Source organism: Haemaphysalis longicornis, unplaced genomic scaffold (genome assembly GCF_048455015.1).
Source record: "Haemaphysalis longicornis isolate Haplotype H1 unplaced genomic scaffold, Haemaphysalis longicornis Haplotype H1 scaffold_3, whole genome shotgun sequence".
In the NCBI taxonomy this organism is placed as follows: Eukaryota; Metazoa; Arthropoda; class Arachnida; order Ixodida; family Ixodidae; genus Haemaphysalis; species Haemaphysalis longicornis.
Genome location: NW_027526335.1, coordinates 189,124,488 through 189,368,280, shown reverse-complemented (window position 1 = coordinate 189,368,280; position 243,793 = coordinate 189,124,488). Strand labels below are relative to the sequence as shown.

Genomic DNA, 243,793 nt, shown 5'->3' with positions numbered 1-243,793 from the left:
CGTGAGAACGTCAGACACGGTCATCAAGGTGTTCGAAGAACAAGGTACCATGTTCTGGAGAACTTCTATTGGCCCGGTCCTCGAGGTGATGCAGAACGCTTTGTCAGGCCTTGGGAGGGCAGTCCACCAGTCAGGACCGACGAGAAAATGTCGGAGAGCACTTCGACAAGTAGGATGCGAAGACACCTTCCACCATGTTGCTCACGCTAGCCCCCAGTTCCCCGTGAGGCTGCAGACACTGTAGCCGTGAGTGAAACCGTCCAGATTTAATGAGCTAAAGCGTGTCAATAACTTTGCAGTGAGCTTGATTATATAGTCCGACGAGTTTCCTGTGGAGCATAGGAAAGGGACAGCGCAGAGTGCTGCCAGTTAGGTTAATTGAGTTTAGCCAGCTAGCCTTTCAAAACGCCTGTGCAAGAAAATGTTTCGATTTGTGTGTTGCGTTTGTTCACCTGTTGAGTGATAGAGTTCACGAGTGTCTGCTCTGTGACTTTCTCGATTTAGAGACTTCTGTGGAGGACATTACTCTTTTTGCTATTTTAGTGCTCCCTCCTCTTCGAAATCATCAAGCAAGAGACATCCAAACGCAAAGTGTCACAAAAACAGTGACTAACAGCAACAGTGTCTCACTTGTAACCGCGATAACTCAATGTCCAATACATCAGCCACAACACTTGTTTATCCTGCAGGGCAAAATCCAAGACAATTTAATCATAAGTATGACAAAAACACATTGCCACAATCAAAAGGTTACTGTTCACACATGCTTCTGAAGCAGTCGTCCAGGCAGCGCAAGCTCGTTGCACAGAATGCCATTAACAATGCGGTATTCGGCACGTGTGGTTTGCAGGTACCTCTTTCGTAGGTCTGTAGGAGAAGGACTCACTGGCACAAATTGCTGTGTGGCAAAAATACTATTTGCTGATTGAAAGCTGCCATTTGCAAATTAAACTTCGCAAAAGCTGTGGCAACCTATAGAGAGGCCACTCTATTAGATAAATAACAGTGCTTCTTAGCTGGACTTACTGCCACTGAAAACACTTGTCACATACTGCACTTCACAGATTGGATTGGGAAAGTGCATTTCAATGAGAGTTATGCGCGGTGGAGCACCGGATGCACCGTTTCCATCAGAGGGGCCGACACCTCCATGAGTTACATATGACACGGCTTTGGATGCGTTGCCTGTATCAGGCAGGCAGATGTTAGAGCTTGTTGAGCATGACACAGCATTAGATGCATCGTTTGCAGCCAAGAAGCACACATTTGTATTGGTTAAGTTTGGCGTGACTTTGTAGGCATCGCTTGCATCAGGCAGGCAGACATTTGTATCGTTTGAGTTCGACACAACTTGAGGTGCATTATTTCCACTAGGGAGACCGGCGTTTGTGTCCATTACATGCGACACGGCATTAGATGGATCGTTAGCATCAGAGAGCAAAGTATCAGCATCCGTTTTGCATGACACAGCAGTAGATGTGTGGTACACATGACTGACGTCGGCATCTGCTGAGCGTGGCACAGCATCCGACGCACAGTTTGCACCAGAGGGGCAGATTTCAGTGTCCATAACGTGTGACACAACATCAGACACATCGTTCGCAGGATTAGAGAGAGAAACACCAGCATCCGGTAAGTGGGACACAGCACAAGACTCGTCGTTCGCATCAGAGAAATACATTTCAGTGTCGGTCAAGTGTGACGCAGCATTAGACGTATCGCTTGCATCGGAGACGCAGGAGTTGGAATCTGTCAAGCCTGACACGGCATCGAACGCCCAAGTGCCGTCTAAGCGCTTCAGGTTGGTTCGCAGCACCCTCCTCGGCCTCTTGATGGTTGGCGCAGACCTGCGACGCTTTTCCAAGGACGACGAGGCGCCGACTCGCAGAAACAAGTTGTACGCTGCGCTGCTAGTGTCCACTCCTTTGAGATCCGCGATGATCCTGTCCAGGAGGGTCAGGTATCCTGGGCAGTTCTTGGCTAGCTCGTGGGCCTTCCTCAGACGCGACGCAAAGACCCGATACTTTTTCTCCTGTGCCTGCGAGAGAGACATGTCGCTAAAGTGCCAAGCAATCACAAGCTGTTATCACCAACACATAAATGTTGAAAGGGCCACAAAGGCAAAATACCACTTCATTTATTCTGAAAGAACTGGCCTTCAGCATCCAACTCAGCTCCTTTTTAGCCACGAAAGATGTTTTGTTAGACCGAAACACACACAAAGCACAGCAAAATTTTCAAATTTCACAGTACAGTGATGAACTGTATTTTCTGGTGTATAAGTCGCGGTTTTTTCCAGAAATTTTTGTTGTGCGTCTTATTCACCAGTGTGATTTATGTATGGAATAAATCCGGTACGAGGTGGCCATGCATGGTTCGTGCTTGAAAAGGTGCTGCGTGATGTCGGCGCACGTGAAGAGACGCAGCTCTATGGTCTAAATGAAAGAATTATTTGTTAGCGAGTCAGAGGATGAAGGCTTTGATGGGTTTGCCTGAATGCCGTCTGCAAGTAGATGCCATCTGTGTGTATCAATAAACCATTTTGAGAGTTTACTTCTGTCTAGACTTCTGACAGTAGATGCACGTGTCTTGACTGCTTACCGGGGGATGCGTTCAGAGGCGGCGGCCGCCACAACTGTGTACTTTTTGCCGCACTTTCTAACGAACTGATCCTCTATGAGTTTACCTGATTAACAAGTGTGTTTTGTACACCGACATGTCTTATACACCGATGCTACTTATATACGCTTTTTTTTTCCAGAAAATCTGTCATTTTGAGGGGGGTGCGACTTATAGACTGGAAAATACGGCAGTACGGGAACGGGTGACATACTATGGGCCAGTACTAAAAGCATAGTTATCAGTGCATCAACGCATGTTACTATTTACGTGATACGATCACAAGAGTCAGAAGGCGCCCCTACAATCGCCAGTCGGTTTAGGTCGGCGGATGCCAATTGCACAAACAAGATCCTGTGACGTCACAACAGAGAAACAAGCGGAAAGAGGCTGGGGCGTCGCCACTGCTTCATGCGTTTTCTTTAACACAGTCCAACCCACTTATACCAATACTGGGTATAACAATATATTGGATATAACAACTAACTTTCATGGCACCATGAACCAAAACAAACTGCTATTACAATGGTCATTATTTCTTACTATTGGTTATAACAACTGAGCCTGACGGTATGAACTTACGTTAGATATGGCATTTGGAGACCTGTTTGTGACCAGGCATGACCTGAAGCAATAAATAAGTTGTGGAATCACCCGTCTTTCCAACCCTAAGAAAAGGTTTGTGCCTTTTATGTAGCCATGCTATACCTGAAGAAAGAGGCCTCCTGAATCTTATCTCCTGCTGTCAGCTGGCCCAGAAAATGAGAGAGGCGGGGAGCAGCTCTTCACCACTGTCCAGATTAAAATAAAGCTACAGCGGGGTAGAGGGGCTCCTACAGCGGGGTAGAGGGGCTCCTCTAGTCTAAAGTTGATTACCAATGCTAGAAAGGCAGAAAGCAATGCCAAGGGACATGCAATTTGTCAATTGTTTAAAAAGGAAGAAAACAACGTCACGGATTTGATGCGGAGACATCTTCCTTTGGGAAAGACGGCGGTCTTTCCTGGGAACCCTGTGGAGACGATTGGCACACACATGGCGAAGTCTGGGTGGTCAGCCGTGCAGTTTCATTTCTGTTTAGCAAATACTATTAGGTGAAACACCACTAAATTTTCTGCCCAACCCTGCTACTATAACAATTACTGGTTATACCAATGCCTTTTTTGTGGCACTTCAATTTTGTTATAAGTTGGCTAGACTGTATCTCGATTATTTGTTTGAAGTTTGCGGTAAAATTAGATATCAAAAAAGCAGACTTTTAAAACAACCAAACTTGTATTTTGTCTTCATGGCCCCTTTCAACGGGCGCCAAGGGTCACATTACCTTTTTGTGTTTTTAACTAAAAGCTCACGTGGTTTGAAAAAGATGGTGGTCTTTCCTGCCGGTTGCATTAATTCTGCCAGCCACCCCGCTGTGTAGCCCGCACGACCATCCAGCTACTTACAACAGCAGAACCTCGATTATACGACTTTCTCGGGACCATGAAAAAGCGTCGTAAAATGCGGGCGCCGTAAAATCTGAACAACAATTACACCCACGAATGCAGTTTTGTGTGACGGATTTTCAAGAAACTTCAATGTGAACTACAAACTAATACTTTTCAGGTTTTGGAAACCTAAATTACTAAAAAAAAAAGGTAAATGCGAGAACAATATTGAAGTACAGGTGCCAATCACGCAGTATTAAAAGAACCCTTCAACCACAGTCCACTGCCACAATTCCCGTCAGTCGGCACGAATCATGGCACACGCGATCACGACAAACACGTGCGAAAGCATCAGCCCGTCAGCGTAAGCTCGTTGGCGATTCACTGCTGAGTAGGCGAAATGAACACCTGCTGCACGCTGCCCCGACGACTGCTGTGCAACAAGAGGAGACACCAGCCAGAAGACGGGGAAAGTGATTGGGCAGAGGATTGGGTGGCTGGTGGAAGGGAGAGGAACAAAAGATGAGACCAAGAAGAAAGCTATGCAGGACAGAATCAAAAAATTGAACTCAAGGTCCGCGAAACAGGCCCGCGGCACTTTTATCTCGTCCGCCGGTGGGTCGCGCGCTTCCCATGGGTCATCAGATAATGCAGGACAGGCTTAAATCGCGTCAAACAACCTAGGTTTTTAACGCATTGCTTCTACGGGGACTTCACCGGGACTCGACTAGTCCGTCGTAAAGCCCGGGCTATCATAAACCCTGGGGAAATATAACTGGGGTTTCACTGTATTTTAACAGCGGAATTGTTGTATTAGCCATAGGTTCACCGTTGCAGGAAAAAATACCAAGAAAATGCCGAGCACTCGTGAGTGTGTGCTCGTGGTGACCACTGAGCATCTCCGCCACACGCAGTGGCTTTAGCAAGAAAAAAAACTGGTAAAAACTCCAAAGAGCGAGAAAATGGTGAGTGCTAGTGAGCGCGTGCCGCGCAGTGACTGCCGAGTCCCCAGTTCGCGCAATGGCTTTAACAAAAAAAAAAAAAAAGAAACTCCATCGGTGTTGTCAAAAGCTACCACGCATGTAAAAAAAAAACTACAGCGCTAATGCTAAAGGAAACGACACCCACACAACATCTTTCTTCTTAAACACAGCATCGCGGTGAACCCGCCGTGTCTTCGCAGTGGGAAATTCCATGGTGGAAAGAACAGAGGAACACAAAAAAAAGACTACGCAGACAATCAAAGGCAAACACGAACTGAATACGAAGCGGTGGCTACGCGATCAGCAGTCAAGTGGCCTTCTTGAAACGTCAATGGCGATACGGCGTCACAGTTTCTGAGTCGTACTCGATTGTAACGCGCGTGTGATTTTGGGACCTATTTTTCCAGAAAAAAGGTGCGCGTTAGATTCGAGAAAATACGGTAATTCAGTATAAAAATGCCCTGAAAGGCGCACACGACGCTTTTGAGGAGGTCCTCCGCAAAAAGGAAGACGGAAGATTCCCTCACTGTCGCCCCAATAAGATGATCAATAAACATCCAAAGCCCGGCCGGCCGTACAACTGCGACTGCTTCCACTCGAGGAAAGCCAGAAAAGCCCCTCACCTCAAGAACCGGGTTACCCCCTTGTGGGCGGTGGCCCGAACTGCCTTTCACCTCTGGCATCTGAGTATCACTGACACAAGAGCGACCGCCGTGGTCACCGCAATTGTCCGCATTCCCATCGGCAGCACCAGCGGCAGCAACCTTCCCCACAGCATCTGTCCTGTTGGGACTCTGTGCCACGGAGGACATCAGAAAAAACGTCGGCGGCAGAGACTTCTCCCCCAAGGCAAGCTTGGCCACAAGCTGACAGTCCCTGAGAGTGAGCTCCGGAGCTCGGGGGAAGTGGTCGCCTCCAAAGTCCTTGAGCACCGTGATCTGGTGCTGGCAAAAGGCGCCCTGGCTGCCCGACCAACAGGTGCAGAAACCGAGCTCGGGATGCACCTCACACTCGGTCCTGCCGTACCTGTTCCTGAAGCTGAAGGCCCTCTCGCTCTCCAGCGGCAGAATGCTGCCCCCCCGACACAGCGCGCCACACACCTCGCCTCCCCTCAACAGCTTCTCGTAGGTGGTCTCGCACATCGCCTCGCGGGGATCGATGTGCCGCAGCAGCCTCGCCTCGAGGTACGTCTCCAACTCCGTGATGACGAAGTCGATGAGCACCACGGCATTCCACGCCACCACCTGGCCGAGGAGAATGTCCTTGAGCACTCTCACGGAAGCTTCCGAGTAGTCGATCGACGCCTGATCCAGTGTTGTCACGCCGGCGTGGCATGCCAGCGACCAGTCTTCCTCAGACGTGACGAAGTCGTTGATTCGTTCCATGTACGCGTCGTGCACATCGCACTCTGCCTCTTCCGTAGCCCGTGCAAGCTCCTCCTCTCCCCTGGCCTTCAGGATCTGAAAGGAAGGAAAGAACGAGATAGAGTAGTACCTTTGCAAAGTAATCATCATCAGCAGCAGCAGCAGCGTATCTGCGTCCACTTCAGGGCAAAGGCCTCTCCCACAGACCTCCAATTACCCCAGTCCTGTGCTAACTGCGACCAATTTATCCCTGCAAACTTCTTGACCTCATCTGCCCACTAACTTTCTGCCGCACCCTGCCACGCTCGCCTTCTCTAGGGATCCACTCTGTTACCTGGACACTGAAGTGAATTTTTCAAGTTCTAGTTTTTGCTTGCGCTGCGTAGACTGGCTCAAATGAACACACTTTTCATTGTTTATCCGGGCGATAAGGCGGTATTTATTTTATAAAGCCTGAAAGAAAAAAGCTATCATGTGCAGTTTGTGGCGGCTGCGCCAACTAACCGCAGTGACGCGAGGTAATGGTGCTATGTGATTGGACGATGTCCAAGATTAGCATTCAAACAAGTTTCGGTTTCAGTTCTGTGAAACAACATGCTTGGCATCCGCCGTTATCATTGTATGGGCATTCTCGATATCTCAGTAATCGCCATACCGCGCTTCTGTCATGTTGTCGGCTGTAAAATGCCTCAGATCAGCCTAGCAGGACAGCTTGGAATCATAGCAATCACTAGCCGAGGCCTACGCAGTGGACGAACGCCCTTCACGTCACCGCAGACGCTCACATTCCATGCACTTTTCCCCAATCTTTGGAGCTTGCCTCACGCATGCCTGTATTGTAAGAAGTATGTTCGCAACCAGGCCAAGGGTCTGCTGATTCTGGCCTGTGTTCACTGCCTGCATGCAGTCGGTACTTATGGCAACAGCACGCCAACGAGAACTCGCTAGTGCGTCAGGGTCAGTCTGCACGCGTTCTGCAAACTCACTCGAGCAGCAATGAACGTTACGGCCGAAAAATGGTGAATTCAATGTAAAAAACATCAGCCGAAAACAAAGAAATCAACATACAAAAAGAAAAGTATGTACCCTCGGGGATTCGAACTTGCGACTTGCAAAATAACATACCTAGCGCTCCAGACCACTCGGCCACGAGTCAACGCTGCCGGGTGTGTGAAATATAAGGTATATAATGTATAACCAGTTTACATTTTAAATGCGAATGCATTTCTTAGTCGGGGGTTGTCTTGCTCCGTCGGCGTGGTGCGCCTGCATTCCTCCAGCGCGAGCGCACGTGAGCGTGCGCCTCTTAGTCCTGCATTTCTTAGTCGGGGGTTGTCGTGGTCCGTCGGCGTGCGCCCGCAGGTGTTATCTCTCCGCGCTCCTCCTCGCCCCTAGCAACAGCTGTGGCGCGCCTAGCAACCGGAGCAGGTGGTAGCTCGGGCGGGAGTAGCGGAGGGCAAGGGAGAGGAGGAGCGCGCTCGGGCGTGTGAGGGCGCTCGCATCGCGGAGCTCAGGCGGAGTAGCGGAGAGTGAGTGGAGAGGAGGAGCGCGCTCGGGCGTGTGAGGGCACTTGCATCGCGGAGCTCGGCGGGAGAGAGAGCTCGCGCGCGGGGCGGGCGTGTTGCGCGGGTCTCTCGCTCCTCTCCGCGTACCCTCTCTCTGCTCGCTGCGCTCGGAAAACGTATATAAATGCAGTGGAGCGCACGCCTCTCTCCGTTACTGCTTGCCGCAGCGCACTCATAGGTGCACCCAATGCATTCGCATTTCCGCACGATCCCCTTCGGGGAGGTGGGGGGAATTCTTTTATTTAGTTTTAGCGTTACGAGCAGCTTAGATGACTGTTTTGCACTTGTGGAGTAAGCGTCCCCCAAATTTCCAGAATGTGTCATGTCTAGCAATTGCATTTCTTAGATGGAAAAGCGTTTGCAGGTGTGCGGACGTGCTGCTGACCGCTGTGCTTGTTCACCCATCGCAAAAAAGTGCTTCCTGCTCCCTAGTTTATGCTGTACGGTAAAAGTTTCAGTTGATTTTATTTCCTTAGCACCTATATTGACTTCACTGACTCTTCTCCCGCCTTCAAGTGGCCTTAGATTTTCCTACTAGCGTACCAGTCAGCGAAGCGTCGCATGTGCGCTTGTGCAGCGCTTGTGCGGAGCAACCTTGTCTTGGAGCTTGATACAGTGTACAAACTAACAAACTAAAGAAAGGCCCGTTCTTCCATTCACAAACGTGTTGTAGCTTAGTTTCAACTGAGTAAACGAATTGCGACGACCCGTCGGCGGCCGGCGGACTAAACGCTGGGCCGAATGACTCTGTCGGAAGGTCGGCGAGCCGTGTAGTAGTGCAGTCAAGCCAAGTCATCTCCTCCTGACTTCACATGAACACAGAAAATGGGCGAGGATTCAGAGAGGAGGACAGCATTTTCGAATTGATTTTTCTACTAAATAAATTTGCGTAAACGTGCTCAGAGTGGTTGAGACATGGCCTATGGACTCCGGACTACAATTTGCGCTAGTAATCCCGCAATGTTTACAAGTCAATCACTTCAGTGTGCCTTTAATGACCAATGGTTATCTTGCCTTCGCATGACATGCCCTGCCCACATCCATTTCTTCTTCTTAATTTCTGCCAATATGTCCTTAACACGCGTTTGTTCCCTGACCCACTCCGCTCTCTTCTTGTCCCTAAATGTTACACCTATCATCTTCCGTTCCATTGCGCGCTGAGTCGTCCTCAATTTAAGTTGAACCCTCTTAGTGAGCCTCCAAGTTTCTGCCCCGTAGGTGAGTACCGGTGAGATGCAGCTGTCATACACTTTCTCCTTCAGGTCCGGACAATGGTAGGCTGCCATTCATCATCTGAGAATGCCTGCCGAATGCACTCCACCCCATTCTTGGCCTTCTAATTATCTCTGCCTCATGGTTGGGATCTGGGGTCAGAGCTTGGCCCCCGCAACGTGGCCTCAGCTAAATGAAACCTCAGCCAACTGAGTTTCTCTTCAGAGCTCAGCCCTGTAAGAAAAGAGCTGGTACTAGAGGGAAAATGGTTTTGGGAGATTTCCCCAACATTCCTGTGTATTGTACATATCTGCTTGTTATCTTTCTTTATGACGTTCACTCCCAGCCATGAATTCCAGGGATGACCACACCACTTTAGGACTGTTGGCACACTCCTTGAGCTGACAAAATCACCTTGGGAGAAGGAATTTCTGTGCAGGGGTCATAAATCTCCTCCTAATTTCGCTACACGCATCCCTGCCTCTCATACAGAGGATAACAATCCTGTTCCTCAACAGTGAGGATGGTGTACCACATTTGGGAGGTGCGGGATCGCCCCAATCATTCCGCTCCTCAACCACATGACAACAGCGGCAATGCGCCAGCCTTTTACAAGGAGCGAGGTCGTCATTCCCCTCGTCATTCTGTTACCAAAGTCAGTCGGCAGTCACCATTTTTCACTTACTAGCGCAAGGCAAGCCATGCTGCTGATGATGATGACACACTGTACTGTGCGTACGTACATACGAAGAGCTTTTTTTCTCAAAGCCAGTTGCAGGTCATGGGTTCGATTCCCGGCCGCGGCGGCCGCTTTTCTGATGGAGGCGAAAAGCAAAAACGCCCGTGTGTACGAGATTTCGGCGCACGTTAAAGATCCCCAGGTGGTCAAAATTAATCCGGAGCCCTCCACTACGGCGCGCCTCATCGCCTCGTTGCGTCGGTGCGTTAAACCCCACAATCAATCAATCAAAGCCAGTTGCACATCACATTTTATGATCAAAGGCTGCCAGAAATTTCGTACCAGTTATCACATAGTTGCTCGTGCCCGGTTAGCATGAACCTCTGTAAAAAGCTGCCCGGGCATTTTAATTGACCATAAAATGTTTCAGGATGGCTCACAGTGAACACAGCACAAGGAGACACCCAGATACTGGCATAAAGCTGTTGAACAAAAAGGAGTGCAGTGAGCGGCAACACAACAGATCAGGACAGGTGACTGAGCGTGTGACACGATGAAGCTAAAAAGGAGTGCGACAATGTATGATGGGTACTTCTGTACCCAAGGGGTGCAATAAGGAACCCATCGACAAAAGCCCTGAAGTTCAGGCTGCACTTTCATAGGTGGCTGCTGTCAAACTCCCTATCTCAGAGTTTGCTTACAGTCCCCACACTAACTTACCGTGCTGAAGGGCAAACACTTTCAAAGTGTGTCGAAGTTCAAAGACGCAAACAAACACTTGTTTTGAAGAACCTGGACATGTGACATTGAAACCCATTGAAAACGCGAATAAGCAAATTTGCAATGAGTTGGGACTAGTTCGGTTCTGGATGTGTCCCACTTTGAGCGCTTGCAATCAAATGGCGCAAAAATGCACCGGCTTCCTCCCTTAGCGGCGACACGCTTTCCTACAATGCATTGGTGATGTGCCGCTCAGCAGCATGAAGGGGCTTGGGGAGGAGCACCTCTCCTGTCCTCGGCATTCAATGGGCAAATGCTCCTCTTCTTGCATCCTGACAACACGGCTGCACTCCCCGATCAACACTATCTAGATTAGACATCTTAGCTGTGCGCTGACACAGGCCCAGTTTTCCCATCAAATAACGTGCAAACGTCAACTTTTTTTCAAGCTGTAACCTTTTTCTATATGTTCTATATACGACAGGAAACAATGACAAGCTCGTCTAGTTTCACACTCCTAGACACTGAGATAAAGCTTTCTTGACATGAAGGAGCTGACACTATGGCACTGGCAAAAGTAGTTTGCCAAGTGTTCATGTTTATTATCGTAGACTTGCATTAATTTTAGTCTCAATTGCTTTAAACATTTATATCAGGCATAAAATGCCCTTCGTGGAACCTACATTTAAAATTCTTGTTGGCATAAGGATTCTTGTGGCATAAACAGTTCCTTTTAAATAAAATTCGTTGATTTTTTGTACCGGGAAAACAACCCGCGAGCAGAGGGTTGCAGGGCGACGATGGTAACACTAAGCCATTAGGGCATACCTGCAAAGTTTTACAGATCAGGCCATTGCTTAGTGCCTTGCGTTGCCCCACCCGACAAGTTTCCTCGCTAGAAGTCACATCAACATTCGTGAAGCTGCCACTCACATTTTTCTTTCCTCAAAAAAATTGTACCAACAGCAGCACGACAGAATATATAGTTGCATCCGCATTACTCTAATAAAAAATCAAGATGGACTGCTACCATGAATACCAAGACTGCCACCATAATCGCCCAAGCAGCCTCTGCTGACTGGCTAGCCAGAATCGCTGCAGCGGGGGCGAGATCGAGTGCAGAAACCTCCTCTTTCACCTGTCACCACTGGACAGCGACCTCCACAGCTTGTTCCGCTCGCCTGCCATCACCAGGAGCCCCCAGTTCACTCCCCTTCTACAAATTCCCCTCTCAAAGTGGCTTGTATGGCACTTGCAACCGCGGTCCACCCCCTTCCAACGCTGCGCCCAGCTGCCCCTTACTCCGGGCACTCCCCCGGCCGTTCTCAGACCGTTCTCCTTTCCCGGAATGCAATCCCCATCTCCCAGTCCTAGCATTTTCTGTACCTCACAACGCACATGTTTGAAGCGCAGAGATGCGGGGCTCTCGCTCCAAAAGTGGGGGGGGAAGACAATGCCACACGCACCTTCTGGAAGGCGGAGAGGCAGTGGGGGCGCCTGCTCTTGGGCACCCCGTTCTGGGCGTCCGTGAGCCAGCGCCACTCGGACTGCAGCGCCCGCATGTGGCACAGCAGCTGCCTGGCACGGGGCCACACATGGGACAGCGCCCGCTTCTCCAGCCGTGAGGGAGACGTCACGAAGGCCGCGGGGAACTGGACAAAGCAGGGGGAGAACCACACATGCCCAATCACCGCTTTGTTTATAGGGGACATGAGGACACCACAGTGCAAGTTTGCTTCATTAGAAGGACAATTCTTAAATATGTTTTGCGCAAAAACCAAAGACAATACACAAGAAAGGAGACAGGACAAGTGTAAATCCAGGACAGTACAGGACAAGCAGTAAACAACAAAAGAAAAGACAGGACAAGCGCTATAGCACCTGCCCTGTCTCTCTTCTTGTGTATCGTCTTTGGTTTTTGCGCTAAACAAATTTAAGAGTCATGAACCAGCTAGCCACAAACAAGTCTTGTTAAATTAGAGGCACTCCTTTGCCCTGATAACAACGATACCAATTTTTATGCAAACTTCAACCAAATAATGGAGACATAAAGGGAAACAGACGAATCAGTGACAACTCCCCCGTCACTTTTCCAGCCATTTCTGTGCAACACCACAGAATCTAGTCTGTGCATTGGGAGGCCTCAGCCACCTCCAGGAAACTGTTCCATTTCCCTAGTTCCCTAGCTCCATTCCCCTGTTCCCTAGTTCTGTTCCCCAATTCCATTCCCTAGTTCCATTTGATCTCAAGGTAAGAATAGTGCCACGGCATTATTATCATCATTGCCAGACAGACCCAGCGGCCCACACCCAGTATTCGAAGTGAGGACGTTTAAGCCAGCAGCTGAGAAAAAAGGCGAAGAGAAAGACGAAGGAGCAGTTTCGGTGAACACTGTAGCTAGTGGTGACAGCAGACTTACGGGCACAAGTTCGCCCTCTAAATAAAGTGCTTTTCTTTATTGCTACAAACCACAGTGCTCACTTTCACCGTTACAAGTGGTGGAGGTGCGGGGTACATGATAACAGGTCCTACCCGGACGCCGACTACAAGGCCGCCAGGTACCGAAATTACACCAGTTCACGAGCGGATCAGCCGACGCCTACGCGGATGGCTGCGGAGTACGGGCCCTTGGCTGACCGGAATCGGAAGATGACGGGGCGAAACACCGGCGTCGTGGATGCACCTCCTCCACCTACCCCTTCCATTCAGTACGTGGTTCATCAGCCACGGACGCCGAAGATCTTCTATGGGGAGAGCTTTGAAGATGTGGAGGACTGGCTGGGCCAGTTCGAGCGCGTCGCCGCGTTCAACGAATGGAACGAGGAGCGCAAGCTACACAATGTGTACTACGCTCTGGAGGAAGGCGCACGAACGTGGTTCGAGAACTACGAGGCCAAGATGACGTCCTGGGAGGAGTTTCGTCGGCGGATACTTGCGGCTTACGTGACCGGTGACCGCAAAGAAACGGCGGAGGCTGCGCTTCAAGCCAGGAGTCAGCGTCCTAATGAGAGCGTCACGACATCCGCCGAAGACATGCCTCGTCTGTTCAGGCGGGCAGACCCCGACATGGCTGAGGACAAGAAGGTGCGGCACCTCATGCGAGGGGTCAAGGAAGAAATCTTTGCCGGTCTAGTACGGAATCCGCCATTAACCGTTTCCGAATTTATTAAGGAGGCTACGGCGATCGAGAGGGCGCTTCGGCAATGGGCCCGGCAATACCATCGCGAAGGAGCCACCGTGTCAAACGTAGCTCAGCTCGGAATGCCTGGGCTCCGCGAGATCGTGAGGCAAATAGTCAGGGAGGAGCTCCACCGCCTTCAACCGGGAAACGTGTCACCTGCTTCGGTGTCCATCGCCGAAATGGTCAGAGAGGAAATCAGCCAAGCTGTGAGGACATCGGAGCAAGCAGACATGGCGCGACAGGAGCCACGCATTTCGTACGCGGCTACCTTGAGGAACCCTGCCTACTGCTCTCCGCCCGCGATCGTCCCCGTCTCGCCGCAGCCTAAGGTACATTTGGGACCCCGCGACGTGCCTTACCAGATGGATGTAACACCCCAGAAGAGCGACGTATGGCGTGCCCCTGACCGCAGGCCTCTCTGCTTCCACTGTGGGGAAGCAGGGCACGTCTACCGCACCTGTGCATACCGTCGGGCTGGATTGCGGGGATTTTCGCCAAACGCACCGTGCCCAAAATACGGAGAACGACCCCGGGAGATCGAGGAGTACATCGCCGGACGTCAGAACATGTTTCCTCCCATACGCCGTGAGCCCCGGTCACCGTCTCCTCCCACCCGACGCAGATCCCCGAGTCCACGTGTCGCGCCAGGTTCTACCAGCCGTCGCCCTGGTAGCCCCGAGAACCGGGGAAACTAAGGGCAGCGACTTCCGGAGGTGAGGCCGCTGACGTTGCTAACCGCCAACATCCTCCACTGCGAAGACCACGACGACGACGACAAGAAAATGGTCATCTTAGTCCCAGTCGCTGTTACGCTGAACCGGTATCGTGTGACGTACGTGTGGACATCGACAGCCACGAGACGACTGCCTTGGCTGACACTGGCGCGGACCATTCTGTTATAAGTCAAACTCTCGCCGCAACTTTAAAGAAAGTTCTGACCCCCTGGTCTGGCCTTCAAATTCGTACAGCTGGAGGCCACTTGATTACTCCCGTCGGTAGGTGCACTGCCCAAATCAAGATTCACGGCTTCACCTATGTCAATGCATTCATTGTGCTTCCGGAGTGTTCGAAAGACCTAATTCTAGGCATGGACTTCCTGTTGACCAACGGAGCAATTATCGACTTGGAGAAATCTAAAATTAGCTTTTCTACCAAAGGAGCTATTGCCAGTCATGTGGAAGACGAGCGTGACAAGGCGTTGCGCATCGTTGACGACGATGTCACGCTACCAGCTCGCACTAGCGTGCTCGTGAATGTTAAAAGCGATGCATCCCACGATTGCGCTGCTATTGCCGAAGGTAACATCCCGTTGCTCATAGAGAAAGGCATCTGCATAGCACGACGATTAGTGAGGCTACAACGCGGATGTACGCCTGTCTTGCTCACTAATTTTGCCAACGAGCGTCGGCACCTCGCAAAAGGCACCGCCATCGGGTTCATTGAAGAGATCGCTGACGTAACGCACGTGAGCACTCTGGAAACGACGCAATCTGATCCACTGGCAGCGACTCTGTGCATACCCGTTGAGATCAACCCCGAACTCTCGACCGCTCAAAAGGAGGCCTTGAAGTCCCTCGTCCAAGAATTTTGCGACTGCTTTTTCACGTTATCTAAAGTGCGCCGGACACCCATCGCGGAGCATCGCATCTTCACGGATGAATCTGTCAGGCCAGTGCGCCAGCAACCTTACAGGGTGGCGCCAAGGGAAAGGGAAATCATCAAGAGTCAGGTGAAGCAGATGCTCGATGATGATGTTATTCAACCGTCTAAGAGCGCGTGGGCCTCTCCCGTAGTTCTAGTAAAGAAAAAAGACAATACGCTTCGGTTTTGCGTTGACTACCGCAAATTGAACAGCGTGACAAAACGAGACGTCTACCCGCTTCCTCGAATTGACAACACGTTAGACCGCTTCCGTGATGCTAAATTCTTCTCGTCCTTAGATTTGAAATCTGGTTATTGGCAAATAGAGGTAGATGAGCGAGATCGCGAAAAGACGGCGTTCGTAACACCTGACGGCCTCTACGAGTTTAAAGTCCTCCTGTTTGGCTTGTGTTCCGCCCCTGCAACCTTCCAACGGATGATGGACACTGTACTCGCGGGGCTTAAGTGGCAGACGTGTCTGGTTTACTTAGACGACGTGGTCGTTTTTTCCAGTTCATTTGAGGAGCACCTTCTGCGACTCAGATGCGTTCTGGAAGCTCTCCGCTCTGCAGATCTAACTATCAAGCCTGAAAAATGCCATCTCGGATTCAAAGAACTAAAATTTCTTGGACACGTTGTCAGCGCTAAAGGCGTCGGACCCGATCCCGACAAAACAGCTGCTGTGCGCTGCTTTCCACTGCCCACCGACAAGAAGGCGATACGGCGCTTCTTAGGCCTTTGCGCGTATTACAGACGTTTCGTGGAAGGTTTCTCCAAGATTGCCGAACCACTAACCCGCCTTACCAAAAACGATGTGCCGTTCATTTGGACAGGGGAGCAGCAAGCGGCATTCGATGAGCTACGTACCCGCCTTCAGAACGCACCCATCTTGGCCCACTTCGACGACTAGCGAGACAGAAATCCGAACTGATGCCAGCAATGTTGGAATTGGCGCTATCCTAGTGCAATGGCAGCAGGGGACAGAAAAAGTTATCGCATACGCCAGTCGCACGCTTTCAAAAGCCGAGACGAATTACTCTGCAATGGAAAAGGAATGCCTAGCGGTGATCTGGGCCATAACCAAATTCCGCCCCTACCTGTACGGTCGCCCTTTCAGGGCAGTAAGCGATCACCACTCCTTATGTTGGCTGGCCAACCTAAAGGACCCATCTGGACGACTCGCTCGTTGGAGCCTACGCCTCCAAGAGTATGACATTACTGTCGTATACAAGTCGGGAAGGAAACATACCAATGCAGACTGTTTATCGCGGGCGCCGATTTCATCCGACACACGTGAATCAGAAGAGGACATCCCGTTTCTCGGAGTGCTCTGCACCACTGACATGGCTGACTACCAGATGCAGGACGCCGAGCTACGGCCACTCATCGAGCATCTGCGCGGCAGGAACTCCACCGTGCCGCGTCCCTTCCTTAGGAATGTAGCCGCGTACTGCCTGCGGAACAATGTGCTGTACAAACGGAGCTATGATAGCCAGGAGAAATTTCTTCTTGTCGTGCCAACTGTGCTACGGGCGGAAATCCTGCAAGCCTGTCACGATGAGCCTTCAGCCGGCCATCTCGGCGTGAGTCGCACATTTGCGCGGATCCACCAGAGGTACTTTTGGCCGAACCTTCTTCAATCGGTAAGACATTACGTAAGGACGTGCCGCGATTGCCAGCGCAGGAAGACACCTCCCGTAAAACCACCCGGAATGCTTCACCCAGTTGATCCCTCCGACGCGCCATTCAGGAAGGTTGGAATGGATCTACTTGGGCCATTTCCAACATCATCTCTGGGAAACAAATGGATTATTGTAGCCACGGACTACTTAACACGATATGCCGAAACAAAGGCTCTCTCTCGGGGAACCGCCGTAGAAGTCGCCAAATTCTTCGTAGAGAACATCGTTCTGCGACACGGCGCACCAACCACTGTAATTACGGATCGGGGCACCGCCTTCACTGCTTCCTTCACGGAAAACGTCCTTAGGCTAACTAACTGCGAGCATCGTAAAAGCACGGCATATCACCCACAAACTAACGGGCTCACGGAGCGCCTCAACAGGACCATCACGGATATGTTGTCCATGTACGTCGATTTAGAACACAGGAATTGGGACGAAATTCTACCTTACGCTACCTTCGCTTATAATACGGCTACGCACGAAACAACTCGACTCACCCCGTTTCAACTTGTTTACGGACGCCCGGTGACCACTACACTGGACGCTATGCTTCCCGTAGATCACACGGACGTTGCCGACAATGCCGTTGAAGATATCACGCAGCGCGCTGAAGAAGCTCGTCAGCTTGCCCGACTTCGCATTCTAAGGCAACAAACAGTCGACGCCCAAAGATACAACCAGGGACGACGCAATCCTGAATATCTAGCTGGAGAGCTTGTTTGGGTGTGGACACCCGTCCGTCGCCGTGGGCTTTCGGAAAAGCTTCTCCGCCGATACTTCGGCCCTTATCGAGTCCTTCGTCGCGTATCTGATGTAAACTACGAGGCAGAACCCAAGGCAACAGCAGCGTGCTCATCGAGACGGCGGCCTACCCCAGAGATCGTACATGTGGCACGCATGAAGCCCTATTACTTTCGCTCAGACCAAGTCCAGCCTGACTGAACGTATCTGGTTGCCTTTACGTATTTGCACACTGAGACGGCGCTTTTCAGCTACTACGTTTCCCAGACTGGTTAGGCTGCAATAGCAAGGAACAACCATCCGGCATCGGGTCGATGCCGTTTCCGGGAGGGGGAGTAATGCCACGGCATTATTATCATCATTGCCAGACAGACCCAGCGGCCCACACCCAGTATTCGAAGTGAGGACGTTGAAGCCAGCAGCTGAGAAAAAAGGCGAAGAGAAAGACGAAGGAGCAGTTTCGGTGAACGCTGCAGCTAGCGGTGACAGCAGACTTACGGGCACAAGTTCGCCCTCTAAATAAAGTGCTTTTCTTTATTGCTACAAACCCCAGTGCTCACTTTCACCGTTACAATAGTTTAGGTAATGACACTCCACTGTCCCAGTGGCAGCTGGCGCGACCATATCATGTTCAGAGCTAGCAGCGGAGCCAACTGCGCAATTGTACAGGGCACGGCAGCCTGAGGGCCCAACCAAGTGGTGAGCATGGCTGGGCGCAGCGGTTGGTGCTGTGTAGCGCTGTCGTGCTGTGTAGCGCTGTCGTGCTGTGGCCGCTGTTAGCAGTGTGATATGTTAAACTGAGCTGTGCAATTGAATAGTTTCAGCAATGGCAGAGAAGTGCTTTTCTCCAAACTGAAATTGTGGCAACAGCAGGTATGAAGAGCCAATGCCGCTCTTCGTGCATTCTTCTCTTCAATGTGCGCTGGGCACGCATCGAGCCCAAAAAAATGATCATGCACTGAGCCCAAAGAAACCTGCTGCATTACTATGTAAACATGTGATTGAGGGAGCATTGTCAGCATGCCAACGTGGCTTTGAAGAAACGGTCACAGAAGAAGGAGCTCGCAGAGCTCTGCCCATCGTAGGCATCCAGCAAATGACATATGCGAAGAAGTCCAGTGTAGGTCACCCCTGTGTAAGGAAGTGTTCAAGGTTTATTAAATGAGTGCCACATTTATGCGCATCCTCAAAGCATAGATTTGCAGCTGCTGTTTGCTTAATGATACTATAGTTTGTTGTGTTTTTCCCAGATACTTGTTTATCGCTATTTTCTTGCAAGTGCTTTGGTGATGTTCACGTGTACGTTTTACTGACATTGCGGCAGGTGCATCACAAAATATTTCGAGCTGTATGCATATAACTGCGTTTCGAACGTGTGTGATCCACTAATACATGTATGTAGATATAGATATGGACCTAAAACACACACACACAGGACATTATGTATCACAGTGCCATAACCATACCCTCTTTCATATTCCATATTAGTATACCCAGCACAAGTCTTGACGAGCTGTCCCAATAAATCATTTTTATGGTTATTTATTGTCTCTCAGGCTAAAAACATTTGTTATGAGACAGGCACCAATCAAGCAGAATTAAATTATACAAGCACAAAATGTGACACTATTAGTGAAGATAGTAGTTAGATTACCTTAAAATTAGGGCACAGATGAAACAGGAATAACATTAGCACTGGCAACCACTTGTATTCCTTAATATTTTGCGTTAGATTGAATTATACGGTTAAACCTGGATGTAATGAAGTTGACAAAAATTCACAGTTTTTCATTACATGCAGGTTTTCGTTGCATGCAGTTTCGGGGTTAAGGCTCGGGGGAATGAAGCAGAGACGAAGCTGAAATGCTAGACATCGATAAAGGTGAACTCAACCTTCATTGATTTATTTTACGGTCAAAAGCTGCATGAGCTGTGCCTGTTGATTTTGCACAAACTTGGGCTCTACACAGCGTTCCAATGAAGCAAGGTCACTTACACCCATAATAACAAACGCGAACTACCGTATTTACCCGATTCTAATGCGCACTTTTTTTCCGAAAAAATTGGCCGAAAAATCACATGCGCGTTAGAATCGGATACGAAACCGAAACTGCCGAAACAGCGAAAATTTCGTCCCACCCATCGCCATCGCCTTCTCAAGATGGCGCCAAAACTTTTAGCAACGATTTTTCGGATGCAGCAAGCCTATCGGCATTCACACAAATCGTCAAATCGTTTCACTTGCGCGCTTGATAACAACAATGGCAGCAGCAGCTCCCACGCGTTCAAAACGAGCGGTCGGCTGAAGCGTGCACCTCTGGAGAAGCTCTCGGGATGGGCGTGCGAGGCGTGGGCCACGATCCCATCGACCATGGTTGAACGTTCGTTCAGGAGTGTGGCATCGCGAACGTGCTTGAAGGCACCGAGGCTGAGATGTTGTCGTCAGCGGAGAGCGACGAGGAGCGAGATGAGTGAGATTACTTCAGGAACTAAATCGCCCGTTTCTGTCGCATTCGTTTGTCTGGGTCACAAAGTCCCGTGTGCGTTACAATCGGAGGTGCAAGTTTTTTCGGTTTTTTTGCCAGGAAAATCAGGTGCGCGTTAGATTCGGGGGCGCGTTAGAATCGGGTAAATACGGTAAGTATATTAGTTTTGCCTTTTGACACCTTTTTGGAGCCTTAAAGGAGCCATGAAGAGAAAATACAACTTCGTTTTATTTGAAAGAACTAGGATTCAGTATCTCACTCAGCTCCATTACAGCCACAAAAGATGTTTTTTTAACATGAAAAAGCAAGAAGTATTTAAAAGCTTTCAAATTTTGCGCCACAGTGACGTGTTACGAGCAAGAATGGCATCATACGGGCCAACAATAGAACAGAATTTTCAGTACGTTAACTGCACGTTAGCATTCAAGTGATGCGGTCAAATGGAACTAGAGGCCCCATTGCAGACGTCCAGTCATGTGTCGTCGCGACAGGTCAGTTAGGCGGCCGCCAATCGCACAAACAAGGTTCCGTGACATCATAGAAAAGTTGCGGGAAATGGGCTAGGGGGTCGCGACTGCTTCACACGTCTTCTTTCACGTCTCCGTTATTTGTTCGAAGATTGCGATGATATTGGTATCGTTGTTATCGGGACTAAGCAGTCTTTCTAATAGACCGAACTTGCATTTTGTCTTCATGGCTCCTTTAACACGTTTCAAGAACCAAATGTGGGCTGAAGGGTGCCTTTTTGCACACTTGATGCTTTTTACAGCAATCAAAATTGTCGAGAGTGCTAGCTGGGGTACTCTACCAGGTGGCGACTTTTTTTTTTCTCGGCGGCGCAGACGCCATTTAAAATTGTGACATTGTCTTGAAAAGACCCAAGTGTTCGTCTTCTGGCAGCAGAACTCATCACCTCTAAACCAATACCACAATTACCAGTCGAGACGTGCGACGACACATCGACAGGACGGCCTACCACCTCAAAACTTGTCTCGAACTGAAACCGCACTCACATGAGGTAACGCATGGTAGTTTGCTGTACAGGGGAAAAAAAAAACGTAAAGCCTAGTTACTCTTGCTACCTGGTGTGGCGCCACGCTACGCAAGCAAAACCAGAAGTGGATGCTACGTTAGCCACGGAAAAATGAAAAATTTCGTTTTTAGGTGATTCTAGACGTTGGCGTTGCTGCTGGCTCCTCGCAGTGGCATAGTATTTGCTAAATTAGTTAACTTCTCTGGCCGATTTTTCCATAGGAGTGAAAAAAAACAATGATGATCAGCTTGCCGGCTTCATTATATCAAGGTTACCTGCCGCGACGTTTTGTTACGCAGAGATTGCAAACACATGGGCTTCAATGGGGGTGGCGATGGGGAATTGAAAAACTTTGTTAAATCCAGGAATTCGTTACACACAGATTCATAACATCCAGGTTTAGCTTTTTATGCCAGTGAAGCACCACGAGGAAAAAGTGGTTTTTAAAGAATGCCCTTCTCTCCCCCCACACGCAAAGTATAAACTGCCTACAGACTCCCCGGAACCGTAACATTTCAGTACCTGATTTGTGGAAAGTTGCGACAACAAAAATGTGCTAATTTCGGACCATTTTGAGGCCTGCACTAAGCAAAATTGAATAAGCCTTTTTTAAGCAAACATCTTGGCGGTGTACAGCTATTCAGATTGAAAAATAGAGCGTGACTTGGACAACGACACTAAAGAAGGACGACGGGAGAGCGCTTGTCCCGTCGTCCTTCTTTAGTGTCGTTGTCCAAGTCGCGCTCTATTTTTCAATCATAATGCATTAACTTGCCCAACGGCTTTGTTTAGCTATTCAGATGTTTTCAAGCCTGCAGTACCCATAATGCCTAACCGCTTTGGAATCATCCATGCTCTCGCACGACGCACGAGATGAGCGATGAAAATCTCTCCAAGACGTCTACGAGCAGTAAATAAAGTAATAAAAGGATACAACAAAGCTAGCCGAACTTAGTGACAGATGACTCGCTCTTAACGTCACACATCATCTAAGGTATTCCAGTCTATCGTTTGGATTAACTTCGCTTAGACTGATGCATAAACTTCAAACGTACCGGCAAGATTGCCACACTTAAGCCACTAAAGCTGTGTGCTGCTGCAATTAAGACGCCTGTGGGCTACACCTACCGTATTTACTCGCGTAATGATCGCACTTTTTTTTTTTTTTCAAAAATATGATGCGAAGTTAGGGGTGCGATCATTACGCGAGATAAATTTTTCGGCAAAAAGTCTCAGCGCAGAAAATGTAAGTTCCAGGTCAGAATGTTTACGATAAGTTTCATGAACATAATAAACATAACAAATAAAAACATAATAAGAACTCCACCGACCACTGAATGACCACCGACTGATGCAAAATGCAGCGTTTTTATTACGGTACGCGCCGGAATTATAGTACAGTAGAATCTCGATGATACGATTCTGGGTGATACGAATTTCTGAAAAGTCCCGGCAAAATTGCATTGTTTGCAATGGGAAAAATTTCGGCTGTTACGAACGGACCTGCGCGGCCCGGCGGATGATACGAACGAGCCGGCGAGGCGCCCGACTGCCGAACAAGCAAGTGACGGCTCTCTCTCCCCATTTGTCACTCTTCTTTCTTCAGAAACGGCCGGGCTGTTTTCTGCTCGCGAAAACGCGCCCCGCACGCCCCATGCGCGCCGCGAAACCTCTCGCATGCTGCGCGCGCCGCGGCCGGCGGCGGCAACATGGCGGTGGCTTCGGCCGCGAAGTGGCACGGCCGCTTGAGCGACTGCTTCTAGCCGCTCTTTAAAATGCCGCTCAAGGCAGACACGAAGTTTCTTGTGCAATAAAGGAACTGATAACGTTGGCGAAAACGGTACTATAAAACACCATCCGCGCCGCTAGTGAAAGCGCCCATAAAATATCTGCTGGAGTGCTAAGCCTAAACATCTCGGGCAGAGCCAGCGGGCTGTCTCGAGCGTTTCGCAAGTCGTCAGGGTCTTTTTCTGACCGAGGTAGGAGATACCGCGGGCGCGAAATCGTCAATGCGGCCTTGAAAATACAGCGCGCGCAAAGCCGAGGCGTGCAAATCGCGTGCAAAAACGCACCATGTGGTTCACGCTTGACTGTTGCGGCGTGTAGCGAGCTTGGACACCGGGAGTGAGGAGACAAGCGCGAAGCTAGGCGAAGCGTTACGCGCTCCAGAAAGGACTGCTTTGTGACGTGGGGGTGTAAAAAAAGCAGAAAAAATCATGGATTTGTTCATGCGAAAGTAAGAAAAGAAATAAACGAAAACTTTTTTCAGCGCTCAATTTTTTGGTCTGTGTTGGTTCATACGAATTTCGGATGATACGAATATTTTTCGCGGTCCCGCAAGATTCGTATCATCGAGATTCTACTGTATTACGGAACGCGCCGGAACGAGTTTGCTGTGAGGTGAGAACAGGTCGACCAATAAGTGGCTGCTGCTGTCACAGTGTGGGACATCAAGACACAGCTGCCGACGCAGCAAGCCGAGCGTGTTTTTTATGTTTTGTGAGTACATTAAGTGCATTTAGTCAGAGTTTATTGCGCACCAATAATGAACTCATGCAAGCTTGCCGATATCGCTAATATCATCAAGTCCGCGTCAATAACGTAGCCATGTCCGCTTTGAAAGAGGCGGAAACTTACGTAAGCAGGACCATCGTCGTCTAGACTTGGCACACAACAACATATGGCTGCGGCAAGTTCAGGGAGCTATCATTGCGCGGGAAATAAAAAAAGTCATATTTTGACGACGAACTTCAGGGGTGCGATCATTACACGAGTGCGATAATTACGCGAGTGCGATCATTATGCGAGTAAATACGGTACATGTTTAGGCAAACTATACGCAAGCTGGCACAACTTCTGCAGCAGCATGGTAGGGCTGCCATACACCAGCGCCATCTACCAGCGTGAGCGAAATGTGCCGGAACACCGAACAAGACGTGGTCGCCTTGTCGGGCGCAATGTCAACACCTAAACTACTTCTTACACTATAGTTTGATCGAATCGCTTGAATTTTAGTGTGCTGTAGACACACCGATATCTGTTTTCAGTGCTGGCTCATATCACACCAGTCGTGCCCATATTATGTCAACGGAGTGCGAAAATCAAAAGTTTTTCAACATTTCTTGTTTTTTCGATTAAAATGAACGTCCTTTGTGGCTGGAATGCAGCTGAGTGAGTTACGAAGAGCTAGTTCTGTCAAATTCAGCCAGGTTGTATTTTGTCTTCTTGGCCCCTTTAGAGATTACAAACTGGTGTTGCAAGATTTACAAATTTCCCTACCTTTACAATTTATTTTTGAAAGCAACTGGGGACCTATCATAAAAGAATCCTACCTACAATGCAAGCAGTTCAACTCAAATCACTTCGATATTTACCGAACGCTTTTGTGTTACATTTTGCGGCAAATCAGCTAATTCGGGTTCTTCCCTACAACAGGCAACAACCATCGACACAAAATGACCATCACGCCTAGTTTCACTGGCACCACTCAAATAGGGGCATTTCACCACACAGTCACTTTGCTAAAGTCGCAGCTTGATGGAAACCAGACTACCTAATTGGGATGAAACACGTTGCAATAGAAATGACAGACACCGGCCAAAAGAAACTGCTAAAACTTTAAAAGCAAACAATGAAAAAAGCCATTGTGAACAAGGCTTCCATAATGAAGCACGAACATCTCCTGATTGTTTGCTTGTTAAAGTTCTAGCAGTTTCTTTTGGTCCGTGTCCGTCATTTGCAAAAAGTCACTTTGCTAGCATGCAGGAGAAGCATTCGCACCTCGCGGCCTCCGAAGCACAGTGGATGGCTGCTCCTGAGCAGGTCAAAGGCCATCTGATAACCCTCCGAGCTTTGCTCGTTGTGGATGAGAACAGCGATGGGCACAGCGCCAGCCTTGGAGGGTGCCAGCAGGCACGTGACCGTGCTCTTGGTCTCGTCGCAGGACAACACGGAGTCCACAAAGACGAGCTCCCGGGCCGACTGGAGCTGCTGGGCACGTCGCATGATGGGCGTCACCACCAGCACCGCCCACCTGTCCCCCGTGCCACACGTGTGGACGTCCGTTCCTATGGGCGATAACAACACAAGACTTGCATCAGGGGAACTCGACTAAAAGCCTGTCGGAATGGCACCACCCTCCTGGAATAGTGGGCAACATAGATAAAAAGCACAGCACCAAAGCCTTATCACAGCAACGAATGCACATCTGTACAAATTAGGACAAAATGTGCTAGTGCTTCCGCAGCACCCCCAGTTAAGTGCTCACCTCGTCCACTTTTTCTCATAAAGCTGACTTCACAGACATAACCCGGCTTGTGCACTTCGAACAGACTACCCCTTGCCCCCATAACTGTGACCATCGCGCCTTTGCAGCAAAGCCAGCCTTACGCCTTTCCCAGCCTTACTCTCATGACCCAGCCCTGCGCGAGCATTCGTAACCTGATCATCTCCGTTTACTGTGTCAATAACCCTTGTGGCCCCGACTATGCATATGCAACATACCAGTCAATGGCCGTGCATCTCTAACTGGCCTGGCTCTGCCCCCGTATCCGCAACCTACCATCCCTGCGGCAAAGCCAACTTTACAGCCGTGCCATCTCCATCGACACCGCCCCATTTATGCATCGCGAACATGTTCTTATCCATTTGTCTGTAGCCACACACGTGTAATTGACATGCTGTATAGCCCCCGTCTGCACACTGATATCCAGTGTGTTATATGCCCTTGTTGCCTGCACGGCCATGTCTGTCTGTCTGTAACCAAACCCCGTTGTCCATAGCCTGCACGGCGCTTTCTGGTGTGCGTAGTCTACGCACTCCTTCTACGAGTGAGTGACCCACATGATTCCACCGCCCACGTTCACAAAACTCTGCCTTTCTAGCAAAGACAACCACACAGCAAAAGCTAACTTCAAGGCAAATAGGGCCTTACCAACACGTCCGTGCATATATTCCTCCCACATCCTGGTAAAAAAGTTAACTCCACTGCTCCTCCAAGTTCCCCGACATGACTAGGTGTCCCTGTTTGTGCATCCACAAGCAACATTTCCACTGACTTTCATCATCATCATCATCAGCCTGTCTACGTCCACTGCAGGGAAAAGGCCTCTCCCATGCATCTCCAATTATCCTGGTCCTGTGCTATCTGCGACAAATTTATCCCCGCCAACTTCCTGATCTCATCTGCCCATCTAACCATCTGCCGCCCCCTGCAACGCTTGCCTTCTCTAGGGATCCGCTCTGTTACCCTTAATGACCAACGGTCATCTTGCCTTCGCATTACATGCCCTGCCCACATCCATTTGTTCTTCTTAATTTCTACTAATATGTCGTTAACATGCATTTGTTCCCTGACCCACTCCGCTCTCTTCTTCTCCCTTAATGTTACGCCTATCATCTTCCGTTCCATTGCTCGCTGAGTCGTCCTCAGTTTAAGTTGAGCCCTCTTAGTGAGCCTCCAAGTTTCTGCCCCGTAGGTGAGTACCGGTAAGATGCAGCTGTTGTACACTTTCCTCCTCCGGGACAATGGTAGGCTGCCATTAATTACATGAGAATGCCTGCCGAATACACTCCACCCCGTTCTTATCCTTCTGATTATCTCCGCCTCATGGTTGAGATCCGGGGTCCCTGCTTGGCCTACATAGATATATTTGCTTACCACTTCCACTGCCTCGCCACCTACCTGACGTTATTGAGGTTATTGAGCATTACTTTAGTCGGTCCCCTGTACGCCGGCGAAAAATTTAAGGCAGCCGGTTAACAGCACACACGGCACACGAAAGTTGGAGGAGTAGCCCACAAACATTTCAAGTTAAAAAAAATGAAGGAAGTGCCCACTAGCACATGACTTCAAGGTAGTGAAACTGTATGCAACCTTCACAACCATCACGATGGTTTAGGTCCACGATTGCAGTCGAGTTGCTTCTTCATTGCTGCCGCAATGACCTTTATTCCATCATTGCTGATATAAGTGTGAGCTTCTTTGAAGTCTTTCTCGTTCCAAGCAAGTGCTGCCACGATTACAGGAAACACTAGAGGGCTTTTGTTTTTTGCTTTTGCCACTCTTTTTTCGGCCAATCCCCCTAAGCGGGTAGCTTGTCTTGACAAACGTCCGCCGGTTATGCTGGGTGATCCTCGCAAGGCACGCACACACGAGCACTTGGCATTTTCTTGTTTCTTTCTTAATTTTTTTTTTATTGCTGGCCGGTCACTGCAAGGCACGCACTCGCGCGCTCGACATTTTCTTGGTATTTTTAACTGCGGACACCAAACTTAACCGATTTGCTGGACAGCTTCAACGTTAAAAATACGATCATGCGGATCTCACGGCGTGTTTTCTACAGCAAGAGGCCGATGGCCATCCCATAACAAGTTACGAGCCATCATAACCTGACACCCAACCAACTTGCGAGCCGAGCAGATGACACCACATTATGCATGCCGCAACGGAATGCATTACGTCTTGGTAGCTAAAGATGCCAACATGACGCAAAAGTATCTGCAAACCAATGCGAAAGTGACATCCCATGAGGTACACTGTTTCGTTGACCTTCTAGAGACTCCACACTTGGCATGCCTTCAGACATTCCAACGTACTATTTGAGCGTGTGGGGCCTTTTCTTTCGGAAAAACCAAGCCAAGAAAATGGTTACGCTTCTGGGGCCAGAAAAGCTTTGTTTCAAATCAAACTGAATACAGTAAACCCTGGAGGTAACAAACCTCTCTATAACGAACTCCTGGATTTAACAAAGTTTTTCAATTCCCCATATCCAGCCCCATTGAAACCCATGTGTTCGCGACCTCTATGCAACGAAGGCATTGCGACGGTAAAACCTTGATGTAGCGAACTCACTATGCTTTTTTTTTTTGCACATTTACCAAAAAAAATCGGCTGGAGAAACATACTAATTTAGCGAATTTCACCCTCACCCCGAACTGCCGTGCGTTTCCACGTGCACGACTGCTATCTGTGCTGTTAGTTCATCGGCGATAATTTCTGCTGGCAGAAAATGAAAAGTTTTTGTCTTTCCAAGACAAGTTCCCAATTTTAAATGCTGCCTCCGCCGGCGAGAAAGAACGTGGCCACCCAGTACAGTATCCCAGCCAGTACAACTCTCACCAATTGTGAGTTCGGAAAAGAGCATCAAGTTCACAAAGAGGTGTCCTTTCAGCCTAAGTTTGGTCCTTCAAACACGCTAAGACACTTGAAAGCGCCAAAAGCGAAAGTGATACTTAAGTTGCGTCTGTGAATACGGGGGTAAAGGACCTCGCTCATTTGGAGTGTCGTGCAGTGACTAAGCTCGTGGGAGAGCAGCAGACAGAAATCGCACAGTCTGTCACTGTTAAATAGATTCTTGAAAGGCGAGTTCACCGTCACTGATGTCTGGCATTTTGGTTTCGTTCCTAGTTTATTCACGCGAGCCTAAACTCGAAACCTGCATGCAAAGAAAACCTGCATGTAATGAAGAATTGCGATTTTTTGTCAGCTTCGTTATATCCAGGTTTAACTGTAGGAAGGAGAGTCGGGACAGGCGTGTTCTCTGCTTACCGGATGCCGCGAAGGAACCCGCCCTTTCCTGCAGCTTGGGCAGAGGGTTTTCCCGCAGCCCGTACTTGGCTCTCCGCCACTGCCTGTGCCACGTGTACACCGCGGAGTCTCTGGGGTTGGACCCTCCGTGCACGGCGGGACTCTGGCCACCGGACTCCGCCGCCAGCAGGGTCTTGTTGTGGTGGATGGCCTAGAAGGGGTTGGGGTGGTGTCAGCACTGCCACTGCTGGAGCCACTAACAGAGTACCTCCCTGTAAGCAACGCAGAAAACTCTAGCCTCCTCAGATAACGAAGCCAACGTTCTAACATAACGACACTAAAACCCAGCCTCGTACAAAGCGAACCAAATAGCAATTACAATGCAAGCAAAAGAACAACAACTAGACTATTACGTACAGTTCAGCACAAAAATAGACAGAGACTAGGAAAGGCACAACACAAGAGCATGTTGACTCTTTCCTTGTCCCTGTCTTAGGTCGTGCCCTTTTTGTTGTGTCTTTTCTAGTCCCTGTATTGTGTTGTTGTCTCTTGGGTCGTGTCTTTTCTAGTCCCTGTCAATTTTTGCGCTGAACTGTACACAATGGAATACCAACAAGGCCAGTCACTGAAGTTACTAAAACAAATAGACTGTTGAAGGGGCACTGAAGGACGCTCTATAGAACTAATTATTGCAGCTGCATTGTGTGAACCAAAACAATCTTTACTTTTATATTCGGTGGTAGTCTAAACCCCTACTTTCTTGCATGGGTAAGAAAGAAGAAAACATTAAACACCATTCGTGGCCACCTAAAATACCCTGCAGCGAATTGTAATAATGCTCGGACGCAGTTGTTTAAAAAATTTCCCGCGTTTTGCGTTCACCACTGCTTTTTTGTTAGTTCATGCATAGTTAGTTAAACTTGCCGACAAATTGTTCAATTTTTAATTGCATGTGTGTCGAAACACGCAATGTCACCAAATCCACAAGGACAAATGTGCAAGCAAAACAAAACTTTCAAACACCGTTTTCTTTGAGAAAAAAAAATGCATTTAACTTTTTGGAAAAAACTCATACAGGAGTAAGATAACTAGAATACGTTTATAACTCTCTTAATCATTGTTGTAATCCAGGACAAGGCTGCTCTGAATTCCTTCAGCTGTTCCTATTTAGCGATGCTTTAGTTTATTCTTTGCCCCAAATTTTTTTCCATTTCATCCTTCCATAGAGTTCATTGTTCTCCCCTGCTTCTAATATATGTCCAGCCCAAGCCCACACCTTCCCTTTTATTCTGGCTGTGATGCCTTCCACCAAAGTTTGTTTCCTTCATAGTCTAACAAGTAAAACGCCATCCATGGTCCCCTGTGCAAGTCAAGAAGTCCCATTAATACCCCTGTCACACGGCAAACCTCACGTCATTTAAAGTGAATGACATTAGCTGCAAATGATATGCAATCTGGCCATGCTGGTCTACAGGGCAAAATAAATTCCACTTGGTAATGATAACAGTGGCTATTAGGAAACTTGCACAATTGCAAGGCTCTAATGTTAATACACCTTTTAATCTTCACGAACTTAATGAAATAACTTTTCCAATGAAAAATGTTTAGCTCCTTTTTGGGTTCCTCCTTTTTAAGTTTAGCTCCTTTTTAGACACTCACATCACAAACTGAAACAAGCAAGCAACAAATGTGTATCTCAGTAGCGGCAGACATGGTGGAGCTTTGCAAAGGTGATGTTCCTTTTTTTTATTATTATAAAAAACACGACACAGGGGAAAATATAGTTTTACTGATACATGTTTTAAGCACAGCACCCCACAGTTTATTGCAAAACTTCCTTGTTTACTTACAGACCATTACTATCGAGGCTATGCTCATTTAGTTCAGAAGCTGCTGCAAATGTGTTCCCTGAATTCATTCAATCACCAAATGCCATTAGCGTTACTGTCATTCAGTACTATCATGTAGAGCCAAACTTATGGCATTCACAGCTAATGTCATTCACTCTAAATGTCATTATATTTGCCGTGCGACAGGGGTACAACCCATGGAGGAAAGGAAACTTAGAACTCTGAGGCCCCGGAGGCTACCGGCGCATTGGAAGAAGCGTGGAGGAAGTCGCATAGTTTTTTCATGCTCACAGGCGGTCACTAGCAACAGCCACGACAGCCGACCCACCAAGGTGCTACATCACTGCTCGGCCCAGCCAGTAACCAATGGTCGGTACGCGGAGAAGCAGACAGTAGTGGGTTGATTGATTGATTGATGGTAGGGTTTAACGCGCCGACGCACTGCAGGCGATAACGCGCGCCGTAGTGGAGGGCTCCAGATTAATTTCAACCACCTGGCCATCTTTAACGTGCGCCGAAATCTCGTACACACGGGCGTTCTTGCTTTTCGCCTCCATCAGAAAAGCGGCCGCCATGGTCGGGAATCGGACCCGCGACCTCGTGCTCAGCAGACAGTAGTGGGGCGAGCGAAAGTGGCGCATGTGCGCAAAATACAAGCAAACAAGGAAGACTTCCGAAAATGGCACAGCAGCTTTACGAAGCACGACGTCAATGCTTCTCCTAACTTAGCTTTTCTTTCCTCCGTGGGAAACAATGGCCTCGTATCAGCTCTTTTTGATGCAAATGTTGACAAAAGACGATAGTTGACTGGAGGCGCTGCCAAGTAAATGCCTCCATTCTTTTTCCCGCTCACCTCTCATGCTGTTCCTCTCCTGCCTCGTTCCTCCCAAGATAACATGCTTGAGTTCGCTCAAGTCAATTTAAATTTACCGCGTTCCACTCCTCCACGTCGGGTGCCTCAATGTCGGCGCTGCCGTACGGCAGAGACGCGCGGGAATCGAGGCACCCTACTTCAACGTTTGTAGAACCGCGTGGCCCTACTCCGCGAGCGTTCCAAGCAGAACGTGGAAACTATCTAGTGGAACCTATCGTTGCTGTTGCCGTATAATTTCTTAAATTCCGCCAGGAGTGCAGGCAACAGCAGGCGACGGCTTTCTGCAGTTGATGTAGTACTTCATTTGGTATCGTAAAAACCAAGCACCCATTAATTTTTTTAATAAAAGAAAACTGCAAATATCACTTAGGTATTGATTTTCTGCCTTATGTTTGCGTAATGTCTTGTTCTTGTTCAACAATGTTGACAAGTATGAACATTGCCATTGCACTTGGACGTTCGGATCTGGCTGTGGGTAAATAAGAGTATTGCGCAGCTTGTGTTTCCCTTTGGCCGGGTGACTGAATCGAGTCACAGAAAGACAGACAGACGAAAATTTCTGCGTTTAAGCAGCCCAAGAAAGACTACCGTCTTTAAGGGGGCAGTTGGGTCTTTGGGGCCGAAAAACTGCAAAAAAAAAACGTTTTCGGGAAAATGGCATTTTCAGCCTCCACGGCCATTTTTCTATCAGTCTGTAAATTTCCTCATCAAAAGGCACCATATTTTGTTGTTATTATATTATAATAGCATTTTAAAGTGCACTCTACAGCTCAGTTAGCGCAGAATTCGATGGTGAAACGGCCCTTTTCTTGCAATGCAAAGCTAGCATTTCGTCCTCCGATATCTCGGCACCCAGAGCAGGTACAACTACAACTCTTTTTGCTTCTGATACCGAAATGTGTGGAGAATACAATGTTGGAAACAAATTTTTCAAATGGAGGCTTTGGAAAATAATTATTGTGTTCAAGTGGCACCACCTGCGATCCATTTCTGGCACAGCGGCAAAGTTCACTGTGTTGTGAAACAACCAAAAATAGCTTAATCAAAAAAGTTCTTCCTATGTTGTATTCTTTAGTCATTTGTCTGCCTAGCCACGTGGTAATTGCCATTCTGTATGGAGTGGTTATTTTGTAACTGCGACCCAAAATAATGGCAATTAATCATTAATTAACTCAAAATATAATCAACTTACAAAAAATCGAATGGCAGACGTGAAATCAGCACAAAAAACTCTATAATGCAGTGCAGTTTAATTAAAATTGGTTGGTAAATAAAAAAATAGCTCTAAGACCAGTCTGCCCCCTTAATAACCTAATATTAAATAATTAGGTTAATTTTCTGTCCCTTTAATAAAGGGACAGAAAAACGTGGCAATAACGTTGCCTCTATTCTAGCTGCTTTTCCGGGTAACGCTCAAAGCATAGCTGACGATTTCAACAACTTTTTTTCCCGAGTTTCTGCTGTTGCAAGGCCAGATGCGCAGAGCTGCACGCTATCAAACAGTTTGTTGCAATCTGCTTATCTGCCTTTCATCACAGAACAAGAGCTTCAGTCACTTTTAGCTAGCATCCACCCTAACAAACGCCCAGGCATAGATAAAATTTTGATTTAGGAACTGTGCCGGAATTTCGACGTCATAAAAAATGTGCTGCTGTCACTTTTGAACAACATTATTGCTACGTGCAACATACCAACTGGTATGCAAGCAGCGATAGTTACTCCTCTTCACAAAGGTGGGGATCGTAGCAAAATAGAAAACTATAGGCCGATATCTATATTCTATCTTGCCTCGCCAAGGTACTCGAAAAATACCTGTTTCGAATTACAGTCTAATCCCGCTACAACGAAGTCTGCTTCAACGAAATTTCCGCTTCAACGAAATATTTCCAAGTCCCCGTCAGCTAGCCATAGAAGTCAATGCAATGAAGTCCTCACCACTACGAACGATTTGTCTTGCTTGCTTTCGCTTCAACGAAATTTTTGATGATTTGGGCTGGGTGTGAACAATTATTTTACAATAAAATAAGCATAGCGCCAGCTATCTGTAACTTTTTATCCATTCAGGACACTTAGTTTCACCGAAAACATGCGCGGTGCGCCCACACAGTGCGCCCACACCGTTATCTGTTTTTTTTTACCAGCTCTTCAGGTGCTGGTCAAAGAAAAACAGATAACAATTGGTATGTTTGTTATCTGACTAAATACGACGTTACTGCGCGTCACTCTTTTTTCTAAACATTGTATTATGCTGCCAATGATTGGGAAATATACCGTGCTATTTTTATTGCCCTTCCGTGCTGTGTTGGGGCAGATTTCGCTTCAACGAATTTTCGCTTCAACGAAATTTTTTGCACGTCCCGTCAGTTTCATTGTAGCGGGATTCGACTGTATGACAGACTTTTTACACACTCACAATGTTATTTCACCTCACCAATATGGGTTTGTTCAAGGAAGAGGCACTCAAACTCTGCTCGAAAACGTTTCCGACTGGTTAAATATATACCTTTCGAGCATAACCAAGTTGCCTGTGCTCTGTTTTTAGATATAAAAAAAGCTTTTGACAGTGTACCCCACAGTCTTCTGTTACGTAAACTTTCCTTGCTTGGATTTAGAGGACCATTCTTGCAGTTGCTTCAAAATTTCTTGCATGGCCGGCGTCAATGTGTCTCCCTAGGAGAGTCTCGTAGCAGCTTTTCACCGATCAAATCTGGAGTACCTCAAGGTTCGATACTAAGCCCCCTGCTCTTTAATATTTTTGTTAATGATCTTTGTAATGCAGTTTCCACTCCATTATTTCAATACGCTGATGACACTTTGATAGTTTCCTACGCTTCACACGTTCATCAGGCCATCGCATCGTTGCAGACTGCAGCAACTCATGCAATGGACTGGTTCGCTACTAATTTAATTACGGTTAATACTATTAAAACGCAGCTTGTGTGCTTCCACAATCCGTTAAAAAATGTAGTGCTTAATGACCCCTTAATTTTGCATACGTCTTCATGTTCTACTTATACGTGCAAACCGGTGAAGTATGTTTCATCTGTAAAATATCTCGGAGTAATTTTTGACAATGACCTGACATGGAACTCTCATCTAGCATACGTCTGTAAAAAGCTGCGCGTGCTTTCATGTATTATGTACAACTTGCGTTACTTTATGCCGTTATCAGCGCGGAAGATTGTTTTGTATGCGCTGGGCTACAGTGTTCTTCGTTACGGCATTACAGTGTACGGTCACTGCGCAGCTCAATGGCAACAGAGGCTGAATTCTATTCTAAGCTCCCTGCTAAAAAATGTAGCCTATAATCTATACCTCCCCGGAAGTGCAAATATTTTCACAGAGTTACAATTGCCCCATTTTACTATGCTGTTAATGAAAACAATAGTGTTAAAACATTTTGGGACGAGTGACTACAAAGAAAAATACATTCTTACGGGTAGCCTTAGACCAAGAGATCTGTATCGGGTACCACGGTGTCTTACAAGGTATGGTAGAGTAATGCGGCGCTACTATGTTCCGTCGTCCTTCAATAAATTGCCACCCAGTGTACTTGAAGTGAGCAGTCATTGTAAGCTTGAAAATCACCTTCGTGCATTTTGCTGTGAAGTTGCCCAACTCTGCTTGCTGCTGATGCCCACCTCTGTTGGCTTGTTTGCTCAGTTTCCCGTCACTCTGTGGAAGAGTGTAGCCTGTAATGGTTTTACAGTTCACAATGTTTTGTATTCGAACTCAGGTTTATATTGTATCATCTTGAATAGCCTATTCTGTTACTCTTATGTTCGGCTATGTGCATGGATTTCCGCTGCCAGCCAGGCGGTGCCCTTCAAGCCTACTGTGGCTTTGGCAGGCCTGTGACTTCGTACAGTTTTCCTGTTCCGTGTAATAAAAGTATTATTATTATTATTATTATCTGTCTACTACCGTCGCCATCACCGCCATCCCACCCGTCAGACAAACGCGTATCCACCTCACCTGGGCTGGAGTCATGCCCGACTCAAAGTAGCCCTCAAAGCGGGCGCGGGCCTCCGCGGTGGGACGCAAGGACCGGGGCGCGTCCGGACACCCGACGGGGTGGTTGTGCTCCCGAATGAGCCGGATGACGGCCGGCAGGGGGGGGTCCTGGCGCAAGAAGCGGTCGTTCCTCCGCGACGCAAAGGTCACCATCTTGACCTTGATGTCCAGTCGTGCGGGGCAGGACGGCTGCAGCCCCTTCCTGGTCTTGTTCCGGTGGCTCAGGTGGCAGTCCCACACCTTGTGGTACACCATCCTGGAAGATAGCGGACGCGGAGGGGTTTGGGTGGATCCCCGTAACTAGAGTTGGTCTCAATGCATCACGAACGTCCAATTACTTGCTCCATCCAAGCTCCTTGTGGTGGTGGTGTTATTAGGTAACTAGTGGCTCCAGCAGCCAGCCCATGCTGTGGCATTGCACTGACATTGTCGAGAATGATACAGTAAAAGCTCATTAATTCGAACTCAATTAATTAGAACTTACATTAATTCAAATGACGCCCTCGCACAGCTTTGTATATTTTCAATGGGGGAAAACTTCCAATAATTCAAATGCGTCGGTATCCACAACGGTTAATTCGAACTGGGATTCCCCTGGCTTCCACCGCTCTTCCAAGAAGAAGACGACCCAGAAGTCGGCCCAAAAGTAAAAGTAATCGGCCGATTACTTCCAATTTTGATTGCCTCGACTCTGCCATGTAAATATAAATGCATTTTCGAGCACAAAAGCGTCATTCTTTCCACATTATGGCTCGCTTCTCACATGAATGCATGACGGTGCCTGTTTCTGTGCTGTATCACTGGCTTGATTAATTAAGGGGGGACACTGGTCTTGAGGACCGAAAATTTGCTAAAAAATCAATTTTCTGTATTAACTTTATTTGCAGTCTACAGGTCCCACAGAATGTGCCTGCAAAATATCATAGCTGTATCATAAGTATTCACAAAGCTGTCGCCCTTTGACGTCACCTAAATGACCATTTTTTGCCTATGTTTGCAAACTTCGTGCCCTGTTTTCTCAGAACCAATTTTTTTCCCACATGGTCAGCTGTTGGGTACAATATCTTGGGATGTACTGGTTCAATTTACATCATTTTTGCTGCATTCGAAAGCTTCACAACAGTACAGAATTTCTTTTTGGTGGCACGAAACTTTATGCAGTTAGTTTTACAAAAACACTGTAAATTGATGACCTGACATTTACAAATTTTACAGCATTTGCAGATACCATGCTAAAATTACTGCAGTGGTATGTTGCACTCCCTGGTCCTTCTAGAGCACAAAGGGATAAAAGCTATTTGAGTATTTCATAGGTACATAATGAAAAAATTGCCCGAAACTGAGTGACATAACAGGTTGCACAACTCGAAACTTACACCCCATAGACGAAAACTGACTGCATATTTGTGCTCAGGATGTTGAAATACACTCAATGTGTAAATCTCAAGCACATAGGTTAAAAAATAACAAAAATGTCCTCAAGACCAGTGTCCCCCCCTTAATTTCATTTCGCTGTTTGAGTTCCACTAACATTACTTACGAAATCACCTGCGAAAACGGTGTAGTAACGCCTGATTGGCTATAACGAGTCCAGAGGTGGCTTTTTTGTGTTCTGCCCACACAGTGTGGCGCTATGCCCATTCATTCTAGTGGCCGCCCGTTAATTCGAACTCCACTTAATTCGAACAATTTCACGCTCCCCTTCAAGTCCAAATTAACGAGCGTTTACTGTATCACCCGTTGCACTGCTGGCATCCCATCCTGCCACGGAGTATCAACGATAACGCAACGAGCACTTGGCCAGGGTTAAGCTAGCGGCATCTGTCGCGACAAAAGAAACCGCGTAGCCACCGCAATCGGAATTTCAATGCATGGCCACAGAATGAATTCTTGCTGCCACCCTCTCCTCGCGTTCTTTCAAGTCCACCTTTAAAAAAATCCACGCAGACAGTGGCAGAGGCTCAAGAAAAGCCACTCACTTATCTAAAAAATCTGATCAGCCTGTAATTTTTCAAGTTCTTCACGTCACCTTTCTTTTGGATTTACGTCTTCCAAGATTCCAGAATCTTTTAAGATGATAGGTGTAACTTTAAAGGAGCACTGACACGAAAATTTTATGTAACACTTTTATTGCTTTTATCGATGCTTAATGGCCTGGCGAACCTCAAATAGCACTTCAAATACTTCAGCGCGCAATAGTTAATTACACTGAACGGCCTGAAAATCGTTTGTTTCAAATTCCCGCGCTTTCATCCCGAACGGCGCATATGACAGACTCCCTGCCTGACCTCACCGCTTTGTGCGGACGTCCCCGGCGCCCGCTTGAGAGGGTGTTGCGCCCGCTCGCCGCTCGTGGGGCCGCACGCGTGAAGTGACGTCACGAGCTTTTGACGAGCGCTGCCGTGTCACTTCTTTTGGCTCTCCTGGAGTGATGTCATGCTGATGTCTATTTGCTGAGTGCCGCTCCGCGCGCTGCTCCGTCGGCGCGATAAATGAGATCCAATTAAACTATGTTCTTCGCGTCGCAGGCCGCTCATATTTCACCCAGGGTATTCTGTTGAGTGAAGGAAGCGAACTGTACAATAATATTACTGCCAAAAAATTGGTGTCAGTGCTCCTTTAAGGGAGAAGAAGAGAGCGGAGTGGGTCAGGGAACAAACGCACATTAAGGACATATTAGTAGAAATTAAGAAGGGCGTGGGCAGGGCATGTAATGAAAAGGCAAGTTAACCGTTGGTCACTAAGGATAACAGAGTGTATCCCTAGAGAAGGCAAGCATGGCAGGGGGTGGCAGAAAGTGAGATGGGCAGATGAGATCATGGAGTTTGCGGGGATAAATTGGTCGCAGTTAGCACAGGACCGGAATAAGTGGAGTGGAGATCCATTAGAGAGTGCACCAACTAAGCTGAAATTGAGTGTATTGGTAGCACTGTTATCTCCCAGTAGTTTTTACAGGCACAAAAAATAGTCACCAATCCCCGCAGGATATTGGAGTTTTTCTTGCGCAAAGAAAGGCAAAATATCAAGATGTACATTGCTTTTGAGGTTAAAAGGGGCCACGCAGACAAAACGCAAGTTTGGTTCATTCGAAAGATCACCTCGTTAGCATCATGGTGACACCACTTTTAACGCACACTTCTCTCAAATAAGCCATATAATTTGGAAAAAAGGGAATGGCCATGCGACCCACTAGCTCATTTCCCGCAACAGAACCTACGATGTCATACCAGCCAGCTCTGCGATTGGCTGAGGCCAGCAAAAGCAAATTAGGCAGGGCTTATAAGCTTGCCGAAAGAGGTGTTTGCGCTTAAATGTAATGCCTATTCATTTTACGGCAGTAAGAATGTTGGGGTAAACAATGAAAGTTACGAAAATACCAATACCGATATGCACTGCCGTTGGTATTGGGCGCACTACACTTGTTTTAGCTGCCCCACAGCAGTCCTCCGCTTTGTACTTGTCATACACCGCACTGGTCGACTGGCATAAGCGATGTCTTACGTGGCCCCGTTTGTCGCGCATACCCCAAGTTTCACGAAACGACTACTTTCTACAGTAACAAAAGCAAGCCAGGTGCAAATATAGTCAAAAACAAAGTGAAAGCGGGCAACGGTTCGTGGCTGAGTGTGGAAGCGCTGTCTGGGAGGACTGACGGTGAGCAGGCTGCAGCGCCTAATGGCGTACTGGAAGTTAGTTCGTTTGAAGTTCGTTAGTGACTTTTGGGCAGATGTCACGAAAACACGCGATTTGGCGGCAGAAGAAAAACTTTAACCTAAATTGATTAATACCTCAGTGAATGCGGCATCGTTTGCTGCCGATCAAGCGCTCGGGGCACTAAAAAACACGAAATCTTTCGAATAGAACAAACTTATACTTTGTCTGCATGGCCTCTTTAATGTAATCTTGAATTCACAGCGCAAGCAAGAAACGAGGACGATAGGGAGCACGAGCTGGGTGCGAGCCTATCTTCAGTAGTACCGCAATATTGTGCAGAAATAAGCATAAACTGACGAGGGAGATTATTGAGGCTCATAAGATAGCAAAAAGAGAAGAAAAGTGTGTAAGTGTCCCTTCTGTCGCGCCATCATCAGAAGAAATCAACTATCTAGTCTACGGTTTGTAAGCACATGGTGGTAGTGATGCCGTGGCGGAATTGTTTTATTTTCACATGTTATGTGTCGATTTCTTTGTTGCCTTGATTTCTGCTGTATCTATATGCCAGACGACACAGCAATAAACTTCAGTTGTTAGTCAGCCCCTGTGTGTCGTGCTCCCTATCGTCCTCATTTCTTGATTGCGTTGTGAATTCAAGATTATGGAACACCAACTCGCCCAAGCATCAAATTTAACCAGTTATATCTCTTTAATGTGTTTTCATGGTTTAATGACCACTGCAAGTGTGTCTCGCTAGACCAGTGTTCATTCTGCCTGCAAAACCTTTCGGTAAACCTGGTAAAAGCAATGAAAAGTGTGTGACAAATGGCAGCTGGCCCTTACTCCAAAAAGCTGGGTAAGCAGTTTGATTACGGTACTACTATTCAACAGAACTGAACATTTATTCTAGCCTCTCACTGAAGTTAAGGAGTAGCGATAGAGGCAGCATCACAATCCCACTACACATTTAAATTCCGCGGCTCTTCGTTCAGAATGGTAGTCCACATGACGTCACAACCTAATCTCAGACAAGTACCACAACCCCATCCTGTCAGGGCAAAATAGTGTATGCAAGAGAATGATGTGGAAGTCTGGCCAAAGCCGCTCCAGCACCACCACCTTCCTTCCATGCCCGCACCTTGCCCCAAAAATCATTGCGCACAAAACCCCCGCAGCTTTCTTCTACACAAGTGATAGAATCGCAGGCACCTGGCACACATCTATACTCCAGTAACTGTTCTCTCGGGACAGCATTAATTTTGCAATCGCCTCCTAAACCTGCTCCTATCCACTGAGTTTTTTGGTGCACACAAGACCAGTCGGCGTTTTCAATGTTTGTAATTGAGCCATATGTAGTACGCTGGCTACTTCCACTGGACTCGGCAGCCCTGCTTACCATCACCAGTCAAGATATGCGTGTGTGTCCGCGCGAATTTACGATCAGGCCCTTACAAACCTAGTGCACATGCTGTTAACGAAATTGACGATCCACGACGTGCACGACTCGTCGCCGTACTTCTTGAACCATTCCTCCGCGTCTTCAGCAGTGTACAGGTTCGCCCGCAGTATCTTCATGTCCGGTGTAGATGCGTCGGTGTCCTCGACGATCACGGTGCCTACCGCCGCAGAAGACATCGATTCGCAGTGCGAGCCGCGCGGTCGCCCACAGAGCTACAGAATCGCAAACGAGCACCGACGAATCACACTTTCAACGCGCTGCTGTGGGGCCGTGACTTCACCTTCGACGATGCATGGGCACAAGCGCCTCCCGAACGCCTTTTACAACCAACCGTAACATGGAAGCAAAACACACGCCGTTCCAGGACATCCGCGGGAACACACACAGATGAAAACTTCGAGCCGTGTGGGCAAAGAGCTGGTGTCCACGGCACTGCTTACAATTACACGTCGAATTCTGGCCGCGTCGTAATGCTAGCAATAATGTTTCACGCTTAGGTGACTGCACATCACTCTAATTTTGCATATTTTGCCGCCGCAGCCGTGGTAGCCTCCATCACAACTTCACCAGCGGAGGGGAGGGGAGATCATGGGGGAGGGGGCAATCGGAGCCAGCCCTAATCGATTGTATTTTTGAAATAACTAGCAGCAACTTGAAAGCTAATATTTTTATGAGTAAAAAAAGTTCCTAATTCTTCACGCTTATTCGTTACTGATGCAACCATAAAAGTCTATCAAGTGAAAGCGCGCGACATCGAAATGAAAACGGGTGCTTCTTCGCGTGCAGGGGCTCCACGTGAAATACTTCACGATGAACTGCAGCCCCAACAGCCCCTCCAAAGACCGCAAGAGCGGCAAATAAAGCTTTGCCTTGAAATGACCACAGCGCATTCGATATGCGACTGCACTCACCTTCCACAGCTTTCCGTCCGAGCGCGCGCATCTCGAGATCTCGAGCGAGTCGGCCGCGTAGACGCAAGACAATCGTCTGCGTGTTCTTTAGCGCCACAAACATTTGTCCCGTTTCGAACGTGCGGTCGTACATTCGGCAAGAAGTTTAGCCCAGAACGTTACCGGAAAATTTAGGTTTGACTTTCGAGGTGAAGACAAAATACAAGTTAGGGTCATTTTGTCCTGCTACCAACGACACCAATTTTATCGGAAATTTCAAACAAATTATCGAGCTATTAATGAAGACAAGAAGCAGTGGCGATTTCTGTATGGATACACAGAATCTTAATTGCTGGCGCGGTTGGCGGCCGCTGCAGCCGCCGACCTAGCTAAATCACCGCCAAGAAACATATGACTGCGATTGTATACCTCTTCAATCGTATCACTGAATGCCAACGTGCAATATTGGCTATGTTTTATGGAAGTCAACCGTATATGGTTTAGGGTTGGCCAACGTTACGTCGTTCCTGACAATATTACGTCACTGTAGTGTGGAAAAATGTCAAAATTTGGCTATAGTAATTCTTGCGTTTGTTTTTATCTTTCGTGGCTGTAACGGAGTTGAATGTCCCTAGTAGCACAGAATGTTGCCCGAACATTTCCACAACGTTTCCCCTTAACGTTGCCAAAACGTGGCTAATGTCCGCTTTTTTTAACGTTAGTGCAATGTTTCCCAGAAACATTGCGTCAACATGATTTTAGCATTGCTCCAACATGGGGGCAACGTTTTAAGGGTGTTGTTTTAATGTTTGGATAACGTTGTTTCTGACGTTCGTCAACGTTGCTACACTCTTGGAGCAACCTTCCAGCCACGTGCGGGACACATTTGAACAACGTTATGAGATGTTTTCTGATGACATTGCAGCAACTTTTCAGCTACATTTTCGCAACGTGCATACCACATTTAAGCATATCCCTGTACCATTCGGACGTTGTGATAACATTGCTACAATCTTGCAGCAACTTTAGATCCACACTTTTAACATGAAGTTAGCATACAAAGAATGTTGCTCCAACGTTCAAGCAATGTTTTTATGAAGTTGCAATAACATTCCTACAATTTTGCGGTAACTTGCCAGCTATATTTTTCCAACGTGCGGGTAACATTTAGAAAACGTCGCTATCATGTTCAAGCGATGCTTCCTACAACGTTACCGCGACTTTACAGATACGTTTTTTCCCCACGAGGGCCGCATCCGCGCACTGTTGATATGACGTTCAAGCAATGTTTCTCTTACGAAGCGATGATATTGCAGCAATGTACAGGTAACTTACAGTTACATGTATCTAATATACATGCAACAATAACTAGATGAAAATATTATAAGTTAACTTTTTCCTAGACAGACGATTGTTGACTGCATGATAAGCGAGCACTTCAAACGTCGTCCTCATAAACTCCTGAAAGGTATAAACTGGCATTTTAGACTGCATGTTTATACATTTGATCCCTACCCTAGCAAAAATTCTGATAGAAACTTGTATTAGTCTTATGCATTTTTGTATTAGGTGTATAAGACATGTATTAGTCTTATACAAACTTGTATCAGTTTTATAAGTTTCATATACAAGTTGTATTAGTCTAATACAAATACACCTATTAGTTTGTATTAGTTTACAAATACTAATAGATCTGATAGACCTGAGTCTAATACGAACTAATAGAGACGTATTGGTTTTAATAAAAACTAATACAAATGGACCCGCAAAGTGCGATTTCCTGAATTTTTATTTTTTCTGGAAAATCAAAAGCCATAAAAGGTTGAAATGATCGCCCTTGAGCAATAATGTTTATTTGGTATATTATTATGAAGCGTTTTGTTCACTAACAAATCTCCGTAAATCTCCAACCAAATTCTTATGCAAAATAGGTCAACTTTTTTTTTCATTTTCGCTCCTAAAAAATGCGCTACTTAATGATGGGAGCTGGGAGTGCTGCGCCAGCGATAAGCCACCTTACCTGACCTAGCGTAACTAAATAAGCTACGCCTTTATTTAGTGACGCTAACCTGACCTAAAGGCCCTTGATCGGCGTTTAAAGGGACAGACAACCGATTTTTGTCGCGTGTATGTTCTCTAGCTCATACGAAAGCCAGCGTTTTATATAGCCCGATAACCACAAGCAATTTCTAAACAAACTGGCGGAAATAATTTTAATTTGGCAGCAAACTTCCTGAAATCGGAAGGGTGGCGGTTCGTAGTGTCGAAACTTGACACTACAATATGTGTCCCTGTCACGTGACCTGCAAACCTAGCAGCTACTGTAACTGCTGAAACGTTTATTTACGTATTGAAAACCTTTTAACATAAGTATTCGTACGAGGTTAAATTGCGTATGTATTTCTAAACATTATTCTGAAATTTTTAAAGACACGCCGCCCGCCGTCGCTGGGTGCCTCTCAGCATGCCTCTCAGTGTGGCTAACTGAGCCTCCATGCCCAGAATCAACGACAGCGTTCAGTAAACAGACCCAGCGAAGGAGCTTTGACAATTCTGCCTGAGTCAGAGGCGTTTGTTCTGCCAAAATATTTGATTTCAGTTTCCAAATACGCCAACGGCAGCTTAAAAAAAAAAAAGAAACGTCGCGCCCGGGGAGAATCTAACTTCCCGCCTCCACAACGTGAAGCCAGATTCTACCTATCGTCTATCCCAACAGATGGCGCATTCGAGCAAAATAGACCGTTGCATTAAAAAAACACATAAAGGAACAGGAAAGCCTGCGATTCAAACTTTTTAGCTGGGAACAAGTTTTTAAATATCGTTTTTTATTTCGCATATAGACAAAAGTATGTTGCTGAGCTACTCTATGTCATGGTTACCAGCATTATTTTTGGGAGGGACACATACGGCTCGTAGATCAAAAAATTCGATTGAAAAAGTTCTAGGGCGTTATCAGCAAAACCGTTTCTCGTCAAGGTGCTTTAAGTGATGCCCTTTCATTTGGGATAGAGAATATATACTCGACAAAAATCGGTTGTCTGTCCCTTTAAAGCAGATGATGGGACTTTAACCTGACCGTACCTGCGAGGCTGCAAGAAGAGCAGCAAGAAATCTAACTAAGCCGAAAAAACTGCTACGAAGTCAAGCCAAGCCATGCCAATGGTGACTGGTCTTCGTTGGGTAGCCAAGATGGCGACGGTATCAAAGTGCGGCTGGCGTGTGTGTACGTTCGGGAAGAAGACGGTTAGAAGGAAGCGGCTTCTAGCGTTATTTCACATCAGACGCGTGTGCATCGCGTCATCTAGAAGTGTTGGAGATGTGTCTAACGCCCGTTTAACTTTGGCAAGTATGAACCAGGCCGCAGCGCGATCCATCATGGACCCGTCACCTCGCGGCTCCGGACATCTTTGCTCTGTCTGCTATGCTGACATCGAACGCCTGACATCGAAGAAAGCGTGTGCATCACGTCATCCAGAAGTGTTGGCGATGTGTCTAGCGCCCGCCGAACATTGACAAATGTGATCCGGGCCGCCGCCCGACCCATCTTTGACCCGTCACCTCGCCGCTTCGGACTCCTTTGTTCATTCTAAACGCAATGCCTCACGAAGAAGAGACTCCATTCGAATCGCGTTTTGCGGAAGGTGAATGCCGTTTTGAAGTTGCATCGAAATGGGAATGGTGTTCAATCGGCCATTAATGCGCTCGATATGTACCTACGGCTGGACCGTACAGGTTTGACGAGCTTTTCTGATTGCATGCTGCAGCTATTTTGTGGATTCGCATTGCAATTTATTCATTCGTTCTTAATCAGGTTACGAACTGATGTAACATTAAATTATTCAGCCAGATTTCTGTCAGCCAGAGTAATTTGCCTGTGTACCCTGATAATAAAATGTGTTGCCATGTTTCATTTCTTTGTTCGAACTTGCACTGGTTCTGATAGAACTAGTACACTCTGGTAGACCTATCAGACGAATACAGTCTGATAGACCTACCAGACTAATACAGACTGATAGACCTAATAGACTAATAGACTCTGGTAGACCTATCAGACTAATACAGTCTGATAGACCTACCAGACTAATACAGACTGATAGACCTAATAGACTAATACAGGCTAATAGACCTAATAGACTAATACAGACTGATAGGACTAATAGGCTGATACAAACTGATAGACCTAAAAGACTAATACAGACTGATAGGCCTATTAGTGGCAATAAGCATATACGTGTATTAGAATTTGTATCAGAATTTTTGCTAGGGTACACTGACCAACACACACAATTAAGGCAGTCCGGCAAAATAACAAACTAAGAAATGGCGGAATTTTAAAGCAAGGAACATGCCAGCTAGCGTAAATAACAACACTGACACTCTTTAAGATGAAAGAACATGTTCGTTTTATTTTACCATTAACAATCGATCCGAATACGTATTGTGTTAAAGCAATTGAATTTCGCAAGTACGCTGTTTCAGCCGTTGTCTTCGTTTTTCTCCTCATGGGCTTGCTTGTTCTTCTGCCTTGACAAGTCAGTTTGATGACATACTTGACGGCCATGAACCCAGTAACATGGGGTTGTTACTGCCACGCTTCTGCGAAATGAAAAAAAGCTGTAGTTTAGGAGAAGTTGCAAAGTTGTTACAGCATAGACAATGTCTCACCTCTCAGAACACTAGGACTTTTGGCATACAATATGGCCTCATCAATTTTCTTGTACTGGCACTTCAAATGAGGTTTGACTGCCATTCCTGGAAAACAAACAAAATGGCATTGCTCTAACACACAGGGTGCTCAGAAGCTCACCTGCAGTTTGGATGACGCTTGCTGCCAGATGAGCTTATTCGTGTGTCAATGTTGTGGTGCTGGTAAATCATAAGGTATTTCTGAAACAAAACAGAGTGTATAGAAGTGGTTCAGAAAACTGAAGTGAAGCAAATTTTAGCTAATAGAGAAAACCTTACCTTTAGGAAGGAATATTATAGCAAAACAGGCCTCTTCACTTTTCACTTTGTCTTGCTTGTTTAACTTTTTCTAATGCCCGTGCCAACTTTATGACGCACATCGCTTGAGTTGGTTTCTCAAGCATCCCTGGAAAACAGAAAAGGACAAAATACTGAATTATATAAAATACCTTACAGCTTTCTTTCCAGGCCATTGAGTAATTAAGTGAAAAGACTTCGATCAGACACTTTCCAGATAATTTTCAATTAACAAGAGAAGCCGACCAACTGATGACGACGTGGTACGTCGGTAATCATTGAAAGAGGACGATAATTACCTCAATGGCCATAAACATAAAAACGCAACGAACAAAAATTAGTAAACAGGCAAATGTAAAGAAGGGAAACATTACATGTACAACTAGATGAAATTACAACCGTGTATTTTCTTGGTTGCCTAATTTTACCTTTTGCTCTCGAAAAATGTGCTAAAAACTGGCTCGAGCTGTTTTATTTTCTTATTTTTATTTATTTTTGATCATTTTATTTATTTATTTTTATTTGTCATTTATTTTCTTTATAGTTATAAGCATCCGACGTAGACCATGGAAAATATGTGAATACTACAAAGACGTCAGGCGTTGTTTTACATCGTAAGATGGTTCGCATAAGCAGCTCATAACATATGGCTTAACTGCAACGCTAAATTGTGTTCCGTTACAGCATGCCGCCGAAACTCGCGTGAAATTAAACATAACAAAGTTATATTTATTAGTTGTATTTTTCGCGTTCGTGAGCAGCTGCGGCGAGAAGTAAATTAAAAGCCAATCGTACATATCAAGGTTCTTGCAGAACATATATACACTCGATTTCAGCATCATAACAAAAAATCTACTACTGAGCGCCCACCTGATTTCTCATTATACTCTTTCCATAAAATTTAAGTGAATACGTGTTCCCCTTTTACAACCGTACGCATTCACAAAAGCAAGGATATGCTTAGAAGTTAGAAACGGGAGGGCAATCCTGTTCCCGCTCTTTTACGAAGTAAACTGCATTCGAAAGAACGAGGCGAGCTCAGAAAATCGAGCGCTTACCTTCACTGGTCGGTTGCTATGAACTTTCCGGCCCGCAAATATTCGCCGTAACATGCGGCCACACAACAATATTTCGTATGACATGGTTCCTTCTCCATTCCGTTTGATTGTCACTATGGCTGCTCCTTTCTGAAAAAAGCGCGCGCGTTTCGTCTACTCTTCCCAACCCACCGCCGGCTGCCAGTCGCAAAGGAGCATGAGGGGAGGACCCCTCTGCGAGGGGCGCGCACGTGTGCGCGTGTGAGAGGAGGGTAGGACGCTGGCCAAGGACGAAAGCGTTTTCTTTCTGTCTTTTTTTTTTTTACCGCAATCCCCAACTCGCGCTCGGCTGCTGAAACTTCCTTCGCGACACACAGAAGGGACGGGACGGGACGGAGCGTCGACGAAAACAAAAAATAAGGCATGCAGGAAGAAAGGAATGCGCGAGACAGCGTGCCTGATTCCCAGCTGAAGTCTCGGAAAAAGGCGGGGTTCCGAGAACGCCTGGCGCCCTGCTGTATTTCGTTTCGCGCCAAGCAGAACGCGACAAGTGTTCGATGCATTGGAACCTCTTACGAATAAAAATTACACCAGGAAAAATCTGAAGATAGTGTGTGCAATGCTATTGGAAGGGAACAAGAGCAAAAATTTTCAGGTTACTTGGAAGGTTCGTTTGTATAATGAGAAAAGATCCTTGAAATAGGCCAATGAGCTTTCGTACAGGCAGTATCTCCTGGAAAATGGGTGTCACACCAGGGTTAGGTCTTTGTTTTTTTTTATTGTTTCATATATGTTACAATATCATGGTGCTCTGACTTTGGCGCTCGAGGTAGGTGAAATGTCTATGGGGAAGTTGAAATATAAAACAGCCCACTTCATGTTGTCTATTTCAAACAAAGGTGCAAGTTGTGGACTAGTTGGAACGTTCGCTGATCAGAGGGGCTATAACAGTGACTAAATGTCACAAGAAGGGGGCAATTTAAAGTACATGAACTTTGGGCTTGAATCTATTTCATAAATCAACCGTAATTACTGCGGCAATGTATATATGAAGGGAAAGCACACGATTGTAATTAGCTGGCGACATGTATACGGCTCGCACACCCATATGATGCACAGAAATTTATATAGCTTGCATATAAAATTTCTCCAGTAAATTAATTTTTTCGAGCAATTATGAGGATCCAGCAACAAGGCAATGTTTGAGCCTTCTATCTAGATTATTTTTGTTTAAGGATATACAGGCGGCAACATAAAACAACCCGGCCATGCATGCTTTAAAGGGGCCATAAATAGGCTTCCGAAGGTCGCCATTGTAATCGCGCAATCGCTAGAATACCCATTCACGGCAACATTAACCAAATATTACACCTATTACACCTAACGAATAAAAACATGAAGCAAAAATTTGGTGTCAGTACTCCTTTAAGAGAGAAAGTTAACAGTGCGAGTCGCTTGTGAAAACTTAGCAAAATGGAACTGGAAATTTTCCTTGTCGATGCACGATTACCTTTTTATAATGCAACCGTTTACTACCAAAGGAAGGCGCGCAATGTTTTAACAATAGGAAAGGAAAGTTGGGAAGTCATTTCTGGATGCTGTTTTCAGGCAGTTATGAAAGAAATGTGCGCGAACTTCTTAAAGATAGGGCCAACACGTCGAATGAAAAACACGGCGTATACCCGATCACTTTGTCTTTCCATATGGTGCACGTTTCCCAAAAGAACACATCTCCATTGTAAAGAGGCCGCGTTAAATTTCGGTATGATGTCATGGTGAAGTGAGCGGCTATGGAACGTAAATGAAGCCAAGTCGGAGTAGATACCATTTGACGATGGCATTTAAAGCTATTTTCTTGTTGAAATTCCAGTTTGTTTATTTATTCAGCAAATAATGATTGCAAGATAACACACGGCAATGAAACCCAAGTTCTCATTCGTGCCTCATGACGTCGAAATGCTGCGCCGTCCGTTTCACGCGCGCGTTGGGTTAATTAGCAGGCGCTGTGCATTTGGTCAGTTTCCTGGATATATGCGGCATGCACATGGACAAAAACGCACCCGAGTGGCATTTGTAAAAGACTCACGAAAACAGCCCGATAGTTGGCCATACGTGACAACGCACAGTTGAGGGTGAAAGCTGAGCGGCTTTATCGGTGCTCAGCAGCTGTGTTTTGCTCTTTAAGTTTAATGATGTGTTAAAATCGCCCTAAAATATCTGATTTGACTGATTATGAGGTTTCATGCGCCGACGCTACACAGGCGATGAGGCGCACCGTAGTAGAGGGCTCCGGATTAATTTTGACTACCTGGGGATCTAATTAACGTGCACCGAAATCCCGAACACACGGGCATTTCCGCTTCTCGCCTCCACACACACACACACACACACACACACACACACACACACACACACACACACACACACACACACACACACACAAAAAGCGGCTGCCGCGGCCTGCAATCGAGCCCGCGTCCTCGGGCTCAATCCTTGGACTCAGCGCTAGCACAACAGCCACTGTGGTGGGTTTCTAGAATAACTAAATCACACTATAAGATGAGACAATCGGTATACCAATAGCATGAGCGACACGGCCTGCAGGGGCTGGTGCGAACCGTTGAGCGCACGGATGTTCCAATAAGAGCGCATTCGCAAAATGGAAAAGTTGGTTGCGTACATCAGTGAAATTCTGCTTAAAACACGTCATTATTTGGGTGTCATTTACACGAATCTAAGTTGATTTACACTGCAGGTATTGATTTTTCAGAGCGTGACTGTCGTGCCTAATTGATTGGCTTTTTACTAGGTGTGGCACAGCGACGCTTCATTGCACACGTTCACAAATTTCGCGGGGACTGGACTTCACGGAAACGCGTCCATAGCCAACAAAAGCGGCCGCTTAGAGTTATTGTAAGTCCAATCTGTCCTCAAGAAACTCATGTGTCAGATGCACGCCGCCAAGAAATTTTTGCGTGTATACGTCGTATGCGAGTGAATAAAAAAAAAAAAACGGGTATAGAAATAAGGTGCTTCGTTGTTGAGTCATATCTTCAAATTATTGTGGGCACCTCACCGTAAAAAAAGTAAAAATTTGTTCATGAACTCCATAAGAAAAGTGCGACTAGCACGACGAGTATAGAAAAGTCATGATTGCTTTTGAAAGTGACTGTTTTTGAGCGATATTACGAAGGCTGAAGTTCAAATGGGACATATAAATGGAGCAGGGATAAGCAACAAGTAGGGGGCGAGGGGCTAACACAAACTTCTTGTTATTGCATGTTTACTGATGAAAACAAATAACGCGCTGCAAAGATTGGCTTAAACTGAGCTTGCTATTCCGTAAAACTAAGAGGAAACATGTAGAATAAAGATACAGTAATCCCTCGTTATAGCGAAGTCAGCAAGACGGCGAAAAATTTCGTTATAAGCGGTATATTGATATAAGCAACCACTCGAGAAAAGCTAAACCATTTTAGCTGATTATACGCCACAGCTGCGAGGAATCAAACCATAATGTATTCACTGAAGCAAAACGTTATTCAGAATAAGCTGTGGTGGCTGTTTCATGTTCTTGCCGGGCGAGAGCAACCCCTGCTACAATTTGACCATTTGACCAAGCAATGCAGGAGGCTATGGTCGCCGCCCACAAAAATTGGCAGCGGCAGTGCCCCTTTTATAGGGGGGCGTGCGGGCGTCACGAAACGCTATACGAGAGTTTTGCGCTGAAAAGCGCCGCAGATGCCGTGGCTCGAGACGGAGGTTGTTTGTTGAGCTCAAAAAATAAATAAATAGTAATAATAAAAAGATTAACCGCTAATTGGGCGTACAAAGCACAATCATGAAAACTGATCGGTTTCGCATTAGGGGCATTGCATGATCACTGTGAATTGTTTTCCCGAGTTGTGCAGCCGTGAAGTTTGCAACCCAAGAGTTCTTCGGCGCCTCGTTGTCGGCGACACTGCCAATTCTACGGTTCGATTGCCAGTGTTCGCGCACCGTCGTGTCCACACCCTTGACCAATGTGTTGCGACGAAGTTCAATGACCCTACCACGCATTTGGACCGTTTGCCCAAAATGGGGATCACCCGAATCGAGCATGACCGGTTCGAGAAAACCGCCGGCGAAGTACCAGCTTGTGTTGACCTGCCATGTTGACAGCCTGACTCGCCACTGGGTCACCGCGGCACGGCGACGCCTCCGCTCGCCACTTAACCCACACCCGCCATGTTGGAATTAGCTCTTCTGGCGCTTCGAGTAATGCGGCCTAAAATGCATCAGTTTGGGTTGGGACCAGAATAAATTTCGAATGAAGCGATATTTCGAATAAAGCGATTTCGTTATAACGAGTGACTACTGTATTTATATTTATTGGACGTAGTTTTTCGATGATTATAATAATTACGCCTGCGTGACTAATAATAGAAGTTCGATTTCTTACACGTGGAGGAAATCGCCGCGGGCCCATGTGCAACACAAAGAAATGCCACTGCCAACACGATCATTGCGGGGGAATTTGCGGATGACGCGAGCTCACGCACGACACTGATAACTTAGTGAGGCTAGAAAGTATTGGCTATGATCGGGAATCTGCCTGCCTGACCTGTTAAAATTCTGTTCTCCAACGTAAACGAAGCCTGTTAGTGTATTTTTTTAGCTTTACAAAATGATACAGCAATAAATGAGTGTTTTTGTAAGTTTTTCCTGAACAAAAAAATATTTTGTTCGCGCTCAACCTTCAATCGAAGGTGCCATATTTGTGGTATATTTTCATTAACACCAAGAACGGCGATGAGATTTACCCGCTTACTAAAAAATGAAATAAAAACGAATTTCATTCATGGAACAGCCGGCGGCCATCTTGAAAAAAATGACCGTCTTAGAACGGTGCAGCACCTGGCTTGTAACGCACGATGCGCGGAATGGCGGTATTATTTTATTCGAGGCTGCATCCACTCTAAGATAATATTGTGTGATCATCCAACAAATGAGGGACTAAAATAAACGGATCTGCCGCCGAGTTTGGCTACGCCATCCGTCGGACCGGCACCACGCGTTTCTTTCGTTTTGAGAAACGTTCAAACGTTCACGGTTCCTTTAAGATTTCATGGGGGAATCTACATGCTCAGCGTGACACTTCTCCACATGCATTTCTGCAGTTTTTCGAGAGCTGTGTTTCTAAATGATCACACATCGATGTAGGGTTTTTGCGGTCTGCCTCTGAACCCAGCAAACCACGAAAGTCCATAGGATATCCACAAATGGTCACAATATCCAATGTCATTTCAGGACATTCATGTGATGTCCATACAATATGTTTCACCCAAGATCATCTGCTTGTGGACATCCATGCGATACCACTGCAAGTGTGTTATAACATCATTACGCGATATCACTACGACGTCCACAAATTTACATTTTTCCTTACACTGAGAATTCGCATTCATAGCGTGGTGTACATATAGGGGCCCCAGCCACACAAAGTGTGTCTTAGTTCAAATCTCCCCTCATCCCCGTCTTTCCAGCTCCAAAATATTTTCTGGCCTGTTTCTAACTCATATTTTAAATGAAGAGCGGGTAGTTATTTGATTTGGAATTTGAGCGAAATCTGGTTTGCCTTTGTTTGATTCGCGAATTGGATTCTATATTTTAGGCTGCTTGATTTATGTGGATGAAGAACAAGTGGGACTGTTGATTTTCTCATTCAGTTGTAAGTGAGCACTGGTACGGAGGCTGCAGTACGGAGCCAGTTACGGAGCCTGCTGAGTAGGCAGGATTCTTGTCACACAAATTTGATGCTTGGGATGCGAGCGGGTGCATTGCATGATGCAACCCACGCGTATGGGTATTGCTTGTTTGGTTCTTGCGCGATGGAGTGGCGGGCCTCGTCCAGTCTTGTAACGTCGGGGGAGATGAGGGTGACGGCCGAGTAATTTTGCAGCGTTTTACTGCATCGTGAATAGCCTCGTGACGTAAGCGGTCGAAGGCTTTGCGAATGTTCAAAAGGACGACAAAGGCCACGGTTTTTGGTAGCCTTCGCGTTTTCTAGTGCAGAGACAAGGTCGGCAATTGAATCCAATGGCACTGCGCTGGCGAGGAAAACCCGTCTGCGGCCCAGGGTTCAAGTTGCAGATTCGTGCATACTTGTAATTCGAGGCGTGCGAGCGCCATGGATTCGAGAATTTTGGAGGCAACGCTCGTGAATGAAATAGGACGAAAAGAGGAGAAAAGTTTGGGAGATTTGTTCTTTTTTAGGATGGGAGGGACAAGTTGGAGGCCAAATTGAGCAGGGAGGGTGCCGGAAGACAAGTGGAAGTTGCAAAGTAAAGAAGGCGCGAGTGCTGCCTCTCGGCTACGGGCGCACTTTTCCTTTTTGCATTTTGAATGACCCGCACCAGCTCGGCCGCCATGAAAGGAGCTTCAAAAGCCGTGCTCAGGGAGAAGGAGGGAGCCGGCGCGGGGGCGTCAGATTCTTCGTTTTGGGCTGCGGCAGGGTTTGCGCGAGAAGTGAAAGCTCGGCCACGTTTTTTCCCCTTGCGATGGAGCGGGCGAGGAGGGAGGGGGGGGGGGGGGGGGAGGTTGTATGTCGGGGCAGGTCGGGGTCGCGGAGATGGCGCGAAGCAAGTGCCGTGCAAGGAGGAAAGAATACTTTTCTTTCCTGCATGGGTGAGGCCCTCGTCCTGCAGTAGACAGGCTGAGGATGGGGATTTAATTTATGTGCGTGCGTGTGTAAGTGCCGTATTATATGCAGCTAAAGTACAGTAATTAAAGTACACGAGGCGATGGTACAGTGAACCAACATTTTCTAAACCAACCTAATCTAAAAACGTTGCAGTGAACTGTGGCTAAGACGTCCATTGGGCATAACCATTTGAACTTTTATAGGCGACGTAATTTCTCCAAAACATGGGTTAGTGTGGTGTTTCACATAATAAATAAATGGAAAGCTGCTATACATTCAACATTCCTCAATATTGCGGCAACCTAGATAAACATGTACACAGACAATGTTAATTTGAAGGTTTTTCGTGAGCATTGCTAAATATGTAGAAACTGTACGTACGCGTTGATCACTTTTAACCACACTCCCGAAATTAACGTATCCTGTAACTATATCGCAAACATTCAAGTGTGCTGTACGGGATCATTTGAATTTTTAGGCAGCTTATGTAACTCCAAGTGAAATCGTTTATCATCATAAATATGACATTTGCCAACATTCGGCAACATTGCTGCAACGCGAAAAAAGCGTGTAAATGGCAGTTTCTCATGCGTTGTTTTTAAACGTTACATGAATGTATCCAACGTTGGCCCACATTTGGCAACATTGCTGCAACGCAAGAAAATGTGCATGTGGGCAACATTGCCTATGCGTTAAACGTTGCGTGAATGTTGTTGGATGCGTCCAACACTGATTTTACGTTGGCCCACATTTGGCAACATTGCTGGAACGTGAAAACACGTGCATACGGGCAACGTTGCCCATCCGTTGTTTGTAAACGTTGCATGAATGTTTTTGAATGGGTCCAACGTTGGCCCACATTTGGCAACATTGCTGAAACGTGAAAAAATGTGCATACGGGCAACGTTGCGCATCCGTTGTTTGTAAACGTTGCGTGCATGTTGTTGAATGTCTCCAAAGTTGGCCCACATTTGGCAACATTGCTGTAACGTGAAAAAACGTGCATACGGGCCACATTGCCTATACGTTGTTTGTAAACGTTGCGTGCATGTTGTTGAATGTCTCCAACGTTGGCCCACATTTGGCAACATTGCTGCAACGTGAAAAATGTGCATACGGGCAACGGTGCCTATACGTTGTTTGTAAACGTTGCGGGAATGTTGCTGAATGTGTCCAATGTTGGCCCACATTCGGCAACATTGTCACCACGTTGTGTAACGTTGCCTAACGTTACACAACATTGGCAACACGGCAGAAACGTTGCGGCAACAATTTGTGCTACTAGGGGTGTTACTAAAGGCCAGTTACTTCATATTGAGCAAGGTTGTATTTTGTCTTTACGGCCCCCGCCACGGTGGCAAAGTGGCTATATATATAAGGCGCTGTGGTGTTGAACGCCGGGACCCGCGGGTTCGATTCCCGGCCGCGGCGGCCGCATTTCTGATTGAGGCCTCGAAAAGCAAAAACGTACGTGTGTTCGAGATTTCGGAGCACGTTAAAGATCCCGAAGTGGTCGAAATTAATCCGGAGCCCTCCACTATGGCGCTCCTCATCGCCTCGTTGCGTAGGGGCGTTAACCAATATATGGCCCCTTTAAAGGGTGCTCCTCAGCATGCCAAGTTGCATTGCAGTGAAGCTACGACACAAAATGGAGTCAACGGTTGCAAGTAGGGTAGTGTTCTCAGAAAAAAAAAATAGCAGTACCTTAGCTCGGCTATGCCAGGATATACGTAGCCTGAGTTAAGATTCAGTTGGTTATTCTTAGCTTTCCTGGTTGTCTAGGATTAGCTTGATCATCATGCTCAATATGCTGTTTCAATGACACACGTACACGGTATACGCATTATGTGACACATGTATATTTATCAAGCGGCTCCGGCGCAGCGTCGCCGATCGCCCCAGAGCTAAGGTGGTTCCACAGGCGTACGCCGTGGTGTTGCTGCGACGCACGAGCCATCGGGTCCACACCCGGCCACCCCTCGCATGATCATCAAGGGGACCGGGCCGCCACGTGCGGAACGGAGGTCGGTGAAGACGCTGGGCGCGTGGGGTGTGGTTCCACAGGCGCACGCCGGTGTTGCTGCGACGCACGAGCCACCGGTTCCACGTACACCCGGCCACCCCTCGTATGATCATCAAGTGGACCGGGATGCCACGTGCAGCACTTGCACAGCACGGCTCTCCAGGAGCAACGCGAAACTGCTCAACCTGGGCCAGTGTAACGTACACGCTACAAAAAAAAAAAAAAAAAAAAAAAAAGGAAAGGAAAGGAAACTCTACGTTACACACCTAATGTAGTATACTGAAACTTTTTGTTCACGAATGCCACAATTAAACGTTCACTCTTGTTGCGCAGGTGTAGACTGCGATTGCGGGTGGTGGTGTCGAACCACTGCCCGTTCCGCAGCAGTGTCCCCAGTCACTTTTTTACGAAAGTTCGGTAAAGGTGCCGTGGTCTGGTAAACGAAGCTTGTGTGGTAGGCAGGGTTGCATGTATTTTTGTCATGCCTGCAAACAAGAACTCCCGTCTCCACATGCCTCTGGAGCGCGAGGCATTGGAGAACGAACGTCCCGGCGTGTGCAATTAGCACGCGGTCATTATACCAGAGTCGCGGGCCATTAAAAACATGGCTTGAGTCTCTAACTCGTACGGCTCATCACTTGGATATGCATCTTCAGTAGATTTTTTAATAATAGGCACCATTCGGAAGATAAAAAAACCAAAATAAAAATGCGTGTATGTGTCCGGCAACTCTCAAGAGCAATAAAATTTGCTCATGCCTTTCACCTAAGCTCTGCGTCCCCTTAACGTCGTGCGCTAAAAAAACCATCCATAGAGTGGAATGACCCAGGATTTTTTTTTTACGAATCAGCGTTGTTCTTTTTCAGGCAAAGCTAGCATATCGTTGCTGTCACGTTCCTCCTCTAAATCTTAAATAAAGGAACCTTAGGTCAGCTGGTACCAGTGGCGTAGCCAGATTTATTTGGAAAGTGTTACACGCCGCCGACAAAATAAGAAAAATAAAAAATAGAGAGTATACCCAGGCGAAAATATTTTTTTCCAGCCAGAAATTTCTTCTAGCTAGAAATTCTTTCTAGCTTGAAATTCAGTTTCTAGCTGGATTGAGATTTTCTTCCGGCTGGCAGCTGGCATTTGTCAGCCCAGCTGGAAGAAAAAAAAAACTGCAAGCTGGAAATAATCGTCTTTAGCTAGCTAGTTAAGGTACATGATCGTTCCAACTATATAGCGCTAACCACATGCAGCGATTTTTCCAGCGACGCGACGAGCGACGCTACTAGGATCCGCAGTCGCCGAACCGAAGTCGCTCGCCGAGGCAACCACATGACAGCGACGGCTCGAGCGACTGAGCATGCGACTGAGGATGGCGATTTCAATGTTTCCTCACTGCGCATAGTAACGCGCTTGGTACGCTGGATGTTTGCAAACATTTTTTTTTGTTCATTTGTCAAAAAAAGCATGACTGAAAAGCATTACGCCTTTCTACCTTGCTTTTTGCACTTCGTTGCATCTCTAAAACTGGTTTGGGTTAGCAATAGCGCACGCTTTTCCTTCTGCGCCTCGTTTCTCGGCTCCAACATGAACGCCGTGAAGAATTCGCTTTCTTGACGTCGTTTTTCCCACACGGGTCTCACCCAGTGTGTGCGGGAGCCTTCTTGCTTCTGCTTCAGCGCGTACACAAGCTTTGCCACGCAAAGCTTTCTTTGCCGCTGCACCGCAAACGTCGTCTGCGTGGATTTGCAAAATCTTCCCCCCGTTCTCTTTCAAAACCGGAGGTTGCGTGCTCACGTAGGGGCTCTCCTATTGGCTAGTCGCTGAGGCCACTTCCGGGAGGCGAGCGACTGTTTCTGGCGGCCCAGAACCGAGCGATTCGATGAGCGACTTGGTGCGCGGCGAAAAGTAGTTCGTCGCTAGTCGCGTCGCGCCCCAAGCATAGAGAAAGAAAATTTCTCTATGCCCCAAGTCGCTCGCAAAATCGCTCCATGTGGTTGGGGCTTATATAAATATAGTCACAAATGAAGCTGGAAATTATAATGTCTTGCTAGAATGGCTTTCATTTAATTTCACGGTTGTACATGAGCAATATATGTCATTTTTATGCACGTATAAATTCCTGGGGCATTCTGACACCGAAACGCTTACGCCCCTGGTTCAGTACGTGGGCGCGAAAGCGTTCATGATCGATTCGTGCTGGTAGTGCGTGCAGGAATAGAGCGATGTGGAAAACTAACCTAAGCCGCTCAAAATGTTGACATACTCAAAATCCATGAGGACGAATTAATCTTTCGATCGCTCACAATTAAGGGCATTGCGACAACGCCGCCACGTCTCCTACCAACTTTCACCAGAACCTTTATATCTTGCTCCGTGACCAGAACAACCATCGGGTCACATGACAAAATCTCTTGCTTGTTTGGCGGAGACTGAAGCTTTCGAACCATTAGACTCAGTTCTTGAATAGGACGTCCTGGCATCTTTACGGAAAATGGGTGTGTTTTAACTTTCCCGATCACAGAACACCATCACTTGTCCTCGAAATGCTGCTTTGAAAACAATGGTCGCCGCTTGGATGCAATTGCAAATGTCGACGAAAAACACTTGTCCTCGAAATGCTGCTTTGAAAACAATGGTCGCCTCTTTGATTGCTTGGATGCAAATTGCAAATGTCGACGAAAAACAATAATCTTCGGCAATCCGTGCATAGAGGAAAGAAAAGGTTCCATGAATCCGTGGATTGATTGGTTGATTGACTGATTGCGTAACAACACAGTTTTAAAATATCTGGAATTGGTGGGCCCGACTAACGTTTACAAACGTTGCGCCCGACTGGAATGAGGATGCAGCAGTTTGATGGGGTACAGAAGAGCTTTGAACAGTACCAAGTCCGGATAAACGGCAAAGTTCCCGCCCCGGCGGACGCAAGACTCACCAACGCGCGATTTTTCTGCAAGTTATTTATGCAAGCCCGAATGCTGCGGAAAGGGTTGTTTGTCCTTGTGTGCCTTACCAATGCAAGATATTGAACTCGTGTCAACCCTGCTGTCGGTCACCCGATTGAAAACAGAAACGAGCAAAACTCGACTGTAAAAAAAAAAAAAAAAAAAAAAAAGGAAAAGGAAGAAAGGCTTAATGGCGCCGTCCTTTAATCGCTTCAGGAGGCAACAACTTCATGGGATCCTCCATTAAAGCTATAGCTTCCGCTCTGCTGCTTCCGGTTGCTTCTCGCGGGCGTGGACGTGTTTACGTTTCGAAATCACCCGAGCCACTGGTCGGAGTATCCTGAAAGAATTAGCCGCCACCGTGAAAACAGTACGATGTCATCGCCTCGCGATGCGTTATTATACTCGTCGCGTCGCTCTACTAGCCATCGCCACCGCGGCAGTTTTTGCCCTCCTGTTTTTGGTCAAGCGCAGCATCCGCACGGACCGTCTGTCCGCCTCCGCGCGGAATTGGTGGGCCGGCGACATCGTGGACTTCGGCAGTGCGGACAACGTAACGGGCTTCAAGCACGTCATTGTGCCCAACGTCGTGCACTTCGTGCGCCTCGGTAACGCGTCGCTGACGTTCGTCGAAGCCGTGTGCATCCGCGCAGCGTGGATCCAGCAGCGGCCCGTGTCGCTGGTGGTCCACTGCGACAGCTGCGACGAGTCGACCCGGTCGAGTCCGCACTGGCCGCTCGTGTCCGCCATTCCCGGCCTGAGGCTGGAGACGATCAAGAGGCCCCGGTACGTGTTCGGCAAGCGGCTCAGCTCCATCTACCACGCGTCCGACATAGCGCGGCTGCGGATACTGCGCAAGTACGGAGGCATCTTCCTCGACGGCGACTCGTACCTCGTCCGCTCCCTTGACCCTTTCCGGCACTTCGAGATGGCTCTGGGCTGGTACCCGAATCAGGCTCTCGGCACGCAGGTGAGAATGCGGTGCCTCTTTGCGCAGAGGTGTACCGGTGCATAAAGATCTCGTCATAAGCGTCACAGTTGGGGACATTTGCGCGGTATGTGCTTGGGAACCAGGCGCGGCTGAGGTCGATGGGGAAGAGTTCACCGGCAGGCGCCTCGCAGGCGTCGTGAATCCCCCTTCCCCTTTTTCTCCTCCCGCGACTCCGTTACGTTGCTGTGGCGTAATGGCACCTTTTAGAAAAACTTCATGGCAAACCAACCTGGAAGTGTTGGCGCAGTGAAGCACTATGCTTGCAGTTGAGAGGTACTCAAAAGGTATTTAATCTAAACAGAGGACTGATGACGGTATTCTTTTTTTTTTTGTGCCACAAGGGCTAACTACATAAAATAATTTTTGTGATGCAGCAACCTAATGCAACGGAATAAGAATCACTGCCACCTGTCTTGTCGTTCGCCAATTCAGCCACGTTGCTGCGAGTGCTTCTCTGGTCAACTTGCGCTGTTTCCCTTTAGAGGATGCTGCAGTTCCATGCACACACATAAACAGGAGTTGCATGTCTGGTGGATTTGGCGAGGACACTTTTCTGATGGAGGCGAAGAGCAAAAACGCGCGTGTGTACGAGATTTCAGCGCACATTAAAGATCTCCAAATGGTCAAAATTAATCTGGAGCCCTCTACTACGGTGAGCGTTATTGCCTGCATTGTGTTGACACGTTAAGCTATACCATCAGAAATCTGCATCGGCGAGGACACGCACGTTCTTCTTTGTCCCACGCATGTCCATTCAAAGTCGATCGTATCAGTCAATGCTCAACATCTCACAGTACCGCTTCATCACAGCAGCATGAAAGCAGTGGTCTCGTCCTGTGTGCCTCACCTTTGTTAGTCCCTGTTTCTTGCTGCCCTGTAGTATTAAAACAGTGGTCGCAGTTCTGGCCAGGGCTCCACAGAGCAAATGAAAGCAAGCAGAACATGCACTGGCCATGGACATTGCTATGAGTAAACCACATAGGCCACACAGTGCTTACTTCTATAGGCCCTTGCTCCTACCATTTCTTGGTGACCAGTGAAGTTTTTGTCTGGCTTGAATTGAACAACGCTGCAAAAGTCAGTGACAGAGGTGGCTGAGCGACAACCCAATCTAGTTGCTTGTCGCTCTCACTGGTTGCATCGCGTACCAAATTCTCCGTGTGGTTACGCCTTTAGAGCGCTGCTGAGTTGAATATGCAAGATTACAGTTAGGGGAATTACACAGGTTCACCTACACCAGGTGTCGCATGTCTTCACTCGCAAAGAAGGACACGACAAACAGAGGAAGGCTGAACAACGCTTATTTATCTCTCGTGAGGCGAACCCCCAAACAAATAAAACAGCAAACAATGAACAAAATGGCACAAACTAAATAAAAGAAACTTGTTACCCAAAATGACTAAATAACCCTGAAGCAAACAAAGTTGCCATTTGCTAAAGCCTGTATGAAGTGATAAGGCGAAGGTTTTTAACTACAAGTGCCAGTCATTGCAGTTATAACTACAGTCATAACTACAGCGCCAGTCACTGGCACTGGCATGTCCAAGATGTGGCATGAATGTGACGAGTTAGTGGCACCGTAGTGAAGTTGTGATGGGTTGCAGCCGGAAGAGTTCTCGTACTTGTGGAAGTCGGACCTGGACGGCTACTCTGGGGGTGGCGGTAGACTGCAGAAGGCACCAGCAGAACCCCGAGTGCCACCATGAGGGCTGTCAAAGCGACATTGACGGTGTGATGGCGCAGCGCAAAGACAGTCAACTGTTGCCGCTGGGGCCCACAAGTTGCCGGAGCGACACGAAGGCTATAAATGATGTGCCGTCAATTTGCTCCCTCCCAAACTTGCATTGCGACATTGATGCCCTGGTCACCCCTGGCTTGCTTCTCCATGACGTTAGCACCTCCTCGTGCTGCTCCTTCCTGCTGCATGTCTCCACTGTGGGTGTCCTGCTCCAATTCCTATCTCTGGTCAGCGGGCATTTTATGATTGGGTGCTCTTGACATCGCCTAATGCGTCCCTCCTCTATTCAATGCTGCTGTCCATTTTTCAGCAGTGCACTCCTTGATTGGGCTCCTTCATGGGGTGAAGCTTGTTCTTCCTCTTCGGCACTCGTCTTTGTACCAGGGTTGCTTTTTGTCCACCATCCTCTTCGGGGATAGCCCCGAATAGTGACACTAGCCAGCAAACTAGTGCACTGCCTCACCAGCCTAGGTCTCGGCTGCTGTGAAGTGGTATCTGGCCCAGACCTTTTAAAATTCGATGACAAAGCCCGTGGCTTTTGTTTCAATGTGGGTTCTGGTATAGAACACTGGACTTCAGTTATACGGGTTTTACTGGGTTTGTTATAACATAGGAAGAGATAGCGAATACAAGCGACTTATCATGATGTTTGTGCCCTGTTGGCCACTTCACTTTCTCTTCTCTTCCAAGTAGTCGCTTGTATTCGTTATCGCTTTCTACGTTATAACAAACCCAATTATCCCAGTATAGCCAAAGTCTAGTGTTCTATACCAGAACACACAACGAAACAGTTTTGAGTTCGCAGCAGTCGTATACCGGAACAAGGCAGGGGTCAGAGCTAAATGCTGCGTAGCAAAAAGTGCTAAGAATCCTCCAGTTTGATCAACCCGCTTCCAGAATTTCAACCTGGACAACGTTTAGGAATAGAACTCTGCCGAGGGATGGCAGCTCGTGTGTACTATTAGATGAGCATTTGGCTATAGGCAGGGTTAATATCATTATGCTCAGCAATAGTAAGTGGGCTGGAGCACCTCTGAATGTATTTGATTTTCAGCATACCTGACTTTATTCTCATGTATGTTGGAGAGAATGCTTGCAGTATAAGTAACGAGTTTGCAGCAGTTGAAATCATGCTTAAAGGGGCCATGCAGACAAAACACAAGTTTGGTTAATTCGAAAGATTGCCCAGTTAGAATGATACTGAAACCACTTTTAACGTAAACTTTACTCAAGTAAGATATATAATTAGGGAAAAAAAAGAATGGCCATGCGACCCACTGGCTCATTTCCTGCAATAGAACTTATGACGGCATATGCACAGTTATGCAGTTGGCTGAGGCTGTCAAAAGTGAACACAAGTTACACAGGGCTCATAAGCTTGCAGAACGAGATAGTGTCGCTTAAATGTAATGCTTATTCATTTTATAGCAGTAAGAATTGTGGGGTAAACAATGGAAGTTATGAAAGTATACGTAAAGTTATGAAAGTATACAAAAGTATACATTGGTACTGTGTGCACTATACTGGTTATAGCTGCACAGCAGTACGGTGCTTTGTGGTTGTCTCACACGACACTGGACGACTGGCGTAAGCGACATTGTCTTATGTGACTCTGTTTGCCGAACGTACCCGATGTTTTTTGAAACGATTACTACCTACCATAACAAAAACAAATACTGTCGAAAACAAAGGAAAGGTAAACAGCGGTGTGGAGCAGTATGGTGGCGCCATCTAGGATGACTGGCAGTAAACAAGGCTCCGCAGTCTGCTGCAGACTGAACGGATCACTTGAATTTCGCTTGAAGATCCTCTCTTGTGGCGACATGCAGACGTCATGAAATACGATTTGGTGGAAGAATAAAAATTTTAACCTAAATTCTTTAATTTCTCAGTGAATAAAGCATCACTTGCTGCTGGAAAAGTGCTGATGGCACTATAAAACAACAAATCTTTTGAATAAAACAAACTTGTATTTTGCCTGTATCTTGCACACCAAAGTTCGCCGTCGCCTCGTGCCAGCAACCTTTCTGGGCATTTAAAAATGCAACCTATTCTTGCAGAAAAAAGACCTTTTGGGTCACGCTACTGAACATTTTCTTGGTGGAAAATGTTCAGTAGCATGAGAAAAAAAACATGTTCATATTCAGTAGCAATTCAGAAAAAAAAACATGTTTGTTAGGAAATTTGTTTCGATAAATCTGACGAGTAAGACTGCTGCCCGTGCCATGTACCAGAAGGGCAGTGAAGCTGGTTTTCTTCATTAGGGCCTGTCTTCTTTTCACCTTCTGTGTTGGTACTGACACTTCTAGCTACACTTCCCTCTTTTCCTTTTGCAGCCCCTGGCATTTGTTTCTCATTTCTTTCGCCTTCTTGACAAGTTTTGTGGTGTTTACAACTGACAGAATTGTTTCTTTGCTTCTTATAACCGTGTGACCGCTTTTGGCTTGAAAGCTACAGTTTTGAGTAAATAATTTTCGTTGAATGACAAAAACAAAAAAAGGAAATCTAGAGGCATGCAGTAGAGTCCTATGTGTGAAGAGTAGGGGTCAGCGAATGTTTTAAACTTTCGATTATTGGAGCGAATAACACAACATTCAATTCAACTACGAATCGAACAGCACTTCTATGAAATTTTGACTAAATTTTAAAAGTATTTTGAAGTTTGAAAACATGCACTGGTGTTTACTGCTAGCAGTGGTGGGCTTTGCCGCACCGCTCTGGTGACGTGCGGCCAAGCGACAAGAGGAGGTGCTTTCGGGGCGCACCTCTTATCTCTCTTTGACCCGGTTCAAAAATATCCGTCTCTTCGATTCGAAAATATTTGCTTCGATTTGTAGTGATTCAAATAAAATAGTTACCTGCATTGAAACAAAGAACCGCTATTTGCGCACTTGTAGCACACAAAAGGGCACAACATTAATTTCTGATGCTGATTCAGGACAGTATACCGTCTCGGAAGGGGAACTTGGTAATGTTTCCTCGACCGTTCCTACGTTGGGCTCACTAGGCATCTGGGCGACCTCTGGTAAAGGCATGGGGTGTTATAAACTACAGGCACGGTAACTTGCATAACCTCACCAATGGCATCCTGATCTGGGCAGGCATCAATTGCATTCGAAGGCCTGGGAAAAGAAGGCCCTGCATTTCTTACTTCCCAAGCTTTATGCAAAGCAATATTGGTGCTATCATGAACCACCTGATTCTTCTGGCATCTGCCGCACCCGTGCGTGGGGCTGGTGTTCATCTCTTGGTCCTTTTTTATGAAGGAGTGCTGGGTACCTGGGAAACATTGAAGAAACAGCATGCAGCTGTAGTCATGGAAGTTTCAGGCCCTTGCTGTAATCACTGTTCAGGAACTGAAGGCCGCTAATTTTACTGCGGTCACTCGAATTCATGGCTTTTTCCCAGGGCCTGGAACTTTTGTACTAAAACTAGCGCAACAACAGAATGTCACATGCGTGCATTAGCTACGAGAAATACGCAATATTAGGGAGCTGTTCAGCTTAGTTGAAATTTGTTTAATGAAAAAGCTTTCCATCTACATTCCAAGATGTCCTCTTCAGTCACAGCTGGCCTACCAAAATTACAAGAAACTCATGAAACAAAACTCTCTTTGCCATGCGGGTGCTGGTCTTGGACAGCGAGACATAAACTTTCACACAAGATAATAGATTGATTGATTGATTGATCGTGGGCTTTAACGCGCCGACGCAACGCAGGCGATGAGGCACGCCGTTGTGGAGGCCTCCGGATTAATTTTGGCCACCTGGGGATCTTTAACGTGCGCCGAAATCTCGAGCATACGGGCATTTTTGCTTTCCGCCTCCATCGGAAGAGCGGCCGCGGCAGCCGGGAATCGAGCCCGCGACCTCGTGCTCAGCAGCACAACGCCTTAGCCACTGAGCCACCGCAGCGGGTCACAAGATAATAGACTGCTGAAACTACGGTGCAAAAAATTCAGTTGACAGCATATGTACACAGGCGGGATGGCTAAGTAATCAACAAAGACTACTAGTTGCAACGACTCGGTAAACATAATAAAATAACAACAATGGCAGACCGAGCAGGTGTGCATATAGCAGATGAATAGCAGACAAGAAAGGGTGGCCAACTTTATAAGCGACAGCCAAATGCAGTACATGCCAGTGCAGCGTTGCTGGAGAGAACTAAAAAAAAAAAAAAGCCAAACAAGCAAAAATAAATTGCTGAACATGGGCAAGTCACCATCTATAAAGCCGCTCGTGGTAAAGAGATTTTGTTCTAGGGGAGGTATAAGTGAGTAGAGGTGTTTCAGATGCTCGAGGCTTCCGCGCTGAACATCTTTTCAAAGGATCTTCACAAAAGTTATGGAGCATCTGCAGAGGAACAGCATAGGGGTGGGTTTGAAGCTAGACATGAGGGCGTGTGAAGTAATCTAAAAAGGCCATACAGAGGATCTGCCCCAAAACGTGAGTAATCAAATAATGAGAAGGAATAGATGCGCATGATTCCCTTGGATTGCACTGTATACAGTGCTAGGTCTGAATGTAAGAAAGAAAGTGGGCGAAGCATCCTACCAGATGGCCCAAGTGAGTCTTTTGAAAGAGATGACATTAGCAACATCTTTCCTCTCATTCCACTCCTCATTGATCCCCCTTTGTCTTTGATGAAGGAGGATAATCGAAGTCATTACTCCACTTGCTGGCTAACATGCACAGCAGGTCATACCTAGGTTAATAAGCAGCATCTTTCATGACGACGGCAATGTGTCGTGATTTACATGCTCACCTATGAATGGACAAATGTTTGCTTAGAGCCCTGGCAGCCGTCGTTACACTAAAACGAGTCTTATACAGGGTCCCTTTCAAGCAACACTTTAGTGTAACAAACAGCATACCTCACCTTTACCTGTTGAAATGGGAGTGGATGTGTTCGGTGTTTCAATCGTGGTGTAGAAACTTGGGCTTCACGATGCGCCTTTAGAGAAACGCTTGAAAGGACCCTGCAACACTTCCGGTGAACGCTTTTCCTCTTTCCTTTGTGCATGGATCCACCGCAAAAGCTATTACCGCAGCACAAAGCGGCACTGCGTTATTTGCTCGTCTTAACAGATAAGCCTTCCAGTTCCTGCCTCGATTTTGTTGCGATTTCCTTCAAAGTGGCCATCAAATGCACTATTTGCTGCAGCCAGAAGGAAGACAGCCAATACTCGCGACATCACTCAAGCAACGTCATTCCACCACTCAAGCCAAGACCAGAGAAGAGAGAGAAATGTTTGGAGACAGTTTCTAAGTTATCTCGTGGGAGCAGAGGAGTAATTTTCGGCTGCAGTACTATGTGGGCCCTAGTAAAAGTAGATGCACTTGTAGAATGCACTTGTTGACGACGTCCTGAAAGCATTTGAGATTTAGAAAAAAGCTGAAAAAGTGTTGCACGGTAGAAAGGGTACCAAAGTAGGGTGAATGGTGCACCTAGTAAAAGGTCGGTGCACTTTAAGGATCCCCAGGTGGTCCAAATTACTCCGGAGTCCCCCACTACGGCGCGCCTCATCGCCTGCGTTGCGTCGGCGCATCCAACCCTGCAATCAACCTAGTGAAAGGAAACTTAAGCATTCAGGATTAGGGAACATTCGTAGGTTTAGGTCGTTTGAGTGAGTTCAAATAAAGTGAAATCGGTAGTTGCCTGAGTAGCAGAACAGAGGAATCGCATGAAGTGTGAGGGCACTTAGAGGCTACTTGGATTAGGTTCTAAAATTTGGTTGTAAACCTGCACATTGGTAAATCCATTTTGTTGCCAGTGTTACCTTCTGGAAAGCTGTTCAAGGGCATCGGGTGCTCTTTCAAGGGGAGGGTAGATAATATGGCTCAAAAATTCTCTTATAAAGTAATTTCAGGGCGCAGTTTTCGTTCACTTACTTTTTCTTAGTACGGCAAATTATGCACTTTTCAAGCTGTCTTAAAAAATACCTAAAGCCGTTCCATTCAACGTGAAAGCTGACGGAAGTGAAGAGAAAATGATTTACCATAATGGGCTGTGGCGCCGTTATCCGTTCACTGCTACCACCCAATGCATTTGAAATTTCCCGCCTCCGTAGTGCTCGCGCACCCCGTGCCTGAAACAGCGCCAGCGTTGCACTGTTGAAAGTGCCGGCGTTGCACTGCCACTTTTTTTCGCTTATTATCGCAAAAACCAACCCAACGAGCGTTCTGAATGTAAATGAACGTGGGTGCGGCTGGTTAATTACGTGTATTTTGCGTCAAATGTACCTGCAGGTTTTTTTGCGCTAAACAACGGGGAGATGTATGACAAGCGCCAGCGTTTCACGAGTTTCGAACAATTATGACTATTTAAACTGCTTGGTTTTTGAAGCCTGTGCGGGACGCCCTACGATGGAACGCCGGGCTCTACTTGGGTCCGTTATCTCGTGGCACCGCCCGATTTTGGCAGTCGTTTGTCATCAACCATTACAGCGAGCTACGATGACAAAACGAGCCCCCAAAGTGCTCTGAACTTAAAAAAATAATTTTGTAAAAGCATGGAGGCCCTGAGGCCTTCATATTCTTTCATAAGACAGCTTATTAATATGGTGCTCGAAATATCTTCCGAGCAATGTATCTGTGTGTTGTAGTGAAGCCAACTTAAAAAGGGCTTGGAATATAGCAGAGCAGCTTATGCATTCATCCGACAATGACGAGTTGAAAGGGAGTTTCTGCGAATATTTAAGTTTCAAACTTATACATTTCAAGGTGACTTGGCACTCAATGTTCTCCCCTCTCTCCCGTGTCCCAGGTGCTGGTGGCCCACAAGAACGCCCGGTTCCTCAAGCTGTGGTACAACTCGTACCGGTACTACCGGGCCGAGCTCTGGTACTGGAACGCCGGCCGGCTGCCCACCGAGATGATCCTCGTGCCTCACCCGCACCTGGTCCACCGCGTGCCTTACGACTTTGGCGTGCACAACGTGGCGCACCTCCTGTACGGCGTCTGCAAGCCCGACTGGCGGCGCTACTTCGCCATCCACCTGCTGTTCCGCCACCGGGAATACCTCGTCGCCTCCGACACCTTCGGTCCGCTGACCGTTTCCAGTGTGGGTCGCTACAACCGGACTTTTGGCCAGATGGCCAGGCTGGCCCTGTTTGGAACCACGAGAATGGGCAGCGGCACCGTGAGGGACCCCGGGTGGTTTTTAGAGAACGAGCTGGAGTACGTGACTGATGTGTGCTGATTTCGATATTTTTCTTTCTAAGATAGGTACAAGCCCGGTACTTTCAGTGCAATGCAGAAGGTTAATTAAATGTAATGATATGCAAAGTAGTGACCCCGGATCCCAACCATGAGGCAGGGATAATTGGAAGGATAATAATGGGGTGGAGTGCATTTGGCAGGCATTCTCGGATAATGAATGGCAGCCCACCATTGTCCCTGAAGAGGAAAGTGCATGGCAGCGGCATCTTACCGGTGCTCACCTACGGGGCAGAACCTTGGAGGCCCACAAAGAGGGTTCAACCTAAATTGAGGACGTCTCAGCGAGCAATGGAACGGAAGATGATAGGTGCAACATTAAGGGACAAGAAGAGAGTGCAGCGGGTCAGGGAACAAATGTGTGTTAAGGACATGTTAGTAGAAATTAAGAAGAAGAAATGGACTTGGGCCGGGCATGTAATGCGAAGGCAAAATAACCGTTGGTCATTAAGGGTACCAGAGTGGATCCCTAGAGAAGGCAAGCGCAGCAGGGGGCGGCAGAAAGTCAGGTGGGCAGATGAGATCAAGAAGTTTGCGGGGGTAAATTGGTCGCAGTTAGCACAGGACCGGGACTATTCGAGATCCATGAGAGAGGCCTTTGTCCTGCAGTGGGTGTAGATAGGCTGCTGCTGCTGCTGATGATGATGTTGATGACTGTTAAAATGACCTAACGGAGAACTATGTACACTCACATGTACCCACGTCTACAGCCCATCACCTTATTGACACACATGTGAGGAAGAAGATACAAGCAGCTCAACAAAACCGTATCTAAATCTGTTCTCTAGAAAAGTTAATTACTTCTCACGTGGTGCCACTTGTGCAGGGCTGACACAACTGCCCCCTTGTTTTGTATGTAGAAGGCCTCTATGCTGGGAGAAGATAGATAAGTGATGTAACACTAGCTTGAACATGGCTTGATAGCGGGTCCCTCACTGCTGAGGGATGTGCATCTATGAGTGCGATTTTCGATGTTCCTGGAGCCGAACGTTAACGCACCTGCCAGGTTGGCCAAGGTGCATGGAGTTGCATGAAAAACGTGCGACCACAAACGAAAATCAGTTGCATGTCAGTGCTGTCATGTCCCTTTGTTTTCTCAAACGTCAGTGTCTTTTTGCATGGCACATACCTGCCATGAAGTGAAACCCACTAGCCCAGCTGTCGATTCTGTTAAATGGTTGTAGCTTGAGTGGAAATGCTTTCAATCAACCCTTAAAAATGAAGAGGGTTGTAAACACTGCCAAATTGCCTTACGTGATGAATGTTTAGGCCACGTTGCAACTTTTTTCAGCTGATATACATGCGGTTTTTAATAAAAAAAATTCCATTATTGTGTTCTTCTTTTCTTTCTTTTTTCATACCATAGTCTCTGCTGACTCACTCACGCCGTCTAAGACCGCACATTGGCAAGTTCACAAGATGAAATTTAGCGGATTGCTAGCATGCTAGCAAAATGCGAAATTTGTGTGTTAATGAGCAAGAATTCAATATTGACCATAAAACGTGCAAAAATGAATTTGTGGCTCCGACTGCGCGAAACGACAACGCAATATATGCCTGTCTGATATCATTACTTGGTATTATCTCTGCCCATAGGAGACAAACAAAGCTTCTAGACTTTTGCTGTGGAGTCAGATAATAGTATACGTAAGTTAAACAGCAGAATAAAGCCGCAATTCAGCGTCCCTGTAATTCAGTGGGATGTACGAGAAGTGATGCTGCAAGTGTGTGGGCTAAAAGCATGTAGTCCCCCCCCCCCCCCCCCTCCTACTCCCCCCCCCCCATGCACACTCCTTTTTTTTCGTCATATGCTGTTGTCACTGACTCAAGCAAACGAACGCTGCTAGAACGCTTTCCTAAATTGTGTGAATTGGGCTGAACCAGAGAAGACGTAAAATATTAATCTGTGATTTAATCATTTAAGGTGTACTGAAGTACAGCCCACATTAATTTCTTAACGGGCTTTGGTGCGCAGCATTCAAAATCTCTTCATCAGACATTATTTTCAGTCTCAATGTGTGAGAAAAAGCTGTGGAAAAGATATAGTCGAACAAATTTAGCACCAGAGCTTTCCCTGACTGTTCATATGTGATAATAGCTTGCAGGAAGGTGGGAGGAGCGATTTGATGACCCATGGTCACCCGCAGAAATTTATGCGTGGGGGGGGCAAAATGTCCAATGCGCGACGGGGCACGTAAATTTGACAAACAAAACAATTCTATAGAAGGCTACTTCCGAACAAAACGGGCTGTCAGTTAGCGTGCGCTTTAATCCATTTCTTTAATCTTACCATAGAAAGTATGTACAGCTCTTTACGAATTCGACAGCTATTCGCGGAGGGGTTTGGAGTCAGTAACTTTACGGTTTGGTGCAACCACAGAAACACCTAGCTCGCACCGGTTTAATTTTAACTCGAAATTTACACTCCTATTTGTGTACTGCTTTGTTCAGCAGTAGAGAAGAAAAAACCGCTCAGAACATTTCGTCAAACTGCAGAAATCCTGCAGCGGGGCAAATTTTTGCCAGGTTTAGTACACACTACGTGCATTGGAAACGAAACCGAAACGTAGTGTAAATTAAGTAACAAAGTTTTATTCCGCCCACTGACGCAGATGAGATGTTCCGCCCACTGACGCATATGAAGAAAAAAAGGCATGTTTTGTTTACTTGTGGCAGTGAAACAGCACCGTAGCGGCTGATGGACAAACGCAGCTTCATGACACGCATGACATGCGCATGACTGCACATCAGAGATGCTTATGGCCGTACCAACGTACCATCAGCCATAGCAATCCGATATCCAGCCGCAGCCGAAAAGTCGCGGCACTCGCTGCTCGCCTCGCCGCATCAAGTTCACGTGCCGGAGTTGTTTTGTCAACAGCGGATTTCATAATCCCAGTTTTAAGTTTGGTACGCAGTCTTCAATGGGTTCTGCGTGGAGTCAACAACTGGACAAGCAAGCGGTAAACTTCAGCTGCCATTTGTCTCAGCAAACTTCATCGAGGCAGCATGTTGTCGCTCGACAAGGAGCGGCAACAGGTTAGATTAGGGGTCAGGTGAATGCCGCTGTAAGCGTTGACAGGCAGTTGTACTGAAGAACGCTTATCTTGAAACAGATTATTTTCCAATTTGACAAAAGCATGACAGCGCAAATTACACGTCGCAGCAGCGAATGGTCACGTGCGTCTCGGCTTGGTGCGTTGACAGGCTGAAGAACGCTTGTCTTGAAACAGAAGGTATCTTTTTTTTTGCTTGCTCAGAGCAGCTCTGAATAGTTCCAGGCAGCCCAAAACTGCTCCCGCCATAGATGTTCTATGGGCAAATAAAATACGGAGCTGCTTGGAGCTGCTCAGAGCTGCTTTGAGCAGGCAAAAATAAAAAAGAGACCAAGATTATTTTCCAATTTGACAAAAGCATGACAGCGCAAATTACACGTCGCAGCAGCGAGTGGTCACGTGCGTCTCGGCTTGGCGGTCGTAAGCGCTCATTCCGCTGGACGCTACTCCGTACGGCGCATGATAGTTTTTTTATTTTTCAAGCTTGATTACGCAGATCACGTGAGTCATCGTTACTAGGGGCCACTAAATAAGCTACGCTTTTATTTGTACAAGAGACCTGTGACACTAGTAGCGCAGCAAAAATCAGTCCACCCTGTTGCCGAACTCGGCAGGTTTTGAGTCGCAACCACGGCATTTGTTGGGCGTACAGTGGTGATCTCCCTAAGGGTGAACACGGGAGCGCGTGGCCGCCGGTACTATCAGAGCAGCCTACCATGCTCAGCGCGAACCATCACGCATGCGCCGTGCGTGCCGAGCGAGACTATTCTTTCAGCACGCGCACAGCGTCATCGGAGCGTCTCTGCGTCGTCTACTATGTTTATCGCGCGTGTAGCGGTGGATCTATCAGCCACTGTATGGATCAGTGAAACTACAATCCAGATGAAAAATGTTTCCGTGTGAGCGGTGATTCGTTCATTACCTCCAATACAGTGGTTTCGGCACAGCAGCGTACCTCGCCCACTTGTTTTAAACAGACTCAATACATCACGCAGATTTTAACAGCACTTTATTTTTGCAAGTGCTTACAAAAAGTCTTTTAAATGCATATAGTAGCACGCAATTCAAGGCTTCGACGGTGGTCACTCAAAGGTGGCGCAGGCGCTACGACCTTCATTCAATATGCAGAAGAAAACTATCATCCTTTACATTTTTATATTTGGGCGTTTTCATGCAAGAATCCAGGCATCGCGGATCAAAACAAGCTACCATTAGCCGACGAGACGCAACACAGCAGACGACGAGCAGACGCTCCGACGACGGGATGTGCGTGCTGAAAGCGAAATATCACTCGGGACGCACAGCGCATGCGTGATGTTTCGCGCTGCGCACGGTAGGCTGCTCTGATAGTACCGGTAGCCACACGCTCCTGTGTTCACCCTTAGCGAGATCACCACTGTACGAGTTAGAACCCTCGGCCGGCGCCTCATCCACCGTGACTTGCACTTCGCACAGCCCGGGTTGCTCTGGCGCACGCCGCAGCTTCGCTGCCACGGCTTCCTCATACGCTGCAGAAACAAAGCGTTATGTAATTCTGCCCTCATTCTCCCCGGGTTCGCGCTTGTTTAAGTTGGCAGGAAGGGAGATGCCAAAAAGCTTTCCCGTTATAGAAAAAAAAAGTGCACCTTGCCAAGTACCGCGTGCGTTATTAGACGGGGGGAATATTGCACCAAGCGCATTTGCTTCTAGAGTTTTATGACGTGTAGCATGAAGTGCAGGGGACTTGCGCTAGAAAGAGGCCACACAGGGGATGTCATCTTGCCAGTTCGGGCTCGGTTTGCATTAAAACACGCCCTGTATATATGAAGCCTAGGCTGGCTGACGCATAATTGGGGCTTTACTAGACTCGACTAACATCATACTGCGGTTGGAACAATGTTGTCACGGACATTCGAAATATTTGTGTGTTCCGCACCACCTATTTGCACAAAGATTTTGTGGAAAAAATGCATTTGTGGCCTTTTTTTTAAAAATTATAATCGTGAGAATACTTCGCTGCTTAATCGGAAATAAAATAAACCACATTTTACATTCGGCGGGTTAGCTTTTCTTGCTGGGTGCAGAATCGCTACCCCAGAAAATACCTTCATCTCTGTAAGTGACCACAGGTGCTTTTTTTGCTGCAGCAGTGGAAATATTGCCGTGGAAGACGTTCATAAGAGTTTGGTGATAGTGGCAATGTGGCGGGATGTTCTCACTATTTCCGCCTGTCTGCATGTGGGGAAAAAACTCATTAACAGATCAAATTGGGCTTGCAGTATCTCCTCAGGCACTGTCTCAACAATGTTTGAGGGCACTTATACAGTCGAGGACGCATATATTGCACTCCAAGGGGATCGTGAAGAAGTTCGATATGTCAATAATTCGAAATGTAAAATAGTCCAGTCCAAAGCTTATCTGGAATCTCTGCACATCACAGAGCTCTTCGAAGTCGCGACAAACGGTAACTTGCGGAGCAGCGTTTGACATATCGAATGTGCCCGTGATCAGGAGCTCGATACACGCGTACAACAGCGCCATATTTTTGCATGGGATTTCCAAGGGGACGTTCAGACTGTTCGCTATAGACAATAATTCGATATATGCGTGTTCAGTATATCTGTGTTCCGACTGTATGAGGAAGTTGAAGATGCCCTTGTGTCTTTAAAATTGGGCACTCTGGTATGAGGTTTCTTGGCATCCTCCACTGGTCATAACATTCCATAATAAATTCAGTTCAGTTTCATGAGAAAGTCTGGAGTAAAGATTGCAGTCTGAAGATATCGCCACAGTTGCCACCGCAGCATCATTTAGCTTGTGCCCCTAAGGGATGAAACTTGGAATGTGGCTTTGTGTGGGCTCAGGGCCTTGGCAAATCTGAACAAAAAATGTCTCTCACAGCAGCTTGAAGTAGCCACTTGGGCACTGCCTGCGTATAAACATTCTTTCAAGGGGAACACATTGTCGATTTTGTGATGTGTTTTCTGGTGCATAAGTGGTGTTCAGACTCGATGTTGGGATGGCTCTTCAATGATAGGCTGAGCAGATAGATGAAAGTTCACTGCTCCTGCCGTCTAACTCGTCAACCCAGAGTGAAGTTCTTTTTTGTTTTTTGAGACATCTCTTCATTCTCTTCTTGACTTTATCTTTGGACAACTTTTTGCTTTTAGTGCAGAATAATTTCTCCTCAACCCGAAATTTGTCCCCACAGGGTGAAATGGCACTTTTTTTTTTTGCCTTTTTGTGTGCAGCGCAGAGGACGAGCCACCCTTTGGCGGAGTTCAGTTCTCAAGTGACGTTGGCGCTTTCCCAGTGCTTCCAGGCCACATGCAACGGTGGCACCAATGGAACTTTGCAGCACTGGCACGCTTTGGGCCGCAATGTAAGCTGTTGCTTTTGTACTTTACCACCTTTATGTTCCTCTCGTATTCCCCATGACGATTCATTCAGTGCCTAAGAAGCTATTTTGGTGACCACCGCGTGTGCTGATGCGTGGGTGGAATGTCGCTTCTTTTGAGTTTGCTGGGTTGCGTGAGGAGGAATACGCATTTATTTGCGGTCAGCCTCCCATGTACAGGAGGCCGTGAGCATTCACTGAATCCAGGGCTCGCGTTACCAGAGCTTGTTTCAGCTTAGCTGGTCAACACAGACTCCCACTGCTCGTGGGTTTTTTGAGCAGCAGACGAGATGGTGTGTTGTGACAGGTGGGGTGCAGTGTGGGCAGTTAGGTGAAAAGAGGGATCCTGGGGTGTGTGAGAGGACTGGGGGGGTTGTGAAAGGTTTCGGTTGGCAGGCTGCAGAGTATGTGTGCTTGACAGCTTAGCAGTGAGGGATGTGGGGGAGGATATGTTCTTGTGCATGTAGTGGGGGAGTATAGAGTTGTGAATAGGGTCAATGGGAGTGGGTGGTTCTGTGCTGCTCAGACTGTGTCGTCTTGAAGTTGAGGATGCCCGGAATTGAAGTTGGCGGGCAGTGGCATGTGCTGCATTGTTCAAAGGGCCTGTGGCCCAGAATGTGAGAATTTCGATGTCTCCTCCTTGGAAGATTTTGGAGGATGGGTAGAGCCTTGGGTGGTGCTAATCCAGCTTGGTATATAGGCAACGGGTGTATTAGAGTGTGACTTTTGTGTGGTATGGTTGATCGCAGTGGTGCAAGCTATGGCCATTGCCTCTGCAGGTTTAACAGATAGGTTTAACAAGTATGAAGTTGCTGTGCAATGTCTTCTTTTGCTGTGAGCACAGCTAGAGTTTTTGGGGTCTTAACGATTCTGTGTGATGTATAGAGGCCGAATTTTTTTGGCATTAAAAAAGCACATTTTAGGCGTCTAAAATCGGCAGGCAAAACTACGTTTTAGGCCTCCAACGTTGTCAATATAGGCATCAAAAATTTTACATAAATGGAAATAATTTCTACCAACGACGTCTACAACGTGTATCTACGACAGGGAAACCAATAATGTTATTCTTTATGATGGCACACAGATGCCAACAGTTAAACGTACCCATTGAATTGTCCCATACAACGGTCGAATTCTACAAGCACACTGCTCGCATTCGTGTTCAGTAGCCTCTCTCTCTTGCTCGAGCATCCCATATACAGAAAAAGACATGAAAAAGAATACCTGAGGGCTGTAAACACTGATTAAAAGAATGAAGGAATCTCGCACTAACACGTAAGACTTGAAGGTAGCGAAGCTATTGGCAACCTTCACGATCATCAGGACGGTTTAGGCCCACGATTGCAGCTGATTTGCTTCTTCTTCGCTGCCGCAACGACCTTCACTGCATCAGTTTCCTTCTTTTTTTTTTTTTTGGAAGTGGTAATCCTTTGACATCACCTTGGCATGGCGTACGCTGTGACGTGTCCTTCTCGTTCTAGGAAGTTTGGCCAAGATTACAGCGAACGGTGGATTTCTTGTTTCGCCAATCTTGGCCAATCTCCCCCCAAGTGGGTATGGTCGGCATTTTCTCGGTACTCTTAAAGGGACATGCTGCTCCAAACAACTTTTTTTTTAATAATGAAGTTAGGAGGCTGAAATTTTCACATCTTGTAGAGATTGAGCTCCTCTGGTCATATATGCAATCAGATTTTGAATAGCTGCTCCGGATAAAATGTTATGCAGCATGACTTGCAGAAAAATGGTTTTTTTGTGCACACTTTCTTTTGTAGTAAAAAATTTTCCTGAAGCTTTTAAAATAGCCTAGGTAGTTTCTTAGAATCTGCAGAGTGCACAAATCTACCTGAAAGAGCCTCATCATCATTTTCCTCACCACAAAAAAAAAATGACTGGTAGTGTGCCTTTTCTTGTTCTGTATATTTTTGTTTTATGACCGTCAGAAATATCTAAGGACACAAATTGCATAATGAACAAGATTTGTGCACTCTACGTGTTATAATGAACATCTGTGCAAAATTTCATCGTGATACAACAACTTAAGTGGGAAAATAAGTGTGCACAAACTCAGAAAACGGGCAAAAACATCAAACTGAGAAAAACGCAATTGAAAGTTTATTTCTTTGGCAGATTCAGAAATTCTTGCTCAAACAACATGAAACTTGGTGGGGATATAGTCTGAAATGTCCACATTGAGGTACTAAAACTAGAACGCTCCTGCTGCATAAGTTGCACCCTCAGGGTTCTTGCGGGTGGAGTCCTCGGTACAGGCCCATTTCACCAGGCTGTGGCGATGGGACCTAGCTGCAGCAGTCAGCCTGGCAGACATCTGCCGGATCCTCCGCTGGTCACTTGCACTGCTTAGTCTAACCAGTTCTTCTGAAGGGAAGATTCCCAGTTCTTGGAGAACTTGCTCAAAGCTAGTGTGGCCCCTGTTGAACCACAACACCGGGAGAGCAGTGGCAGTCTCCACTACAGTGAACTGCAGGTTGTACGATACCGTCTTGTGCCATATGCACAGTGCTGCTTCTGTCTCCATGGATGAGTAGTCATTTTTTTCACACACAGGGGCATGAAAGGCTTGCCACACTTCCTCCTCTTGCTAATCAAGCTTTTGGGGGTGGCTGCAATCTTGACAGTAGTTTGACAGCACCTCAAAATCCAGGCAGAGACCAGTGTCGAGAGAAATGGCAGTGCCAACACAGTTCTGGCTTTTGTGTCCTCGTTTCTGCCAAGTACAATCAAACATCGCACTGACGTCAGTCTGACCAGTTTGCAACACAGTTACTTGCCTTGCTTCAGCATGGTTGTCAGAGACGACTTCTGTGGCCGCGGCATGAACTTTACTTTCTTGGCAATGTTGTGGAACGTCTTTTGGTGCAGTGGTTTTGGTAGACCAAGAATAGCACAAAACTTGCACAGCTGATCGTGTCCGATGCCAACCGCGCGTGCAGCGAGTACCGCTTTCACATTGATGGCGAAACTATCACGGGGACTTACTTCCCCTGGGAGCTCCCAAAACAAGTGGGAAGAAATATTATTTTTTTATTTTTTACGCGGAGATACGAAGCTGGCAAGCGGTTTGATTGAGAGAAGAAGGCTTTGTCTACCTCTCTCAAGTGACTGAAATGGCGGCCAGCCGCGCTGCCGTGCAGCAAAAACTCTCCAAGACCCGAAATTCGGCTTGATTGCGTGATTTCTAGGCTTACCGCGAGTCATTCAGACACGATTTTCACTAAGTTCTCGTTCGTATTTCGTTTTCTTTTTTTTTACCATGAAAGAGGGATAGTCAAAGATGATAATGCAAGTGAAAACAAAAAAACAACATATTTCGAAAAAATGGCGATTTTTTGACCCGCGTGTCCCCTTAACTGCAGGAATGAAAAATTATGATTTGATAAACAGCTTCACCATTGAATTAAGTCTGCCTGACGCAATTTAAGTGTGACACAACAAAAACAAAGATAAAACTTGAGAGACGGCGATTTATGAAAAATTGACATGCTCTTACATGAGGCTGTTAAGTACAACAGGTACAACTCTGGCAATTTTCTCATATACATTGATGTTATCCGAATTGCTCAGGCAAGACGTCCCAACGTGACCCAATAAATACATTTCAATGTGTGTTTAAAGAGAATTTTCAAACAGTGTAGAGCAGCCAAACTGTTTTTTTGATGGAAAAGCGCGTCTTAGAGCCCAGCCCGTCGGTAGTGTGAATGTTTGGCTGTAAGGAAATGCAGCTGCCGTGCAGACAAACTTCATGAAACGCTTCCATGTTCCAAATGTGTGTAGTGACCTGGACGTTGCTCCAAGCATTTGTGTTAGTCATGCAGTGGTCTGGTGGGCTATTTTAAACTATTCAAGAAAGCGAGTTATTGCAAAGGTGCTCAGATTTAACGAAAAAGTGTGGAAAAGTGAACAAAAAGAAAATAAAAAGTGAACCAGAGTGTAAAAAGTGAACCAGAGTGTAAAGAGTGGCAACACGCAGATGACAGGATGGAGGAAGCGATAAAGGACAGTGGGAGTGACTGACAAAGGAGACTGGCAGGTTATCATTGGCAGCAGCAGCCAATGGCATTCTTCTATAAAAGGGGGGTAACGCGGGCCTGTTGATACGTAATGCTTAAAGAGGAAAACAGCGCTAAACACAGGACAAAGGGGAGACTAGACGCACACAGCGCTGACTGCCAACTAAAGTTCTATTGAAAAGAAAGGGGGCTTTTAAACACTTTTTTCAGAAGGAGATGTGGGGGCCAAGCCCCTCCAATCGGGCCGAGGAGGCGCTGCCGACGTCCTCCTCCTTGGTGGGGCGAGGGCTATCATCGCGCGCCTCCCTCCTCTCCCTACGAGGCGACGGGGGATGCGCGCAGGAGACTCCCCGCAGAGACCGCCCTTGGGACGCGCAGCGATCGCACGGTACGTAACTGCCCTTCAGCCACTTCTAGCCGTTTCTTGCATTGGCCGTTGTTTCCCACTTCCGTGGGTCACGGCACCCACCGTGTCGATTTGCGCATGCCTTGATTTGCGTCAGTGCGTTTATCTAGGATGTCCGGCGAGCCTCCGCGGGCATATTCCACTCATTGGTGGGTTGCCCCCGCGTCTGCGATGTGACGGCTTGCGCCGTCTAGGGTCAGCGGACGAGCGCCGATGCCGCCTGGTCGAGTCCAGTGGCTTGAAATGGGTAGCGGCCACAGAGAGCCCCCTTCCCCTATGTCAGCGAGCGTTGCGGGACGCTAACTGCTGCCCGACTACGGGCTGGGCACACGCTGACGGCTGTATATGCCCCAGGGGCTAGGTGCGTAGTGCAGTGTAGTGTTTGTATCGTGGTTGTCCGCGTAATAAACCCCTGTACTATGGAAGGTATCGCTTCCCTGTGAAGTGACTGACAACGTACACTCTCAGCGAGAGTCGTGGCTCGCTCTCGAACCCGTTGTGGGTAGAGTCTCTCGGCAGGGCAGTTCGGTGCTGCACGAGAGCAGTGAGAATAACGACGGCGAGTTTTTCTACTATTCTATTCTGTTCCTTGGTGCTAATGGCAAGGATTAAGGATAGAGGAAGTGCCCACAGAACATATACAAAAAATAGATATGGCAGTTATGAAGCGAGATACCTAATCCCCTTGTCCATTAAATCCAACGAAGGACTGCCGATTCGATCTTTTCCCCTTTGGTGTATGACTGGTGCTTTGAATATCTCGCATGCATTGTTCTCAGTATCACCTTAGTATGGCAACTCTCAAAGGCCGGCGTGCACCCACTGCGCTTTGAACAGTGCGAAGCAAGGTGCCCGTGCCCTGTTTTAGGCAGTACGCGTGCTCCCTTAGGCGATCATTGATGCACCGTCCTGTCTGGCCGACAGAGGACCGGCCGCTTGACGGTTCGATTTCATACACCACACCTACGCTGCAGTTGACGTAACGTTTGGCACGCTTTACATTGCAGCTGGCTTTTCATTCTCAGTTATTCACGGCACGGCACAGACTACCAAGCCAATTTGGTGCAGAAAAAACCGCTACAAGTGTTTTTTTTCTGCAGCAAATAAGCTTGGTAGTCTGTGCCGTGCCGTGCCTGTACCCCCACTCGAGCGGCCGCTTTCTCAATCCTGAGCAACACCTGATGAGCTTGCGGGATAACGGCGGTTCCACGACGGGGTTCCTCAGGTTGGGATTTGCTCCCAGCACTCTTGCGGTTTTCTAACAGCAGCATTTCTGCGAGGCTACGAAGCAGCCCATCAGGGTATCCAGCTGAGCGCAGCCTCTGAACTTGGTTCTGAAGGCTGGGCTCAGTCAAGTGGGTACATGAGCCAAACAACACATTTTTCATTGCAGAAAGAGCAATGCCCCTTTTTACAGCTTTTGAGTGTGCAGAGGTAAAGGGCAGCATGCCCTTAACTTGACCGTGGGGAGTATTGCCAGCAAACGTGATCAGCTTGAAAGCTAAGCATGCGATCAAGGAACCTCAACTCAGAGGTAGACAAGAGTTTCTCGGGTTATGGTGTACTGACCAAGTGTGGTGCTAAAAACTGAAAAAAAAAATGGCATTGGCACACTGGTGATACTGCTCACATGGGGACACAAAGGTCGGTAGGAAATCATCGACATAGCGAATCATCGGCATTGCAGCATTGGAGGTTCACATCCAAGGTGCGGTCCAAGTTGGCCAACGAAATGTCACTTAGAACTGGTGCCACGCAGGAACCAATACAAACACCAGTTTTTTTGCACATAGTGATCACTTTGCACTTCCACCAGTGAAGAATTCTGGTAGACCCTTAGCAAATCGAGAAACCTGCTTATGGTTGTACTACAGGAGTTCTGAAAAGGCACTGGCCCGTACCTGTCAATGGCCTCCTCGACAGCATCGATAAGGTCTTGTTGAGGCAGTGAATAGTAAAGGTCCTTTATGTCTACCGACAACGCTGTCACTTTCTGCGCGTCCAGTGTCTCCAGGAACGTGGCGACTTCACGTGCAGACCTTACGAGGTAGGGGTTGTCGAAAGGTAGCAGGGACAGGGATGCCTGAAAGAATGCTCCCAATTGTCGCTGCCAAGTCCCCTCTTTTGGTTACGATAGCCCGGAACGAGCAGCCTTCTTTGTGGGTTTTCGCTGCGACGAAAATCTTGAGCGAAAGGCCCCCTCCTTTATGAACTCCGCCAAATGTGTGAGGACGCCTTCCTCGCATCTTTATACTAGCCGGCCGGATACTGGCCTTGCCGAAGTGGCAGAGGTCACCCTGTCGTCGTAGCTCGAAGAGGGCAAGACGGCAAAACCACCCTCTTTGTCCGACAGGAACAGTCTGAAATTCTATCACGAAGGAGTTTCACCCCATTGGTAGGGTCCACCCTTCGCAGTGTACTCGTCGGCAGACCTTCCACTACCTTAAGGATGCATAGAGCATATTCGTTCGCTGGAGGCAGCCCTTGCAGCTGCTGTCCGTACAAGTCCAAAGTTGGCAGTCAGCGCTGCTTGTGTCTAGTCTTCCCTTTGTACTGTCTTTAGCGCTGTTCCTCTCTTCAAGCGTTCTGCTGGTTGAGCCAGTTATTGCAAACACGCTTTAAGAAATGCAGAGTATTAACAACATGAAATAATAGCTGCTGTGTATTTGCAGGATATAGGTAAACTAATTCTAACTTGGGACCTTCGCTTTCTCCAAGCCAAATCGTCATCCGTAGTTTTTTAGTGACGATGTCTGGCAGCGCTTCCCTGAAGAGCATCACGGCTTCGTGTTACTCAACCCACCCAGCCTCGCAGTACCTGTGAAGGCATGAAAATGGGCGCGGTGAAAACTCGACGTGCTCCTTGAGAACATAGCAGAATATAGCTTTTTTTTTTCTTTTTTGAGGAGCTTCTGAAGTACAAACATGCGGATGTCGCTTACTTTAGACTCATCGTACAAGCAAAGGTTTATTGAATGCAAAGAGCATACACTGCTAAAGGATACGCTTCGCGAATTGGGGCCTGCGCTCCACGAAATGAACCACTCATGACAACGGCTCCATCATAGCCTTGACCTCTCAAACAGTCAAGATCTAGAACGAGGTGAACAAGCTCAGTTTTTAGCGTTTTCGCTGGACCTGATCCACTGAGGTCCGTAAGTGGAACAAAAGCGAGATAATATTCTTTGATGTCTATCGTTTCATGCTCCACGTACCATACACACAGGGAGAACTGCTCAGTGTGCATGTTGTCAGCGGTGCCATCGGTGCCACTTGTTCACAGCTTGAACGAGTCCACCTTGTATTTGCTTGCCGATTATCACAATCAACTCATTTTGAATCGTTGGGCTTGCGTAGAGGGCATTTCCTCCAAAATATTTTATGTGCTCGACAAGAGTCTGATCACCCTCCTCGCACTGTAGTGCAGCAATGCTTTAAAATATCAGTCATTTTTTGCAGTTTCTTCCAGTGTAAGCCTGCTGGCATCTCTGTCCTGAGTGCGATTTCTTGCGGGCCTCCTCAAATAAGAACTGTTTTGATAATTGTCTGCAGTTTTGCCTTGTTTTTTTTTTCTCATTCAATCTTCGCTTGCTTGTTCAGCTGAAGAGTGCTGTCTGTTCTTCCATGAGTCACTTCCAAAAATGACTGTGCCACAGTTGTTGCATCTTTGTGCTACTCTCTTTTTGCTTGGTTTTCTAATCAAGTGTGCTTATCCCCTCCACATCGTAAAGGGTGAAGCGACAAGGCTCTACGCAGTTTCATGAGAACCTTTGTCTCTTCTGGATTTCTTAGAAAATAGTACGCAGACCTTGCAGAAGGTGCCTTTTTGTACGTCTAAGTGTAGGCAAGCCACAGGAAACGCGGATGCCAGTTCAGCTGGAATTCTCGCCTTTTCCCGCCATTTGATACAGTAACCTCAGTCATGCCTACAAGAAGCTGTCCACGTGCTCTTGTAGACAGGTCTTTTGTGTACAGACATGTCTCGTCGATATGGACGCCTCCGTTCCCCAGAAAAATCGTCCATAATGTGAGGTGTCCATAATAACGAATCAAGGTCAGAAACACAAGCGTTAAGGAACGCATGCTAAAGAGGTCTCACTTTTGAAGTGGGATATTTCTTTTTTCAGCTGAGCGAAAAGCTCGGTCCGTTCACGCTTAGCACCACCCAGTGCCTCCGCCGAACTGACCAGAGAAGCTAGCGTGCTAGCGAGAAGGTCGTGCTAGCTATCTTCATGGCTGGAGAATGACGGTGCGTGTCGTAGAAAAAGACCGCGATTTGTTCTTGCTTCCCTGCATCGACCATTTTGTTTGCGTGTAAAAGGAATATCTGAACTTTTTTCCAGTGCCGCCGTATTTATTTTCACGGCGGCCACTGACAACGTCGACTGCTTCTTGAGCGGTGGCAGCTCGCAAGTAGCAGATGACGCGCTGTCGCCTGATGACGCAATGCGCGTGACGAGAGTTGTACTCTCCCGCAATGCGCGTGCGCGCTGTTTCCGTGAAGCGCCGTTAGGATGCTCTAGTAGTAGCTCACGACACTCGCTCCCGTGTTCCCACTAAGTGTTGCCGCCATAGTACATACAGAGGTAAAATGGGCCCGACAAAGCCTACAGGTGGGCTCTCAGAGCTGCGCAAAAAGTCTCAGCACCCGAATGTGGCTGACAGACGTTCTTTCTTTGGTGGCAAAATGCATTCACACAAAACATTTACTTCAATCAGCCCCCCCCTCCACCCCTTACAGCAGTGCAGCTCAGATTCACGCAGTTTTTTCCCCTAAAGATGGAAGGTTTGTAAACACCTGCAGCATAAACATACCCCGTGTCATCGATGCCGTGCATAATCGGCAGGTGGCTTGCCCCATCCAAGTCATTCTGATTTTTAGAACGCGTGGCCATTTTGTCTGCCACTGCACCGACCGTTTGTGTGGCTGGTGACGTGGAGCGAGTTGGTGGTCCACCTCCTGAAAAGCAATGTGTAACACACAGCTGTCAGTGCAGAAAGACATCGAGTGAACACGAGCATTGAAATGGCTCTGACACCCAGCACTGTGGGAAATAGAGACACGTGTATATGTTACCTTCAGTGATCACACTGTAGACCTCTCTTTGAAACTGCAGCAAACAATGGTTGCGGGTGTAAATGTGAAAGCTCTATTTTAATCTGCCAGGGCTGCTGTGCTGTTCTTCAGGCAGGCCTCCATGTATTGCAGTATGCTGTGGTTTTGTATTACTGCCCGTAAGCGGTCAGGGCTTGGGTGATGAAAGATTATTTTCCAGGGTTCTAAAGATCCACATACAAGACGAGGTTCACTCAATCTGGCAATAACAAGATTCTGGCTCACATTTCCTGCAGTGCACATTATGTTGGGTGTTTAACACGTGCGTTTATTAAAAAAATTTATACACAGTGATTGAAGTGAGGTTTATTTCTCAATGTCAAAGAACTTACAATAAGAAATTTACAAATGTGGTATGCTCAAGCGGGCTGTTTGAACAAAAATCAGGTACTACATGACGTTCACATCTTTGAGGAACGGCCTACATTATTTTGCATGAGAAGAAAACGTGCGTAAACGTTACAGTAAAAAAAAAAAAGAACAACCTTTGCATTCACAAGGGGCCCCAAATGTAATAAATCTATCGATAGCGCATGAGGTTCAACGAAGTTGCGAATGTGTCACTTACCTGTCTTGAACTATTGCCGCTTAATAACACGGGAATCCTCCCCCTTCCACTGCTGCTTCTTTAAATTATTCCAGCACTTCTTCGGCTGCACCGCATCCCGTTTTGTAATGCCGAACACGGAGTTGGTCTTTTGCCACTTCTTCTCAACAAGTGGCCGTCGCTGCGACTGACGCCATGTCAATCTTCTCGCACTCTAAACGGCTCCTGCGCTGTATTACCAGTGAAGTCAAAAGTGCCTTCTCATCAACTGTGCCCTGTGGTGTGACTTCACCACGCTTTTTGCTCTTGGATCTCGCTCATTTCAACACTAGATCTGAACAAGGGGAGAGATCCCAGTTGGGCTGACGTCATGTTTGACACCCAAACGCTAAAACAGCGTTGCGAATGCTTGACCCAGTGCTACACTTAGGGCTACGGCTTGCGTCGGGTGCTTTTCGCACTAGCCCTGTCGAGAGTCTGTATGTCGAGTGTAATAAGTGGAGCCTTGAGAACCAACGGACGTACATAGACTTACTTTATGCTTTTAAACTTTCATCGCTGAATAACCATCCTTTTTATCCTGTCTTTAACGACACATCCACATCTGTGCTTTTTGTAAATCGCCCATCCGTTCCTCTGCCCTTTTCACTTGGAGTGAGAGAGCGAGCCTCGGATCTCAGCGCTTCATTTTTAGATGGGTACAGATCATCCTTTTCAGACATTTTACCTCCTTGGAAAGTTCGTCCTGTGTCCTCCGAGCTTTCTTTTATGAAACTTGACAAAAATCGGGTACCGCGAGCTGCAATACTGCAGCACTTTCTGTCTCTGCAGTTTAAATACCCACTTGCAGAATTTTACAGTGACGCGTCTAAAACCTCCACTATGGTCTCCTGCGCTGCTCGTGGTCCGAATTTCAGTGCAGCCAGAACCATGAGCGTCCACACAATTTTTTCAGCAGAAGCATATGGAATTTTACTGATTGTACGACACATACTTGAAAATCAAATTCCGAAGTCTATCATCTACACAGATTCCTTGAGTGTTGTTCGCGCACTGTCATCGCATACACGCCCCAAAAACCACATATTTAATCTTGTATTTAACACTATCATGTCTGTGTATGCGCAGAAGCATCAGCTGCTCCTCTGCTGGGTCCCAGGACACGCTGGGATTGCTGGGAACGAGTTGGCAGACGAGAGGGCCGCTGCTGCTGCACTCAGGAACACTGTAGACATAACAATTGTACCATATACAGACCTCAAGCCACACATAAGACAACACTTGCGTAGAACATGGCAAGCACAGTGGAGTGAACAGACAGATAACAAGTTACACGTTGTAAAACCACGCTTGGGACCACACACCACTGACACGCAACAGACACACAGAAGTCGCCTTGGGTAGGCTGCGGATAGGGCACACCCATGCAATGCACTCATATCTGCTGACGGGATCTTCTAGACCCCAGTGCAGCAGGTGCGGAGAGGCCCTATCTGTAGTGCACATACTAATCACATGCAAGGCACTTCACACAACACGACACAAACACTTCAGAGAACTCTACAGACAACGTATTCCCCTACATCCATCGCTGTTTCTAGGTGACGATGCCATGGTTTCCGTGAAACGTGTGTTTGAGTACTTGTCAGACGTCAAGTTTTTAAACCTCATTTCCTATCACGCATAATCAAACGTGGCCCTATACACCAGCCATCACCATTGCCGTTAATTGATTTTATTGTTATTCTGGCTTTAGTAGCCACTATTTTCTTTTAGATACTTTTGTTTGGCGCTCTTTGCCCCAGGTGGCCTTGCGCCAAAAAACTCCAACCATCATCATACACCCAAACGCGCACAAGTCAAGGATGCCTGCGCCCAGGCTGCTAGATGAAATTTCCAATATACCGATAACCTCCTTACAACAGACCTTGATATAGTGAACATGATTTCAGCCTACTGTAAAAGAAGCATGAACTGCTATTGAAATACTGTTGCTACAGACTGACGGAATCATGTACGAAGTCTGTTATAACGAGAGTTCAGACTTTTCAACTGTTAAAAACAAAACAATCAGTATAAGTATGCCGGTCATTTTTCAGGATAGTTACATCTCAAACAGGTTGGTAATTACAGCCCACAAACCTTTAGAATGACTGGGGTTTTCCAGCGTTTTTCACCCTCCCGTGACGCTGTGAAGTACATCACACAATATTTATTTATTCATTTATTATACCTTACAGGCCCATTGAAGAGCGTTGAGTAAGGGGGGTTACATTTTTGAAAAAAAAAAAAATAGTACGAAGTCTGTTATAACGAGAGTTCAGACTTTTCAACTGTTAAAAACAAAACAATCAGTATAAGTATGCCGGTCATTTTTCAGGATAGTTACATCTCAAACAGGTTGGTAATTACAGCCCACAAACCTTTAGAATGACTGGGTTTTTCCAGCGTTTTTCACCCTCCCGTGACGCTGTGAAGTACATCACACAATATTTATTTATTCATTTATTATACCTTACAGGCCCATTGAAGAGCATTGAGTAAGGGGGGTTACATTTTTGAAAAAAAAAAATAGTACGAAGTCTGTTATAACGAGAGTTCAGACTTTTCAACTGTTAAAAACAAAACAATCAGTATAAGTATGCCGGTCATTTTTCAGGATAGTTACATCTCAAACAGGTTGGTAATTACAGCCCACAAACCTTTAGAATGACTGGGGTTTTCCAGCGTTTTTCACCCTCCCGTGACGCTGTGAAGTACATCACACAATATTTATTTATTCATTTATTATACCTTACAGGCCCATTGAAGAGCATTGAGTAAGGGGGGTTACATTTTTGAAAAAAAAAAAAATAGTACGAAGTCTGTTATAACGAGAGTTCAGACTTTTCAACTGTTAAAAACAAAACAATCAGTATAAGTATGCCGGTCATTTTTCAGGATAGTTACATCTCAAACAGGTTGGTAATTACAGCCCACAAACCTTTAGAATGACTGGGGTTTTCCAGCGTTTTTCACCCTCCCGTGACGCTGTGAAGTACATCACACAATATTTATTTATTCATTTATTATACCTTACAGGCCCATTGAAGAGCATTGAGTAAGGGGGGTTACATTTTTGAAAAAAAAAAATAGTACGAAGTCTGTTATAACGAGAGTTCAGACTTTTCAACTGTTAAAAACAAAACAATCAGTATAAGTATGCCGGTCATTTTTCAGGATAGTTACATCTCAAACAGGTTGGTAATTACAGCCCACAAACCTTTAGAATGACTGGGGTTTTCCAGCGTTTTTCACCCTCCCGTGACGCTGTGAAGTACATCACACAATATTTATTTATTCATTTATTATACCTTACAGGCCCATTGAAGAGCGTTGAGTAAGGGGGGTTACATTTTTGAAAAAAAAAAAAATAGTACGAAGTCTGTTATAACGAGAGTTCAGACTTTTCAACTGTTAAAAACAAAACAATCAGTATAAGTATGCCAGTCATTTTTCAGGATAGTTACATCTCAAACAGGTTGGTAATTACAGCCCGCAAACCTTTATATGACTGGGGTTTTCCAGCGTTTTTCACCCTCCCGTGACGCTGTGAAGTACATCACACAATATTTATTTATTCATTTATTATACCTTACAGGCCCATTGAAGAGCATTGAGTAAGGGGGGTTACATTTTTGAAAAAAAAAAATAGTACGAAGTCTGTTATAACGAGAGTTCAGACTTTTCAACTGTTAAAAACAAAACAATCAGTATAAGTATGCCGGTCATTTTTCAGGATAGTTACATCTCAAACAGGTTGGTAATTACAGCCCGCAAACCTTTATATGACTGGGGTTTTCCAGCGTTTTTCACCCTCCCGTGACGCTGTGAAGTACATCACACAATATTTATTTATTCATTTATTATACCTTACAGGCCCATTGAAGAGCATTGAGTAAGGGGGGTTACATTTTTGAAAAAAAAAAAAATAGTACGAAGTCTGTTATAACGAGAGTTCAGACTTTTCAACTGTTAAAAACAAAACAATCAGTATAAGTATGCCAGTCATTTTTCAGGATAGTTACATCTCAAACAGGTTGGTAATTACAGCCCGCAAACCTTTATATGACTGGGGTTTTCCAGCGTTTTTCACCCTCCCGTGACGCTGTGAAGTACATCACACAATATTTATTTATTCATTTATTATACCTTACAGGCCCATTGAAGAGCATTGAGTAAGGGGGGTTACATTTTTGAAAAAAAAAAAATAGTACGAAGTCTGTTATAACGAGAGTTCAGACTTTTCAACTGTTAAAAACAAAACAATCAGTATAAGTATGCCAGTCATTTTTCAGGATAGTTACATCTCAAACAGGTTGGTAATTACAGCCCGCAAACCTTTATATGACTGGGGTTTTCCAGCGTTTTTCACCCTCCCGTGACGCTGTGAAGTACATCACACAATATTTATTTATTCATTTATTATACCTTACAGGCCCATTGAAGAGCATTGAGTAAGGGGGGTTACATTTTTGAAAAAAAAAAAATAGTACGAAGTCTGTTATAACGAGAGTTCAGACTTTTCAACTGTTAAAAACAAAACAATCAGTATAAGTATGCCAGTCATTTTTCAGGATAGTTACATCTCAAACAGGTTGGTAATTACAGCCCGCAAACCTTTATATGACTGGGGTTTTCCAGCGTTTTTCACCCTCCCGTGACGCTGTGAAGTACATCACACAATATTTATTTATTCATTTATTATACCTTACAGGCCCATTGAAGAGCATTGAGTAAGGGGGGTTACATTTTTGAAAAAAAAAAAATAGTACGAAGTCTGTTATAACGAGAGTTCAGACTTTTCAACTGTTAAAAACAAAACAATCAGTATAAGTATGCCAGTCATTTTTCAGGATAGTTACATCTCAAACAGGTTGGTAATTACAGCCCGCAAACCTTTAGAATGACTGGGGTTTTCCAGCGTTTTTCACCCTCCCGTGACGCTGTGAAGTACATCACACAATATTTATTTATTCATTTATTATACCTTACAGGCCCATTGAAGAGCATTGAGTAAGGGGGGTTACATTTTTGAAAAAAAAAAAATAGTACGAAGTCTGTTATAACGAGAGTTCAGACTTTTCAACTGTTAAAAACAAAACAATCAGTATAAGTATGCCAGTCATTTTTCAGGATAGTTACATCTCAAACAGGTTGGTAATTACAGCCCGCAAACCTTTATATGACTGGGGTTTTCCAGCGTTTTTCACCCTCCCGTGACGCTGTGAAGTACATCACACAATATTTATTTATTCATTTATTATACCTTACAGGCCCATTGAAGAGCATTGAGTAAGGGGGGTTACATTTTTGAAAAAAAAAAAAATAGTACGAAGTCTGTTATAACGAGAGTTCAGACTTTTCAACTGTTAAAAACAAAACAATCAGTATAAGTATGCCAGTCATTTTTCAGGATAGTTACATCTCAAACAGGTTGGTAATTACAGCCCGCAAACCTTTAGAATGACTGGGGTTTTCCAGCGTTTTTCACCCTCCCGTGACGCTGTGAAGTACATCACACAATATTTATTTATTCATTTATTATACCTTACAGGCCCATTGAAGAGCATTGAGTAAGGGGGGTTACATTTTTGAAAAAAAAAAAATAGTACGAAGTCTGTTATAACGAGAGTTCAGACTTTTCAACTGTTAAAAACAAAACAATCAGTATAAGTATGCCAGTCATTTTTCAGGATAGTTACATCTCAAACAGGTTGGTAATTACAGCCCGCAAACCTTTAGAATGACTGGGGTTTTCCAGCGTTTTTCACCCTCCCGTGACGCTGTGAAGTACATCACACAATATTTATTTATTCATTTATTATACCTTACAGGCCCATTGAAGAGCATTGAGTAAGGGGGGTTACATTTTTGAAAAAAAAAAAAATAGTACGAAGTCTGTTATAACGAGAGTTCAGACTTTTCAACTGCTAAAAACAAAACAATCAGTATAAGTATGCCAGTCATTTTTCAGGATAGTTACATCTCAAACAGGTTGGTAATTACAGCCCGCAAACCTTTAGAATGACTGGGGTTTTCCAGCGTTTTTCACCCTCCCGTGACGCTGTGAAGTACATCACACAATATTTATTTATTCATTTATTATACCTTACAGGCCCATTGAAGAGCATTGAGTAAGGGGGGTTACATTTTTGAAAAAAAAAAAAAAATAGTACGAAGTCTGTTATAACGAGAGTTCAGACTTTTCAACTGTTAAAAACAAAACAATCAGTATAAGTATGCCAGTCATTTTTCAGGATAGTTACATCTCAAACAGGTTGGTAATTACAGCCCGCAAACCTTTAGAATGACTGGGGTTTTCCAGCGTTTTTCACCCTCCCGTGACGCTGTGAAGTAAATCACACAATATTTATTTATTCATTTATTATACCTTACAGGCCCATTGAAGAGCATTGAGTAAGGGGGGTTACATTTTTGAAAAAAAAAAAAAATAGTACGAAGTCTGTTATAACGAGAGTTCAGACTTTTCAACTGTTAAAAACAAAACAATCAGTATAAGTATGCCAGTCATTTTTCAGGATAGTTACATCTCAAACAGGTTGGTAATTACAGCCCGCAAACCTTTAGAATGACTGGGGTTTTCCAGCGTTTTTCACCCTCCCGTGACGCTGTGAAGTAAATCACACAATATTTATTTATTCATTTATTATACCTTACAGGCCCATTGAAGAGCATTGAGTAAGGGGGGTTACATTTTTGAAAAAAAAAAAAAATAGTACGAAGTCTGTTATAACGAGAGTTCAGACTTTTCAACTGTTAAAAACAAAACAATCAGTATAAGTATGCCAGTCATTTTTCAGGATAGTTACATCTCAAACAGGTTGGTAATTACAGCCCGCAAACCTTTAGAATGACTGGGGTTTTCCAGCGTTTTTCACCCTCCCGTGACGCTGTGAAGTACATCACACAATATTTATTTATTCATTTATTATACCTTACAGGCCCATTGAAGAGCATTGAGTAAGGGGGGTTACATTTTTGAAAAAAAAAAAAAAATAGTACGAAGTCTGTTATAACGAGAGTTCAGACTTTTCAACTGTTAAAAACAAAACAATCAGTATAAGTATGCCAGTCATTTTTCAGGATAGTTACATCTCAAACAGGTTGGTAATTACAGCCCGCAAACCTTTAGAATGACTGGGGTTTTCCAGCGTTTTTCACCCTCCCGTGACGCTGTGAAGTACATCACACAATATTTATTTATTCATTTATTATACCTTACAGGCCCATTGAAGAGCATTGAGTAAGGGGGGTTACATTTTTGAAAAAAAAAAAAAATAGTACGAAGTCTGTTATAACGAGAGTTCAGACTTTTCAACTGTTAAAAACAAAACAATCAGTATAAGTATGCCAGTCATTTTTCAGGATAGTTACATCTCAAACAGGTTGGTAATTACAGCCCGCAAACCTTTAGAATGACTGGGGTTTTCCAGCGTTTTTCACCCTCCCGTGACGCTGTGAAGTACATCACACAATATTTATTTATTCATTTATTATACCTTACAGGCCCATTGAAGAGCATTGAGTAAGGGGGGTTACATTTTTGAAAAAAAAAAAAATAGTACGAAGTCTGTTATAACGAGAGTTCAGACTTTTCAACTGTTAAAAACAAAACAATCAGTATAAGTATGCCAGTCATTTTTCAGGATAGTTACATCTCAAACAGGTTGGTAATTACAGCCCGCAAACCTTTATATGACTGGGGTTTTCCAGCGTTTTTCACCCTCCCGTGACGCTGTGAAGTACATCACACAATATTTATTTATTCATTTATTATACCTTACAGGCCCATTGAAGAGCATTGAGTAAGGGGGGTTACATTTTTGAAAAAAAAAAAAATAGTACGAAGTCTGTTATAACGAGAGTTCAGACTTTTCAACTGTTAAAAACAAAACAATCAGTATAAGTATGCCAGTCATTTTTCAGGATAGTTACATCTCAAACAGGTTGGTAATTACAGCCCGCAAACCTTTAGAATGACTGGGGTTTTCCAGCGTTTTTCACCCTCCCGTGACGCTGTGAAGTACATCACACAATATTTATTTATTCATTTATTATACCTTACAGGCCCATTGAAGAGCATTGAGTAAGGGGGGTTACATTTTTGAAAAAAAAAAAATAGTACGAAGTCTGTTATAACGAGAGTTCAGACTTTTCAACTGTTAAAAACAAAACAATCAGTATAAGTATGCCAGTCATTTTTCAGGATAGTTACATCTCAAACAGGTTGGTAATTACAGCCCGCAAACCTTTAGAATGACTGGGGTTTTCCAGCGTTTTTCACCCTCCCGTGACGCTGTGAAGTACATCACACAATATTTATTTATTCATTTATTATACCTTACAGGCCCATTGAAGAGCATTGAGTAAGGGGGGTTACATTTTTGAAAAAAAAAAAAATAGTACGAAGTTTGTTATAACGAGAGTTCAGACTTTTCAACTGTTAAAAACAAAACAATCAGTATAAGTATGCCAGTCATTTTTCAGGATAGTTACATCTCAAACAGGTTGGTAATTACAGCCCGCAAACCTTTAGAATGACTGGGGTTTTCCAGCGTTTTTCACCCTCCCGTGACGCTGTGAAGTACATCACACAATATTTATTTATTCATTTATTATACCTTACAGGCCCATTGAAGAGCATTGAGTAAGGGGGGTTACATTTTTGAAAAAAAAAAAAATAGTACGAAGTCTGTTATAACGAGAGTTCAGACTTTTCAACTGTTAAAAACAAAACAATCAGTATAAGTATGCCAGTCATTTTTCAGGATAGTTACATCTCAAACAGGTTGGTAATTACAGCCCGCAAACCTTTAGAATGACTGGGGTTTTCCAGCGTTTTTCACCCTCCCGTGACGCTGTGAAGTACATCACACAATATTTATTTATTCATTTATTATACCTTACAGGCCCATTGAAGAGCATTGAGTAAGGGGGGTTACATTTTTGAAAAAAAAAAAATAGTACGAAGTCTGTTATAACGAGAGTTCAGACTTTTCAACTGTTAAAAACAAAACAATCAGTATAAGTATGCCAGTCATTTTTCAGGATAGTTACATCTCAAACAGGTTGGTAATTACAGCCCGCAAACCTTTAGAATGACTGGGGTTTTCCAGCGTTTTTCACCCTCCCGTGACGCTGTGAAGTACATCACACAATATTTATTTATTCATTTATTATACCTTACAGGCCCATTGAAGAGCATTGAGTAAGGGGGGTTACATTTTTGAAAAAAAAAAAATAGTACGAAGTCTGTTATAACGAGAGTTCAGACTTTTCAACTGTTAAAAACAAAACAATCAGTATAAGTATGCCAGTCATTTTTCAGGAGAGTTACATCTCAAACAGGTTGGTAATTACAGCCCGCAAACCTTTAGAATGACTGGGGTTTTCCAGCGTTTTTCACCCTCCCGTGACGCTGTGAAGTACATCACACAATATTTATTTATTCATTTATTATACCTTACAGGCCCATTGAAGAGCATTGAGTAAGGGGGGTTACATTTTTGAAAAAAAAAAAACATAGTACGAAGTCTGTTATAACGAGAGTTCAGACTTTTCAACTGTTAAAAACAAAACAATCAGTATAAGTATGCCAGTCATTTTTCAGGATAGTTACATCTCAAACAGGTTGGTAATTACAGCCCGCAAACCTTTAGAATGACTGGGGTTTTCCAGCGTTTTTCACCCTCCCGTGACGCTGTGAAGTACATCACACAATATTTATTTATTCATTTATTATACCTTACAGGCCCATTGAAGAGCATTGAGTAAGGGGGGTTACATTTTTGAAAAAAAAAAAAAATAGTACGAAGTCTGTAACGAGAGTTCAGACTTTTCAACTGTTAAAAACAAAACAATCAGTATAAGTATGCCAGTCATTTTTCAGGATAGTTACATCTCAAACAGGTTGGTAATTACAGCCCGCAAACCTTTAGAATGACTGGGGTTTTCCAGCGTTTTTCACCCTCCCGTGACGCTGTGAAGTACATCACACAATATTTATTTATTCATTTATTATACCTTACAGGCCCATTGAAGAGCATTGAGTAAGGGGGGTTACATTTTTGAAAAAAAAAAAAGTAGTACGAAGTCTGTTATAACGAGAGTTCAGACTTTTCAACTGTTAAAAACAAAACAATCAGTATAAGTATGCCAGTCATTTTTCAGGATAGTTACATCTCAAACAGGTTGGTAATTACAGCCCGCAAACCTTTAGAATGACTGGGGTTTTCCAGCGTTTTTCACCCTCCCGTGACGCTGTGAAGTACATCACACAATATTTATTTATTCATTTATTATACCTTACAGGCCCATTGAAGAGCATTGAGTAAGGGGGGTTACATTTTTGAAAAAAAAAAATAGTACGAAGTCTGTTATAACGAGAGTTCAGACTTTTCAACTGTTAAAAACAAAACAATCAGTATAAGTATGCCAGTCATTTTTCAGGATAGTTACATCTCAAACAGGTTGGTAATTACAGCCCGCAAACCTTTAGAATGACTGGGGTTTTCCAGCGTTTTTCACCCTCCCGTGACGCTGTGAAGTACATCACACAATATTTATTTATTCATTTATTATACCTTACAGGCCCATTGAAGAGCATTGAGTAAGGGGGGTTACATTTTTGAAAAAAAAAAAAAATAGTACGAAGTCTGTTATAACGAGAGTTCAGACTTTTCAACTGTTAAAAACAAAACAATCAGTATAAGTATGCCAGTCATTTTTCAGGAGAGTTACATCTCAAACAGGTTGGTAATTACAGCCCGCAAACCTTTAGAATGACTGGGGTTTTCCAGCGTTTTTCACCCTCCCGTGACGCTGTGAAGTACATCACACAATATTTATTTATTCATTTATTATACCTTACAGGCCCATTGAAGAGCATTGAGTAAGGGGGGTTACATTTTTGAAAAAAAAAAATAGTACGAAGTCTGTTATAACGAGAGTTCAGACTTTTCAACTGTTAAAAACAAAACAATCAGTATAAGTATGCCAGTCATTTTTCAGGATAGTTGCATCTCAAACAGGTTGGTAATTACAGCCCGCAAACCTTTAGAATGACTGGGGTTTTCCAGCGTTTTTCACCCTCCCGTGACGCTGTGAAGTACATCACACAATATTTATTTATTCATTTATTATACCTTACAGGCCCATTGAAGAGCATTGAGTAAGGGGGGTTACATTTTTGAAAAAAAAAAAAAATAGTACGAAGTCTGTTATAACGAGAGTTCAGACTTTTCAACTGTTAAAAACAAAACAATCAGTATAAGTATGCCAGTCATTTTTCAGGATAGTTACATCTCAAACAGGTTGGTAATTACAGCCCGCAAACCTTTATATGACTGGGGTTTTCCAGCGTTTTTCACCCTCCCGTGACGCTGTGAAGTACATCACACAATATTTATTTATTCATTTATTATACCTTACAGGCCCATTGAAGAGCATTGAGTAAGGGGGGTTACATTTTTGAAAAAAAAAAAATAGTACGAAGTCTGTTATAACGAGAGTTCAGACTTTTCAACTGTTAAAAACAAAACAATCAGTATAAGTATGCCAGTCATTTTTCAGGATAGTTACATCTCAAACAGGTTGGTAATTACAGCCCGCAAACCTTTAGAATGACTGGGGTTTTCCAGCGTTTTTCACCCTCCCGTGACGCTGTGAAGTACATCACACAATATTTATTTATTCATTTATTATACCTTACAGGCCCATTGAAGAGCATTGAGTAAGGGGGGTTACATTTTTGAAAAAAAAAAAAATAGTACGAAGTCTGTTATAACGAGAGTTCAGACTTTTCAACTGTTAAAAACAAAACAATCAGTATAAGTATGCCAGTCATTTTTCAGGATAGTTACATCTCAAACAGGTTGGTAATTACAGCCCGCAAACCTTTAGAATGACTGGGGTTTTCCAGCGTTTTTCACCCTCCCGTGACGCTGTGAAGTACATCACACAATATTTATTTATTCATTTATTATACCTTACAGGCCCATTGAAGAGCATTGAGTAAGGGGGGTTACATTTTTGAAAAAAAAAAAAATAGTACGAAGTCTGTTATAACGAGAGTTCAGACTTTTCAACTGTTAAAAACAAAACAATCAGTATAAGTATGCCAGTCATTTTTCAGGATAGTTACACCTCAAACAGGTTGGTAATTACAGCCCGCAAACCTTTAGAATGACTGGGGTTTTCCAGCGTTTTTCACCCTCCCGTGACGCTGTGAAGTACATCACACAATATTTATTTATTCATTTATTATACCTTACAGGCCCATTGAAGAGCATTGAGTAAGGGGGGTTACATTTTTGAAAAAAAAAAATAGTACGAAGTCTGTTATAACGAGAGTTCAGACTTTTCAACTGTTAAAAACAAAACAATCAGTATAAGTATGCCAGTCATTTTTCAGGAGAGTTACATCTCAAACAGGTTGGTAATTACAGCCCGCAAACCTTTAGAATGACTGGGGTTTTCCAGCGTTTTTCACCCTCCCGTGACGCTGTGAAGTACATCACACAATATTTATTTATTCATTTATTATACCTTACAGGCCCATTGAAGAGCATTGAGTAAGGGGGGTTACATTTTTGAAAAAAAAAAAAAATAGTACGAAGTCTGTTATAACGAGAGTTCAGACTTTTCAACTGTTAAAAACAAAACAATCAGTATAAGTATGCCAGTCATTTTTCAGGATAGTTACATCTCAAACAGGTTGGTAATTACAGCCCGCAAACCTTTAGAATGACTGGGGTTTTCCAGCGTTTTTCACCCTCCCGTGACGCTGTGAAGTACATCACACAATATTTATTTATTCATTTATTATACCTTACAGGCCCATTGAAGAGCATTGAGTAAGGGGGGTTACATTTTTGAAAAAAAAAAAAAATAGTGGGGAAAAAGAAGAAAAGACAAGTACACAATGTAAAGTTTGGGTAATCAGCATAAAGACGTAAATGAAACACGCCATACACGTTTATAACAGACAATTATCACAAACGCACAGGGTTTTTGTGGAATCTAAAACATCAGAAAACACTCAAATACAAGGGGGAAAACACCCATAAACAGTAACAATATTATTCTGGCAATGCCGATGAATTGAAAGCGCGCGTCTTGCCAAAAATGCGCGTGAAACTATGAATATTATGAAGGCGTCGTGACGTACGTACTGGAGCGTTAAGAGGAAGCGGGTTAGGTCTAACGCGAACTATGTATTTATGAAAAAGGCATACTAGCGCGACAGTGCGACGGGTATCTAGCGGCTGAAGTGATAACTCTTGTTTGATTTGGGTAACGCTAAGTGGACGGTCATACTTGCGTTTAAAAAATCTGGCGGCTCTGTTTTGAACAGATTTCAGCTGGACAATTAGGTAGTTTTGGTGAGGGGACCAGATTGCCGATGCGAATTCTAGCTGTGGACGAATAAAGGTTAGATACGCATGTTTGCGGACAAGGGCTGGTGCGCATCGCCTTTTCCTTGATTTTGAAAAATCAAGGAAAAGGCAGTCTGTTTGTTGGTTAGCATTCATGTCAATTGTAAATTCCAGCAGTTGTGTATCACATGACAGGCCTTTTCTAAAACCACGCTGATGGACGAAAAAAAAGTTGTTGGATTCGAGGTGGTTATACACGTTAGATACAATAATGTTCTCCAGTAATTTACAGCACATGCACGTCAAAGAAATCGGGCGATAATTTTCGGGTGCGTGTTTGTCATTGGATTTGAAAATGGGAACAACCTTGGCGATTTTCCAGTCGGCAGGTAACTGACCTGATGTCAATGATTTACTGAAAATATGGAACAGAATTTGACTAGAGATGTGCACAGTGTTCTTGAATATTTTTGAGTTGATGTTATCGACACCAGATGAAGTGGAGACTTTAAGACTGTCGATTAGTGAAGCGATGCCTTCAGGAGTAATATTAATTGGCTGCATATATCTGTAATTGGATTCGGGAACCATGGGTGTGGTGGAATGATCTTCCTGAGTGAATACCGACGAGAAGAAATGGTTGAATGCATGCGTACATGCATGTTCCTGAAGGGGAACACCGTTGTCACCATGCAGGGGTGAGACAGCTGCGCATATTGCGCCTTTTTGATACGATTTCACTTTCCTGCGCCAAGCTGCTCCAAAACTACGAAAATGGCGAAAATTGCGCCAAACTGCTCCAGAAGAGCCTTAACGGCACGGATTTTGATGCTCATGTCAGTTTCGGCGGGGACGAAAGCCTCCCGCATCCCGGTCACCGCTTTTATTGTCGGTCAATCGCAAACACAGAAATGGCACAAATAGAAAGGCTGAAACGAAGCAAGCGATAGCTTCTAAAACTAGATTCGCTTTCCATCCGGGTTCGCTGAAACGGCCTTCTGGATTAGGCATCGCTGTGGCAACAAACATGGCCGCCGCCTGATCTGGCTGCTACCAACGCGCTCAGTGCGCATCGCCGATATTTTCCCTGGTTTATTTTGTGCTATCAGCTGGGTTCCATTCTATTCATTCTATCTGTTGTGGCTCTGAACAGTGACGTTAACGCGGGGATATGGTTTGAGATTGGTGCCAGATTACGGGAAGTTGCGCGGCTCGAAAAAAGTTAATTGAAATGTGGGGCCTACGACTTCGGCGTGGTTTGTCCTTGAGTGCGAAACGCGGTGCGCGCGTATATAATCGGGTTCGTGAAGTGAATTTTTTGACTCGTTGTGGTATTATAAAATGCTGAGGTGTTGCTGTGCTTCGAAGCGCGATCGCGAGCCTCGGGGATGGAACGGTCGACACGAAAGTTGCGGGCTGTGCTGCGGCGCCGCGACATATGTTCCCGCCGCGACTATACGGTTGCCATAGAACGCGACTATAACACTTGATGTATGCAAAGTGAAATTGAATGCCAAAATCTAGGTGGCTAAACAGTAACGCTACTCAAATGACCATAGGATGACTGAAACGGGTAGGCAGGTTGGGCTATGCGACCGTTAGCTCGAAGTTGCTCAACTGTTGCCGTGACTACAGGCGTTCGTACAACGCAGCCTGGGATTACAAAAATCATAATTTTAGCATGAAAACGGCAAAAAACGCCACAACTGCGGAGCCCTTAAATTTGATAAGTTTTAGCAGTCAGTCTGTTCCATCGTGTACGTAGTTACCGTGCTGACCGGGAGTCGTCTGGGCACTTGGGCATTCGTAGCAGTAGGGGGATTAGTTCCGCGGGCCTGCCTTCGCCTTGTCCGCGCCTCCTCGCCCTTCCACGCGCGCAGGCACTGACCGGTCCCGGTCAACCCGGTAACAAAGTAACCAACAGAACAGACGGACTGCTAAAATTCCCTAATGTTAATGGTTGTTTTGTTGTCAGTGTTGCGTGCAGCCGCAACACAATATCACCAGTTAGGAAAAACGTAGTGCAGTTAGTACTTTGTGATACTCTTAAAAACTTGGCAGGTAAGGCTGTTTCACAGTGTTCTGTGTATTCAACACTGATTGAAATGCCGACTTGACCCTGCAAATTGCTGAAATAATGATTTTTAAGCTCACAAGACGATGTATTAATTGTCCCTAACTGCTCCAAATCAAGACTCGTCTGCTCCAAAATCGAAATTTTGCTGCTCCGAAAACTGCTCCCAAATCTGTTTGGGCTGTCTCACCCCTGACCATGTAATACAATGTCATTATTAGAACGATTATTTGAAATTGTCTTCCAAAACTTTCTGGGGTTATTTTTTAACAGCAAAGGTAAATCCTCAGAAAAGTATTTTTGTTTGGCACTATTTACTGCAGAGTTAAAAGTTCTCAGAAATTCCTTATATTTGACCCATGACGATGCACTCTTATACAATCGTTTCTTTTTGTTTCACATGTTTCTGAGTGGTCTGTTGAACGACGGATTAGATTGATCATTTTTAATTGTTATTAAAGGCACGTGTTTGTCGACCATTTCGGCTATCTTGTTCTTGAAGAGCACCCAGCTGTCATCTACAGACCGGGAACTGAATGAGGGTAGGAAGGATTCATTGAAGAAGTCCTCGAATTCTGCGTTCATTTCTCTGTAATTACCTTTGTTATAATCGCATATTTTTTTAATGATGGCACCGGGAAATTTTAAAGGAGTGTGAAATGTAAAGTGAAGGAGCTTATGATCGCTGAACCTATCGATGTATGATACGGATCCTATGCTTTCCGGTGCGGTGGTTAATACAAGATCTAAGATGTTAGACCCTCAAGTGTGTTTGTCTATAACTTGAACAAGATTGAAGTCTAGGGTTAAGTTAATGAATTTGGTTGAAGTTCTACAGGGGGCTGAGAGGAGTGACCAATCAATGAGGGGGAAATTAAAGTCCCCGAAAAGGTAGACTATATCAGCAGGGCATTGTTTCAAGGCACAAGATGTACTTTCACGCAGTTCCTTCAAGAAGGATGGATCGGAGTCAGGTGGATGGTAGCAGGTGCCTATTAAGACCTTAGCGGATGCCGTCATGCATGCAGCCCAAGTTATTTCAACCGAAGCATTCGTTTCAACGGAAAACGACGATATCCCGTTTCTAACTGCGAGCAGAACACCACCACCTCTCCTGTGTGTTCTATCGTATCTATAAACGCTGTAGTTCCTCTTTTTTTAAAAAGTTCGCTATCACTGATGTCAGAATGTAACAAAGTTTCAGTTAGCACCAAGATGTCGCTATTACTGTCGTCCAAGTAAGAGCATAACTGGTCGCGTTTAGGAAGAAAGCTTCGAATGTTAGTGTGCGTAACCGATAACGACGGCAATTCTTTAGTTGAGTGGTTCTTAGGTCTCAAAGGGTGGATGCCTGTCCTTAGCTATATGTTCGAAGCGATAACAGTATCAGTTACGGGGTCATATGTGTAGGTTTTATTGTCCATGTGCATTCTATCCACCGATAGTGGTAGGGGGCGGCCTATGTGTAAGGGCTAGCGCGATTGCCGCCTCTTCCGCCTCAGCGGGTCGGATGGTGCGGACTGTTAGGGATTTAAGAGGAGGAGTGTTAGGATGGTTGATTACTGCGAAAGCGTATGCGTCCTGCCGTCGATAGCAAGCTGCGTCCACGTAAACCGTAGTGGGGTGGACGGGGTATTTCTCTGTAAGAGCTCGCGCCCGTTGTTCCGTACGCTGCTTGTTGAAAATAGGGTGATATTGCGCGGTAAAGGGCGGATAGTGAGGGAGCCATGAATGTCGGCTGGTACCGGGAGCCTGTCGTCACAGAGAATAGGGGCTTTAAGGTTAAGAGTAACAAGGAGAGTGTGACAGGGGGGGGGGGTGGATGAGAGCCTATTTAGCGGACCGATAAGGTGGGCAGCAATCCTGCGGATGAGGGTGACCGTCTGATTCATTTGAGAAGTCAGCTGTGCTAGGTACTTAATGTTTGCGCAATTGCGCTGTATGCAGAGCCCAAGTATTTTCGAGACTGCCACTTGGGGAACATCCCTACCATCAATCCGGACCTCAATGGTGGGTCTCTGGGCTGGGTTGCCGGTTGATTTGGCGGGGAGGATTAAAAGCTCAGATTTTTCAGGTGAGCATCCAAGCCCAACTTCGCGAGCGGTGGGCTTGGATGCGGTGGTAACTAAGTCAGCTCCCTGCTAGAGAACCTCCTCGATTTGAGAGTCGCTGCCTCTGGTGGTCCACAGCGTAATATTATCGGCATGTATGCTGTGGCGTAAGCGAGGGATCGCGGCGAGCTTACTGGAAGGTGGATTAGGGCAACGTTAAATAGGAGCGGGAATAATACTGCGCCTTGAGGCGTGCCAATGGTTGGGAGATGGATAGTGTCTGATTGTAGGTCACTGAGCTGAATAACAGCTGTGCGGTTCGAAAGGAAGTTACGGATATAGTTGTATGTGTGGCGACCCGGAGCCAAAGTGGCAACGTTACACAAAATAGCCTGATGTGATACGCGATCAAAAGCTTTCCGAAGATCAAGTGCCAAAATGGCTCAATTATCTACCTTTGAAGGGGCAGCGATAATTCCGTGTTTTAATTGCAGGAGTACATCTTCAGTTTCCGTATCATGGGAAGTGTTGTCCAGTTTTTTGCAAATCGCTTGTTAGCCCTACGGGAACCGCAGCACGTGTAGCGACTGCCATAATCTTTGTCTCAGCCTTATAAATTGGCGTAAACATTTCTCCTCCTTACTTAAAACAGATTTTCTTTTTTGTTGTTTGATCCTGTTTACAGTAAGCACTATTTTTTGTAGAGAAAAGGAACTGCCACCTGAAGAAAACCACCTCGGCTTCAAAAATGCACTGATCAAGATTAGTATCATACTACAATGAGAACATATAAATGTTAAATTGTAAAAAATTAGCCATATAATCAAATAACTAATAAAGTGTGCCGCTGTTCAAATTGGTTTTCAATACATAAACAAAGGAGTGCTTCAAAGAGAAAGGACAAGAAAAAGGGCAGGTGTGTTTTCTGGTCTGTTCCACTACAACCTAAAATGATGTTTTGGCTCTCAGGAAGATTAAGTACACTATTTATATGGTACTAGGAAGTGTCCAAGCAGCATTTCTGACTCGCCCCGTCTTTCTACGAGCATTAGTGACAGTTTCTTCTTGTTGATCGAAGAAAGAAGTGAAACGCACTGAAAGCATCAAATCTGCATTTGCACCGTTCAGTTGCATGGTCTGGCTTATTAACAAGGAACCACACGACAAACAGACATGCTCGCACGTCAGCTCAGAGTTGCGTATCGAGAAATTCTGGGCGAGCTAGAGAAGCTTGCCTGTCAACACAGGTCTTGTACTTAAACATCAGCAAAGCATGCATTATGGGACAAACCAACGACGACAGAAATAGCTACCTTCATACTGGGCAAGTGTTCGAACCACTGTGGCGTGTTAACGCCGCGATCAGAAAGTTGCCACGCCAGCTTGACAGCCCTGGCACGAATCGTGTGTGTCAGTCCGGCCCACAATTGAAGACTTCTGCGTTATTACCGTGATTTGTGGCAGCCAGATTGGTGGGATCGGCCCATGGATGATCGGTCAGAAGCAGTGACAAGCAGCCATGTTGACCCTCTGAACGCTTGAAAGTACCGTATAAACCGGAATATAGGTCGAGTTTTTTTCCGAAAAAATCCGCACAAAAGTCACCCCTCGTCTTATATAGCGGTCATTGGCAGAATGTAAATCGTTGTCTGGCAACAATGTGCAAGCGCAGTCCGTCGCCATCGCCATTCGTGTCAGACTGTTCTCTCGCACCATCAGGCCTTTATTTGATTTCGTTTTTCTCTAATTTTTCGCCTTTTACTCGTTTATTGTGCGTGCGTGCGTACATTTCTGTACGTCTCGGTTCCGAGATGAGTGGCGGCAGTCGACGCCAGTTCACCGCGGCATTTAAGCTGACGGCGATTGAGTCACAGAGCAGAATGGGAACATGGCGGCGCAACGCCAGTTAGGCGTTTCGGAGGAAAGTGTGTGGTACTGGCGGAGTCAGAGAGCTAAGCTGTGCGCGTGCAACCCCCGAAACCGATCATTCCGTGGACGTCAAGCGGTGCACCCCGAGTTGGAGAACAAAGTGGCGGACTTCGTCCGGGAACTTTTTCCGGGAACTTCGCTCACGATCGCTCTGGAGGCCATGCACGGACGGGCTCCGCGAACTGTACAATGAGTGGATAGCCGGCGACAACAAAAAGACCTATACGGGCCGGTTGCGACCGTGTCAAGCTGGGTGTCCTTCTCTGGGCAGTCGCTGCCCGACGACATGGTTACACGAGCGTTCAGGAAGTGCTCCATCAGCAACGCGCCTGATGGCATGGAAGATGACAGTGCGGAAGATGACAGATGAAAGTGGCAGTGACGGACGGGTGTCGAAAATAAATATAGACATTGTGAGTGCGCTTCTGTGCCGAATTATTTTTTTTGTCAACTTTTCCCACCTCAAGGTAGGGGGTCGACCTATATACCGGGTCGACCCCCGGTTTATACACGGTCTGGTTTATACGGTATGTGTAAACATATGAAAAAGTGTTTCTGACTGCACCTAGATAATGCTATATCGGTGGTGGGTATAGCACTTCATAGGTTGTATTCACTGGTGTGGCCCACAAGTGGGCAGCCCTGTGTGTGCGCCGCCATGTATGTGCCACAGCGTCTGTGCTACGACGGGCTCCATGAGATTGCGGTAATGGACCTTTTTCTATTAGCAATCTGTGCATGCGCAGGCTGGTAATCCACCATTCTAGGCAGTCGCCTCGGGCAAAACAAACAAAAGGGTGCCCCCTCCACTTGTTGCTGGGGTAGTGGCTATGCTTTCTAGTGATGCACGTTTTTATTTCTTCATTTTCAAAAGCGTGTGGTGAGTTGTGCGCGCACACAAAGAAGGATTTCAAAGGAAAGGGATGAAGACGTGAGGTTGACCTCAGTGCAAGCACATGGCTACCAGCAAGGGGGTGAGCGGTGCAAGCATGGCACAACTCAGGAGATGGCATCACGTGCACTGGCTTCATTTATTGTAAATATAGAGTATAAATATAAATCAGCGTGTGCATAAAGCATTTCTTCGAAGCAATATTTGGTTTTTGTTTTCAACTGTGCATTAAACGGCACTTGTGTCAACATCCGTAGTCGCGGGCGACTGCAGCGTTGCCTCTTGCATGCCGTGTCGCTTTCGTTCATAGCCGCAGTTTCATTCTCCAGTGATGCAAAGTTCTTGAGGGCAAGGAGAGCACCACCACGTAATTTGAGTGCAATTACAGCTGAACCTCGTTATAAGAGACACTGATGTAAGAGACAAATGGGTATTAGAGACACTATTGACTCACATGGTTGGCTGCCCTAACTTTCCCATTAAATCGACCTCTTTTATAACAGACATCGGATGTAGAAGATTGGTTATAAGGGACAAGTCATCCTTGAACTTTAATCAATAATCTCGCTTGTAACAGACATTTTAACTTCAGTCGCAGTGCCACCAGTCACTAATTGCAGTTGCTTCCATCCTGGAAGCACAGGTGGACGACAGACGCCTGCAGTCGCTATTTATTATAACTTCAGCAAACACACAGTGGTTCAGTCAGCTATGAAATGACGATGAGAAGCCCTGCCAATGGAAATGCAACTGACAGAAGTGGTTGAAGCTTACTGCCATCCATTGGATGGAGCACGATCGCACATGAGGGTTCTCCCACTCGCATAGCTCCCAATCAAGAAGCATCGCAGATGTTGAGTCCTGCAAGCATAACGAATAGCCTGAGCACACAGCAGAAGCTGTGCGCTCTACCTATTCATCAGGCTTGTGAACTCAACATGTACGACTCATCTTCCACAACGAGGAAAGAAAAAAAAGCTTGCAGAATCGGTTGTAAAATACAGTGTAAATACAGTCATGAAGCAAACAAGATTCAGAACTGTTTCATAAATTCTGGGGGCCGAACATAAATTAGAATGAATCTTTTGAAACACGCTGTAGCGTTCTTTTGAGCTTATTTTAGTCACATGGTGCCCACATTGAACTAGGGACTGATTAGTAAGTGAAAACATGGTTCCCTGCTTATAAGAGACATCTCATATAAGAGACAGAAACTGCTCCCCGGTATGTGTCTCTTATAAAGGGGTTCAACTGTAATAGGTCTTCTGTTAATACTAAGGCCGACAATCGGGTTGAAGTGATGCAGACGATATGCGCCGAGGTTTTCTTTTTTCTGTGAGGTGTGGGCACAATGCGCAGGCACAGACGTGGTGGTTTCCAGTGTTGTCGGGTGAATAAATCTCCCTCTGAACTTTTCAGTGAATACCATCTATTGGGTTGCAGTCCAGTATTTCTGAAAGGTTCTTCACTGCTATTGTGACCAATTTTTTAGAGCAGTCATGGTTGCTAAGATGGTAGTCGTGAGAAGCTGAATCACTGTTCCAGAGGAGGCTGGAACAACTGCGCTATTGCTCCGCTTGTTCCCAGGCTTGGGTTGCGGCATCAGTGTCCCGACAGCACCACACCTAGCTTTGGAGTTTGAAGTTTGGGCCTAGAAAATGGGAACCAGGAAAACTGGTGTTGCCGTCCAGGCCCAAACTTCAAACAGCTGTCACTTCTGCTACAGACCATATATACCGTATTTATTTGAATCTAGGCCGGCCCTGATTCTAAGCCGACCCCCGACAGTCCGAAGCCACGAAAAAAAAAACACTTACCTCGAATGTAGGCCGAACAAAAATGCGAGGTAAGCGTTTACAAAAAGAAAACACATATTGAACATGAAGATGCGGTGCTGGAACTCGATCAGTTTCTCTTCAAAATCACCGGGTAACTTCTGGGCGATTGAGGTTCGACGACGGAGGCTAAAGCCGAAGCGCTTCATGAATTTCTGTAGCCAGCCCCGACTGGCTTTGAAGTGTGCCCGCGATAAGCCTCGTTCTCTTGAAAGCTCCCTTGCTTTTGCCTGGAGCACTTCCGTCGTTACTGGAAGGGCAGCTGCTCGCTGCGTCCGAACGAAGTCAGCCAATGCCATCTCCATTTCGTGGTGACGGCCTTCTCGTGGTCCGGTGAAGGCCATCCTTGTTGCGGCGCACGCAAATATCCTCTCCCGTTGCATCCTCCAATGGCGGACATTTTTTTTCATCCATGCCGAAGTCCCGCCCGGCTTGAACGTTCGACGACAACTCCGCGGCTAAAACAACTTTTCTTGTAAAAGCGGCAATATAATGGCACCGCTTATTTGGTGACATTGTGCTGTCAAAAACAACGTTACTAGAGTAACGTTGGTCAAAACCAAATGCCACTCTGCACGCAGGCCACTATCCGCACAGTTCAAAATGGCGGCATCGCTATGGCCCCTTAAGTGGCTACTGGCTGGTCTAGTAATGGCTACAATACTTTTCTGGGTGGCGCTAGCTGCGCGCCACTTCCCTCAATTTCACTTGGAAATTGGCGCGTGTTTCAAAATCCTCGAATCCAAGCCCACCCTGGAGTTTGATATATGAGTATTTAAAAAAACTATCGGCTTAGATTCGAATAAATACGGTAATGATAATGTTCGTCTTTTGGCAGTCAGTCCTTGATTTGTGCACAGTTCACCGGTACCTTGTTCAGCTGCATCCCTCCTGCAGTTTTTTTACAAACACTGTCAAAAAATCAAACATAAAAGCCAAATAAAGTTGAATATAGTTGTTTTACACAGAAACAAACTTTATATCTACAATTTCAATGAAAAACCACATGCATCCCCCAATTTTTATCGTCCTAACTGTAAAAACCATGTTTTTTTTTTTTTGGTTTAAGACCAGTGTGCCCCCTTAGAAAAAAAGAATTTGAGTTTTTTGGTAGACAGCCCGGTAAAAGACCTCTCAAAAGCAAAGATTGAGGTGTGTTTCCACCATACTACTCCAGGGTGCTGGTGGCAACTGCCCTGGATGAACCTCTTTTAAACTTTATTTCAGGAAGTGAGTGAAGATCAACCCCCTTTTACGATGGGGCGCTACATGAATGGTTCATTTTTAGCCACTAGATTCAAATGTCATGTCTTCATCTTTTCTCTAAGAGGTTTTGGCACCTTCCTTCTAAGGGTGCTTGACCTAGACTTGTGACAGCCACGCAGCACTTTTTTCATTTGTAACATCATGGCAATTTGCAGTCCCACTTCCAGTTTGGTTCCTCCTACTGTGTACTGTGGAGTACAGACTACTGGGTGGTAGTAACGTCACCAGCAAGCAGTCCTCTAGCTCCCGCGTTGCTGTTCATCTATACCATTCAGCCACACGCCTGGTTGACAAGAAAGTACAGTGGCTACTAAGACTCCCAACCCTTAATTTTGTCCATTTGCTGTATTCTTCGTCTCTGTTCGGCTGCGTGGGAAGGTTCAGCCGCAACTGCTGTGCTCTTCTATTGCTCCGTCTCCTATCCAGACAGTTCCTCTCCACAGTTATGTGCAAATCTGTGGTTGTTGTCAGTTTCATCATTGCTCTCTGTTACTTGTTCTGTCATGTGTTCATTAGTTGCTGTAATTGCAAGGAAAAAAACGTGCATGCTTTTGTCTTACGACAATAATGGCTTTTTTTTAACGTTTATTGAAATGTAGAAAAAACACCCGGGGGTCTCTTGCTAGTGCATCAGACCCCATTAGGGGTAGCGATTAGTTACAGTTTACGACGGGTATGGGTGGGAAATAGCAAGGGAAAAATAGTGGGTCGGGATATGAAATGCAGGAGAGTGTCCCACACTGCCTTCGCTAAATTAGGTGGGTAGGAGGGACGCAGGAGATCATTTAAGGAATTCGGTCGTAAGTTAGCGGAAAGGGTGTCTAGGAGAACCTGTCTTTCAGTTTAACTGAAAGTTTTCTCGTGAGGGATTCCTTGCTTGATTGTCATCTGAGCTTGGACGTTGCCTGTTTGAGCTATCACTTTTACTTGCACGCAGTTTGGACTTTTGATCGCAGTGGCTTTGAAACTTTGCCGCTTGATTTTGCTTGACGAAAGCTTCGCGTTCAACTGTCGTCGTCATTAGATTGTGAGGTGCACTATTTTTGTCTAATTTTGTATGTCGATGCACCGCTATCCAGATTCAAACTGCTTCGACCATGTTGCAATGGTGTCACGGAAGAGATGTTGGTTTCACACTGCGAGGGTCCTGATTTGTTTCTGACTGCAGAAAGCGTTTTTTTTTTCTGCACTTCTTTACCCACGATTATTATCATTGTCAGAGAAAGTTGTCTTTTCTGCAATGCCTTTTTGGCATGGCATATTCCACTAGTGAGACATAGAAAGTTTTGCTTTAAAATCGGGGGTCTTCAAGCACTTTTGGCCCAGTGAGTAGCATTCTGCACGTATTTGTAACCATACAATATTGAGTTAGCACCCTTCGATCCTTCCTGTCTTGTGCCAGCAGTCTCGTCATCCAACACATGAAAGTGCCCTCGACTTTTGTCCGCACTTTTCACTTATGCCTGACCCAATAACTTTTGTTGATTTCCAGTGTTGCGCATGTCACATTTTCATTCAGGGTCACCTTGGGGCAGATAAGTGCGTGTGTGTATTTTTATCAAGCGGTTTTAGCCACGGAGCATGCTGAGCAGCATTATGGTGCCTTGTTGCTTGTCCAGCAAGTGATATGATGCCATGCCAATAAACTTTCTTCAGTGTTTGTGACGACTTTGGTGTTTTCTTGGCTTCACTTTCATATAGTGAGAGTTGCTATCCATCAAGAAGCATACACTTACAAATGCTAGGTATTGTTATTTTTTCTTGGAGGTGACATTTACAAAGTTTTCTTGGCAACACGGCATAACATCAAAACAAATAAAACCAACTAAAATGGCAAATATGGCATATTTTTAAAAATAATAAATAGTGGAAAAACAACAAAGCACGAGAGAGCACGAAAAGTGACATCACTGCCTGTTTGTACTGTTTTGTTGTTTTCGTGCTAAATATTTTCAAATAAATAAATATGCAAGGAATGCAGTTGAAGTAGGGTAACTTTTTATTCGAGCTTATCTCTTGGACATACAAGAACATTTCTTGAATCGATAGCTGGAATGCTGGATGCAATTTTCGATATTGGGCATGCACTGGATTCTCGGAGGGACACAACAGTACATTTGTTCAATTCTTATTTGTAATTTGCAATTGCATTGTGCAGTTTAACCCGTACAAAACATTTGGCCAAAGTCCAAAGCATTGGTTTAGGTAGAAAAAAAAAATGCCTGTGTGCCAAGATTTCGAAGCATGTCAAAGATTTATAGGTGGCCTGACTTTACCTATAGCCCTCCACTGCAGTACCCCTCCTAGCTGGCCCAAGCTATGCTGAGCTTTTCCACGTGAAACCTAAAAAGTTGAATTTTGATGTTTACAGCTACGCTGTCAGTGATGGAACTGGAATTTTACCTCTTGGAGCACCGGTTGGAGCAGGCAAAATTCCAGTTTGGAGCAGCCATAAGCAACTTTGGAGTTGATGCCAAAATATGCTTCTATACAGTTAAAAGAGTGAAAGCATTCACAAACAAACCGTTAAAGCTTCCAATATTTATTAGCAAAGGTAAATAAGACTAACTCTACAATCATAACAAGACTAGTACACACACGCACACAAAAACTGCTTATATGGAAAGTTTACATAAAATGCAAAAACCATCTAGGCTTTAAGCTGAGCATTTACCCAGACAATAAAGAACTTCAGCAAGCTAAATAAAAACCTGATGGGAAACTCTAGACAGCAAGATTACTGTAGTCTAGCGTCACCTACAAAAAGACAAAAATGCGCTGCTGTAAAGATTCTTAAAACTAGTGAAAACACATGGTATTGAAAATGAGTGACGGGTTCAAAGCTGTCAATTCCTATGGACAGTACATGCCACCGCGTACAGTCGGTATGTGGTCGAAGTGATCACTCATGATTCACGATATTTTGCACTGAAAACTACAACGCCTTGCCACGTGTACTTTTTTTTGAAGCTTCAAGCTTGTGGAGAGCATCTGCAAGCCTTGCTTGCCCTTCTTTGAGTAACGCTTCGCCACTAGCAATGTCAGCGAAAGCTTGTGACTTCATGCCTTTTGCAATGAGGGCTTCAGCATTGGTCAGCATTTTTTTAGCCAAATGAATTTCTGTGTTTGGGTCTTGCTTTTGCTGCGGCTTTGTCGAACTGCAGTTGCTGCCAAGTTTGCTTCTCTTAGCTGCGTGCTCGTCTTCTCTGGCAATTCGCTCTATGTAGCGCTTATGCGACTGCTTGGCCGCCTTCATCATGTCCGCTTTGATCGAAATTCTGGCTACGTCCCGGTTGTACCTTTTGGAAAATGACTGAATAGCACGAAGACCATTTATGCTCTCAATTGAAAGGTTGCTCCTCTCTAGCAGCAGCCGGCGATTTTCACTAAATCCCCTTTCAACATCAGCATTTCCGTGCGACAGGCACCGCAAAGACTTCACGAGCTTCCCTAGCAAAGGGTACCTTGGACCACTGTTTTTTCCCCGCAGAAAAAAGATGGGTTGCCAGGCAACATCAATGCGTTCATCAGGGTCATACTGAAGCTTCTCCGTAGAAACGAGCGCCAACTCATCCATTAAAGCTGACATCTCTTGAGGTGGTATCACTTGAGGAACGTGTTGCGCCAAATTTCGGAACGCTACAACAGAACTTTCTTCATGAATGATGTCTGGTCGGAGTTACCTGAGATCCCTCAAGACAATGTTGTCGAGTGGCAGGGTTGATAGTAGGTAGGTTGCACACTTTATGTAAAAGCTCCTTGCTCCAAGTCTGAACAGTTTTTTCTCTTCAGCTGACCACTCTGCGATGACTTTTTCTGTGTCACCCCCAATCTCGACGACTTGCTTCCAGTTGCTTGAACATTCAACATCAACAGATTTAAGTCTTCCCCAGTGAGGTCCCGGTAGGCTTCAGTGCGCACAAACCAAGAACTTTCTTGGAGAGCTTCACCATTTCTTCGTACAAAACATGAACAAGCGGCTCAGAACGCTGGAAAAATTCCAAAAAGCCAACAAACAAGTCCGCCACGTTTCGCAAAAACAGTGCCGTGGCAAGAAGGTCTTTCTTGCTGAGGTTTTCACGAAGGCGCTTATAGACTGTACCAGCAGCACGAGGTCCTTGCTGCACATCTAAGACCATCGACTTCAGTGCAGGATACTGTTCGATGAAACGGTCCAGGGCAGGACCCAGACTCAACCACCGTGAGCTTACATGCCGGAGAAAGACAGATTCAGGCAGACCAAGGCATCTCTGGTTTTCTTTCAAAACTGCGCTTTGCACCGCAGAGTTTTTGAAAAAGTGATAAGCGTCCATCAAAGTTGACTCCACATTGTTGCCAAAAGCTTCAATTCCTTTTGCAAAAGTGTTATGAATTTTGTGCAAACTGCACTCTCCAATGTTGAGCAGCGTTGGGTTTACATCATGCTTGAGCTTCTTTTTTAAACTTTTCATGACGTTTGGGCCGTCACTGTAGCAGCAGAGCATGTTCCTTTGAGGCAGGTCCTGGACAGCTTCCTTCACTCGCGCAAGCAAAACATCTGAGGTTACAGACCCCAAGTGAAAAGAACGCAAGTGCTCTGCCACAACCTGCTGGCAAACTTCGGAAAAGTACTTGACAATGACGTCTAGCTGCTGGCACCGTTGTTCTGGAAGCGGCGTTTCGTCGATTTCAATGGTATAATGCACGCTTTCCTTGTTAAGTTCATCGACGACTGCTTTCTTGAAATACGGGCCAAGGCCATCGGACACAACGTAGGACACCTTTTTTCTCCCACATTGAAATTCTTTTGCGGCTTTAGAGTCTGGAAACATCAGTGGAAAAATGGATGTCGCTGTGTCTCCCCATGAATATGGTATTCCAGCAATGGCTACTGCAAGAACAAAGTAGGTTTCTGCCAACGTGGCTCGATCGGCTTCTGAGATTCCCAACCCTGCAGGAAGACAGGACTCCAAAAGAGATTGCGTCGTAGCCGGCTTCTTCAGTGCCCCAAGTTCATCTCTGTGTTGCTTGCAAGCTCCAACATGTTGCTTGTTGTTTGCATGTCGCTTGACAGCACTAACGTCATGATGAGAACAATGAATGACTTTGCTGCAAAAAATGCACGTCGCTTTGTCTTCTTTTGTGCCGGGTCTGCACCACACGGAAATTAAGTCACCATTGGCATCTGTCTCATTTAGCACTTCTGTGTTGAACTTGCTTTTTTCCGCCCTGAAAAAGAATGTGCGGCACATCAGTACACACAAAAGCTCACTGCTCTGTACATTTGGCTCAACTCTGACTATTTATGTGAGTTTGCAAACAGAAGCGCTATCATTTCAGTCCAAAAAAGTTGCCAGAACTCGTAGATAAACCACCTTGGCCATTTAAAAACAGCGTGGTAATCAAGACATTCAGCATTTTTGCGGCCCTACAACTTCTTTGTCATACTGTAGATGGAACTATTAAGTGGAAATTTCTGGGAAACCTAACAACTGTAATTGTGCACTGGCATGTTTCCCAGTTTTAAAACCTGCCAAGACACCACACTGCCACAGGGTTCGCACAGGTCCTTGAAAACCTTGAAAACCCTTGAATTTAGAAGTGTCAATTTCAAGGCCTGGAAAGTCCTGGAATATTTAAATGGTCCTTGAAAACCCTTTTATTTTTCCTGAGAGAATCAATGGTCCTGTCTTTTCACTAGAATTTAAAGTGTTTGTCATGGATTTTAGGTGTTAACAAATGTGGAGAAAGATTGTAACAATCAAGTTTCAGTGTATTGCGTGAAATTACAAGTTTGGTGGGTTTTCATTATTACAAGGCAACATTGAGAGCAGGCACTTGTCAATCCAATCCATATCACGACACAATCCAGTGAAAGCCAGCTTCTGTTCTCTATCTTGCATCTTTTATCTAGTCTGTGGACGCTTGCTCATTGCATGTTTGCTGTGCCTCATACGCTCCATCTACGTTTGCTTTTACGTGCAAATGGTGGACGTGTACATAGTTCATACTGCCTTGAAGCAACACTTGCTCGATTTAATTTCAGCTGAGACTCTTGCTGACAAAGCAGGAGATGCAGGCAATATTAACCAAGTTTTGAAATCAAACAGCCTCAGAAAAACACAAAGAAAAAAGAAAAACCTCTAAATACCAGCCATGAAATAAAAAAATGAAGCTGGGGGAGCATATACGAACCCGTTAGCACCTATCTAAATGGGCACTAATTTGCTTAGGTATTGTGCAATAAAAAACTTTTGCATTGTGTTGGAAAAGTGATATAATAATCCCAGATAAAACATTAGATGGGGACCTTGAAAAGGTGTTTTCTAGTCCTTGAAAACCCTTGAATTTTTGCCTTTGAAGCCTGTACGAACCCTGTGCCACCAAAAACAGCTACAAAAATTGCAGAATAGTATAAACACTCATTCCGATGTTTACTCACAACAGCAAACTAAACACACGGTCGCTTTTTTGCGAACAAAAACACGGAGTACAGGCTCTTGCCGCCGTTCCCGCTAGCACAACTGACGCATTTGCCGTTAGAGAGCTTTAGTTAGGCAGTTTTAGCATATCGAAACCGTGTTTACGATACCATTGAGCGTGTTTACGGGAGTAGACTGCGCAGCGTGAGAGTTACCGTGAACGGTAACTTACCGGCACAGGCTTCACCGTCGCCAGCGCTTCCGGTAACACGGTAAACGGTAATGCAAACACGGTAACGATATGCTAAAACTGCTTAGTGGAAAGCACCACTTTGGTGCACCCTTAGCGTTAGCGGGCCGCCTTGAAAACGCCATGCTAAAACTCTGCTAACTGGTGACGTTTACGCGCCCGCAATCGCAAATGGAGAACGCCTCGTTATGTTACGTTTACGCCATACTATTGAGTAGAATGTGCGAGACGTTTGGATAACCCGCTGGTGAGCCGTTGAACCCGCATTCTTTTAATCTGATCTGATCTGACGTTTACGTTTGTAATCTGACGTTTACAAACATGCATTCGCATGATTTCCACTGCAGCATAAAAAATTGAGGCTCCCTATATGAGGACATATAAGGTGCATTCTAATTTTGCCGCTCCCAAGTAGTACACTACGCAAGACCAGCACTGCTTCCCCTTGTGGTGCTTTGGACGGCTCACAGCAAAGTGCACTAAGCAACAGAATCAGCTAGTGCTTGATGTAGTTGCTACATCTATTCCCTCTGAAATGCAAGCTGCTGGACACCAGATTTCCCTACACTACTAATAACGTTAGAATTGGGTTAGACAAGGGAAATGAACTGGAAAGCTGTGGGTTAAAAGTATGATCAACATGACAATTCCAACAGGGACAAGACCACCTTGTTTTGGGAGCTTTACCCAAAAAGACCAAGGTACTTGGCAACGAAAGGAGCCCCAGCTGAAAACAGAGCAAGGCCTCACGGCTTGTGGAGGGTGCTTCTCGTGGTAGAATATAACTGCCTGTCATTATGCGATTTCGACTGCCCAGGAGTCTTCACCACCACTGTGTTGACATTGAAGGAAGGTGACAGGAAAGTCGTGCATCAAGGCTACTATTCCTGTTGACACTGGACAGACGAAAGCCAAAATTACTACTAAACCAGTTTTCTGCACAAGAAAGAGGTCACTTTCTTGTTTTGCCAAAGCTAATAACATGCCCTTAAATAATCCATGCATGACATATGCTCATCACAGATGGGTTTGGGTGCACCAAATTATTTGTTATACGGAACCTTTTTTCCCTGCACTGAGCAGTGCAAACTCGCAAGAAGCAGTTTTATTTCGTGTAAGGCATTTCCAAGAGCAACGCAATCACTTTGTTCTCCTTTGTTCTCTGTCTACCTTACTCATACTATCAATTCGTAAATTTATACCAGCAAATAGAAAACAAACGGAAGGAAGAACACAATTTAGCGCACGAGATACCCCCAGCTGTCCATTGCTTCGATACTCGCTGAAAGATTTGTAATGGTCAAGCTGGCATAGATCTGTAGACCATTTGGTTTTGTTTTCACTGGCATTTCCAGTACACACGCTGCTGTCTTCATGGCTATCCACTGCCACGTTAGTGTAAACACTCGCTTTAAATGTATGCAGAGAGAGAACGGAGCAGTGTATCTAAAGTATACCATCAATTATAAGCCAGGCAAGGGCGTGAACCCGTTAGGTTGTGACAAGTGGCCTGCGAACATCAGTTCCCACTAGAATGGCAGGATGAGTGCTGCACACAGGCTAGTTGCACCGTGACTGCAGTCAAGAGATGCTGCAAGAGAAAGAAATGAAACGTGAAGAATCAAACAACGTTCTCGCAACAGTAAATAATCTATGACGACTGAAAAGAAGGGCAAACGACAGAGAAGATCACACAAGCAGTGCTCCTGCCCTGCGTTGTTATCGGGGTCGTTCCGCCTGCATTTGCATCAGTTATAGAACGCTGAGTGGTTCACTATTAAATATGAAAACACATAACAAGTAAGCATCCCTTGGCAGGCACTCCTGGCAAGCAAGAGTACTAGATGCAGGAAAGAGGTGCAAGAGGCTAAAGCAGCGTGTTACAACGCCCTCACGAACCACACGCGCACACGAAAACCTTGCCAACAGCGTTCTGTCACACTCTAACTTCACGAATAGATCGCATAGCAAGTTCATTTTCGTTACAACATTAAGATAGGTTAGCACAAGGCACGTTGCCTAAAAAAATCGTATAGGATAACATGCGATGTTAATGACGCCACATTGAAGAAGTGACAAAGAAGCGCCACGGGCGAGACGGGTTTGCATGCGAGCGAGTTTCCGCGCCGTGCAACAAACCGTCAACAGCATGCGATCGCCGACAGCCGCGAACAGAGCAGTATAAACAGCAACAATAATGCAAGACGGTGAGAACGCGCCGTTAAGAATTTCGTAAACGTCGCTGCCGCGAGCAGAAAGCAAGCTTAGTAGAGATATATGAGCTGATTGCAAACCCGCCAAAAAGGAGCGCTCACCTGGTCGGCCGATGGTGGACAGTTACAGCTAACTGCAAAGCTGTTGTGCCAAAAGACGCTGGAGCTGTTGAACGACGACTGACAGGGCGACAACCTGACAGGGCGACAACCATCGCCATTTTATGAATTCTTGCGTCGACCGCATAAGTCGAACGCAACTGCTTGAATCGCTGCGGCACGTACGCCGTGTAGGCAGCACTCGAAAAAATGTAAACATACCGCGCGGGAACGCTGCGAGCAAACGTGACGTCACATCCGCCTAGTGATGCTCCTCACCCGCCGAAATAGTGTTTTCGTTCCTCTCCTGAAGGGCCGGCCGCCGACTTGCAGTTGATGGCTTGCAGCACCGCTCGGACCTCCCATTCCTCGATGTCCCTATCGAGCTCGGGGCTGGCTTCGCCGGCGTAGTCGTGGTGTTGTTCCCGGGGGTGCTCTGGAGGTACTTGGCGTTCAGGCGTCGTACCGTCTCGTCTCGCCCGAGGTCTTTGACGGCGCGGTGTACGATTTGCGCTTGGCGATGCTGCTGGTACCCCTTCGTCGAAGTGTCGTCGAGGAGGCAGCACCGGAGCTTCCACGTTCGCCCCTTGTGTAGTTGTCCGTCCGCCTCGCCGCACACCTCGTGCCAGCTCTGCGCGCAGAGCTTCTTGCTGTAGCTTGCAATCTCCCGACCGAGCTTCGCGACCTTCGTGCGGAGGCTATGGTTGGTCTTGCGCCCTTTTAAATGCATAGCATTTTAGTAACTCACAATAAACGGCGTTGGCGCGCCTTGTCGTAGTCCGCAGCCAAAGAAATAACAGTTTCCGGCGCCCGGTTTCGAACCCATGACGCCGCGGGCGGAACGCAAGGTGCCCGGCGCACTACCGACCGAGCCACGAAACCGACACAGATTTAGATGCACCGAACGCGCCTTATATCCTTCACTCATTTCTCGTTTGTTTCGAAAGCGCCACAAGTGGTCCCGCGCCTCCGAAAGATGGCGACACGGGTCGCGCGATCGAGAGATACGACTTGCCGGCGCACCCCCTCGGAAATGCTGTGCATTTGATCGTGCCCCTCGCGAGGGGGATGTCTTTTTGGGACGTGTTGCTCTTTGCCTTCGAGGACGGTGCCCGTGCTGTGGTGTTTCCTGCCGACCCGTCTGTCCCCATGTCCTCCCGCAGCGGTTCTTGTCTTGCCCTTGTTTCTTCGTGAACAGCTTCGTGGGGTACAGCAGACAGTTGGGAGGCATTCCAGGTACGGCCGTCCTCCAGGTGGAATGACCATCGTCCTACCCGCTTCAGTATTTTGAGTGGAGAACCAAAACTAGGGGTGCCTTTCATTCCAGGTACCGGGCATTTCACCCGCACGTAGGCCCCCACGTTAAATTTGGGCTCCGTGGCTGCTCTTCGCTTGTCTGCATACACCTTATTTTCCACCGTTCTTGGAGCGACCGGCGCACCTCCAGTAAGTGTGCGAGGCGGCTATCGAGTTGGGGCGTTTCCTCGTCGGCTTCGTGTTCGGTGGCTGCGTCGGCGATCACCGCACGAGCGCTTTCGTCCACGCGTCGATGTCCGGTGATGTCGTCTTCCTGCTCCTCATCCGCTCGCGTTCGGAAAAGGGTCCAGTCGGTGATGCGTTGCTTGCACTTGTTCGCTGCCGCGGGTGCCGCCGAGACGGGTAATGCGATCTCCAGGACGTAATGGTCGCTCCCGAGATTCTCCCCGGTGTTGATCCAGCTTACCCGTCCCCTCGCCTTTCGCGACAGTCGTACGAACGTCAGGTCGGGGTTGGTGTCTCTCGTCACCGACGTGCCGATGCGGGTGGGAGCTGACGGGTCGTTGAGTATCGTGAAACCCGCTTCTTCTGCCTCCTCCAACAGCTCCTTCCCCTTGGCCGTCGTATTCGTGTACCCGATTTCCTTGTGCGGTGCGTTGAAGTAGCCGCCGATCACGACCGTGTTGTTTGCCGCCTCGTTCAGCGCTTTGCGGAGGGTCGTCTTGAAGCGCTGGTAACTGTGCGTCGGATTACTGTATACGTTAGCGAGGAAGATGGACTCCTTGCTCTTCTTCCCCACCAGCACTTCGGTAACGCAGTACTCGAGCACGCCCTCGCCGAAGAGGCTCCCGCACTTGACGAAAGGGATCCCCTTCCGCACGAAGGTGCACACCCCCTGTGCCGCTCCTTTGCCTTTCGTGCGTGCGCTCGGGGGGCTGGCGTGCGCTCGGTACCCCGTGAGGTGCGGCTCGAGCTTGGCGTGTGTCTCCTGTATGAAAATTACGTCGGGGGTCTCTCCTTGCTTTGTATCAATTGCGTTAGTGCCGCTTTCCTATAGTAGCCATTAGCGTTCCACTGCCATATTAACAGGTTGGGTCTCGATTTGGTTCGTCGCGTCATGGTGCGTTGCGGGTTGGTCCGGTCTCGCGGTCGCCGCTCTCCTGGCCGAAGTTGCGTTGGAGGAGGTTCTGAATTTGTGTTTGCGTTACTTGCATTTGGGCTAGGATCGTCTGCATGTGCGCTTGCGACTACTATACCTTCTTTACGTCCTGTTTGAGCGTGTGAACGTCGTGCTCCACTGCATCGAAGCGCCTGTTGACGTACTCGTCGAACTTGTCACGGCAGCTCGTGAGGCGTCGCATACTCAGGCTTTCGAGGGTGCGCCGCAGCGCCGCCGTCTTCTGCGTGGCACGTTGTTCGTTCACGCTTTCCGTGTCGTCTGCGTCGTTGTCTTGCTGCGTGTCGCTCGCCTGGGAGGGTGTCGCCACCTCCATACTTCTCGGAGGGCTTGCCTCCCTTTGCGGTGGGGGTGGTGGCGTGCGGGGCCGCTGCCGTTCGGCCGCCATCGTGCGCAGAGTGGTGGTGATTTCGTTAAGCTGTCTTTTTAGCTGAGCGTTCTCCTCTCGTAGGAGCTGTACTAATGAACACAGTAAAGTTTTCCTTCGCTCTCCTCCCCCAAAGGTGGATCCGCTGGTACCGCCGTCAGCCGGTGAGGACCAGACGCGATGTTCGTCGGTGCGGCCGATGAGGACCAGACAAGATGTTCGCCGGCGCGGCCGACGATCTGTTAAGCCGCCGGAGGCGGCCGTCGAGGAGTCGATGGGTTCGGTGGTTGCTGGATTCCGGTAGCCATTAGACGCAGGCTTGGGTACGATATAACTTGGAGTTTATGGGCAGTACTATTTACAAGAGAAATTTACAATATTTACATAAAATGGGGTAACTCGTTACAACTCTCGGCATTGCCGAAGGTACAGGGTACCTACAAACGAGAATGGACCCAAGTGGTGGATCTTAGAAGAACTTCGGCATAGCCGATGGCGCGAAGCGCCTGCAAGAAGTAAAATCCGCCCCCCGTAAATGCGGTTCCTAGCATTTATAGGATTTGGGCAGCGCCCCTGCTGGTGCGAGAGTGCACGTGATGTCAGGCGGATATCCGGGCTGACATCAGGGTGACATCAGCTCTCAAAGCCCCGATTGGTCCACTACAAACAAATAAAACACACACACAAAAAAAGAACTAACCAATCGTAAACATGTCACCCCCGCGGTCACATGACCCGATAATCTCTCTCATGCAACTCCTGGTCAGCTTTCCGCGAACGTTATTGCCACCGCTAAGCCAAGGCAAGGCCTCGGCTACACAAAGTCGCATACCGTGAGGCGCAGTCACCCCACTAAGTTGAACGGGCGGTAACTGCTCCAAAGCGGAAGCCGGACGGCTTAGAACGGTCTAGACTAACGCCTTACAGCAACGTCTTAACGTCTCGCCGCCTCGCCTTTGTCCACGGGCGCTCGCCGGCACAATGAGGAAGTCGGGGCTAATCCCCTCCCGAGGCCAAGGACGGCCGCCACCCGACCCGCGGGAAGAGCTGACCGCATACCAGCGCAACGAAGGTTCTCGGGAAAAGCACCCCCTCCTCTCGCCGCACAAAAGGAAGCAACGCGAGGCATGCGCTCGCGGCTTCCCACTTCGCGTCTCGCCGGTAAACAAAACGAGAATTACGCAGCGGGCTTACACCCCCATGCCAAGATTCTGCAATAACTTGAACTCAGTATTAGCAGAACAAAAAAAAAAATAAAAGTCAGCTGCATGTAGCTATTGTTTTTCACGCAGTTTAGGGCTTAGAACTGAAACTAAAAATGACACAATATAACGTGAGACACGCTACACCCTGAAACAACAATACCGCAATGCTAGACAAAAGGAACAGAAAAAAAAACACATATAAACACCAGAGGTACACTGGTTACCACTGGCTAGACGATTGTTCATACGGCCACTTCTTCAGTGTTCCGTTTTCGTCTACGCGCACACACTCGAACACACACCGGCACCGGTGGCCTCCCCACGCTGTTCCCCGGCCAGTGCGTATGTCAGAGCCGTTACCGCGCCTCATTCCAGCACTCGTTCGGTAGGCGGGACAGGGTATCCGCGTTGGCGTGTGCCTCGCCTTTCCGGTGTTTTACCACAATGTTATACCGCTGCAATGCCAAGGCCCAACGCGTGAGCTTTGCCCCTTGCGGTACTGTCTGGGTGAGGTAACTGAGTGGGTTGTGGTCGGGCACGACTATGACTTGGGCGCCAAATACCCAAGTATCGAACTTCCTCAGACCCCAAATCACCGCGAATGCCTCGCGTTCAATGGTGGACCACCTCGATTGCGTGGGCGTGAAGCGGTGACTGGCAAATGCTATCGGCAGCTCCTTGCCGTCGTCGGTCAGTTGAGCCAAACAGGCTCCCGCGGCGATGGCTGACGCGTCGGTAAACAGCCAAAAGGGGTTTGGTGATATCGGGTGTTGTCAAGGAGGTGGCATCACAGAGAGCACGTTTTATCATTTTGAAGGAATGATCGGCTTCAGTAGACCATGGGATGCGAGAGGGAGTGCCTTTAGCCGTCAACTGAGTCAGAGGCTTCGCGATGGCGGCAAAGTTAGGTACATAGTCCCTGTAATATCCGCACAGGCCCAGCGCGCTCCTGAGCTCTTTCTTAGTCTGGGGTACCTTAAGCCCTTTGATCGCCTCCAGCTTTGCCGGGTCGGGGCCATGCTTCCCGGAACCCACCACGTGACCCAGGTAGCGGATGGAAGACTGCGCGATCTGACACTTCTCAAAGTTCGCCCAGAGGCCCACCGAGGCGAGCGTCGCAAACACGGCGTCTAACTGCCGCAGGTGCTCGGGCAGCGACTCGCTGAAAACGGCAATGTCGTCGAGGTAGGCGCAAGCATAACCCTCATGAGGTGCGAGCAGCTGGTTCATAATTCGCTGAAAGCTGGCGGCTGCATTTCGCAGACCAAAAAGCATCACCCGCCACGCGAACTGTCCCATGTGCGACACGAACGCGGTAGCCAATTGAGAACTCTCCGCCAGTGGTACCTGCCAATACCCGCGTCGTAGGTCGATCAAGGTGATGAAATGTGCCTTGCCTACCTTCAAAACCAACTCCTGAGGGCAACCCATAGGAAAAGCATCGGGCTCGGTGATCGCGTTTAGGTTCCGATAATCGACGCACATTCTTATCGTGCCATCCTTCTTCGAAACGCACACCAACTGGTGGGCGGAAGGTCTTTCGCACCTGTATATAAGGCCTAGCTCTAGCAGTTCGTTCACCTGCTTCGTCACCTCTCCCTTCAATGCCTCCGGCATGCGGTACGGACGGTTCCGCTTCAGTTCCGCGCCCTCGATGAGTTTAATCCTGTGCTCTCCCACCCTAGCGATTCTTAAGTTTCCGGAAAACAGGGGGGCGTAGTGCTGAAACAATTCGCTTATGCTGACCCTATCCTCCGGGCGCAGGTGCAAGGTTTTCTCCTCGGGGAGCACTGGGGCAACCTCAGCCGCAGCGATTTTCCTGGGCACGTATTCGACTTCTCCGAAGTCCTGGTCGTCATGAAATATGACGCCAATGTTCTGCACTCGGCAGGTGTAGGGTCGCAGTCGGTTACCGTGGACCAGCATACGTGCTCCCTCCGGCTTCTCTACATAGTAGGAATGCTGCCTGTATTTCTCCCTGACTGTATACGGACCCAACCACTTAGGGTATAACTTTCCGGGTCGCTTATCATCGAACACTAGCACCTGGTCCCCGGGGTCGAAGGACTTCGGGGTAGTGCGTAGGTTGTAGTGGGTAGCGTATTCGCGCTGGCGCTTAGCGCTAGTCCCTTCTGCAGCTTCAGCCGCTTGTTGAAGTTTTCGCCTCAATTTTAGCAAATATTGCTCGGGACTCTCAGCTAGGGCGATCGGGAGCTCCTGTTCTCCTGTCCACGAGCGTTGGAGAATAGCTAGCGGGCCGACCGGGTCCCTACCATACAACAACCGAAATGGGGACACCCCGGTTGTGTCATGTGGCACCTCGCGGTAAGCCCAGAGCAAAAATGGGACGAACTTATCCCATTCGCCCGCGTGTTCGCCTACCACATGGAAAAGCATATTTTTGAACACCAGGTTCCAACGCTCTACCGCTCCATTGCTCTCAGGGTGGTCGGGTGTAGAGAACCGCGGGGAACACCTGAGCCGCGCCAGAAACTGGGTGGTGAGCTGCGCGGTAAAGTTTGTCCCGCAGTCTGAGCTAACTACTTCCGGGACTCCCGTCCTAGCGAACACCGTCAGCAGCGCGTCGCAGGTAGCCTTCGCGGTCAATGATCTTAGGCAGACCACCTCCGGCCAACGCGTACACAAGTCCACGACGCATAACGCGCATCGGTATCCGCGTCTCGAAGGCGGGTCTATCGGCCCCACCACGTCGATGTTCACTTTTTGGAATGGGTATTTTGGTCGGCTTAGCGGAGCTATCGGCATGCGGTCTGTTAGTCGCCGGTCTGACCTCACCTGACAACCGTGACAGCTGTTGCAACACTCCTGGATGTCCTTCTCCATGCCTGGCCAATAGAAGCTGTACTTTATTCTAGCGCCCGTTTTTCGACAACCTAGGTGACCACCCCAGGGCGATTCGTGAGCCAGTCTGAGTACTTGGCGGCGACGCGCCACTGGCAAAACCAACTGCTTGATCGGCTCCCCCAGCACCTTGTCTCGGTGGTAGAGCAAGCCGTCGATAACCAGCATGCCTCCCTTCCCGTCGGCTGCGTCGCGCCACGCTTTTTCGAGGGTTGCGTCGCTCTTTTGCTCTGCTCTAAGCGCTTGGGTGTCACTCGCGGCAGGCTCTCGTTCGTGAATGCTATCACCCGCGTCGCCGTCAACCTCACCGGTCACCGCTTCGTTCGCGTTTTCCTCGGCCTGTTCCAGGGTTTCTTGGGGAGCGTCTGCCTCGTTCAGCTCAAGCGCGGCTACCAGCTCATCGCGCTTCGTCGGTGGCGCGACCATCCCGGTTGCCTCCTGCTCCTGATCTCGGTTTTCCTGCAGAACGCCCCAATCCTCCGCGGATAGCAAACAGTCTGTACGCGATGTTAGCTTGTCTGTGAGTGCGCAAAGCACTGGAGTCCCTTCCACGACGTTGGAGAAAATCGCCTGGCCCGCCCTTAGTGCAAGCGGGAGGACTACTAGCTTAGCCTCGACTTGTTCCCCAAACGCGGACGCAAGCTTCACGGTGCCGTGAGACTCCGTTAGCGCGTCGGGCACGATGCTCTCCCGCACGACAGTGATTTGTGCTCCGGTATCCACTATTGCGCTTATCTCTTGGTTCCCACAGTGCATGGTTACGCTCGTTAAGCGATCCCCCACACCTGTAGGTCCCTCGGTGGCGACCCGCGCGATTAGCCTTTCTGTGCGCGCTGGCGCGTTTGTCGCGGCTGTCTGTCGCTCCCGGACACGTGGGCAGTTCGGGCGCAGGTGACCCTCCGCGCCGCATTCGAAGCATGCGTTAGGTTTCGCCTTGCTCTGTGGGTTAAACCTTGTCTTGGGCCCCTGCGGAAGTTTCCGTGCCCCCTTCGGGTTGTCACCGCTCGGCTTAGTCGCCGGTTTTTCCCCGTTGGTCACGTTAGCCTCAGTGCTAGCGTCTTTGTTTCCTGCGGCACCCTCAAAGGTCTGCAGCAGCTTCGCGGACTCTGATGCGTCAAACCAGCTGGCCCCCTCACGCAGCCTCACGTATTTCAAAGCCTCCTCGGTCAGCCCCGTCTTCAGCTGATCGGCCACGAGCAGGTCCAACAGCTTTTCGAAGGTTGACACACCTCTCGCTTCCACGTAGAAATTTAGGTAGCTGCGAAGGCGGGTGGTGAAGCTTTTCCACGTCTCCGACTTACGCTTGCGGGCCCCGAGGAACCGCTTTTGGTACTCTAAGGGCGAAAGCCTCAGCTCCTCAAGTACCACCTCCTTGACCGATTCGTAGTCGCGGTGCTGAGCGGGAGTTAGTCTCGTTGAAAGGTACTTGACCCTCTCGGCGATAATGGGAAACACTATCTGCCCCCAGAACTCCTTAGGGACTTCGTATGCCAAGAGTGTGCTTTCCACCGATTCAAACCATATCGGTACTTCCGCGTCCGTAGGGAATTTTGGGAATGCGCCTGCCAGCATTTTCGCATGGTACCGCAAACCATCGTTCCTACCGCGCGGAGACGCACTGCCAGCTGGGCTTGGCTCACGCGATCGAGAAGCCCTATTCGCCAGAGCGAGTTCCAGTTTTAGCGTTTTTCGGCGCTCCCTTGTCATTTTCAAGTTGTACTCCATCTGGCGCTCTGAGAGCACCTCACTTTGTACGTCGCTACCGCCACTCACACTCTCGTTATCCTCGTCGCCAGACATGTGAGCCCTTTAACCCGCTATCTCTGGCCCACACACAGCTCTGACACAACAGTGGCAGCGGGGAAAGAAATGAGGAGACTCACCCACTTTAGCTGCGTCAAGTGTGGCTAGCGGCCTGTAGTCGCTCGAGGTTTCCGGAGTTACGCCAGGCTTCCTGGTGATGCTGTCGATCGGTGACTCCACCCAGGGTGGTTGTGGCTCTGTCGACGTTCGGCTGCTCCGCAGCCAGGGGCGACGATCCGAGATCTCGCCGCGGTGAAGTTCTGCCAAGTTGTTTCGCCCGAGGCGAATCGCCAGAGGCGATGCAGGTGTCGTACCGTTGCTTCCGGATACCAGCCTGTCCGACTGCGCCAGTAAAGTTTTCCTTCGCTCTCCTCCCCCAAAGGTGGATCCGCTGGTACCGCCGTCAGCCGGTGAGGACCAGACGCGACGTTCGTCAGTGCGGCCGATGAGGACCAGACGAGATGTTCGCCGGTGCGGCCGAAGATCTGTTAAGCCGCCGGAGGCGGCCGTCGAGGAGTCGATGGGTTCGGTGGTTGCTGGATTCCGGTAGCCATTAGACGCAGGCTTGGGTACGATATAACTTGGAGTTTATGGGCAGTACTATTTACAAGAGAAATTTACAATATTTACATAAAATGGGGTAACTCGTTACAACTCTCGGCATTGCCGAAGGTACAGGGTACCTACAAACGAGAATGGACCCAAGTGGTGGATCTTAGAAGAACTTCGGCATAGCCGATGGCGCGAAGCGCCTGCAAGAAGTAAAATCCGCCCCCCGTAAATGCGGTTCCTAGCATTTATAGGATTTGGGCAGCGCCCCTGCTGGTGCGAGAGTGCACGTGATGTCAGGCGGATATCCGGGCTGACATCAGGGTGACATCAGCTCTCAAAGCCCCGATTGGTCCACTACAAACAAATAAAACACACACACAAAAAAAGAACTAACCAATCGTAAACATGTCACCCCCGCGGTCACATGACCCGATAATCTCTCTCATGCAACTCCTGGTCAGCTTTCCGCGAACGTTATTGCCACCGCTAAGCCAAGGCAAGGCCTCGGCTACACAAAGTCGCATACCGTGAGGCGCAGTCACCCCACTAAGTTGAACGGGCGGTAACTGCTCCAAAGCGGAAGCCGGACGGCTTAGAACGGTCTAGACTAACGCCTTACAGCAACGTCTTAACGTCTCGCCGCCTCGCCTTTGTCCACGGGCGCTCGCCGGCACAATGAGGAAGTCGGGGCTAATCCCCTCCCGAGGCCAAGGACGGCCGCCACCCGACCCGCGGGAAGAGCTGACCGCATACCAGCGCAACGAAGGTTCTCGGGAAAAGCACCCCCTCCTCTCGCCGCACAAAAGGAAGCAACGCGAGGCATGCGCTCGCGGCTTCCCACTTCGCGTCTCGCCGGTAAACAAAACGAGAATTACGCAGCGGGCTTACAAACACATTGAGGAGAGTAATGCACCCTCACCATCAAAGTAGGCATCGCGCACAGCCCGTCCCAGCACGGCAGCTAATGCACTCACCGGTGAGGGTCTGGCACGCTGACGCTGTGGCTTTATGTACTGGTAGTCGCAGGAATTTTGCTTGTTTACAAATTCGGAGAGAAGTGAGGCATCGCTACGAGTACAATGCAGTTTCGGCGTTAAGGATAGGTGTGATCCTGTAGGGCCTCGATGGTCTTTCACCATGCAAAAGCTCTCTGCTTTTTGTGCAGTGGATTTCCCCTTTTTGCTGTATGGGCACTTAAAGGGAAGGTGAAGCGGTTTTAGAATTAAAAGAAAAGTTGACTAGCAGCAAGTACACATTGAATAGTTCATGTGTACGAAATATTTTCGCAATACATGCAATAGAAGCGGCGCAATAAGCAAACAAAAGTGGCCCGATGCCCCGCCCCCATCTTGCCGCGCGATGCCGGAAAACCGAAGAGCACGGGCGAAAACCGGCTGAAAAACGTCATACCTGGACTTCCGGCCGGATCGGCCGCCTCGGCCATGCTCTTTTCGCCGTGTTTCCTTGTGAATGATAGTTGTTGTGGTTGATAGCACTCATTTGTACAATTTTCGTGTTCAAAAAGTATCCACGAACGCCAAACGAGGCATACGTTATCATGCCGTATTCCTAAGCAGAATAATGCCACGCCGGGATGCTTGATAACATACGGAAGCGACAGCCGAGGTGGCTGTGCTTGATGACAGAGAATATACTACACTACGTTAAATACTTTGTAAACCACTCCAATGCGTTTTTTTTTTTTGATGCGACGGACGTGAATGTTCACATTAGATCCTAGATTTAGGAAGGATGGGGAATACTGGTGTACTTTGGCCGGGGTTGTTTCGTTCCATTCCAGAAACCAAGTCACATTTGTTCAGGAAATACTTGTTTCGTTAAACGCGCGCGCGCGAGAGAGAGAGAGAATAGTCTTTAATGATACTGGTGAGGTTAGCCTGGCCAAGGCGCCTAGCTTGCTACACCAGATGTATAAAAAAAAGAAGAAATCGATGAACAGATGATGACAATGACTGTGATGAAGATGACGCGCTCATTAAGAGAGTCCTGTTTAAAGAGTCTGATCAAGTCCTGTGCTTCGCAGGAAAGACAGCAGAGCTTTTGTCGCTCGAGATGCTCGTTTTGAGTTCGTCCAAGGGCCTAGCACGTCACTGAGAGTTAGGCCTCTAGACAGCGGAAGACCCAAGGACACTAAAAGGGACGTTCTGGCGCGTCGGTTTTCTTTCCCTATGGGCTCAGGACATTGCTAAAAAAAACAATATTTTGGCGAAACTAAAACAAGGGGCAATCCTGATAGAAGTTCTCTCCCGGCTAAGAGGTAAACAGTATTCCTACAAAGTAAAAGAACCAAGACAACCAGATTACTTGTTTTGCAAGTATACATGTCACGATAAGGTGATGTTTGTCTGGAATTAAAAAAAAACACCACTCCGAACCACCACCGTGCCATAATTTGTGTTGACTGCGGGGGCGTAATTTTTTGCCCAAGATTCCGTGCGGCTGCATATTATAACCTGGCAAGCACTTGTCGTCACTGAACCTCAAGTGTGCTCCAGTGAGAGTCGGCGATATATATAATGATGATACTAAAAAAATTAGGAGCGAAGAGTAAATATACGGCCTCTGTCCGACTAGCGCGGTAAATGCTTACATCTAGAAATGCTGAAACAGGCCAACGATTCATTATCACAAACGTTTGGTGATTGTTACCTAAAGTAACGTAACTACAACGTAACTGCCTTGTCCGACTGGTCTGTTAATTGTAACGAGGTGGCCGTAATATTGTAGCAGAATGCGCAACGCACAAGCGAAAATCAAGGCCTACTACAGCCAATAATGCTGAGCAGGCACTAGTATGCTGCAGTGTTTTCAGAATAAATGCATGTGAAACAGTGAGACGCCACTCATCGAAGTGCAGCTAGCAATCCCGGAGGCGCCGTAGCGCCGCTGCCGAAATGGCGCGCGCGTGTGGGTCTGTGTACGGGGATGAGTAACGGGGCTGGGGTGGGCGACAACGAACAAAGGAAACGCGGAAGGAGAGTCTGCTTGTTGGTTTATGCGTGTACCGGCAAGATGTGTCTCGCATATACGTTTACAGCGCATGAACGCTATTTTTTCGCGCAGTGCACGTACGTGCTTTTCGCTGGTAGATTGTTTATAAAACGCCCATTAATCTTCGGCATAAATGGTTTTGTGTATAATAAGAAACAGTTAAGGCAGTACCTAATATTAACATAAGGTATAAAATACCCCTATGCTGGTTGCCTAATTCAAAAATATTTTGATGGAACCCACTAGTCGACGTCACAGTCACTGCTTTGGGGTTCTCTGTCGTGTAAAGCAAATTTAAGCTCCAAGATAATTGAACCAACAGCACGGGAAATTATAAAACAAACTTCCAGTCATGTGCGAAAATTAAACTGCAAGCTAAATTGCCGCAAAGGCAACCGTGCGATCGTTCGCAATGCTTCCGAAAACCCGCGCGGCCGAAGGATGTCCTCCTTTGACGTCATGACGGGCGCAACCAATCAGGGGCGTCAAAAGACGAAAAGCGCGCGTCTTTCAAACGGGGCCGCGCTTTTGCCAAGATAAATGCCACTTGGACTCATGTACGATAAATTTCGATGTGATATTCGGAATCAGCGCGCAAGAAACTATATAACTGTTAATCTAACTCAAATTTTTTGGAAAGCGCTTCAGCTTCCCTTTAACTTCGAGGAGGCCATGCATAGCTGTTTCTGACAGATCAGATATCAACCTGTTTGGCGATGCGCCCAGCCACGGACATGACAGGTCAACCAGTAATACACATCTGAAGGCTTCGACATCAGGTCCTCTGGTTTTCATCACGGACACATATTGGTGAACTGCAGCTTGCTCATTTCTAATGCAACACCTGTAAGGAAAAGATGCATCAGGGGTGTAAAACAATTTTTAAAACGGGGGGGGGGGGTCACGTGCCAAAGCTTTGAGCTACGAGGCACCCCTCATAGAGGTCTTGGGATTAATTTCGGCTGCCTGGTAATCTTCAATGTTGCCGAAATATCGGCAGGCGGGCATTTTCGTTAGTTGTGTCTAAAAAAAAAATGGTTGCTGTGGCCAGGGGACTGCATCTTTGCGCTCAGCGGCACAAAGCTTTGACCACGGAATGAATAAATCTTGTCGCTCGGTTTTGAAGCGCAGCGCCCTCTGTGTCATGCGTGACAAGATTCCTTTTTCTGGTGTGCCTTTTCCTCCTGTGCAACTTGACGCTCCTCGCACCCACAGCGATTTGTGCGATTAACTGGGCATCAGCCCAGTCAGTCGCACCTTGCTCTCCCTGGATATGTTTCCTTCTTTCCCGACCAGCTTGACTGGTGTCTGCCGGATCTTTTGTGCCTCCTTCAGGGCCAGAAGCTTCACATCCAACTCGTTTGTCTCCTTCCAATGTCTCTTCTTTAACAAGGTGGCAAGTTGGGCGAGTTGGTGCTGATTCATATCGACAACAGGCGCGGAAAGACGTAGACTAAGAAAGAAATACACAGGACGACGCCTCTTCTTTGCCCTGCTTCTCAGATGAGCTGTAACTAGCAAAGACTGGAAGGTGGTTCTATCGCCCCTATCGTGTCGGTGTTCACTTTTTGGAACGGATATTTTGGTTGGCTTAGCAGAGCTATTGGCATGAGGTTTGTTTTCAGTCCGACCTCACCTGACAGTTGGGACAGCTGTTGCAGTACTCCTGGACTTCCTTCTCCATGCCTCGCCAGAAAAAAAAACTACTCGATTCTAGTGTTGGTTGATCGACAACCAAGGAGACTGTCCCAGTATGATTCGTGAGTCAGACTGAGTACTTCGCGCCGGTGCGCCACGAGCAAAACTAACTGCTTAATCAGCTTCCCGAGCACCTTGTCTCGATGGCAGAGCAAACTGCCAATAACCAGCATCCTTTCTTACCTTGAGCTGCGTCATGCCACACTTTTTTGAGGGTTGCGTCATCCTTTTGCTCTGCGCTAAGCGCTTTGGCGTTACTCGCAGCGAATCAAGCTGAATGCTGCCGCCAGTTCACCGGCGGAGTACGATCATGTAGCCGCACCTTTGTCCGGATGATCTTTGCCACTCGAGCTATCAGCCTGGGTTCCTCTGACCGCAGCTACGATGTCCTCGTCAGCAAGGCTTGCAGCAGTCTGAACATTGCTGTTGGCATTCACAAGGTCGTCGGCAGACACTCTGGCTCGAAGTTGTCCATGCAATCATCGTCGTTGTTGCTGTCTTCTTAAGCTTCGGAAAGTTTGGCCAACGTGAAGCCTGCCTTTCGGAAGCAGTTGGCCAGTCTCCTTCTTCACGTCATTCCATTTCCCATCATCATGTGTATGGCCCCCAGCAGGTAGGTCAACTTTAAGCTCGGCTTCCATGCAGGTTCATAGAAAACCTATTGAGGAGTCGCCTCTTGTACCCAACCTTGAATGACTTAATAATGCCCTGGTCGAGCGGCTGTGGCTAGCCTGTTGTGTTTGGAGGCATGAACTTGAGCTCAATGTTTTTGAACTTGCAGGGAGTATGGTGCGCCGAGCAGTTATCGATGAGAAGGCAAGCGTGACGCCCTGTCTTGCCCAGTTTGGTGTCCCATGCTTGCAGCCATTCCGTAAGCAACTGACGTGTCGTCCATGCCACGATATTAGAGGAATAGCGGACGGGGAGCTGCTTACAGATTTTGAAACAGTGGGGTGACCTTGCTTTGCCGATCACGAAGGGCTGGAGCTTTTGAGAGCCATCCATATTAGTGGCGAGCAGGTAATTCATGTGCACTTTGCCCATCTTGCATCCGTGACATGTGCTGCCCCGGACGTTGAGTTTCTTGCTAGGCAGCATTGCCAAAACAGCCCCGTCTTGTCAGCATTGAAAATTTCCGCAGGAGAAAACTTTGCGGAGATTTCCGGCCATTCTTTTGAAATCCACTGCTGGATATCTTGGCTGCTGACGGCTTTGCTTTCGCCAGAAATGGTTTTGTCAACAATGTTATGGAGGTTTCTAAGCCTTTGCAGCCATCCAGTGTCCAGCAGTCCGCTGCGCCTTCGCACACCACGCACAACACGTATGCAAAACAAAAACACTGTGCAAGCAACACAAGAACTTCGATGTTAACGATTCGAATACTCTCTGAACGGACTCCAACAAAGCAAGCGCTCGCGATGGTCACCTCCGAGGGAAACAGCGATGTACGAAAGGTGCAGGCTGACTTGCAAAACAGCAGCAGCAACAACAGCAAAGTGCAGAGGGAGGAGGCCGCCAGCGCCTTTATTCCTGCTTTTCCCTTTTCTGAGGCGACAGTGGTGGAAGACAGGCCCAGAGAGAGAGAGAGCAAACAAAATAATTTTTGTTGCAAATGTCCAGACTGCAGCCACATTCTGCCTGAGAGGAAGGTGGGTGACCATCAGGTGATAAATATACGAAAGCCTTACACTAAAATCAAAGGCTGAGCACATTAAATTGTGGCATTAAAACAGAAGGTCCCTCTGTGGCATTCTTCACTTGGAATGGCACTTGATCACAAACTTTGAGAAGCTTGAAGATCTTCCATGCATTACTCTTGCTCTGGCCAGCAAAAACAATGCAAAAATGTAGGTGGCTAGGTAGAACGTTCACATCCTGCAATTGTGGAGATGTTCTTATTGAGGAAATGCACTTCTACACTTTGTACGTACCACTGCTTATTTCACCCTTATCAGGCAGCTGAATGCTGGCAGGTTCTCTTATCTGTATAAGCACAATAAAATGCGCAGAGCAAACAGTTTTCAGGCTTACCTCAGTATTACCATTTTGAGAATTCAAACGTTGACTGTAGGTAATCTGAGCACAACTAGCCAGTTGGGCACGTGTTTTCATATCCCGTACTTCAAAATGTTAATTTTCACCGGTTTCACTGCTAACATCACCTTTTGGCTGGTCATGCGAACGTGCAGGTTATTGATGTTTGCAGTCGGCTAAATTGAGACCTGTGGACTTAATGTCAGACATCAACATCAGAAACAGGCAGGAAAGAAGGTGTCACTTCTAAGCGCACCTTTCTCATGAGCACTCATTGTGTCAGTGCGAGTACATCTTCGTTTCCGACTTCATAAAGAGTATTCCCACCTGAATGTGTTGAATACAGTACAATATAGGCATGCAACTACCCGGAAAGGAAATTGTGGGCCCTGTTGAATCGAAAGTACCCTGAGCTTCTGGGTAAACAGGCTTTGAGCATTCGTTGTGCGAGTTCAAGTACATCTTTGTTTTCGACTTCATAGATGGTGTTCCCACCTGAATGACTTGAATGCAGCACAACATAGGCACGCAACCAACCATTTGGGAAACCGAAATCAAACCCTGTTGAATTTAAACTAGCTGTAGCTCTTGAAAAAGACTGGTTAATCCGCCACCGTGCGAGTTCTAGTACGTCTTCATTTCAGACTTCATGAAAGGATTTCATGCCTGAACCGGGTAAGTTGGGGAATCGCATCGAAATGGCACCTCTCCTCAGCCTCATGTATCCCGTTCAATCTCAACTTCGCCGTTCATAACATACTTTATGGTTTGCATAGCATATATTGCCGCGTATTTGTCGACTTCGAAAATAAGTTGACCCCATAGTTTTCATGTCCACCATAAAAAAAAATTACAACTGATATTGAAAGACCCCAAAAAACTGACTGATTCCCGCTGTGGATGCTGCAGGTGTAGGCCTGGCCGTCACTGCCGTTTCCGAGCCAATGAAGCAAAACAAGGATGTCAAAAAGCGATTGGTGATAACCAAAAGGCGACTTCAGTTTCGGGGCGGTAGCTCGAAGCCTAACCTTGTTTGTCGGTGTGGGCGGCGGCGGCGTTGTCCTCTCTCTCGTCGTCGAAGGTGGCTGGCTCGAGTGGGGCCGAAATCGAGCACTTCACGAAGGCGTCACGCACCATGTCATCACGTAGGCCGTACCAGGCGTCGTTAACCCACTGGGCTACTGTGGTCGGGGACGAGCGCTTCACACGGCCAGTGGGTTTTGTGGGTTTGACCTCCTGCTTCATCCACTCGTTGTGCAGTGCTCCGACGCGGTCCTTGAAGGGCTTGTTGTGTAAGACGTCGGTCGGCTGCGGCGTCGACGTCATCCCGCCCGGGATTTCGACAAGGTCGCATTTGGCGTTGGCAACAACATAACCATACATAACCATGGTTTTGGCGCTCTTTGCCCCAGTTGGCCTTGCACCACTTGCGCCATTAACATCCAACCATCATCATCATCACCATCAGAGAAGCGGAGCTGCATTTGAAATTCAACCTGGTAGCGTGCACCACTAAAGTAGCCTTTAACGAAAATTTGGTGTACATACGGGCAGGTACAGATTTCTATGACTGGATTTACCGGCAGCCTCGCTATTCATGCCACGCTGTATGCGTACATATGTGCTACTGTAATAAAAAATGTTTATCAAAAGTAACGTGGGAAGTAATCGATTTCTCTTGAGCAATTTCTTCATTACTTTTTTGAGGCCTTAATTTTAATCAGTAACTTCTTGCAGTGAAGTAACTGGCTACCTACCTGCCGCGGTGGCTCAGTGGCTCAGGTGTTGTTCTGCTGAAACCAAGGATGCGGGTTTGATACCGGCCACTGTGGCCGCTCTTCAGATGGAGGCGAAAAACGAAAACGCCGGTGTCGAGATGTTGGCGTACGTTAAAGATTTCCAGGTGGTCATTGGTTGCTTGTATTCAGAAACGTGTAGAAGTCTGCTGCCGGAAGACGGGGCTCGAAGTAGGAGTAGACCATTTACTTGATGGAGGGATGAAATCAGAAAATTCGGAGGCACAGATTGGACTAAGGAATCGCAAGACAGGAACGGTTGGAAGAACATGGGAGAGGAGTTCGTCCTGCAGTGGACATAAACGGGATGATGATGGCCATTCTACTCAGGCTACAATCCTACAACTAATGGGCTCTCACCCAGGCTCTCGGCTTGCAAATAATGGACTCAAGTTGCAAAGGCCAGCGCAAACGAAGATCATAGCAGAGATAGACTTCTTTGACTTGATTGGCAAGGCCTGCTTAAATATCCTATATGTCTTGATGCGGTTTATCGCTTTTTCCACATGGATCCTAACGGAAGGAATTCTTCTTGTCTGCGTAACTTCTTTCGCGGTGAATTGAGACTTCCCCGTAAGAGAACGAGCAGTTAGCAAAACAAAAGCTTAGCCCACCACACCAAAGCACAACATGCTCGCACTTCACTTACCTCTTGTGAATGCAGGTATGTTCAGCTTAGCGCCTTGAACGTTCAGGTTTTGGCCCAGCGTGAAGCCCCGATCAGCCATAACCTCATCCCCTGGGCGAAGGTAGTCTTCGACCCCACAGTCGCTGGTGATAAACTTGTCCAATGCACGCCCACCATACGCCGGTGAGACATACATTATGTACTCGTTCGGTGCAATAGCCATCAAAAACTTGACAGTATTCCGGGCTTTATAACAGCTGTAGGTCTGTGCTCTCGGCCGAAGCTTCTTGGGTTGTTGCAGTACAATTTCTGAACAGTCTATAATGCAAGTCGTGCCTTCAAATCCATTGTTGACAAATGAGTCAGGTGTGCTATTTCTAATGACTGCTCTTGGCAGCCAGATTACTTTCTTCTTCATAATGCTCGTGAGCACTGATGACATGTGCTTGAAAATGTTATGTGCACACGTTACAGACACCTGAAACATCCTGGCCAAATGTCCGTACAAGAGACCAAGACGCAATCTCAGTGGCGTAGCCAGAAATTTAGTTCGGGGGGGGGGGGGGTTGTGCATATATAACAAACAATGTGGCCTCCGCACTAATGCAATATATATATATATATATATATATATATATATATATATATATATATATATATATATATATATATATATATATATATATATATATATATATATATATTGTAAGACCAGTGGTAGCCTCGTTTTTGGAAGTTCAGAGCGCTGAATGCAATGTCCCAGTGGAAGGCAATCATCACTAGCGCCCGGTTGCGGCCACGGCTTCTTCATCTCTGTATATACTCATCATCACCGATTCTTCTACCTTCTCGAACTATCATCATCGGTAACCTGGCTCGGTCGCCATCTTGCCACCTTGCAGCTCGGTCTGCGAATAAAGCGGTTTGCGCTTACTGGTCTGCCTTCGCCTACCATCGGCCTTACAAGGCCGATATCAGCCTTATATATATATATATATATATATATATATATATATATATATATATATATATATATATATATATATATATATATATATATATATATATATATATATATATATATATATATATATATATAAAGTTGTGTGTACATATGCGTGTGTGTGTATAAGCACCTGTCAGTTTGCGGGGATTAATTGGTCGCATTTAGTAATTGGAGATCCATGTCTGGAGAGGCCCTTGCCCTGCAGCGGGCGTAGACAGGCTGATCCTAAAAATCGCAAGGAATCACAACAGTGCACACAGCCATACATACACGAGCAGTCGTCCTGTCATAGGACGTTTTTGCACTTTCTTGAAAGAAAAAAGAGTGTGTTCACGGGGAGGCGCACGCAATCTCCGCCCCAAAGCATTGCAATATACATCCCTGTCGTCCGAGCGCGTAGATGCACTCTACCTAATGGCCTCGTCGCTCGCGTGCCGCCCAACGTGTGCCACTTGAAACAGATCAAGCAAGGAAAGCAACAAAAGATGACGACAAACCCAACTGACCACAATCGGTCATCGCCACGCTCATGTTAGGCTGCAAGAGACAGCATCTTGACAAAACCAGTGAACCTACTCAGCACATGCAGGCACGCCCCTAGCCATAACCAAGTAAAAAAACACCAAAATAACTCAAAAAGTGTACATAGTAAGCAGGTGCCCGAAGAGGCAAACCAGATATGCCTACAAGTGAAGCCGACAAAGTCAAGGCGAGGGGATTAATTTTAGTTTATTTTGAATACTGCTGATTTCAACCAAGAGAACAAGAATACAAGCACAATGCAAGAGTGGAATACCAGATATACAGAAAGGCAGATAGATATGTAGTTCAAATAAACGCAGGGAGGGTCGGTTACAGTTATAAACAAAAGTACATAATTATTGACAGTATACACTTATTCACAAATTTGTGTGCTGCAACGCCTGATCCGGGGTGCTCAAATTGCTTTCTATGTCGCGTGCCTAAAGAGCATGATCAAAAAAAGGGTCTGCAAACCTACATTTAAATAAGGAAACACCTACACATAATTATGGAAGCACATAAGGAAACACCTACATTCAAATAAGGAAATTTGTTATGTACATTTGTTTCATGAAGACGTCGTGGTGTCCAACATAGAATGCTAGCACGATAATTTAGGTTTCTATTAGCCTGCTCCTGCAAATAGACTAGTTTGGAGAGCCGCCTGTGGGCTCGCAGTAAAGCGATCACCTTCTGTCATATATTGATCTGCAGGCGCCTGCGTTTCGACTAAGTACATTAAGCACGTCCTCTGGAGAGAGTGCGATATCACGGTGCACATTCAGAAGGGCGAGTCCGAGCAAGCGGTCGTCAGTTGTGGACGCTCTGAGATAAGTTTTAAGTCGTCGAAGAGTGGAGAAAGAATGTTCTGCCTCTGCTGTTGTTACCGGGAGAGTTGCAAGTATCTGCAGCAGCCGATGCACATTCGGAAACATAGCCACTGGACAAAGAGCAACTGCCTGCAGTGCTGATGTGGCCTCTTCATGCCTCTCATTCTTGCATTTCGCAGCCCACACAAGTAGTTCTCCTTCAAGCTCCCCGACTGACACGATGCTCGAGTACAAAGCCAAAAATTCTTCAGCCTTAGGTGCAGACTCGGCCTGACAGATGTTCTGAGGAAGCAGCGATGATAGCGACCGTTAAGTACGCCGGTGATTTACAAAGCGCACATCCAACTGCGTTCCAAGATGATCCATGAACAGCAGGAAGACTGCAATTCTAAAATACTCTTCGACGCTTGTGGCATGGACGTAAGAGCGGTTAACGCGGTCGAGCGGTGACACGCGGCATTTGCATTTCCACTGCCACTCCTTCGGCCATTGATACGGCGGCTTCAAATATTCCGGGAAAGCCAGAGTTCCGCATCTCGCTCACCGCAGCCTGGACATGGTCGATTAAGTCCAGAGCGACAACTAGGTTAGAAGAGGCCGTTTGAAGCTGTCTTGAAAGTGTGAGAGTGAGCGACAGTGCTTTTGCTGTGATATTGACGCTTACGATGAACGTGGGGGTCAGCACGCAAGCAAGCAACTGATGCGCTTTCGGTGAAGCTTCGACGGCAGCTTCTGCTATGTCCTCAAGTGCCAAAACGACTACGCCAAAAAGCTCCACGAATGTCTCGATAGCCTCGTGGCACTCCACCCAACGTGTCTCACACCAGCAATGAAGCCGTTGTTTAGTCAGGTCACTGTTTTCACTTATCTTCTCTCTCAGCAGCTTTGACCGGACCCCGGACTTCCTAAAGAATGAGCACACCTCCTGAATTGCACCGAATGCATTGCGAATTTCTGGAACACTACATGAACTACACAGTGCAAGATTCAGGGAATGGCTGGCACAGTGCACATGCAGAGCCGCAGGAACGTCCCTCTGGATGATTGCCTGAACACCACTTTCCGGCCATTTCCGGCCATTCTTTTGAAATCCACTGCTGGATATCTTCGCTGCTGACGGCTTTGCTTTCGCCAGAAATGGTTTTGTCAACAATGTTATGGAGGTTTCTAAGCCTTTGCAGCCATCCAGTGTTGTCAAAGTTTTCTTGGCCGAGTTCAGCGGCCTAACCTAACCCATTTGGTTAGGTTGTTGCCAACCTAACCCATTTGGCCTAACCCATCCACCGGAATGTTTCTGGCTGAGACCTCTAAAAGTCATGCATAGAGAGCCTTTTCAAATTTCTCGTGGGCACGGGCGCGCACACGACAAACTTGTGACATTCATTGCGCCACCCCTTTTGCCTTTGTGTTAGCGTTGTTTTTTAGCAAGGTACTCAGAGTGCTCTGAGGAATCCCAAAGTTGTCTGCCACCGTTGACTTTTTTCCTCCCGTCTCGACGCTCTGAATGGCTTTCAGCTTGGTCGCAAAGTCCAGGTTCTTGCTTCTTGACGCTGTCGGTTGTTGCAGTGGCCATTGCTTCCGCATCAGTTCACCACCAACCAGTCGCACGTATCGCGAGATGTGTAAACTACGCTTGCAGAACTCGGAAATTCCAGCAGTCCGCTGCGCCTTCGCACACCACGCACAACACGCACGCAAAACAAAAACAATGTGCTCGTAACACAAGAACTTCAATGTTAACGATTCCAAGGCTCTCTGAACGGACTCCAACAAAGCAAGCGCTCGCGATGGTCACCTCCGAAAGAAACAGCGATGTACGAAAGGTTCAGGCTGACTTGCAAAACAGCAGCAACAACAACAGCAAAGTGCAGAGGAAGGAGGAGGCCGTCAGCGCCTTTATTCCTGCTCTTCCCTTTTCTGAGGCGACAGCGAGGGAATACAGGCCCAGAGAGAGACAGAGAGTCAGAGCAATCAGAAGAATTTTTGTTGCAAATGTCCAGACTGCAGCCACATTTTGTCTGAGAGGAAGGTGGGTGACCATGAGATGATAAATATATGCAAGCCTTACACTCAAATCAAATGCTGAGCACATTAAATTGTGGCATTAAAACAGGAGGTCCCTCTGTGGCATTCTTCACTTACGATGGCACTTGATCACAAACTTTGAGAAGCTTGAAGATCTTCCATGCATTGCTCTTGCTCTGGCCAGCAAAAACAATGCAAAAATGTAGGTGGCTAGGTAGAACGTTCACATCCTGCAATGGTGCAGATGTTCTTGTTGAGGAAATGCACTTCTTCACTGTCTGTACCACTGCTTATTTCACCCTTATTAGGCAGCTGAATGTTGGCAGGCTCTCTTATCGGTGTAAGCATAATAAAATGCGCAGAGGCAAACAATTTTCAGGCTTACCTCAGTATTGCTATTTTGGGAATTGAAACATTGACTGTAGGTAATGTGAGCACAACTAGCCTGTTGGCCACGTGTTTTCATATCCCATTCTTCAGAGTAGTAATTTTCACCTGTTTCACTGCTAAAACATCACCTTTTGGCTGGTCATGCGAACGTGCAGGTTAGGGATGTTAGCAGGTGGCAAAATTGAGACCCCTGGACTTTACGTCAGACATCAGAAACAGGCAGGAAATGAGGTGTCACTTTTAAGCGCACCTTTCTCATGAGCACTCATTGTGTGAGTTGCAGTACATCTTCGTTTCCGACTTCATAAAGAGTATTCCCACCTGAACGTCTTGAATGCAGTACAATATAGGCATGCAACTGCCCGGAAAGGAAGTAAATGTGGGCCCTGTTGAATCGAAAGTAGCCTCACCTTCTGGGTAAACAGGCATTGAGCAATCGTTGCGTGAGTTCGAGTACATCTTTGTTTCCGACTTCATAGAGGGTATTCCCTCCTGAATGTCTTGAATACAGCACAACATAGGCATGCAACCAACCATTTGGGAAACGGAAATGAAACCCTGTTGAATTTAAACTAGCTGTAGCTCTTGAAAAAGACTGGTTAATCCGCCACCGTGCGAGTTCTAGTACGTCTTCATTTCAGACTTCATGAAAGGATCCCTTGCCTGAACTGGGTAAGTTGGGGAATCGCATCGGAAAGGCACCACTCCTCAGGCTCATGTATCCCATTCAATCTCAACTTCGCCGGTGATAACGTACTTTGTTTTGCTTAGGGTATATTGCGGCGCGTTGGTCGACTTCGAAAATAACTAGACCCCATAGTTTTCATGTCCACGATCTAAAAAAAAAAATTACAAGCGATTTGTGAAAGACCCCAAAAAACTAACTGATTCCCGCTGTGGATGCGGCGGGCGTAGGCCTGGCCGTCACTGCCGTTGCTGAGCCAATGAAGCAAAACAAGGATGTCAAAAAGCGATTGGTGAGAACCAAAAAGCGACTTCAGTTCCGGGGCGGTAGCTCGAAGCCTAACCCTGTTTGTCGGGGTCGGCGGCGGCGTTGTCGTCTCTCTCGTCGTCAAAGGTGGCTGGCTCGAGTGGGGCCGAAATGGAGCACTTCACGAAGGCGTCACGCACCATGTCACCACGTAGGCCGTACCAGGCGTCGTTAACCCACTGGGCTACTGTGCTCAGGGACGGGCGCTTCACACGGCCAGTGGGTTTTGTCCACCTGCTTCATCCACTCGTTTTGCAGTGCTCCGAGCGGTCCATGGAGGGCTTGTTGTGGGAGACGTCAGTCGGCTGCAGCGTCGACGTCATCCCGCCCGGGATTTCGACAAGGTCGCATTCGGCGTTGGCAACAACCTTCCTGACTGGGTCCGTCATGTGGCCGCGGAAAAAGTTCAGCACAAGTATGCTCTGGGGCTTCAGCAGAGCTCTGTGACGCCTGCACCACACCATTCGAAACCATTCCAGCATGGTTTCTTCATTGAAGAAACCCTTCTCGTTGACTCGCACTATGACTTTAGGCGAGAATGTCTCCTTCGGGACGGTTTTCCGCTTGAAGACAATGAAGGGTGGAAACTTGTGGCCATCTGCCGTACAGCACAACATTACCTTGGAGCGGTTGTGCTCGTTCGCTCTTAGGAGGCGGACCTGAGTCTCCTTTTTCGGCGACGGTTGTCCTCGGCATATTGGACCAGACAGGCGCTTGGCCGGCGTTGCCGATCTGGCCGAGCAGGAACCCCCACCGCCTCCTCAGGTCCTTGACAAACCGCCGAAACTCGAGCTGTTTCTCATCGTACGTGTCTGGGAGCTCTTGCGCAACCATTGTGCGAAGGCGGAGGCTAAGCCCGTTCAGCTTCATGAAGTTTGTTATCCATTTTTTGGTTATCTTGAACTCGTCATGGTGAATGTTTGTCAATTCAATTCAATTCATCTTTGTTTTCCAGAAAAAGATTGTCTGGATGGTCACCAGGGCTAAAAGCTGAAAACGAACAGCTTGACTGGGCCCAGGAGACCGTTTCGAGGCCGCGGCACAACAGTTTGAGTCGCCGGAGCTCACGCCTGGTTCGGAACCCCTTTTCAGTTTCTCAAGCTCGATCTGCCGCTCGAGGACCAAGCGTCTCTCCTGTTCGATTTTGAGTTCAGTTTCCAATTTTTTCATTTGCATTTCCGCTTCGGATGCCACTGGCTCAGGTGGACCCACCCTTCCGCGCCTTCATCTTCGTTACCCATGATGGGCTCCCTCATTTGTCGGGATTCAAGTGGGCGAAACGCGTGATCATGCATTTTACGGGCTCTTATTGGGCGGCAGTGATCGCGACCCAGCGGAAGACAAAAAGGACTCACCCAGTGTCGGTCTGATGAGGCCGCCTGCCTTGTCCACCGTTTCCGCGCGACTGTCCGACTTCTCTCTCAGATTCGGCAGGTCTGCGATGCCTGTTGGCGCTCCGCCTTCGTCGAGGCAGTGTCGTTCACCTCCCCAGTCCGTCGGTCTGCGGTGCCTGCCGGCCTCCTTCGCTACCGCAAAGACTCGCCGCCTCCGTCGGCCGCTCCTCAGCCACTCTACCAGCTGCTCCGCTAGTCGCCTGGAGTTTCCGCTTGCCTGCAGGCGCCCTTCACCTGGCTGCAACCCAGTCGTCGCTCCTCCGCCGGTGTCGTGACGACTTCGGTGCTGTCGATCACACCCGGCAAGTTCGGGTTAAACTTGCCTCCCGCGTCGGCACGTGCTCCTTGGATTGACAGAGCCCTCCGTCCGTTGCCGATGCGTCTACCCTCCGTTCTCGTTTCCTGGTCGTCTCGCCAAGCAGGATCCCGTCGACTGCGCCAGTAATGTCTCGTTCTCCTCCAATTCGCCTCCTTGCGAGGCGGGCGTTGGTGACCCTTGGAGTTCCTGCCAGCCCTGCGCTGCGTTTAGTGCTGCGCTGCGGCTGTGATGAAGGCGACGACCCGTTGAGACGAAATGAAAACTTGTATTTACACTTTTTACAATTGGTTACAAAGAGGATACTTAGAGGCCGTTGGTCGCTATGTGCCCGCGGCATCCCGTCAGAGATGAGCCACGACTCAACCCGGTCTGCCCGGTTAGCGCATATTTGCGATCGAAGAAACCTCGCATTCGGGGGAGGAGAGAGAGAGAGAGAAAAGACTTTATTCAAAGCGTCCGGCATGGGGGGAGCAAATCCGGCCACGCAGGGCTCGGTGCTCCCCCGTCTTACACTACGTCTACAGTCCTATAGGCGTGTGTCGGGCCTAGATCCCGAGGCTACCGTGCCCCGGCCCCGCTCGGACTACTCGGGCTCCCTCTAGTGGTTCCCTTTCGCCTCTGCAGGGCCAGAGCTGCCTCGAGCTGCTGGACGGCCCATCTCTGGTCCTTCGGCCCCGCAGAGCCCACACACTGTCTCACACGCGGCGGGTACGCACCGTCCTCAACACTGTCACAGCCCCACATGATGTGGGCCAAGGTAGCCGTCGCCCGCGCACACATGCTGCACACCTCACTCTCGAAGAGTTCCGGGTACACGTGGCGCGCGAGCGCCGGGGTCAACACCGTCTCTGTTTGTAGTTGGCGCAGCCTCACCGCCTCCCACCTGGTTAAGTCCCGGTGTGGGGGCGGGAAGCCGCGTCGCTGTTCGCGGTGCCACTTGAGGATTCCGCCGTAGTCCGTCAGGGGATCCTCTTCTGCCGTTACTGTCGCCGCCTCTTCGGAAGCGAGGGCCGCCGCGTCCCGGCACGTGGCGAGACCACGGGCCGCGGCGTCCGCCTCCTCGTTGCGGTTCGGTGCGTCTGGTGTCAGGTCTCGGCCCGCGTGGGCCGGGGGAGGAGGGCGCGCTCGCTCTGACCGCGCTCCCACGCACCTGCACTGTTGCGGGTGCGTGGAAGCCGGTTCTCAATGCAAGGGCGCGCAACCATACGTGCTACCCCAACCTAGCGCACGTGCACAACGATATAGGACGCCTCAACCTAGCGCTTGCTTCGATCCGGCTGCGCATTGCAGCCGCCGCACGCAACTTTGCGCGCGGTCATCCACTCAGCAGCTCCCGCGATTGCCTCCGTCTTGCACTCAGGGCCGAAACACGGCACACAAGGCGGGGACTCTACGCCCGCGAGGCCGTTGCCCTGTTGCCTGCCTGGGCATGAAATTATGGCAATAATGACGGGAACACCCGACCCTTACAACCTGGTTTCGTTATGTAATGTAGCAGTTGCTCCTGCAGCTTCATGCTTAGCACATGCAGTGGCTTGTTTTCATATTGGGAACTTTCTTGCCACAGGCTCCTTTGCCATCATGCGACAGCGCTTCAATGTTTTGGGGGCCTGAGATTAAAATTCAGTGCCATTATTTGTTGGTCTGCCGACAACTGTAGAAGCATTTAAGTAAGACACCACACACAACATCAGACGGAAATAACTGAAATGCAGCTTTTATTTGAAAGCAGGAGTTTACTGAAACATGTTGTGATGCTTTTAAAAACATAGCATTGTAAAAAGGAAGAAATGCGAAAGCCTAATTTGTCTGCTCCTTGGGGCTGGCTGAAATCTTTGTTTCATGCTGATTCCCAGGAAGAATGCTATGCTGCCCGATGGAAAGGGAAAACAGTCAGTTACTAATATGTAAAAAGGTGTTCGTTGTATAATATTTTGCTCTAACTTTTCCAAATTTATTGTGTCCAAAATAGCTGAGCACTCATTTTTCAAGGCTTAGAAAATCTCGGTTTCCGAGGACGCTTTGTACTTTGATACTGGAGCCGGTTGTTGCACTTTGACATTTTTCTTCTTGACCTTTGACTGTCTATAGCAGCTTCATTTCAGTGCAGTGCGGAATTCTGTGGGCAGTACTACCGCAGACTTATTGTCCTTCTACTTGACAAGGCTCATTCCGCCATCACTCTGTGCCTTACCTGCAAAATCCCCCCACGGCATATCCCACTCCTGCGGAGTTATAACTGCAACTTCTCCAGTCCGGCTTCCCATTACTGGTTCAGTCAGGGAAACGTTTTGTTCGACTTGGTGCTCAGCTATCTCGAGGCCTGTGAGGTAGCGGTCGTGTGAAGAGGAAAGTATCTTGATCCCTGTTTAGTGTTTTTAGCATAAAGCTTCTCGATGGGGCTTCCACCAAGACCGAACTCCCGCATGTCCTCCACTGAGACTGTGCCCTTGCCAACATAATGCCAGAGTCCAGAACCAAGGCCGTCTGGAGATATCATTAGAAAGTTCTTCAAACCTGCAGGATATGTCTTGGAAGGGACGCATTTCCGCACGTGGCACTTTCCAGAAAAAGGAGTATATATATGTGAGTGAAGTGGGGAAATGGTCACTACCATACGCGTCCGTGGCCAAGGCCGTGTCCATCATTTCATTCTAGGGTGTGCCTGGCAGACCGGGCTTCCTAGGCTTAGCACCCTTGCGGGTGCCCTTTGTTTTCAGCTGTCACCAACGCGGGCGTCGGGGGCACCACGAATGGCGCAGGCAAAGCGGGGGGGGGGACCGCTGAGGGTCCCTCGATTTCCATTTCCACGGCACCCTCAGATGTACTGGGGACCGGGGAAGCAGCGACGGAGGAGCAGTCCCTTTCATGCTTGTTCTCACTGCAACCACTACGGGCTGGTTCTGCGGTGGGGTGGCGAGTGTTTGGGCTGCCTGAGGCAACTCAGGATGGCGGGGGGGGGGGACAAAATCTAACTTGCGGTACTGAATATCTGCCGAAACCAGACGCCGCTGCGTCATCGGTGAGCTGCGTTGACGTACTTCCCCAGAGAGAAAGAGGGAAACCATTTCGTGCTTCTGGGAAGGAGATGTTTTCAGTGATTTTCAGGTTGTTGATCCATTTTCTCCATTTTGAACATTTCGCATGTGCGGGAGTATGCAGCATGAGGGCTATGACAGTTGCTACACATGAATTGCTGAGTCTGGAAATCTGTGTTATGATCTTGTGCTGAACATTTTGCAAAGTTGTTTTTTTGCCACGACAGGAGGTGGTGCCATGCCCGAACCGTTGGCACTTGAAACAGCGCCGTGGGTTTGGCATGTACATCCAGACAGAACAATGAATGATGATGGATTCCGGAATTGTGGAACGGTCAAATGTCATGATTATATGCTTTGTTCTGAATTTACTTATCATCTCGCCGCATGGTGATGCGCCTCACTGCCGTCTTGCCCTGACCTTTCAGGCCTTCGAGCAGATCGGCTTCCGTCTCATTCATCAGATCTGGCTCACAAATCACACTCTGAGAGCTATTGAGGCTATGGTGGGGTGTGACTCTGATGTCTAAATCTGCCGTGCGAGTCTCGGTAAGGAGGCTTGTGGCTTGCTGGTGACTGTTAACCTCGACCAGGACTTCAGCGGTTCTCAATTTCTTTGCGCCGAATGACTTGCCAAGGATGCCTTCAAGAAATTTAGTCAGAAGCAACACTGACTGGGTTTGACTTGTCAACAGATTCAATAATCAAGAAGCGGAAATAGTTATCTGGCTTCGGCATACCTGCCAGGTTTCCGGAATTTTCCGGGAGACTCCCGAATTTTCATGGTTTTGTACGATTGTACGACCGAAACAAACATCTCCCGAAAACGCACCCGTCTTCGGCTTAATCCTTTTCCCAGTATGGCCACAATGTGCCGGAGGTATACCTGACAATCCAACCCGACACCATTTGGCATCGTTATCAGTGAAGTGCTTAGAAAGCGTAGTCAGCCATGCACAGACGGTGAACCTGTTCGTCCCATTGTTAGTTTACCGTTTATAGAAACGCAGCGCCGCCGCAAATTTCATTTACGCACGCGCACGGCCCTTCTGAAGGTTTAGCAAGTCTCCAGTGGTGTAGCTTGTTGTTAGTTTAGACGAAACAACAAAACAGTTCAGTTCATGCTGTTTTGTATTGCGCTTGCAGTACTATTTCCAGGACTTTTTGAAAAGGGCAGCGTTAGCAACGTCGAACATTTAAGTGGTGCACCTTGTTGGTAGTTTAGGCGAAGAAACAGTTCATTTCCTGCTATCTTGTAAGTAAATAAAAAAATGTGTGTAAAGTTACCCATTCTGTTGTTGCTACTACCCCCCTCTCTTCCCCCCTGCCTTCCCCCGCCCCCGGTAAGATCTCCCTAATGCCATCCCGGCAGATCTGGCAGGTATGCAAGTTCGGGAAAGGGATGGTTGGAAGGGGCGGAAATGAGCCCTCGGTGCGGCCCCTTTTCGAGGGCCATTCATGCTTGGGCGAGGGGGGGTTCGATTTACCATAAAAAGCAGGGGACGGGGGTACTTTCTTTTGGAACCATACCCTGGTAGTCAGAAAGGTCCCGGAGCTCCCTGCCTGGTAAACAGACATCGGCCGGAGCTTGACCACGGCTCCGACCGCCACCGTTCGTGGTTTCTTACTCCCCACCTATAAACATATCGTCATGGTAGGTTACAGCTTGTGTTTGGGGGCTCAGGGTCCGGGGTGTCACCAATACCATCACCAAGAGCACTCAAGGCGCCCTTGCGGAGTGGGAAAAAGACGTCATTAGTTTGTCAATGGACACCTCACAAGACTGAGGTAGCTCCAAGCAAGCATTTCTGAACAACATGCGAATAGGTGTTACTAACACCAGCCTGTTTTCTTCTTGTTCTTTCGGAGCTATTTACAGCTTTTCAACAAAAGGCACATGACTCCAGAGCTCAAAAAACCTATTTCGGGGCATTGTCTGCACAACCTGCTCGACTCGGAACGTTTGGGGCTACTAAAGTCTCCCCCTTGGAAGCTTCAAGATCTTTGTGACAATGTGGATTCCCACAACAATCCTCAGTTCTTCTGCATCTGTTTCAACAGACTTTCCTCAAACATGCATGAGTACAGCTTTTTCTGAAACGTGCATCCTTCCCAGAACTTTTTAGGAAAGTATTTGAAGAAATACTTCAGAGGTGCGTCTAGGTTTTGTCATTTCTTAATGAGCACTTCCTGTTCTTCTATTTTCAAGGCAGGAAACCGGAATAGCAGGCGAAGACGATGATGTGTTTATGCGCAGTGTAACATATCACTTTGAAATTGCTTTTTCACTCACTTATCGCTGGTTTAGAAAGACAAAAGTAGGTAGGTTCTGCTGCTTAGTTTAAGTGCAGTGTGGCCTGCTCGTAGCTGGAAATTTGTGCTGTTGGGGTTGTCCTCGACTTCTGATTCTGCGTTGCATTCTTCATCCGGATCGTTAACAAAACTAAATTTCCTGAGAATGCAATAGATCAGGGTCATTTTCATCCAGAATACCCTAGGTCTCACCATTTGTCAAGTACCTTGCTGAAAGCTACAAAGGAATATTCAAGACCCACGGTCCCCATTCGGGGCCGTCAAAGTTAGCCAGGACCTGACAACAAACTGCAGCAAGGTACTCACAGTAAAGGTAACTCAAACTGTGCGCACAGCTTCGAAATAGCTGAGTATTTTCCTGTTATGGTTTTAAGTGAACAATATGCAGTAAAATTAACAGTATGCTGACAACAGCAACGTGTGCTGTGCTTGGGAGATTCCATCTTGGCACGCGCTTTGCTCCGCTCTCGCCGGCCTAGGAGTGCTGTTTCACGGGAATAGATTACTGAGGCAGATATAGCATTAATGGTCACCTATAAAAAATGTGCCAACATTTTAATTGATTGTTTCAATTCATCCTGCAACTGGCTATTATCAATGCCTTTAGTTGGTGGGATGACACCAGGTCATCCCACCAACCAAACATCTTAATACATCTTTATGTAATTATCAATCTCACTACTTATATCAACACGTTCTTCTGTGCACACTGATTTAGTGCTTTAAGCTACTCTGGTGTGGCCTGAGGTGTGTAAAAACATAAGCCTAGAGCTGAACGTTATCTGCCACAGTGGCCCAGTACTGTTTTGAAATGCAAAATCAACAAGAAGTAGTGATACGGCGCATCACCGAGTCGCACCATCATGCAGTTTGGTTACTTCCTTACAATGAATAATGCTGTAATGTTTTTGTCAATTGGACAGGCTGGCCTATTGCTTACTGCATAAGTGTTTAGCACTAAGTTGGTGGTTAAAGCTCTGGGTGGATTCAAATTTATGGAAACAAAGCCGGAGTGCTGGACTACAAATACAAATGAGCAGTTCTTATGCTGCAGTTTTCAGTTTCCGTGCACTTTTTACGTCTGTGTCATGCTCGCTAACACTACGCGCAGACGAAGGACAAAGGCAAAAAAATCACCCCATATCCACGGAATGAATGATGATAAGTGGGGCGAAGCTCGAGAGGGGGAGATCATCGGTAACCGTAACTCTCCCGTGAAAGTTCGCCCATTACATCATTAAGAAAGACGCAAGACTGTGTGCGTACATTGTACAAATCAACTTTTTTTGTTCTTGTTCGTTTGTTGTTCCGTTTCTTCGTTTGTTCTTTTCATTTCGTCGTTGTCATGACTGGATTGCGAGGTCCCTTCATTACGACGGCTTTATGATCTGAAATGAAGCGAGAGAGGTTCTTGTACTGGCTGCAATGGGAAGTTTGCAAACACTAAGTCTATACACGTTCCCCGGATCGTGGTAGGGTTCATAGGGATACATCTGAGTGCGTATTTGAAGAAATAACTTTTATTTAGGGCGAACTTGTGCCAGAACAAGACGAGAGGAAACGAGCAAAGGTCCTTGCGTCTCGTTCGATCTCCGAGAACGACTGCCTGCGTTCGTGGCGTGATCTCTTGCGTGATCTCCCCCTTGCAGTGCACGTGCGCTCGCGCCTCCGTTGGCGAACACAGACAAGCTCGCGCTCCCGGTGCCGAGTTTGCGCTGCCGGTTGCAGCCGGTTCTTGCGCGTGCAACGCGGCCCACTTTGCGACATCTCCGAAAGCATGCGGCGGTCACGTACCACGAGGCACAAGGGATGGACAGACCTATGGCTTTAGGAGCTTCGCCCCTAAAAAGGCGACGGGACTTAACGGGAACTTGTACTAACAGTACACCAGCCGTGCATGACAATACACTGTAGAAGAGGAAGGGAAACGATCCGATTGACACTGCTCAAGATATGGGCAACCGAAGCCAACTTATCTACAAGGCATGGCACTGCAGGAACAAGATATCACCTGTAATCTAAAAACCGGAATTCTTCATGACTAAGCACAATCGAGTGCTGGCTCACATACATTTGCCCCAGCTTAGAGATATGTTAAGCCTCCCCTTCGTCTGTGTGCGCTGTTAGTGAGCATGAATCAGTACCAACTCGCCCAATTGTCTGTTTTGCTTTTACGCCTGTGGTTGAGGGGGCAAGGTATCCAAATCCAATGCGGGCTGTCCCGGCGGCCGCAAGTTAAAATCACTAGTGGGGTGGGAACCTTTTGTTCTTTTTGTCGCTTGGGCGACATTGTGCCCTCTTATAGGACAAAGGTAAGATTCAGAAGATAATTCAACAAAAGAACATGAACTTCACGAGGGAAGCAGTGTACTAACAGTCAGTACGTCTGAGTTCTGCTACAATGATTTTCAGACTTCCGAAGGGTGGCACTGCCGGCAAGGATATAATTATGCCTGCCATGTGCATTGTTTCGAGCGCCACTACCTATACGTTTGTCAAAAAAATTAAGTGAGGAATTCTGTGGCGGTTGCTTTGAGGCTTTACATTTTGAAATAAAGCAAAGTAGCAAAATGGAACGAGAAATTTACACACGTCTTAAATTTAAGTAAAACTTTTTATTCACAAAAGCTTAGAGAAATGTTTCCATTTATGCAACAGCAATCCTAGAAAACAGCGCAGGAATTATAGGATGGCCTCCAGGTAAACTCTGGACGTTGCTTTAAAGCAGCATGTAAACTTGGTAATCGAAGTGTGCTTTCGTCAGCAAATCACGTAGCCTTTTCTGAGCCCATGGAATTTTGTGGATGCTGGCATGTCTAACCACTACTTGAACGAAGCTGAGCAACTGCCCGTAAGCAGACGGATACCTAATGTCCTTTACGTAACACACACACAAACACTGCGCCAAGGCTTTTTCTAGCGATGTGTCCGGCTGCAGCTCGACGATTTCTCCAGGCTCTCTGCCACATACCAGCCGCTTCACGTAGCCCACCAACGAAGGGTTCATTATTTTTAAATTGTCGGGTTTACAGTTGCACAGAATACTCTACACAATGATTTTTTAACCCTCAGGTGTTCTCATCATGACGTCATTGCTATTCACAATTTATTTTCCGGCGCAGTTGTTCGATGCCGAAGATGGCGGCAGTGAGTGGCCCCGTTTGGCCGCTCGGCAGAATGAGGGAGCTCCAGTTGAGCACCCGCACAGGTGGTGGTCTAACTTGGTTTCTTCCCGGGAAGGTGCCACGCCCACCATGATTGACTCCGCCCTGCGAAAAAGTAGAAAACCCAAAGAGATCACACACAAAAAAAAAAACAATAGAATGAAATACATGCAAGAAAGGCACAAACAAGACAGCAACGGCGGAGTGGTGGTTTGGGGTTGGCCGACATTGCGATTGGTGAGCGGCCTAGACTGGATGAGCCCTCTTTCTTCTCCAAACCTGGCCTCTCAGGGCCGGAAGGTAATGTGGATATACCACTAAAAACAGGTGTAGAACAGAAAAAGGCATAATTAGGAAGCCCCAGCATATATTGGTGAACGACGTGAGCAATGATGTAATTATTGTACTAAGGCAGGATGGATACAGAGAGAGCAAAAAAAAGGTTAAAAAATATGAGGTCGTTGCTCTAAAATATTGTAAAAGGCCCAATAGGACCGGCCACAAAGGGTGGCTGCCACACGGATCGGGATTTGCAAATAGACTGGCCAGATCCTTCACAAGCAGGCCCAACTGCAGCCTCATCAGCACCAATATAAATTGCTGCTCTTGGCGAAGGCGTGTCTTTAGAGTAGGTTTCCAGATGGATAGCAATACTAAGTGGAGCAATGCATAGAACATCACTTTGGGTACTAACCCTGTGTGAAACTCGAGTCTTGTCAGATTTCATGACAGTGTCCTCGGTTGCGGGTCCGCCTGCACGGTTTCGAGCATGGCAATCATGTGATTAGCAGCTGTGAGCTCTTGCTCAAGCTTGTGGAGCGTTTCATTTTCTGCAGGCTTTTTTTGCAGACATCCGGTGCAGAAAGTGTCGTCTCTGGCAGCACCACATGTGTTCGCACTTTCCTGATCTGCGCTCCCATCTGGAAATGATGGTGGGTCACTCATACCAGGTTCAGGCCACTGCGTTTTTTGTGCGCAGTGAAAATTGCTTGGCTTTTCTTTTACTGTGCGTAAACGAGCTCAGTGGGATTAATCTCGCAGTGGTAGGGTAGCAGCCTCTGCACAATGTGGTATGCTCTTTTTTTTGTAGACATGCATAAAGAAGAATTAAAGGCATGCATGAACAGTGTAATCACTTTCAGCGAATACGAAGTAGCGCGAGCTCCTGAAGAAACGCACTGAGCCGCTACCATGTGTTTGAGTACATCTTCGTTCCAGACTTCATGAAGTCTCATTCCTTTCCTGAACTTCTTGAAACACTTTGAGCACGTGCGTACAACCACCCGCCACCACCTTGTGTGCTTCGTGCCAGCCTTCTTGCCAGCGTAGGCCCAGAAACCATGGCATGCACGTGTAGAACTTGTTACTTGCGGGCAGGGCTCGTCTCAGAGGGAGCAAACTCATGAAAACCTGCAGTCTAGCCATCTCGATTCCAATTTTGATGGGTCAAAATTTTTCCCTTTTGATGGGTCATCGCCGATGCACGTGAGCCCGCAACTCGCTTTGGTCTCCATGTTCACTGTTGCCCCACAGTGAAAGGCGCTGGTCAGCTCGGTTACCAAGTTCAACGCAGTGTCGAGAACACCGGTTGTCCCGACCAGCGTGTCCAGCATGGTAAAGCATCATATGCGTCATGCTGTCTTCCAAATGGCGCACCTGTCGACTTCTCGCCTCCCATCCAGTGGCCCACCAGCGATCGCACTCCAGGATCGACAATGCCAGTCATGTCAGTGTTCTTTCCAATGATCTGCAGTGATTTGCCCCCACCTCAAAGAACTCTCGTTCGGATAGACCTCAAGATCAATCACCACGAACTGTATGTTGATCGGGCCGCCGACGAGTGCTTGGGCCGCATGTGGCACACAATGCGCTTGCAGAGTCATTGGGATGTCAGGTCCCACCTGTTCGAGTGTGAGGGTGTACCCGACCCGCTGGTTCCAGTACGCTGTGGACACGAAACTCAGTGCATAGGGTGCAGCCCCACGCGTTCCACTGTATTCCATTTTTACTGGAACAATTGCGGTCTTGTTCCCCCACGTGTCAATGCCAAACCTCGACGTCTTGGCGGTGTTCAGTGATGATTTCCTCATCATCAGTTGTGAGAAGAGAGACAGGTAAACTGCCCCTATGACCCCCTCAGGGGCAGATCGTCCGTACTTCCCCGTGTTGCGATCAACTGATTTGACACACGTGTCAAATGCCACCCTGTTGCCGATGTGTGTCATAATCCTCACCTTGTTGGCAACATCGTCTCACTTAGCAACATGCACCGTAGGTACACTTCCTCGTCTCTTTGTGATCCTGTCGATGTTATGACAGCCTCGAGCAGCAGCGATATTGCCTTGGTGTCAAGCATGGCGGGGAAGGCAAAGAACCTATTTCCCTGAAAGTCTCCTATCGGCCTGCTTAACACCTCGGCGTTCGCTCTGAACCGCTCTGTTGTGTCCAGTCCTGTTACACCTGCGCGCAGCTGTGGATCTATGCGCACAAACCGCATCGGTACCCACGACAGGTACGCTGTCTTCTGCTCTTTATCTTTGCCGGTTTCAACACTCCACTGGAGCATGCTGAACACAAGTGGCTCCGGCCAACTCCAGATCGTCGCATCGCTAGGTGTTTTTGCCACCGATTGGTGGACGATCTGGTCCAGAAACGGTGGCTGCCCCGCGTTGAGGTCGATCACTTCTGGGAGGCTCGGTGCCCAGCACGCCTGACAAATTTGTAGTGGTAGGGACTGATTTTCGTCTAACTGTAGTTCTTTGTGTGACATCTTTCATTATTTGGTCTTTAGAAGTTTTACGTGGCCTCGACCAAGACCACAACCAGCTGGGTAAGGGGCCTGGCACCTTCCCAGTTCCCAACTAAGTCCACGTTTGATTCAGATTATTCCGTTTCAAAAGTATTTTGATTTTTGGCCGAATCGTGAGAGGAGGTACCCATTCTACCCTCTGTCCTTTGTGCCCTCATTACAGTGATCAGCCCTTCTAACCCTTTTTTGTTGGTTAGGTCTATTGTGGCCGGATCCAATTCCTTTAGGCTTGTTCCTTCAACTGTGAGATTTTGGAGGAAGATTTCAAGATAACAGACGAAAATAATGCAGGAGTGGTAAGTCGGTCAATATCTGCAAGATAACCTTGAATTCAGAAAGAGTTGTTTTGCAGCGAAGCAGTGTCCACCTTGCCACCTTAGTGTCAGGAGTGGTACGGCTGGTGCCATTGACAACTGTACGGATGTATCGTTTTGGCATTCTGGTGCTGTGAAGCTGTGTCGAGCTGCCTACACTGGCGCGGCCCCTTAACCGTGGTGAGCTTTTTAGCACCAATTGCCGCAGGATGTAATCATGTGGCCTTCATTGGATTGGCCCTTAAAACTTTTTCTGTTGTGTGCTGTTGGCCATTGGGAAGGGATTGGAAGAATATAAAGTGAAAAAAGTTTTCTGTTGATAGTTGAAATGAAACAGTGGTCTGGAAGATTGATCTTTCTTGTTGGTGCTGACTTCGTGAGGATTTCTAGGCACTCGTTTTTTTTTGTGCAGTGAAGCTGCCACAGCTTGAGCTGCAAATATCGGCTTGGCAGTGCACACGTTCTGGAGTGGTCATCATGCGCATGATGTGCTTCATGAATTCACCAACCCACTTCAGTCTTGATGCACTGTTTAAGCATCGCTGCGTCTCAAGAAAACCATGACCAAAGTGCGCTTCGAGGCTGCAGCACTTACACGCGACAGCACCATTCACGTCACTAGCGGCGCCCACATTAGGATTTCTTTTCTGATGTGCACAGGCATTTTAATGTGCATATAAAAAATTGTGCACAATGTACCGTGGGTTTTTAACCAACCAGTAAAGGCAAAAGGGACCTGCGACAAGGCCGTTACAATACGGTGGCTGTCGTCGTTTAAACTGACTGGCCCCACACGGTGGGTATCCTGGGCCGCCGGATACCCACCGGTTTCTTCAAAGGGCACAAGCGTCCCCGTACCGTAGCTTATCTCGACGGTGAAACAAACGCTTGGATCTTGACCACAAGCAGCCATGGGAGGCCATGTGGTAGTGGTAGGTCCCTCGAACCCCTTCAGGCGGGGTCTGGGATCTCTGGGCACCCACCAGTTCAAAGGGTACAAGCGCCCCCTGTCTCGGCGGGGGATGAAGGGCTTGGACACGCACTACCACTGCGGCAGACGTGGTGGGTTCCTCTGGAGCAGCTGGTCACCCACCAGAATAAAACTGGGGACATGCGCCTCCCGTACGGGGGATCCAGTGTACTGTAAACCGTTCCACCACGTCGGTTTGTACCATGGGGTACGAGAATGTGGGAGGTACTTCGGTGCCGCTGGGCACCAACCAGTAAAAAAAACTGCCCCCACCTCCCCGAAGGAGATCGTGCGGAAATGCGAATGCATTGGGTGCACCGATGAGTGCGCTGCGGCAAGCAGTAACGGAGAGAGGCGTGCGCTCCACTGCATTTATATACATTTTCCGAGCGCAGCGAGCGGATTGAGGGTACGCGGAGAGGAGAGAGAGACCCGCGCAACACGCCCGCCCCGCGCGCGAGCTCTCTCTCCCGCCGAGCTCCGCGATGCGAGCGCCCTCACACGCCCGAGCGCGCTCCTCTCCACTCACTCTCCGCTACTCCGCCCGAGCTCCGCGATGCGAGCGCCCTCACACGCCCGAGCGCGCTCCTCCTCTCCACTCACTTTCCGCTACTCCGCCCGAGCTCCGCGATGCGAGCGCCCTCACACGCCCGAGCGCGCTCCTCCTCTCCCCTTGCCCTCCGCTACTCCCGCCCGAGCTACCACCTGCTCCGGTTGCAAGGCGCGCCACAGCTGTTGCTAGGGGCGAGGAGGAGCGCGGAGAGATAACACCTGCGGGCGCACGCCGACGGAGCACGACAACCCCCGACTAAGTAATGCATCCGCATTTACGACGACGACGAAGGCAGAACTACGAGTCGCGCGCTCACGTGCGCTCGCGCTGGAGGAATGCAGGAGCCCGCCGATGGAGCACAACCCCCGACTAAGAAATGCATTCGCATTTAAAATTGGTACAAGCACCCCTTGGCCAGGGGATCTAGTGCTTGGGAAGTTACCCGACTTTGTCGGGAAACGCCCCGGTGGAAGGGGTCGTAACTTTTGCCCGGCTAGCTCAGCCGGTAGAGCATGAGATCAGTCGGTAGAGCATTAATCTCAGGGGCGTCCATCGTGAGCGTCCATCGTGGCTGTGGAAGGCACCATGTGAATTCGTGTTCCTTGGTGGCGCCGGGCACCTACCGGTAAAATAGGTACAAGCGACTCCCCGGCCTGGCCCTCGGCCCTTGTGTGGGACTACAACGCTTGGGAAGTTCACCCGGCTTGTACGGGAAATCGCCCCTATGGAAAGGGGCGGCTGCAAAAACGCAGGAACTTTTACCGACGGTGATGGTCGAGTGGTAAAACACTCGTATCGTAAGCGGGAGGTACCAGGTTCGAATCCTGGGCCGCCGGATACCCACTGGTTTCTTTAAAGGGTTCAAGCGTCCCCGTACCGTACCTTGTCTCGACGGTGGAACAAACGCTTGGAGCTTGACCACAAGCAGCCATGGGAGGCCATGTGGTAGGTCCCTCGAACCACTTCGGGCGGGGTCTGGGATCTCTGGGCACCCACCAGTTCAAAGGGTACAAGCGCCCCCTGTCTCGGCGGGGGATGAAGGGCTTGGACACGCACCACCACTGCGGCAGATGTGGTAGGTTCCTCTGGAGCCGCTGGTCACCCACCAGAATAAAAATGGGTACAGGCGCCCTCCGTACGGGGGATCCAGTGTACTGTAAACCGTTCCACCACGTCGGTTTGTCCCATGGGGTACGAGAATGTGGGAGGTACTTCGGTACCGCTGGGCACCAACCAGTAAAAATTGGTACAAGCACCCCTGCCCAGGGGATCTAGTGCTTGCGAAGTTACCCGACTTTTTCGGGAAATGCCCCGGTGGAAGGGGTCGTAACTTTTCCCCGGCGGTAGCGTAGTGGTTATCGCACCAGACCGGTATTTGGAGGTCGTGGGCTCGGATCCCACCCGGCTTCACCACTTTCTTTCTGACTCAAAAAAGTCTAAATTCTTCATCTGTTTCCATGACCCACCACAACCTCCCCTTTGCTTTCCGAGGTTTTCTTGACTGCCAACCCTTATTTTCTCTCTCTCTCTCTCTCTCTCTCTCTCTCTCTCTATATATATATATATATATATATATATATATATATATATATATAGAGAGAGAGAGAGAGAGATAGAGAGAGAGAGAGAGGGATCATGAGGTTCGATGGGCCAGTATAAAAATACCACGTCATCAGGAGCGCAGCCCCTTGAGTGCCCAAGTTGGCCTACTGGTGCGATCAAGGCCACACCAGCGTTTTTGCGGCGGGACCACGTCAAGGTCCAGGCACCCTGCATTGCCACTCTCGCTTCGTAGTAGCTCGATTACAAGAAGTCGCCAGCTTCCCCAGCGGGAGGGCGCTCGCGCATGGAGAACCCTCAAGAGTGCCATATGCTGTAACACTGACACCCCGGCCTCCTCCCACGCTGGATTACAGGGCCCCGTTACGGACCCCGGCCATCGGGTTATCTTAAAGAGAAATTCCCACAAGAATGTCATAATCACTCCCGCCGGAGGGCTGTGTTCGCTGCACGGTTGTGCAGCCTCCGGCAGGAGTGATACTGACACACCGGCCTCCTCCCACGCTGGATTACAAGGCCCCGTTACGGACCCCGGCCATGGGTGTTTTGAATTTCTTCAAAAGAGTCATAGTTACTCTCGCCGCTCGGTCAACACTCAATGGCTCCGCAGTTTCAAATTCTGCGGCCATTCCCCGCAGAAGGAATGGGCCGAGGTTTGTGTAAAGAGTTGCAAGTCCTAAGCTACTAACAAACTCACTCACAATATGTTGAAACATTAGCAGAGCATCTGTAAGGGCTAGTTGGTGCTGCATAGCTGTAGTGTTTTTGTCGTCCTTGTTCTACTGGTCAAAGTTTAAGAGCTCTCTGCTACAGCTATGTTGAAACAGAAGAGAGGGTCACGTGCGAGGAGTGAGTCGTAAATAGCGAGCTATTTACATAAAAGCACGTGAATGATCGGGCAGTCAAAAAAGTGCTTGTGGTTGTATGAGGCAGCAGTGATGAGCCAGTAGAGCCAATCAGTGTTATTGATTCAACGTTCAGAGCTGAGTCTTAGCATTAGCGTGGCGGTTTGGTGGCCCTAGGCGTGGTTGTAGCTGATGGCTATGCTGCAGAGGCCTCGCTGCTTGCGCTCTATGGCACCGTCATCCCACTCAGTCATTACGTGGCCACCTGGGTAATAGCTCAGTCCGCAGCATGTGGGACGGTCCTTCGGCCTACGCTGCAAGCGGGTCTTGCTGCTGCCATGAGGATGATAATGATGCCCTCAAAGTTTGTGGCACATACCCACAAGGGGAATTGGCTAGGGCTAAATCACTTGTTGCAATTCACGAGGAACGAGGACCTATTTATTTCCGGAAAGACAGAGGCCATAAAATGAAAGTCCGCCATGATTAAAAACCCTAATTACCCATTAATTGGTACCCTTCAGCAATTCAAGTGACCTGAAGCAGAAAGGAAAGCTTGAATACATTTATATATATATATCCCTTTTTGCATACCCAAGATTTGTTGCCCCAATAGATAATATAAGCGGAACATATAGTCAACCCCAAACGCTCAATAGGGTCCTTCAAAAGCTGCCGCGAAGCTGCGACATGTGAGAAAAAACATGTTCGATTGTCTCCATGCCTGGCACCGCAGACAGTTCGTCTGAAGCTGGCTGTTTGCAGGATCTGCCTGCGATGGAGCTATCTGTCCCAGTCATGTCCCGGTTGGTTCAGTGGTACGAACTGTATGTTCAAAGTAAATTTGGCCGAGGTGAAATTTGAGTGCAGTTGGCCTTTAATGTCGAGACAAAAAAATTTTGTAGGATAAGGGAGATAACAACGCTAAAACTGCACCAGTTTTACCGGGAAGAAATATTTCCACGATGAGGAGAATGTGTGTGCGGTGTCACAACCACACACATACCCAGACTAAAAGTAGAACCCCTTTTTAAAACACATGAAAATCGGGAATACAATGTTCTGCATATGAAAGTAAACGGCTTGATAAAACAAATTCGTTGTCTAACACTAATGTGTGGACAGCAATGCATAGAGGCTTCCTACTAATAAATTTCCCCAGCTTCCTTTTTCTTTTTCTTGTGAGAGCTTACTTTTGCTCCCGATAGAGGACATATGCTGTCTACACTTGGCCAATGTGTGGACAGCAATGCATAGAGGCCTCCTACTAATGTAAATTTCCCCAGCTTCCTTTTTCTTTTTCTTGTGAGGGCGTTACTTTTGCTGCCGAAAGAGGACACAAGTTTTTGGTAACTGCAAACGTGTGAAACCTTTGCTCCATCAGTTACCTGCGCATTAGTAATAATAGCTGACTTGACCTTTCCTGTGCTGGAACATTAGCACTGCAGCAACTGCTAACGTTCTCCACATACATTGCAGCCACTCAAACTGTGGCAGTCTCTCAGCAGAATAGTACACAACTACTGCATGTCATTTGAAGGATTAGTGAACCAGCTCTCTGCATTCATTATTGTGCAATTGCAACATAAGCTGGAAAGAGCCCTTTTGGTTTTTCTACTAACTCTTGGAAACTGATGTGAAAAACAGCCACACGTTGAACAGGTGATCATTATTGTTGTTAGTGCAGTATAGAGACACTGTTTTTTTTTCACTTTAAACATTGTCCAGTAGGATTTGCATAAGTAGACCTACCTTGTATCTGAAAGAGCTGTTGGCTTTACTTCACGGCCCAAACGCAAGCTTGGTGCCCAGTCTGGATGCGAGCAGTCCATCAAGTATGCTGGCTTCCCTGCATGTTGCAATAAGTAATGCTTCAGAACTTTTTACAATAGCACACTTTTGTAACAGGGCGATGGAGGAATACAGTCGCTCCTCGTAGCCAGAAAGCAACCATAAATTTTTTTAAGTGTGCCAAACTGGAAATGTTTGCCCCAAGTGAATTATGCACAGGACTAACTGCAAGGAGTGTGCTCTGCAACCGGCTTTACGGAAGTAAAGTCTTTCCCTCACTTGGCTACTAGAGAGCGTGTACGAGTCATGGTATCGGCCCCACTGTACAACCGAGTGCCCCTTCAATACTATTATCTGGGTGTGTGGCCAGTTATGTTCAGTGAAAAAAAGAAGCATTTGCAAACTAAGCCTGAAGTGAAGTTAAATTCATGAACTTAGTCATTTTCGGACCCTCTGAATCTGTGCAAATCAGTTGGTTCTAAATTTCCTAACACACGTGTGGCTTCTCTGCACGGCTTCAGCGACATGTGGTATAGACAACACAAGCGATGCCGAAATATTCAAGGACCTTAAGATTTCCATAATTCCAGGTTTTCATTGCGTTATTGTAGTGTTCTTGCTTATTAAGGACACATAGTTGGCCAAATGCTGGGTGTATTGGAAGCGAGCAGTAAACGTACAACCTAGCGCGAGCGCGCTTCTATCTCTTCTTTCACTTCTCCGCGCATCACGCGCCATCGCTCCTGCCGCAAGTGTTTACATTTGGATTTCGTTCAAAAAAACCGAACGGCATACCGACTACACATCTGTTGAAGAGGACGCAATGGCACGTTTGAGGACTGCAACTACGACCGACTTGACTACTAGCGTTGGCGGACGTCACGCCGGTTTCCAAAGAAGACATCGCGAGACCTCCCGCTGAAGCTAAGGAGCCAGAAAATGCCGACGTAGACGAGGATTTATCACGGCCTCTATTTTAAGAACCCCAAGCCAAATCGGCGCCTGAAACAGGCTGCTGAAACACTACACTTATGCACCCTGAAAATTTCAAGTATTAGAATTACAACTGACCATTATTCCACTTTCTCCTGAAAGCTCCAGATGTTAAAACGACGCTTCGAAAGTGCGTGGACCTGTTTGAAACATTTTCATAAATCGAGTCGGAAAACAGGCACTCTTCGGACAACTATTAAATAGATCCTGCAACACTTACCATCGACTACTCGGGATGTATTTTGGGGTAAAGTCTATTGTCCTGGCAATCTCCTCCCGCAAGAATTATGAAAATCCGTTTACTATCACCGAAACTACGCGCGATGAAAAATCGCGCATAAATGTTCCCTCTCAACTCAACCGCGGACAACGCGACGAAAGCTGCGCGCTCTCTCCCGGAGAGGGGGGCGGCGCGCGGCGGCCTTCGATATGTCACAGGGCGGGGAGTTTCGTCCTTTTCCCCGCAACGTAGACTGGTCTATTTCCGGTCTGGTGCCACAAAAAAGCAGCCATTGTGGCCTGCTCGCAAGCAAGCGCTCAGGCTGGTAGGGCGTTTTTGGAGCAATAAACGTTTGTTGTCGAGTGGGCTCATTGAAAGTGGAATATTTAGTTCGTCACTCAAACTCCGCGCGCACTCAAAACAAAAGAAACACCAAAAGCATGCGGACAGTTTGAGACATAGAAGAGGTTCATACACGGCGCCGACGACGGCTGATCGTCACAGGAAATGCCAGAATTTAGCCGCGAAGTTGACCGGCGACAGCCAATAGGACAGCCATGGCCCGATTGACGTCGCAGAGGCCATGCCAGGGGTGCATAGTGAGGAGAATTGAAGAGAGAGCGGTTGGTTTTTCCGCGTCTTTCACGGCGATTTGCGCGCTTACCGCTTCACGTGCATGTGTAATATTTGGCTCGGGTGTTCCTGGAAGTCTAATCTAAACGTCGCGCAGGTTTACTTGCACTGCACGAAGAGTGTTGCAGGGTCCGTTTAATGCTTTGTTCCAAGCAGCGACTGGTTGCACTTACCCGAGACGAAGTGGTCACTGCATACTCTGTAATGAGTAGCCGTCCTGTCGCGTGCACGTTCGAGGCGGCGAAACCATTCGTCGCGGCTCTTTGTAGAAAGTTCCAGCGTCCGGCACAGAGAAGAAGCCGACCTTTCTCACGTTCTCAGTCTGTTTGTTTGAATGCGACCTGTTCTTGCATCCAGGGACGATGCAGGTAACCATTACCGCTGGCGACGTCCAAGAACGGTTGCACAATAATTGCTCTAGCACTGCTAGCAAGTCAAGCGGATAGCGGATAGCAAGATAGCGGACGAAGGATAGCGCGCTCAGAACGAACGGCACATCGGGATATCCGAACACCCGCGCCGGCATTCTAAGCGCGTATTTCCCGCGCTCCCGTTCCCGCATGCGCGTTCCGTAGTTTCGCCTTTCGCGTGTTGCTGTGTGGTGCCTATCGCTTGTCTATCGTTGAACGGCTGATGGGGTGCCACAAATGCGGTAGACCGTATGGGGATTTCCTGGCTTAGTGGCTAGTCAACCAGCTGTACTGCTCAGCTCGTACGGGCAGTGTTTGGACCAGGAGGCCGGCAGCGCTACGAAGCGAAAGTAGTTGAGTGCGGCGGCGTAGACCCTCTATTGTTCACGGGTGACGAAACTTCGTTGATTTCGGTGAGCGGGCACCTTGTACCCAAAACGGACGAATCAGACATTAAGGACTACTTAGTGCACGCCACCGGCTACTTGACGCACGAAGAATTCAAAGCTGTGAAGTCGTTTGAATCGCACAACTACCTCACCAGTGGCTTCGTGCAAGAACCAAAACTGCGACAAGTTGGAGAGCACGTGATTGTAATCACCAAGGTTACTATTTTGACATTTAAGATCTACACTACGAGAGGAAATGGTGTTAGCTCCCTCATTCCACGAAACTGATCAGCTTCGTGCACTGGACGCTCTGAAATACAGAATTAAGATTTAGCACAGCGACAACGTCCGTGTATTTCGCTGCGCTAAATCTTACTTCTGTAATATGTCCCAACTCGCCCAGCTACACGTCTCTCTGAAATACATATTGTTTTCATGTGTTTGTTTTATTATCTTGTTGTCTATCTCTCCTTTGCCTCCCCTGTCTTCTCCCCCTTAATTTTTCACACCAGCAGGCGTTCCGCTGTACACCCCTAGGAGCGAGAAATTATGCACTGGTGGACCTTCCTTTCCATTGTCTTGTCAGTAAATTCATAAATTTTGCATGTTCTGTGTGCTAAGTCAAAGTATGCTCATTTACTAGAGGAAGAGGAGCTTCATAAAAATTGTTTTGTAGGACTGCAGCCTTGCCTCTGTTTTTTTTAAAAAGCCAGCAGACCTCGTGAGATATTTATGTCACATTATTTTTCTGGTATCCACCAGAATGAAATCTTTAAATACTACTGCAAGCCTTGCAGCAGTCACTTGGTCATACGTGTTGCATGTGAAATGATTCGATGTTATTGTGTTGATAGACATTATTGGAGTGGAAGATGACAATATTATGCATTTTTCTGTTTCTCTTTAACCAGGCCAACCATTCCCAGGCCCTTTCTGCACGACAACCTGAGTCGTGGCTTCTGATTCGGCGTGATGGTATTGTGAAGCTTGCCCACTGCACATGCATGGCTGGACTTGGTGAGGTATTCTCACACATAGGAGCTGTGCTGTACTACGTAAAAGCAGTTTCAAAATTCAACCGTGGTCAAGCAAACACTCACATGGAAAACATTTGGCTTCCTTCATACATCAAAAATGTGCCATGCGCACTACTTTCAAGCATAGACTTTGCATCTGCAAAGTCCAAGAAGAGACGCCTTGATACGAGCAGACAGCCTGCAACAAAAAAAAAAAGGTGCAACTGGTGCAACAAGCCAACAGACCAGGAATTTGCCTCATTCCTGAAGGAAGTCAGCAGTGCAGAACCGAGGGCAGCCATCTTCTCAGTGACTGAAGGCTACAACGACGAATTAATACCAACTACCGTCAGATACTCTTCAGCTGTACTTGGAAGCCTGTCAAGAGATTGTCCAAAAGAACAGGATGCCGTAATTGAAGAGTGCCAGAAGTTCTCTGCGAGCTTTGCTGTTAAAGAAGATGTAAGTGCTTATGTATAACCAACCAATTTATTTATTTATTTATTTATTTATTCAATACTGCAGGCCACAGGTGGCCCAAGCAGGAGGGGGGGTGTACATGAATTGTTACATTGAGATAAAATACACTTCAAGAGTAAACATAGAGAAGTGCATTGCACAAAAATGCAAAGGCAAGGGGGGAAAACACCAACAGATGCACGTGTGATTAAACACGTCAGAGAAAAAAAAGTGGGGGGGGGGGCTGGGGTGAGGGTCATTATACAAATCTAGTGAAAGAACTAATCTTGTAACCGTTCAATGAAGGAACGTGCATTTCTTGACATAAACATTTCGGGAGGCAGCGCATTCCATTCACCTATAGTACGAGGGAAGAAAGAGTGTAGTTGTTTGTGCGAGCAAAAAATCGGAGTGAATTTGAGAGGGCGATAGTTCCTAGTTGGCCGGGATGAAAGAGGCTGCAAGTACAATGGAGGATCAAGTAGAAATTCGCGGTTCCAGAGTTGGTAGAGAAACTTAAGTCTAGCTAATTTCCGGTGAGCTTGCAGTGTCATTATGTTTAGTTTCATTAAATTGGTTGGGTAATCATTACGACGGTAACGGTTATAAAAGAAACGTACAGCACGTTTCTGAATTCGCTGGAGTTTTTTGTTGTCCTTTTCTGTGTAAGGATCCCAAACAGCTGCGTATTCAGAAGGGGTCTTGGACTTAGAAGGGGTCTTGGAAGTGGTCTTGACATTGGACGGTGAATTCTTGATTTTGTGCCTCAAAAGACCGAGTTTACGTCGGGCTGAAGCGCAAATGGTATCTATGTGTGTTGACCACGTAAGGTTGCTAGTAAATGTGACGCCGAGGTACTTAAAACTGCTAGCTTGGGATATTTGGATGCCTCTAATTAAGTACTGGTATAAAATAGGACTTTTTTTATTGGGTATTCCCATCATTACTGTCTTATCGGGGTTTAGCTTCATATTCCAGGTGTCGCACCAGTTAGTTATGGCATTTAAGCTGTTATTTAGAGTAGTTTGGTCGTTGCTAGAATTTACAGCTGAATATAAAAGACAATGGTCGGCAAATAGACGAATACCAATGCCTTCGTCGACACATATTGTTATGTCATTAATATACAACAAAAATAACAATGGACCTAGGACGCTTCCTTAAGGTACTCCTGAGTTTACTGGGACGTTTTCTGAAATATGACCACTTTTGTCAAGAAATTGCTTGCGTATTTCTAAATACGAGGCAATCCAATTAATTATTTGATAGGGAATTTTGATCTCATTTAGTTTAAATAAAAGGCCTGAATGCGAAACTCGGTCGAATGCTTTGCTGAAATCTAAGAAAATGACATCAATTTGGCCTGACTGATCGACAATTGATGAGAATATGTGCACGATACTAACAAGCTGGGTGGTTGTTGAAAGACCTTTAGGGAAGCCGTGCTGAAATGGAGTAAATATTGTGCTGGTTCAAGAAATCAGTCAAGCAGTTCGAAATAATGTGCTCCATTATTTTGCAGCATGAACTCATAAGTTAAATCCGGCGATAATTTGTATGAATGGCGCGCGCCGATCACCCTTTTTAAAGACTGGGACGACACGTGCAATCCACCACACAGTGGGTACAACATCGAAACGGAAGGAAGTGCGGAAGATAATTACCAGAAATTGATCAAGTGATTCTGCGTAACGGCAAAGAAAAAAATTTGGAATATTATCTGGCCCTGGTGACGACTTTAGCTTTAGGTTGAGAAGCATGGAAACTATTCCCTCGTAACCAATAAAATTTGGACTCACGTCGGTAGAATTAGATATCTGGTCGATGCTGTGTCGCCGATCAGGGTCAGAGAAAATGGACTGGAAGAAGCGATTAAATGCTACTAAATCCCCTTCCTGAAGCAGGATATCGGTTTCAGTTTTTTTAAAGTTTACTTGTTAATAGTAGGAAAATAAAGCCACTGTCCAAGAGCACATCATCATCATCACCGGTTATGTACTCCCTTTACGTCGATGACCTGCAGATTGCCTTTTCGTCATGTAACCAATCACTCTGTGAAAGACAAATCCAGACTACGGTCAATCGGTTGCAACGATGGGCAGATGAAAACGGTTTTCGCTTTTCTCCTGAGAAGTGTGCATGTGTGTGTTTCACGCGTTAACGAGGTATTCATGCCAAGCCTGAAATAAAAATCAGGGATATGCTCGTTCCAGTACACAGTGAGCACAAATTCTTGGGCATCATTTATGACTCCAAATTAACGTTTGGGGCTCACATAAAGACACTCAAAATGACCTGCATGAGGACACTTAACATATTGAAAATTTTGTCGCAGAAGTCATGGGGGGCCGACCGTGCATGTTTGCTCCGAATTTACGGCTCACTTGTACGGTCTCGTCTTGATTATGGCTGTATTGTTTATGGGTCAGCTCGCCAATCTGTTCTCACCTCACTCGATTCAGTGCACAACTTGGGCCTCAGACTTGCCTCAGGTGCATATCGTACCTCCCCTGTTGATAGTCTTTACGTTGAGTGCAATGAGTGGCCTCTGCAGTACCGTCGAGCGTACCTAAGTGGAGTATATGCAGCCAAAATAGCATGCATAAATGACCATCCTTGTGCTGGAGAATTGTTTGAAAATAAGTACAAGAAGCTCTATGAGAACAAACCAAGAGTGGTCCGCCCGCTTGCCCTCCGTTTGGAGGAGCACATGACTCTGTACTCTTTCAAGATATGCCCGCCAGCTCTTCTGAGTTTCTCGGACGCTTTAGCCCCTTGGGACTATAGTGCTGTCAAATGTGACCTGTCGCTGTTAAGTACGACAAGAAAGCTTTTCCACACCAGCTTTTGCGCTAAGAATTTCTTGCACTTAAGGATAAATACAGTAGCTATTGCCACTACTTTACTGATGGTTCACACTGGTCACACTGGTTATGCTTTTGTAAACTCGTCGGCAGTTACTGTATCTGAGAGGATAGCTGATGAGGGCAGTATCTTCACTGCGGAGGTTTTTGGTATAACCTCAGCTATTGAAGACGTAATAGCAAATGGACTACAAAAAGTGGCGATTTTTACAGATTCCTTAAGTGCCATACGTGCTTTGACCTCCCTTGTCCCTTCAAAAAATGCGGCTGTAGGTATGCTAAAAATCGACTCTGCTGCCTCACATCGGCAGGGATTAGTGTCGTCTTTTGTTGGGTACCAAGCCACATTGGCATTCCAGAAAATGAAACTGTCGATAGAGCAGCATACCATACTAAGCATTGTGCAATAACGAAGTCCAAGGTTCCTTACCCGGACTTTTGGAACACCATACGAAAGTCCATTACAATGTACTGGCAAACTGAATGGGACAGACAGACCGAAAATAAGTTACACCTAGTGAAACCATACATATCTGAATGGAAAAGTTGCAGACACAGAAATCGTTTTTATGAGGTTATTTTATGCCGACTGCGAATAGGTCACACTGTGCTCACACACGGCTTCCTGATCCAGAAAGAACGGAAACCCGTGTGTGACCACTGTGGAGATCCTCTTACTGTACTTCATGTTTGAATAAGCTGCCCACACCTTGAAGCAGCACGCATCAGACATTTTAAAGCATTATACACCTTTTGCATCCCTTTACACCCTGTGCTTTACTTTGTGATGAACCTTGGGTGGATTTTAGTAACGTTTTCAAATTTTTTGAGGACACCGGCCTTCTACACCAGTTTTAGCTATGTGCATCTTTGAGACCTTTAGAATGTTTTTAATCTTCACAACACCTTGAATAACATCGTTTAACAGTTGCATAACTATTCTACCCTGCGTCTGGCGCATTATAACCGAAAGGTTGCTGTGCCACAAAACCACAACTTTTCTTTCTTACTTTCAAGAGCACATCAACAGCCTGCTTGGCAGAATCCGAACTGTTTTATTTAAAATGGACCCCTCAAGGCTGAAGTGAGCAACAAAAAAGTGCAAGTGATTGGGAACAGTTGCACGATTTTTTGTGCTCCAGGAGAAGCCAACATAATGGCAGTGAAGAAAGTAGTTCTTGAAAACACGTCTTAAATTAAGAAGTATAAATAATTCTGACACCCAAGGGATAGGGAGATAAACATTTATTTATCGTAAAGGGAAATGAGTAAGACTGCTAGCGGCCAGCCTCCCAATTCCAAGAGTCCGTGGTGATTCTGGTGCCCAGTCGACCATAGCTTGTTGCTGCTCCGGAGCCGAGCTGGTAAGCACAGACTCGCACTGCTCAGGAGATGGGTTGAGGAAGAGTTTAGGGTTGTCTGGGCATGAATGCACTAAGTGGTAGGCAGTGAGAGGGATGTTGCAAGTGCGGAGGTCATGTTATTCAAGTGCTTAAAGTTTATTTGGTTGGTGTCATAACCAACAATATTCACGCAGAATAATGATCTGGTTTTTTATACACGAGGTATGCTTGCTTAGGACTACTATGTTCAGCTTATCCTTCTACATGCAATCAATCAGGCACCACCATCTGTTCTTGGCTTCCTTGGTTGTCAATAAAACCCTTGCTAAAAGTTCCGGAAAAAGCCAGCTTGTTGCAGAAATTAAAAAAAAAGACTAGCTTGACAGCGAGAAAATTTGCTACAGCTTTGGGTACTTATTTATAATGTGCAGGTTTGCCGTGCTCTTGAGAAAGCAACAAGAGATCAAGCCAAATCGACGACATGGTTTGCTTTCCGAGCAGGAAGAGTGACCGCGTCCAACGCTCGAAGTGCATGCCACACGTCACTGACGCAGCCATCTTTAAGTCTCGTCAAGAGGATGTGCTACCCGGAGGCTTCTACCTTTTCCTCTCGGGCAACTGAATGGGTGCACTCCAAGGAGGATGTAGCCAGGAGGCAGTTTGTGTCAACTGTGTCATCTTCTCACATCAACTTTGAGTGCACCGCATCTGGGTTGCACATCTGTTCTGAGTACCCCTTCCTGGCGGCATCATTTGATGGGGTGATTACCTGCGAGTGCTGTGGCAAGGGTGCACTCGAGATCAAGTGCCCTTACACAGCACAATGTGTTGCGGACGTTTGTAGCGGGAAGCAGGGTATTTTGACCAAGGGTTCAGGTGGCCGCCTTCAACTAAACCGAGGGCATCAGTACTTCTATCAGGTGCAGGTACAGATGTTTGCCACTCATCTGCGCTATTGTGCCTTTGTCATGTGGACAGTGCAAGACTGCCACATTGAGAGGATACAGTTTGATTGTGCCTTTTGCAACAAGATTGCGAACAAATGACAGCAGTTTTTTGAGCAAGTGTTGCTTCCAGAGACCCTCTTCAAATACTGGACAGGGATGGGGCAATAGCCAAAGGCCGAGGACAAAGACTGTGGTGGCACCAGATCGAGAACGATGGTAGAGTGCCAGAATGCAGGCTGCAAAGGAAAAATTTTTCACCTTGCATGCACTAAAGTGTGTACCAAAAAGAAAAACTGGCTTTGCAAGGACTGCAGGCCTAGGTACTCTGGAAAGTAAAATACGAGACTGACCACCTTTGCGATGCAACTTTATTTTAAAAGAGCCTGGAGAATTGGAACAAATATGCTGAACTCGCGTTAGAATCTGTTTTACAATCTGTTAAAAAGTATTTGCAGCTAAGCAGAGTAAGCAAAGCAACAAAAAAATTTACTATTACAAGTCTCAGAGAATTTTCACTTTTTCAAGTAATGTCTCAAATTTGGTCATAGTTGTAAACATAACCCTTGTTAGTTTGCACGGAATCTTCATAATAAGTAGCTGCAAGTCTGTTGAATGATATCTGGAACTGCACATGGATTTTGTAATTTCCTGTTCTCCACAGTAGTGTCAGCTAAAGTGGTGGGCATGAACAATGAATGTCATTTTCTTCGAAACAGTTCCTTACTTCCTGTTCTAAAGACATTTACAGGAACGTTAATGTGCACCCATAACCCAGCCAGTGGATATGTCTAGTACCAATGCTCATTCTGGTCACTACCTCCTGTATTCGCAGCATTGATGATTCTTGATTGTACGGTTTAACGCGCCGACGCAACGCAGGCGATGAGGCGCGCCGTAGTGGAGGGCTCTTGATTAATTTTGACCACCTGGGGACCTTTGACGTGCACCGAAATCTCGCACACACAGGAGTTTTTGCTTTTCGCCTCCATCAGAAAAGCGGCTGCCGTGGCTGGGAATCGAACCCACGACCTCGTGTTCAGCAGCGAAACGCTTTAGCCACTGAGCCACCGCAGCGGGTGTATTTGCAGCATTGGTAAAATCATTTTGGAATACTGCAACTTGCCAAGGAATTTAGTCCTGTCAGTTTTACCTTGCAATCTGATTATACTCGCATTTTTTGGAGTTTGTTTTTAGTTGTAAATTAAGTGTGTCAAGTCATTTTTTGCGTGTTTCCCATTCAGCAGAAGACTGCACTTACTGGGCATGTCTGGTATTGATGGTCATTTGTCCTCAACGCATCCTGTATTTAGAGATTTCTTTTCTCCAACAATTGCATCGCTGAAGCAATTTTGTAAGTCTGCAGCTTGTCGTCTTGTTTAGTTATTAACGTGCTATGTTAGAGAAATCACATCAATCTCAATTATCTTTGTAGTTTGAGTGTGGCATTATTTTGTGTATTTACCAGAAAACTATTACCTGTCTGTATAATGCCTTTAAATCCCTATTTCTTTGAACTGTTTCAACACTTTTCTGTGTATGATACTACCCAGTTGCTGTGATTCTTTTAGCATGAGGAAAATGCAAATATCATTTTAAGCAGTGACATAACAAATGACATACTGTGTGCTGAATAAACTTTTTCTGCTGTTGCCCACTAACCTGTTGCCTACTAACAGCTTTGCAGGCTTTGCTTAAAGACTACAAAAAATAAGTCAGAACGCGATACCCAGGACTCTGCTGGGAAAAACTCGACATTGTGTACATAGAAGGGAACTTAGTATCTGGCACACAGCATCACTGAAAAGCAATTTACATGCCCATCATAGCTAAAACATGCGAAAATTAACAGACTCACTGCTACATTTTAATTTTTTTTATTCTAAGCATCCCCTTTTATTCATGCCCCTTGCACTTACGATAGATGCACTTACGGTTGATGCACAAAGATTTGGAGTATTTAACATTCAATACACCTTTTATTTAAATGGGGTGGGAACTAAGATTGAGCAAATGGGGCAGTAAAAACTTGAACAATTCATACGGTGAAAGGTGTTGGAGGGCCAGAGACAGATGTGATGATAGTTCCAGGGTGCTTACTGCTCCTACCCTTGTTCTGCTCTCCCCAAGTAGGAGCTGTGCAGTACGGTCTCCCACTGCTATTAACGCTGCAACTTGGCGTGGCTGTGTGAGGACGCTGACATAGCATATGTGCTAGGCCTGCTCCTTCCTGGCACCTGTGGCACTCTGCAGGGGGGGGGGACAGCTATTGTTACCTGTTCTGGGTAACTAGCTGTAGACAACATCCGACACGAAATTGTCTGGAGGTGTCTCCAAACCACAGATTCCCGGGAGGGATACAGGCTCAGGTCAGCCGACAGTGGTTGGTGATATCCATGTAGGACACTACTCGGTTCCTGCTCGGCAGTGAGATGAAGCCACCGTCCAGATTTTTTGTTTATTTTTATTGGTACCCTCAGGGTAATACATTACAGAGGGGAGTGGGTTTAAGGGGAAAAGGGATGAAAACAGGCAGGTATTTAAAAAAAATTACCAAGCTGGCTCGAGCAATGTAGAAGAAAATACTTAACACATTTCTACAGACATACAAATTTGTACACGTACATACATTTCGGGAGTAATACAGTAATTTAAATACATTTCACGCGTAAGAAATTGCGCGTGCACAAAACAAGACTTATTCAAGTAACAATACACAATGCAGAGCGAAACAAATTCACATCATTAATTTCAACAATGTCTCGGAAGGTGGTTAGTCACTGGACGTACGCGAGATGAATGAATTAAAAAAAGCCTTAGTAATACAACTGATGACGCCGACTTTGCGCGTGTGATCCAGACGCGATGATACATATGATGGCGAAGTGATTAAACAATCTCGCAAAGTGCTGTGGAAAGAAACTTTATGAAAGAGGCAGAGACGTGCGATTTTGCGACGTGAACTTAGTAGTGGAAGGCCCAAATTGTTTTTCATTGTGGTTACGCTGGTTGTTCGGTGGTAGTTTGAGTTAATAAAACGTGCGGAGTTCTGAACCATTTCCAGCAAATGAGTAAGAGTTTCCATGGAAGGATCCCATATGGACATACCTCGGCAAAGTTGGCGCGGCTCACTCAAACTCACTCACAATTTTTTTTTCGAATCACCACTCACTCAAACTCAGACTCAATGCTGAGCAGCACATCTGCGCTCACTCACACTCACATTGAGCACAAAACTCGGAACTCACTCGGACTCAAAACTCAAAATGTACTCAGAACTCAAAATGTACTCAAACTCAAAATGTAATCAAAACTCAAAATGTACTCAAACTCAAAATGTACTCAAACTCAATATGGACTCAAAACTCAAAATGTACTCAAACTCAAAATGGACTCAAAATGTAATCAAACTCAAAATGGACTCAAAACTCAAAATGTACCCAAAACTCAAAATGTACTCAAAACTCAAAATGTACTCAAACTCAGAATGGACTCAAAACTCAAAATGTACTCAAAACTCAAAGTCAACTCAGAACTCAAAATGAATTCAGAACTCAAATGGCCTCACTGAGATTGAGACAGTGAGAGTATGAGTGAGAGAGAGAGTGTGAGTGAGTGAGTGGGTGTGAGCGAGAGAATGTGAGTGAGTATGAGTGTGCCTGTCAGTGAGAGGGAGAGTGTGAGCGTGACTGAGTGTGAGTGAGAGTTAGAGTGTGAGTGGAGTAAGAGTGTGAGTGAGTGAGTGAGTGTAAGTGAGAGTGTGAGAGAGAGTGCGGTGAGTATGTGTGTGTGTGAGTATGAGTGATGTAGCCTGAAAGCAGTGAAGAGACGTCTTGGCGTGGGGAAAAATCAGATGTATGCACTTAAGGATAAGCAAGGCAATTTCATCACAAATAGGGATAAAATAGTCAGTGGCCGAGGAGTTCTATAGGGATCTGTACAGTAGCCGGGACATACAGGATAATGCCGAATGAGACAGTAGTACAGAGGAGATAGACATCCCACCAGTAACGACCGAAGAAGTAAGGAAGGCTTTGAAAGAAATGAAAGGGGGAAAAGCACCTGGTGAGGATCAGATAACAGCAGACCTCTTGAAGGATGGCGGAGAAATTGTACTTGAAAAACTGGCAAACCTGTATACGCAATGCCTAGTGACCGATATGGTACCGGAATCTTGGAAGGACGCGAACATCATCCTAATCCATAAGAAAGGCGACATGAAGGACTTGAAAAATTACAGGCCGATCAGTTTACTGTCAGTCGTCTACAAGGTATTTACCAAGGTAATCGCTAACCGAATCTATGAAACCTTAGATTTCAGTCAACCTAAAGAACAAGCAGGGTTCCGTAAAGGTTATTCAACAATGGACCATATTCACACGATCAATCAGGTGATAGAGAAGTGCGCTGAGTATACTGAACCCCTATATATAGCCTTCATAGATTATGAGAAAGCATTTGACTCGATCGAAACCCTAGCAGTCATTCAGGCATTACGGAACCAGGGGATAGATGAGCATTATGTAAGAATACTAGAGGATATCTACAATGGGTCTACAGCTACCATCATCCTCCATAGGGAGAGCAGTAAAATACCTATAAGGAAGGGTGTCAGACAAGGAGACACAATCTCTCCAATGTTATTCACAGCATGCTTACAAGAAGTATTCAGAACGTTGGATTGGGAACAGGTGGGAGTAAGGGTTAATGGAGAATACCTCAGTAACCTCAGATTTGCTGATGACGTTGCCTTGCTAAGTAACTCCAGGGACGAATTGCAAAGCATGCTTTCCGCACTGGACGAACAGAGTAGAACCGTGGGCCTGAAAATTAATATGCAGAAAACTAAAGTAAGGATCAATAACCTCGGGACAGCACAGCAGTTTGAGATAGGTGGCGAGGCAGTGGAAGTGGTAAGCGACTATATCTACTTAGGCCAAGTTGTGACCCGGGATCCCAACCATGAGGCAGAGATAATTAGAAGGATCAGAATGGGGTGGGGTGCATATGGCAGACATTCTGAGATAATGAATAGCAGCCTACCATTATCTCTGAAGAAGAAAGTGTATGACAGCTGCATCTTACCGGTACTCACCTACGGGGCAGAAACTTGGAGGCTCACTAAGAGAATTCAACTTAAATTGAGAATGACTCAGCGGGCAATGGAGCGGAAAATGATAGGTGTAACATAAAGGGACAAGAAGAGAGCGGAGTGGGTAAGGGAGCAAACTGGTGTTAAAGACATATTAGTAGAAATTAAGATGAAGAAATGGACGTGGGCAGGGCATGTAATGCGAAGGCAAGATAACCGCTGGTCATTAAGGGTAACAGAGTGGATCCCTAGAGAAGGCAAGCGTTGCAGGGGGCGGCAGAAAGTTAGATGGGCAGATGAGATCAAGAAGTTTGCGGGGATAAATTGGTCACAGTTGGCACAGGACCAAGGTAATTGGAGAATAATGGGAGAGGCCTTTGCCCTGCAGTGGGCGTAGATAGGCTGGTGATGATGATGATGATGAGAGAGTGAGAGAGAGAGGGAGCGTGAGTGAGAGTGTGTGAGAGTGTGAGGGAGAGTAAGGGTAAGAGTAAGAGTGTGAGAGTAAGTGAGAGAGTGAGATTGAGAGTGTGAGTGTGTGAGTGGCAGTGTGAATGAGTGAGTGTGAGTGAGTGAGCGTGGGAGTGTGAGTGTGTACCTTTTGCTACTATATCCTCATAATTATAACCCGAAAGCATTTTTATATTTGTCCCACGTGATCCCCCTCGACGAGACCCTTAATTTGATACCCCACACACCATAGCAGGGTTATATGGAATTCATACCAGTCAAAATAACCATGACTCATGACTGTAACCAGGACGCATTATTTAGGTGTCCGACGTGATTCCCCTATCTGGAACCTTCAACTTGACGCCCCACATGCTTCAGCGGCCTCGCCTTGAATTTAAGCCAATCTATGACTCATAATGACTATCTTATGATTCGAACTACGAAGCCTTTTTTTATTTGTACCACGTGATTCCCCTCGTCAAGACTGTAAATTTGATACCCTACACGCCCTAGCGGGGTCACTTCGAATTTTACCCCAATATAAGACTCGCCATGACAATCTAATGGTTATAACCAGGAAGCATTTTTGTATTTCTCCCACGTGATTCCGCTCATCAAAACCATTAATTTGATACCCATCACATCCTAGCGGAATCAATTTGAAATTAAACCAATCAATGACTAACCATGACTATCTCATGATATAGCCCTACCACATTTTTGTCCCACGTGATTTCCCTTATTGGAACCTTTAATTTGATGCCCCAGACACCCAGTGGCATCATTGTGAATTTTAACCTAATTTATGACCTATTTTGACTATGTCATGATAATAATCAGGAAGCACGTGATTACCCTTATCGAGACCTTTAATTTGATACGCCACACGCCCTAGCGTCATGAACTTGAATTTTAACCGAATCTATGACTTACCTGGACTACGTAATGATATATCCATAACTCATTTTCGTCCCGAATGATTCCCCACATCGAGACCTTGAATTTGATTCCCCACATGCTCTCGCAGCGTCATTTTGAATTTTAACCCAATCTATGACTCATTATGACTGCCTGATGACTACAATCAGGAAGCATTTTTTTTATTTACCCCGCTCGATTCCTTAATCCGGACCTTTCATTTGATACCTTACACACCTTAGCCTCATCAGTTTCACTTTTCACCCAATCTAATGTGGTCATTATTCTGTCTTAAGGGGCGCTGCCCAGTCAATTCAGCTAATTCATTTGAAACAGCAGAAAGGACAGCCCCCGCCCCCATTCCCCCCCGGCTCTCACCTCTTCCTTTGTGACCCCTAGTATATCAAGCCGTTAACAGTAGCAGGCGAACAACCAGCACGCCAACACCGCCGTGTGCTTTCCCACCACCCTTTCCCACGCTCTTAGTGGATCTGTCAGGAGGAAAAGTTAAGGCAACCCTTTTTTATGACCTCACCAGTCAATTATCACTCACGCGCCCAGCCGCGAAAATTAGTTATACAGCAAGTGCTTATGGCCATGAAAATTCAACAAGAAACTAAAAAAAAAATCAGACACCCCCTCCCTCCCAACCGATCATGCAGATCGCGATTGGTGCCGTACCCGCAGGTAATTTCGAGCCCACAGTGACGCATGAAACTTAACAGCCAACCATAGCTGCCTGCTAGGCTACTGATATGTATTCAAACTCAAAATGGACTCAAAACTCAATATGTAATCAAACTCAAAATGTACTCAAACTCAAAATGTACTCAAACTCAAAATGGACTCAAACTCAAAATGTACTCAGAACTCAAAATGGACTCAAACTCAAATTTTACTCAGAACTCAAAATGGACTCAAACTCAAAATGTACTCAGAACTCAAAATAGACTCAAACTCAAAGTGTACTCAGAACTCAAAATGGACTCAAACTCAAAATGCACTCAGAACTCAAAATGGACTCAAACTCAAAATGTACTCAGAACTCAAAATGGACTCAAACTCAAAATGTACTCAGAACTCAAAATGGACTCAGAACTCACTAGGTCTCAGGCGTACTCAAACTCAATCGGACTCAAACTCAGTCGGGATCACTCGGCTCAACCTCACTCAAGCTCAAACTCACCATGCCACACTAGCCTCGCGCTCACTCAAACTCACGCGTGAGTTTGAGTCCAAATGAGTCTGAGTGAGTGGACTCATGAGTGAGTTCGCCGACCTCTGCATATGGATGATGTGTATTCAAGTTGCGAGCGTACGATGCTTTTGTAAAAATGAAGTTTTACGGGCGACGGGGCGGAATGGAAGTTGCGTTTTAAATAGTCAAGCATGTGGTTAGCTTTGTTGACGATAAATTTGATGCGAACTTTCCATGATAGATCGGATGTAACATGAAGGCCTAAATATTTGTAAGATGAAACAGATTGCAGAGGGTGCCGTTAAGTGATATGAAAACGGGTTAGTAGCGGCACGACAGATTCGCATGGATTTGCACTTGTCAACGTTGAAGGTCATCTGCTACTTACCACACCAGGAAGAGAGCATTAATGTCATCCTGTAGCGCATGCGCATCATTAATTCTGGTTATTTCACGAAAAAGGACGCAGTCATCAGCGAATAAATGGACTGGGGAAGCAATACAGTTTCGTAAATCATTAATATAGATAAGAAAAAGTAGTGGCCCTAATACTGTGCCTTGGGGAACACCCGACAGCACAGGCTCAAATGAAGAGCTTGTCTCGTTAGCCACTACAAATCGTCGGCCGTTAGTCAGAAAATTTTCAATCCATTTTAGTGTATTAGTATCAAGACCCAAATTTGTTAATTTTAGCAGGAGTAATCGGTGCGAAACCTTATCGAACGCTTTCGCAAAATCTAAAAAGATGCAATCAGCAAAACAACTACGGTCAAGAATACTATGCAGTTTGTTAGTGAATAGCAGAAGTTGCGTCTCGCATGAAAAAGTCTCACGAGAACCATGTTGTGGTGAATGAAAAAATGAATTAGATTCCAAAAAATTTGCTATGTTAGAAAAAAGTATGTGTTCCAGGATCTTGCACGGAACGCTGGTGATTGATATGGGTCTATAGTTGAAAGGTGAATGTCTGTCCCCTGATTTAAATGCTGCAACCACCTTCCCTATTTTCCAGTCCGATGGCAGTTCACCGACTTCTAATGATTGTTGAAAAATTTTAGATAACATAATGGAACAACACTGTTTAGTACTTTTAAGGAACTTTGGATTAGTTCACATACTAATCATATGCAAGGCACTTCGCACCACCCCCGCAGGGGGCACCTTGTGTACTCAAGGTGTTTTGGTGAGTAGCGCCACCACGGTCCCGAGCTCCGCAGGGGTGCCTACTGCCGTAGGCACTTGGTGTCTTGCAACACCACGGACCCGAGCACATGTGGGTTGGACCCACCCACGTCCCGGCTGTGCGTGGCTTTGCCGTGTCCGGAGAAAAGAGGAACCTGGTGGCGGAGCCAAAGTTGGGGTTGTTTTGGACCATTACGGCCCCCCAGCAGCAGCAACACGCCACTTCGGCCCCTGCTTCTCGCAGACGGTGCCCCCGGTCTGACCCTCCCGGGGGGAATCAGCCAGTCGCCTTTTCCTGTCCTCCTCTCAGCTCTTTCTCTTTCCTGTTTCCTTTCCTAACACTGTCCTGTCATCTCATTTCTTCCTTATTTCTAAGTTTTTCTAGGCGGCGAGGGTTAATCCTGTGCAAAGACGTCACCCTCGATCCCGAGCATAGGATTATAGTGGCAAGGTACGGCTAGCGTGTTAAGTCGCGTTCCCTTGTTGGGCTCGGCGGTGGGCGGCCGGCCTTGCTACCGAATGTACACCATGTATTTATGGCTTCTTTTTCCATCCCAAGAAAAGCTGATCGGTCCCTGAAAAGGGGCTGCACCGAAGTACTTAGCATCAGAGCAGCTCCACCTGTCGAAACCTTTAACAAATACCTTGTGGTACACTCTGAAGAAGAAAATGCACCCCTAGCAAAAAAATCGGTGTTCCTCATTGCAAAATGCCTCGAGAACATCGTTGGGAAAGACTACCATGCAAAAACACTTGCCTCAGGTGACCTGCTGGTAGAAGTACAAAGAAAAAACCAAAGTGAAAACCTCCTGAAACGACACCCTGGCTCAACTAAAAGTGACGGTCACGCCACATCGTAGCCTAAACACAACCCAAGGCGTCATCTCTGAACGAGAACTACTTCATGAGAATGAAGACGATCTCCTCGAAGGGCTCAAAGACCAAGGCGTAACAGCTGTGCGGAGGATAACTATACGTCGCGCAGGTGAGGAAATCCGTACTAAGCAAATTGTTTTGACTTTCAACTGTCCAACACTTCCCGAATCGGTCCATGCTGCATTTATTTTTTGTCCATTGTGTCCATACCTACCTAATCCGCGAAGGTATTTCAAGTGCCAGAAGTATGGCCATGGAACTCTGTCGTGCCGTGGCTGATCCATCTGTGCTCACTGCGCAAGCACTGACCACACCAGTGATGATTGTAACAAGCAACAAGTGAAATGCCCAAACTGCAATGGACCACACTCTGCCTTTTCACGTGCATGTCCATCATTCAAAAAAGAAAAAGATAATCCAACTGAAAGTCACTGAGAACCTGTGACAAGTGTGTGGCGCCCCCCATCCCTGATATTTGTTGGCTGCTAAGTTCAGTGGCCCCACCAGGCTCGGTGGGCAACATTGTGTGTGGCCGGGCAATAAACACCGCCGAGCACGGCTGCTCGGGGGTCAGTCACCGTCACCATCAGCACGCCGCATGTCGTCTCTCGGCAGGAGGGTACCCTACCCTCCCAGGTTCACGAACGCGGGTCTAAATCGTGACACTGGCGACGAGGGAAGAAGCCCGCGGAGCGGCCGAAGCCACCGTGAACGCCGCCACCGAGAACGCCGAGACACCGCCCCCTCAAGCCAGCCGCCATTTCGTCATGCCGCTGTACGGGAGGCTCGAGCCGTTCGAGCGTGAAGGGTCCGCCTGGCCGGTCTACGAGGAGCAAGTCGGCGTGTTTTTCCGGGCGAACGACACACCCGAGGCAAAACAGCGCGACATCTTCCTGGCCAGCTGCGGGACCCGTGTCTTCGCTCTCCTGCTGGACATGCTCAAGCCGGCCACGCCGTACGAGAAGTCGCTGGGTGAGCTGCTCGCTACGCTACGCTCGCACTACAGCCCGGCTCCGTCGACGTTAATGGAGCGTTTTCACTTCAATAACCGGAGCCGCCGAGACGGAGAGACGCTCGGGCAGTTCTTCGCAGCGCTGCGAGGGTTGGCGAGCGGCTGCGCCTTCGGGGAGCAGCTCGACTCGCTGCTCCGGGACCGTTTCGTCTGCGGCATCAACGACCCCGCCATGCAGACGCGACTCCTGGAGCTTCCCGACCCCTCGCTGGACGACGCCGTGAACGCAGCGCTGGCGATGGAGGCTGCGGCCAAGGATGCGGGCGAGCTAGCGCGTGCGGCCGGCTCACCGTCTGCGGAGGCGGCGGTGAACAAGATGGCGGCACGGCATGGCAGGTGCGTTCGCTGCGGTGGTGACCACCCCACCTCCCAGTGCCAGTTCGCGCAAGCAGAGTGCTTTGCGTGCGGAAGAACTGGGCACATTGCTCGGGCGGGCCGAGGGGGGACGACGGCGGACGGACGGAAGCAGCAGCCAGCGTCGAGCACAGGTTCCGCGCCAGCCCACGGCCAAGCGAGTCGGCGCAAGGGTAGGCGGCGGGGGCGTGCGTCAGTAGCTTCGGGTGCAACGGCTAGGCTTCACGTCGTGGCCGAAGACCCGCAGATTTTCGACGTGGCACGCGGGCACAGTGCAGCCGTCGGTGCCACCATACATGCTGACCATCGAAGTCTGCAGGCGCCCCATCTCCATGGAGCTGGACACAGGGGCCAGTGTGTCGGTCATGGCCGGGAAAGCCTTCAAGCGCACCTTCCCTGGCGTGGCCGTCGAGGCGTCGGGCGTCATGCTGCGCAGCTACTCCGGACAGCTCGCCCAAGTCGAGGGTCAAGCGCAGGTCAGCGTCCGCCTTGGCGACAGGGAGGCCATCCTGCCCCTGTACTTGGCCAAGGGGTCGTCACCGACGCTGCTGGGCCAGAACTGGATCCAGGCTTTGGGCTTGCGGCTGCCTGAGTACCAGGAAGCAGTGTGTGCGGTGGAAGACGTCCCGAGCCTCCTGACCAAGTTCGAGGCCCTGTTCCAGCCCGGGGTGGGCACATTCACTGGCACGGCGGCAAGCATTCAGGTGCCAGAGGGCTCCGCCCAGCCCAACTGCATGGATGGCGTCATCGAGCAGCTGCTGCACCGGCGAGAGGCTGGCACCAATGGTGGCGGGGTGCTGAGTACCAACGGCCGCCTGCTGCACCTGGTGGTGCTGGGCGCCAGGGGCAGCGCCCAGCAGGTGGCGCCGGCTATGCGGCAGGCGCTCCCGCAGAGTATCCGGCTCGACGACAAGGCCCAGTACGCGCTGGACTTCAGGATCATCGACGGCGACGTGGGCCTGCTGCACAACTCGTTCCACATGGAGCCCCTGCCCCACAGCTGCCTGTGCGTGTACACCAGCCAGCCAGGGCTGGAGTACATCCGCGAGAGCCTCGAGAAGACCGTGCTGGCCAACCTGGAGCAGGAGGACCGGCTGCCCTTCCACGGCCTGCCCCTGGTCATGGTGTTTGTGGGCCAGGGGGACTTCATGCGCGAGGAGGGCATCAACCGGGCCAAGAGCCTGCAGTGCCCCTTCGTGGACGACGGCGGCGGCCTGGACCTCGTGCGGCTGGAGCAGGCACTGTGCGCGCTGGTGGAGAGCATCGAGCGGCGGGCGGACCGGCTTCACATCTACCAGGCGCTGCCCGCGGTCGCGGGGCCCCGGCCGGACCTGCGGCGGATGGTGTGCGGGGACCCGTACGCGCCCGAGCAGGTGCTGGCGCCCCTGCTGGCGCAGCCGGGCTGCCTGGCCACGGGCCCGCCGCAATGCCTCAGCCTGGACTCCAAGGGGAGCCAGCTTCACCGACCGCTGCCAGCACAGCAACAGGGGCTGGTGCTACTCACGCCACTGTGGCGCCACGTGCTAGTCCTTCGACACCGGGAAAGCTGACAGCTGGTGCGAGAGTGACACAGGTGGCACCCAATGCTGCCACATCTGCATCGACACCTGTGCCCAGGCGTAGTGCGAGACTACAGAGACCGCCAGGCCGTTACTCGCCGGGGGGACAAGTGTTGTTTTGTGTTAGCGTAGGACAAAGAAACTTGGGGGTGAGGGGTGTGACAAGTGTGTGGCGCCCCCCATCCCTGATATTTGTTGGCCGCTAAGTTCAGTGGCCCCACCAGGCTCGGTGGGCAACATTGTGTGTGGCCGGGCAATAAACACCACCGAGCACGGCTGCTCGGGGGTCAGTCACTGGCACCACCAGCACGCTGCATGTCGTCTCGGCAGGTGGGTACCCCTAGCCTCCCAGGTTCACGAACGCGGGTCTAAATCGTGACAGAACCTAACGTTCCCACAAGCACGCCTGAAGCATGCCTTGCTATTGGGCAAAAGTTACACAGACGCAGCTCGCCGGGGGGTGGGGCGTCGTCTGGTAGATGCGGGCACTCAGTACAGCGAGGCTGACCTGGTCCCGCCGCAGCCCCCCCTCAGCAGCAGAAAGTTGCTTCCGTGGCTTCTGCTGCTGCACTGCTTCTGCTGCTGCGATGTTGACCTGGCCTCGTCTCAGGCACCTGTGCAACAGCAGAAGAATGCTCCTGTGGCTACTGCTGTTCCAGCTGTGCCCAGTGCTGCGGCTACGGCCTCTAGCACAAAGTCTGGTTCTAACAATCATTCAACTTCAGAACCCGCAGTTGAGGCCATGGATGTCTCTCCAAGTACGTCTGCTCCTGAGGCATCACAGGAGCGCCGCGGTGCCACAGGTCGTGGCAAACCGACCAAACCAAAGGCCAGTAAAGTCGCTGCCCCTGGAAATGACCCCACAACCTAAGTGAACCTGCTCAGAAAGGCCCCGAAACACGGCCTGCTAAAACGAGGGGAAAAAACATGATCCAGAACATGATCCTTTTTTCTCTTTTGCTGATTTTCATGGCTGCTGAAAGTGTTATGTACTGGAATCGTAGGGGGTTGTTAAGAAATCTAGGTGATATTTATGACATCCTCACCAATCACAAACCACAAATACTGTGTCTCCAAGAAACACACCTGCGCCCATCAAAGACAAACTTCCTAACACAGTACATTGTTTACCGTAAGGACAGACAAAATTGCATCCAGCCGTCTAGTGGTGTGGCAATAGTACTCCAGAAATCTGTGGCTTGTCAGTACCTCCAGCTACAGACGTCACTCGAAGCTGTAGCTGCCAGAGCCATAGTTTTTGGCCAACTAGTGACAGTTTGCTCTCTCTACATTTCACCCGACTATCGCCTTTCCAACGTCGAATTTGAAAACCTAATCAATGAACTACCTGAACCTTACATCATAAGAGTGATTTTAATGCTCACAACCCCATCTGGGGATCTGTGCGAGCCGATGCTCGAGGGCGGCTCATTGAAAGGTTTGTCACGACATCCGGATGTTGCATCCTTAATAAGAAACGCCCCACATATTACAACTCCGCACACCACACATACTCAGCAATAGACCTTGCAATTGGCTCTGCAATCTTACTGCCTATGCTTGAATGGAGTGTATTTAACAACCCGCATGGCAGTGATCATTTTCCTGCTAAACTAACTGCTGTAAACAATGACTATCACGCCACAGAACCAGTTCGAACATTTAAATTACAAGCAGCTGACTGGAAAACACACAAAGAACTTTGCAGGCTACCCCCTACAACAACCCCGCACGGGGCACCTTGAGTATTCATGGTGACGGTGTTGGCGACACCGCGGACCCCGAGCCCCCAACATAAACTGTAACCTACCGTGGTGATGTGTTTAAAGGTGAAGGGTAGAAGCCTCAAACGGTGGCCGTCGGAGCCCAGGTCAAGCTCCGGCGGATGGGCTCCCTGTCTGTTTACCAGGCAGGGAGCTCCGAGACCTCTCAGGCTATCAGGGTAAGGTTTGAGAAGAAAGTACCCCCGTCCCCTGCTTTTTTCTATGCTGTATGGAAAATTCAAAACCCCCCTCCAAACGTGATCGGTCCCTGAAAAGGGGCCGCACCGAAGTATCTTTCCCTCCACTTTCAAGCAGTAGCTTCCCAAAGCCAGACAAATACTCTCGTTTCCTTGTTATCGAATCTCTTGACTCAGCCCGCCCTCTTGCTTCACAATCAGTATTTTTGATTACAAAATACCTTGATGGAATAATTGGGAAAACCTACAATGCCAAAAAACAGCGCACAGGTGAAGTCCTTGTTGAAGTAAAAAACCAGCAGCAGGCAACCACACTTCTTGGTCAGACGAAAATGGTCGATCTGGACATCAGGGTCACACCCCACCGCAGCCTGAATAGCTCGCAGGGTGTGATCTCTGAGGCAGATCTTCTTAACGAGACAGATGCCGACATTCTTGAAGGCCTAAAGGATCAGGGTGTCACAGCCGTGCGCCGCATCACGATGCGTAGAGATAATAAGATAATCCCCACGAAACATATTATCCTGACCTTCAACTGCTCCTCACTTCCTGACCATATCAACGCAGGGTTCATCCGATGCTCCATTCGTCCTTACATTCCAAACCCGCGCCGCTGCTTTAAGTGCCAGCGGTTCGGGCACGGAACCAACTCCTGCCGTGGTCGTCTGACCTGCGCAAAGTGCGCTCAGCATGATCATCCTTCTGATAATTGTCCATCGTCAACCCTCACCTGCGCCAACTGCCAGGGACCCCATGCCGCCTACTCTCGAACGTGCGAGAAGTTTAAGCAGGAGAAGGCGATCATTAATGTGAAGGTAACTGAGAACATCACCTTCCCAGAGGCGCGGAAGAGGTTCGCCTCTTTCCCTCTGGGGAGGTACGCCGACGCAGCTCGCCGGGGGGCGGAGCGGCGTCTGGTTTCCACAGGGACCCAGTTCAGCGAGTCTGACCTGGTCCCTCCGCCGCCCCCCTCTGGGTTGCCTCTGGCAGCCCAACCCGCCACCACCCTGCTTGCTGAGGCAGCAGCGGTTGTGGTGCAAACGTCTTCCGTCGGGACCGGTGCCGCTCCCGCCTCTGTCTCCTCGTCCTCCAGTGCGTTGGAGGGTACCGAGGTGATGGACACCACGGGCCCCGCACCGGTTCTCACCGCCACCGCACCGCCCGTGCCACCTCTGGCGCCCCGGACGCCCTCGGCGGTGGCGGCTCTAACGAAGGGCTCCCGAGGGGGGGCCAAGTCTGGGGGGCCCGGTCCGTCGGGCACCCCTCGGACATCCGACGACGACATGGACGTCGGGCCGTTCCTGCTTGCAACGCAGCGCAAGGAACGCGTCCCGACGCCAAAGCCTCCCGACAAGCCAAAAAAGACGAGAGTCAGCCCCGAAAGACGACACATAAACAAACACACACACTCCAGTAGCTCTCACACTAAATAATGGGAAGAGAAAACATACTTCAATGGAACTGTAGAGGCCTTCTTAAAAATCTTGACGATGTATACGAACTACTGCATGCTAATCAGCCAAGTGTAATGTGTGTTCAGGAAACACATTTGAATTCCAAGCACACAAATTTCTTGAATAGTTACATGGTCTTCAGAAAGGACAGGGATGGCTGCACACACTCTTCTGGCGGTGTGGCCATAATTGCCCGGAAATCCTTAGCCTGCCACCCTGTCACTCTGAGCACTATCCTTGAGGCTGTAGCAATACGCTTGATAATATTTAATAGGTTGATAACGGTATGCTCCATATACATTCCTCCTGATGTTTCACTTTTAAGCTCTGACTTCGAGGCGCTGGTTGACCAGCTGCCCGAACCATACATCCTGACAGGCGACCTTAATGCTCACAACACTCTTTGGGGCTCTTCTCGCAGGGATGCCCGAGGTCGCCTCATAGAGAAATTCCTTACATCTTCAGGAGCATGCCTTTTCAACAATAAACAGCCTACATACCATAGCATAGGACACAACACATACTCATGTCTTGACTTGGCGATTGGCTCCGCAGTTCTCTTTCCTCTCCTCGAGTGGGCTGTGGGCACTGACCCATACGGTAGTGACCACTTCCCCACCTCACTCACATAGGTAAAGGCCCATGCAGTCCATCTTCCCATAATAGGTTCAATAAAGCACGAGCTAACTGGAATACATTTAAAGAGACATCCAAACTACACCACACATCCATAGGACACCTACACGTCGAAGAAGCTACCCAACTCCTCACGGCGCACATCCTCGACACCGCCGAAAAGTCCATTCCCCACGCCGCTGGTGCCCCGCGCAACCAGAGGAGGCCGTGGTGGAATGAGGACTGTAGGCGGGCGCGAGAGGCCCAGAACAAGGCGTGGGGTATCCTTCGTCGGTACCCCACGTCGGGAAACCTCCTCTTGTTTAAACGGGCCAAGGCGTTAGGAAAACGTGTGCGCCGTGGGGCAAAACGAGAGAGTTGGCGTACATTCATAACATCAATAAACTCCTACACAGACACAAGGAAAGTATGGACACGAATACGTAAACTCAAGGGACAACAAACACACAGCCTGCCTCTGGTCAGCACTACAGGGGACACACTCGAAGACCAGGCTGACACACTCGCACAACACTTCTAACACGTGTCCAGTTCAGCACACTACACAAACACTTTCCTGAAACATAAAGCCTGTTGTGAAAAGAAGTCCCTACGCGACAGGAACAAATCACAGACTTCTTACAACTCCCTGTTTTCACTACATGAGCTGAGGGCTGCTCTGAGCACGTGTAAACCCTCAGCTCCAGGCCCAGACAACATTACATATACAATGATACAGAACTTACACACAGACACTCTAGTAACACTTCTTCACCTTTTCAACAAGATATGGCTTTCGGGGCACATTCCAAAGTCTTAGAGGGATGCCATAGTTGTAGCATTCTTGAAAGAATGGAAGGACCCTTCTTCTCCCGCTAGCTATCGACCCATTGCCCTGACCAGCTGCCTGTGCAAGCTTCTCGAGAAGATGATAAACTGGAGGCTCGTGTACTTTTTGGAGTATAACGGCCTTCTCGAGAGCTGCCAGGCAGGCTTCAGGGCGGGGCGATCCACGAATGATCAACTTGTGGCACTAGAGTCGTATATTAAGGATGCCTTCGTGCATAAACAGTTCTGTTTAACTGTGTTTTTCGACCTAGAAAAGGCCTATGACACCGCTTCGCGTTATGGGATCCTTACTGACCTGAAGTCATTCGGTGTTTCTGGTAATATGTTCAACACCCTTGCTAGCTATTTGTCCGAGAGAGCCTTTCGCGTCAGAGTTGGTTCTGCACTGTCAAAGGTACACGTGCAAGAAAATGGCGTGCCGCAAGGCGGAGTTCTAAGCTGCACTGTCTTCATAGTAAAAATGAACTCCCTTGGGAAGGCACTACCGCCTACAATTTCTTACTCCATGTATGTAGATGACGTGCAGATATCTTTTAAATCATGTAATATGTCCATCTGCGAACGTCAAGGCCAGCTCGGCGTCAAGAAGCTTGCCGGCTGGGCAGACAAGAATGGTTTTAAAATTAATCCCGGAAAGAGCTCTTGTGTTGTATTCTCCAGGAAGCGTGGGGTCCACCCGGACCCAGACATCACTCTTGCGAATGTGCCAATTCCTGTGAACAAGGAGCACAAGTTTTTAGGCATTTTATTCGATGAAAAACTTACATTTATTCCTCATGTCAAACAGGTCAAATGTAAATGCCTAAAGGCAATGAACATTCTTAAGGTTATCTCACATCAATCTTATGGGGCCGACAAACAACTCCTGCTGCGCCTGTACACAGCGTTGGTGGGGTCTCGGCTCGACTACGGCAGTGTCGTGTATGGGTCGGCGACAAAGACCGCACTGAGAATGCTCGACCCAGTGCTGCATCTTGGCCTTCGCCTCTCATGCGGCGCTTTCCGCACTAGCCCTGTCGAAAGCCTTTATGTCGAGTGCGACAAGTGGTGTCTAGGGCATCAGCGGGAGTATGTTGACCTGCTGTATGCATCTAAGATTGTGTCCCTTACCAACCATCCTTTTAATCCCATCATGAACAATACATCAAACTTGCAACTCTTTTTAAACAGGCCATCCATTTCCTTACCTTTCTCTCTCAGAGTTAGGGAGGAGGCTTCTGCACTCACGGTCCCTCTTTCAGACACGCACAAGACACCCATCCATAATTTAATTCCACCATGGCATCTACATCCTATATCATGCGACCTATCATTCACATTAGTAGAAAAAAATAGGGCACCAAGGAGTGCAATTCTGCAGCACTTCCTGTTCCTGCAGGACAAGTACAGGTGCGCAGAATTCTATAGCGACGCGTCGAAAACTGGTTTTACTGTATCTTGTGCAGCGCACGGACCAAATTTTACCGTAACTAAAACAATGAATTTTCATAGCAGTATTTACACGGCAGAAGCCTATGGCATTTTACTCGTTTCAAACCACATCCGCGAACATAAGATTCCAAAGTCCATCGTCTACACAGATTCTCTAAGCGTTGTGCAGGCACTGTCATCAGGAAGGTCGTCAAAAAACTATGTGATGAATTCTCTTTTCAAGGTACTAATGACTGCATATGCCTCAAATCTTCAAATAACTATATGCTGGGTACCAGGTCACTGTGGAATCCCTGGCAATGAGACTGCTGATCAAATGGCTGGTGCTGCTGCTCTCATGACCACAGTTGACATAACAACAGTACCTTACACCGACCTAAAGACACACATCAGACGACAGCTTCGTAACACATGGCAATTACACTGGAGTCGACAAACAGACAACAAACTACACGTAATAAAACCACAACTGGGACGCTACATAACTGACTCACACAACAGATACACTGAAGTCGCCCTGGCTAGGCTGCGGATAGGCCACACACATGTTACGCACTCCCACCTGCTCACTGGAACTTCGGGACCCACGTGTAGCAGGTGTGGAAAGGGCCTATCCGTAGTCCACATACTAATCACATGCAAGGCACTTGACACAACACGACACAAACATTTCCCTGAATTATACAGACGACACATTCCTTTGCACCCATCATACTTTTTAGCCGACGAACCAATGTTTTCTAGTCAACGTGTTTTTAAGTTTTTAGCTGAGGTAAACTTTCTGCAGCTCTTGTCATATCATGTGTAATCACCCTGGCCCTATACACCAGCCATCTCCATTGTCTTTTGTTTTGCATCACCTTTACTTTTAGTCACATGTTTTAGTACTTACGGTCTCATCATAATTCAGTAACTTCTTCTTTGGCGCTCTTTGCCCATAGTCGGCCTTGCGCCAATAAAACCCAACTATCATCATCATTACCACCTACAACAATATGCCATTTAGATGTTGAAGCAGCAAGTTCACTGATTACAGCCCACATTCTTGACTCTGCTCAGCGTATGGCAAAAAACGAAAGTTGGACCCGGTTTATATCATCTATAAATTTTTGTACGGATTCTAGGAAAGTCTATACTAGAATAAAGAAGCTAAAACGATACAAGAGTCATCCTATTCCCCTAGTAAGTAGTGTGGGTAACTCAGTAAAAGATCAAGCAGATGCTCTTGGGAAACACTTTGAACATGTATTCAGTTCTTCACATTATACACAAATATTTTTACAGCATAAGAAGGCAGCAGATCATCAGCCCTTTCGTGTGAACCAACGCTCGAATGAGGGATATAATGCTCCATTTCCCATGCTTGAATTGATGAGTGCACTCTCGACATGTGGTAAGTCAGCCCCTGGAGCTGACCGAATCAGCTATGACATGATCAGACACCTACACAGTGAAACCCTGCATGCAAATACTCTCTCTCTTTAACAAAATATGGCAAACAGTTCGCTTTCCAAGAACATGGAAAAAGGCTATCCTTGTACCGTTTCTAAAAGTAGGAAAAGAATCCTGTGTTGCTGCGAGTTACAGACCCATCGCCTTGACGAGTTGTTTATGTAAGCTGCTCGAAAAAATGATAAATCGGCGACTATTGTACTTTCTCGAGTTTAATGGTCTGTTAGACAAAAATCAGACAGGCTTCAGGTCTGGAAGGTCAACTACAGATAGCCTGGTTGCATTTGAATCATATGTGAAAGACGCCTTCATCCATAAGCAACACTGCTTCTCTGTTCTTTGACATGGAAAAGGCGTATGATAGAACATGGTGATACGGTATATTGCTAGATTTGCAGTCATTTGGCCTTACTGGTAATATGCTCAACGTTATTAAGGACTATCTCTCTGATCGCACATTTCGTGTTTGTGTGGGTAACGTGCTGTCTAGAACCTTTGTTCAAGAAAATGGTGTACCCCAGGGGGGAGTGCTGAGCTGCGCACTTTTTCTTGTTAAAAGGCGTTCACTAATATAACAGTATTCTTTGATCTTGAAAAGGCGTACGACACTGCTTGGCGGTACGGCATCCTCAGCGATTTGAAGGCCTTTGGTATGTCGGGTGACATGTGGAACACGATTGCCAGTTACCTCTCTGAAAGAACGTTTCGCGTGCTAGTTGGAACTGCACTCTCTGGAGTTCATGTGCAGGAAAACGGTGTGCCGCAAGGTGGAGTTTTGAGTTGCACTTTGTTTATTGTAAAAATGAACTCTCTTCGGAAGGCGCTGCCACCAACCATTTCCTGCTCAATCTATGTAGACGACGTGCAATTATCCTTTAAGTCTTGCAACCTGTCTATCTGCGAGCGCCAAGTCCAGCTTGGTGTTAACAAGCTAGCTGGCTGGGCAGATAGCAACGGTTTTAAAATTAATCCAGTGAAGTGTACTTGTGTTTTGTTTTCGAAAAGGCGTGGCATTTGGCCGGATCCAGACATCAAACTCAATGGTGTCTTAATTCCAGTCAGAAATGAACACAAGTTTTTAGGTGTAGTCTTTGACGAAAAGCTCTCGTTCATTCCACATATAAAACAACTTAAACATAAATGCCTAAAGGCTATGAATATACTGAAGGTTCTCTCCCACGCTTCATATGGTGCTGACAAACAACTTCTTTTACGTGTTTTTACTAGCCTGATAGGTTCACGATTGGACTATGGAAGTGTTGTTTATGGGTCAGCAAGTAAGACATCCCTCAAAATGCTGGACCCAGTGCTTCATCTGGGGCTCTGGCTGGCATGTGGCGCTTTCCGGACTAGCCCGGTCGAAAGCCTCTATGTGGAGTGTAATAAGTGGAACCTACAACGTCAGCGAGCATACACAGATCTCCTTTTTGCTTTTAAAATTTCATCTATGCCACACCATCCCTTTAATAGTGCTATGCCACACCATCCCTTTAATAGTTTTGCTTTTAAAATTTCATCTATGCCACACCATCATAGTGCGTCGTCATTTGCTGCATCGCATATCAAACCTGCCCATCGCATTTTTTCACGTCTAGATCACCCTTTCAAAGTCCTCCCCTTGTTTGCCCGTACTAACCTTCTTCGTACATCCCCGTTGTTCTTGGCCATCTTTCATTGGAATCGATTACCAGAAGATATTGCCACAATTCATAATCACGATTTGTTTGTAAGCCGTTTGAAGTGCTTTTTATGTATAGATAGCTAAAATTATCAGAGCCATGAACCACGTATTATGTGCGCTTGCTTTGTATTTATTTTCCATTTACTGTTTTTTTTTTGCTTTTCTACCTTTTCCTGTTACATCCCCGCTCTTGATTGTTTGCTCTTGAATTGAAATGTATCCCACACTTTGTTCACCCCCCCCCCTATGTAATGCCCTTCGGGGCCTTTAGGGTATCTGAATAAAAAAAAATCAGCTTTTTATGATACGTCTATGACTGCACTAATCCTAAACCGACCATCGTTCTCTGCGCCCTTCTCTTACAGAGTTAGAGAGGAAGCGTCAGAGCTTTCTGTCTCCTTTTTAGACACCTTACGAAGTTCTCAAACAGATTTTATAGCACCATGGCATCTCCGCCCTGTCTTATGCGACACATCTTTCACACATGTAGATAAAAACCGAGCTCCCACATGTGCAATTCAGCAGCACTTCTTGTATTTGCAAGAGAAGTACCATTACTCTGAATTTTATACGGACGCCTCTAAAACTGCCACCTCTGTGTCCTGTGCGGCGCATGGGCCCGGCCTTAATGTCACTAGAACTCTTAACAGTAATACCAGTATCTTTACGGCAGAGGCTTATGGTGTACTTCTTGTTGTTAATCATATCCTTCAAAGTCACATCCCACAATCCATTATATATACAGACTGCCTCAGTGTCGTGCGGGCGTTGTCGTCAACAAAGTCGTCAAAAAATCACGTTGTAAATGTAATAGTCAAGGGTATTATGTCGGTGTATGTACGCAAATTTGAACTGGTTCTTTGCTGGGTCCCTGGCCACAGTGGTATAGCTAGGAACGAAGCAGCGGACCGAATGGCTGCTGCTGCTACACTCTCGAATACAGTAGACATAACCACATTACCCTACACCGACGTGAAACCACACATCAGACAACAACTTCGCAAAACATGGCAAACACACTGGAGTGAACAAGCAGACAGCAAGTTACACGTAATAAAACCACACTTGGGACCATACACCACCTCCACACGCAATAGATACACTGAAGTCGCCTTGGCTAGATTACGGATAGGGCACACTCATGCAACACACTCGCACCTTCTCACTGGATCTCCAAGACCTCTGTGCAGCAGGTGCGGAGAGGCCCTATCCATGATGCACATCCTCATACAATGTAAGGCACTCGACGCTACACGACGCACACACTTCCCTAACTACACATACGACATATTCCACCACACCCATCATACTTCTTAGGAGATGATGCCATGTTTTCTGTTCAGCGCACCTTTAAGTTCCTAGCAGAAGTTCAATTTTTACAACTCATCTCATACCACCCATAGCTTTACCCCTGGTCCTATACCCCAGCCACCTTATTTATCTTTTAACCACTCTTGTTCTTCACCCTGGCCCTTTACACCAGCCGTACTCATAGTTTTTAGCTGATTTTATTTCGTGTTCTCTCCTCATCAAATCACTTTGTGTTTGGCGCTCTTTGCGCATGTTGGCCTTGCGCCAATAAAATCAAACCATCATCATCATGAATTCCAACCATACAAATTTTTTTAATAGTTACCTAGTATTTAGGAAGGACAGGGATGGTAGTGGTACCTCTTCCGGGGGTGTGGCAATCATTGCCCGAAAGTCCTTGGCGTGTCACACTATCCAGTTACAGACCGTCCTTGAGGCTGTTGCCATTCGTACCATAATTTTCAATGCAGGTTTATGAGGCTGAATGTTGAGAGATTCGAGTCTTGTGTTCTCAAGCATGAGTAGGCTGCTCGTTTTTTGTGAAGCCTTGGTGCATCACTAATTCTTTCAGTGGTGTCCTTGAAGAATTCAATCTGTTGAAATTGCTCAGTTACTTTTTTTGGATCCCGCGGGTTGTGCCACTGCCGTTCACCTTCAGTGCATGTAATGGCATCTGGTACTTCAGCGAGATTATGTTGCGCAATGTGCATCAGCCGGTACAAAACACCGCAAACATGTTTGCAGACGCCACCTTTCCTAGCAACACATGACCAGCTGCCACTGACAAGCTCCCCATCACACTTAAGCAACTTCACCCCAACACTGTACACTCTACGTGTTGCCATAGATGCCAGAACTTGTGCCTTCACCACGGTCTCTGCGGTGTCTTCAGTTGAAAACACCAACTTTTGCAGGTGGCCTGATGTGAAAAGCCGCAGGCCAGCATCTCGATGTTTTCTAGCGCCTTTACTTTCAGTGTACCTGCATGAAGAATAAACGAATGAAAAATAAACAGGACCCGAGAGCATGCTGCATCCCTTCAAATAACTCCATCCGGCCACCTCGCCCTTCACGTTCGAGACTACACGTGTAAAGCAAACCTCCAGGAGATTGCTGTTATCAAGGAAAAGAAAAACAAGCCCGTGCATGAAATGATCGAAGCCTTGGCCATAGATGAAGCTGGAGAACACTGCGTTTGCGTGCCATATGTGGCCTTATTGAACAATGAAAAAGAGTTTCTCCGCAGGCATCCGTGATTCCCTTTTCAGTGCCCTTCCGGCAGCCCTGGTCGTCGAGTTTGCAAGCTCGACTTTCAAACTCAAACGCAGTCCAGAAGGACTACGTGGACACCACAAAATTCCTGCAAAGAAGACAGTACTCATCGCCCTTTAATACATCGGGACCCAGTGTACCATGTACATGATCGCTGACAAATTTGAATTCAGCGAATTGTCTGTTCATGCTGCGGTCTACCGAGTCATCGGGTTCCCGATCTCAATCAGCGGATGCGAAATCTGCTGGCCTGACCTAGCCGAACGGTAGCGGAACAAGCGGGGGTCTGACGCCCTCGCTCGTCGTGCAAACGGAGGGCTGCGGGACGTGATCGGCGCGATTGATGGTTGCCATGCCCGCATTTCTAGACCCTCGGAGTCCGAAGAGAGTTACTATAATCGCAAGAAGTTTCACTCTATCGTACTCCAGGGGATCTGCAATGCGGGCATGGTGTTCATCGACGTGTTCGCCGGCTTTCCCGGCAGCGCCCACGACGCCAGAGTGCTGAGGGAGAGCTTTTTCTTTCCGGAGGCAGCATCGAAATGCGAAGGTGAGAAAAATAATGTTTAGCCAGCTGGCGAGAGAAACATCAGGGAGGTTGATCAGCATACACAGAAATTAGCGCACTTACTCCAATTAAGCGGAGGATGCTAGAAACGTACATATTAGATGTATACCTTTGGCTGTGAGCAGACGAATAATTTGTCTTCAATTCTCAGGGAATAATCGACCAAACTGAGTCAGTAGATCAACTTTCTCGCCCTATACAGCTAACTTGGCAGATGCCTGCAGTTTTGCTACGCACATGCTTAGTTGGTTCCGCGAAAGGTCCTATTACATCGCATTCAAATTCACTTGCAGGGGGATACATTTTGGGCGACTCGGCGTACCCACTGCTTCCCTGGTTGCTGCCGCCTTACCGGCAGACGGCCGCCTTTCAGACATCGATGCAGGTGTTCAACACCGTTCACAGCGAGCAACGGGTGACCGTGGAAGCTGCCTTCGGCATCCTGAAGGGTCGGTTCCAGCGCCTTCATTACATCGATGTGGCCAGCGTGCAGCACGCGGTGGAGCTCGTTGTTGCCACCTGTGTATTGCCCAACATGGCGATGGGGTGCTGCGACACTCGTGAGGAGCTCGCGGGCACCGACAGCGGCACAGATGTGTCGCCAACTGACTGTGGCGACGATGGCGACACGTCGGCAATGGCCAGCTCCTTGCAGGACAGGCTTGCGCAGGCCTTGTAGGATGCTCGGACTTTTTATTTTTTTCCTTCATGGCCTTTCCACTGTCATTTGACCTGGGCTCCCACTGCGAGCCCATTACGCTTTCTATTTTATATCTGTGATGTTTCCGCTATTTAGATAAACGTGCTTCTTGCAATTCTATGACCTGGGCTTCCACTGGGAGCCCGCGACGTTTTGTATTTTATTTCTGCCATCTTTCAGTATTTGTACTCGCTGCTTGCAGCTCTATGACCTGGGCTTACACTGAGAGGCCGTGACCTTTTGTATTTTATTTCTGTAATGTTTCCGCTATTCGGTTGCCAAGGACCTCACGGCGCGTATTCGCGAGCCTGCGAGACATTCAAAATTGAAAAGAAAATCATCAACGTCAAAGTCAAGGAAAACATCACCTTCCCGGAGGCGCAAAAAAGGTTCGCCTCTTTCCCCCTGGGGAGTTTGCCGAAGCAGTTCGCGGGGGGCGGAGCGGCGTCTAGTTTCAGTGGGGACCCAGTAAGTACCGCGAGTCGCACCTGGTCCCGCCCCCGCCCCCCACCGAGTTGCCTCCGCCGGCCCAACCCGCTACCACACCGCCTACTCAGTCAGCAGTGGCTGTGGTGGCAACTCAGTCAGTTGGGGGCGCTGCTGCCTCCACCATTTCTCCTCCACCTGCCCAAAGCTCAAGTGAGGGTACGGAGGAGATGGAGATGGGGGGGCCCGCGGCAGCTTCCGCCCCTGCCGCATCGCCTGTGCCACTTGTGGGGAGCGCACTCGCGCCCTGCCCCCTCTCCCACTTCGAGCGCACGCCGGCGGCTATGGCCAAGCCGGCTGACGCGGCCGGCACGGGGGCAACCTTGGCGCAGCAATGCGCTGCGCTGTACATTGCCAACCACCCCGGTAACAACCCGTTTCGGGTCTCGGTTCCCGTTTCCTCCGCGACGCCTCGGAGGGCGCGCTCGTAGCTCCGGGAGGAGGTTGGGGAAGAACCGGTCCTCGGCAAGAGCCGAGGTCGGAGGTTGCGAGTGAGGGCCTGCTCTTTTTCGACTCATCGACCTCTTGGAGGAAGGACCTCCCTGCCCCGACCTCGGAGACCACCCGCCCCCGCGACCTTCACTGGGTAAGCCAAACCCTTTGTCTTCCCTTGCGAGAACGCTGCAGTAGGACAGGACTATCCTCCCTGCTGTGGCTGCTGGTCTGTTTGCACGCGCAACGATATTAGCTATAATAAGCCTGTTGATTGTTTGTTGCGAGTCCGTGGTGTCCTTTTTCGCCCGAACCCTGAGCCACGCGCGACTTTGCGCACGGCGGGTTGGGAGTCGCGTGAGAGCCGCCAAGTTATACGGCGGGACGATTGCGTAAACGCTAGCAGGTGAAGTTCGCTTCACAGGTTAGCCTTACGTAGGCGACCCCACATCTTGGCGCCCGAACGTGGGGCGAAATCGGAAATCCGGACTTTGACTTTTGGCGGGGAACGACTGTCGGGACCCGAACAAAGGATGGCAGACGGCGAGTCGTGTGAGGCTCTACGCGTCTTGTCAGAACTAGCAGCAGAGCGTCGGGAGTTTATGGCCGGGGTCGCAAATTTGCGAGATTCAGCTGCTGACGCCGGCGGTTTGCATCCTCCCGTTTCCGTTCCGAGTCAGGGTATGCCCGCCGCCAACGCGACGGCGGAGAACGGGCCCGACGCGGGGAGCGCTGACCGCAGCGCTATACCAGAATTAGCGGTATCCACGGGGTCACCGCTGCCCCCGAACGGACCAGCGACAGCTGCACCTCCGGTTTCGGCTAACGCTAGTCGGCCGACGAGCGAGGCGCTTTTGCAGGATGCGATGCGCCTCATTCAGAGCATGGCGGTCGTGATGCAGACAACACTGCAGGCACCCCCCGCGCGAGCGGAGAGACCGCGCGTGAAGGTAGACGTTCCTACCTACACAGGCTACCACGATCGCGTCAGCGCGAACGAGTATCTCGACCGCCTGCAGCAGTATCAGCAGGCGATGGGATTAGGGGACGCCGAAATACTCGAGCGCATTGTTCCCGTGTCGCTGACGGACAAAGCGGCGCGGTGGTTCCGGTTGGTGGGAGAGCGCTCGCGCTCTATGGAGGATTTCCGCGCGAAATTCCGCGACGAATTCCTCCCCGCTAACTATGAGTACCACCTGCGGCGAGAGTTGGAGCAACGCACCCAGCATCCGGACGAATCGCTGCTGGAGTACGTAAGGGCCATGGACGAACTTTATCGTCTCGCGGAACCACTCGCCACGAACGCGGAGAAGGTAGAGCGCGTCACGCGACAAGCTCACCCGACTTTCGCGGCTTACCTGAGAGGCGGCGGTTTCAGAAATTTGGATGAACTTGCCTCCGAAGCTAAGCGTATTCAGGGGGACATCCTCGCTGCGCGAGCTTATCGGCCACCACCGCCCGCGGCTCACTCACTCGAGCCTCGTTGCGCGTGGACAGGCGCGCATTCGGCGCGGTCGAACAGGACAGACGGGTCGGTAGCGGTCGCGGATGAACAATTTCGAGACAACTGGGAATTGTCAGATCGCGCCCTACACCCCTACTCGTACGCGTTACGGTCAGCACATGCTACGGCGGAGCGCAACCAGCCGCGCCGAGGCCAGCACGCGGATCCGAGGCCGAGCGCGCAACCTCCGCTCGCCCCCGAGCGCGATGCTCCGCGTGATCGGGGCAACCAGCGGCAAGGCCGTAGCAACCGCTGCTACCGCTGCGATGAGCCTGGTCATTTTGTCCGCGACTGTAGGCACCCGCCGCCCCGAGACCACGGGCGTTCGGGAAACGGAAGGGGCCGCCGGTAAATCACATTGCGCAGCCGGCGGTCGTCACGAGTATGAATGCTTCACTCGCGCCGTTGGCTTGTCGTGTTGGAAGTTCCGCCGACGGGCCGGCGCCGTACATAGAGTTAACCATAGCTCGCAAGAAGTTCGCCGCTTTGTTAGACACTGGTGCAAGTGCTTCTTTGTTCGGTGACGAAGTGTTAGCGCATCTCCAAGAGAACAAAGTTCATCTCCGAGCGTGCGGCACAACATTTCGGCTTGCGAGCGGCACAGCACAATCGAGCGGTGCCGCGAGGCTTGTTGTTCGGTGGGAGAGACGTGTAAGGCGACAACGCCTAGTTCATCTTCCCGGCCTGACGGTGCCCATTATTTTGGGTCGAGACTTTTTGACCAAAACGGGCATCGTACTGGATATTGCTAACGGAGGGTACCGGGAGCGAGCCACCGGTGCGCTCAAACCTTTTGTTAGGCCGCCAGCAGACTCGGAGGCACCGCGCCCCGCGAAAATGACTCAGGCAGGCGACGAGCACGACAGGCCACTAAGCCGCAAAGAGCCCCCAGCGACTGCAGCCGCGCGGACAATGGGTGCGGCTGCTGCTGAGACGGGGCAGGCAGTTCAACGCACTGACGCGGGGGAGACCTGCGCTGCAGCGAGCCAAGAGGGGACGCACCCGCTTTTATCTGCAGCGACTAGCCTAACAAAGAGGGAGCATGCGCGCCTGTCGTCGTTGTTGTATGAGTACGACGCGATGTTTACCGATCGTCCTGGCTGCACCAAGCTGGTCAAGCATAGGATAGATACGGGGGATGCGCAGCCCTGGAAATGTAATCCACGGCCAATCAGCCAGACTAAGCGGAGAGGTCTAGACAGTGCCCTAGACGAACTCCTGCAGACAGGTGTTGTTCGGCGATCTGACAGCCCATGGGGTTTTCCGGTAGTGCTTGTTGAAAAGAAAGACGGAACTTTCCGCCTTTGTGTCGACCACCGACGGTTGAATGAGTTTACGCGCAAGGATGCGTATCCTCTACCGGACATTTCCTCCCTAGTTTCCAACCTCGGCGGAGCGAAGTACTTTACGACGCTCGATGCCAGCCGCGGGTACTTTCAGGTGGAAATGGACGAGCGGGACATGGAAAAGACAGCCTTTACTTGTCACCGAGGGCTTTTTGAGTTCACCCGCATGTCGTTCGGCTTGGTGGGAGCGCCCGCAACCTATCAGCGCCTGATGGACCGCGTTCTGGGGGACGCAAAGTGGCAGCATGCCCTAGCGTACCTGGACGACGTTGTGGTGTACTCGAAAACGTTCGAGGAGCATTTGGAGCATTTGAGGGACATCCTTGAGAGGCTCAGGTCGGCGGGTATCACTCTGAACCCGGCCAAGGCGCAGATCGCAAAAACCCGAATAGAGTTATTAGGGTTTACAATCGACCGCGGCCGCATTTTGCCAAGCGCGGATAAGCTCCGGGCACTTCTGGAGTTCCCGTCGCCGACAGATGTGAGCGGCCTGCGACGCTTTCTGGGAATGGCGAACTTTTATCGCCAGTTCATTCCAGATTGCGCCGCGCTACAAGCCCCTTTAACGAAGTTGTTAAAGAAAGGGCAACCTTGGAGTTGGGGTCCGGAGCAGGAGTCTGCACTTCGCAAACTCGTCAGAGTGCTCGCGGACACGGCCGAGCTACAGCTGCCTGACTTAAACAGGGAGTTCGTAATCCAAACGGATGCATGCGACTTGGGCTTGGGAGCAGTTTTGCTTCAGGAACACGAGGGCGCGCTTCGTCCCGTGGCGTTCGCAAGTCGTTCGTTAACGCCGGCAGAGAGGAACTATTCGGTGACAGAGAAAGAGTGTCTTGCGATAGTTTTTGCTCTGCGGAAGTTCGACTATTATGTCGACGGAGTGCCTTTTGTGATCGAAACGGATCACATGGCGCTCACTTGGCTGCGGCGCCTGAACGAGCCGAGTGGCCGTTTAGCGCGTTGGGCGTTGTTGTTGCAGCGTTATGACTTCACCGTGCGCTACCGAAAGGGCAAGAACAACGTCGCGGCTGACGCTCTTTCGCGAGCGCCCATTCAAAGCGAGGCGGGCACACACGCCCGCTCCGCGAAACCAAGCAGCCAGGCCGAGAGCGGTAACGAACTTCGTGCCGTAGGCGATGAAAGGAAGGCGGACTCTCCGTCGATTCCAGGCGACAGCGTTAACCACGTAGACTTCGTCAGTCCCGTTGGTATCGCGTTCAGCAGAAGGGAGCTGTTAGAAGCTCAGCAGAGGGATTCTTTTTGTCGAAAGGTGTTCGACGGGCTCCGGGAGCCGGGCGGCCGGGCCGCCGCGCACAAGGGGGCAGCTGGTATTGCTGTCAGTGCGGAGCGCTGTGATACAGCTAGTAATGCTGTAGGCGCGTTAGATTCCTATCTGCTGGATTCAGACGGCGTCCTGCTGAGGTACATTCCATCAGAGAGCGACACAAGCGAGTCGTTCAAGGTGGTAATCCCGAGCACGTTACAAGGAGCGCTGCTGCGCTACTTTCACGACACGTGCATCGCTGGTCACGCGAGCGGCCCCAAGACTTATCTCAAGTTGTGCCGCTTTGCTACCTGGATTGGCATGAAACGGGACGCGATCCGTTACGCCCGTACATGTCATGTGTGCCAAAGCGTGAAGCCCCGGGGCGGTCGAGCACCCGGCCTCATGCAGCCAATCGGTAGCCAGACGCCCTGGCAAATCGTGGCATGTGACATAATGGGGCCCTACCCCATTACGCCAAGCAGGAACAAATTCTTGCTGGTCGTCACGGATCACTTCAGCAAGTGGGTTGAACTTTTCCCCCTTAGGAAGCTGACGGCACAGGTGGTCATGGGGAAACTAATGGAGGTGTTTACCAGGTTTGGTTTTCCCGAGCAGCTGATAACGGACAATGCGTCCTACTTCACTGCGAAAGTGTTCGTAGACTCCTGTGCTGCACTCGGAATTAAGCACAGGAAGACGACCACTTATCATGCCCAGTCGAATCCCACGGAGAGGGTCAATCGCAACGTCAAGCACATGCTCGTTGCGTTCGCCGAGGAACACAGGGACTGGGATGCTCATGTAGCGGAAGCTGCTCAGCACAACCGCATTCTTTTCTATCCCGTCAGCAGCCGGCCGTAGACAGCGCGCCTACTCGTGGCGCCAGCGCCTCGCCCTCCGTGTAGGGGGAACAACTTGTTGTCGGGGCCGGCTCCCGGGATTAGCCCTGGCGGCATGCTACGTCTGCTCGCTCGGGGGCCCCCCTTTTCTCTTTCTCTTTTAGAAGAACGCGGGGGTGCCTCCTTCTCTCCCTCGTCGGGCGGAACTCTCTGCACTCGGACGTAAGGAAAATAAACAGTTTGTCTTGCAACTCCAAACCACCCGCACGTCTCCTTTCTCGCTTCATCCGGCAGCCGACATTACCGGCTGCTACAAAATTGGTGACCCGAACGCTTCAACGAACACGCCGCGATGAGCTCCGACGACAACGCTGCTGCCTCCACGCCTGCGGTCATCGCCACAGAACTGAAGCTACCAAATTTTTGGCCGAAAAATCCAAGAGCTTGGTTCAGCCAAGTGGAGGCCCGTTTTCAGCTCCGGCACATCACCTCGCAGTCAACAAAATACCTTCACGTCGTCGCAGCCCTGCCCCCCGAAATCGCCGACGCTATCGACGACATTTTGGTTTCACCCCCCGCGCAAGAAGAATACGACACCCTCAAAAAGACGGTGCTGGACCGCCTCGAGGCGCCTGAAGAAAGCAGATTGCAGCAGCTCTTGTGTCGCGAAGAGCTGGGCGACCAACGACCTTCCCAACTGCTGCACCGTATGCGGCAACTACTCGGTGTGCACGCGCGTCAGGACGGCCAGCTCCCACTTCTTCGTGAACTTTTCCTGCAACGGCTGCCCCAGTCGGTGCGCGTGGTTCTCGCGGGTTCAAATGAGACGTCCCTTGATCGACTAGCGCAACTTGCCGATCGCATCACGGAATACTCAACTCCAACCTTTGCGCCCATAGCTGCTGCAAGAACACATGAGCAACCAGATCGACTGTCGCGCCTTGAGGAGAAACTGCAACACCTTACCGAGACCATGCAGAAACTTGTGCTATCTGGCGCTCCCCAACAGGACGAGCAACGACGCAACCGATCCCCTTCAAGACACCCAAGCTCTTCCCAGAGAAGCCAGGCACGAGATAGACAGGACGGAGTTTGCTGGTACCACCGTCGTTTCGGCACGGGTGCTAGCCACTGCACTCAACCTTGCTCGTTTCCGGGAAACGCTCCGGCCAGTCGTTAACGGCGGCTTACGACATCGGCCCTCCACCCAGCCGCCTGTTCTTCGTAGTCGACCGCGTAAGCAACTCGCGCCTGCTAGTCGACACGGGAGCCGAAATCTCTATTGTCCCGGCAACCCCCGAGGATCGCCGACGTAGCAAGAACACATCGTCGCTGCAGGCAGTGAACAACACTGCCATCGCTACGTACGGCTTCCGCTCGCTGACAATAGACGTCGGACTCAGGCGCCTGTTTCGCTGGGTCTTCGTGGTGGCGGATGTTAATTTCGCCATACTCGGAGCAGACTTTCTCAGCCACTTCAACCTGGATGTGAGCGTACGTGACCGTTGCCTCAAGGATTTGGAGTCAAACATCTGCTCATCTGGCATCTGCGCCTTCCAGCCAGTATCAGCCTACCACCACGTCCTGGCCGAATTCCCCTCGCTCACCAAGCCCCGCAACACGGAACAGCCGGTGAAACATAACGTGACTCACCACATCGTCACCACCGGGCCGCCAGTCACCGCCCGGCCACGACGGCTGTCCAGCAAAAGGCTTCAAGCGGCACGCAGGGAGTTCGAGCATATGCTGCAGCTGGGAATTGTTCGCCCTTCGTCTAGCAACCATTCATCGCCGCTACACATGGTGCCTAAGGACGACGATTGGCGCCCGTGTGGTGATTACAGAGCCTTGAACGCATCGACAACGCCGGACCAGTATCCTCTGCCACACATTCACGATTTCAGCGCGCGGCTGGCAGGTACGAAAATATACAGCAAGATCGACCTCGTAGCGGCATACCACCAAATCCCCGTCGAACCGCAGGACATACCAAAAACAGCCATAACAACTCCGTTCGGCCTGTTTGAGTTTGTCCGCATGCCCTACGGCTTGAAAAATGCCGCACAGACCTTTCAAAGGTTCATGGATGAGGTCACCCGGGGTCTTCCTTTCATCTTTGTCTACCTGGATGACATTTTGGTGGCCAGCAGAACGCCTGCGGAGCACGAAGAGCACCTCCGCAAGCTCTTTCAGCGTCTGGATGAGCACGGTCTGGTGTTGAAACCTCAAAAGTGCGTGTTTGGAGTAGAGGCGCTCAACTTCCTCGGCCACCACATCACTGCTGAAGGCATTATGCCATTGGAATCGAGGGTGGAATCCGTCAAGAAGTTTCCAGCTCCAACATCTTTTCGCAAGCTGAGAGAGTTCCTCGGGCTCTTAAACTTCCACCGGCGGTTCATTCCGTCTTGTGCTCGAGTGCTCCAGCCATTGACCGACCTGCTGCGCCGAGACGACCAAAAGGCTCCAGAATTTTGTTGGTCTGACGAACACCAGAACGCTTTCCAGAAAGCTAAGGACGAGCTAGCCGCGGCTACCCTCCTCATTCATCCACGGCCTGAAGCTCCTACACGCCTCATGGTGGACGCTTCCTCCACATCGGTCGGAGCAGTGCTGCAGCAACAGGAGGGCGCCCAGTGGAAGCCACTGGGCTTCTTTTCGAAACGTCTGAAGCCTGCAGAAGCACGGTACAGCACTTTTGGAAGGGAGATGCTCGCAATCTATTGTTCCATTAAGCATTTCCGCTACTTCCTCGAAGGCCGTGAGTTCTACATCTTGACAGACCACAAGCCCCTCACCTACGTATTCAACAACAGTTCCTCCTACTCAGAACGAGAAATCCGTCAGCTCTCATTCATCTCCGAGTTTTCTACAGACATCCGCCACGTTCCCGGGGTCGAAAACGAAGCAGCTGACGCCTTGTCTCGCGTCAACGCTTCCGGCACAGAAGTCCTGGACTTCGAAGCTATGGCCGCAGCTCAGCGGGACGACCCCGAGTTGACAAGACTGAAAGGAGGGGGATCTTCACTCGTGCTCTCGGAGGTTGCACTTCCCTACGTCCAGAGCACGATAACCTGCGATACCTCCCAGGCAGCACCACGACCTTTCGTCCCACTGAATTTTCGCCGAGTGGTATTCAACACTTTCCACTCCATCAGCCACCCAGGTGTCCGCGCCACCCAGCGGCTGATAACGCAACGCTTCGTTTGGCCCGGAGTCAACGCGGACGTGCGACGTTGGGCTCGGACATGTGAAACGTGTCAGCAAGTGAAGGTGACTCGCCACAATCGGGCTGCACTACAGGAATTTCGGACTCCTGAGTCGCGGTTTGACCACGTTCACCTCGACCTCGTGGGACCACTACCGCCCTGCCAAGGATTTAGGTACCTGCTCACATGCATCGACAGGTACAGCCGGTGGCCCGAAGCTATACCAATTGCGGACATATCAGCTGAGACCGTCGCGCAGGCCTTCATTCAAACATGGGTGTCGCGCTTTGGCTGCCCCGCCCGCATAACAACTGACCGGGGACGGCAATTCCAGAGCAACCTTTTTTCCGCACTTTCAACGCTCCTCGGCACGAAGCTGCAGCATACTACCGCCTACCACCCCGCCAGCAACGGAATGGTTGAGCGCTTCCACCGGCAACTCAAAGCCGCACTGGCAGCGAAACTTGACCGCCAGCACTGGGTGGAGAAGCTCCCGCTCGTTCTTCTTGGCCTACGCTCAACGGTGAAGGAAGACCTCGGCTTCAGCGCAGCGGAAATGGTCTACGGCTCAACAGTGCGCCTCCCGGGAGAATTCTTCTCCGACCAGACACCTTCCGCCCCAACAGCCTCCGATCACATCGAGAAGCTGCGCGCATGGCTTGCGCAACTCAGGCCTACAGCACCTCGCATCGCCCGCAACAGGAAAGTTTTCACTTTTCCTGACATGGACTCCGCTACCCATGTGTTCGTGCGACACGACGCAACGAAGCCGCCCCTTACTCCGCCGTACGATGGCCCATTCAAAGTTTTGGGACGTACTAACAAAACCATCACAATCGACGTGCGGGGGAAACGAGAAGTCGCCGTTGACTGCGCCAAGCCTGCTCATATTGAGGTTTCCATTCAAGCAGCCTCTCACGTACGATTTCACTGCTAACCATTGGACTCTACCTTTCGCTATTCAGCCCGTAACTGCTGTCCTTCTTTAAAAGCTCCGCAATCTAGGGGGGGAGCCTTTGTAGCGGAAGCTGCTCAGCACCACCGCATTCTTTTCTATCCCGTCAGCAGCCGGCCGTAGACAGCGCGCCTACTCGTGGCGCCAGCGCCTCGCCCTCCGTGTAGGGGGAACAACTTGTTGTCGGGGCCGGCTCCCGGGATTAGCCCTGGCGGCATGCTACGTCTGCTCGCTCGGGGGCCCCCCTTTTCTCTTTCTCTTTTAGAAGAACGCGGGGGTGCCTCCTTTTCTCCCTCGTCGGGGGGAACTCTCTGCACTCGGACGTAAGGAAAATAAACAGTTTGTCTTGCAACTCCAAACCACCCGCACGTCTCCTTTCTCGCTTCATCCGGCAGCCGACATTCCCGGCTGCTACACTCACATCTCTGAGCTGGGGTTCGCCTTGCGTACCACGGTGAACCGCTCGACCGGGTACGCGCCCGTTTCGCTCAACCTGGGGAGGGAACTGCTGAATCCGATGGACCGCATTCTAACGGACCGCAGCGGAGCGCCGGTTGTTTCCTCAGCACCCGCTGAGTACGCGACAAAGCTGCGCGCCAGGTTGACGGAGGCCCTGCTCAACGCCCGTCACAATCTCTCCACCGCTAGAGCGCAGCAGAAAGCGCAGTACGACCGTTCGCACCGCGATGTTCGCTACGAGGTGGGTGACTTGGTGCTGCGGCGCAATCACGTGCTCAGTGACGCGAGCAAGCAATTTGCTGCTTCGCTGGCAAAAAAGTGGACAGGGCCATACCGAGTTCGAGAAAAGGTTTCCTCCCTTGTGTACAGGCTCGTGGACATGAAGGGGAAACCGACAGGTGGGCCCGTACATGTGTGCGACCTCAAGCGCTACTCAGCGCGAGGAAGCGAGTGGGGGGAGAATGCGCTCCTCCGCCGACCGCCAGCTCAGCGCCGAAACGGGGGCCGACCAACGAGCCCGGTAGAGCGCTACGACTTGCGCAACAGGCGGAAACCCTAACCGTTCTTGCGCGAGTGCACGCCTTACTGAATGTTTTCTGTGCACGTGCATGCGAATACTTTGCTCGTAAGGCGGCGTTTATGTGAACGTAGGACTTCTTGCGTTGATCCCTGATCGATTTCGCTCGGGATACATGCACGACGAGGCAGCACGTGCTGCCAGAGCAGCGTCATGTATGTTTCTTTTGGGGGGGTGTTTGCAGTATAGAATCATGGCCCCCAGCAACCCCCCTCAGCGGCCGCCCCCTTCTCCCCGTCGCCGGCAAGAGAATTCGCCCCGCCGGCCCGCTCGCTCTCCGGCCCGGCAGCGCGGCTCGCCGCGATCGACTGGCCCGGCGCCTCAGCCGCCTCAGCGGCCTGCGTCGTCCGACGTGGCGACCTGGACGCATCAGGCCGGCACTGAGGCGCCGGTGGCGTACGCCTCTTGGAGGCCGTGGCGGCGCCAGGAGCGGGCCCGGGTCGGGATGGCGCCGGAGCGCCTGTTCCGGCCGTTCCAGGGGCGGACGGTGGCGGACGCGGACCGGGCTGCGGAGGGGGCTTCCTTGCCCCTTCCACTGGGCACCCGGCTGTGTGGATGCGGCGCGGTAATGCTGCACCCCTGTCACCGTACGGGGCCCCTTCACCGGGCCCGGACGCAGCCGGCGGGCGCCTCCTCTTCGGCCGCCGCACCACCACCGCCACCCCAGGGGCCCGGCGGAACCGCGGCTGAGTTGATGGTTCGGAGGGCGGCCCAGGAGCCGGAGTTTGCGCTCTGGCTCCTGCAGGTGGCAACTGTCCACGCCTCCGCCCAGGGCCCCCCGCCGGCCCCAGCTACGGGCCCGCGGCCTCTCGCCGCCGCCCCGGATGTACCGCCCGGAGCCGCCGCCCCCGTCCTGCCGCCTGCTGCCGCTGCCCCGAACGGGCTTCCGGACCCGCCGGCTGCGAGCCTGCAGCCGCAGGACCCAGCCCCAGACCTGCCGCCCATGGAGGCTGCCGGAGTCGGGCCTGGTGGAGCCCTGGCCGAGGCGCCCCCGGGCCCCGTGCTGCCGGCGGTCCCCTGGGAGCCGGCCGGCCGCGAGGTCGGCCTGATTGACGGGCTGTCGGCCAGCGAGGTCGACATGCTCGAGGCAATGCTAGAGAACTAGCGGAAAAAAAAGGAAGTAGAGAGTAGTTTTTTTTTATCGTGAATAAAGCTTCCTGCGGAGTCGCCACGGGTGGAGAGGATTCTTAAGGAGGGGGGGATGTGGGGAGCGCACTCGCGCCCTGCCCCCTCTCCCACTTCGAGCGCACGCCGGCGGCTATGGCCAAGCCGGCTGACGCGGCCGGCACGGGGGCAACCTTGGCGCAGCAATGCGCTGCGCTGTACATTGCCAACCACCCCGGTAACAACCCGTTTCGGGTCTCGGTTCCCGTTTCCTCCGCGACGCCTCGGAGGGCGCGCTCGTAGCTCCGGGAGGAGGTTGGGGAAGAACCGGTCCTCGGCAAGAGCCGAGGTCGGAGGTTGCGAGTGAGGGCCTGCTCTTTTTCGACTCATCGACCTCTTGGAGGAAGGACCTCCCTGCCCCGACCTCGGAGACCACCCGCCCCCGCGACCTTCACTGGGTAAGCCAAACCCTTTGTCTTCCCTTGCGAGAACGCTGCAGTAGGACAGGACTATCCTCCCTGCTGTGGCTGCTGGTCTGTTTGCACGCGCAACGATATTAGCTATAATAAACCTGTTGATTGTTTGTTGCGAGTCCGTGGTGTCCTTTTTCGCCCGAACCCTGAGCCACGCGCGACTTTGCGCACGGCGGGTTGGGAGTCGCGTGAGAGCCGCCAAGTTATACGGCGGGACGATTGCGTAAACGCTAGCAGGTGAAGTTCGCTTCACAGGTTAGCCTTACGTAGGCGACCCCACACACTTCTGGCAGTGCCGTTGCCATCGGTGGTGGCGGTTGCAGAAAACAGCAGCCACCAGGGTGCCAGGTCCAAGGAACCCAATCCGTTGGGCACTCCGAGGATGTCCAACCAAGACATGGACGTTGGACCCTACCTGTCTGCATTGCAGCGGAAGGAAGGGGTACCATCGTCCACGCCATCCGATAAGCCAAAAAAACCAAGAGTCACAGCCCCGAAAGACAATACATAAACACACATTGTCACACATTTCCAGTCGCTATTGCAAATAATGGGAAGGGAAAATATTGTGAAATGGAACTGTAGAGGCCTCATCAAAAATCTTGACGATGTATATGAATTACTGTACACCAAGCAACCAAGTATAATGTGCCTGCAGGAAAGTCATCTGAGCAGCAAAAACACAAACTTCCTGAATAATTATATGGTATTTAGAAAAGACACAGATGGATGCACACACTCCTCGGGCGGTGTGGCTATTGTCGCTCAAAAATTCATTGCATGTATACCATCCCCTTAAACACTGTCCTTGAAGCTGTTGCGATTCGTTCAATAATATTTAATAGATTAATAACAGTATGCTTCCTGTACATACCGCCTGTCTTCCAGCTCTCGAGCTCGGATTTCGAAGGGCTGGTAGATCAGTTGCCTGAACCTTACATCTTGATAGTCGACCTGAATGCACATAATTCTCTTTGGGGCTCTTCCCGCACCGATACTCGCGGTGGCCTCATTGAGAAATTCTTAACATCGTCGGGAGCATGCCTTTTCTACAGGAAACAGCCAACATATTATAATATAGGACACACCACCCACTCACCTTGACCTGACTATAGGATCGGCAGTACTTCTTCCGTCTCTTGAAAGGGACGTGGACACGAATCCATACGGTAGTGACCACTTCCCTACTTTCTTAACATACATTGACAAAGGCCCTACCAGTTCACCTTCCCATAATAGGTTCAATGAAGCAAAAGGAAACTGGAATACATTTACAGAAATCTCCAAACTACACTACACATCTAAACACACCTACACGTACATGGAGCCGCCCAACTCCTCACGGCAGACATCCTCGACGCCGCCGAAAACTCTATTCCCCACGCCTCTGGTGCCCCGCGCAACTAGAGGAGGCCGTGGTGGAATGAGGACTGTAGGCGGAGCGAGAGGCCCAGAACAAGGCGTGGGGTATCCTGCGCCGGTACCCCACGTCGGGAAACCTTTTATATTTCAAAAGGGCTAAGACGATGGGAAAACGTCTGTGCAGTGAGGCAAAACGAGAGTTGGCGCTCATTCGTAACATTCATAAACTCTTACACTGACTCTCGCAAAGTCTGGACACGAATACGCAAACTAAAAGGACAACAGACACACACCCTGCACCTGGTTAGTACAGCACGGGACACACTGGAAGACCAGGCTAACACACTCGCACAACACTTCCAACACGTGTCCAGTTCAGCACACTACACTAGCACTTTCATGAAACAAACAATTGACTGAAAAGAAGTCCTTATTTAATAATGATAAGTCAACCTCCTCTTATAACTCGGAGTTTTCAATTCATGAGCTGAGGGCCGCTCTGAGCACTTGTAAACCCTCAGCTTCAGGCCCAGACAACATCACATATACAATGATACAGCACCTACACTCAGATACTCTTTTAACACTCCTCTACCTATATAACAAGATTTGGCTTTCGGAGCACATTCCTCGCTCTTAGTGGGAGGCTATAGTAGTGGCTTTCCTAAAAGAAGGGAAGGACTCTTCCTCTCCTTCCAGTTACCGGCCCATTGCTTTGACTAGTTGCCTGTGCAAGCTCCTCCAGAAGATGATAAACCGTAGGCTCGTGTACTTTCTTGAGTACAATGGTCTTCTCGAGAGGTGCCAGGCAGGCTTCCGGGCAGGGCGATCCACAAACGATCAATTAGTTGCACTGGAATCTCACATTAAGGATGCCTTTATACACAAACATTACTGCATGACCGTATTTTTTGATATCGCGGAAGCTTATGATACGGTATGGTGTTATGGCATTCTTGCAGACCTAAAATCCTATGGTGTAACAGGAAACATGCTGAAGACTCTTTCCAGTTACCTGTCTGAACGAACATTTCGTGTCAGGGTCGGTTCGGCACTTTCAAACGTTCACGTGCAGGAGAATGGCGTGCCTCAAGGTGGCGTATTGAGCGGCACCTTGTTTATAGTTAAGATGAACTGTCTCCGAAAGGCACTGCCGCCAAACATATCCGGCTTGATGTATGTAGATGACGTTCAAATATCTTTCAAATAATGTAACATATCCATTTATGAACGTTAGGTCTAGCTTGGGGTAAACAAACTTTCTCGCTGGGCAGATGATAATGGATTTTAACTTAATCCTTCTAAAAGTACCTGCGTTGTATTCTAAAAAAGGCGGGGCATCCTGCCCGATCCCGACGCAAAAGTCTTGAAAATTGATAGTTGGACTAGTTGGTTTTGATTCATCCTAAGTAGCGCTAGATACGGGACACAGAAGAGAAGACGCGCCGTCGTGTGTTTAGCGCCGTCGTGTGTATTTATTTATTTATTTATTTCAACACCTTCAAAGCCTAGAGGGCGTTACAGAAGGGAGTGGTCACTGGCATTATCACCAGAAAACAAAAACGAAACTGAAACAAAACATTGGGGACAAGCATAAAAAAACAATAGTGGACAACAAAAATGCAAGGTAGTATACACAGCAGAGTCAATAACATAAATGCAATTATAAGGAACAAAAGTATTTTTCGATGGCAATCTTAAATGAAGGTACATCAATTATACTAGCTATTGCAGGGGGCAGGTGATTCCATTCGTTAGCAGTTTTGGGAATAAAAGAGGCAAAAAATAAGTTAGTGTTGCAGTGGGGAATGTATACCTTATGGAGATGGTCAATACGGGATGATACATATGATGGCGCAGAAAGAAGTTCAGTTTTGAGGTATGCGTTTGAAAAATAAATTTTATGAAAGACTGACAAACGGGCGAATTTTCTGCGTAGGGCTAGGTTGGGAAGCTGTAAAGTTCGTTTCATAGCAGAAACACTAGATGTCCGAGCATAGTTGGAAAGGATGAAGCGTGCACTACGATTTTGAACCATTTCCAACAAGTTAATAAGATAATCATAATGAGGATCCCACACCGAACACGCGTACTCAAGTTTAGGCCGAATTAAAGTTTTGTATAACAGTAGTTTAAGCTGTGAAGGTGCCATAGAGAAATTTCGTCGTAAGTACCCAAGCATACGGTTCGCATTATTAATAACAAAATTTACATGAGGTTGCCAAGAAAGGTTGTTGGTAATATGAATTCCTAAATATTTGTATGAAGCAACAAGTTCTAGTTTAGAGCCCTGGATATAGTAGTCGTAAATATTGGAGGTATCAGGCTTACGTGAAAATCTGATTGATTTGCATTTGTTAGTATTTAAACGCATTTTCCATGTGTTACACCATGCAGTAATGTTATGGAGGTCACTCTGAAGTATGGAAGTGTCAGAATTTGCAGTGATAGTTCTATAAATAACGCAATCATCTGCGAACAACCTAATGTTTGAAGTAACTACTGAAGACAAGTCATTAACATAAATCAAGAAAAGCAAAGGACCCAGCACGGAACCCTGTGGTACCCCTGATGTCACTAAAGAGAGTGGCGAATCAAATTCATTGGCAGATACAAACTGAGTTCTATTAGATAAAAAATTTTCAATCAAAGACAGAATGTGTGGATCAACATTTAGTTTGCTTAACTTCATGCAAAGTAATTGATGATTAACTAAATCAAAAGCCTTTGAAAAATCAATAAAAACACTATCAATGCAATGTCCGTTATCAAGAGCAGTGGCAATGTCATGTACGAAACAAATAAGTTGAGTCTCACAAGAAAATGTTTTACGGAATCCATGTTGCTTAGGGGTAAAAAATGAGTTATCTTCCAGAAATTTAACCAAATTAGAATATATTATATGCTCAAAAATCTTACAAGAAACACTCGTAATTGATATTGGCCTGTAATTAAGGGGGGGAAATGGATCACCAGATTTAAATAATGGCACAATTTTACCGATCTTCCAATCGTTAGGTAATAAGCCCGAAATATAGCATTGATGAAATAGACTGCATAATATCACAGCCGAGTACATCTCAGTATTTTTTAAAAACTTTGCGTTGATACCGTCTACACCTGATGACGACGACATTTTTAAGTTTCTAATCAATTTCACCACACCATCCAAATCAAAAAGTACAGCATCCATAGTAGGAAAATCAGCTTGAACAAAATGTGGCATGTGAACAACAGGGGAGTGCGAACATGATTTTGAAAATACCGAGTTTAACACAACAGAACACTGAGACGGTGGGATTGCGGCACCATCACAATCTGTTAGTGAAACAGTATTCACTGATTTGTTACCAACAATGTTCCAAAATTTCTTAGGATTGTCAACAAGGAGCGTAGGGAGGGTATCATGAAAAAAAACACGTTTGGCATCCTTAAGCGCATTTTTATAAATGGCTGCGCACGCGCGGTACGCGGACCAACAATCAAAGCTATCATTTCTTTTAGCTTTACGAAACAGCCGCTTTTTTTTTGTTAGATAAGCGTTTCAGCGATACGTTGAACCAAGCGGATCGATGCTTACAGGCAATTACGCGCAGCGGAATATACGCATTAATAAGGTACTCTATTTTAGACTTGAAAAGTGACCAGTTGCTTTCAACGGACCGTTCGAAAAAGTTAGGCATGTAACTGTCCAAAAAACTTCCAAGTTCATGGTTAATAGATGGAAAATCAGCCTTACTGTAGTCTCGAATATATTTAGATTTTGTCGGAGGATGAGGAATTACACCTTTGAGGGAAAAGTTGATCAATAGGTGATCGCTTAAGCCAGGCAGGAATAATAAGGAATGAATAAGATCGGGACACGTAGTTAGAATAAGGTCCAGTGTGTTAGCGCTTGTATCAGAAATCCTTGTAGGTTCATTTATAATTTGGGTGAGACCAAAATCTGAGCATAAATTAATAAAACTCACCGCTTCATTAGTTAAACCAGGAGTGGCAAGATCAGAAACGGGCCATGTAATTTTAGGAAAATTGAAGTCGCCTAGCAGAATTATAGGAGCATGTGGGAAACGCAGGATAACACTATTTAGTGCATCGTGAAGGTCAGCGCAAAATGTCAAAGGAGCAGTGGGGGGGCCGATAGCATGCGCATAGTACGAAGTCGCGGTAGCTAATTCGGATGCACACACAAACAAATTCAAGGCAAGATTGTAAGGGTACATGAAAAGACGAAATGCTGTCAGCAACCGCAATTAGTACGCCTCCTCCTGATCTTTCACAACGATGAGCTCGAAACAGATTGAAATTCTTTTCCGTGTTAAACACTTCGTTGTTTGGAATTTTGGCTGATAACCAGGTTTCAGTAAGGACTATAATATCAGCACCGCAAGTGTCGACGAAAGATGACAAGTCATCCCGCTTACTCATAACGCTGCGGATATTAGTAAAAAGAAAGTTAACATCAGTCGCAGAAAATAGGAGGCGATTTGGGCCTAGCTATGGGGAAGGCGCGTCCTTTGATGCGGAAGCATTAGTTTCACTGTCCTGAGCCGGGGCGTCGTTCTGGGAATCAATTTCAGAGACGCAGTCGGCTGAAGGAACATACACGTAGCATTTTTTATTAATGAACAATTTGTTGTACCTAACCGAGTACTGCTCGCCACTGGCCTTACCGAACTCGATGAGCTTTCTCCGCGATGCACGTGTGGCAACACAGAAGTCTTCGCTTACACCAACATCACCCTTTTTAAGCTCTTTTCGGCCAGAATCTTCTCTTCTGTGTCCCTTATCTAGTGCTACTTACCATGAAGTAAAAGTATTTGGTGATTCAATTCCAGTAAAAAAAGAACACATTTTTGGGTGTGGTGTTTGACGAGAAACTCACATTCATACCCCACATAAAATGACTCAAACAAAAATGCCTAAAAACAATGAATATTCTAAAAGTCCTGTCTCGCCAATCATATGGTGCGATAAACAACTCCTGCTTCGACTTTATGCCGCGTTGGTAGGGTCATGGTTGGACTATGGAAGCGTTGTGTATGGGTCAGCCACAAAAACAGAACTTAAAATGCTCGACCCAGTGCTTTACATGGGGCTTCGCCTGTCTTGTGGGGCATTCCGTACCAGTCCTGTCCACAGTCTATGCAGAGTGCGACAAATGGTGCTTGCCGTATCAGCGAACTTATGTTGACCTCCTATATGCCTTCAAAATCTCATCAATGATTAACTATCCCTTTAAACCGGTTTTCAAAGATACGTCCACAACTAAACTCTTTTTAAACCGCCCATCCATTCCTGTTCCTTTCTCGCAGAGAGTGAGGGACGAGGTGACTATTCATGAGGTCTCCCTCTTAGACACATTCAAATCATCTCACACTGATATTGTAGCACCATGGCATCTTCGTCCTGTGGCATGTGACTTGCCTTTCGTACAATACAGTAAGAACAGGACACCAAGAAGTGGGATTTTGCAGCATTTCATGCATCTGTAGAATAAATACAGGGCTGCAGAGTTTTTCAGTGATGCATCTAAAACGTTCACTGCAGTGTGTTGTGCTGCGCATGGTCCCAATTTCGAAGCATATGGCCGAGAAACGTCAATGGTTCGTTGCTCTTTAGTGCTCCACCACTTGCAGGTGTCCGTCGGCTGAACTCCAGCATAGCTTGATACTAGGACGACGCAACTGTTGTCGTACCACTTGATCACTTCAATCCCTGATTTTTTTTCCTTCCGGAAATCTACTGAGCCTCTACCCTGATTTTTCAAAGTTGCTTCGGTGGCGAGAGGACATTTCTCGGTCGGGTCAACTTTTACCGTCCCTACGGAGTGAAACCCTCTGGCCTTCAACTCGTCCACAAGTCGTAGGCTGGTGAACCAATTGTCAAAATATAACTTGTGGCTGACGTGCGGCTGCAAGTACTGTACGAGGTCAATGACGACATCCCCAGAGATGCCAAATCCATGCTCGCTGGTTGTCCCTTTGCCTTCATATATGACAAAGTCGTGTATTATTCCAGAGGAGCTTGCTCGCGTGAACACTTTATATCCCCACTTGTGGGGTTTTGACTTCAAGTACTGTTTCAGAGTGGATCTCCCCTTGAAAGGGATTATTTGCTCATCAATGCTCATTTGCTCATCAATGGTGGTAATGAAGTGGCGGATCAAATGGCCGCCAATGCTGCACTCCGAAACACAGTAGACATGGCAACACTACCTTACACAGACCTCAAGCCACACATTAACAACTCCGTAAAACTTGGCAAGCAGACTGGAGCGAACAGACAGACAACAAACTACACGTAATAAAACCACACTTGGGACAATACACTACTGACTCACACAACAGGCACATTGAAGTTACCTTAGCTAGGTTACGGATAGGGCATACGCATGTAACGCACTCGCACCTGCTCACGGGATCTCCAAGACCCCTGTGTAGCGGTGTGGGGAGGGCCTATCCGTAATACACATCCTCATTGAATGCAAGGCACTCGACACTACACGACGCAAACACTTCAGAGAACTCTACAGACAACATATTCCATAATAGCACTTATACTTTTTAGGAGACGGTGCCATGTTTTCTGTCCAGGGCACCTTCAAGTTTCTTTCAGAAGTTCAACCCTTACAGCTCATCTCATACCACCCATAGTGTTACCCCTGGTCCTCTACACCAGCCGCCTCATTTATTTTTTAACCACGCTTCGTCTTAATTATGGCCCTTTACACCAGCCGTGCTCATAGTCTTTAATTGATTTTATTCGTGTTCCCACTAACCTTTTAGTTGTCACCAATTCATCAAACCACTTTCTTGGCGCTCTTTGCCCTAGCTGGCCTTGCGCCATTAACCTTTAAACATCATCATCATCGTTTCCGCTATTCGGATGAACTTGCTTCCTGCAGCTCTATGACCTGGGCTTCCACTGAGAGGCCGTGACTTTTTGTATTTTGCTTCTGTAATGTTTCCGCTATTCGGATGAAATTGCTTCTTGCAGTTCTATGACCTTGGCTTCCACTGCGAGCCAGTGACGTTTTGTATTTTATTGCTGCCATGTTTCAGTTATGTGGGGATAATTTGGTTTTTGCTGTTTCATGACCTGGTCTTGTACCGTGAGCCCAGTACTTTTGCTATCTTGTATTCGTATTCTCAAGTCACCACTACGGGGCCGTGGTTCTCAAATGGGATTCCATAAACCCACGAGCAAACATTTTTCTCCCGGTCTTTGGCGCCCAGTCAGGCCGTGGCACATTTACATTGTACGCACTAGAGCCACTAAATAAGCTACGCTAGTACGCACAATGTAAGGCACTTCACACAACACGACACAAACACTTCAGAGAACTCTACAGACAACATATCCCACTACATCCATCGCTGTTTCTAGGTGACGATGCCAGTGTTTTTGTGAAACGTGTGTTTGATTATTTGTCAGACGTTAAGTTTTTAAACCTCATTTCCTATCACGCATAATCAAATCTGGCCCTATACACCAGCCATCACCATTACCTTTAACTGATTTTACTATGTTCGGCTGACACGTTTTTTTACCTACCTTTTGTGGTAACCAGTTCACTTCATTAAATAAACTTTCTTCTGGCGCTCTTTGCCCTTAGTCGGCCTTGCGCCATAAAAACCCAACCATCATAATCAAAAAAAGTATGTGGTGAACAATGTTAACCAACTGGGCATTAACGGAGCTTTAAATAATAGAATAATTAGGCCCAACTAAGATTCTGCCATGAGGCAACGTCACCAAGATGTCACGCACAATTGCCGTCTGAACAGGGGAAAGAAAGACAAACAGCAACGGCTGCAATATATATATATATATACATATATATATATATATATATATATATATATATATATATATATATATATATATATATATATATATATATATATAATAATGTGTGTGTGTGTGTGTGTGTGTGTGTACATAAACGTATACCACCACAAAATCAAGTTTGCTCCTTAGACCTTACTTATAAAGGATGTGGGAAGGGGTGGGAGAGCGGGGGGGGGGGGCGAGGTGTGCAAGAAGCGCTGCAGCAAGGGCACTTTGGGTGGCCTCGTTGCGTTCCTTGTTCCACTGCTCATCCGCTTCCAGGCGCTCCCGGTGACGCCTCTCCCTGTTGGCTTCTGACTCCTTGAAGTAATCAAGAAGGCCACCCACAAGTGTGTGAACGTTTTTCTGCCGCCTCTTCTTGGCCGGGGGTTGGTCATTGCTGGCGGGGACGACAGGCACCTCTGGCGGCACAGGGGATGTGGCAGATCTGCTGGGCAGCCGAGAACTAGACGCTGGTTCTTCCGCGGTTCCCTCTGCTGCCCTCTTCGTGCTTGGACCTGCTCTGGCAAGAGCACAAGGCACACGTACACTTTTAGACAATCACTGAATGGTATTAATTCTTCTAGTTTAACATCGCAATAAAGCATGCGATTTTCACGGCAAGATCGATACGCGACATAAGTTATTTTGCATGGAGTAGCATGGCGCCCTGACAATTCAAGGAAAAAAAATCGAGTCGTGAGATACAGCACCGCCTGAGCGCAAAATAACTTAAGAAAGCCATTATTTCAAACATCCCATTAAGCGCAAGATGCACATGTCAGTGCGAGCGATTGACCGGGCGAAAGGTTTTGAAATAATAAGCCTTCATTCTGCACTTTATAACACCGTCACACTTGTATTACAACTCACATTTAAAACTCACATTAACTTCTACGAATTACACTTAATCCGCTCAAGACAAAAGTTATTGGTGCATGAAATCTCCAAACCACCACATTTTCAAGCCTATTATGGGAACATTTCGCAAGACAAGCTTACTCCTCGTTTGTTCGGACCCTGGGGCCAGCCGACATGACGAACTTCGGCTTGACGGACTGGCTCGTCTTGAATATTTCTTCTAGTGGCCTGAACATATAAAATATACCGACACAAGCTTCTCGATCAAGAAGACACGCACGTTGTCTCTGTGAGAACGCTGCGCCATACATGGGGTACTACTGCTACAGTTGTGAAGAATAGCTGTTACCGTTTTATTTCCACACTAACTGGCATCAAAAAGCAATTCTTTTATGCCCGATGAACGCATCTTATTTTGTCATGCGCATTAGACGCACCAGTCGTAGAAAAAATTCATTGTTTGATCCTATAATGCTACGTTGTTGAATTTAAACCTTTAAATTTACGGAAGTATTGTTTTCATTTGAACCTGTTGAAACAGAAATGTCTTCGTAAATGCATACGCAAAAAAACGCAATCAATTACAACAGTGAAAGAAAATCTACCTCTAAAAATTAATTCGCTTTCGTCTCTTGCGCGGACATGCGTGGATTTTGAAGAAAGCGCGATCCTACCATGTTCGCCAGCTGTTGCCTATATAATTTTTAAATCAAGGTTCAATATAGCACCATTTTTCGCCTGCACAAAATCATTAATTACAGGCATTGCATTTTCACTAATTAGTATGCACACTGTAAGTATGCACACATTCTCGACGTAGTGGCCATTGAAGAACAGTTTTGATAAACGTGCTCACTCTTCGAACGTCCACTTCTCCACCTCCTTGCCCGTCGTGTTGCTCGAACTGACGAGCTTCTTGTAGCGCCTTTACAAGTTGCGCCATTTATTTTCCACTTGAGAAGGCGTCATGCATCCTGGGAAAACGTCGTTAATTTTTTCCGCGAGGGCCTCCCACAGCTGACGTTTCCTGAGCATTCTTTTAGGCGGGTTATTTCTGATGTACTTTTAGGCGTCAATAAAAAAAAAAGTGTTTTCGCCTCATTCCACAGTTCAGCGTTCGCCGACTCCGTCCTCTCAGGGGCAGCCGGCACCGTTTGGATGCGCACACCATCTACAGAATAAACGAAAATTTTCATTCCTTTCACGCGGATAACCAATGTAGTCGCTTAGAACCACTTACATGAAGTAATATAAACAGGCATGCCTTCTTCTAGAATGGCGACGCCGTCCTCGCCCACGAGCTGAAATAGGCCCTCCATGTGTATGAGATGACGAGCCGCAAATAACCGTTACCGTTTAGGTAAAGTTAGGTTAATTTGTCATCTGACTTAGGTTAATCTGTTAGATTAATCTGCCATCTGATTTCCCGTATAAAAAAAGAAAACAAGACGGGAGTTGCGATGAGAAAAATGAATAGAAATGTGCGCGAAAGTTATGTTTCACGTCAAATAAAGCAACTTAAAACCATCAAATGAAAAAGAACGAAAGATATTCGCAATTTTATTTTGAAACTCGCCGAGCCGCTCTCTTTTTGTCGTCTGCTAGCAGCGTCGTCTGCTAGCTGCCAGATTGGTGTCCGCTCGCCGCCAGACCACGAACGCCCGGGCGGCTCTGGCAGCTTGCGGGGAGCCAGAAGTAGCCGAGCCGGAAAAATCGAAGACGTTCTGGCGCCGCCGGAAGTGACGTTTTGGGCTGCCCGAAAAAAACGAATGACCGGCTCTCGCCTCTGGCAGCCAGCGGGCAGCCTCGGGCAACCAGAAGTGGAACATCGAACAGGTCCAGTGATATCAGACTTGCCGGCCCGGCGCCGATCTATATCAATGAGCATCTTTATGCCCTGCACTTCAGCAGCTTCTGGGCAAAGCAATAAGCAGGAAGCGCGAATGTCATTGGAAGTCTGTGTGGTGTATGAACGGAAAATTTTTTGCTAGAAGGTCGGATGAGGAGCCCAGCATTCTAATTGAACACGATGGCGACCTTGCAAAAATTCGTTAAAAAAAGAAAAAAAACCTACAGCGCTAAGCTTTGCAAAGGTTCTTGGTTCTCGAACATGCTTTATGCTGAGTTGTATCGCCACATAACGTTACCCTTCCTAATAAATCAAATCTTCCTTTTCTTCATTTTAATGCACGCTCTGTGGCCAGAAAAGGTGATTTAATTTCCTGTTTCTTAAGAGAATTTTCTTTAAAGTTTAGTTTTATATTCGTGTCTGAAACATGGTATCACGAAGACTGTACCTTAGTGGACATTGACGGTTATAGTCTTTTTATTATGAATCGAATAAATAAACGTGGTGGTGGGGTTGCAATATATGCTAGGAACGATAACAAATGTGAGCGCGTTTGTAACTATAGTATGACCACTGATGACTATGAAATACTAACATTAAGAACCGACAATTAAATACTCTCCGTTTTGTATGGACCTCCAGATGGAAGCATAGAAAAATTTCTAGATTGCCAAGAAGATCTATTTGACTATGCCAATATCAGTAACTTGCAATTAGCGTGCGGTGGTGATTTCAACATGAACGTACTAGAGAACGACATGGCACACAAACTTAATATCCGGCTTCAATCATCTGGCTTTAATAATTTAATTACAACACCTACCCGAGTTACAGTCACAACGTCATCCGCACTTGATTTACTAATTACCGGACTAGAAACTCCTGTCTACAGCGCAGGTACTATTGCATATGATATCAGTGATCACGTCCCGGTTTTTATGACATGTGAAAGCAAAGTCAATCGTATAAATGTCCAGTGTAAGCCTTTCACATTCCAATATATTTCTGACAAAGCATTGGAAACATTTGAGGACGTTCGAACGCAGGACTGGATTGAAGTGCTTTCTAGCAAAAATATCGATAAAGCTTACTGTAAATTTATGGAAGTTTTTACGCGTATTTATTCTAGTAATTTTCAATTGAAGACAAGCTGTCGATCTAAAAAGAAAAGAAAGCCGTGGGTCACGCCGGAACACCTTAAGTTGATAAGAAATAAGAATCGTTCTTACTTTAGTTTCTTGAAAACTCGATCGGAACAAAAATTAAAAGAATTTAAAACTTTAAGAAATACAGTTAATGGCGTATTGAGACAAGCAAAACATCTATACTATCAGCGACTTTTCTCCGACATACGCAAAAAACGGCCTGATGCCATATGGAAAACAATAAAAAACGTACTGTGAACAACGCAAAGTTAAGTGGTAGAGCCCTTGCACACTACTTTAACAATTATTTTGTAAACGTTGCCATACCCAATAATATTGTCTCGCCGACTTCAAATGTACTTAACTATTGCATAATGGATAGCATTTTCCTTCACCCTACGGACGAAGCTGAAGTTCATATTAGCATCATGAGCTTAAGCAATGAAAAAAGCTAAGGTATATGTATTTCACAAACGAGGGGATAAAAACCTAGCTACTAATTATAGACCAATATCAATACTACCGGTGTTGTTTTCTAGGGGGTTAGAAATTATTATATTTTCGCGCATATCAAATTTCTTGGAAAAACATGATGCTTTGACTGATGCCCAGTTCGGTTTCAGAAAGGCGCGATCTACTGAGACAGCATTACTTGCAATGAAGGAAACTATAGTTCACAGCATCGAAAATGGCGACTTTACACTTGTCCTTTTCGTGGACTGCAATAAGGCGTTTGACTCTTTAAATCATCAGATCCTTCACAAAAAATTCTCGTCATTTGGAATACGCGGAACATCACTTTGCCTAATTAACTCGTACCTGAGAAACAGGAGTGAGCTTGTATTCCTTAGCAACACGGAATCCTCCTGTACTGATTCCTCGCGGCGTCCCCCAGGGTAGTGTTTTGGGGCCCCTTCTATTTAATTTATATATTATTGACATTGTTTTTATTGACGAAAGTGTGAAATTCTTTATATATGCAGATGACAGTACTGTTCTTGTTTCAGGCAAAGATGTCAATAATCTAATAGTAAGGAACTCTCTCCTTGATAGGTTGGCGATGTGGTCAGAGGCAAAATGCCTGAGAATTAATGTTAATAAACTAAAAGCCGTATTTTTTCGCGCTAAAAATAAGGCATTCAACCTTAGAAATAGCCTAATTCTGAATAATAACATTTTGGAAGTGGTTAATGAACACAAAATTTTTGTTGCCTGGTTTTCGTCTCGCCTTATTGGGATTCGCATGTGAGATCTGTTGCCCATAAACTCTCTTCGATAGCAGGAGCTCTATCTCGCTGTCGGATGGTCATGCCAGTGAAAGCTAAAGTCCACATATATTACGCTTTGTTCGCCTCGCAAATCAACTATTGCAGCCTAGTTTGGGGAACGACAACCAAGGGAAACATTAATAAAATATTGCTTTTGCAAAAAAGAATCTTACCACACGTAGCAAATGTTGACAGGATATTCTCCACTGGTACGGTACCGTTTCATTTATTTTTACAATATAATATTATTCGATTTGAACACAACTATGAATTTCGTATACTGCAATCAATGTATTTTTGCGGAAGTGAACGCCAAACTTTCTTACACACATTAGCCTCTCGGTACTTCAGTTGTGACCAGAAATAGTGAATAATGGTTTATCCCCTATTTTCGGAGTCAAGCCCGACCACGTGCTCTATATGGCACTGAAGGTCATAGGTTTCAACGTTTCCCAGCGAACGATGACGCTTCGAACTAACGCCGTCACCAGCTCCTTCACGCCGCAGCAGCTCGAGATTGGCGGTCAAGAGTTCTTGGACGACGTGCTCAACCGAGACTTGGGCTTCATGCGGGGAGTTCCCAACACGGTCCAGTACTGGCAGGACCGCAAGAAGGAGCTCTTTGCCATGATTCGTCAACTGGGCAAACCGCACGTCTTCCTGACGCTCTCGGCTTCCGAGCTCTGCTGGGAGCGCCTGCTCGAAACGCTGGAACGCCTGCGCGTCGCACCGGAAGCGCGTGGTCGCGTGATGAAAGACGTCCTCGCCAGCTCGTTGCATCGGGCCGAGCTCGTCAACGAAGATCCGGTTACGTGCGCCATTTACACGAGCCGCATCTTCGACGTGATCATGAACGTCCTCGCGGACAAGCTCTGCTCGCCCTTCAAGGCCTACGTCGTGTGCGACTACTTCAAACGGAACGGATCGAGTTCCAACAGCGCGGCAGCGCGCACATACATTCCATCTTATGACTCGACAACGCGCCCGACGAGGAGCTGTGTGGCGACATGCCCGACACCTTGAAGATGGTGGACGTGCTGCTGACGCTCGACACCTCGACGTTGGCTCGAGCAGCAGCACGAGCACGCAAACACCTGCTACATGGCAAACCGAACCAAGTGCAGATTCGGCGCGCCGTTCATGCCCAGCTCGACCACCAGGATCGTCGTTCCCTTCCCTCCGCTCTCCGACGACTGCAATCCCGCCAAACGAGCGCGGCGTAACCGATTGAAGGCGAAGTTCACCGAGATGCACGGGGCGCTGCAGTTTGGCGACTTCGACTCGCTCGGCTCCTTCCTGCGCGCGTTCGGCGTTCCTTCCGAAGAATAATACCTGCAGATTCTACGCGCCGGCCCCGCTCGACCGTGCGTTCTGCATGAGCGTACGCCGCAGCAGAAGATCAATCCCTTCAACCCGTGGATCGGTCGCGTTCTCGACTCCAACATGGACCTGCAGGTGATCCTCGACCACTACGCTTGTGCCACGTATGTCGTCGACTACGTCAACAAGGCGGACCGTGGCATGAGCAGCTTACATCGGTCGGTCAGGGAGATCCTGCTCGAGAACCCCGACTTCGAGTACAGAGAATTGCTGCGCGTGCTCGCGGTCAACATGATGAAGGCGATCGAGATGTCGGCGCAAGAAGCTGCGTGGTTCCTCCTGAGGCAGGAGATGTCCCACAAGATTAGGGACGTCATTTACATCTCAACCTGCTTCCCGGAGGTACGCGTGCGCGTGCGAAAGACCAGGGAGGAACTCGCCAAGCTCAGCCCCTCCTCCACCGACGTCTGGTAGCGCAACGTCGTCCAGAAGTACGAGGCGAGGGAGGGGCTTCATGACGTGTGTCTCGCCGACTTCGTCAGTAGGTATAGAAGAAGCGGCGGCGGCTCCGGCGACTCCGATCAGTACGTTCTGCGCGACCGACCGGTGATCATCCGCTACAGGAGCTACAGTCCGTCCGACGCTCCCGACTCGTACGTGCGCGAGCAAGTGCTGCTGTACGTGCCCTTCCGTAACGAAGCCGTGGACGTGCTCGACAACTGCAAGTACCGGCAGACGTACGAGGACAACGCTGAGATGATCACTCGCAAGCGCAAGGAGTACAACCCGGCCGACGACGATCTTGCCGTTGCCGAGATGGTCGCCGAACAGAGCAAGCGCCTGAAGCTAGAAGCCGAACAGCTGCGCGGTAGCGAAGACGGTGAAGACGAAGACGACGAAGAATGTCGAGTCCAGCCCGAGCAGTACCGAGCAGTACGAATTTCTGCGCGAGATCGTACATCGAGTGACCACGCCAGGTGCCGAACCGATGCGCGTCTTCTTCACCGGACCCGCCGGCTGCGGAAAGACGTTCGTGCTGCGGCTCGCGATGGACGTGTACAACCGCTACTGCAACTACGGCTCCTCCGATGCTTACAACGCGTACGTCATCTGCGCTAGCACGGGCAAGGGGGCCGTTGGGGTTGGCGGAACCACCGTTCACGCGGCCTTCGAACTCAACTCAACAGCCCCAGCGAACTCAACACTTTCCGCGTTGCCTTCCACCACGTCCGGTGAGTCATAATCGACGAAGTGAGCATGATGTCCGGTGAACAGCTCAGCTCCGTCACCCTTCGTCTGCGACATATTGCCGAGTGCCCCGACGAGCCCTTCGGTGGACTAGACGTGATCATGTGTGGCGATTGCGCCAACTGCCGCCTGTCCGCGCCAGCGAAATCTTCAAGCGGTGCAGAGACGGAGGTAGCGGCCCTTTTGGCGACGTCATCACGTGGCACTACCTACACTACTTCCCGCTGGTGATGGTCGTGGGGCAGGCCGACGTCACCTTCTACACGCTACTTACCAAGATCGGCGACGGCCGCGCGCTGGATGAAGACGAAGTCCGCCAGCTCGAGATCCGCTTCGTGACGCGCGAGCAGTCCATCGCTCTCACACCGACGGCGACGCGCATCTTCTTCAGCAACGGCGAGGTCGACGATTACAAGTTCGTCGCGAAGCAGGGAGATGCGCAGTTGCAGTGTGTCAGGTGCGTGCGCGCTCACGACGTCTTCCTGGGCTGCAAGGCGGACGGCGTGCTGCGCGCGGCCAAGCAGAAGGTTGACGCGCTCAAACCGCCCGAGTTTGGCGGCCTGCACAATGAACTCAACCTTGCGTTGGAGAAACCGTACATGATCACGATGAACATCGACATCCTGGACGGGCTCGTCAACGGCGCTGTCGGCACGTTGAAGTTGTGCGAGCACCGGCTGCCACGCCAAGAGGCCGAACGGGGGCTGATGCGCGCTCGGGACGAAGGCAAAGAGGACGAGCACGGGTGCGTGTTGGAGGACGACGACGATGTCGCGGGCGACACGATGCCGGTGCGACCGTGGTTCGCCTTCGAAGATGCCGCCGGAAAGATCGCTTGCCTGCGGTCCAAGAACGTCTTTGCCGAGGCCAGGCGCAAGGGGTACGACGCCGAGCCCGCCTGGGTGCCCATCCACGTTCGCGTGGTCACGCGCACCGTCTACCGCAAGGCGGGCGTGGCGTGTAAGCGCACGCAGTTCCCCGTCGCGCAGGCGAGTGCAGTCACCGTGCACAAGTCGCAGGGCGGCACGTACAGCGAGGTCGTGTACGAATACTCGGCCAAGCACGACCAGAAGTTGGTCTATGTTGCGCTGTCGTGGTGTACAGACGTGAATCGGCTCTAATTGACTAACAAGGACGGCGACCACCGCTTCCACCACTGCAAGACGAACCCCGACAAGGCGCTGGTCGACGAAATGCAGCGCCTGAGCAGCATCGGCTCACCACCGTCACCCGGCGCTACCTGCAAGCGTTGGAGACGCGGGTGGACCCGGCCTCGCAATTCACGGTGGTCGTCCTCAACGCACACGTCGAGGGCATCAAGCACGATCCCGTGCTCTATGCCGTGACCAAACCCGACGTGCTCTGCTTTACCGAGATCTGGAACGCGTGTCCCGACATCGACGGCTAAACCGCGATAGCGCGCACCAAGTCCAACGACACCTCCGCACGGGGCACCTTGAGTATTCATGGTGACGGTGTTGGCGACACCGCGGACCCCGAGCCCCAACATAAACTGTAACCTACCGTGGTGATCTGTTTAAAGGTGAAGGGTAGAAGCCTCAAACGGTGGCCGTCGGAGCCCAAGTCAAGCTCCGGCGGATGGGCTCCCTGTCTGTCTACCAGGCAGGGAGCTCCGGGACCTCTCAGGCTATCAGGGTAAGGTTTGATAAGAAAGTACCCCCGTCCCCTGCTTCTATTACATGCCAAATGGTAAATCGTAAAACCCCCCCCCAAACATGATCGGACCTTGAAAAGGGTCCGCACCGAAGAATCTTTTCCACGTCTTCCTGCCATCAACTCACCGAAACCTGACAACTACCCACGTTTTTTGATAGTTGAATCGGTTGACAAATCCAAGCCTCTTTCCTCACAATCTGTATTCTTGTATCCAAGTTTCTTGAATCTATCAGGCAACACATACAACGCTAAAAAACAAAGAACTGGCGAGGTCCTAGTTGAGGTTAACTCACAGAAGCAAGCCACAACTCTCATGAGCCAAACCCGCATGTCAGACCTGGATATCAGAGTCACACCCCACCGCAGCCTCAACAGCTCCCAGTGTGTGATATCTGAGCCAGACCTCCTAACCGAGAAAGAGACCGATCTGCTCGAAGGCCTAAAAGATCAAGGCGTGACAGCAGTAAGGCGCATCGTCATTAGGAGAGATAACAAAGAAATAGGCACCAAACATCTGATTCTGACTTTCGACCGCTGCACACTGCCCGAGCATATCAACGCAGGTTTCATCCGTTGTTCTGTCCGGCCATACATCCCGAACCCGCGGCGCTGTTTCAAGTGCCAGAGGTTCGGGCATGGTACCAACTCCTGTCGTGGCAGGACAACATGTGCCAAATGTGGCCAGCATGATCATCTATCCGACAACTGCACTGCAACCAACCTTACCTGCCCGAATTGCCAGTGTCCACATCCAGCATACTCTCGCGCCTGTGAAAAGTTTCAACTAGAGAAGAAAATAATCAACATCAAAGTCACTGAAAACATCACCTTCCCCGAGGCGCGAAAGAGGTCCGCCTCTTTTCCCCTGGGGAGGTACGCCGACGCAGCTCGCCGGGGGGCGGAGCGGCGTCTGGTTTCGGCGGGGACCCAGTACCGCGAGTCGGACTTGGTCCCGCCCCGGCCCCCCCCCCTGGGTTTCCTCTGGCAGCCCAACCCGCTTCCGCACCACTCGCTGAGCCAGCAGCGGCTGTGGTGGCATCCACGTCCGGTGGGGATGCTGCTGCACCCACCGTTTCCCCCTCTCCACCGGCCCGAAGCACACGCGAGGGCCTGGACGAGATGGAGACGGAGGCAGTCGCAGCGACCCCCTCCCCCTCCTCACTGCCTGTGCCATCTGGGGTGCTCCCCACGCCTTCGGCACTGGCAGTACATGCAAAGAACACCCGAAAGGGTACCACGTCAAGGGGGCCCAGTCCGCTGGGCACCCCCTTGCCTTCAGATGACGACATGGACGTCGAGACCTTCCGGCTTTCATCGCAGCGGAAGGAACGGGCTGCGACGTCCAGGTCAGTAGAGAAGGTCAGAAAACCCCTTCCAAGAGTGCAAGCCCCGAAAGACCCTACATAAATAGTCACACTCCAGTAGCTCTGAACACATAATAATGGGAAGAGAAAATATTGTTCAATGGAACTGCAGAGGCCTTCTGAATAATCTTGACGACGTTTATGAGATTCTGCATGCCAATCAGCCAAGTATAATGTGTGTCCAGGAAACACATCTGAATTCCAAACACGCAAATTTCTTGAATAGTTACATGGTATACAGGAAAGACAGGGATGGCTGCACACACTCTTCTGGCGGTGTTGCCATAATCACCCGCAAATCCTTAGCATGCCACCCTGTCACCTTGAACACCGTTCTTGAGGCTGTAGCCGTCCGCACAATAATATTTAATAGATTGATAACGGTATGCTCCATATACATTCCTCCTGATGTTGCACTTACGAGCTCCGACTTCGAGGCACTGGTAGACCAGCTGCCCGAACCATACATCCTTACAGGCGACCTTAATGCTCACAGCTCTCTTTGGGGCTCTTCCAGAACGGATGCCCGAGGTCGCCTGATAGAGAAATTCCTTACATCTTCTGGAGCATGCCTTTTCAACAATAAACAGCCTACATACCATAACATAGGTCACAACACATACTCATGTATTGACTTGGCTATTGGCTCCGCAGTTCTCTTTCCTCTTGTCGAGTGGGGAGTGGGAACTGACCCATATGGCAGTGACCACTTCCCCACCTCACTAACATACATAGGTAAAGGCCCATGCAGTCAATCTTCCCATAATAGGCTCAATGAAGCACGAGCTAACTGGAATACATTTACAGAGACATCCAAACTACACCACACATCCATAGGACACCTACACATTGAAGAAGCTACCCAACTGTTCACGGCGCACATCCTCGACGCCGCCGAAAAGTCCATTCCCCACGCCTCTGGTGCCCCGCGCAACCAGCGGAGGCCGTGGTGGAATGAGGACTGCAGGCGGGCGCGAGAGGCCCAGAACAAGGCGTGGGGTGTCCTTCGTCGGTACCCCACGTCGGGTAACCTCATTTTGTTCAAACGGGCCAAGGCGTTGGGAAAACGTGTGCGCCGTGAGGCAAAACGAGAGAGTTGGCACACCTTCTTGACATCCATAAACTCTTACACAGACACACACAAAGTCTAGACACGAATACGAAAACTAAAAGGACAACAGACACACAGCCTTCCCCTGGTTAGTACAACAGGGGACACACTGGAAGCCCAGGCTAACACACTTGCACAACACTTCGAACACGTGTCTAGTTCAGCACACTACACAAACACTTTCATGAAACACAAAACATCTGTAGAAAAGAAGTCCCTGCGTGATCACATCTCGCACACTTCTTACAATTGTCCTTTTTCAATTCATGAGCTGAAGGTTGCTCTCAGCACATGTAAGCCTTCAGCTCCAGGTGCAGACAAAATTACATACACCATGATACAACACCTACACCCAGACACTCTTGAAACACTCCTACATCTATACAACAACATATGGCTTTCGGGGCACATTCCTCGCTCATGGAGGGAGGCCATAGTGGTGGCTTTCTTGAAGAAATGAAAGGACCCTTCCTCTCCCGCCAGTTATCGTCCCATTGCCCTGACAAGCTGCCTGTGTAAGCTCTTTTAGAAGATGATAAACAGGAGGCTCGTGTACTTCTTAGAGTACCATCGTCTTCTCGAGAGGTGCCAGGCAGGCTTCAGGGCGGGGCGATCTACAAATGACCATTTTGTCGCTCTTGAGTCATACATAAAGGACGCTTTCATTCACAAACAGTTTTGCACAACGGTGTTTTTTGACCTTGAGAAGGCATATGACACCGCCTGGCGCTACGGGATCCTCAGTGACCTGAAGTCATTTGGTGTCTCAGGGAAAATGATGAACATTCTTGCTAGTTATTTGTCCGAAAGAACTTTTCGTGTGAGAGTTGGTAGTGCACTCTCAAGGGTTCATGTACAAGAAAACGGTGTTCCGCAAGGTGGAGTTTTAAGCTGCACTCTTTTCATAGTTAAAATGAACTCCCTTGGGGAGGCATTGCCACCTACAATTTCTTATTCCATGTATGTAGACGACGTCCAGGTATCTTTTAAATCATGCAATATGTCCATCTGTGAGCGTCAAGTCCAGCTCGCTGTCAAAAAACTTGCCAGCTGGGCAGACAAGAATGGGTTTCAACTTAATCCAGAAAAAAGCACCTGTGTTGTCTTCTCCAGGAAGCGTGGGATCCATCCGGACCCAGACATTACACTTAATGGCGTTTCGCTTCCTGTGAGGAAGGAACACAAGTTTTTAGGAGTGGTGTTGGATGAAAAACTTACATTCATACCTCACATTAAGCAATTGAAACATAAATGTCTAAAGGCTCTCAACATTCTTAAAATCTTGTCCCACCAGTCTTATGGAACGGACAAGCAACTCCTCTAACGTATTTTCACAAGCCTAGTGGGGTCCCGATTGGACTATGGAAGCGTCATTTATGGGTCTGCAACAAAAACGGCACTGAAAATGCTCGACCCAGTGCTGCATCTGTGTCTTCGCCTTGCATGTGGTGCTTTTCGCACTAGCCCAGTCGAGAGCCTCTACGCCGAGTGTGATAAATGGTCCCTATATCACCAGAGGATTTACATGGATTTGTTGTATGCCTCGAAAATCATGGCCCTGACTAACCACCCTTTTAATTCCACCATTAATAACACATCCTCACAACAACTGTTCTTAAATCGTCCATCCATCTCTCTGCCCTTTTCACTTAGGGTAAGAGAGGAAGCCTCTGAGCATGAGGTACCCTTTTTAGACATTCACAAGACACCCATCACTGATTTTATACCACCATGGAATCTGCGCCCTGTGCTCTGTGACCTGTCTTTTACGCATCTTGATAAGAACAGGGCACCAAGAATTGCGATTCAGCAGCATTTCATGTATCTGCAGGATAAATACAGGGCTGCAGAGTTTTTCACTGATGCTTCCAAAACGTTCACTGCGGTGTATTGTGCTGCTCATGGACCCAATTTTGAAGGAGGTAGAGCCATGAATGCAAAGACAAGTATTTTTTCGGCAGAAGCATACGGCATCTTTCTGGCTGTAAATCACATAGTTGAACATAATATTCCTAAATCTATCATCTATACAGATTCGCTGAGCGTCGTCCGTGCATTATCATCCGGAAAGTCATCGAAAAACCATGTAGTTAACCTTCTCTTGAAATCAATTATGCTGGCGTATTCTTCAAACCTTGAGGTGACTGTGTGTTGGGTGCCAGGCCACTCTGGCATCGGCGGAAATGAACTGGCGGATGAAATGGCCGCCAATGCTGCACTCCGAAACACAGTAAACATAACAACACTTCCTTACACAGACCTCAAGCCACACATAAGACAGCAACTCCGTAAAACGTGGCAAGCAGACTGGAGCGAACAGACAGACAACAAACTACACGTAATAAAACCACACTTGGGACAATACACTACTGACTCACACAACAGGCACATTGAAGTTACCTTATCTAGATTACGGATAGGCCATACACATGTGACGCACTCGCACCTGCTCACGGGTTCTCCAAGACCCCTGTGTAGCAGGTGTGGGGAGGGCCTGTCCGTAGTCCACATACTCATACAATGCAAGGCACTTGACACAACACGACACAAACACTTCAGAGAACTCTACAGACAACATATTCCCCTACACCCATCGTTGTTTCTGGGTGACGATGCCATGGTTTCTGTGAAACGCGTGTTTAAGTATTTGTCAGACGTGAAGTTTTTAAACCTCATTTCTTATCATGCATAATCAAATGTGGCCTTTACACCAGCCATCACCATTATCTTTTTTTGATCTTACAATTTCTAATTTACATGTTTTATACCTACCTTTTGTGGTAATCACTTCTTTTCATTAAATGACTTCTCTGGCGCTCTTTGCCCTCGTCGGCCTGGCGCCATTAAACACAAACTATCATCATCATCAAGTCCAACGACACCACTGTCACCGGCGGAGTTGCTGCGTACGTCAAGAGTGGCGTCAAGGTGGAGCTGCGGGACGCGGTGCGAGGTGGCGAGAAGTGCTGCACCGTCATGGACGTCTACGGCGTCACCATAGCCGTATACTTCTCGCCTTCGCTGTTGCGCGACGACGTGCGGCAACGGCTAGAGATAATCGTGGCACAGACCTACGACCCCGCACAACCGTTTGTGCTTGCCGGTGACTTTAACGCCGACGTCAAGACCTACGACTGGTTAGTGCGACACGTGGCCGACGTCTACGGGTTCCACTTGGTCTCGGACACTGCGTACCCCACAACCATCCATGGGTCGTGTATAGACTTGGTGTTTACTGATCGCAAGGACTTGATCGCGCCCGTGCTACGCGAACCTCTGACGGTGCATTTCACGGACCATAAAGCCATCATTCTCGTGTGTAATAAAGCCTCCGTCTAAACGACAACAACAATGTCTCTCATTTGCATGTGCATGCTCAAAACACGCCCGCATTCACTCGCGTGAGAACCCAGATGTGATGGAAACGCAATTGACGTTCACTACACGTTTCACACAATTCCACTAATCGACCCAACGGAAACATCAATGGAACCCCCTTCAGCGTCGCATCACACCAGGGTTCCCGCGAGGGGAGGTGGACGTAATTTTGAAGAGATATCGCCGTAGTGAAATAAAATACACTGCACCGGTATACGACGTCTCATGATAGAACATCGGGAGGCAAGGCATAGAGACAGCAGAATGTGCCCGAACCAAAAGCGTTTGACAGCAGGTATCGACAACGCGCGACGCCCTCCCCACTCTTGCAGCCGGCTTGTGTGCCCTCCAGAGGCAGAAGAGGACGGAAAGATTTATAGTTTTGGACACAGAATGCAAACCAGAGTGTACAAGGCGAATGGAATGATCCAAGCCCTAATGTTTCCTTTTTTTTCTTAGTGAATGATAATCATGAATGTGACAAGTGTGGCGCCCCCCCGACCCTAATCTTCGTTGGCCGCTAAGTTCAGTGGCCCCACCAGGCTCGGTGGGCAACATTGCGTGTGGCTGGCGAATAAACACCGCCCCGCACAGCAGCTCGCGGGGAGTCAATGTCACCACCAGCACTCTGCAGGGCATCACGCGGCTGAAGGGTACCGCACGTTAATGAATGCGGGCGAAATCGTGACGCTGGCGACGACGGAAGAACCACGCCGAGCGGCCGAAGCCACCGAGAGCGCCGAGACACCGCCTCCTCTCGCCGCCGCCATTACGCCATGCCGCTGTACGGGAGGCTCGAGCCGTTCGAGGGTGCAGGGTCCGCCTGTTGGAGGTCTACGAGGAACAAGTCTGCGTGTTTTTCCGTGCGAGCGGCACACCCGAGGCAAAAACAGCGCAACATTTTCCTGGCCAGCTGCGGGACCCGCGTCTTCGCTCTCCTGCTTGACCTCTTAAAGCCGGCCACGCCGCATGACAAGTCGCTGGGTGCGCTGCTCGCGACGCTACGCTCGCACTTCAGCCCGGCGGCCCCGGCCCCGTCGACGTTAATGGAGCTCTTCCGCTTCAACAACCGCAACCGCCGAGACGGTGAGACTCTCACGCAGCTCGTCGCTGGCGAGCGGCTGCGCCTTCGGGGACCAGCTCGACTCGCTGCTCCGGGACCTTTTCGTCTGCGGCATGTACAAGCCCCCCATGCAGACTGAAAATTGTGAGGCAAGAAAGAAATGGCTTCCCCTCCCCCTTTTAAGGGGGATCATCATCAGCGCCTGAACGAAGGAGGAGGACTTTCACCTCGGCTCTGCTTTTTTGCTGCATTTCGGTGAGCCTGTTCCATTTTCGCCCACTCGTCTGGACTGGAAGGGTTTATTAGCATTTCTATCTTTGTTTGCGACGGGACCGCCGGTCCATTATGTTGTAGTTTTGGCCCGCGGCGGCCTCGTTTGGCTTTAGGCTTAGCGGGGGTGCTGATCAGCGCTGACGGGTGCGGGGTTTCTTGGATACTGCTTGGGCTCTTTGTAGGTCGTTCCCATGGAGGACCAACTCTCCTCAGCTCGCTCGCTTTCTCCGACGTCCAGTTCAATTGCAACAGATGATGCTGCATTAATTGTTGCGGCAGTGGACGCGGCAGAGGGTGTTAGCGACAATCCCCCGAGTGTGGGTTCAGGGGGCGCTTCTGCTTCCGTGGTCAATTGCCCTGGGGGTTGCGGAGGTCAATCCCCCTGATGTTGGGGACTGGCCAGCAGGGGACGTTTCACACATCGGGCAGGAGCTATTAAACTTGCTGAACGACCCGCGTATTAAGGTGCCCTGTCCGATCAGAGAGAAGGTAAGGTAATGGAAACATATTTTGAGTTGCAACGGATTATAATGTCCCTCTCTACAGGGAAAGCAGCGGCGGAAGGCCAATGTACGGAGTTGCGCAGGGAGCTGGGTGGTATGCGCCGATGCTGCTCCACGGGATCGGATGGGGGTGCTGGTGCTCGGCCCATGCTGTTCGCGGATGTGGTTCGGCGTCCGCCTGCCCCGATGTCGGGTGGGCCGGGGCATTCTCTTCCCTCGCCTTCTGGGTCTGCGGGGAGCGGCGGTCGTCTGGAGCACGCGTTGCGCATCAAGCTCAAGGCCCCATCAGCGACGCCAGCGAGAGACATTGCTATCCTGCTGAAGTCTACATTTAACCCCGTAGACATCGTAGTTGGCCCAGTAACTTTTCGTCCATCTCGGACTGGTCTCATGGTGACCTCACAGATGAGACAGTACAATGACAACCTTAAACAAGCTATCGCAGCAACACCAGTGACGCGAACCGCCCTTGATACCCAAGAACCTCTGCGCCGTGAGCCTCAGATTAAAATTTCTGGAGTTGACCCTGCCATTGTCCCGCCCATGTTGCTGAACCAGATTAACGCTCAAAATGATCTCCATTTCTCCGGATGAGTTTCGTCACCGCACTGTTTATACGGAACGTTTCGGAACAAAGGTGCACGTGGTGGAAGTTTCTCCGGCTGTGTTTCTAGCCCTTAAACAAAAGCGGAAACTTCATATTGGCTGGACTTCCTGTGAGCTCACAGAGAACTTCTATGTGCCCACTTGTTTTAAGTGTTCTGCCCTTGGTCACGCGACGATGAGGTGTTCCGCCCCTCGCCCAATTTGTAACAACTGTGCGGAGGATCATCCTACTGCGGCTTGTACACTGGTGGAGCATGCGAGCTATACCTGCAATGAGTGCCGCAAATGGAACCGTCTCCCGAATCACTACTTCGGTGCTAGCTCGTGCACGTTGGTCTCTGCGTGGATAAATCGTTTACGTGCGCGTAGAGTCTACGGCGACGGAATACAAGGACAGCAGATCGCTTCGTAGTTCTTTCTCTCTTCTCTTCCTCTCTCTCTCTCCCTGTCTCTCTCTCTCTCTTTTTCGGTTCGCCTTTATCTCGCCGCCTTCGCTTTACATTTCTCTAAAAGCTTTAACTATGGAAGCACTGAAATTTCTCCCGGCAAATCTAGACCATACTCGTGCGGCAACCTCCCATTTAATTGGTTATATTGAAGCTAATTCTATTTACCTCGCCATCATTAGAGATCCGTATGCCCGCTCAGAACGGCTACCTGGGTTGCCAAATTCCATCATTCAATTTGCACAACCCTCAGATCCCAAAGTAATGGCATTGTCCCAAAATCTAATTTGATCCTTTCCCGGTCTTGATATACCAGTACGTAGTTGCTGTGTCATTTTCTGCAGGCTGTTTTTCGTTTTTACTTGTTGCTGTATACGCAGCCCCTTCAATTCCCATTTCCTAAATTTTACATTCGGTAACCCAGGTGCTCATCGCTGCCTCCGCAAAGCACGTTATAATTGCCGGGGACTTTAATCAAACGGACGCTCGCGGGGCAGAGGTAATTCAGTTTTAGGCTGCGCACTCATTGCAGGTAATGAATGACCCCTGTAGCCCGCCCACTTTTAACACTGATTACGCTCAAGCATGGATAGACCTAACAGTAGTGTCCCGGTCATTAAGTGCTTTCGCCGTAGAATGGAAGGTGGCTGACACCACAACATTGTGTTATCAAAAGTATATCATGTTTCGGGTGCGGAGTCGGGATCTCCCACCGCGGAGGTGGTTAACCCGCGCCGGCCAGGTGCGGGTACTGGCTTCGCTGGAACGGGAGCGCGGGTTCGATCAACTGTCCAATTGTGCAATTCAGGACCCTAACACCTTGGATCTGGTCCTTGACCATTTCTACGACGTGTTCAACCAGCTTCGCGCGGCTAACATGCAGAATGTCCGCTTCTCTTCGAATTCCAAGATCTGGTGGACTGATGAGATAGCTAGCGAACGTACCTTTGTGCGAGGCCTTCGCCGCAGGTTCCAGCGAACCCGCGACCCGAGCGAACGCCTCGTCCGGCGTGATACTTACTACTCGGCACTCAGGAAATTCAGGTCAAGGATTGCGCAAGCAAAGGAGGTGACCCTATGAAAACGGAGCAACGAAAAAACCAAAAAATGTTTATTCGGAGACCCTTTTAAATTGGCCTTTAACAAATTCCGTCCGCCCGTCTGTTTGCCTCCATTGCTGTGTCCTGACGGAACCCAGACCGTGTCTCAGGCGCATTCCGCCTGCGTTCCTCTGGATGCCCAGATTAGAAAGGATTCACCTCAGACGGACAATGTGGACCACGCACGGGAGCGGGAGGTGGCGGCCCAGCCCTACCCCGAAACTCCTGATGACGTACCCTTTACAGAGTTTGAGGTCCAGGGAATGGTGCAGTCAACTAAGCTGCGGTCAGCTCCCGGATTGGATGACCTCACCCCGCTGATGGTGCAGTCCTTTTTTAAACTGCACCCTTCCTTTCACATATTTATTTTTAACACCGCCCTCCGGTTAGGGTATTTCCCTCGCGTTTGGAGAAAGGGTCGGGTGATTTTCTTACCCAAACCGGGTCGTCTCCCTGACAGCGCCTCATCCTACAGGCCGATATGCATGCTTTCTGTCATTGGAAAAATTCTACAGCGGTTGCTGTTCTCCCGTTTGTATTTTTTCTTAGTCAGCAAAAACTTAATTCACCGGGCTCAATTCGGATTCACGCACAATAAAAACACAACATTGGCTATTTATAACCTTAAAACTACCCTTCAGTCTCGGCGTCAAGATATGCTTCATTCAGTTTTAATTTCTCTGGACTTTCAAGGAGCTTTCGATTCAGTTTGGCATCCGGTGGTTTTAAATTTTCTTCGTAGGCATGCATGTCCCAAAAATTTATACCTCCTCCTACAATCTTTCCTAACAGATAGACAGGTTGTCTACCGCTCAAGAGAGGAGGAGGTTGCCTCTGACGCATCATTAGGGAGTCCTCAGGGCTCGCCGCTCAGTCCATTGCTGTGGAACATTGTAATTCCTGGCCTCTTAGACCTGCCTTTTGCAGAGAATGTGCACATCCAAGCGTACGCGGATGAAATAATCCTAATCGTTTCGGCCAACCAACGCCGAGATCTGGAAAGGCTCGCCAACCATCCTTTACAAACAGTCAACACTTGGGCGGATTCAGTTAAGGTTAAATTAAATCTTCAGAAATGTTCTTACATGTTGTTTCCCAACGCGAGGGTGAGCATGGCACGAAGGCTGCCAACAATCCGTCTCGAGGAAACCAGTTTACAAACAGTAAAAGAAATGAAGATTCTGGGGGTCATTTTAGACCCCTGGTTTGCTAGTACGGCCCATATAACGTACATTAAAGCTAAAATCGAAATTCTAACTCAAAAACTACAGGGGTTCTTATACATGCACTGCAGGCTACCCTTAAAAAAGTACCAACAATTCTATACCCAATTGGTTTTGCCCATTATAACGTAAGCCTCTCCGGCGTGGTGGTCTGACAACCCTCATGGATATCTGCAAGCAAAGATAAAATCCGTTCAGCGAATTCCGTTATTGGCAGTTACAGGTGCACGTAGAACCGTCACGTCGGAGGTAGTGGATGCGCTGACGGGAACACTCCCCATTTGTGAAAGACTCGCATCTCTCGGCCATCTGTTTACCCTTTTTCAACTAAGGAAGGACGTTAAATACGGCAACCTGGACTTTAAAGCAGCTGACGTACAACCGCAGTACAACGAGTGGTCCACTCATCCTGCCAAGAGGAAGACTTGCAGGTTTCATCGTCTCAAGCACGAACTAGTCATACAAATGAGCAGAGAACCGGGTATACACGTGTATTCAGATGGTTCTTACACAGAACGGGCAGCGGGAGCCGCTGTTGTGGCTCTGCCTCATACCGGCAGCCTAGTGGTTGCCAAACGCTTTAAATTGACCCCACCCTGCAGTGCGTATGCCGCGGAGGTTGTGGCATTTTCTGAGGTGTTGCTGTAGTTGCTCGTTCTCCAACCCGAGCTCCCGGGTTTTATTTATACCGATTGTCTCTACTTGCTTTTGGCTCTTTGCTCCATGCGTTCACGCAGCACCGAAATCGATAACATCCGAAATTTAATAGAACGATTATCCACCCGTTTGTCGATTTCGTTTTATCATGTTAGAGGGCACTCAGTTTTACTAGGTAACGAATTGGCTGACCACTTGGCGGTGCGTGCAAGTACGGTGGGGGAGGCGAGAAGCGTGTTGCTGTCAAAACGAGTGGTGAAGTCTGCGTTTGCCGCTCACAGTAGAAAGATGTGGCAGTCGACCTGGGTGCAGCGTAACAATGACACTGAGCTATTTAAATGGTTGCTGAATGTTCTGGAGCCGCCTGATGATTTCCAGCCCCCGAAGCAAGTAATTTTTCTAATTACAGGTCACGGGAGGTTCCCTTTTTATTTACATTCCCTCTCCCTTTTGCCTTCGCCAAATTGTTTTTGTGGGGCCCTTGTTTGTCCATCGATCACTTCATGTCGTCTTGCGCCGGAACGACGTCGTTTCGCAACCAGCTGATTGAATTAGCTGGCCGTGAGCTCCTTCCCAACATATACCCGATCCTCCTCCGCCGTCGTGAAGCCATGGAGACCCTACGCGCCATGGTGCGACACAAATTTTTGCATGCCGGCTACAGATTAGTAGCGGCTGGTACGTGGTGCCTCTGGCGGCGGCATAGGGGACGCACAGGCCCATTTTAACCTGCGTAACGCTTTGGGGGTATCCCATTGAAGGGAGCTAGGCTGCCCGCCCCATTGCATCCGGATGGTGGTTCGTACGCACGGTTTTGAGTGTAGTTTCCCCGCTAGGCCCGCCGGCTCCGCCTTCCTGAGCGGCTGCTGTGTTCGCACATTCCCTTAGAGCTACCCCCCCGGTACGTGGCAGCGGGCCGTAGGCCTGTGAGGAGCTGGGCCTGCCTCGCAAGTTCACCCTCAGGGTGACACTTGTTCCTGCACGTACGATCGGGATGGGCGATGGGGTGGAGGGTGCTGGGAGGGTTGTGTGCCACGGTTGTGAATTTGGTTTCACTGAGGGTTCAGGCGCACGATGCTCTCTGCCAATTCAGGCGGGACTGAAAGGCTTCATTATTGCACCTCTTGTTCTCTGGCTCTTTTTCTTTCTTTTGATATTGCTATTATTCATATCATCTGTCTTTTTGTTTTCAGAGTTTTGAGTTGGTTTTGTTTTAGCAACTGGGACGGGAATTCGTCAGAGTGCTCTGGTTCGGGATATGAAACAGTCTCCTAACGCATGCATGCTACCCAACACTCCTGCTTTGTTTGAGTGTGGAATCGCTCTGTTCCCCACAACAACGCATGCACACGTCTCTGGCACAGGTGCTCAGTTGACTTCTGTCTCTTCTTCCAAAATGTTCCTAGCTGCGTGAACGGGTGAAGCTGTCCTGATGCCGGTGAGGGTTAATATTAAGTAGTGAACCGCGGATTTCCTGCAATGAGCCCCGGGAATCTAAACGTCCGTTCAAATGTACTTAATGGTCACTCCCCTTTAAGGGTATGTGCCGTGGGTATCTGGGTGGGGATTTCCCGCTCTCTCTCGGGTCCAATACGTGACTTTAGCTGTTCAAGCCCGAAGCGCATTCCCAGTTGTCACTGCTCTGTACGGTCAACTGCCACTGCACTAGGATAAAAAAATAATAAAAATGAGCATTCCCTGGTGTGACTCTGTTTGTAAAGTTCGTTGGAATGATGCCTGAGAATCCAAACGTTACTTACACGATCTCTGTGGTCAGTTCCCTCTGAGGGTATGTGCTTTTATAGTTGGGAGAGGGTATGTGCTTTGTATAGTTGGGTGCGGATTGCCCACTCCATTTCGGATTCATTACAAGACATCGGTTGTTTCACCCTTATCCGTATACCTAGCTGCCTGTGCTTTGTAGGCGTGACTGCGACTGCCCTGGAAATGAGGACTCCGTGGTGCGTCCCAGGCTTTTCTTTGGAAATTTGTGTTCTTATCGGTTCCATTGGAGTAACCTCGGAGCTATTGGACACTCATCTTACTGGTCATGCTCCTTGATTAGCTCCTTCTGGGGGAGTGTGCCGTCTGGGCTCTTTCGGACTTTATTATGAGATGCCCATCTTTCCACCTTTGTGCATACATAGTGGTCCGCACTCTGTATGCGTATGTGTTGTCTCCCCATTTGTGTTGCGTCTCTTCGACACAGTCCTGCTAGTGAAAGGGACTGAAACAAGGGCTCCTGGTGTTGGCTTCGCTCGCCTCGAGGGTGGTGGTTTCGTTGGTTAACGCGGCTATGGGGGTGGGTTGGGACGCGGGTTCGGGGTTTGCGTTTTTTTCTTTTTTTACTTTGCAGGTCGACGGAAGAGAGGGATCTTCCCTGCTGCTCCGGATGGCGAAGTTGGCGGTTCCTGGGTGCTGCCTTCCGGCTGGGGTCTCCCGGCTCCATCTTCCTCTCGTGTGATCTTCTACCTGTAATGGAATTTCGCATGCTTAACGACACAACTTCAACACCGGGTTTTCGAATGAGAGCCCTTGCTTGCTATCAACATTGCAAAACCTCGACTGGACGTCGCCCGCAGCACAATGGTTTTGGGACCCATGCGTCTACGTCAATCCCATCAGCGTCCGCAACTACCTCCACGGAATTGGTGCAACGGTTTGCGGCAGTGGTGCCTGGATATCCTCGCTATGGAGACTATTGAAGATTACGGAACTTGGTGTGCTGTGTGCCCCGGGACTTTTGTAGGACTGGCTTATGATTGGATAGCTTAGTTGCTCATAATGGACATTAATGTGAACTTTCGTGTGTTTTTTTTTCTTTTTAAGAACAGCTGTCTGGGGGTGGGGGACTTTACACTTGTGCTATACCGAACTATTCTACTGACTATTGCTGTTGCGCGAACTCTAGGGTGTTCGGGGACCGTTGCTCTGATGTCGTGTTGGGACTGGTCGGCGTAGGCGGGGACTTCGGGGTGTGCTTGGGACTGGGTGTGGATTTGGGGGGACTCTTGACTCTGGTGGGGACTTTTGGAAGGCTGGGAATGTGGGATATGGGGTGGGCGGGTTGGATGTGCTGGGTTGGTGGGTGCAGTGCGGTTGTGGGGGTGAATTAGTGGATGGGACGTGGGGATGGGGGGAGTGGGGGGTGTCATAACAAAAAGGAGGTTGGCCTCGTGTTGGGATCGCGGGTTTTTTTTTCATTCGTCAAATAAATGTGTTGGTTCTGTGGCGTGCTGTTTGGCTGTCGACCGAAGCAAGAACCTCTTTTGTTATTACTGTTATTTTTTATTATTATTTTTAATTCTATTGGCTTTATTCTGCAATTTACCTTTGGAGCATGTCTGCCTTTTTATTTATTTTTCTTATTGGCTTTAACCTGTGATAGCATTTGCTGGTGCAGGTTGTTCCCGTTTTCATTTATTTTGCTTTTTTTTTCTAGGGAACGCTTAATTTTTTTAACTCCTGGAGTTTCCTGACCCCTCGCTGGACGATGCCGTGAAGGCAGCGCTGGCGATAGATGCTGCGGCCAAGGTCACGGGCGAAATAGCACGTGCAGCCGGCTCACCGTCTACGGAAGCGGTGGTGAACAAGATGGCGACAGAATGGCAGGTGCAGTCGGTGCGGTGGTGACCCCCCTCCCCCTTTCAGAGTGCCAGTTCGCGCAAGCGGAGTGCTTTGCGTGTGTAAGAACTGGGCACATTGCTCGGGCGTTCCGAGGGATGATGGCGAACGGACAGAAACAGCAGCCGGGGGCAAGCACGTGTTCGCCGCAAGCACACGGCCAAGGGAGCCGGCGCAAGGCTAGGAGGCGGAAACGTGCGGCAGCAGCTTCGGGTGCAATGGCTAGGTTTCACGTCGTGGCCGAAGACCTGCAGATTTTCGACATGTGGCACACGGGCATACTTCAGTCGTCTGTGCCACCGTATATGCTGACCGTCGAAGTACGGGGCAACCCGTCTCCATCGAGCTGGACCCAGCGGCCAGTGTGCCTGTCATGGCCGGAAAAGTCTTCAAACGCACCTTTCCTGGAGTGTTTGCGAGGCGTCGGGCGTCATGCTGCGCAGCTACTCCGGACACCTTGCCCAGGTCGAGGGTCAAGCCCAGGTCAGCGTTCGCCTTGGCGACAGGGAGGCAACCCTGCCCCTGTATCTGACCAAGGGGTCGTCACGGACTCTGGTGGGCGGGAACTGGATCCAAGCATTGGGCGTGCAGCTACCGAAGTACCGGGAAG

At 48.1% G+C, this 243,793-nt stretch overlaps 6 protein-coding genes, 1 long non-coding RNA gene and 1 pseudogene across 9 annotated transcripts; 3 read left to right on the top strand and 5 right to left on the bottom strand.

The window, feature by feature from the left end:
- Positions 1-233: 233 nt before the first annotated feature.
- On the bottom strand, positions 234-41,312 carry LOC144175898 (uncharacterized). Of its 2 annotated transcripts, none has more exons than XM_077704962.1 (7): positions 40,711-41,312; positions 35,562-35,856; positions 28,884-29,073; positions 25,115-25,401; positions 12,034-12,219; positions 6,128-6,487; positions 234-2,038 (listed from the first exon to the last, which is right to left on the bottom strand). In XM_077704962.1, exons 1-7 carry the CDS (start codon positions 40,887-40,889, stop codon positions 1,013-1,015), a joined length of 2,523 nt encoding a protein of 840 aa, XP_077561088.1. In that variant the 5' UTR covers positions 40,890-41,312; the 3' UTR covers positions 234-1,012. The 2 variants fall into 2 exon arrangements, with proteins under 2 accessions (XP_077561088.1, XP_077561087.1); XM_077704961.1 differs by having other exon boundaries at positions 238-2,038; positions 5,651-6,487.
- Positions 41,313-46,012: 4,700 nt separating this feature from the next.
- On the bottom strand, positions 46,013-47,802 carry LOC144175897 (uncharacterized). 2 transcript variants are annotated; one of them, XR_013323711.1, is made up of 4 exons: positions 47,645-47,802; positions 46,569-46,695; positions 46,411-46,490; positions 46,013-46,355 (listed from the first exon to the last, which is right to left on the bottom strand). It is a non-coding gene; the product is annotated as an uncharacterized LOC144175897 (long non-coding RNA). The 2 variants fall into 2 exon arrangements; XR_013323710.1 differs by having other exon boundaries at positions 46,016-46,490.
- Positions 47,803-59,471: 11,669 nt separating this feature from the next.
- LOC144175896 (uncharacterized) lies at positions 59,472-70,550 on the top strand. Its single transcript, XM_077704960.1, has 2 exons — positions 59,472-60,234; positions 68,762-70,550. Exons 1-2 carry the CDS (start codon positions 59,656-59,658, stop codon positions 69,194-69,196), a joined length of 1,014 nt encoding a protein of 337 aa, XP_077561086.1. The 5' UTR covers positions 59,472-59,655; the 3' UTR covers positions 69,197-70,550.
- A 1,475-nt stretch (positions 70,551-72,025) lies between these two features.
- Positions 72,026-173,882, top strand: LOC144175895 (uncharacterized). Its single transcript, XM_077704959.1, has 5 exons — positions 72,026-72,176; positions 75,500-75,630; positions 79,884-80,061; positions 164,973-165,539; positions 170,175-173,882. Exons 2-5 carry the CDS (start codon positions 75,593-75,595, stop codon positions 170,787-170,789), a joined length of 1,398 nt encoding a protein of 465 aa, XP_077561085.1. The 5' UTR covers positions 72,026-72,176; positions 75,500-75,592; the 3' UTR covers positions 170,790-173,882.
- Positions 111,771-115,468, bottom strand: LOC144175893 (uncharacterized; annotated as a pseudogene).
- On the bottom strand, positions 122,803-127,840 carry LOC144175894 (uncharacterized). The gene is made up of 2 exons (XM_077704957.1): positions 125,867-127,840; positions 122,803-123,259 (listed from the first exon to the last, which is right to left on the bottom strand). The coding sequence occupies exons 1-2, from the start codon at positions 126,857-126,859 to the stop codon at positions 122,810-122,812; spliced, it is 1,443 nt and encodes a 480-aa protein (XP_077561083.1). The 5' UTR covers positions 126,860-127,840; the 3' UTR covers positions 122,803-122,809.
- On the bottom strand, positions 127,837-137,156 carry LOC144173759 (uncharacterized). The gene has a single exon (XM_077702036.1). It carries the CDS (start codon positions 137,154-137,156, stop codon positions 136,596-136,598), a length of 561 nt encoding a protein of 186 aa, XP_077558162.1. The 3' UTR covers positions 127,837-136,595.
- A 23,556-nt stretch (positions 173,883-197,438) lies between the features above and the next one.
- On the top strand, positions 197,439-199,398 carry LOC144175606 (uncharacterized). The gene has a single exon (XM_077704663.1). It carries the CDS (start codon positions 198,076-198,078, stop codon positions 199,396-199,398), a length of 1,323 nt encoding a protein of 440 aa, XP_077560789.1. The 5' UTR covers positions 197,439-198,075.
- The last annotated feature ends 44,395 nt before the right edge of the window (positions 199,399-243,793 follow it).

Excerpts from the sequence above, each read along its gene's own strand:
- LOC144175898 (XM_077704961.1), bottom strand. The coding sequence starts at position 40,889 with ATGTCTTCTGCGGCGGTAGGCACCGTGATCGTCGAGGACACCGACGCA. Across the intron at positions 35,857-40,710 it reads GTTAACAGCATGTGCACTAG|GATGGTGTACCACAAGGTGT; the intron begins GTTTGTAAGGGC and ends GCTATCTTCCAG. Across the intron at positions 2,039-5,650 it reads GGGGTAACCCGGTTCTTGAG|GCACAGGAGAAAAAGTATCG; the intron begins GTGAGGGGCTTT and ends TCTCTCTCGCAG.
- LOC144175896 (XM_077704960.1), top strand. The coding sequence starts at position 59,656 with ATGCGTTATTATACTCGTCGCGTCGCTCTACTAGCCATCGCCACCGCG. Across the intron at positions 60,235-68,761 it reads ATCAGGCTCTCGGCACGCAG|GTGCTGGTGGCCCACAAGAA; the intron begins GTGAGAATGCGG and ends CCCGTGTCCCAG.
- LOC144175895 (XM_077704959.1), top strand. The coding sequence starts at position 75,593 with ATGGAACTTTGCAGCACTGGCACGCTTTGGGCCGCAAT. Across the intron at positions 75,631-79,883 it reads GGCACGCTTTGGGCCGCAAT|AAGGAGATGTGGGGGCCAAG; the intron begins GTAAGCTGTTGC and ends CACTTTTTTCAG. Across the intron at positions 165,540-170,174 it reads GCTTTGCTGTTAAAGAAGAT|GTTTGCCGTGCTCTTGAGAA; the intron begins GTAAGTGCTTAT and ends TATAATGTGCAG.
- LOC144175894 (XM_077704957.1), bottom strand. The coding sequence starts at position 126,859 with ATGTCTGGCGACGAGGATAACGAGAGTGTGAGTGGCGGTAGCGACGTA. Across the intron at positions 123,260-125,866 it reads CAGAAAGGCTAATCGCGCGG|TCTTCCATCCGCTACCTGGG; the intron begins GTCGCCACCGAG and ends CAGATCGCGCAG.
- LOC144173759 (XM_077702036.1), bottom strand. The coding sequence starts at position 137,156 with ATGCACAACCCCCCCCCCCCCCGAACTAAATTTCTGGCTACGCCACTG.
- LOC144175606 (XM_077704663.1), top strand. The coding sequence starts at position 198,076 with ATGGCAGACGGCGAGTCGTGTGAGGCTCTACGCGTCTTGTCAGAACTA.